Source organism: Salvelinus alpinus, chromosome 34 (genome assembly GCF_045679555.1).
Source record: "Salvelinus alpinus chromosome 34, SLU_Salpinus.1, whole genome shotgun sequence".
NCBI classification, from domain to species: domain Eukaryota; kingdom Metazoa; phylum Chordata; class Actinopteri; order Salmoniformes; family Salmonidae; genus Salvelinus; species Salvelinus alpinus.
In genome coordinates, this window is record NC_092119.1 from 23,204,585 (window position 1) to 23,492,942 (window position 288,358).

Genomic DNA, 288,358 nt, shown 5'->3' on the forward strand with positions numbered 1-288,358 from the left:
AAATACTTATGTCATGCAATAAAATGCAAATTAATTACTTAAAAATCATACAATGTGATTTTCTGGATTTTTGTTTTAGATTCCGCCTCTCACAGTTGAAGTGTACCTATGATAAAAATTACAGACCTCTACATGCTTTGTAAGTAGGAAAACCTGCAAAATCGGCAGTGTATCAAATACTTGTTCTCCCCACTGTACGTACAAACAAAACACACACCATTTTTTTTAATTGTGAGCTAATAAGCTAATTAGTTTCAAACCATGTGTTTCTTCTCTACTTTTTGAGTGATGAATGACTGCTGAGAAACCAGCAGCCCAGGACGATTCCCTAAAAACAGTACTCAGTGAGTCTTTGCAAAGTCTTCACACACACTACAGTATACTTACATCTGGCATAGGCTATGATCAGTGGCAATTTTAGCATATAAATCTCGGTGGGGCAAACTCCCCAAAAATTGCATAGATGCATGCCAGCAAAGCCACTAAACAACACAACAATACATTAATTGAACTATAACGGTGACAAACGGTGCCCACAAACTGTTAGGGCCTACATAAAGCTCTCCCAACAGCAGAGTCCCAACAGCAGTCTCAACACCTTACCACTGCTATACATGGCTAGCAATAGAGCCTTGTCTGGCAGCCTAATTTACTGCCTTTAAAAAAAACATAGCTGATATGGCTGACTTGCTTAACTAACGAGTCACCCTCCCGGATCCGGGATCCTCCTCATCAAAAAGCTGACTAGCATAGCCTAGCCTAACGCGACAGGGATATCATATAATATAATTTCATGAAATCACAAGTCCAATACAGCAAATGGAAGATAAACATCTTGTGAATCCAGCCATCATTTCCGATTTTTAAAATGTTTTACAGCGAAAACACAATATATATTTATATTAGCTCACCACAATAACCAAACACACAACGCATTTATTCACCGCCAACATAGCTTTCACAAAACCCAGAAATAGAGATAATATTAATCACTAACCTTTGGACAACTTCATCAGATGACAGTCTTATAACATCATGTTATACAATACATTTATGTTTTGTTCGAAAATGTGCATATTTAGAGGTACAAATCCTGGTTTTACATTGTGAATAAGTCGCCATGATGCACCAAATTGTCCGGAGATATTTTGGACAGTCACGTAATCTAACCAAAGAACTCATCATGAACTTTACTGAAAAAAGACATGTTGTGCAGCAAATGAAAGAGACACTGGTTCTTAATTTGTCAATAGGGGGGCGCTATTTTCACTTTGTAAAAAATCGTTCCCAAATTAAACTGCCTCGTACTCAATTCTTGCTCGTACAATATGCATATTATTATTACTATTGGATAGAAAACACTCTCTAGTTTCTAAAACCGTTTGAATTATATCTGTGAGTAAAACAGAACTCATTTTGCAGCAAACTTCCTGTAAGGAAGTGAAAAATCTGAAATCGAGGCTCTGTTCCAGGGCCATCCTATTAATTTGCCTGAAATCTATGGATCTACATGCACTGCATACGCCTTCCACTAGATGTCACGAGGCAGTGAGAGGTGGAATGGGGTGTATAGCTTGATCTGAGGTCAAACGAGAGCTCTTGGAATGACATGACCCCAAATTTCCTTTGTTCAGCAAGGCGCGGGAAGGACCCTGGATTGCGTTATGAAAAGCTTTCGGTAAAGACGTTAGATATCTCCGGCTCTGATTTTATTTGATATATGTGTTAAAAACATAAAGTAGTTATTTTAAACCGAGTTATATCAGTTTATATCAGTTTATTGCGTTTTTCGGCATTTTCTTTTCTGTGCGTTATGTGAAGTTGGGCACCTTTGTGCCACATGGCTAGCTTTGGTTGCTAATTCGTCAGGAGAAGACGACATTCTACAACCAAACAACGATTATTCTGGACAAAGGACAACTTGTACAACATTCTGATGGAAGCTCATCAAAAGTAGGAACCATTTATGATGTTATTTCGTATTTCTGTTGAAAATGTTTAGTAATATTTTCGGCCCTGATTTTGGGCGCTGTCTCGCTATAACGTAAGCTGTATGTCGTACTAAAGTTATTTTTAAAAATCTAACACAGCGGTTGCATTAAGAACTAGTGTATCTTTCATTTGATTTCCAACATGTATTTTTTAGTAAAGTTTATGATAAGTTATTTGGTCAGATTAGGTGAGTGTCAGAAATATATCCGGACATTCTGGGAAAAAGTTGCTACGTTTTCACAATGTATAACCACGGATTTCAGCTCTAAATATGCACATTTTCGAACAAACCATATATGTATTGTATAATATGATGTTATAGGACTGTCATCTGATGAAGATTGTGATGGTTAGTGAATAAATTTATATCTTTTGCTGTTTTTTTCGCTATCGCTACCTTTGCGTTGAATGAATGCGGTTGTGTGGTTGGCTATTGTAGTAAGCTAATATAATGCTATATTGTGTTTTCGCTGTAAAACACTTAAAAAATCTGAAATATTGGCTGGATTCACAAGATGTTTATCTTTCATTTGCTGTACACCATGTATTTTTCATAAATTTTTTATGAGTATTTAGGTATTTCACGTTGGTCTCTGTAGTTATTCTAGCTGCTTTGGTGAGATTTGTGATGGTGGCTGCAATGTAAAACTATGATTTATACCTGAAATATGCACATTTTTCGAACAAAACATATGCTATACAATAAATCTGTTATAAGACTGTCATCTGATGAAGTTGTTTCTTGGTTAGTGACTAATTATATCTTTATTTGGTCGAATTTGTGATAGCTACCTATGCGGTAAAAAAATTGTGAAAATATGCGGTTGAGTCTTGCTATCGTGGTTAGCTAATAGAAATACATATTGTGTTTTCGCTGTAAAACATTTTAAAAATCGGAAATGATGGCTGGATTCACAAGATGTTTATCTTTCATTTGGTGTCTTGGACTTGTGATTTCATGAAAATTATATGATATCCCTGTCGCGTTAGGCTAGGCTATGCTAGTCAGCTTTTTTGATGGGGGGATCCCGGATCCGGGTTTGTGACTCGTGAGAAGTTAATGCAACCGCTGTGTTAGATTTAAAAAAATAACTTTAGTACAACATACAGAATGCAATATTGTGAGACAGCGCTCACCTATTCTCCGCCTTGTTGGAGCCAACATTTTACACAAAAATACGAAATAACATCATAAATATTCTCTTACTTTTGATGATCTTCAATCAGAATGTTGTGAAAGGAGTCCTAGTTCCAGAATAAATCGTTGTTTTGTTTTAGAATGTCCATTTCTTCTGTCGAATTAGCAACTTTAGCTAGCCATGTGGAGGGAACATGTCCAAGAAATCTTTGCGCACTGAACGAAAAATTCAAAAATTCCCAATAAACGTCGAATAAACTGGTCAAACTCGGTTGAAAATCCTAGACTGTTCAGAACTTATTTTCCAAGTCGGAGTTCTTTTTATTTAGAATTCCCGAGTTCGAGTTTAATGTTTATCCTTTTAATCTTGGAAAAGAGACCCTTAATTAAACCCAGACTTGGGCCACACATCCACTCCACTGAATAGCAGGCTGGTGATTGCTTTGCAATGCTTGCAATAAGCCACTGATTCCATCCAAACCACTCATTGTTGAATTTGCGATTTCCAACTTGTGTATGTACAATGGCCGATGAGCACCGATACGTTGTTTCTGTAATTTCTCTTATGACAAGGATTAAAAAGGATTTGCCAGTAGATTGTCTACGATTCATCATGATGACTGCTAGCTTGCTAGCTAATATTTTGAAAGTATGATGTTGACATGATCAGTCCAATCAAAGCTACTGTAGATATAACGTGATTTGAAGTAATTTTACCTGTGGACAATGACCTTGAGCCTTCTTAGATGGGCACTTCTAATGTAGCTCTATGGCAGCACCCAAAGGGCTTGAATTTTCGAGCTCTCCGTGTAAATTTTGCGGTGACGTAGTGTCCCAATGAGTGACAGAACATTTAGCCATTCATGGCGCAACAAGAGAACATTGCCAACCCCTACGCTCCGTATTTTCCGCTGACTGGCCCACCACCACAGAAAGCACTGAGCTAGGCTGAAACACCTGTATTTTGGAGATGCCTTACTCAAGAAAACAAAAAAAGAGACCATGTTTGTATATGGCTTTATTAAATCCAATTTTGTATTTAATTGTTTTGTTTGCAAACTGATATGTGACATGTATTAATGCTAAACCACCTGCCCTGAATGACAAGTCGCCACTGTCTATGATCGTATAGGCATCACAATTTCTCCTGGATTACTTACAGTTCACCCAAGGTCAACAATGTGACCGGAAAGCAAAGCTAGCGAAGTGAAACTGTTCTGGAAGTCAAATCTCATAATTTCCTGAATCAGAAATCCAATTATGTTAATCACAGGTTTGGAAATAATGGTGGTTGTGGACTTTAAGAGACACATGGGAATGGAGTCACAGACGATACACTTGATAAGAAACAATTTCACAAAAGTAGCTTAATTTTCTTCAGTGATATTTATTCCCAGAAAGGCACTCACTACATTTGCTGCAATGTTTGCACAAATAAATTGTTAACAACAAAAAAGACTGAGCAAAGACAATCCACTCTGGTTCTTAGAAAGGTCATTGTCATGGTAAGCCATTTTTTTAGAGGTTACAAACAGTAGTTATTCATTATCAGGACTACATGCTTTGCAATCAATGCAATATTTTTGGTTGTGGTTTTGATATGATGAGTGAGCCTAAGTCCCTACAGCAACAGCTCCTTCTTTGACTATGCAGAAGACCACAGGGACCAAAGACAGAATTCAATGTTCCAAATACTAAAAATCGAATAATAATTTGTTACATCATGAATTAGAAAAATCTGCTTTAATCCGAATCTCAGCGGGGAGGCTACCTCATTCATACCAAAAAACATTCTGTAATTGTATTTGACAGAGTAAAGTTTGTATAGCCACCATTCAAAAAGTGTTTCTGATTACTAGACCTCCATTCTGTAATAGGGCAAAATAAAAATGAACAAAAAATATAAATAGCAAATTGGAACAAATTGACAAACATTTCATTGAGTAAAACCTCAGGAAGTACATCAATGAGACAAAGACATAGCAGAGGACCAAAAACATTGATCTGTGAAGTGAATACAGCCCATAGGGTAAGTTCCTTTCTTTGTCTGGGTGAATGCAATGCATCGTTTGATTGTGTGAGGGGAAAACACCAACACATACAGTGCACAGCATATGGTGTGGACAAGAAAAATCATATTCCATTTACTGTGAAAGAAAACATTAAACTGCAGGAATGGATACTATAGTACATACATAAATATGCTGTGTAAAATAATTCAGAATCAAATAATCTTCAAGCAAAGAACAAAGTAACAATGTCATACTAATAAATGATTCTTATGATGTACAGAAATGAATTGAGTTCAATGGCCATCAAAACCTCATAAGTAAAAATAGTTTCAATTGAATTGTTTTTAAACCCCAGCCCTTAAAATCCCTTCATTTTCTAGATGTTCCACTTAAACAGTACTAAATGTTAATGCAGTACATTTCATTTGGTTGAAATTACAACAGGACAGCTGGCCCTGAACTTTAAAGTTTCTATACTTCACATTGACAGCTTTAGAACACCAATTTAGTGTCAAAACCATACACAATCAGAGGGTTTTGTTATAAAAGATTAGTAGATTATCCTAGGGCTACATTTCATAACCAATGTACGAATAATTGTACACATCATTTCAGTAAATGCACAAATTGTATATCGATCCAGTTCCCCCTCAAGTCATATTTGTTAGGCAGCCTGGGCTAAAAATAGCTGGTGTGGAATTAATAATAATAAGTGAAGATTTATATAGTTGGTGCAAATTTCATTGGGATGGTGAAACACTAGTTCACTGGGTTACTTGCTTACATAAGCCTCAGGTAACAAAGAGAAGATATATCCCACGTTGCGTCTTTTTTGTTGGATATTGATGCGGGTGGGGTGGGGCTGGGTAGCAAGTGGGTGTTACTTTAAAAAGGAAAGGAGATTCTGGTAGGTCCAGTACTATCCAAGAGAAAAGAGGTCTTCACCAAATTAGACCATAGCCTCGGTCTCTTTTCTCTCCACTTTTTGGCAACATTAGTCTTTACATTGCTAGGGCACAGTGACTTATTTTGAACAGAACGGTCCCATTTACTCAGAACAGTCTAAGCATAGAAAAAACAGCAAGGCGCATTTTGAGACATAAAAAAATGCTTCTTCTCTCTCACTCAGTCTCTGTATCTGCACACTCTAGCTGGGACTCAAGCTCTCTTCCTTCCAACATTCTATCGTTCTCCCTCTCTTTGGCCTGAGCCAGTACAAAACCGTTCAGTTTAATGCGCTCATCTGGGTATTCCAAATTTGTCCAGCTGGTGTTGCCCTTCCTCCTCTCGCCCCCTTCCTCCTCCTTCACCTCCTCCATGTCCTCCTCCCTCTTCTCCATTGCCTCGCAAGCTCTCCGCACATCATCGGGAATGTTACTCTTCAGGTCACGGTTCTTGTGTCTCTTGGTTAGCTTGGTGAGGGAGCGGAAGCGGAGGTTGAAGAGCTTATCGTCCTCTGATGAGGCCTGCTGGGTCTGCTCGCTGCCTCTCCGCTGCTCATAACAAAGCTCCCCTGCCCCTCGCAACCTCAAGTTATTCAGCTTGGTGTCAATGCTCTCCTGGGAGGAGGTCTTGAAGCGGCCCTGGTCCAGGCTGACAAACACGGCCCTCTTCTCTGGGGAGAGCATGTCCAGCGAGTGGGTCCTCTGCTCCAGGCCCAGCTGCCTGCGCTCCATGCTGCGGATGGTGGCGGCCCGCTGCAACCTGTCGTGGATCTCCACACTCAGCCGCCGACGCGTCTCCCGGAACTCGGCCTGCACATTGGCCGTCCACTCAGCGGCGTGGACCTTGAACTCCCCCACCTGAAATCACACAAAGATGGAGATTGAGGCATGAGGGTGGGGGGTGTGTGCTTTGTAAATCTAATTGATTGGATCTTGTACAAATTCCCCCTCAGACAAAAGCAATGCTCCTTCCATAGAAAGTCAATATCACAGTATCCATCTATACTGTACTTACAGATCAATAGCTCAGTAAGCTCACTATTCACTCATCAGCCTAAACACTACCCACCGGACAAACACTGGTTGAATCAACGTTGTTTTCACGTCATTTCAACAAAAACATTTAATGTGACTGATGTTGAATCGATGTGGAAAACTGATTGGATTTTAAAAAGTCATCAACATAAGGTCATTTCATATTTTTTTTCACAACATTTAACCTACAGTAAATACGGTGACATGGTGGTTGAATTCACGTTAGTTGACAACTCAACCAAATGTTAATCAAAACTAGACGTTGGGTGGCGCAGTGGTCTAGGGCACGGCATCGCAGCGCTAGCTGCGCCACCAGAGTCTCTGGGTTCGCTCCCAGGCTCTGTCGCAGCCGGCCGCGACCGGGAGGTCCGTGGGGCGACGCACAATTGGCCTAGCGTCGTCCGGGTTAGGGAGGGTTTGGCCGGTAGGGATATCCTTGTCTCATCGCGCTCCAGCGACTCCATGACATAATAACAAAACAGACACTGAAGGAAGGCAGGGGAGGGAAAGAGTGACCTTTTAGTTTCCACCGCTTTAGATAATGTAATGACAGGCACTGTAATTGAATGAGCAGCACCCACCTCCTCTTTGGTCTTTTTAGAAAGCACTCTGAGCCAGTCTCCGATCATGCTCAGGACCGCAGCGAAGTAGGCCAGACCCACCAGGATCCAGAACCAGACCAGGGGCTTGTACCACTTCATGTACTTGATCTTCCGATCCCCACCTGGGACAACAGTGGAAGAGTTGTTACATTGGATGCCAACTACTGGATGATCTACGTATATACATTGATGCCTGCTACTGGCAAATTATTGTCAACAATAAAAAATGTAGCACAAAAAAAAACATTTTAATTAAAGCCAGATTAGTAGGACCAGGGAGGCAGAAAGTTTCAGTTTGACAAACACAAAGTTTGTAATTGGGTTTTGAATTCTTTTGGATTAGTCTTTCTCTAATATTCCCCTAGATAAGATTGTCTGAGTTATAATTACAGACAGTCAATTATAGCATCATTATTCATGGGATTATCAAATGCAATGACGACACAACAAAACACAAGTACATAACCTCTTGGGTTGATGGAGACTCCATTAGCTAATTTCATAGAGATAATCTAATTTCATATTACGTGGATTGAATGCAAATGCGAGAAAAGAGAAAATGGTGAGTAGAAACAGAGAACTAAACAAATGTATGTCTAAGGCACAGTAAACCTGTTACAACACTATCATACCTGCCACATAGTCCCCGATGCCAACCGTTGTTAGCGTGATGACAACAAAGTAGAGAGCATCCAGAGTCGTCCATCCCTCGATATGTTTGAAAATCACCGCTGGGACACCGACGAAGACTATGCACCCGGCCAGGATGAAGAGTATGGTGGAGGTAACTCTGATTTTGGTCTGGCTTATTTGTTTCTGTTTTTGCTTCAGGACAAAAATGACATTGGTCAGAGGTGAACGGTAAGTCAACAAGAACTCAAAAGATATAACTGTTTACTAAATACATATTAACTACATTTCCCGCTGAAAGACACAGTATGTTTGAGGATAATTAGTTTAGTCAATGGCCCTATGCATCAATATCCATTAGCCAAATCACTCCAGAGACCAAAGTGAAAAGCATTCAAAACCACTCTCCATTAATCCAGTAGGAAAAGCCTGATTCACAAATTCCCCCTTTGTCACAGAAACTCAGAATAGGAGTGCTGATTTAGGATCAGTTTAAGCTTTTAGATCACAATAAATATGATTATATGGACAGGGATCAGCAGTCCTACTCTGAGACATTTGATACATACAGCCTGCTCACAGAATCTCAATCAGGTCCTGGCCCTCTACCTTCTCAGTCTCCATACTCCATCAAACACCTCTGCCCTCACTACAAAGAGCACATCATAATCTCAGCCCCAGCTAGCCTGACTCATGTGTTAACTCCTTGGGGGGGAACAAGAGTTCAAATCCATTCACTGAGCCTGGCCTAATACCTGGATAACAGACGTATAGCCTTTACAGGGATAACTGTATCAAAGCCATTGTGCCGTTTACAGTGAATAGGGTCATTATGGGGTGGAGGTAACATGCTTGGTTTTCACTGTGGGAAGCATATTTCCTCTTTAGAGTCAATGGAACATTTTATGTTATTATAGTTACTGCTCGGTTACATAGCAGGCGCCAAATACTCATTTTCAAATACCCTTTTCTTCACCAAATAATTCATCAAACATGGTGTGTCTAAATTAATTTAACAGTCTGATCGAAAGTTGCTTATAGTTAACTTGAATCACCTCTTAAAGCATCATGTGCTCATCTGCAGTTTCAGTAAATCCCCATGTACATAACCTTAAATTCTCAAGTAATCCAACCTACCCTGTATATCTTCTCCACCCTCAAAACGCTCTTGACAAATATGGTCCCCAGCTGGTCTCCGATGCCAGCCAGGAGGAACCCAAACAGTGGGATGCCAAATAAGGAGTACAGGATGCAGAAGATCTTCCCTCCTCCGTACTGGGAGCTATGTTCCCGTAACCTGTCACAGTGGTGTTTTGTTATGCAAGGCCTGTGTTATGTTCCAGGAGTTGGAGGTTAGAGGTAAATAAACACCAAGAGAGGAAATAATCAGGTTGGACTCGGAGAACATGACATTAATTACAACCTGCAGTGAATGGAGAGATTGAACATGGGCGGGGATGACTAGAGCACAGCTTAATCTGAACCAGCACGGTGGGATGTGTGTCCCTATCCACAGTGAGAGAAGCAGAGTAATTGTATAAACAGATTAAATGGTATTCATATGTTCTGCTAAAAACACACCCTAGTGACACTGTTCCTTCCCACCTCCTGATAGAAAGCTATTATCATCAGTAAATGATGTACTGTGAAGACACTGTGAGACTTGAACAGTAAACATGCACACACACACACACACACATTAGCATGAAGTACATCCTGTGAACGATGCATTCTTTTTCCAGTCTTTCTTTTATCCATTTCCCTGCTAGCACACATTGCATTACAGTTGTGTAACGTTGACAGAGCTGCACTTGAAGTACATTGAGTCACAGCACCTGTAGGTTACCTCATAGCCTACACGTCAAAGTAGACTAGTACTATTGCTTTATTGTACTCAGTTAATCAGAGGAGCAAGTTACGAGTTAATAGGTTTGGTGGTGGAGGATACCTATCGTTGTGATCACGGTCCCAGCGAAGAAGAAGGCACTTCCCAGGTCCCAGTGACTGGAGTTGTAAAATGTGTCGATCGGACTGACTCCTGCACTGACAGCGTCTATGGCATGCTGGGAAAGAGGAAGAGAGAAACAGACAGAGCATAGAGTTAGTTATCTTAACTGGTACATAGCATACAGTTCGACGTGTAGTTTATCTACTTAAACATACAAATGAAGAACAAAATTAACCCAGAACCAAACACATTTGGTTGATATCTTGGCAGCAATGGATAACCTTTTGTCTTTCAACACATGCTAGACAGTAAAGAGGACAGTACCAAACAACCCCTCAGACGATGTAAAGACAAAACCATAGGCCTAACACCTGTCTGACTGCATTTAATAGCCGATATAAACTCATCATACACACCATTGGTTATTTAATGCATGTGAGAGCAGATGACTGATGATGGTCCCAACTGTGACTATCTCTTCAGATGAACCTGGAAGGTCACCAGTGGTGGGAGGACAGAGGGAGTGATAAGAGAGAGGGAGGGGAGGGAAGGAAGGATGGAAGGGAGAGGCTGTGAAGCAGGACAGGGTGTGATGGTGATCAGTGTTCTCCACAGTCCACATGGTTAGCTGTGTGCTTGTGGCGTGCAAGGCATGCAGTAGCAGGGGTCTGGCCAGGTGTGTGAGACTCAGTCAGCCAATCTAAAGGGTTGGGTAAACACTGTTAGGGTACATCCCTAAGGATCTGGTGGGGAGGGATCACTTCCTTTGTAATGATTACTATCAGGACATCATGGGCTTTGTTTTTACTGAGTGTTAAATGATAGATGGCTGCATGCCAAACAGCTGATTAGTCCATAATATCTTGTGTAGTGTGTACATAAACAAAGGAACATTTCACAGTCAATACTCACAACATACAACTCCATTCTTAGCACATCCTTACATGAATGCCAACTTCTTCTACTACAAAGACTGTTAAAATGTCTGGTGGTTTGTTGTGCGTGTGTGACCTTGCTTAAAATACTAGTGTTTGTTCCACTTCCTTTGGTATTTCATCCTACATGCACAGAACGTCTGTGAAAACTGTCACCTACCGGAAGACTTTTATCTCTTCGATCTTATATGGTCTTTTCTGCTTTAAAAAAAATCACAGGCTCGTCCACCGAGGCAGGACATTAACATTAAAGAACTGCAGTCTCCTATTGCCTCGCACACTCAACGAAGACTCTCCTTAATCTGTACTCTAGTTTCCAAAAATGCAGTACAATATCACATTTTTCTCCATCATATAATGACAATGTTTATGTGCGGTATACAATAAGGACTTATTGTATAAATTGAAAATGAATTAATATTTCCCTGAGGACCTTTAATTAGGGATAGGGGGCAGCATTTGTAAGTTTGGATGAATGAGGTGCCCAAAGTAAACAGCCTGTTACTCAGGCCCAGAAGCTAGGATATGCATAATATTGGTAGTATTGGATAGAAAACACTCTATAGTATACAAAACTGTTAACATAATGCCTTTGAGTACAACAGAACTGATATAGCAGGTGAAACATTTAACTTCTCTAGGGTATGTGGGACGGTAGCGTCCCACCTCGTCAACAGCCAGTGAAACTGCAGGGCGCCAAATTGAAAACAACAGAAATCCCATAATTTAAATTCCTCAAACATACAAGTATTTTACACCATTTTAAAGCTACACTTGTTGTAAATCCAGCCAAAGTGTCCAATTTCAAAAAGGTTTTACGACGAAAGCACACCAAACGATTATGTTAGGTATGAGCCAAGTCACAGAAAAAGACAGCAATTTTTCCAGCTAAAGAGAGCAGTAACAAAAAGCAGAAATAGAGATATAATTAATCACTAACCTTTGATGATCTTCATCAGATGACACTCATAGGGCTTCATGTTACACAATACATGTATTTTTTGTTCGGTAAAGTTCATATTTATATCCAAAAATCTGAGTTTAGGCAAGACGCTACTGTCTCACTTGGCAAAAAGCCTGAGAAAATGCAGAGCGCCATATTACTATGAAAATTACTATAAAATCAAACTTTCATTAAATCACACATGAAAGATACCAAATTAAAGCTACACTGGTTGTGAATCCAGCCAATATGTCAGAATTCAAATAGGCTTTTCGGCGAAAGCATACGATGCTATTATCTGAGTATAGCACAATAGTAAACAAAGAGAGAAGCATATTTCAACCCTGCAGGCGCGACACAGAACGCAGAAATAAAAATATAATTCATGCCTTACCTTTGACGAGCTTCTGTTGTTGGCACTCCAATATCCCATAAACATCACAAATGGTCCTTTTGTTCGATTAATTCCGTCGATATATATCCAAAATGTCCATTTATTTGGCGTGTTTGATCCAGAAAAACACAGGTTCCAACTTGCTCAAACGTGACGACAAAATATCTCAAAGGTTACCTGTAAACTTTGCCAAAAAATTTCAAACTACTTTTGTAATACAACTTTAGGTATTTTTTAACGTTAATAATCGATAAAATTGAAGACGGGATGATCTGTGTTCAATACAGGATTAAAACCAAATGTAGCATGCCTTCTGGACATGCGCTTCAATCAAACAGCACACCTAGAGTGACTCGACTTCAAGATGGCCGTATTTCTTCATTACACAAAGGAATAGACTCAACCAAATTCTCAGGACTGTTGACATCCAGTGGAAGCCGTAGGAACTGCAAGCAATTCGCTTAGAAATCTGGTTTCCCAATGAAAACTCATTGAAAAGAGAGTGACCTAAAAAAAAAGAATCTGAATGGTTTGTCCTCGGGGTTTCGCCTGCTAAATAAGTTCTGTTATACTCACAGACATGATTCAAACAGTTTTAGAAACTTCAGAGTGTTTTCTATCAAAATCTACTAATAATATGCATATCTTATCTCCTGGGGATGAGTAGCTGGCAGTTGAATTTGGGTATGCTTTCATCCAAACGTGAAAATGCTGCCCCCTACCCTAGAGAAGTTAAAATGCCTGTCTATGGGGAAATCAATGGAATACCTCCCAGATTGCAGTTCCTAGGGCTTCCAGCAGATGTCAACAGTCTTTAGAAAGAGTTTCATGATTGTTTTTTGAAAAATGAGCTAGAATTTGTAGTTTTTCAAGGTGGCTCCCATTTTGGCTGTAGTGTTGTGGCGCGCGTCGGTGAGGGTGCGCACTTCATTATTTATCTCCGGTAATGAACATACTATTCTCCGTCTTAAATGTTATCGTTTATTTACATATTTGGGTACCTGAGTATTGATTAGAAACGTTGTTTGACTTGTTTGGACGAAGTTTATTGCTAACTTCCGGGAAACCGGTGGATTACTGAGTCAAGCGCGCCAACTAAACTGACTTTTTTGGTATATAAAGAAGGACTTTATCGAACAAAAGGACCATTTGTTATGTAGCTTGTGATTGCAAACAGAGGAACATCTTCAAAGGTAAGTGATTTATTTTATCGCTATTTCTGACTTCCGTGACGCCTCTGCTTGGTTGGAAAATGTTGGTAATGCTTTTGTATGCGGAGCGCTGTCCTCAGATAATTGCATGGTGTGCTTTCACCGTAAAGCCTTTTTGAAATCTGACAAAGAGGCTGGATTAACAAGAAGTTAAGCTTTTAAACGATGTAAGACACTTGTATTTTCATGAATGTTTAATATTACGAATTTTGTATTTTGAATTTCGCTCTCAGCAATTTCACCGGATGTTGGCCAGCCCAAAGAGTTTTAACTGCCTTAGAATAAACGGCAGTTCTGCTGAAGTAGTGCCATTTCAGGGGAGGGAATCGTGGATTAGAATGAGCATTCAAATTAAATTGCCTCAGCACTTGTAGCCTTCTTGACGGGAATATACAAATACAAGATCAAGACACGCCTGCTTAGTGAACACCTCCTCACTTGTCCTTCATGCTGTCAAGTGGTGGTGATGTGTACTCCCTCATGAAGTATGGATATATCTACCCTCCTGTCACATATACGGAGCGAGATGGACTGAACCGCATATCTTCAGCAAAGGAGCATTACTTTCTACACATCACTGAACATGCCCTCTCATATACACTGAGTATACAAAACGTTAAGGACTCTGCTCTTTCAATGACAGACTTACCAGGTGAAAGCTATGATCCCTTATTGATGTCACTTGTTAAATCCACTTCAATCAGTGCAGATGAAGGGGAGGAGACAGGCTAAAGAAGGATTTTTAAGCCTTGAGACAATTGAAATATGGATTGTATACGTGCCATTCAAGTGCCTTTGAACGGGGTATGGTAGTAGGTGCCAAGTGCACCAAATTGTGTCAAGAACTGCAACACTGCTGGGTTTTTCACACTCAATAGTTTCCCATGTGTATCAAGAATGGTCCACCACCCAAAGGACAGCCAGCCAATTTGACACAACTGTTGGCATTGGAGTCAACATGTCCAGCATCCCTGTGTAACTCTTTCGATATCTTCCAACTTGAGGCTGTTCTAAGGGCAAAAGAGGGGGGTGGGGGGTGCAACTCAATATTAGGAAGGTGCTTCTAATGTTGGTATTAAAAAGTAGGACATCAAGTACGGTGTGTGTATCTAATTGGGCTGATTTCAGTATTAGAAACAGCCATAATCTGTTATTTTATAAACCTGATTACCTGGATTGGTTGAATACGGCCGTCGGTTTTGATAGCATGATAGAACATGCTGTTTTCAGGCATACGTGTACTGTTTTCCAATGAATCTGGAAATCACCTATACAGTTAACTGCTAAAATAAAGGAAACAACATAAAGTGTCTTAATAGGAGGCTTATGGTATTGTTTTCATGCTCATCAACCCATTCAGTGACCACTCGTTCCCTGTGGATGGGGGCATTGTCATCCAATGGGGGCATAGCCATGGAAGCCAAAATAATGGCCTGCCCAGCATTTTATACATCACCCTAAGCATGATGGGTTGTTAATTGCTTAATTAAATCAGGAAACACACCTGTGGATGGTGGCAAATGTTTTACCTTTAAACTTGGACAAAACAGAGATGCTAGTTCTAGGTCCCAAGAAACAAAGAAATCTGCTGTTTGATCTGAGAAATAATCGTAATGGTTGTACAGTCGTCTCAAATAAAACTGTGAAGGACCTCATGTTACTCTGGAACCTGATCGGTCTTTTGACAAACTTATCAAGAATATTTCAAGGGCAGCTTTTTTCCATCTTCTTAACACTGCAAAAATCTGAACCGTTTTGTCCAAAAATGATGCTGAAAAGCTAATCGATGCTTTTATCACTTCTAGATTAGACTACTGCAATTCTCTACTCTCCGGCTTCCCAGATAAAGCACTAAATAAGCTTCCGTTAGTGCTAAATATGGCTACTAGATTCTTAACTAGAGCCAAAAATGTAATCATATTACTCCAATGCTAGCCTCTCTACATTGGCTTCCTGTTAAGGCCTGATTTCAAGGTTTTACTACTAACCTACAAAGCATTACATTGACTTGTTCCTACCTATCTCTCTGATTTGGTCCTGCTGTACATACCTACATGTACGCTAAGGTCACAAGACGCAGGCCTCCTTATTGTCCTACAATTTCTAAGCAAACAGCTGGAGGCAGGGCTTTCTCCTATAGAGCTCAATTTTTATGGAATGGTCTGCCTATTCATGTGAGAGACGTAGACTCAGTCTTTACTGAAGACTCCTTTCTTCAGTAGGCCCTATGATCGGGTGTAGTCTGGCCCAGGAGTGCAAGGTGAACGGCAATGCACTGGAGTGACGAACCGTCCTTAATGTCTCTGCCTGGCCAGCTCCCCTCTCTCCACTGGTATTCTCTGCCTCTATTACGGGGGCTGACTTACTGGCGCTATCCCATGACTTCCCTAGGAAGGGTGCGTCACGTCGTTCCAGGCTTGAGTCACTGACGTGATCTTCCTGTCCAGTTTTGCACCCCCTCGGACTCGTTCGAGCGGGGTCTCCACTCTCTATCTATCTCGCTCTCTCTCAAAGCCAACTAAGATTTCCTCCTGAGGTGCTGACATGTTGTACCCTCTACAACCACTGTGGTTGTTATTCAACCCTTTTTAGAGTTAATTGCAGCCCAACTAAATGCTTCACAGAGTTCAAGTAACAGACCCATCTCAACATCAACTGTTCAGAGGAGACGACGTGAATCAGGCCTTCATGGTCGAATTGCTGCAAAGAAACCACTACTGATTTATTTAGAATTCAAGGCACACATACCCAGCATGGCTACCACAGCATTCTGCAGTGATACGCCAATCTTTTTTTGCGCTTAGTGGGACTATGAATTCTAAATAAATCACTGACAGTGTCACCAGCAAAGTACCCCCACACCATCACACCTCTTCCTCCTTGCTTCACGGTGGGAACCACATATTCAGAGAACATCCGTTCACCTACTCTGCGTCTCACAAAGACATGGCGGTTGGCACCAAAAATCTCAAATTTGCACTCATCAGACCAAAGGACAGATTTCCACCGGTGTAATGTCCATTGCTTGTGCAGCAATTTGACCATGAAGGCCTGATTCACGCAGTCTCCTCTGAACAGTTGATGTTGAGATGTGTCTGTTACTTGAACTCTGTGAAGCATTTATTTGGGATGCAATCTGAGGTGTAGTTAACTCTAAAAAGGGGACGCAGATTGGGGTTCCTTCTGAGAAGCCGGAGGCGAGCGAGGAAACTCCCAATGCCTTCCATTCTCCTTGCTAATTGTTAGAAAATAAAATTGATGACCTACTATTACGATTATCCTACCAACTGGACATTAAAAACTGTAACATCTTATGTTTCACCGAGACGTGGCTGAATTTAGAAATGGACAATATAGAGCTGGTGGTATTTTCCATGCACCGGCAGAACAGAGACGCTACCTCTGGTAAGACGAGGGGTGGGGGTGTGTGTCTTTGTCAATAACAGCTGGTGCGCGACGTGTAACATTAAAGAGGTCTCAAGGTATTGCTCACCTGAGGTAGAGTACCTTATGACAATCTACCAAGAGAGTTCTCATCTGTATTATTCGTAGCCGTCTATTTACCACCACAAAGCGAAGCTGGCACTAAGACTGCTCTCAACCAACTCAATAAGGCCTTAATGCAAAGAAGAAAATGCTCACCCAGAAGCGGCGCTCCTAGTGGCTGGATACTTTAATGCAGGCAAACTTAAATCAGTTTTACCAAATTTTTACTAGCATGTCACTTTATTTTTTTACATTTTACCTTTATTTAACTAGGCAAGTCAGTTAAGAACAAATTCTTATTTTCAGTGACGGCCTAGGAACAGCAGGTTAACTACCTTGTTCAGGGGAAGAACAACAGATTTTTACCTTGTCAGCTCGGGGATTTGATCTTGCAACCTTTTGGTTACTAGTCCAATGCTCTAACCACTAGGCTACCCTGCCTCCCCATATGCAACCAGGGGGAAAAAATCCTAGACCACCTTCACTCCACACACAGAGATGCATACAAAGCTCTCCCCCACCCTCCATTTGGCAAATCTGACCACAATTCTATCCTCCTGATTCCTGTTAACAAGCAAAAACTAAAGCAGGAAGAACCAGTGACTTGCTCAATACGGAAGTGGTCAAATGACGTGGATGCTAGACTACAGGACTGTTTTGCTAGCACAGACTGGAATATGTTCCGGGATTCATCCAATGGCATTGAGGAATACACCACCACAGTCATCGGCTTCATCAATAAGTGCATCGATGACGTTGTCCCCACAGTGACATATTGTACATGTACATGTACATGTTGTACATATCCCAACAAGAAGCCATGGATTACAGGCAACATCCGCATCGAGCTAAAGGCTAGAGCTGCCGCTTTCAAGGGGCAGGAGACTAATCTGGACGCTTATAGGAAATCCCACTATGCCCTCAGACGAACCATCAAACAAGCAAAGCATCAATACAGGATTAAGATTGAATCCTACTACACCAGCTCTGATGCTCGTCGGATGTGGCAGGGCTAGAAAACTATTACGGACTACAAAGTGGAAGCCAGACGCGAGCCTACCAGACGAGCTAAATGCCTTTTTATGCTCGCTTCGAGGCAAGCAACACTGAAGCATGCACGAGAGCACCAGCTGTTCTGGATAACTGTGTGATAACGCTCTCGATGTGGAGGCCAAACCTTTAAACAGGTCAACATTCACAAAGCCACTGTGCCAGACGGATTACCAGGACGTGTACTCAAATAATGCGCGGACCAACTGTCAAGTGTCTTCACTGACATTTTCAACCTCTCCCTGACCGAGTCTGTAATACCTACATGTTTCAAGCAGACCACCATAGTCCCTGTGACCAAGGAAGCGAAGGTTACCTGCCGAAATGATTACCGCCCTGTGGCACTCACGTCGGTAGCCATGAAGTGCTTTGAAAGGCTGGTCATGGCTCACATCGACAGCATCCTCCCGGACACCCTAGACACACTCCAATTCGCATACCGCCCCAACAGATCCACAGATGACGCAATCTCAATCGCACTCTATACCGTCCTTTGTCAACTGGACAAAAGGAACACCTATGTGAGAATGATGTTCATCAACTACAGCTCAGCGTTCAACACCATAGTGCCCACGAAGCTCATCACTAAGCTAAGGACTCTGGGACTAAACACCTCCCTCTGCAACTGGATCCTGGACTTCCTGACGGGCCCTCCCCAGGTGGTGAGGGTAGGTAGCAACACATCTGCCACGCTGATCCTCAACACGGGAGCTCCCCAGGGGTGCGTGGTCAGTCCCCTCCTGTACTCCCTGTTCACCCACGACTGCATGGCCAGGCACGACTCCAACACCATCATTAAGTTTGCAAACGACACAACAGTGGTAGGCCTGATCACCGACGACAACGACAGCCTATAGGGAGGAAGTCAGAGACCTGGCCGGGTGGTGTCAGAATAACAACCTATCCCTCAACGTAACCAAGACTAAGGAGATGATTGTGGACTACAGGAAATGGAGGACCGAGCACACCCCCATGCTTCAAGTTCCTTGGTGTCCACATCAACAACAAACTAGAATGGTCCAAACCCACCAAGACATTCATGAAGAGGCCACGACAAAGCCTATTCTCCCTCAGGAAACTAAAAGAATTTGGCATGGGTCCTGAGATCCTCAAAAGGTTAATCGATATTTTGGGTCCATGGTCAGGTTACTCCCCAAACCATAATCCCACTGAGAACTTGCGGTCAATCCTCAAGAGGCAGGTGGACAAACAAAAACCAACAAATTCTGACAAACTCCAAGCATTGATTATGCAAGAATGGGCTGCCATCAGTCAGGATGTGGCCCAGAAGTTCATTGACAGCATGCCAGGGTGGTTTGCAGAGGTCTTGAAAAAGAAGGGTCAACACTGCAAAGATTGACTCTTTGCATCAACTTCATGTAATTGTCAATAAAAGCCTTTGACACTTATGAAATGCTTGTAATTATACTTCAGTATTCCATAGTAACATCTGACGAAAATATCTAAAGACACTGAAGCTGCAAACTTTGTGGAAATTAATATTTGTGTCATTCTCAAAACTTTTGGCCACGACTGTATATATACTGAGATCATGTGACAGATCATGTGACACTTAGATTGCACACAGGTGGACTTTATTTAACTAATAATGTGACTTCTGAAGGCAATTGGTTGCACCATATCTTATTTAGGGGCTTCATAGGGGGGGGGGCGTCTGGGTTGGCGCCCCCCCTTGGTTTGTGCTGTGGTGGAGATCTTTGTGGGCTATACTCGGCGTTGTCTCAGGATTGTAAGTTGGTGGTTGAAGATATCCCTCTAGTGGTGCGGGGGCTGTGCTTTGGCAAAGTGGGTGGGGTTATATCCTTCCTGTTTGGCCCTGTCCGGGGGTATCATCGGATGGGGCCACAGTGTCTCCTGACCCCTCCTGTCTCAGCCTCCAGTATTTATGCTGCAGTAGTTTATGTGTCGGGGGGCTAGGGTCAGTTGGTTATATCTGGAGTACTTATCCTGTCTTATCCGGTGTCCTGTGTGAATTTAAGTATGCTCTCTCTAATTCTCTCCTCTCTTTCTTTCTCTCTCTCGGAGGACCTGAGCCCTAGGACCATGCGTCAGGACTACCGGGCATGATGACTCCTTGCTGTCCCCAGTCCACCTGGCCTTGCTGCTGTTCCAGTTTCAACTGTTCTGCCTGCGGCTATGGAACCCTGACCTGTCCACCGGACGTGCTACCTGTCCTAGACCTGCTGTTTTCAACTCTCTAGAGACCGCAGGAGCGGTAGAGATACTCTTAATGATCGGCTATGAAAAGCCAACTGACATTTACTCCTGATTATTATTTGACCATGCTGGTCATTTATGAACATTTGAACATCTTGGCCATGTTCTGTTATAATCTCCACCCCGGCACAGCCAGAAGAGGACTGGCCACCCCTCATAGCCTGGTTCCTCTCTAGGTTTCTTCCTAGGTTTTGGCCTTTCTAGGGAGTTTTTCCTAGCCACCGTGCTTCTACACCTGCATTGCTTGCTGTTTGGGGTTTTAGGCTGGGTTTCTGTACAACACTTCGAGATATTAGCTGATGTACGAAGGGCTATATAAAATAAACTTGATTTGATTTGATTCATAGCAAAGGGGGTGAATATACAGTGGGGCAAAAAAGTATTTAGTCAGCCACCAATTGTGCAAGTTCTCCCACTTAAAAAGATGAGAGAGGCCTGTAATTTTCATCATAGGTACACTTCAACTATGACAGACAAAATGAGAAAAAGAAATCCTGAAAATCACATTGTAGGATTTTTAATTTATTTATTTGCAAATTATGGTGGAAAATAAGTATTTGGTTAATAACAAAAGTTTCTCAATACTTTGTTATATACCCTTTGTTGGCAATGACAGAGGTCAAACGTTTTCTGTAAGTCTTCACAAGGTTTTCACACACTGTTGCTGGTATTTTGGCCCATTCCTCCATGCAGATCTCCTCTAGAGCAGTGATGTTTTGGGGCTGTTGCTGGGCAACACGGACTTTCAACTCCCTCCAAAGATTTTCTATGGGGTTGAGATCTGGAGACTGGCTAGGCCACTCCAGGACCTTGAAATGCTTCTTACGAAGCCACTCCTTCGTTGCCCGGGCGGTGTGTTTGGGATCATTGTCATGCTGAAAGACCCAGCCACGTTTCATCTTCAATGCCCTTGCTGATGGTAGGCTTTGTTACTTTGGTCCCAGCTCTCTGCAGGTCATTCACTAGGTCCCCCCGTGTGGTTCTGGGATTTTTGCTCACCGTTCTTGTGATCATTTTGACCCCACGGGCTGAGATCTTGCGTGGAGCCCCAGATCGAGGGAGATTATCAGTGGTCTTGTATGTCTTCCATTTCCTAATAATTGCTCCCACAGTTGATTTCTTCAAACCAAGCTGCTTACCTATTGCAGATTCAGTCTTCCCAGCCTGGTGCAGGTCTACAATTTTGTTTCTGGTGTCCTTTGACAGCTCTTTGGTCTTGGCCATAGTGGAGTTTGGAGTGTGACTGTTTGAGGTTGTGGACAGGTGTCTTTTATACTGATAACAAGTTCAAACAGGTGCCATTAATACAGGTAACGAGTGGAGGACAGAGGAGCCTCTTAAAGAAGAAGTTACAGGTCTGTGAGAGCTAGAAATCTTGCTTGTTTGTAGGTGACCAAATACTTATTTTCCACCATAATTTGCAAATAAATTGATTAAAAATCCTACAATGTGATTTTCTGGATTTTTTTTTCTCATTTTGTCTGTCATAGTTGAAGTGTACCTATGATGAAAATTACAGGCCTCTCTCATCTTTTTAAGTGGGAGAACTTGCACAATTGGTGGCTGACTAAATACTTTTTTGCCCCACTGTATATGCACGGACAACTTTTCCCTTCTTTAAAAAAAATTTTTTTTAAACATGTTTTTTTTCCATTTCACTTCACCAATTTTGACTATTTTGTGTATGGTCATTACATGAAATCCAAATAAAAATCAATTTTAATTCCAGGTTGTAAGGCAACAAAATAGGAAACATGTCAAGGGGGTGAATACTTTTGCAAGCCACTGTAACTAGGCTACTGAATCACCAAGACTTCTAGTTAAATTAATTATAAATACCTCCTCTCAGACAGCAAGAGTCTTCTAATGGCTTCATGATATATAGGCTACCCTTCAAATGACTACACACTGAAATACTGAAATAAAACAAACAATTAGCTAATTTCCAATGTCAGGCTGGGTCTGTAGCTCTATTTGGCATATCCCATATCCCATAAGCTAGCTGGCTAGCTTGTAAAGTGGCAAATTAAAGTAGCCTAGCTTTTATTGTTAGTTAGCTTACAAACGTGCTCAAATTCGAATAACGTTTCAATTTATTTATCTATCCTATAGTTTATCATATGACTTTGGCTTCATATATTTGTTCAACCATGTCCTCAAGTTATCATGCTGGAATTGATTATTTTTTTAATTAGAATGGCAGTTAAATTTATAATTTACCAAAAGGTTTTATAGATGGGGTGAAAGGCCGTACCCATTCACTAACATGATCCTAAGCGGGACAGCACGAAATGAGACGCAGAGACGTGACTGTATTGGGTGTTTTTCTTTCAACTCTCCCCTAAACAAACAAACATCAAAAAAACGACCAGTTGGTACTAAACGCCAAACCAACAGCTTGAGCCGAACCTATAACAGAGAATCATAGTGCTGTGGAATTCGTAATCATTCTGCCTCTTTTTGCTCTTCAGTCAGGTCCTTAAGAGAGCACCAACAACAATTAGTCAATTGCCCTCAGGTGAGCTCATCAGTAGTGGCTGTACTGCGGCCCACCTCCAGGAGAGGGCGCAGTCGGACCACTTCATCTGGCTGATCCCTCACAATGGGTTAGCTGACAAAGTCAGGAAAACGATGTGCACGCTTCAATGGGGCAGAAGTCCTTGGGTTGTTGTGATACTGGATGGACATATACATGTAGCTACCAACAATGACAAGACAACTGCCATGTGGGGAATCGTAAGTCACTCATTTCAGCTAGTTCCGTCTTGTTATTGATACCATGTCTTGTTTTGAGGTGTTTTGACTGATTTCATGTCATTGTTAATATGGCTCAAATTCGCTAGCCAGCTAACCAAAAACTGTAACAATATATTTGAGAGACAAGTGCTCATTCATGTTTTTAATAAAACATTGGAGACTAATTATAGTTTACATGTAGTCAACAATCTAAGCCAGTGATCACCGACTGGTCGATCTCCAAGGCATTTCTAGTCGATCATCAAACACTTATGTAAAAAACAACTATGATAAAGCCTTACTTCCTATTTTTTTTATTTGTTTCAGCACAGTCATAACATGAATAGGTGCATGAGGCAGAAATAATGCAGTGCGACTTGTTTACCATCAGCTGGAAGACTGTGTTCCCTTTTCTCAGCGGAGGGAGAGCAGAGGGAGGGAGAGCAGAGGGAGGGAGAGTCAGGAGAGAGGCAGCCTCACAACTGCTACCTCCCCCCCTTCAGACTGACCACCAGATGCAGGCCATCAGTTCAGTAAAATAAATATATAGTATATTATATTATATTACGCTCACTTAGCTGTGGATCACAAGTAATACAACAAATTATCTATTACCAGTGTGGTCATATACCTAAAAATTGTAAATATAATTTCAAAATTGTCTGAGAAGAACAACATTGACAGGGCAATTCAAGTGATAATATATTTGGCCTATAGCCTACTGCACAAACCTCATTGCTACAGAATTGTTTTTAATTGGTTAATGTTGCATAGGCTTAAGTTTGTCATGTTTAAAAAAAAATCTGAGCGTTGGATCTCGGCTTGCATTTTGACTCAAAGTGATCTTGACTCAGAAAAGGTTGGTGACCAGTGATCGAAGCCAACCCTGTCTGTTTCCCCCCTAGTTGCACACACTGTAACGAGTGCGCTGAGAGTCGGTAAGCAAGTTCAAGGAGTGAGTGTTTTATTAAATAAAAGAAACACAAACAACGCACCAACATGAAAACAGAGTCAATAACACCTGAGGAAAGAACCAAGGGGAGTGACAGATATAGGGAAGATAATCAGATAATCAAGATAATCGCCAGATGGAGTCCAGGTGAGTGTCATGAGGCGCAGGTGCGCTTGACGATGGTGACAGGTGTGTGGGATAATCAGCAGCCTGATGACCTAGAGGCCGGAGAGGGAGTATACATGACACGCTTCGGTTTTGTTGCTAAACAACCAACCTGTCTAGAACCCCTTTTTTATCTAAGAGTGTATGCTGTTTTTAAACACATTATTTCCTCGTGCTTCTAGCTATCATTTAGTTTGCAGCAGCACAGGTTTGTATGAGCCTTGCTGTTTGCCACTCAGACCTCGGCAACAATGTTTCAAAACATGAATTTGAACTTCTTGCCATAGAGAGCTAACGCCATCTGACGTCAGCTAGCCATTATTCTGACCAGGTGAAATCATGCAGCAGCATCCTTAATGGATATAAATGTCAATGGAAAACAGTTCAAACAAATTAAAAGGGAAAATTAGCTGTCATTTCAGAGCTTGATGTGACTTGGTCCGCTTTTGATTTCTAAAATCCCAATTACACTCTGGTTGGTTGGTAGGTAGGTAGATGGGTAGATCACTGAAATTGATCGAAACGATAGCTCTCGTTATCATTTTCCACTCTTTTTGTAGTTATCGTTGTAGTGTGATCGCTCCTGTTGACTAGAATTAGAAAAAACATTTTTTATATTTATCCTTATAGTTATCGTCCTTGGTGTGGATGGCCCTTTAGAGCCAGTCTGTGATTGGTATTTTCTGCTTGTTATTTTCACCGCTTTGAAAGGTTCATGAGCCTAGGTCCTTGCAGAAAGAGGCCCAACCGACACATTTAATCAGTTTCTGTGTAGGTCACTGTTTACTGGAGGCAGTAAACATCATTCTAGCTTTAAATCAACTGCAGGTCCTCAGATCCAGGTTAATCTTAGAGACTGATTTGCATCATTGGTCAGTCTAAGGTATATTCTTGGAGGGTTCTGCTAGAGATGTGTGCTTACTGGTATGTACAATATAAACAACAACTTCCAATAATACTCTGTCATTGTTTACAATTTTTCCCTTTTTCCCACACAAACAAAGCTTTGTTTCTACATCTTGTTGTTACATAAAAGAAACATGAACTCTGCCATGACCAGTGACCACCAGCTTATTTTCCTATATGTGGGCGTCGATAAAGAGCAACAAATCAATACATAGCCTTAATTATTCACAATATCAGGCCCAAGGACATTTCTAGAGGTTGCAGCAGTTACAACTTTTTAAGTAAGGCTGCATTTCTTACCCAGACAATCAGCTATTCAGTTATTCCCCCAAGTCCTGTTTCTCAGCTGACAGTTATGTAACATAAGACGGCTGGTCAATTATGCCACTTAACTAACATGATGCCTGAAGTGGATGTTTATATACATGATGTGTCATTGTTCATTATACTGTAGCTACCATGATTAATACCATGGCTACTGACAAACCCTGGGGCTCTTATTGTGTTTACTTTAAGAAGGGCACATGACATATTAATTAGAACACACAGCCGGCCAGTGTGTAGTCAGTGGGGTGTGTGTGTGTGTCCATGGTAGGCTCATAGGAAGGAAGTTCCTAGCTCATAACTCATCCTGACTCATGGGCACCACTGGAGGAACTCTAACAAGCTATTAAAGCAGGATTAATAATGTAACATCTATACAAACAACCCTATTTTACATTTCACTAGCTGGGCATCTATATAACTCCTCAGATACTCCTCAGATCTATGTACATCTGCACTACTGCTGCACATCTAGAACTTTTGAGATGTGCTAATACCTAAGTCCATTTACATTGACATGGGTACTCAAAATTGCTCCAGAACATAGAATCGAATTTGAAGAGGTTAGTGTTCATATAAACATAAACTAAATATGCTTCTCTGCATCTATGCTCAAAACTGGGTCAAAGATTGTGAGTCTTATTTAGTTATTGTTTGCTTTTTAAAGTCTACCAACCATGCCAGTAGGCATGCCAGCTAAGATAATTAGACAAGCTAGCTACTCTAACTTGATTGATAACCTGAAATGGCTTCTTGGTATCTAGTTTTGATGTTGGGAGATTGGAAACCTATCTGGTCTAGCTAAAGCCAACTTCATAAAATTGCTAGGTGGCTAGGTATATTACAGAGAAAAACAAACAGGATAAATCTGAGGGGGCACGTATCCCTGTGCCCCTATGGGCATGATAACCATCACCATTCATCGTGCCACTCGCCATTGACCCACACGTACACACAAATGCACACATTCACACACATCCCCAGCAACACTCACCTTGATCAGTGCTTCCAGCTCAGCAGGCGTGACACATGGGTGCTTCCGCAGGAACAAAGCTTTTTCTAGGGTGATGCTGTCCTTCTGGTTGCTCTCAGAGGGCTGCTCCAGGGCCCGGAAGGCCAGGCCGCCCCCCACCAAGAAGGCTACAACCACCACGAAAACCGCCACCACTGTCTTCCACTTCATCACAGAGTGGAGGGCCGAGAGGTCACCGGTTGTGTCCATGCTGGCCACCACGCTGGCGGAGCGGGAGGAGACGGAGAGCCGGGGTAAGGGGCAGTGGCCGTTGGCCCCCTTGGAATTACAGCCCATGGGGTTCTGCATGGCCGCCACACTGGCCTGGACAAGGCTAGACTGGATCATCCCTGATTGGACCTTCTTGGGAGGGGCCAAGTTGGTCTGGACCGCCACTAAACGAAGTAGAGAGCGTATAAAGTACAAGTTAGCAAAGTACAAGCAAACTATTTTCATAATTAACGTCTGAGAATGTAGCTTTTAGGAGCTTAAATGTTGTCATTAACCTTTCCATCCCTGAATAACACTCAAAAACAGCTACAGTATGGGGCATGGTCCTCTGCAACTTCAGTATCAAAGTTCTAGAAACTAACAGAGACGCAGATGGGATAACTGTATCCATCTATCCCAGCAGACTAATGATACAAGCCATTTGTGTGCTACTCCAGCCTGCAGCCCTGGACAGATGCCCCATTCCATACAGCCTGGAGTAGCATTGCCAAGCACTTAAACACCTCCACAGAGTTGTTTTTTTAAATGAACCTCAGACTCCTTTTATTTCATTTTGCATGATACTTAAAAAATGTAAATTCTGAAACACTGTACCTAGGTTTGTTCTCTGTTGTTGCATACCTTTCTTTGTTTGCTGAAATCCATACTTTTTAATTAAACGTTAATCAAATACAACCCCTCACGGTTTACTTGTTGAGATTCATTTGGCACATGTGGATTAGCACATAGTTGCCATTTTAGAGCAACAGCAATGAGGAAACAGTCGGTGGTTGTATTTGATTAACGTTTACCAATGAATAGCGTAAGTTTAGAGCTGTCCACCCAACAAAATAAATCTTGACCGAGTCTTCCATATATAGAGACACTATGTGTGTTATAATATCAAATCAAATGTATTTATAAAGAGATCAAGATCAACCAGAAGAAAAAAACTGTTTCCAACCCCCCTCCTCGTGGATGGACTGTCTGCAATGAACTTGAAACACTAGCAAACTTCCAACATTGTATAAAATATTCTTGGCCCTCAGTGTTCTGCACATGTATGCAATTTGTGCACAGGATAATAAGTAATCAGGTATTTCCACTGGATCAGAACCTTACATGTTTCCTTTTCATGCTGAGTTGTTATCAGAGAGAGAGCTGGAGCTATGTTTCTAATACTTGAGGAACTATTGTCATTCTCAATGGATTCTAAAAACAAACTGTTTACATTGAGAAGCTCCACAGGTCATTAGTGCTGGTGAGATAACCCAATCAGAAATACTATCAGACATCCCCAAATGAGCACATTTATAGGCCTACATTTGCGCGCAGGCCAGGTAGCCTAGACCTACTTTATATGCGTAATCAGGTGCGCGTCCTTTCTCAACATTGACAGGAGTGCTCCAAACAAAAGACAATGAATAAATTATAAACACTCGTTAATGCAATGAAATAAAAAAGAAACGTGTTTCTCACAAGTGTAGCATAGGTTGTGAGCTCTGCAAATAGCGTGTCCACTCCGACAATGACAACAGTAAACGACTGTAATAATAATAATATATTGAATGCATTAATTACCGTAACCTAACAAACATTGCCGATTAGAAATCATGGGTATTAACATTAAATGTAGGCTACTACTGGTGATATATATAATGGCGAATTGATAGACACTAACAATCAAAGGGCAAGCAATTCACACAAGGAAGTTATGAAACAATTAAATGGCATTCTGGAGAGAGATGTGCCTTGTGCATTTTAGCCACACTCCCCTTCTTCTTAGACCAATGCCACGGTCTCCTGAACCGATTCGTCTACTGAGACGGGCGCAAATCGGACAGGTGTCTCATGTGAAGTGATTTTTTAAATATATTTGCCACTGCTCGACTACAAAAACAAATCTTGGTCAACCAACAGCCTATTGACAAAACAATCAACCAGTCAACTAAATGGGGTCAGCTCTAAGCCAAATCCTTGATGAGAACCTACTTCAGAGTGCAAACGACCTTAGAATGGGGAAAAGATTTACGTTCCAACAGGACAATGACCCCAAGCATACAGCCAAAGCAACGCTGCAGTGGCTTTAGAACAAGAATGTGAAAGTCCTTGAAGACTTGAATCCCATTGAAAAGACTCCACATCTAATTTAACAGAGCTTAAGAAAATCTGCCAGGAAGAATGGGATGAAATCTACAAATTCAGATGTGCAAAGCTGATACAGACATACCCAAGACAACTCAAAGCTGTATTTGCCGGCAAAGGTGGTTCTACAAAGTATTGACTCAGGGGAATGAATACTTATGTAAATTGAATATTTCTGTATTTCATATTTCAAAAACCATGTTTTCACCGATTATTTTTTAATATATTTTTTATCCATTTTGGAACACAACAAAATATGGAATGAGTCAAGGGGTATGAATACTTTCTGAAGGCACCATGTGACAATTATTATTCTACCTTTATTTCCACAAGGAACACAGACTGAGACCAAGGTCTCTTACAGCTGTGGCCTGCGTATACCTGTTTACACATACAATTTAGGTACAATGATTAAGAAACTACACAAGACAAACAAAACGATCACAGATAACACAAAAAAATACAGTAGCAGGTTATTACATTTACACACAGGTTATTCCCCTAACAGCACAAGAACTTGCATTACCCGAAGCAATTACAAGCAATATAAAAATTAAAATCCTCCAATAAATATTTTAAATGGGCAAGGGGGACAAGAGTCTCAAGTTTAAGTTTAGTCTGCAGGCTATTCCATAGGCAAGGAGCGTAACAGGAAAAGGCAGCCATACCCAACTCTGTGGAAATCGCATGGGCCTCAAGTGTAATCTATGCTTGAGACCTGATTTTAGGAATTCTAATTCTAATATTGATAAGTGATGATAAATAAGAAGGTAGATTATTCAGAAGTGCTTTATAGACAAACACGAGAGCATGTTGTTCTCGTCTCGTGGACAGCGAATTCCAACCCACATTTTGATATAAAACACAGTGGTGAGTTCTGTAGCTATCACCCGTAATAAACATAAGTGCGCAATGATAAGTAGCATCCAGCGATTAAAGTGTGGATGCTGTAGCATGCATGTAGATAATATCCCCATAATCTATAACAGACATAAGTAGCTACCACAGTGCTACCACAGTGAGAATTTTTTTGTATTCAAGCCTCAATTCTAATTTCCACAGCCGTATCTAAACAACTTTATGCGGTGGGTGCTTTGATATCAAGGGGAGGACAAGGTGTTGTTGATACACAGAGACTCGGAGAGCATTGGCGAGAGGTGCTAAACCACCCTCTTCAATAGAAAAAAGAAGGATTCAATCTGTCTAACAGACGAGCGTGGCCAGTAAGAGAGGGGGATAAATGCCACTCTGGGTCCTTGCTTTCCAAATGTCATAAATGCACGCCAGCGGGGAGATGGGGGAGGTCACCCAAGGTGGGGAACTGTGCGACTTGGTTGCAGTATATATCTCATACATTGCATACTATATGTAATTTGTACATTTAATACAGTAGTGTCAGCATACCTGAGAGAAAATGCATGATTTGTAAAGAATTGTATTTTTCAATATACACTGTAGGCTTTCTGTGTATTTCACTATATTATATATCTCATATATATCTCAAACCTACCGTGGTTTTGAAATTACTATTGTGCTCCAAGTTCAGATTTCACAAAATACTGTATATAACATTAATCATGAATTGTGTTACAAGATCCGAACCTGCCTCCTATTGATTTCCATAGTTCCACATGATTTGATTATGTGGGAGAGTAGGCTAATGCTTTTATCCAATACATTCCTACTGCCCTTGGTCTTCCACCTCTGTCTCTCATCCAGACTTTACAAGAGGAATACTGAACGCTGACAGGACAAAGACAAGTGTGAGGTGATGCACTGGGGGATCTAAGTCCAAGAAGAGTTACTGGATGATGAAGTTGTTTTTTTAACTTGTATCCACAGGCCATGATGATGATAATTGGTGACTATGGTATGATCCTTTCATACCTTCTTGTGCATTTAAAACAGGCAGAAACATCTGATGCTAAGCCACACAAATTCCAAATGTATAATCGGACACCAAAACAGTCTGAAACCTACACTATTATGGCACAGTGGGAGGTCAGAATATGAATTTATTCAGCCTAGCAGCTGTATGGTGAAACACCTCCTTTAAGCTTGAGGATAATGATTAACTAGTGGTGTGCATGGATCATAAAAGGAGTCTGTCTGTGTGGGTTCAGTAGAGGACCACAAGCAAATACTGAATCAGATCATAGCATAAAGAATGTCAGGAAAAAAGTTTCTGTCTCTGCCCGGTAATTCCCAATGGTCTGAATGGGCATCTCCCCAGCAGCTGTCCTATCCCCCCTCTATCTATCCCCAACGAAGAACACGCTGTAGCCTACTGTACATCTGAACCCAACAGGCAAGATAAACTCAGTAAAAAAAGAAACATTCCTTTTTCAGGACCCTGTCTTTCGAAGATAATTCGTAAAAATCCAAATAACTTCACAGATCTTCTTGTAAAGGGTTTAAACACTGTTTCCCATGCTTGTTCAATGAACAATAAACAATTCATGAACATGCACCCGTGGATCGGTCGTTAAGACACTAACAGCTTACAGACGGTAGGCAATTAAGGTCACAGTTATGAAAGCTTAGGACACTAAAGAGGCCTTTCTACTGACTCTGAAAAACACCAAAAGACAGATGCCCAGGGTCCCTGCTCATCTGCGTGAACATGCCTTAGGCATGCTGCAAGGAGGCATGAGGACTGCAGATGTGGCCAGGGCAATAAATTGCAATGTCCGTACTGTGAGACGCCTAAGACAGCGCTACAGGGAGACAGGACGGACAGATGATCGTCCTCGCAGTGGCAGACCACGTGTAACAACACCTGCATAGGATCGGTACATCCGAACATCACACCTGCGGGACAGGTACAGGATGGCAACAACAACTGCCTGAGTTACACCAGGAACACACAATCCCTTCATCAGTGCTCAGACTGTCCGCAATAGGCTGAGAGAGGCTGGACTGAGGGCTTGTAGGCCTGTTGTAAGGCAGGTCCTCACCAGACATCACAGGCAACAATGTCGCCTATGGGCACAAACCCACCGTCGCTGGACCAGACAGGAGTGGCAAAAAGTGCTCTTCACTGACGAGTCGCGGATTCGTGTTTATCGTCGAAGGAATGAGCGTTACACTGAGGCCTGTACTCTGGAGCGGGATCAATTTGGAGGTTGAGGGTCCGTCATGGTCTGGGCTGGTGTGTCACAGCATCATCGGACTGAGCTGTTGTCATTACAGGCAATCTCAACGCTGTGCGTTACAGGGAAGACATCCTCCTCCCTTATGTGGTACCCTTCCTGCAGGCTCATCCTGACATGACCCTCCAGCGTGACAATGCCACCAGCCATACTGCTCATTCTGTGCGTGATTTCCTGCAAGACAGGAATGTCAGTGTTCTGCCATGGCCAGTGAAGAGCCCGGATCTCAATCCCATTGAGCACGTCTGGGACCTGTTGGATCAGAAATGTCCGGGAACTTGCAGGTGCCTTGGTGGAAGAGTGGGGTAACATCTCACAGCAAGAACTGGCAAATCTGGTGCAATTCATGAGGCTGAGATGCCCTGCAGTATTTAATATAGCTGGTGGCCACACCAGACACTGACTGTTACTTTTGATTTTGACCCCCCCTTTGTTCAGGGACACATTTTTCCATTTAGTCACATGTCTGTGGAACTTGTTCAGTTTATGTCTCAGTTGTTGAATTTTATTATGTTCATACAAATATATACACATGTTAAGTTTGCTGAAAAAAAACGCAGTTGACAGTGAGAGGACGTTTCTTTTTTTGCTGAGTCTAGATATCTACTCCCAACTACCTGGCAACATAAAAATCACATTGCATTATAATAAAAAGCTATTTTAGCTGTTCTGTCTTAAATAACATCAATGAAAGATGCGTTATATATATTAACAATTAATAATTTAAAAAATGTTTTCACATTTTATCTTACATAGTGGATGGTAAAGACAACTGTACCCAGCTTAAGCATTTCTTCAGTCAGCATAGACAAACTATTCAGGGTCAAACTCCACTTTCTGAGGAAAAGGTATATTTAGGCTACTAACCTTGTTGATCGGGGTCCAATTTGACTTGTTTTCCAGTGGAAATTCCATAGCTATTGTTCTTCTCAATACACACTAAGACCATAAATCTGCTCAATAGCGCGTGAGAAAATAAAGGAATATAAACCAAATCTACCACCGCCCTTGTAACAGTTCTGTGTTATAGTTGCTTAGAATGTCATAATAAAATATCAATTAAAAGTAACGCGAAAATTGCATTGTCTGGAGCCATGGGCGCGTGGTGCACGCCTGGACAAATTGTTCATAATAAGGTTTCTGTAGGCCTACTGTCTGTCGCAGCTTTCAGGAACATCCAGTGGGCTACAACTCATTTCACACGCCAGTCCACTCCGAACAGAAGTGGACAGTGAGTTGCGCGCTTTTAGAACCACGAACTTCACAGTCACGAATGAGGATGTCACCCCCAATAAAGGAGGAAAAACGTTTATTGTCTAGTAGTCTACCTCTCCATCAATGCACGTTTTTCTAAAAGTTCTAATTATATTACCACTAATAGCATACCGTACGCTAATTATAGACATATAAATGATCATCAACAAATGTTTGTAAATGCGTTACTTACTCTTTTGTGCCAGGGAGGGATACCGCCTATCCTCCTCCTTTCGTTTGGGTTAAATCAAGTGCTCCACTCCACTCCTGATTGAGTATCGGCGTTTACTGCAGGGACATGGCACATGAGTAAAAGTCATAATTCAATAATGGACTACTAAAACCATTACGTCTTCCAGTGTTTCACCTATATACATAGACTTGAAATCGCTGGCCACTTTAATAATGGAACACTAGTCACTTTAGTAATGTTTGCATATTTTTTATTTACTAATCTCATATATACTGTATTCTATTCTACTATATTTTAGTCTATGCCACTCCGACATTGCTCATCCTAACATGTTTATATTCCTTAATTCAATTGTTTTACTTTTAGGTTGTGTGTATTGTGTGTATTGTTGTGAATTGTTAGATATTACTGTATTGTTTGAGCTAGAAACACAAGCATTTTGCTACACCCGCAATAACATCTGCTAAAGGTGTATGTGACAAATACATTTAGATTTGATTTGATTTATGCACTTAGCAGCGGTGCACTACTGCTGCTGAATCTAGGCCACCACTGTAAAAAATACATAATACAAAATTACAAAATAATGTAGCTGTATATAGCTGTGTATATTGTCCAAATCAGGATGACCCACACCTCTTTGAAAATATGTATACCAAATCTTTATGGTGGGAGACAATAACACAATGTTAAGTACCTCAATGGACCATAAAGGAAATCACACTACAAACTATCACCCTTGTGCCCTTAAGGAGATCACAAAATTGATCATGGATACATTAGATCTAGTGGATATATGGAGACCCAGATCTAGTGAGATATACATGGAGGAGACTTAATCAAGCTAGTTGTCTAAACTACTTTCTGGCACCAAAGGTTTAAAAAGTATTGATATGAGACAGAATGCGATCGAACCATAATCTAATGGGCCTTTCCACTTGGACGGGATATTGGACATTTAATCAAAGTCTACTGGAGGACAATTTGTTCTTAACTAAGACCAAATAATCTATAACTGATTTTTTTTATCACAATACATGTTCAGAAAATCCTGTTATTGTTTGGGATACATTTAAATGCAACTTCACAGGTCATTCAACTCAATATTAATCAGTAAAGAAAAAGCAGTTTTGGTCTAAAGAGACTTCACTAACAAGGGAAATACAGGAACCAGTGGATGCTGCTGAGTGTAGGACAGCTCATAGTAATGGCTGGAACGGCGCAAATGGAATGGCATCAAACACATAGAAACCATGTGTTTGATACCATTCCACTGATTCCGCTCCAGCCATTACCACGAGCCCATCCTCCCCAATTATGGTGCCACCAACCTCCTGTGACAGGAACTAACAGTACATGTAGATAAAATAATTGGGGGGCCTGGACCAATTTTAAGTACATGTTTTCTTTTCAGTCTCCTCCTTACCCACTGAATGACGATTTCTGTAAGGATTTCTTTCCTAATAACGAAAAAAAGGAAAATTAACAAATGCACAAAAAGATCCGTGTGAAGGCCAAATTACAGAGGAATAACTTTGAGGCTATTAAATCCTTTCTGTCTGGAAAAATCGGTAGAGGTATATCAAGCCTTGTTTTTATGTATTCAAGCTCCATTATTAGCTTGTTTTAACTACTCCTATAACAATTGTAGTCTGTCAGGGAGCAGGAAGGTCTGATGTCACTATTACTAAAACAAGATCCAGATGCTAAATACAAAGATCCTGTCCGTCTAAAAAACTGGAGGCCTCTTAGACTTCAATGTTGTGATGCAAAAATACTGGCAAAATGCATAGCACTTAGGTTTTTACATGGACGATACATTGGAGACAATAAACAACAACTACCAGCAATAATAGAACATGAAACAACTAAGAAACCAGGCTTGCTATTCACAGCGGATTTTGAAAAGGCTTTTGGTAAAGCACTACTGGAAGTTAAATACAGTGCATTCTGAAAGTATTGAGCACCCTTTACTTTTTCCCCATTTTGTTATGTTACAGCCTTATTCAAAAATGGATGAAATCATTTCCCCCCCTCATCAAATAATTTCCTCCACAGATTCCTGAAGGAAGACAGCCTGACTAGATCAATAATTAGAGCAGGTCATGGTAGAAATTGTTAAAGTTACTCAGCTCCGTGGTCCTGGAATTTTCTCCTGAACATTTAAAAATTTGATGATCTAGTCACGTTGGTGGACTTTAAACACTTGGTCGATGTAAATATCATAGAAGAGTGTAATTGTCTTTTTTTTAGTTATGAATTTTGTGTTTCTTTACATAATATGTAATTGTTGTACTATATGTGTGTCTATAATTTTGTTCAATGTTGTTTAAGTGTATGTAAGTTGGTTTGTCTGAAACTTTGTTCCTGCTGCTGTTGGACCAGGTCTCTCTTGAAAAATAGATTTTATCTCAATGAGAAAAACCTGTATAAATAAAGGTAAAAAAACAACAAACGTACCTCTGGAAAATACACAAATAATGTGAGATCACTAAAAGTAGTGCCAATCATGTTGGAGGTCAATTAAATAATCAAAACATTTTATGTTTTACATACCAAGTGTTGTCGTCGATTCCTTGTAAAGACGCCACACCGCTGCTTTTGTCACATGAGATGGCAGCAGCTTTCCACCAAAGTGTTTGTGTCAAATCAAATTGTATTTATATAGCCCTTCTTACAACAGCTGATATCTCAAAGTGCTGTACAGAAACCCAGCCTAAAACCCCAAACAACAAGCAATACAGGTGTAGAAGCACAGTGGCTAGGAAAAACTCCCTAGAAAGGCCAGAACCAAGGAAGAAACCTAGAGAGGAACCAGGCTATGAGGGGTGGCCAGTTCTCTTCTGGCTGTGCCGGGTGGAGATTATAACAGAACATGGCCAAGATTTTCAAATGTTCATAAATGACCAGCATGGTCAAATAATAATAATCACAGTAGTTGTCGAGGGTGCAACAGGTCAGCACCTCAGGAGTTAATGTCAGTTGGCATTTTCATAGCCGATCATTGAGAGTATCTCTACTGCTCCTGCTGGTCTCTAGAGAGTTGAAAACAGCAGGTCTGGGACAGGTAGCACGTCCGGTGAAAAGGTCAGGGTTCCATAGCCTCAGGCAGAACAGTTGAAACTGGAGCAGCAGCACGGCCAGGTGGACTGGGGACAGCAAGGAGTCATCATGTCAGGTAGTCCTGAGTTCTGGGTGGCATCCTGGTAATACTATTGCATTATCCTCTCCGTAGATGTTGATGAAGTTCACAACTCGCTGCAAGTCCTCATGCTTCAGGTGTAACCTGTGCTTGCTTTGGCCAGCTCTCTTTTTGATGGGAGGCAATATTAGACCGTTCTTCTTGTATGACTGGTGGAGGAGAGTGAGGTGTGTTCTACTGATGCTGAAAGACAAATTCCAGATACAAATATCACCATCAGACAAACCTGGTTAACCTCTACGGGACTGGTCTCCCCCCCTTCAGGATGTTTGAGGTAACGTAGGCTAATGTGATTAGCATGAGGTTGTAAGTAACAAAACATTTCCCAGGACATAGACATATCTGATAGGGGCAGAAAGCTTAAATTCTTGTTAATCTAACTGCACTGTCCAATTTACAGTAGCTATTACAGTGAAAGAATACCATGCTATTGTTTGAGGAGAGTGCACAATTATGAACTTGAAAATGTATTAATAAACCAATTATGCACATTAGGCACATCTTGATACAACATTTTGAACAGATATGCAATGGTTCATTGGATTAGTCTAAAACTTTGCACGTACACTGCTGCCATCTAGTGGCCAAAATCTAAATTGTGCCTGGTCTGGAATAATACATTATGGCCTTTCTCTTGCATTTCAAAGATGATGGTCCAATAAACATGTATGTTTTTTTCTTTGTATTATTTTTTACCAGATCTAATGTGTTATATTATACTACATTAATTCCACATTTCCACAAATGTCAAAGTGTTTCCTTTCAAATGGTATCAAGAATATGCATATCCTTGCTTCAGGACAAAATTAGAAACGTGTAATATCTGAAACTGTACCTAGAATCTTACCCGTATACATAGATGAATACTTCATGGCTATTTAATAAGAAAGTATACCAGTTCAATTTGAGGACCAGGATGTTGACAGTTGTGACATACAAATGGAAAAATAGCTGGGAAGAGATTTTTGATGTACCCATTCCATGGCACTTTAGCTTTTCAGCTAAAGTTATTGTATAGAATTCTAGCCACCATCAAAATGTTGAATATTTGGGGCACACAACCATCGCAGCTCTGCAGATTTTGTTGCGAGGATAAAGAATCAATATCCCATTTTTTATGGTATTACCCTCAGGTAGCCTGCTTCTGGTCTCAGGTTCAGGAATGGCTGAAAAAGCATGAAATTAATCTAAAATTGACCCTAGAAATAGCATTGTTGGAAGATTTGGAGAGACCTGGTTAGTCAATTGCTAATATAGTAATAGTAGTAGCAAAAGTATTTATCTTCAACTCGCAATCGATGGATTCTATTCGATTAGATTCAAGTTGTATGTCAAACATCACAGCATATTTGAAAGATATTTGGTAATAAGGGGGTGGCCAGCAGAGATAGGTGGGATGGGAAGAGGGAAACCGAGGGTTGGAATGTGGAACTGGAGATGAATGGGAGTGAAGTTGCTGAGTGAGTGGTAAAAGTATGTTTAAAAAATAAACAAAACAAAAAAATGCCTCGCGCATTGAAACACACACACACACGTAAATAGTGCCACACATGCACACAAACACACAGTCTGCCTTGCTATTTTTACTTTTATTTTCCTAGATGTCTTTTGTTTTATATTGTTGTTTTCCTTTGTTCTTGTATTTTTTTTCTCTTTTTATTGGTCGTTGGTACATCGGGTGGGTAGTTGTATGTTTGGGTTGGATGGGGATGGTGGCCCGGAGGCATTGGAGATGGGGGCGGTTTGTTGATGGGAAATTGAGGGGAAGGTTTTCGGGGGCGGACTGTGGGGGGGGGGGTCTTGGATGGTTGGGGGCGGTGGGTGGCCTGGTGGTTGGGAGTGTTAGGCCGGCGGTCGAGAGGTCGCTGGTTCGGGTCCCCGAGTCGACTGGGCGAGGGATCTGTTGAGGTGCCCTTGGGTGGGGCACTTGACCCTGATTGCTCCTGTGGGTCACTCTAGATCGGAGCGTCTGCTAAATGAGGAAAATGTCATGTAAATATTGAGCGGCTTCACTGCAGGTGGATTGTGGTAAAAAAGAAAGAAAGAAGAAAAACAAATATATATAGATGTATCATGCCCCAGGAAGACCCCATCCGCCGCCCCCCCAATGGGGATAGATTGTTGTACACAAAGTTGTCATGATTACAAAAGTTTGGCTCACATGACACTTGACCCTATGGTTCATGTACTTAAAAATTTAAAGAGACTCTCTAGTACTTTGCATACTTTTTAGCCAGTAACCCTGAAAGCAGTGCTCACGAGACAAAAGTGGTCCCCGAGAATTGCGTACTACGTCGCATATGTGCAGATATATGCCCCACGTAATTGCTCTCTCTCTAGCTCTGATGTGTGTGCATGATTTACCTTTTGCAAGCTGTCACTCAAATGGCGAGGGGCTGAAGCTCATTGGTTGAACTCAAATTGCTAGTGGGCTGGCCCATGTGGGGGAATATGTAGGGAAGATGGCACAGCACAACTTCGAGAAAAACAGTTGATTTCAAACTAGGGATTTTGGGGCTAATTGAGGTAAGACAGTAATTCTGTTCATAGATTATGCATGCATGAACTAAGCATTGACACATCCAGCACAAAGCGTAGTCGTTAAAGTTCCGGACATGTCTTTATGTATGTTTTACACAAGTATCTATACTAGGCCTCTTCCAATAACTTTAAACTTCCCAAGACTTAAAGGTAGACTACACAGTATACTCACAGCTGTTCAATGGTCATTGACATTAATGCAAATTAAGGGTTGTACATTTAAACACTAGCCTGACTACCCATCCACATTGCTCCGGCCAAATGACATGCCCACTAGCAATTCTTCTCAATTTATTTATTTTATTAGGAAAGTCAGTTAAGAACAAATTCTTATTTACAATGACAGCCTAGGAACAGCCTTGTTCAGGGGCAGAACGACAGATTTTTACCTTGTTAGCTCGGAGATTCGATCTAGCAATCTTTCAGTTACTGGCCCAATGCTCTAACCACTAGCCTACCTGCCGCTCCCTCAATGATGAGTCTGGATTGGCTTTCCCCCCCAAGAGAATTAAAGGTAACTGACATAATAAAGGAAACACTTTGAGTAAATGAGGGAATCAAAGTATACAGCGTCATGTATACAAATTCTGAGCAGGCCATTATTTTGGCTACCATAGCAATGCTCTCATAGGATAACAATGCCTCCACCCGCAGGGCACGAGTGGTCACTGAAGGATTTGACGAACATGAAAACGATGTTAACCATATGCCATGTCCGTCTCAGTCACCAGATCTCAACCCAATTGAACACTTATGGGAGATTCTGGAGCGGCACCTGAGACAGCATTTTACACCACCATGACTTCACAAAAGGGAAGAAAAGAGCATAAGATTAGCAGGGTCACTTAATTATAATGCTATATGAACGCACTAATCACTAAGTATTGTTAGTTCTGTTATAGAGAAGCTCTGTCCAACACAAAGTCTCAGATTGGTATTGTACTATAAGTAGTTTTATCCGTTTAATTATGAAGGAAATTGGCCTCCTCAAGACTGAGCATGAATTAGTCATGATATAACTTTCAGGATGAAAAATAGGTTTACATTAAATATTGAAATGTGCCTTATGTGTGTGCACATTTCCAACAAGATGTTTGTTGTGGCCGGATGTGGTTGCCTAGTGTAGTGTTTATGATAAAGAGATGCAGGGAGAGAGAGAGAGAGAGCGCGCGCACACACACGTGTGTGTGTTTCAGAACCATGGACAGGTCCCATCCCTCCATAGGCTGCTACTGATCAAACAAGCCACAATTAAAAACAGGTCAATGTTGTACATTCCAAACATCAATCATGCCTGCTTTCGAGAGACAATTACACATCAAGACAGCTAAACATAAAAAAATGTGTTCCAGAAAAATGTATAGTGCCAAACCCACTGGCTCCAGGTCATCTACAAGACCCTGCTAGGTAAAGTCCCCCCTTATCACCATAGCAGCACCCACCTGTAGCACGCGCTCCAGCAGGTATATCTCTCTGGTCACCCACAAAACCAATTCCTCCTTTGGCCACCTCTCCTTCCAGTTGTCTGCTGCCAATGACTGGAACAAACTACAAAAATCTCTGAAACTGGAAACACTTATCTCCCTCACTAGCTTTAAGCACCAGCTGTCAGAGCAGCTCACAGATTACTGCACCTGTACATAGACCATCTATAATTTAGCCCAAACAACTACCTCTTCCCCTACTGTATTTATTTATTTTGCTCCTTTGCACCCCATTATTTATATTTCTACTTTGCACATTCTTCCACTGCAAATCTACCATTCCAGTGTTTTACTTGCTATATTGTATTTACTTCACCACCATGGCCTTTTTTTGCCTTTACCTCCCTTATCTCAACTCATTTGCTCACATTGTATATAGACTTATTTTTCTACTGTATTATTGACTGTATGTTTGTTTTAAATCAAATCAAATTTATTCATATAGCCCTTCTTACATCAGCTGATATCTCAAAGTGCTGTACAGAAACCCAGCCTAAAACCCCAAACAGCAAGCAATGCAGGTGTAGAAGCACCTTTTACTCCATGTGTAACTCTGTGTTGTTGTATGTGTCGAACTGCATTGCTTTATCTTGGCCAGGTTGCAATTGTAAATGAGAACTTATTTTCAACTTGCCTACCTGGTTAAATAAAGGTTAAATAAAATAAAATAAAAATGTGAAAAACTTTACGCATATTCTATGTATAGCGTAATGACGCAGTCATAGCAACCGGTATGGAGACAAAGAAGCTTCCTAACCTAATCTTGCGGAGTCAGCGGCAGTTCAGAGATTTGTTAGCTCGACTCCAGAAATGTAAAGGGTTTAAAATATGTAAATCCATAACCTAGCACTTGGTAAATCAACCTATACACCATTGATCTATCTGAAGAACTTGGTATGAGCATGGGATACACCGAGTATATGGATCCAAAAAGAGGTTGGTAGATACGGTTTGCTAGCTAACGTTAGTTTACTAACCGTTAGCTCACCACACGTTAGCACAGGTTCTCTGAAATGTGTTAGCTCATCATGTTTACTTCAACAAGTCACAAGTTTAAGGTTAGACAAGGCAAGTAACGTTAGTCATGTCACAGGTGTATGGCAAAACTGTAACTATCAAATTGTGTTGGCTACTTTTAGCTGCACGGGGATTTATTATGTAAAGCTGGCTAGTTAGCTCGATAGCTAACTTAACAAGGCAAATGAAATTGGATGCGCTAGCTAGCTAACCAGGTTAGATAGGGCATGATCAGTAACGTTAACTGTTAGCTAAATATTTTAACTACAGTGCCATAGTATGCCTTGGGTTATACTATGACACGATTATTATTATTTTTTATCTAGGTCAATATAGACCTGAACTGGTAGGCTACATACACGCCAAACAGAGATACCCCAAAAATATAGCTTAGATTTATTACAAATAAACTAGCTAGTTAAAATGTACAAGCATGGCTGTATGCTGGCAGGCTTGGACTGCCACAAAAAGTGTTTTACATGTTTAGTCTCAAAACTCTCAGTACAACAGGTCTGCTACAATAATTTAGTGGTTACATGCTATATTAATTTATCAACCAGCAGCTCTGCCTTGTTTCCCTTTCTGCACCACCATAGGAAACCGGAGATGGAGGAGGTGTACCTGCTTCAACCAATCAGAGCATACAAACTATTATTTCAAACGGACCAATAACCTCACCGTTCCAAATCACTGAATACCATAATTCACTTAATTGAGGCTTCTCCACCCTCTTACCCTAAACTATCTAGATCTTATTTATTTTATAAAAGTCACCTTGTCCGAGAGAGATTTAAATGGTTATGAAAGCGTCACGCCAGGGGGGTTTCTAAAATCCTGTATGGGAAAAATGTAACCATTTCCCTGTTTGACCGCTAGGTTTTATGGGTACAGTGATCCCTCGCCACTTCGCGGTTCACTTATCGCGGATTCGCTATTTCGCGGATTTTCATAATGCATTTTTTATTTTTTTTTGGTGCATTGTGCTCTGCATTCTGATTCGCTAAAAACTCACTCCCGCTTCTTGTATCAAAACATGCTACGAATTGTGCTATCATTTTGTCGTCTCGTGCAGTTATGTGTACGTACATAAAACAGCTTGGCAAATTTACATTAAGTTGGCCAGGAAGGAAGGAAGGACTAACGCTTGGTCGCTTAGCAACCATGGTGCGAATGGCCACTGAACTTAAGCGAGTAGCTGAGGAATGGGACCCTTTGATGAGCCGTTCATTACAGTTCTCCAACGTAATCGATGGTGGCATGTCGGTGTACAAGGATCTTTTTGCAAAGAAGAAAAAAGAGCGACAACAGCTGCCTATCACTATGCTCTTCTCCCGAACAAACACACCTGCACCGCGGGCTTCAGAAGAAGAGAACACTGCAGAGCGCAGTCAGGATGCAGCGGCCCAGTCTGAAGAGCAGTGAAACGGCCTACACGTGAGTCACTGTATTTGTATACATGTAATAGTTGCTAATTGTAAAAAAAAAAAAAAGTTTTCTATTTCGCGGATTTCACTTATCGCGGGTCATTTTCGGAACGTAACCCCCGCGATAAACGAGGGATTACTGTATTATCACACCTCCACTGTGGGGCTCTATAGCAGGTGCAGTGAAAATTATTAATTAAAATATTTTTATTTAACCTTTATTTAACTAGGCAAGTCAGTTAAGAACAAATTCTTATTTACAATGATGGCCTACCAAAAGGCCTCCTGCAGGGACTGGGGCTGGGATTAAAAATATAAGACAAAACACACATGACAAGAGAGACACCACAACACTACAAAAAGAGAGACCTAAGACAACATCACAGCATGGTAGCAACACCACATGACAACAACAGGGTAGCTACACAACATGGCAGAAGGACAAAACATGGTACAAACATTATTGGGCACAGACAACAGCACAAAGGGCAAGAAGGTAGAGACCGCTAGGTTTTATGCATCACACGAAGCAGCCACAACTGTTAGTAAGAGTGTCCATGATTGAGTCTTTGAATGAAGAGATGGAGATAAAACTGTCCAGTTTGAGTGTTTTTTGCAGCTGCTGCAAACTGAAAAGACGAGTGACCCGGGGATGTGTGTGCTTTGGGGACCTTTAACAGAATGTGACTGACAGAACGGGTGTTGTATGTGGAGGATGAGGGCTGCAGTAGGTATCTCAGATAGGGGTGAGTGAGGCCTAAGAGGGTTTTATCAACCAGTGGGTCTTGCGATGTGTGTACAGAGATTACCAGGTTACAGAAGATTATACAGTGCGGGGATGTGTCCTATAAGGAGCATTGGTGGCAAATCTGATGGCGGAATGGTAAAGAATATCTAGCCGCTTGAGAGCACTCTTACCTGCTGATCTTTAAATTACGTCTCCGTAATCTAGCATGGGTAGGATGGTCATCTGAATCAGGGTTCATTTGGCAGTTGAGGCAAAAGAGAAGTGATTACGATAGAGGAAACCAAGTCTAGATTTATCCTAAACCTGCAGCTTTGATATGTGCTGAGAGAAGGACAGTGTACCGTCTAGCCATACTCCCAAGTACTTGTATGAGGTGACTACCTCAACCTCTAAACCCTCAGAGGTAGTAATCACACCGGTGGGGAGAAGGGCATTCTTCTTACCAAACCACATGACCTTTGTTTTGGAGGTGTTCAGAACAAGGATAAGGGTAGAGAAAGCTTGTTGGACACTAAGAAAGCTTTGTTGTAGAGCGTTTAACACAAAACCCGGGGAGGGACCAGCTGAGTATAAGACTGTATCATCTGCATACAGATGGATGAGAGAGCTTCCTACTGCCTGATATGCTTACCTTACTAGCTCCTACAGTGCAGTCTAGCGAATACACAAATATTAAAAGAAATCAAGAAATTTCAGAACGAGTCCAATTAACAACCCAAGTAGATACATTCTAAAGCAGTGTTAGAATCCAGAATATAAATATGTGTGTGATGTGTATAGATGACAGTATATAATTTGGAAAAGAAAAAGGTATACACAATGCGACTGTAACTGTAAGCGTTTTTGAACACCTGTAACTGCCATTTCCTTTTACATAGTGGCGCAACCAGTACACAAGGTGGCGCAGAGCCCCTCTTACATTCTTTGGGGAGAAACCTGCACATTGAGTGAACAACACTATGTGAAGTGAGAAGTGTTCAATGTCTCTCTATACATGGGGCATCAGTCTCAAGGTGCAGGGCAGGTAGCTGGCTAGTGATGGCTGTTCAACAGTCTGATTGAGAAGACTCATGAGACCATAGGCTTACTGGTAAACATGCACATGAGGGGGTACTTCAGAGGTACTCCAGGCAGGGCAAAATTCAGTTGTTGGTACAGTAATCGAAAAGGGTAGGGAGCCACAAATGGGAGAAAAGTGAACAAACAGTGGCTTGGGTGGCTGAGGTCCCTAATGATTTTCTTGGCTTTCCTTTGACACTGAGTGCTGTAAATGTCCTGGAGGGCAGGCAACGTGCCCCCGGTGATACGTTGGGCTGACGCACCACCCGCTGGAGAGCCATTCATATCGACATAATGCTCTCAATGGGGAATCTGTAGAAGTTTGTGAGGGTCTCAGGGGCTATGCTGAATTTCTTCAGCCGCTTGCGGCGCTGTTGTGCCTTCTTTAACATGGTGTCAGTGTGGTGGGACCATTTCAGGGCCTCAGTGATGTGCACGCCAAGGAATTTGAAGCTTTTGACCCTCTCCACTGCGACCCAGTCGATGTGGATGGGGGGCGGGCTCCCTCTTCTTTCTCCTGTAGTCCACGATCAGCTCCTTGGCTTTGTGGACGGCTACAGGGAGGAGGTTAGAGCCCTGGCATCACACAACAGGGTTCTAACCTCCTCCCTGTAGCCTGTCTCGTCGTTGTTTGTAATCAGGCCTACCACTGTCGCGTCGTCAGCAAACTTGATGAAGACACGCAGTCGTGTGTACAGGAGGGGGCTGAGCACACACCCTTGGGGGGCCCCCGTGTTGAGGATCAGCGTGGCGGAGGTGTTGTTGCCTACCCTCACCACCTGGGGTCGGCCTGTCAGGAAGTCTAGGACCCAGTTGCACAGGGAGGAGTTCAGACCCAAGGCCCTGAGATTAGTGACGAGCTTGGAGGGCACTATGGTGTTGAAAGCTGAACTGTGGTCTTATCAAATTGTATTGGTCACATACACGTGTTCAGATGTTATTGCGGGTGTAGAAAAATGCTTGTGTTTCTAGCTCCAACAGTGCAGTAATATCTAACAATTTCACAACAATACACACAATACACACAAATCCAAAGTAAAGGAATGGAATTTAAAATATATAAATATTTGGACGAGCAATGTCGGAGCGGCATAGACTAAGATACAGTAGATTAGAATACAGTATATTCTTATGAGATGAGTAATGCAAATATGTAAACATTAAAGTGACCAGTGTTCCATTATTAAAGTGGACAGTTATTTCAAGTCTATGTATATAGGGCAGCAGCCTCTAAGGTGCTACAGCATTGTCACATAGGTATTCCGCTTGTCCAGGTGGGATAGGGAGGTGTGCAGTGCCACAGCGATTGCGTTGTCGGTGGATCTGTTGGGGCAGTATGCAAATTGTAGTGGGTCTAGGGTTTCGTGTAAGGTGAAGGTGATATGGTCCTTAACTAGCCTCTCAAAGGACTTCATGATGACAGAGGTGAGTGCTACTGGGCGATAGTCATTTAGTTAATTTACCTTAGCTTGCTTTGGTACGGGAACGATGGTGGACCTCTTGAAGCAGGTGGGGACAACAGACTGGGATAGGAAGAGGTTGAATATTACATTTCTCCTCTCACTGACTGCTAAGCACTCCTTTAACCAATGTTAAGTAACATTGACTAGCTAACAAACGAATTCACTTTTAGGTAATGCATCGCCTGGCCCAGGCCACAGTCTGACTGGACAACCCAGAGGACAGATGAGTTTAAAAAGCAGCCGTAAGTATTAGGCTATAACAATGTGTACAGTGTAATATATACCTCAACATACAGCTCCACACCACACAGGTGTGATGTGTGTTTACTTGCTTCAATCTCCACATTCCGCTCAATAAAAAATATTTGTCTTGGGTTTACAGCGTTCTGCCCTCGGTCGTCGAGCAGACTAACTCAGTGCATTATTCAAGACCATATGGTGTCCCATTATAAAAAGGTGTATTCAGCTAAAGGTAAGGGATACAACCGGTGAAGTAAAATAACTTGTGTGTCCTCTAGAATTTCAATCATATGCTGACTTTGGTTATTGACATAAATATTATCTTCCAATGTCTTTCAGCTGCCATTGATTCATCAGTACCCAAAAGTATGCTAAGCAGTGTAAAATGTACGTTTTTTACATCTAAAATCTATCACAAAATCTAAATACATTTCACATAGGCTATATGATCTGATTTAGTTGATCGTTGTTGTGTGTACATTCACAGACAATGACCAGTTACGGCGGGAGCAGTTGAGGAAAGATGCGTCCAGGTCTGATAGACGGCCTCAGTCAGCTGGTTCACACTCACAGAGGAGCAGCAGAGCCAACACCAAAGCCTCCTGCCCATCACAAAATACCCAAGTAAGAAGAAGGCACTGCAGTGATTTCTGCATGTAGTTTAGCTATCTTATTCACCTCATTTAAAATAATTATTGAAGTGTACACTGGCACTCACACCGTCATTATAAGTGTGTAATATTATATGGAAATAGATGGTAAAGATTATTGTATTGATTTTAATGATGGGTCTCTCTTGCCTTTCAGAGTGGAGCAGGTCAAGAAAGTGCCTATTTCTACCTGGGAAGCTCAATGATTTCCACCCCAAGAATCAACACCTCCTTTCACGCCAAGCAAATAGTTTACCCGCCCCAAATGGTCGGCGGGTCTGGGAGCCCCCCGCACTTCTTCCACTGTGCATCAGAGTACAGCTATAGGAGCCCAAACTCCCAGAGGCAGCAGCCAGCCCGCTCCTGCGCCACCACAGGTACCCAGAGTGGCTACAAGGCCTTTCAGGACCCTGTCCAGAAGACCTACAGTGGGGACCTGATTCAGAAACACGCCCACCGCTTCACCCAGGACAAGCCCTTCACTCCCAGGACTCTGAAGTCAGACAGCAGGTCCTATCTGTCTCAGTATCGCTACTACACACCTCCTCGCGGTAAACCAGCCCAGGACCAGGAGAGGACCATCCCCAGACTGACACGGCAGGAGACCTATCATGGAAGGTAATGTGTTTCCCTGTTTTTGACAGCACGGGTATCTTATTTTTCTGTTTGTGTGAATGAGGTGAGAGAAAGAGAGAGTTGTAGACAGGATGAGAGGGTGATACCATGGAAATATTGGCTAATTAACATCCTTTCATATAATTGTTTCACCTTTGAACAGGATCTAATAAGATGAGCATGCTCATCATTCGCACACAGCAGGTAGTCCAGACAGTATCCTGAATCCTGTTTCTTTTCCTGCAGCACACGAACCAAGGAATGCTCATCGGCTGAATGGGATGATCAACCCCTGGCAAGTTCGATTAAACCCTTCATTCCTGGAAGAACATATTGCAGTAGTATAGGATATAGTCAGGGAAAAGTGTGGTAGAATTAGTTGATTATTTTTGCTGTTATATTGAGAGACAGTAGTGTGAATAGAGGAAGTAGAAAGAGAAGTCTTTCAAGAGCACCTACCACAAATGAAAGACAATGCAAGATCAGCATCCATTACGATTAGGTTTAAGTGGTGTTCGGAAATGCTAAGGAGATGATAGACAAGAAGTAGGATTGGCTGAGAATTGAGACAAATATGATTGATATGGATGCAGTGCCAAGGTCTTGCCATAATACAGGTGGAGATGACTAAGCCAGCATCCATCATATTGACAGCCTGGTTTGGCTTGGAGTAGCAAGGAACGGCATCCAATAAAATACTCTTTCAAATTGAGAGAGGTGCATTACACTAGCTGTGCTGCAAGGTCAATGTTATTGAAGTGACTATAATATTTCAGATGCAGAGTCACCAACTCTGGTCTAAATAAGGAAACAAACTCATAAACAATGATCAAATCTAGAGCAAATTATACTTGTAAATATTATACAGCTTAATTAAACACATGGAGCCTGATTAAAACTGAATTAATTGATCACTCTCTGTTATTATAGGGACATGGTACAGAGCATGAGTGGTCGGATGCAGACGATGAGCCCCATACACTGAATCTGTCAGTATTTGGACAACGAAGCAAGGGAAACAAGAGCGTAAGCAGCGATCACTTCCATCCCTCATTCAGGTAATGTTTATACTGGTTTCAGACTGTATGTGCTGTGGTATTGTACCTGTGCTTCTTGTACACATTCTTTTATGTATTTTGTCTTGATTGGCTTCTTCCAGGGTTTCACCAGAAGGAATGACATCTCCTATCATGAAGAGGGTGTCTGCAGAGTAAGAACCATGTTTTAACCTTGTCACCTTTAATCACTACTTTTCTATAAATATAGGAAAAGATGATAAAGTGTGAAATAGGCTGATATAATAAATTCATGATTACTGCTGAACCCTAGCAGTTCCAAGCAGTCTCACTTACGTAGTTTCCCTGTAAAGTTACCATTCTGACTTACCATTCCTTTTTCTACAGGGAGGAAGAATTTATGTACCTTGAATTTATTGCTGATGTAACAAATGAAATCTTGTCCAGGGGCCTGTACTCTGACAGGTATGTCACTTTTATATGAACTGTTTTTCTCAGGACATGAGAGACCTTGTAGCTACAGTGTAGCACTGTGTCTGGTATTTATGCTAGGCTATAAATCACAAGTGATGGCCTCAATGATATTCGTAATAATCCCACCTGATGAAACCTGTAATAGGGGGCATGTTAACGTTGCTGCACTGCTCTCTGGCTGCTTTTACACATGCAGCCAATTCTGATATTTTTTTCACTAATTGGTCTGTTGACCAATCAGGTCAGTTCTGAAAAAGCGCTGACGTTAAAAGATCTCATGCGATTGGTCAAAAGACCATTTTGAAATATCAGAATTGAGCTGCCTGTGTAAACGCAGCTTGTGTGTCACTGAATATGAATGTGTTACCACAAGTAGGTATTCATACCAATTCATTCTCCTTCTAAAGGGTCTTAGAGTGGGTGTTTGAACGTCACGTTGACAAGAATAAACATCTATTGGATGAGGTGGGTGTCTAAACTTCACATGGGCATCTGCACTGGCAGCATGTTTTTTACACTAATGCTACATTCAAAATGGCAAAGCGAGAACCAAACAAGCTGATATGTTCTGTACTTAAAATTAGAGATCTGTCAGGGTCATAGTGAACTGTTTTTGTTCTTTTTTAAGGACAAAATGTGCCACCTTCTGGAGACTCTGCGCAATGACTTGCAAAGTCCAGCCAACACACCTACATTTAGTGCAGAGCCTAAGAATGGTGAGGAGACAGAGCTTGACCTTCTTCATAGTCATCTACAGGGTCTGGAGTCTCTGGACAGAGGAGCACTATCAGAAACCAAAGAGGACAATGACCTTTTTCCCTGTGCATTGTTTATCCAGGACAGTGGTGGGCTAGAGAATGTTGTTCCATTGTCAGTGTCTACCCCGTTATATGGTAGCCCTCCTCCTAAGATGACTGACTCTGACAGTCTGCCTGTTGGTTCACCTGATGCTGATGGAGGTGCAGAGGGCCTGGATGAGCACAATCATGACAGGGAAAATTACTTTCCTCCTCCACTTGGTGAAAATACCCCTCTGACCCTTGAGGAGGACCACAATCAAAACCTAGAAGACAATTATGGTGGACTATCCAAAGACCTGGAAGATCTCGAGAGAAATCTGTCCGAGTCATTGCATGTTTCCAATGCACCTAATTCCTTAAGGCCAGTAGTCACTGAGAATATAAACACAGTAGCCTCTTTCAGTGATGATGAGTTCTGATTGTATTAGTATTTTAGGGATGAGTTTAGTGAGCTTTGTAGTCAAAGGAGACTATTTTCAATAACAACAATTTGATATTGAGGTTTTTGCATCTTAAATGTGTTTTATAAATGGGAGCTGATAGGTATATTTCATACTTTTTGCCTATTCCTGTTCTGGGCACCATTGCCATGTGTATTTCCAGTACAAAGTATTGACTAAATATATATTTGGATTATTGTTACACAATGATGAGAAGGAACTAGACCGTAAATTAATTTTCTACTTTATATTTATCAGTGTTTTGCTCACTAGCTTATTCATTTCAAATAAGAGGGAGCATCTGTGAGTAATCTAGAAAAGCAGTTATTTGATTAAATTATTTTCCCCATATATCATTTCAATCAAGGCACTGGGCTCCCCCTCCACTCCTTGACTGGCAGTGTTTCTCATGTTTACAATCAAATGTTTTGTTATGAACTCTGCACAAAAGTGAACTTGTCCCAGCTCTGTGCTAGTAGGAGAGTATTACACAGAATTATTTTACAGCAACCTGGCATGAAGTAATTAAACTCACAAATGAGTGCAATATGAGCAGAACTATAGATTTGCAGTGATGGTGCTGAATACGGTAAATCAAGCAGGGAAGCAGCTGTCCGATTTCTGTACTTGGCATTCCGGCTGTATGAGGTCATGGCCTTAAAATCTGCCGTGTATTACGCTATTGTTGAGGAACTACTAAAACTTCTATAAGGAATACAGCCGATTAAACCATAGCTAGTGGACCTGAATTATTTTATTGTTCGTAGTTTTGTTTGTGCATTTAAATCAACGTAGATCAGCAGATGTAGCTAGAGATTCATACACTTGATGCTCTTTCGGCAGGAAGTGAAGCACGTTAGCTGGCTTAGTCTGAATTTGGCATGATGCAGGTTAAACTTGAAACACACTACACTTTCTTTTATATTGGACATATATATCATCTATTATCACTGATGGCCGCTTTGGATATGCACAATTTACAAATGGACTCATTTGGTTTTGGCGGACATCAATAAGGTAACGGTGCTAATATCAGCTAGCTAGTTATTTACAGGGATTTTGTTAGGTGACGAGAAGAGCCCGTTTTGACGCCGACGACGTTCACTATACTAGTCTGCTTGCTAATTAGCTAGTGTACTTCTTAGTTTGTAGCTAGCCAGCTAACGTTACGTAGCCACACGTTTCGGTTGTTTTGGAAGCTTCTCTGATTTATAACAGTATTGGTAACCCGAGTAACGTGTTGCTTCAACTGAAGTTAGCTTGTTGGCTAACGTTGATGGGGTCAATGAGCTAGCCAAGTTAGCTAACTAAATTAGCAAGCCTAGTTAGCCAGCAAGCTAACGTGCTAATTTAGCTATAGTTAACGTAATCTAGGTAGCTAACGTCAAATAAGATGCTGATATCTGATAGACTGTCCGTCTCTACCATCTAACCTGTATTAAACATCGTAATAGAATGTTGGGTATTAGCAAAAGTCGCTGATCTCTTTGTAACAAGCAAAATCTGGAGCTCACTGCATCGTCAAAAATCATTGTTGATCTGTTATTCCAGTGAAGTGTCCTACTGATAACTTTCGAATGGAGAACCATTGCCATCGGAAAGGTACAGTTATCGCAGCACATTCTGAAATCACTGACGGACTTGTCTGTCTTGCACCAAGAAGTCAGATGCTCCCTGTCTAGCTAGCTAGCTAAGTGGATTAACGCTAACAATAAACGAATATCTCGAGGACAGATTCAATTTGCGAGAATTTTACTTCTGGGTAACCGAGATTACAAATAAACTGTGTTCTTTAAAGGACATATGTTTAATGTGAAGTGTACTACATACATACCCCAACCAGAAACCATGGGTTACAGCAGGGGTGTCAAACTCAAATACCCAGTGGGCCAAAATGTAAAACCTGAACAAAGTCGCGGGCCAACATTGAACAAATTAACCTTTTAATATGGACCCAAACCAGTTTTGCTTTAACATTGAATATGGAACAAGCATCGCTTATTACCATACAATATATAATTTAATAGTGGAGACATGCAAAATCGAATTTCAAATGAAAAAACACATCAATGGCATTCATTTATTAAATAAATAAAATTTAAATAAAAATCGTATGCCTCTTTTCTATTTGCAGCCTTCTGATTTAAATACCAAAATAAACTTTTTCCAGATGCGTCGCAGCTCTCATCCACAGCGAGGGAGAACGCAACGAAATATTTTCCCTTTTCCATCAGCTGGTCATACAGATTGGTGGCAAGATCACATGTGCGATCAGCTACTGTGTTCCTGCTCAGGCTCACGTTTGAAAATGCTTGCTTTTTCTCTGGGCATACGAGGTCACAAACTTTCATCATGCACTTTTTCACGAACTCTCCCTCATTAAAGGGCCGGGCTGATTTTGCGATCTCTGCTGCCACTATATAACTAGCCTTTACAGCAGCCTCACTTTGTGATGTGGCTTTTTTGAACATATTCTGTTGTGAAACCAAACTTCTTTTCATCTCCTCTACTTTCTGGCTCCTTTGAGTCATGTCCATGTCCTTGTATTTGTCATGGTGTTTCGTTTCATAGTGTCGTCTAATGTTGTACTCCTTACTTACAGCCACGTTGACTCCACAAACAAGACAAACAGGTTTGTCTTTTACATATGTAAACAGATATTCTGCCTCCCACTTGTCCAGAAAGCTCCTGTTTTCTGCCTTTCCTTTCGCCATTTTTGGGAAGGGATAGCGCGCTGACAGTTGTAGCGTCTATGTTGCTATGACTACTGTCACAGAGGAGAGGGCGTTTCTGGGTCCTGTCCTGATTAGCGCGCGAAAACAACAGCAGAGCATTATGGGATTCGTAGTATTAGCGGTGAATGCGCTGTATAATACCGGCGGGCCAGCTCTAGTAGTAATTTGGTATTGTCTCGCGGGCCAAATATAATTACCCCACGGGCCAAATTTGGCCCGCGGGCCAGAGTTTGACACCCATGGGTTACAGGCAGCAGCCGCTCTGAGCTAAAGGTTAGAGCTGCCGCGTTCAAGGAGCGGGACTCTAACCTGGAAGCTTATAAGAAATCCCGCTATGCCCTCCGACGAACCATCACAGGCACGACTCCTGTTGACTCATGACTGCATGGCCAGGCACGACTCCAACACCATCATTCAATTTGTCGATGACAATGGTAGGCCTGATCACTGACAACGATGAGACAGCCTATAGGGAGAAGGTAAGAGACCTGGCCGTGTGGTGCCAGGACAACAACCTCTCCCTCAACGTGATCAAGACAAAGGAGATTATTGTGGACTACAGGAAAAAGAGGTCAGAGTTGGCCCCATTCTCATCGAAGGGGCTGCAGTGGAGAAGGTTGAGCTTCAAGTTCTTTGGCATCCACATCACCAACAAACTAACATGGTCCAAGCACACTTGAAGAGGGCATGACAAAACCTATTCCCCCTCTGGAGACTGAAAAGATTTGGCATGGGTCCTCAGATCCTCAAAAGGTTCTACAGCTGCACCATCGAGAGCATTCTGACTGGTTGCATCACTGCCTGGTATGGCAACTGCTCGGCCTCCGACCGCAAGGAACTACAGAGGGTAGTGCGAACGGCCCAGTACATCACAGGGGCCAAGCTTTCTGCCATCCAGGACCTCTACACTAGGCGGTGTCTGAGGAAGGCCCTAAAAATTGTCAAAGACTCCAGCCACCCTAGTCATTGACTGTTCTCTCTGCTACCGCAAGGCAAATGGTACTGGAGCACCAAGTCTTGGTCCAAGAGGCATCTAAACAACTTCTACCCCCAAGCCATAAGACTCCTGAACATCTAGTCAAATGGCTACCCAGACTATTTGCAGTGCCCCCCCACCCCCCCCCGTCTTTACTCCACTGCTACTCTTTGTTGTCATCTATGCATAGTCACTTTAATAACTCTACCTACATGTACATACTACCTCAAATAACCGGTGCCCCCGCACATTGACTCTGTTAATAGTCTCGCTATTGTTTTTTCACTGCTGCTCTTTAATTACTTGTTACTTTTATCTCTTATTCTTATCTGTATTTTTTTAAACTACGTTGCTGGTTAGAGGCTCATAAGTAAGCTTTTCACTGTAAGGTATACCTGTTGTATTCGGCGCATGTGACTAATAACATTTGATTTGATTTGGTTACGTCTTCCAATTGGCACTGGTGGTCAGGGATTGCAGGCTTTTGTTCCAGCCAAGCACACTACACAACTGAATCAATTTATCAATGTTGATCACTAAAAGCCTGCACACCCTGTAGCTTTCCAGAACCAAAGTTGGTGATTCAGCATAACATGTAATACTATTTTGCTTATATTGGGATTTCACATTTATCATAAGTTAGGTGATGTTTGTCTGGAAAATGTTATCTTGAATTAGCTGGAAAATGTGTGTTAGTTATGAATAATTTATTCTTTAATAACAATTTGTCTCTTTCTCTTTTCGCATGGATACATGTATCCAACGTATAGATGGCCTCATATCCACTCAATTTCTGACGGGCAAAGTTTAGAGAGACAGCAGGGCACATATTTCTGCATCAAAGAAGGACTCTTTGCCAACGGACTTTGAAACATGCCCTTGCCATTTGGCTTAAAACTCAAAAGAACTCGAAGGTATACAGTCTAAAGCAAGAGCTGTCTGGTCACTCGCATTCAGCTACTCAATAGTGAACTTGTTGAGTTTACGCTTTCTGTGGAGAGCACTGGCCAGGAATGTTTGGAGGCAGTTGCACAGAGACTGGAGTTAAGAGAGGTATGTATGCTCAAGCAAAACAACTGAAACTCTGATTGTTGTCCTTTGTGTTCGTGATTACTCATCTCAAGTGGGTGGCCTTTCAGGCTAAAGTTAGGCTATCATGGCCTATGAGCTGTTCTGCAACATACCTGATTGTTTTTTAATGACAGGACTATCAGAAACCTAGAACGTATACTATTGTCTTGAGGGTATGGAAAGAATAATTAGTTTCAGCCAAAAGCATTCCACATGGACCGAGTCATTATTCAGTCACGTAGGTCTAGTAGTGGTGATACACTGTGCCAAACATGCACAGGTCAAGTGGACACACCTCTGCTAGGGACACACAGTGGACACACCCATGCTGTGATTCAGTATGCATCAGAATCTGACTCGGATGGCTTCTCCATTCATTTGGATTTTGTCCAGACTGTGAAGCCTAGACTAGAGGATAATCTTGCCTGTCCATAAATCCCTTTTTTAAATAAAAATATACACGTACCTTTGAAAAGTTTGGGGTCACTTAGAAATGTCCCCGTTTTTGAAAGAAGAGCATTTTTTTTGTCCATTTAAAATCAAAAGGCCAGCATCCCGGAGTCGCCTCTTCACTGTTGACGTTGAGACTGGTGTTTTGTGGGTACTATTTAATGAAGCTGCCAGTTGAGGACTTGTGAGGTGTCTGTTTCTCAAACTAGACACTCTAATGTACTTGTCCTCTTGCTCAGTTGTGCACCGGGGCCTCCCACTCTCTCTATTCTGGTTAGAGCCAGTTTGCTCTGTTCTGTGAAGGGAGTAGTACACAGCGTTGTACGAGATCTTTAGTTTCTTGGCAATTTCTCACATGGAATAGCCTTTATTTCTCAGAACAAGAATAGACTGATGAGTTTCAGAAGAAAGTTCTTTGTTTCTGGCCATTTTGAGCCTGTAATCGAACCCACAAATGCTGATGCTCCAGATACCCAACTAGTCTAAAGAAGGCCAGTTTTATTGCTTCTTTAATCAGAACAACAGTTTTCAGCTGTGCTAACATAATTGCAAAAGGGTTTTCTAATGATCAATTAGCCTTGTAAAATGAACAACTTGGATTAACTAACACAACATGCCATTGGAACACGTGTGATGGTTGGTGATAATGGGCCTATGTAGATATTCCATTAAATATCTGCCATTTCCAGCTACAATAGTCATTTCCAACATTTAACAATGTCTACACTGTATTTCTGATCAATTTGATGTTATTTTAATGGACAAAAATTTGCTTTACTTTAAAAAACAAGGAAATGTCTAAGTGAGCCAAAACTTTTGAACGGTTGTGTGTGTGTGTATGGCAGCATGAATTGCGTATTACAAAAGCACATAACAAGCTACAACACATACAACGTAAGTTAGTGGATCGAGGACTTGAAGTGGTCATGCCGATGGCATTGAGAGTGGAGGAACTTCGGGCATGGATGGTCACGCAGGACCATTAGTCAGTGAGCAGTCAGATGAACAGAAAGACTATAGGACAGGGCACTGAAATAAACCTATGGCCACACAGTTGCAGTGTGCAATCACACTGTGAGCCTTGTAGGTCAACTCCAGATCCACTGCTCATTGTGTGATGCACACTGCTCCACTCCGGCAGACATTCACAAGACTGGACAGGGAGTGGCAGCAACACAGCAGCCTGCACCTTTCCTTTGGGCTTGTGGGTCAAGTTGAATGTTTCAGATGAGTAAAAGCTATGTGTACTAGTATCGGCATGTTTATGAGGAAGGAAACACAAACATGTTAAGTCTTCTATAATTTAGCATAGGAAATGCAAGGTAAGCTATTGTCATTGTAAACCAGAATATACCATATAAAGATTTCACATTCCCCTCATCTTTCAAAAATAGTCTGTGCTTCCTGTTTCCCCCATTAACACCCCACATTTCCTTTCCTCCCCACACCAGATAACGTACTTCAGCCTGTGGTACTTCAACAAGCAGAATCAGCAGCGATGGATTTACCTGAAGAAGCCCCTGAAGAAGCAGCTGGACAAGTACGGCCTGGTACCCACTGTCTACTTCGGGGTGGTCTTCTACGTGCCCGCCGTGGGCCAGCTGCAGCAGGAGATCACCAGGTCAGATATACGCTTAACACAGAGGGACACTAGATACTCGCTCAGGCTGCTTCTCCGGCTAAAACTAGACACTCTCTCAGGCCAAAACGTTGTCTCCATCTATTCCCTGGTTAACTCTAAGCCACATAGTTCCCACCATATTGATTTTATTTATCCCTTCCTATTGGATCAGTCAAAGGTAGTGAGTGAGGGGAGAAGGGAATGGAATGCATGTGTCCTACATGCCAGAGGATTTGTCATACTTCGTACCTTAGCAGATAATTCCTATATTGCCTTAGTTACTCCTCAGTATCATCTTAGTAATGCGTACTGAGCAACTCAGTCCAGTACTATAGGTTTTTCTGTGTGTGGTCACCCACCACAGTATCACATCTCTAACTGGCCATTTGAATGGAGGGGTCAAACCAAGTCATGTTTGTCATCTGTTCACACCTTGAGATTAACCAACTTCCTCTACCTCCCTACAGATATCAGTATTACCTCCAGTTAAAGAAGGATGTTCTGGAAGGCAGAATCCCTTGCTCCATAGAACAAGCCATCCGTTTGGCTGGCTTGGCAGTGCAAGGTATACATGTGAATATGTAACATCGGCTCTGAATGTGAAACTCAGTACACTATAATCTACGAGAGAAGACTGAGGATCACCACCCGTTCAAACTGTGGTGACAGGTCAGGTCCTGCCATAAGCAGCCACAGCAGGTGTTCTGGCACCACACTCACACACACTGCTGTCATGGCCTGTTGTAAATTCCACACCTCATGTTTTATTGATCCTGGCGCTGTTGACGGCCCACCAGTGCAGCAGGAGTGATGTCATTAAGAGTTTGGTCTCAAGGATCATTACTGAATCTCGACTCGGGACTCATCGGGTGTCTCATCGTTGGATTTCAAAGTGTACCTAGGGAAAATGGGAATTTTAAACCTGAATATTTTCAGTTGGTATTCAAGAGAACATAATTGTTGTTTCAATGTACTTATGAAATAAAATTTTCTATTATCCTAACCTTGTTTCTATAAAAGCCTGGTCAAGCACTTTATTTGGGCTTTATTGAGCTTTTCACAAGTGTGTTAATGTAGGACACACTGTATATTGATGTTTTCTCTTGTGTTATTGACTGTACGTTTGTTTATTCCATGTGTAACTCTGTGTTGTTGTTTGTGTCGCACGGCTTTGCTTTATCTTGGCCAGGTCGCAGTTGTAAATGAGAACTTGTTCTCAACTGGCCTACCTGGTTAAATAAAGGTGAAATACATTTTTTTTCAAAGGAACCTTACCAAGCCCATACCATCCAATAAACTGGTCTCCAATAAACTGGTCTCCAATAAACTGGACTCCAATAAACTGGTCTCGAGCTTGACATTTCCGGGCTCACACATTTTCCCAGCCAGAAGAATCTCAAACACTACTGTTAAATTAGGCAGTGCAAGTTACTGGCCTGGGTGTTAACATAGCACAGCAACTGAGATCACTTACTAGTGCAACCCAGGTCCAAACTTCTGCTGCCCAACTGGCATAGAAAGCTAGAACAAAATATCATCCCAGTAATACAGACCGTTTTGAGAAACCTCCAAAGAATTCTCTGACTTAAAAATGCTCTGCTCTGCTCAGTTTGCTTTTGGTTTTTGCTTGGAAGATGAATTATTTTTACCTAGCTGCTGAGATTAGGGCTGGTGGGGGCCTGGCCGGCAGGGCCGTAGCTGTTTTAGCTAGCATGGCTAATGCCTGGCATACTCAACATAGTTGTGAACATAGCTGGTGGCCAGACTGAGATTGCTGGTAACGTTGGACCACTGGTTTCAGATGCTAAAGCAATCCCAAACGGGTTTCCTGCACTTCTCAAATTAGCCCGCTTTGTCATTGTATACTGCAACCGCTGAAAAAGCATCACGCCATTCTGAAAATCCATGCACGCTTTCAGTCTGTCTTGCACTAATTGCAGAAATAGACACATTATGGACTTTGAACTATTTAAAAAAAAAAAGCTTTCTGGTTTTTAAGTCAGGTTTTCACTTCTGTTCACTTCTAGGAAAACCATTACTGTACTGTTATTTACATGTATTCATCCAGTCTACAAAAAATATGATTGTATTTGATTATTTTGTGTGTTTCAGCTGACTTTGGAGACTTCAATCGTTATGATTCGCAGGAGTTTCTTCAGAAGTTTGTGCTGTTTCCTATTGTAAGCAGTTTTATTTATTTTTGACTTTGCAGCTCAAAATTAATGTTTTACGTCATGTAGTCATATGTTCATGAATGCACAATGTAATCTGTGTTTTCCTCATCTCTTTACAGGGATGGATCCAGGATGAGAGAGTACTGGAAGAGGCCACTCAGAAGGTGGCTCTGCTTTACCAGAACTACAGGTGAGAAACCTTCAGATGTTCATCCGCCTGATTTTTCCATCCGTGGAAAAGAAGACATGCCTTTCATTCTCCACAGAACCCCCCCTTCATATCTCCTGAGGCTGACATACACAGTGCCTTTAATTGATTCCAGGTTCCATACATGCATTGGGCAGTCCATGGTGCATCTCTCTTATCTGTCCCCAGTTAGTAGGCCCGCCAGGGTTCCTCAGCTGTTATTTACAGTCAGGTAGATAGATGAAAAGGCCCGAGCTGGGGCTGGCCTGGCACTAAGCCTGCTCACTCCTCCAGTCCAAGGCCAGCTGGTTTTCATCCCCCCCTATCCCTTCATCCCTCCATCCCAACCTGCAGGTTTCCACCCTTCTGCTCATCCCCCATATGGGCCGTCTAGATAGATGGATAGCTGGAAAGAGCTGTTTAGATTTATACCTTGGCCCTGGCTACAGGGGAGGTAGGTGTCAGTGGGTTCTGAAGGTGAGAGGTGAGGAGTTGACACTTGCCTTGATGTTTGGTCTGTATGAAATGGTTTCACTGCTTTGTGTGTCAAACGAGGTGAAGTGAGACAGATTAATTGAAGATGGAGGTGATGGGGGATAGAACATAGCAGCAGCTGATCATGCTGGTTGTTGAACTAGACTGACACCGGTTCGGTTTGCTGAGATGAAAGGTGTGAATATGCCATCAATTCTGTTTCAGAATGTGACCAAGGTGTGTCTTTGTACTCTCTGTTTGTGCTGGTTAATGGATGCTGGTGTCTCCGTGTCTGCTTGCGTTGGAGATGTATATGATTTATGTTAACTTCTATTGGCATGTGTGTGTGTTTCACTCAGGGGGTTGCCTGCCCCAGAGGCTGAGGTGTTGTACATGCAGGAGGTGGAGAAGATGGAGGGCTATGGCCAGGAGAGTACCCCAGCTAAGGTGAACAACTACACCAAACTACAGTACCTACTCCCCCAAAGCCTCACTGCACTACTCCATTGCTATATCAAATACAATTTGTCATATGCGCCGAATACAGCAGGTGTATACTTTACCATGAAAAGCTTACTTACGAGCCCTTTCCCAACAATGCAGAGTTAAAAATAATGAAAAATTGGCTAAATAAAAAAGGAAATTGTAACACAATAAAATACGATAACGAGGCAAGGAGTACCATTACCAAGTCAATGTGCAGGGGTACGAGGTAATTGAGGTAATATGTACAGTACCAGTCAAAGTTTGAACACCTACTCATTCCAGGGTTTTTCTATATTTTTACTATTTTCTACATTGCAGAAGAATAGTGGACATCAAAACTATGAAATAACACATGGAATCATGTAACCAAAAAAGTGTTAAATCAAAATGTATTTTATATTTCAGGTTCTTCAAAGTAGCCACCCTTTGCCCTGATGACAGCGTTGCACACTCTTGGCATTCTCTCAACCAGCTTCATGAGGTAGTCACCAGGAATGCATTGCAATTAACAGGTGTGCCATGTTTTAAAAGTAAATTTGTGGAATTTCTTTCCTTAATGCGTTTGAGACAAAAAGTTGTGTTGTGACAGGGTAGGGGTGGTATACAGAAGATAGCCCTATTTGCTAAAAGACCAAGTCCATATTATGGCAAGAACAGCTCATAAGCAAAGAGAAACAATAGTCCATCATTACTTTAAGTCAGTCAATCCAGAATTTCTATAACTTTGAAAGTTTCTTCAAGTGCAGTCGCAAAAACCATCAAGCGCTACGATGAAACTGGCTCTCATGAGGACCACCACAGGAAAGGAAGACCCAGAGTTACCTCTGCTGCAAGGACAAGTTCATTAGAGTTAACAGCACCTCAGATTTCAGCCCAAATAAATGCGAGTAACAGACACATCTCAACATCAACTGTTCAGATGAGACTGCGTGAATCAGGCCTTCATGGTCAAATTGCTGCAAATAAACCACTACTGAAGGACACCAATAAGAAGTGACTTGCTTGGGCCAAGAAACACGAGCAATGGTCATTAGACAGGTGGAAATCTGTCTTTTGGTCTGATGAATCCAAATCTGAGATTTTTGGTTCCAACCGCCATGTCTTTGTGAGACGCAGAGTAGGTGAACGGAAACATGGAGGTGTGGGGGTGCTTTGCTGTTGACACTGTCAGTGATTTATTTAGAATTCAAGACACTTAATCAGCATGGCTACCACGGCATTCTGCAGCGATACACCATTCCATCTGGTTTGCGCTTAGTGGGACTATCATTTGTTTTTCAAAGGTACAATTACCCAAAACACACCTCCAGGCTGTGTAAGGGCTATTTGACCAGAAGGAGAGTGATTGAGTGTTGCATCAGATGACCTGGCTTCCACAATCACCCGACCTCAACCCTATTGAGATGGTTTGGAATGAGTTGGACCGCAGTGAAGGAAAGCAGACAACAAGTGCTCAGCATATGTGGGAACTCCTTCAACACTGTTGAAAAGCATTCCTCATGAAGCTGGTTGAGAGAATGCCAAGAGTGCACAAAGCGGCCATTAAGGCAAAGGGTGGGTACTTTGAAGAATCACAAATATAAAATATATTTTCATTTGTTTAACACTTCTTTGGTTACTACATGATTCCATATGTGTTATTTCATAGTGTTGATGTCTTCACTATTATTCTACAATGTAGAAAATAGTAAAAATAAAGAAAAACACTTGAATGAGTAGGTGTGTTCAAACTTTTGACTGGTACTGTATATGTAGGTAGGGGTAAAAGTGACTGGGCAATCAGGATAGATAATATTATAATGTAATTTAAAAAAATGTAACCTTTATTTAACTAGGCAAGTCAGTTAAGAACAAATTCTTATTTACAATGATGGCCTACACCGGTCAAACCTGGATGACGCTGGGCCAATTGTGCGCCGTGCTATGGGACTCCCAATCACGGCCGGTTGTGATCCAGCCTGGATTCGAACCAGGGTGTCTGTAGTGACGCCTCAAGCACTGAGATGCAATGCCTTAGACCGCTGCGCCACTCGGGAGCCCAGCCTATAGACGGAGACAATCAACAGAGTAGCAGCAGTGTATGTGAAAGTGTGTGTGTGTGTGGCATCAATATTTATGTGTGTGAGCTTTTGTAGTGTGTGTGTGTTGGAGTGTCAGTGTAGTATGTGTGGGTAGTGTGCATAGAGTCAGTGCAAAAATATAAAGTGAGGTCAATGCAAATGGTCCGGGTAACTACTTGATTAACTGTTCAGCGGTTATGGCGTAGGGATAGAAGTTTTTCAGTAGCCTTTGTGTCCCAGACTTGGTCCCAGGCGCGCCGGTACTGCTTGCCATGCAGTAGCAGAGAGAACAGTCTGGCTGTAGTCTGATAATTTTTTGGGCCTTCCTCTGACAGCGCCTCGTATAGAAGTCCTGGATGCCAGGAAGCTCGGCCCCAGTGATGTACTGGGCCATATGCACTACCCTCTGTAGCGCCTTACGGTCGGATGCCGAGAAGTTGCCATATCAGGCGGTGATGCAACCGATCAGGATAATCTCAGTGGTGCAGCTGTAGAACCTTTTGAGGATCTGGGGATCAATGCCAAATCTTTTCAGTCTCCTGATGGAGAAAAGGTGTTGTCATGACCTCTTCACAACTGTGTTGGTGTGTGTGGACCATGATAGGTCCTTAGTGATGTGGACACCAAGGAACTTGAAGATCTCGACCTGCTCGACGTGAATGGGGGCATGCTCGGCCCTCCGTTTCCTGTAGTCCACGATCAGCTCCTTTTGTCTTGCTGACGTTGAGGGAGAGGTCTCACTGCCATAGGTCTCTGACCTCCTCCCTATAGGCTGTCTCATCATCGTCATTGATCTCCAGTTCTAATGATTTTCTGTCAATACCTCTATTTGAACTGGATCAAGGAACAAATTATTTTTCAGTTAAAAAAGCAGCAGATTCTGGTGCTGATATTCTGGAATATATTCATAAAAGGATAAATGTAGACCACCCAGCACACACAGAACAAACAGGGCTCTGTGAGGTCCCCATTTTTCATTAGCTATAGGTCTTCAATTTAATCTTCTTTTATATTTCCATTCCCACAGGACAGCCAAGGCACTGATTTCCTCCTTGGGGCCTGCCTGGACGGCATCTTTGTAAAGCACAAAAACGGAAGGTTTGTAAGGCTGGAAAGAATTGTTTATTTTTAAGCATAATAAAAATGTTGACGCTAATACCCCAGTCCTGCAGTATGATCTGCCTGTAAATATGAGCTGTCTGAATGAATCATGTCTGGTATTTATGTGTCTGAAGCCTGTAGCAATGACTGCATATTGAGTCTGGTTCAGTCCACAGCTACTATTCTTAGATGGCGTGGAGGTCTCTTGCTATTTTCAGATGTGATGTTCAATAAATAGGGCCAGGGGGGTTCCTGACCATGTGACCTGGCAAGGAGAAACTAGGCCTCAGGTCACATGATCAGGAAATCCTCCTGACCTATCAGTGTTTCCCAACTCCTGTACCCCCAACAACACATGTTTTTGTTGTAGGCCCTGAAAAACTCACCTGATTCAACTCATTGGGGGTTGATTATTAGTTCACAATTTGAATCATGTTTGCTGTTGGGGGTAATTGAGTTGGGAAAGACTAATCTATATAATAACTGAAATCTTCAATTTTACCAAGAGGAAGTCTCATTTTCTGTAGAATATCCTAGTCTAAATGCTACTAGCAGTGTTGAATGTAGACACTTCTCTTACTATTGAATCAGATATGGTTTCTATTTACGTCACTACCCTCCCACAGTCCAGTTCTAAATGTGACCACTGCCATGCCACTGCCACATGCTCTCTCACCCCTCTCTGTTTTAATTGGCTGTGTAGGTGGAATGAAATTAACAACATGACTCACAATAAGTCCTTATTTGCCCTGGAGCTGGCCAACAAAGAGGAGAGCATGCAGTTCCAGACCGTGAGTCTCAAACCACTGCCACCACCATACACTGCAATGATCCTCTTCCCATCAAACACATGGTCCTTTAATCACACAGTGCATGCTGTGGGAATGTGTGTTGACTTTTCAAGGTAAACACGCATGTATGTGTGCTTGTATGGTGGTAACTAAGTCCCATGCCTATAGGGTCAACAACCGCTGGCTAAAGCTCCATGCAGTTTGTTAGCAGTTGATGTTATTCTTTATTAACACAGACCCCAAAGCAAATCAGGGGGAGGAAAATCTATTTCTTTGAGAAGGACAGATCATAGATGTTATGCTGGGAGGTAGATGGTCATTCTCCCCTGTTCTCAGTGATGCTCTCTAGTGATTCTCTCCTGTGATTATCTCTCCAGAACAAAGGGATAGGATCTAGTTTTATAACCCAGACCAATTTAGAAGTCCTTGCAGTACAACTGGGCCAATGGCCAAATAACAGTATCCTATTTCAGACTCACTGTATAGATCCTCCCATGTCTCTGACCCATTGATAAATAATTACCTGTTACAGAAAAAACACTATTTCCATTGATCGTTAATTCTATTGACTTCTCGTCCTCATGACCTCTTGTACTCTGTCTCTGCGTTGTGTATTTATCTTCAAAATATTCATAGAAGTTGTATTTGGGTTGGTGAATAAGTAGTGGACCACCACCAGTCCAGTGTAGGGAATGTCTTAAATCGTAAATGCTTTCTTTCCCCTCTACAGAAAGACATGGAAACCTCCAAATACGTGTGCCGGATGTGTCTGGCCAGGCACAAGTTTTACAAGATTAACAAGAGCAGCCTGTAAGTGTGTCTCTCTCTTAACGAGTCTAGCCCAGTTCCTGTGTATGTGGAACTCTCTTTGCTTGTGTGTGCTCTCCTCATTCCTGTCCCCTCTTCTCTCCAGAGAGGAGTCTGACCGCCATTCGCCTTCTGAGGGCTCCCAGGAGTCCATTCTCACTCTCTCCATTCCTCTCTTTCCTTTTCTGCCTTGTAACAACGCATTCCGCAGCCACCCGCCTACAGTACAGGTCTCCTCAGAGAGCCAACACCCTCCCCTAAAAAATATCCAGAGCCTCCAAAACACCCTAGCTACATTTAAATGACGTGCACCAATAATCACCAATCCTCTCCTCACCACTTTTGAAACATTTTGTGTTTGGGCGAGGAAAGATGATGTAAGAAAAGGAGTTCTCTCCTGGATACTGCTCCTGTCTTTCATTGCGATGAAGGGAGATTTCATTTAACAGAGAAGAGTTGATCTGAGCTATTCAGCCAAGTCCCTTTCAACTTCAAAGAAAGCCTTTTTTGTTTTTTCTACCTGTTTGTTTCATTGTTGTTTTTATGTTCCTGTTCTCAGCCAAACCCAGCCTGCTGTGAAACCAGCGCAACGGCGATCCTCCACCAGGATGTCTCTGGTATCCTGGCAGTGAAACACAAACACACATATGCTTTCTCTCTAAAACACACGCTCGCCCTCTGATCTATAGCCTGTGAAACGCAGCACATGACGAACGTCACAGTCCCTGGCCAGTGCTTCAGCACACTATTAGATTTGTGTGTAATTCCAATCTGTTGGGCTGCATTAAGATCATGTCTGTAGTAACTGAATGCTGTTGTTTGATCACTCTCTGTGCAGCCTAAACCCCCGGCCTACATGATGCCCCCGCCACAGATGCCCTACAATGGCCACTTCACTGAGCCTTACACATCCTCACAAGGTACTTACAGAGTCTGACCTCACCAAGATCACCGGTGTTTCACCCAAATTGACCTTTTGTCTTATCTCTCTCCTATCTCTCAGACAACCTGTACATGAACAGTCAGCACGGCTACTACTACCACTCCCAGACCAGCCTGGACCGCTCACCACTCGAGTACGGCAACAGTGGCGGTGGGAACGGGCAGCTGCGTAACGGCAGCGTGTACAGCGCCCACAGCACCAGCTCCCTCACCAACCCCCAGCACTACATGCAGCCCTCGCCCATGTCCCTCAACCCCTCCATCACAGGAAGTGACATCACCCGGCCCGACTACGTGCCCTCGCACCGCCACAGCGCTCTCACCCCCCCCTCCTACCGCGCCACCCCGGACTACAATAAAGTCATGAGGCAGAAGAACTAGGGAGGAGGGATGGTGCACGCCCACGAGAACCGCCAGAGCCTCTCCATGAGGAACCTGAACATTGGGAACTCGTACGCCTACAGCAGGCCCGACCCCCTTGTCTACAGCCAGCCTGAGATCAGAGGAGAGCATGGTGGAGGAGGAGCGCACCACCACTACTCTTTCCACCTCAACTCCAGCTTCCACAGCCCCTCGCCGTACCCCTACCCCACGGTGAGGAGGCCGGTGGTGGGAGCGGTCAGTGTGCCCGAGCTGACCAACGTCCAGCTGCAGCAGACGCAGGAGTACCCTGCGGCCAACATCATGAGGACCCAGGTGTACCACCCTCCTACTCATATGGTGCCCACCCACGGCCCGCTAACAGCACGCCAGACCTGTCTCACCACCTGTACGTAAGCAGCAGCAACCCGGACTTGATCACCACGCGGCGCGTGCACCACTCTGTCCAGGAGGACAGCCTGCCTGTAGCCTACTCCCTGCAGGAGGTATCTGAACCCCTGTTCATGGCTGGACCCCCACAACACCACCCCCACCAGCAAAACGCACACAAACGCAACTCCATCGAGATCGCCAGCCTGGCTTACAGCCTGGAAGGCATGAGGGTCAATGACACCCCCCTTCTGGCCCCGCATGGACCCTCCTCAAGCTCCCAGCTCAACGTATTCCTGGAGCGGACCAAGTCAGAGGACGGGGGAGAGGGGAAGGAGCATGTGCGCTACGGCCACAAGAAGTCCCTGTCGGATGCCACCATGTTGGTGCACAGCAGTGAGGAGGAGTTTGAGGATGAGAGCGGACGCCACACCCCCCAATCCCACGATGCACTATTGTCTGGGTTTGACCCGCAGCAGCTTCTAACCAATCTGGGCCAGATTCCCCTGGAGCCCCCACCCGCATATCCCATTGGCTCCCCCCTTGACCCTGTCTTGTCTGGCCTCCCGGCCTATCAGATGCACACACTGATCCAGGAGGCGGAGCCCGTGTACCTATTGGCGCATGGCCAGCCTGTCAGGATGGTTCCCTCTGTGTCTGACGGTGACATCAATGGGCAGAACAAACAGAACGCCAAGAAGGACTTCATCAAGAAGAGGCCCGTGTCAGACGTTCCTGCTGGGAAGAAACCCATCAATGGCCTGCCTCCTGCCGTGAGACTTGCACCCTCCGCCATAGTAGCCTTTGTTCCACCATAGTAGCTCCAGTTTCCGCTGCCTCACTCGCTGTAAAACATGTCTGTGTTTTTAATGTGTTTTTTCAAAAGTACATTTAATTACAATATTTGACTAGAGGTGTCAGTGTGGATTTCTTAGTTCAAGGAACAGCTGTTACCCAATCTTCATGTCATGGAGACTCTTCTTAATTTCTTTGTCAGTTAAGATAATTTTTTCCTCATAGCTAAGATGTCTGACATTTGAATGAGCTTATCATTTACACCACAATGTCACACAACACGTAGTGGAATGTCCCAAAGATCATTTCAACCAATATCAAACACTCTCTGTTGGTCAGGTGACTTAACATGTGACAGGAATGTGGCTGGCGACCGCAATAGCTGGTCCGGTAGCATTCCACGGAAAGGCACAACCAGGCTATGTTGTTTCTGTCCTTCCCCCCCATCTTCCTCTCTGACACTGTCAACTTCACTCACTCTCTCTCTCCCTGTCCTCTGTAACACCAGGGCATGAAGAAGCGGGCTGAGCTGAAGAAGATGGGTCCTCTGAAGGTGGCAGCCCTCAACGGCCTGACCCTGTCCAGGCTGCCACTGCACGAAGGGGGCAAGGACGAGACGTCCTCCAACGACGAGAGGGTAGGCACTGGCATTGCTCTAGACTGGTGTTGTCCCTTTAACACTTTGCTGAATGGGGTTTCTTTTATGCTTCGTTTTAGGAGGAACCTCTTCAACACTTGTTTTGGTTTGCAGCTAGAGACTGGTTTTGTAACCATCTATGCACAGAGGCACTGTGGTATTTTACATGAACAGTATTATAGAGAAGGTTTGCTCTAGGGGTGGATACTGTAATGTTTTCTGTAGAATCTAGACATTGATACTGCTTTACATTTGCAGAGTTTAGGCATGTTGTTTAAATGGATTTGATTGCCAAACAGAATATCATGCAGACAGAGTAATGTTTTATCCAAATGTTATTGTCTTGCATCTATTGCAGAACATAACTTAGTTAATGGAGCTCAAAACAGTACGTTATTTAAAACAGAACGAAAAGGTGTTGAATGGTAGTGATGTAATAGAACAGTTCTACCAGGATAATATTGTCCTACTTTTTTATATCGGTTTTAGTTGATACTCCTGAATGTGTTAGTTGGTGCACCATTTGTTTGTTCAATCAGAATTCAGATACTGCTACGCTGTTTCCAGCTATTGTTAACTAAAAATGACACAACGACTAGGTTCCAGTTTAATAACGTTTACTTCACCGTATTACCACTGAACATAGTCACCATCACACTCCAGGCCAGGTCCATCTCCAGTGACACTTCTTCGCAGGCATACTAATCAGAGTGATAGCACCGTAATAACAGCAATCAGGAAAATGTACTTTATTTCTTGCAGAGTTACTCACAACACTGTAGCATTTCAATCATTTTATACCTACCGGAACAATTCCAGGTCTCTGTCATCAACCCTTGTCTGTGTGTCTCTCTCTCAGTGTACAGTGCTGGAGCAGCGTATGGAGCAGGGCATGGTGTTCCAGGAGTACGAGCAGGTGGCCAAGCGGCGTCCGGCAGGCGAATGCAGCATCGCCCAGCTTCCCGAGAGTGGCGAGAGGAACCGCTTCCAGGACGTGCTGCCCTACGACGACACGCGTGTGGAGCTGGTGCCCACAAAGGAGAACAACACTGGCTACATCAACGCCTCGCATATCAGGGTAATGGACACACTAATACCCTTTTTCACAGTACCATGCCGACCCGAACCCTACCATGCTGGCTTGGATATTTTCTCTCCGCATTGTCCTTTCCTACATGGTTCCAGCATTTGATGGTGGATGCGTAACTAGTCCAGAGTAGTATGGCTTTGCTCAGCTCCATAGTGCGAACCAACCCAGTGAACCGACAGTGATAGCTAGAAACACAGACCTTCAGGTAACTGCCAAAATAAAGGAAACACCAACATAAAGTGTCTTAATAGGGCGTTGGGCCACCAAGAGCCAGAACAGCTTCAATGCTCCTTGGATGGGGGCATTGTCATCCTATCGGGGCATAGCCATGGTAGCCAAAATAATGGCCTAATAAAGTACTAATGGCTTAGGACTTTATGCAGTCATTGTCTCTTTGATAAGCATTTTTAAATAGTGAGCCAGGATGTTTTCAGCACTTTTATTTATATGACTGATCAACAAAAATGTCAGGTTCTCTCTTCAGCAGACATATATAGTGAGCAATATGTTTGGAACATCAAATCCCAATAAAATCAGTGTTGAATTGCAATACATATAGAATTGTGAGCAGTGTAATACGTATCCGTGCTAATATTGTATTGTGAGTGGCATGCAATGAATGAGATGTTTCTGTATTTCATTTTCAATACATTTGCTAAAATGTATACAAACATGGTATTACTTTGTTATTTTGGGGAATTGTGTGTAGTTGGGTGAGATTATTTTATTTTTTAACCATTTTGAATTCAGGCTGTAACACAACAACATGTGGAATCGGTCAAGGGGTTTGAATACATTCTGAAGGCACTGTAAATGCTGTTACAGTGGTTGAGGTCACTTATAACCATATCTCTCCTCTGGCGTTTCCTAGATCACGGTGGGCGGAGACGAGTGGAGGTACATCGCCTCCCAAGGCCCTCTCTCCAACACCTGTCAGGACTTCTGGCAAATGGTGTGGGAGCAGGGCGTGGCCATCATTGCCATGGTTACAGCTGAAGAGGTGTGTGTGTTACACTGGACTTTATTATGTCTGTATGTCCATGGTGTGTTACTGTTATTGCATGACCTCAGATCTAGGATACTGCTCTGTAAGCAATAACATTACCCTTTGACCCTGGCAAACCTTTGGCCTCTAACCCCTTTGCAGGAGGGTGGCAGGGAGAAGAGTTTCCGCTACTGGCCACGGCTCGGCTCTCTCCACAACACAGTGACGTACGGACGCTTTAAGATCACCACACGCTTCAGGACGGACTCAGGCTGCTACGCCACCACAGGCCTGAAGATAAAACACGTGCTGACAGGCCAGGAGCACACTGTGTGGCACCTACAGTACACAGACTGGCCCGACCACGGCTGCCCTGAGGACTTCAAGGGCTTCCTCTGTGAGTGGATCAGTTGGAGTAACGTGTATTCAAACCAGGAAGTCCCTTTAAGAAATCTCTATTCCAAGGGAGAGCAGGTCAAGAAGGCAGTTCCAGTCAAAGTTAAATGAGTGTTCAGTGATAAATTGAGATTTTGTGTTGTAAAAGCCTATTTTTATTTAGTTTGGTTAATAGAATCAATCATTCTCTTATTTCAATGTTTTCCCCAGCGTACCTGGAAGAGATCCAGTCAGTGAGGAGACACACCAACAGCACCAGCGACCCAAAGAACACCAACCTGCCTGTGCTGGTCCACTGTACTGCTGGAGTGGGCCGCTCCGGGGTGGTCATCCTCTCTGAGGTCATGATCGCCTGTCTGGAACACAACGAGGTAAACACCTAATTAACGTCTACATGTATATTACCATTACATTACTGGGCTATGTAGAAGGCCTAAAAATGAATAATGTCGCCAGGATTGAACCCTAGTCTATTCCATCAGGAATGTAGGTAGGCATTGATCACATCTCACCACAGTTTAGATTAATAGGCCCATTAACCAATCCAATAACATACTCCTTTTGTAAAACCCTGTCTGTGGCCTGTTTCCACCTCTTTCCTCCAGATGCTGGACATCCCGACCGTTCTCAACATGCTCCGACAGCAGCGTATGATGATGGTGCAGACCATCTCACAATACAGCTTCATTTACAAAGTTCTAATCCAGTTCCTCCGCAACTCCAGGCTTATCTAAGTGCAAACCTCAGCCCCACTCAAACATTTGTTTCGGGGCACCAATATTCTCCAAGTTTCCTCAATGCTCATGCCAAACTTCAGTGCGTTGGCGCAACTGTGGCCTCTGGCTCCAAAAAGGGCGGTGCTAGCAGATGGCCCTTTTTCAAGGCGAGACTGCAACCTGAGGAAAGGATCACAGGACTTGGTGTGTGTCCCTCTTAAACAGTATTATTGATATTTCACTGTGGAGTTTTTACACTAAACTAGAGGTCGACCGATTAATCGGAATGGCCGATTTAATTAGGGACGATTTCAAGTTTTCATAACGTTTAAAAAAATATATATAACTAGGCAAGTCAGTTAAGAACACATTCTTATTTTCAATGACGGCCTAGGAACGTTCTGCCTCGTTCGGTGGCAGAACGACAGATTTTTAACCTTGTCAGCTCAGGGGATCCAATCTTGCAACCTTACAGTTAACTAGTCCAATGCTTTAACACCTGATTACATTGCACTCCACGAGGAGCCTGCCTGTTACGCGAATGCAGTAAGCTAAGGTAAGTTGCTAGCTAGCATTAAACTTATCTTATAAAAAACAATCAATCAATGACTGTCATTGCTCCAATGTGTACTTAACCATAAACATCAATGCCTTTCTTAAAATCAATACACAAGTATATATTTTTAAACCTGCATATTTAGCTAAAAGAAATCCAGGTTAGCAGGCAATATTAACCAGGTGAAATTGTGTCATTTCTCTTGCGTTCATTGCACGCAGAGTCGGGGTATATGCAACAGTTTGGGCCGCCTGGCTCTTTGCGAACTAATTTGACAGAATTTTACGTAATTATGACATAACATTGAAGGTTGTGCAATGTAACAGGAATATTTAGACTCATGGATGCCACCCGTTAGATAAAATACGGAACGGAATAAACGTTTTGTTTTCAAGGTGATAGTTTCCGGATTAGTCAAAGGTATATGGTTTAAAGAGAAATAGTCGACGCGTTATAATTCCTGTAATAACTTGCGGCTGAACTTGAAAAGGGGTCCTTCGTTATTTTACCGTTCATGTCTTCCATAGAGAATGTCTTGATCTACTTCAAATAAGGTCTGTGTTTCGCGGAGGAGCAGACTGACTGACAGGGGACCATGCAGACAAGCTCTGCTTTCTGCACTACAACCTAAAACTTCTTAACTGGGAATATTGAAGACCCATGAAAGCTGGTGGTTCGTTTTAACATATGTTATTTGAGACTAAATAGATTTTATTTATGTATTATATTAAGTTAAAATAAAAGTGTTCATTGTTCATTCAGTATTGTTGCAATTGTCATTATTACAAAAATGTGTATGATATATACACTGCTCAAAAAAATAAAGGGAACACTTAAACAACACAATGTAACTCCAAGTCAATCACACTTCTGTGAAATCAAACTGTCCACTTAGGAAGCAACACTGATTGAGAATAAATTTCACATGTTGTTGTGCAAATGGAATAGACAACAGGTGGAAATTATAGGCAATTAGCAAGACACCCCCAATAAAGGAGTGGTTCTGCAGGTGGTGACCACAGACCACTTCTCAGTTCCTATGCTTCCTGGCTGATGTTTTGGTCACTTTTGAATGCTGGCGGTGCTTTCACTCTAGTGGTAGCATGAGACGGAGTCTACAACCCACACAAGTGGCTCAGGTAGTGCAGCTCATCCAGGATGGCACATCAATGCGAGCTGTGGCAAGAAGGTTTGCTGTGTCTGTCAGCGTAGTGTCCAGAGCATGGAGGCGCTACCAGGAGACAGGCCAGTACATCAGGAGACGTGGAGGAGGCCGTAGGAGGGCAACAACCCAGCAGCAGGACCGCTACCTCCGCCTTTGAGCAGGAGGAGCACTGCCATAGCCCTGCAAAATGACCTCCAGCAGGCCACAAATGTGCATGTGTCTGCTCAAACGGTCAGAAACAGACTCCATGAGGGTGGTATGAGGGCCCGACGTCCACAGGTGGGGGGTGTGCTTACAGCCCAACACCATGCAGGACGTTTGGCATTTGCCAGAGAACACCAAGATTGGCAAATTCGCCACTGGCGCCCTGTGCTCTTCACAGATGAAAGCAGGTTCACACTGAGCACGTGACAGACGTGACAGAGTCTGGAGACGCCGTGGAGAACGTTCTGCTGCCTGCAACATCCTCCAGCATGACATTTACATTTACATTTAAGTCATTTAGCAGACGCTCTTATCCAGAGCGACTTACAAATTGGTGCATTCACCTTATGATATCCAGTGGAACAACCACTTTACAATAGTAAAGGTTTGGCGGTGGGTCAGTCATGGTGTGGGGTGGCATTTCTTTGGGGGGCCGCACAGCCCTCCATGTGCTCGCCAGAGGTAGCCTGACTGCCATTAGGTACCGAGATGAGATCCTCAGACCCCTTGTGAGACCATATGCTGGTGCGGTTGGCCCTGGGTTCCTCCTAATGCAAGACAATGCTAGACCTCATGTGGCTGGAGTGTGTCAGCAGTTCCTGCAAGAGGAAGGCATTGATGCTATGGACTGGCCCGCCCGTTGCCCAGACCTGAATCCAATTGAGCACATCTGGGACATCATGTCTCGCTCCATCCACCAACGCCACGTTGCACCACAGACTGTCCAGGAGTTGGCGGATGCTTTAGTCCAGGTCTGGGAGGAGATCCCTCAGGAGACCATCCGCCACCTCATCAGGAGCATGCCCAGGCGTTGTAGGGAGGTCATACAGGCACGTGGAGGCCACACACACTACTGAGCCTCATTTTGACTTGTTTTAAGGACATTACATCAAAGTTGGATCAGCCTATAGTGTGGTTTTCCACTTTAATTTTGAGTGTGACTCCAAATCCAGACCTCCATGGGTTGATAAATTTGATTTCCATTGATAATTTTTGTGTGATTTTGTTGTCAGCACATTCAACTATGTAAAGAAAAAAGTATTTAATAAGAATATTTCATTCATTCAGATCTAGGATGTGTTATTTTAGTGTTCCTTTATTTTTTTGAGCAGTGTATATATATATATATAAATACATATTTTTATTTATTTTTTAAATCTGACAATTAATCGGTATCGGCTTTTTTTGTCCTCAAGTATCGGTATCGGCGTTGAAAAATCATAATCGGTCGACCTCTACACTAAACGATTACTCACATGAAACGCAGCACTTTTTCAGTGCAATACCTAGCTGTATATAGTGAAACCATGTTGAAGTTGCAATTAGAATCTAAATCTGATTTTTGCATATCAGTATAATTACAGATTTAATTTTTTTTGATTTTTCCAATGTGCACACTGGATGATGTTTTTTTTACAATGAAGGACTCGACTAATGTTTTGATTTTGAATTTAGAAGTATCTTAAAATCACTCTTGATTACATTGGACTGCTGTTGTCTGCTTGACCGTGGAAGATGACAATGGTTAGTTTTAAAATTAAATCTATCTTTGGTGCAGTGCACTTGCATCTGAGGAGTGTAGAAGTGTTGCCATGTTCCCCCTATGGTGGTTTAGGATTTCTCCTTTGCTCTTCTATTTGACCTAGTAATAGGCCTTGAGTTTTTCAGGTGTCCACCAAATAATATTTACTGTTAAATACATAGAACTTATCAGGTAAGCTTGATTATCTAAATATGATAAGTCATTAGAATAACTTTGTTTACATATCGGGGGGGGGAAAATACTTTTACATTTTTTTTTTATTATTCTTTTAACATACACCAAATTATGAAACACAAGCATTGTATTTTTGAATTCCGTAAAGTAACTGTGGAAGAGGTGAAAAGCCACCAGGGTCTGCCAACTTGGATGGAAAATTACTGAGGATAATATAGTGGACGATATTGCCACTCCTATTTGCCATATCTTCAATCTAAGCCTACTAGAAAGTGTGTGCCCTCAGGCCTGTAGGGAAGCAAAAGTAATTCCGCTACCTAAGAATAGTAAAGCCCTTATACAAATGATTGATTGGCTGAGAGAAATTGTGGGGGCTGTTTTGATAGATTTCAGTGTGGCTTTTGACATAGATCATAGTCTGTTGCTGGAAAAACATGTTTTGGCTTTACACCCCTTGCTATATTGTGGATATAGTTACCTGTCCCAACAAAACACACAGGGAGGTATTTAATGGAAGCCTATCCAACAAAATCCAGGTAAAATCAGGAATTTCCCAGGGCAGCTGTCTAGGCCCTTTTACTTTTTTCAATCTTTACTAATGACATGCCACTGGCTTTGAGGACAGCCAGTGTGTCCATGTATGCGGATGACTATAAACATCAGCTACCACAGCGACTGAAATGACAGCAACACTTAACAAAGACCTGCAGTTAATTTCAGAATGGGTGGCAAGGAATAAGTCCTAAATATTAAAAAAACTAAAGGCATTGTATTTGGGACAAATCATTCGCTAAACTATAAACCTCAACTAACTCTTGTAATGAATAATGTGGAAATTGAGCAAGTTGAGGTGACTAAACTGCTTGGAGTAACCCTGGATTGTAAACTGTCATGGTCAAAACATTGATACAACAGGAACTAAGATGGGGAGAAGTCTGTCTATAATAAAGCACTGCTCTGCATTCTTAACAGCAAAAACGACATGTGCGCGCAACCATGGGGCAAAACAAATGAGGTTGGCTTACATTGTTGACATGCAAACTATATTTTGTCTCCAATGTTTATTGAAAACATAAATACATTTGCACAATGACCACTTGTCTCTCAAATACATCATTACAGTTGTTGGTTAGCTAGTGAATTTGAGCCGTATTAGCATTGACATGAATTCAGTCAAAACACCTCAAAACAAGACATGGTATCAATAACAACCTGAAACGAGCCACTTACGATTTCCCACATGGTAGGTTCCTGTCATTCTTGCTAGCAATCTGGCCATCCAGAATCACAAAAACAGGCTGACTTCTGCCACATGGATGTGTGCGCATTGTTTTCATGACATTGTTAGCCAACCCATCTATGGACACATAACATGCAGTTTGAGCTACTCCGGGAAGTGACTTTGCAGACTAGCTCAGTGCTGTCTCCCTCATTGAGTAACTCAAGTTGAAGGCCGACCGGGGTACTGCAAGCTGCCATTAGCAACAAAATTATCCTTAATTTATTGTGTGCAATTTAAAAAATAATCGGTTCAAGATCATACATCGAGCGTATTAGAAGCAATTGTTGGTATCATGATAGACTTAAAAAAAAAGTGCTTTATTTACACGAAGATCACACATTTTTCCATTCACTATTATGGGGTACACTTGTTTTCGGCGAACAAAGCCTGCAGTACCGCAGTCGGCCTTGAACTGCCATGGCTTCGAAGAGAAGGGGCTTGTTCTCCCCTAGTTCACCTACAAATGCTTATCCAAGATGTTAGACTTGGCCTTTTGATTGATATTCCTGAACAGGAACAGTCCCTTTAACATATTGAAATGGATTTTGTTACTGAAAATAATATTTATCCCATATAGTACTACAATTGAGGTGGCTCACACATACTGTGCCCTAAGTACATGCCATTCTAGCCATAGTACCTGAATAGTACTAAGGGGATTGTTTTGAAGGTGAAATTAATTGCTTTCAGAGTTTCAGAAAGTGTATTAACTGTCATTGATTTCCTTATGAGGACCATCTGGTAGAGCAGGAATGACCGCCAGTTGCCAATCTCTGATATAGGCCCATCTGGAGAAAATCATCTGCAATCATCCTCATAAATCATACATCAGATTCACTCCAGACATGGTGCCATGAAATTTGGTATGTAAACCATATGTATATGTCCTTAGAAGCTGTGTGAATATAAAGTCACTGCAGCCTTAGACGGCTGCACCAGACCAGTTGGCGGCACTACAGATGTCATTGGCATCAGTGGATACTAGAGCAATAACTTGATCAAGTAGAGTTTGTCTCATGCAAATGAATGCAAAAAATATATATATACAGTGTATTCGGAAAGTATTCAGAACCCTTGACTTTTTCCACATTTTGTTACTGTACAGCATTATTCTTAAATTGTGTGTCCCTCCCCCCTAATCATTCTACACACAATACCCCATAATGACAAAGCAAAAACAGGTTGTTAGAAATTTGTGCAAATTTACACCGGATATTTTATCTGGGAAATGAGAACGGAATTCCTGCTGCTTGCGCATTCAGCTGATCTATATAGATAGATAAACTCAATACATTAAGTAATGGTTTTAAGAATGATTACCTAGACTAAACTTCACTTGCGTCATCCTTGTGGTATTGAGAGATTAACATGGTAATGCTTTCACTGATTGTCATGTAGGAAAGGAGTGCTTGCTTTGTTATCCAACTGATGTGTCCTTACTGTTATCCTGTGTTTTGTTCATTGCTACTCGCAGCTATAGTTTATTTTTGTGATCTCTGGAACTCAGACCATATATATCCTGTCACCCACTGGACATATAGGAAAGTGCATTTACTCATCATCAGGGTCACCTCAGGACCTAGTTCGGAAACAGAGATAGATGGCTGTACCGTCACTTACACTAACACCATATCACTTTTATGCCATATACAATATATGATAATGTAGCTTCTCTGTTATCTCAAGTGCTATGAATAGCCTAAGTAAATCAGGAGTTTTCTTTGGTTAAAAAACTAAACTTTACTGAACATACGGAAGAGGGGATGGAGATATTCAGAAGGGAAGAGGTATAGAGTAAGCAATAGTAAAATAGGGTTTGGAAAAATTATCTTCCTGAATCCTAAGCAGTGGCGTAAAGTACTTTAGCACTTGAATGTATTTTTACTTAAGTATCTGTACTTTAATATTTATATTTTTCACTTTTACTTCACTACAGTCCCTAAAGAAAATTATTTTACTCTTATATTTTCCTTGCCACCCAAAAGTACTTACATTTCTAATTCTTAGCAGAACAGGAACATGGTCCATTCACGCACTTATCAAGAGAACATCCCTGGTTATCCCTACTGCCTCTGATCTGGCAGACTCACTAAACACACATGCTTTGTTTGTAAATGATGTTGGAGTGTTGGCGTGTTGGCGTGTGCCCCTGGCTATTCAGGGTTCTGTCATACTATCCAGGTCTGTGCCCAAACAAGTCGATCTTCTACTTTTAAAAATCCACCTTTCCAGAAACAAGTCTCTCACCGTTGCTGCCTGTTATAGACCCCCTTCAGCCCCCAGCTGTGCCCTGGACACCATATGTGAATTGATCTATCTTCAGAGTTTGTACTGTTAGGTGACCTAAACTGGGACATGCTTAACACCCCAGCCATCCTACAATCTAAGATAGATGCTCTCAATCTCACACAAATTATCAAGGAACCTACCAGGTACAACCCTAAATCCGTAACCATGGGCACACCCTCTTAGATATCATCCTGACCAACCTGCCCTCCAAATACACCTCTGCTGTCTTCAACCAGGATCTCAGCGTTCACTGCCTCATTGCCTGCGTGCGAAATGGGTCCGCAGTCAAACGCTCCCTAAAACACTTCAGCGAGCAGGCCTTTCTAATCAACCTGGCTCAGGTATCCTGGAAGGATATTGACCTCATGCCATTAGTAGAGGATGCCTGGCTGCTCTTCAAAAGTGCTCCCCTCACCATCTTAAATAAGCATGCCCCTTTCAAAAAATGTAGAACTAAGAACTGATATAGTCCTTGGTTCACCCCAGACTTAACTGCCCTTGACCAGCATAAAAACATCCTGTGGCGTTCTGCATTAGCATTGAATAGCCCCCGCGATATGCAACTTTTCAGGGAAGTCAGGAACCAATATATTCAGTCCCCCCCTCTCCTTCACCCAAATCCAGACATGTTTTGAAAGAGCTGTAAAATCTGGACCCCTACAATTCAGCCGGGCTAGACAATCTAGACCCTCTCTTTCTAAAACTCTCTTTCGAAATTATTGCAACCCCTATTACTAGCCTATTCAACCTCTTTTGTATCATCTGAGATCCCCAAAGATTGGAAAGCTGCCGCGGTCATCCCCCTCTTCAAAGGGGGAGACACTCTAGACCCAAACTGTTAGACCTAAATCCATCCTGCCCTGCCTTTCTAAAATCTTCGAAAGCCAAGTTGACAGATCACCGATCATTTAGAATCCCACCGTACCTTCTCCGCTATGCAATCTGGTTTCCGAGCTGGTCATGGGCTGGTCATGGGTGCACCTCAGCCACACTCAAGGTCCTAAACGATATCATAACCGACATCGATAAAAGACAGTACTGTGCAGCCGTCTTCATTGACCTGGCCAAGGCTTTCGACTGTCAATCACCGAAATCTTAATAGCATTGGCTTCTCAAATGACTGCCTCGCCTGGTTCACCAACTAGTTGTTGTCCGGACCTCTGGCAGTCTCTATGGGGGTGCCACAGGGTTCAATTCTCGGGCCGACTCTTTTCTCTGTATATATCAATGATGTCGTTCTTGCTGCTGGTGATTCTCTGATCCACCTCTACGCAGACGACACTATTCTGTATACATCTGGCCCTTCTTTGGACACTGTGCTAACAAACCTCCAAACGAGCTTCAACGCCATACAACACTCCTTCCGTGGCCATCCATTTTTGTCACCAAAGCCCCATATACTACCCACCACTGCGACCTGTATGCTCTCGTTGGCTGGTCCTCACTACATATTCGTCGCCAAACCCACTGGCTCCAGGTGTTCTATAAGTCTTTGTAGGGAAAGCCCCACCTTTTCTCAGCTCACTGGTCACCATAGCAACACTCCTCCGTAGCACACGCTCCAGCAGGTATATTTCACTGGTCATCCCCAAAGCCAACACTTCCTTTGGCCGCCTTTCCTTCCAGTCCTCTGCTGCCAATGACTGGAACGAATTGCAAAAATCACTGAAGCTGGAGTCTTATCTCCCTCTCTAACTTTAAGCAGCTTTCCGATCACTGTACCTGTACAAAGCCAATCTGTAAATAGCACACCCAACTACCTCATCCGCATATTACTTACACTCTTTTGCTCCCCAACATTTCTACTTGCACATCATCTGCATACCTATCACTCCAGTGTTAATGCTAAATTGTAATTATTATTTTGCCTCTATGGCCTATCTATGGTAGGTCAATGACAGGACAATGGATGGAGAACATTTTAGTCATTTATGCTGCACTTCCACCTAAGACGTACCCCACCCCATTGTGTTGCCTGTGTTTTATGTTAATGCTAGCTCTAGTATACTTGTGTTTCCATCAGGAGTGTGACACTAAATACTTGGGGCAAGCATACTCAACAACCTCTGCACCATGGGCTCCCGAGTGGCGCAGCGGTCTAAGGCACTGCATCTCAGTGCTAGAGGCGTCACTACAGACCCTGGTTCGATTCCAGGCTGTATCACAATTGGCACAGCGTCGTCCGGGTTAGGCCGTCATTGTAAATAAGAATTTGTTCTTCACTAACTTGCCTAGTTAAATAAAGGTAGAAAAAACAAGACAGTTGCTTTGTGAGGTGTTAAGGTTCACAGGTAGCTATTGTTATGCAAATGAAAGCTGAAAAATACCAGTAGCTTGGCTTTGGCCCCAAGTCAGAGCCACGGTCCAGTGAGACATGGGTGCCAGTCCGCATAAATGAAACAGAAAAGTCTGAGCCTTTTGGGTAAAACACTGGGGTATATCTAAGATGGAAACTCAACATTAGTGAGATTCCACTGCTGGGTACTTGGCCTAAATGCTCAAGACTTATGTACACTCATTAGACATTTGGACACAATGTACCTTGGGTCACATTCCATTCTGGAAGGCTACAGTACCTTATTGACAGCACAGGCAGTATTCGCTCTGCTGGAGCCACTGCTGGTCTTCACCACGTTGCATATGTCCTCCCTGGCTGCCAGCAGGTGAGCCATGCCTACAGATGAACTCTGGGACAGGGTGTGTCTCTTAGACTGGTAGGCCCTGGCCATGCTATCAACTCTCTCCTAACAGACAGACAAGACAGTTTGTTGAGCATAGGACACGCACAATGACATTCTGCATAGAAAGAGCAGAAAGGGAGTAGCCTGCCGATTTAAGGGGGTCACTAAAGTTGAGACTATCAAGATACACCAGAGCACTCCACCTGCCTTGGCTCTCTCTGACCAGCCGAAAGACTGCACAGTGACATCGAGCCGTTTGATCAGCATCCTCCGCCGGCACTCATACTCTGAGGACAGGCCCGTGTTGATCTGCTCCAGCCGCTCCTGTGGAGACAAGGCCCATATTCAATGCACACTTGGCATCCCCTCATGCCTTAGCAGGAATTATAGCCTTTGCCCCCACAAAAATGGGTGAAATTCTGAATGCAGTCTGCTTACCCACTGTTCACTGTCGAGAGATTTCTTCAGAACTGGCTTTCCAATGTGATCCTTTGGAAGCTCTTGAAGCACTGCGTTTATCTGGAAATACATAGTGCTTTCAGAAAGTATTCATACTCCTTGACTTATTCCACATTTTGTTGTTACAGCCTGATTTTAAAATGGATTAAATAGATGTCTCATCCATCTACACACAATACCCCATAATGACAAAGTGAAAACATCTTTTTAGAAAACGTTGCACATTTATTAAAATACAGAAACAATTTCATAAGTATTCACACCCAAGTCAATATTTTGTACAAGCACCATTGGCAGCCATTACTGCTTTGAGTCTCTCTGGGTAAGTCTCTATGAGCTTTCCACACTTGGATTATGCAACATTTGCCAATTATTATTTTCAAAATTCTTCAAGCAGTCAAATTGGTTGTTGATAACTGCTAGACAACCATTTTCAGGTCTTGCCATATAAACTGTAACTTGGACTTTCATACTTCTTGGTAAGCAACTCCATTGTAGGTTTGGCCTTGTGTTTTATATTACTGTCCTGCTGAAAAGTGAATTCATCTCCAAGTGTCTGGTAGATAGCAGACTGCACAATGTTCTTCGCCTAGTTCCATTCCCTTTATTTTTTATCCTAAAAAACTTTTACAAGCATACCCATAACATGATGCAGCCACCACTATGCTTGAAAATATGGAGTGGTACTCAGTAATGTGCTATATTTGACACAAATATAACAGTATTTTGGACTAAAAGTTAATTGCTTTGCCACCTTTTTTTTTCCAATACTACTTTAGTGGCTTGATACAAACAGAATGCATGTTTTGGAATATTTTTATTTTGTACAAGCTTCCTTCTTTTCACCCTGTCAACTAGGTTAGTATTGTGGTGTAGCTACAATGTTTTTGATCCATCCTCAGTTTTCTCCTATCACAGACATTCAATTCTAACTATTTTAAAGTCACCATGGTGAAATCCCTGTGCGGTTTCCTTCCTCTCTGGCAACTGAGTTAGGAAGGACGCCTGTATGATTGTAGTGACTGGGTGTATTAATACACTATCCAAAGTGTAATGAATAACTTCACCATGCTCAAAGGGATATTCAGTGTCTGCTTTTTATTTACCCATCAACTTATAGGTGCCCTTCTTTGCAAGGCCCTGGAAAACATCCCTGGTCTTTGTAGTAGAATCTGTGTTTGAAATTCACTGCTCGATTATGGGACCTTACAGATAACTGTATGTGTGGTGTACAGAGATGAGGTAGTCATTCAAAAATCATGTTAAACACCATTATTGCACACATATTGAGTCCATGCAACTTATTGACTTAAGACATTTCAGCTTTTCATTTGTAAAGATGTCAAAGTACATAATTCCACTTTGACATTGGGGTATTGTGTGTAGGCCAGTGACAAACAAAATCCCAATTTAATCCATTTTAAATTCAGGCTGTAACAACATTTGGAAAAAGTCAAGGGGTGTGAATACTTTCTGAAGGCACTACCGGATACAATGCATCTGTTGAATACAAAGACAATGATAAAATCGATGGCTATGCATTCAGGACTTTCTATTGGGTTAACGAAGGCTGTTTTTGCAGCTTTTGTATATCAAAACTTCTGAGCTCAGAGAGGAAGTGAACACACCTTTTTCCCTATCCCAGAGAACAGCTCTGCTACTCCCTGCTCTCTTGGCTCTGGGAGCTTCAGTGTTTCACAGATTGCCTGGAGATCGTTTCGGTCTTTGTGTTCTTTGTCCTTAGCAGGTCGTCTCTTTACTATCTGTGCAGCTTGTAGCTCAGAGCATAAAAACACTGCAGAATAAAGATAGGAGCCACAGGTAAAAAAACAAACATGCAAAATGAAAACTCAAGACCTAAACCACCCGAGCCATGGCCTGTTCACCCTGCTATTATGCAGAAGGTGAGGTCAGTACAGGTGGATCAAAGCTGGGACTGAGAGACTGAAAAACAGCCTCTATCTCTGCCCTGAACTTCGTCACTCCACTAGCCTGCTACCACCCGGTTACTCAACCCTGCACTTTAGAGGACGCTGCCCTACTGTATGTACATAGACATGGAATCACTGGTCACTTTAATCATGTTTACATACTGTACTTTAGTCAATGCCACTGACATTGTTCATCCTAATATTTAATTCCATTGTTTTACTTTTAGATTTGTCTGCATTGTTAGATACTGTTGGAGCTAAGAACAAGCATTTCGCTACACCCACAACAACATCTGCTAAATATGTGTATGCGACCAAAAACATTTGATTTATATGAGGAAAGGTGTAAGTCTGAACCATGGCAGAGCCGCAACATACCAAAAAGGGTATCATGGGCGGTAGGTAGCTGGTTAGAGCGTGGGGCCAGTAACCGAAAGGTTGCTAGATCGAATCCCCGAGCTGACACGGTAAAAATCTGTCGTTCTGCCCCTGAACAAGGCAGTTAACACACTGTTCCTCGGCCGTCATTGTAAATAAGAATTTGTTCTTAACTGACTTGCCTAGTTAAATAAAGGTTAAATAAAAAAAAGAACATGATGGTACTCAGCCCAGTATTCTGGACAGATGGCCAATTCAATACTTACATACTAGCTTTAGATAATCTTTCTTATTCTGCAGCCCTTCCTGTATAATCCCGGAAACAAGGCCTTGATAAGGGCACTGCAACTCCTTCAGCATGCCACTCATCTCAAACTGAAGCCCACCAGTGTCACCTAAACACACGTTTCAGAATTAACATAGCAATGGCAATAGTATCCGATTTAATAAAACACTTTTCGATCAAATGGGACAGTGAGAGGTGATGTCTTTTGGCTCACCTGAACCTGACGAAATGCTCTCTTCCAGATCACATAGCGGTTTCAGACGGGATGCTAACCACATGCATAGGGTAACATACTCCGTTGATAACAGTCCACCTTCACATGCTCTGACAAGCCTCTCCTCAGTCTGCAGAGGTCCTTCATACCTGCGCACCAACAAACAATATGATCTAGCTGTACGCTAGCATTGAATCATAGCTATAATAGCACTTGGATGTTGTATGGATGCATTTGCGAGGGAATAAGCAAAGGACCCTTATATTTTTCTACCACTGTCTAGAACGACTACACTAGTTAAGCATACTGAACAAAAATATAAAACTCAACTTGCAACAATTTCATTGATTTTCCAGGGTCACAGTTCATGAGGAAATCGGTCAATTTAAATCATTTTCATTAGGTCCTAATCTATGGCTCACGTGACTGGGAGTACAGACATGCATCTGTTGGTCACAGATACCTTAAAGAAAAACGGGACTCAGGATCTCCTCACAGTATTTTTGTGCAATAAAATAAAATAAAAATCGGCACTGGGTTGACATCAGCTCTTCTACACAACGCCATACACGTGGTCTGCGGTTATGAGGCCGGTTGGGCGTACTGCCAAATTCTCTAAAACAACATTGGAGGCAGCTTATGGTGGAGAAATGAACATTCAATTATCTGGCAACAGCTCTGGTGGACTTTCCTGCAGTCAGCACACCAATTGCACACTCCTTCAAAACCTGAGACGTCTGTGGCATTGTGTTGTGTGACAAAACTGCACATTTTAGAGTGTCCCCAGCACACGGTGAACTGTATAATGATCATGCTGTTAAATCAGATTCTTGATATGCCACACCTGTCAAGTGGATGGATTATCTTGGCAAAGGAGAAATGCTCATTAACAGGGAAGTAAACACATTTGTGCAGAATATTTAAAAAGAAATAAGCATATGGGACATTTCTTGGATCTTATATTTCAGCTCATGAAACCAACACTTTACATGTTGCGTCTATAGTTTTGTTCAGTGTATATTGCAGTGTTGGGGAAGCTACTATGAAAATATAGGTTTACCAAGCTACCAATTACTTCACACTTGACGAAGTTAAGCTACACTAAAGCTCTAGTAAATATAGTTTACTTAACTAAAGCTATTATGAAAAAGTAGTTGACTACATCCAAACTACTTAGTGAAAAATGATGATATGTAAATCAAAAACACTTTAGGGTCATATGTTAACAGAACTTGTAATAGAGCACAGTATGAGTCATTACACCCATAAAACCTAGCGTTCAAACAGGAAAATGGTTCCAATAGTTTTTTCACCATTAATTTTTTCCATAGGAGATTTTAGAAACACTTAATATAAGGGCTGTGTTTTGTGTAGGCTTACCCTGGCCTGACGTTTTGATAACCATGTAAATCTCTCTAGGACAAGATAACTTGTATCAATATATTAACCTGTAAAGCCGAAATAACCCCCCCCAAAAAATTGAAATACTAATTAACTGCTAGTGTCGCTATCATATAGGACAACAAATGCCATGATGATCTGGACAAGACTGCCGAATCGAGGCAAAGGTAAGAATCTCTGGATTAACGATCTAATGTTAGCTAAATGTAGTAATGAATAAATTGGCAACATTTCTTTAAATTGACAATTCTGTGAACTATCTTGTGCAAGTTTGAAATTGACACAATACCTGTTAGCAAAGGAGTCTGCTAGAGATGACGTGCAGGAGCTTGCAGGGATTTGTAGTTTTGCATGATGTCTACTTTGATGCTAATTAGCATTTTCGAATCTGAGAGTTAATAAAGCCGAATATATTGACTAAAGTCACCTTGCCCGAGAGCTTTACATGGTTATCAAAACGTCACGCCGGGGTAAGCCTACACAAAACACAGCCCTTATTTTAAGTTTTTCTAAAATCCCTTATGGGAAAAATGTATTGTGGAAAGACAATTGGAACCATAACCTGTTTTATGGGTATTACTATAACGTTACCTCCACTGTGGGACTCTATTCAGCCCATTTAAACACAAAAACTATGTTTCAAGGGAGAATTGGGCAGGTCTGATGCCGAAAGAGAAAGGAAATTATTTCCTACTTAACCCAGAATTGATTTTTGCACAAAAAAAGTGTAGTTCCAGTAGTTAGCTAGTTAACGTTACACCGCTGCTCTATATGGCACATTTATTAAAACACTAAAGTTAGCTAGATACCTAGATTTGAATTTAAACTACCACCAAGCTACTGCAAATGTAGTTAAATTACTAGTTGAAATACATGTAGTTCACTACTCCCCAACACTGTTACATTGTTAACACCCATGCTAGCGGGCAGCGTCATCGGGTGGTGTTGTTGTTGTGCATAATATACTTGCTTACCCAACTTGTTCCAGCGCATCTAAAATATCACTTTCCATTGTGGTAGACAACAATATCAGAAGATTCCTTTTACTTTAAAGATGTAACCGATAGGAGCTTGAGTGTGACATTGTGATACAAACATATCATTATCTACGAGCTAACCTAGCCACGCCGTTTTGAAAAACATGCCGCGAGTTAGGTGTAACAAATTAAATCCGTAATGGAACATGCATCTTGGTTAGTTACATTCCGCTTAGTGTGTTCCCGCTAATAACTTCCCGGGCTATCGTCACATCTTCCGTGGACTAAAAAAGTATAATAATATAATCAAAAAGCGCACTATGAAAAGGGAGTTACATGACATCCCATTCTGAAATATAATTTACAATTCATTTATGTGAATGAAAATGTTTCATTTGTGTTATGCCATGGCCCATGATCTATAGATAATACTATTAATCTACTATAAAACCATAACTATCTGTCAGGTAATTCAACAAAATACTATTATAGTATAGGTGACTTTCACATGGGAAAACCTTATGCAATGAATTTCACTCGAATGGAAGGAATTGGTACTATAATAAACCCATCCCGCTTACCAGTCTTGATATTTGCTCAATGAAAAATAACATGAGTACAAGTTACCACTAGCTAGGGATAGCCTAATACCTGAAAAATATTCCTGTTTAAAGGGAAGCTCAACTCCAAATACGGCCTTTGTCCAACCCCTTCAAATAAAAAAAATACATTCAGGTGAGAAGTTGTGGGTGGGGGCAATTGCTCTTAAGTATTCATTTTGTGGGAGGGTTAAAGTAGTTGTACCTGATGCCAACACTTTCTCACCAAAGCATCATGAGCAAATATGGCTCAGTCAGTTAGCGCACAGTAGAATGGATCCGACATCTTGACATTGCCATTTGCAGCGTAAATTCGAATCCCCCATGTGGCGCAAAAATATATTTGAAATGTGGATTCACATTTATTGCGGTACTGTGTTGGTAAGAAATGTGCAATCATCACCTTGAAAATGAAGATTAGGAGGTCAATTAAATCCAAGCGTTGACTGCTCAGATAAAAATGATGACATAAAGAGCCGTTGTGTTGAAACACCGTGCGATGTTTAACGGTGAGAATCGCAGAATGGTGAACTTACTAAATGACTGAAGAGTTTGACTGTGTGATATTAGGTGACTTCTTGTGTAAATATTTTCCGTCTGGATTTTAATGATTTGTATATTCACATTGTAGTATTTAGTAAAATGCTTTAATTTAAGATTTTTTGTAAATACTGCATATATAAATCATTGATCTCTTTCTCACCCCTGTTACATTACAATTTTGTCATACCATTTTGGTTATGAAATATGAATTTGATGTTTGAGCTCAGTCTGAAATGTTTAGAGCAATCATGAGAATATTGATTTTAGTTCAAATTCTGAAGTGAAACAATACTTTTGAATTTTGATAAATTAAGAGGCCGCTGACAGTGTCCCTTTCAGCCTTTAATATAGCAAAAGTGAGATTTTATATTTCTAATTATTGAATTAGTTTGAGGGACATATGATTAATACAGAAATGTTGATTTTATTACAAATGTCTGTTATAATCATATTCAGACTACTTCCATAGCATCCATTACAGGGTTGAAGACAAATGGTGTCCATATCAGAAGACAATGCCAAGAGTGTGCAAAGCTGTCATCAAGGCTAAGGATGGATACTTTAAAGAATCTAAAATCTATTTTAATATGTTTAAAACTTTTTTAGTTACTACATGATTCCATATGTTATTTCATAGTTTGTCTTTACTATTATTCTACAATGTAGAAAATAGTAAAAATAAAGAAAAACCCTTGAATGAATAGGTGTGTCAACTTTTGACTGGTACTGTGTGTGTGTGTGTATGTATCTATATATCTATATATCTATATATATATATATAGAACGCGTCTCCTACCTGAGCGGTATGATGGCTGCGTGGTCCCATGGTGTTTATACTTGTGTACTATTGTTTGTACAGATGAACGTGGTACCTTCAGGCATTTGGAAATTGCTCTCAAGGATGAACCAGACTTGTGGTCTACAATTTCTTTCCTGAGGTCTTGGCTGATTTCTTTTGATTTTCCCATGATCTCCAGCAAAGAGGCATTGAGTTTGAAGGTAGGCCTTGAAATATTTCCAAATGCCTGAAGGTACCACGTTCATATACCAATACGTACGCTACGGTCACAAGACGCAGGCCTCCTAATTGTCCCTAGAATTTCTAAGCAAACAGCGGGAGGCAGGGCTTTCTCCTATAGATCTCCATTTTTATGGAACAGTCTGCCTACCCATGTGAGAGACGCAGACTCGGTCTCAACCTTTAAGTCTTTACTGAAGACTTATCTCTTCAGTAGGTCATATGATTGAGTGTAGCCTGGCCCAGGAGTGTGAAGGTGAACGGAAAGGCTCTGGAGCAACGAACCGCCCTTGCTGTCTCTGCCAGGCCGGTTCCCCTCTCTCCACTGGGATTCTCTGCCTCTAACCCTGTTACAGGGGCTGAGTCACTGGCTTGCTGGTGCTCTTTCATGCCGTCCCTAGGAGGGGTGCGTCACTTGAGTGGGTTGAGTTACTGACGTGATCTTCCTGTCTGGGTTGGCGCCCCCCCTTGGTTTGTGCTGTGGTGGAGACCTTTGTGGGCTATACTCGGCCTTGTCTCAGGATTGTAAGTGGTGGTTGAGGATTTCCCTCTAGTGGTGCGGGGGCTGTGCTTTGGCAAAGTGGGTGGGGTTATATCCTTCCTATTTGGCCCTGTCCGGGGGTTTCTTCGGATGGGGCCACAGTGTCTCCTGACCGCTCCTGTCTCAGCCTCCAGTATTTATGCTGCAGTAGTTTGTGTCGGGGGGCTAGGGTCAGTTGGTTACCTGGAGTACTTCTCCTGTCTTATCCAGTGTCCTGTGTGAATTTAAGTATGCTCTCTCTAATTCTCTCGTTCTCTCGTTCTCTCTTTCTCTCTGAGAACCTGAGCCCTAGGACCATACGTCAGGACTACCGGGCATGATGACACCTTGCTGTCCCCAGTCCGCCTGGCCTTGCTGCTATTCCAGTTTCAACTGTTCTGCCTGTGGTTACGGAACCCCTACCTGTCCCAGACCTGCTGTTTTCAACTCTTAATGATCGGCTATGAAAAGCCAACTGAGATTTATTCCTGATTATTATTTGACCATGCTTGTCATTTATGAACATTTTGAAAATCTTGGCTCTCTCTAATTTTCTCCTTCTCTCTTTCTTTCTCTCGGAGGACCTGAGCCCTAGGACCATACGTCGGGACTACCGGCCGTGGTGACTCCTTGCTGTCCCCAGTCCGCCTGGCCTTGCTGCTATTCCAGTTTCAACTGTTCTGCCTGCGGTCATGGAACCCCTACCTGTCCCAGACCTGCTGTTTTCAACTCTTAATGATCGGCTATGAAAAGCCAACTGAGATTTATTCCTGATTATTATTTGACCATGCTTGTCATTTATGGAAATTTTGAAAATCTTGGCTCTCTCTAATTTTCTCCTTCTCTCTTTCTTTCTCTCGGAGGACCTGGGCCCTAGGACCATGCGTCGGGACTGCCGCCCGTGGTGACTCCTTGCTGTCCCCAGTCCGCCTGGCCTTGCTGCTATTCCAGTTTCAGCTGTTCTGCCTGCGGTTATGGAACCGCCACCTGTCCCAGACCTGTTGTTTTTCAACTCTTGATGATCGGCTATGAAAAGCCAACTGAAAATTATTCATGATTATTATTTGACCATGCTTGTCACTTATGAACATTTTTGAACATCTTGGCATAGTTCTGTTATAATCTCCACCCGGCACAGCCAGAAGAGGACTGGCCACCCCTCATAGCCTGGTTCCTCTCTAGGTTTCTTCCTAGGTTTTGGCCTTTCTAGGGAGTTTTTCCTAGCCACCGTGCTTCTACACCTGCATTACTAGCTGTTTGGGGTTTTAGGCTGGGTGTCTGTACAGCACTTCGAGATATTAGCTGATGTACGAAGGGCTATATAAAATAAAATTGATTGATTGATACATCCACAGGTACACCTCCAATTGACTCAAATTATGTCAATTAGCCTATCAGAAGCTTCTAAAGCCATGATGTCATTTTCTGGAGTTTTCCAAGCTGTTTAAAGGCACAGTCAACTTAGTGTATGTAAACTTCTGAACCACTGGAATTGTGATACAGTGAATTATAAGTGAAATGGGGTCTGTAAACAATTGTTGGAAAAATGACTTGTCACGCACAAAGTAGATGTCCTAACCAAATTGCCAAAACTATAGTTTGTTAACAAGAAATTTGTGGAGTTGTTGAAAAAACAGTTTTAATGACTCCAACCTAAGTGTATGTAAACTTCCGACTTCAACTGTATGTAAATAAGGTATTTCTGTTTTGTATTTTTAATGCATTTGCAAACATGACTAAAAACCTGTTTTCACTTCATCATTATGGGGTATCGTGGGTGTAGACGGCTGAGAATTAAACATTTTTTATTTTTTTTTAATAAGGCTGTAATGTAACATGTGGAAAAAGTCAAGGGGTCTGAATACTTTCCGACAGGAAAATGACCCTAAGCACACAGCCAAGACAACGCAGGAGTGGCTTCGGGACAAGTCTCTTTAGGTTCTTGAGTGGCCCAGCCAGAACCTGGACTTGAACCCGATCAAACATCTCTGGAGACCTGAAAATAGCTGTGCAGCGACGCTCCCCATCCAACCGGACAGAGCTGGACAGGATCTGCAGAGAAGAATGGGAGAAACTCCCCAAATACAGGTGTGCCAAGCTTGTAGCGTCATACCCAAGAAGACTCGAGGCTGTAATCACTGCCAAAGGTGCTTCAACAAAGTACTGAGTAAATGGTCTGAATACTTGTGTAAATATATTTCAGCTTATTTTTATAAATTTGCTAACATTTCTAAAATCCAGTTTTTGCTTTGTCATTATGGGGTATTGTGTGTAGATTGATGAGGGGGGAAAAACTATTTAATCCATTTTAGAATAAGGCTGGCACGTAACAAAATATGGAAAAAGTCTGTCTAAATACTTTCCGAATGCACTGCATATACTTAACATGGACAACATTACAGTCAACATATGCATGTGGTTATAAAAATGAAGATAAACAATAATAATTCATTTGAATAACTTCAAAGTCAACCCTGTCAGTCTCACAACCTTGTTATGATCAAACAAGTAACAGGGTTGAGTTTTTTGGCTCAAAATGGCCACTGCTCCTCATGTGGTGAAGAACAGGAGACAACATGGCATGCATGAAATTGCATATACAGTTGAAGTCGGTTTACATACACCTTAGCCAAATACATTTAATCTCAGTTTTTCACAATTCCTGACATTTAATCATCCTAGTAAAAATTCCCTGTTTTAGGTCAGTTAGGATCACCACATTTTAAGAATGTGAAATGTCAGAATAATAGTAGAGAATGATTTATTTCAGCTTTTATTTCTTTCATCACATTCTCAGTGGGTCAGAAGTTTACATACACTCAATTACTACTTGGTAGCATTGCCTTTAAATTGTTTAACTTGGGTCAAACGTTTCGGGTACCCTTCCACAAGCATCCCACAATGAGTTTTGGCCCATTCCTCCTGACAGAGCTGATGTAACTGAGTCAGGTTTGTAGGCCTCCTTGCTCGCATACGCTTTTTCAGTTCTGCCCACACGTTTTCTATAGAATTGAGGTTAGGGCTTTGTGATGGCCACTCCAATACCTTGACTTTGTTGTCCTTAAGCCATTTTGCCACAACTTTGGAAGTATGCTTGGGGTCAATGTCCATTTGGAAGACCCATTTGCGACCAAGCTTTAACTTCCTGACTGATGTCTTGAGATGTTGCTTCAATATATCCACATAATTTTCCTCCCTCGTGATGCCATCTATTTTGTGAAGTGCACCAGTCCCTCCTGCAGCAAAGTACCCCCACAACATGATGCTGCCACTCCCGTGCTTCACGGTTGGGATGGTGTTTTTCGGCTTGCAAGCCTCCCCCTTTTCCCTCCAAACATAACGATGGTCATTATGGCCAAACAGTTCTATTTTTGTTTCATCAGACCAGAGGACATTTCTCCAAAAAGAACGATCTTTGTCCCCATGAGCAGGTGCAAACCGTAGTCTGGCTTTTTTGATGGCGGTTATGGAGCAGTGGCTTCTTCCTTGCTGAGCGGCCTTTCAGGTTATGTCGATATAGGACTCGTTTTACTGTGGATATAGATACTTTTGCGGAGGTCTACAATTTTCTAAGGTCTTGGCTGATTTCTTTTGATTTTCCCATGATGTCAAGTAAATAGGCACTGAGTTTGAAGGTAGGCCTTGAAACACATCCACAGGTACACCTCCAATTGACTCATATGTCAATTAGCCTATCAGAAGCTTCTAAAGCCATGATGTCATTTTCTGGAATTTTCCAAGCTGTTTAAAGGCACAGTCAACTTAGTGTATGTAAACTTCTGACCCACTGGAATTGTGATAGTGAATTATAAGTGAAATAATCTGCCTGTAAACAATTGTTGGAAAAATTACTTGTCATGCACAAAGTAGATGTCCTAACCAACTTGCCAAAACTAGTTCGTTAACACGAAACTTGTGGAGTGGTTGAATGAGTTTTAATGACTCCAACCTAAGTGTATGTAAACTTCCGACTTCAACTGTATGTTTGCAGTAAGAAGAGAGTTTTGATAAGTAATAGTTTCCCATCTTTATTTAATGTAACAGAGTTGAGTTGAGGTCGATAACCCCAATCTAACAATACAAATCAAAGAAATATAGATATACAATAATGTGATAGCTTGCCATTCTTTGCACCATATTGTTCAGAAGACTTGTATGATGGCACTTCCAGTTGATATTGTCACATAAGTATAAGTTCCCTATTTTTATGGGGGAGATTTGTTGGTTTAACGGGGTTGAGGGTAGACTGAGGTATGCAACTAAATATTGTGATTTTAAATCAAAATCATGCATTTATTTGAAAAAAATACATTCTCAGCAAAAGAGCACAAATAGATGTTTACATCAATGGCAAAATGTATGGATTATAAGTACAAATTCAGTGAAGGCCACAGGGGACATGACAAAATGCTTAGTGTCAGTTGAAAACAAGATCTCTTATGAAATTCATGTTATGTTTCTTACACTTCATTACAGGGGACATTTCAATTTGTATAAATAAAGCTTTTTAAATTAGATGGTGACACAATACTTAAAATATTGGACTCAAATCCTACCATTTCATGGAATGACCCAGATGTGTAAGAAACAGAAAGTGTGCCTTTTGAATTTATGTAATGTCAGTAGTCTGGTCAAGGAAGCATAATGGAAACTATATTGGCACACTCCACTTACCTGCTTTTATAGTGAGCCTTGAGGTGGTACCACCCAGCACATCTAGAAGGGAGTGTATTTCATACCAAACCCTCCCTTGATATGACAGGAGCACTATCACGAGTTGAACTGCTAGGGGCAAAAAGAGCTAGATTTACTTACTAAAGGACCAAAATATCTCACTTTTGCAACGAACTGTTAAAATGAAGACCAGAATTTTTCATTAAAGTTACTTATGTACAATTTGATTGCACAGTGCAGATGTAAAGTAAAGTCTACACCATATTAATATCACACTATGGACTCCCCTCGGATCATAAGGAAACCTGAGGAAAGAGAACGATTGAAGTCTTCAAAAGAATCCCACAAGATAACAAGATTAAAACTCACAATTTTATTATGATAATGTTATTTGATATGACAAATTACAAGTGTATGCATATTTACATTATATATTTACGAAAAGTAACAAGTTACATCTGTATAAAGAAAATACAACTATGACATGAGTTATTGAACTATACATTTTACATCATATACTTAGAATTTTCAAACCATGGTAGAAATAGCTAGACATATATAAACCAATATAACCAGAACAAGAGCTGTTAAGTTTTAGATGGAAACTATGATGGACGTGAGGCACTTTTTCAAGGTTGTCAGGATGTGAAGCCAATGGCACTAAGAAACTGAAAGAAAAGATGCATGAGAAAGAAAGGAAACAGGCAGTGTTTACAGAAGAATTAGAGTACCATTTAAACTGCAATTTTCAAAACACAAATGTTTTCCACTATTTAGAAGTAATCATAGAAATGTTACATCATCAAGCGCTGTAAGAAAAAAGCCTACATACATCATCAGTGCACCAAAGCATTGGAGAATTGAAAAGTAACCACTCAACTGCTGTGAAAAGAAACCTTTTTAAGCAATACACTGAACACGTTTATATAGGCATTTCTTTTTAACGCAGACAAAGTCAAGAATGTACATTTTTAAGCATTCCAAAAATATGCACACTTTCCAAGATTGAAAGAAGAATAAAAGACTAGCAGCAAAGTGGTTAAAAACTGAAGTCTTATGCAAAGTTAACTGACAGGTAAAACATAAATATATTAAAGCAGACAAACATGTTGCATATATAACACAGTGTATGATAGCGAGTTACACTGTGCTGGTTAATGCAGAATGAAACAGATGATTTCAGTATCTCTCAGCTAAACTTGTATGAATGTACGTCCTACACTTTACTCCTCAGCCAGCAAGTTTTTAAATCAGGTTAATCTAATCTTGGGTTTAGCTTGCAATATGCAGGGCAATCCAAATTACAATATGGGAGAATAAAAACATTGATAAACCAACCAAATGCGCACGCACACACACACACGGTTATATGCGGTCATAGGAACTAGGTATTGTTTAAACAGTCTTTCGTAGCTGACTTTTCTCTCAAATCAATAAAAAAATTAGTGATTGTATCTAGCAGCTTTATATATATATATATATATATTTTTTTTTAATAAGTGGACTGCCACTACTGTACCATGTTAGTACTCTAGCCTTCCTCCCTTCATATGAAACTCCATTAAAAGCTCAATTGTCATTTCCATCATGAACGCCCTCCACTTTCAATGTGAAATAATACTAAAAGGTGACTTATGTACATAATGCTGTCAATTGAAGCTACAGTATATGCATGCTGACAGCAATGATAAATACAGCTCTCTCTTTTAATTTCCAAAAAACAAGATGGGATTCTGATCCGGTATTTAAATATAGTGTTACTTATTTATAGGTGCTTGGAGTTTGGTACCTGGGGTAACGTCTACATAGCGTTAGTAAAGTGTCCCGTCACTGACTCAGTGTGGAGAGAGGTCTATGTGTTTTTCATGGTCAACAGTTTGCATAGAAAGTAAAGAGTGTTGGTTGGTACCTCGCATGGGGCATAAGAGAGGGATATGGAAGAAGTTGACTGTCCCCATCCAGTCTGGCGACGAGACAGGGTTGCCACGTCCTTCTCAAGAAGTGGTGGTCCGGGGGATGGTGTGCATATCTATTGGCTACAGTACAGGGCTGTAATGACAAGCTTTTTTAAATAGGGGTGATTTTAAATCCTTTTGATAACGATTTTGTCTAAATCACGTGTCAAACTCATTCCACGTAGTGTCTGAGGGTTTTTGCTCCACCCTTGTACTTGATTGATGAACTAATTAGTAAGGAACTCCCCTAACCTGGGTGTCTAGGTCTCAATTGAAAGGAAAAAAACAAAAACACACAGACACTCAACCCTCCGTGGAATGAGTTTGACACTGCTGGTCTAAATGATCAAAGAAACCAATTTCTTTGTTCTCAAAAACGATTAAGGTACACAGGCAGACAGATTTCTCAAAACAGTGGAATTAGCAATAACATACTGTCTTTTAAAGATGCAGCATCAAATTAATACAACCAGAGGTATGTCTACAGTTATTGTGGCTATGTTCCTCGGAGTGAAATATGGATTTCAACAAGGACCTTCATACTGCATCTCCCCATCAGCTTTCAACAAAGTCAGGTTTGTTACAACGAGTAAACACAGTTATCAGTTTCTATGATCACTGTGCTTGACATCTCACTGCATATGAAGACCTATGCACATATAGTGTGTAACAAACAATCATACCCATATGCTATAATTACTTATAGGCAAATGCCCTTCGACATTTAAAATGAGGTACCTGTTCATTCATGACTGGGCAAATGTTAAATTATGTATTCTCTGACTTACCGTGGACAAGCTGCAAAATGACTTGACAGTAGTACATTTGACTCGTTACAAATGCTTTAAATCACAAGGGGACAGACATCCAGTACTTTTGAAATTTGTAGATGGTGCTGTAACCCAACCTTGGAGACCAGTGCTTTCACGGTTGGCTTTTCGTACACAAAACTTGAGTTTTAGTTGGTAATTTCTAGTTTCCGAAAAAAAAAAGAAAAGAAAAGGTTTTCACCAAACTAGTCTAATTTAAGTGCCTTGTTCAACAAAGGGGCACTCAAGACCCCTTACTCACCAACATTAAACAGAAAAACTTGCTGGTTGAGAAAAACTTCAGCTTTAAATAAAAAACAACAGTTTTACCATGAAGCGAAGATGTGATGGAGTCAAAATAGAAAATCTGGTAAAGTACCTGGAATTGTGACATTTTGGTCTCATGGAAGGTGAGTCAAGAAGTGCTAACATTAATTCTTGACTTGTTCAGGGGATGGAGGATTGCAAAAGACATTACCATATTTTCGCTCCTGCTCATGGAATTGATCACTTTATGTTGGAATGCAATTAAGTGGTCCAAATCACTTTACCAAAACAAGGAAATCATTCTAACATCTAGCCATGTCAGACTGTACCAGCAAAAGATAAAAAGGTGTTACCTTCTTTTTTTGTTCAACATTTGATGAATAGGAAAAATAAGGAAACACGTACACATCCACCACAGCAACATCTCTGAACTGTTAAATGACTCAATAAGAATGGTCTTAAGGTTAATGTACCATTAGAATTGTGTGAAGGGGGGGATAAACATTTCTAGTGCACCTTCTCTAACAATTACACTGTCAGCGAATGCTCGAGTCATAAAGGAACTGCCAATGTTACCCAACTACAAATTCACAACAACATATCCCTTTTAACATACTTCAAGTTTGTTTTCTGTATGCACAAATGTTTTGTTTTGTTGTGTAGTTGCTGCTCTCTGTACAAAAGACAATATTCCTTCATAAAGTTACACATTACTTGTAGGGAGAGTGACATGGTGGCCTGGTTGTTGTGTGTATTATGTACGAGTGTGAGTAAGAGTGTGTTTGTTTAGTAATATTTCCATGTCTGCTAATCTCAATGCCTTCTCCTCGCGTTCAGCTCCTGAACTATACTTCACGCTCAGAGCCCGTAAAGCACAAGGTTAGTCTTCAGCTGCTCTCTGCATCGAAGGACACAAAAGACCTCCAAAGCCAGGCGTCTACAACAACATGTCACCCCCTCTGAGGTGAATGAAAAACAAGGTTGCCGGCATTTTAATACCCAGCTTTTTCCCGCTTTCCTGTGTCAGCTAGCTGTGTTGTGGGTAGGTCATCCCGGGTGAGGGGTCAGAGTTCAGTCAGGTCAACCAGCGGCCTTGTGCTTGCCCCCGCAGCATCTGCAGGCCTCCCCACAGTGGTGGCAGGCTCTCAGAGGCAGGTAGCAGCACATACAGGGAGCGATGAAGGACAGTGCCGTCAGGGCCAGCCAGCGCAAGCAGAACTGCTCGTCAGCCGTGTCACACGAGCACGGGTCCGAGAAGTCTCCCTCCGAGTCGGACATGCAGTGGTACAGCATGCTCTCGGCACAAAGCATGCAGCTGACTTTATAGATGCACTGCTTGATGGGGTCAGGAGCATCCTGGCACTGGCCCCGCTGGTTGTCCTCATGGTTGAACATTTCCCGGCAGTAGATGCAGCGAGAACGCTCCCCGTCTTCCCGCCTCCGCCGCCCTTTTTTGGACTTGAGCAGTGGTGAGGGCTGCGCCTTGATGTTGGAGTCTTTACCCAGCCCTAGCCCCAGCCCTGTGCCCATGCCCATACTCCCAGGGCCTGAGTGGGACTCCATGCCCGGCCCCTCGGGGAAGAGGTACTCACACTTCTTGCTGTCCAGTTTGTGGAAGAGGGCAGGGAAGTCAGAGTCCTCTCGCTCTGCCTCCTGCTTCCACAAGACTGGGTGGCGGTAGTCCTCGTAGCCGCGAATCAGAACGTCCTTACGAGGGTTGATCCTTACAATCTCCTCCTCGTCCATGTGAAAGCTCACATGGCGCGTCGACTTGAAGGACACCTGATGGAGACACAGTGTTATTTTATTCAGTTCAGAGAACACAACAGACATTTTAGCAGTGTCAGTATATATTACATTTATTTGAGTATGCATCGTGAATGATCTTTACTGTCCTTCCATGTCATGTAGGACATTCTTCAGAATTAGTATACCTTATTAAACTAGATCTAACATGGAGGTTTAATCTCCAGTGGCAATACAGGGCTATTCATATACTGTAATATAGTGGGTCACGGGTCCAACTTAGGAAATGGAACGTGGCTTTCCCACCTGACCTGATTTGAATAAATTAACTTTATAAAAATGGAGACCCGTTCCGAATGAACCCGAGGACTGTCAGACACATTCCGAAAAGGCCCGTGGAGAAACAGACCCAAACAAACGCCTTCCGATCTGGATCCGAAGACCCGTTCAGATCCGAGAGCAGAAAGAAACCTCAGACTGGACACTGCCAACACCATCAATAAACAAGTGACATTGGCCAAATAACCAACAGTTATGTGTCCTTAAAACCTGCCTATAACAAATAAAATAAAACTTTGTATTTTTCAATGTGTAGAACATGCAAAACTTTATAGCCAATTGTTATATTGGTTTTTACTTTCCTAAAACAATAAATTGTCCACCTCACAGCTCAGCTGTCAGAGATGTGAGTGCTAAATGCGCCAGGGCATTGCATGCATATAGGCGTATCGGCTTAGGTGTCCACTGTATGATATTAATATTGTTAAAATATATATAAAAAAGGAAGATAAGCTTAGGCCTAGCCACACAGAAACAGAGATATAGAGTTCCTATGTTCACCTGGACAAGAGGAACACCTAAGTGAGAATGCTGTTCGACTATAATTCAGTGTTCAACACCATGGTGCCCTCCAAGCTAATCAGTAAGCTCAGGACCCTGGGACTGAACACCTCCCTTTGCAACTGGATCCTGGACTTCCTGACTGGCGGCCCCAAGGTAGTGTCTGTAGGCAACAACACATCTGCCACTCTGACCCGCAACAAAGGGGCCCCTCAGGGATGCGTGCTTAGTCCCCTCCTGTACTCCCTGTTCACCCATGACTGTGTGGCCACGCACAACTCCAACATATTCAATAAGTTCGCATGACATAACATGGTTTGCCTGATCACCGACGACAATGATACAGCCTATAGGGAGAAGGTCAGTGACCTGGCAGTGTGGTGCCAGGACAACAACTTATTCCTCAACGTCAGCAAGACAAAGGAGCTGATCGTGTACTACAGGAAACGGAGGGCTGAGCATGCTCCCATTCACGTAGCCGTAGTTGAGCGGGTCAAGAGCTTCAAGTTCCTAGGTGTCCACATCACTGAGGAATTATCATGGTCCACACACACCAACACAGTTGTGAAGAGGGCATGACAACACCTCTTCCTCCTAAGGTGGCTGAATCTTTTTGTGTCATGGGTTCTCAGATCCTCAAACAGTTCTACAGCTGCACCATTGAGAACATCTTGGTATGGCATCTGACTGCTCAAGGATTTCACCATGAGGCCAATGGTGACTAAATCAGTTACAGAGTTTAAAGGCTGTAATAGGAGAAAACTGAGGTTGGAGCAACAACATTGTAGTTACTCCACAATACCAACCTAATTGACAGAGGGAAAAGAATGAAGCCTGTATAGAATACAAATATTCACAATCATGCATCCTATTTGCAACAAGGCACTAAAGTGATACTGCAGAAAAAGCGGCAAAGCAATTCACTTTTTGTCCTGAATACAAAGTGTTATGTTTGGAGAGTACCACACTCCATTTTTAAGCATAGTGGTGGCATGTGTTTGATGTATTTGATACCGTTCCACTAATTCCGCTAAAACCATTACCACGAGCCCGTCCTCCTCAATTAAGGTGCCACATTATGTTATGAGTATGCTTGTAATCGGTAAGGACTGGGGAGTTTCAGAATAAAAAATAAAAGGAATGGAGATAAGCACAGGCAAAATCCTAGAGAAATCTGGTTCAGTCTGCTTTCCACCAGACACTGGAGATTAATTCACCTTTCAGCAGGACAATAACCTAAAGCACAACACAAGGACAAATCTACACTGGAGTTGCTTACCAAGAAGACAGTGAATGCTCCTGAGTGGCCAAATTACAGTTTTGACTTAAATCTACTTGAAAATATATGGCCAGACCTGAAAATGGTTGTCTAGTAATGATCAACAACCAATTTGACAGAGCTTGAAGAATTTATTGAAGAATGTGCAAATGTTGCACAATCCAGGTGTGGAAAGCTCTTAAGAGACTTACCAAGAAAGACTCACAGCTGTAATCACTGCCAAAGGTACTTCTAAAAAGTATTGACTCAGGGGTGTGAAAATATGTAAAATTAGATTTCTGTATTTAATTTTCAATAAATTAGCTAAAATGTCTAATAACCTGTTTTAATTTTGTCATTATGAGATATTGTGTGTAGAGGGGTGATATTTTTTATTTATTTAATCCATTTTGAATTCAGGCTGTAACAACAAAATGTGGAATAAGTCAAGGGCTATGAATACTTTCTGAAAGCACTGTATATTTACATACAGTGGGGAGAACAAGTACTTGACACACTGCCGATTTTGCAGGTTTTCCTACTTACAAAGCATGTAGAGGTCTGTAATTTTTATCATAGGTACACTGCAACTGTGAGAGACGGAATCTAAAACAAAAATACAGAAAATCACATTGTATGATTTTTAAGTAATTAATTTGCATTTTATTGCATGACATAAGTATTTGATCACCTACCAACCAGTAAGAATTCCGGCTCTCACAGACCTGTTAGTTTTTCTTTAAGAAGCCCTCCTGTTCTCCACTCATTACCTCTATTAACTGCACCTGTTTGAACTCGTTACCTGTATAAAAGACACCTGTCCACACACTCAATCAAACAGACTCCAACCTCTCCACAATGACCAAGACCAGAGAGCTGTGTAAGGACATCAGGGATAAAATTGTAGACCTGCACAAGGCTGGGATGGGCTACAGGACAATAGGCAAGCAGCTTGGTGAGAAGGCAACAACTGTTGGCGCAATTATTAGAAAATGGAAGAAGTTCAAGATGACGGTCAATTACCCTCGGTCTGGGGCTCCATGCAAGATCTCACCTCGTGGGGCATCAATGATCATGAGGAAGGTGAGGGATCAGCCCAGAACTACACGGCAGGACCTGGTCAATGACCTGAAGAGAGCTGGGACCACAGTCTCAAAGAAAACCATTAGTAACACACTACGCCGTCATGGATTAAAATCCTGCAGCGCACGCAAGGTTCCCCTGCTCAAGCCAGCGCATGTCCAGGCCCGTCTGAAGTTTGCCAATGACCATCTGGATGATCCAGAGGAGGAATGGGAGAAGGTCATGTGGTCTGATGAGAGAAAAATAGAGCTTTTTGGTCTAAACTCCACTCGCCGTGTTTGGAGGAAGAAGAAGGATGAGTACAACCCCAAGAACACCATCCCAACCGTGAAGCATGGAGGTGGAAACATCATTCTTTGGGGATGCTTTTCTGCAAAGGGGACAGGACGACTGCACCGTATTGAGGGGAGGATGGATGGGGCCATGTATCGCGAGATCTTGGCCAACAACCTCCTTCCCTCAGTAAGAGCATTGAAGATGGGTCGTGGCTGGGTCTTCCAGCATGACAACGACCCGAAACACACAGCCAGGGCAACTAAGGAGTGGCTCCGTAAGAAGCATCTCAAGGTCCTGGAGTGGCCTAGCCAGTCTCCAGACCTGAACCCAATAGAAAGTCTTTGGAGGGAGCTGAAAGTCCGTATTGCCCAGCGACAGCCCCGAAACCTGAAGGATCTGGAGAAGGTCTGTATAGAGGAGTGGGCCAAAATCCCTGCTGCAGTGTGTGCAAACCTGGTCAAGACCTACAGGAAACGTATGATCTCTGTAATTGCAAACAAAGGTTTCTGTACCAAATATTAAGTTCTGCTTCTCTGATGTATCAAATACTTATGTCATGCAATAAAATGCTAATTAATTACTTAAAAATCATACAATGTGATTTTCTGGATTTTTGTTTTAGATTCCGTCTCTCACAGTTGAAGTGTACCTATGATAAAAATTACAGACCTCTACATGCTTTGTAATTAGGAAAACCTGCAAAATCGTCAGTGTATCAAATACTTGTTCTCCCCACTGTATCTACATCAGTTACATCGTACACCTGCACATTGTCCCGGTACTGGTACACCGTGTATGTATTGTGTACTTATTCCTTGTGTTATTATTTTAGTATTATTTATCTTTTTCTCCATACCCGTTCTTCCTCTCCTCTCCACCCGGTCTTCCTCTCCTCTCCACCCGCTCTTCCTCGCCTCTCCACCCGCTCTTCCTCGCCTCTCCACCCGCTCTTCCTCGCCTCTCCACCCGCTCTTCCTCGCCTCTCCACCCGCTCTTCCTCGCCTCTCCACCCGCTCTTCCTCACCTCTCCACCCGCTCTTCCTCGCCTCTCCACCCGCTCTTCCTCTCCTCCCTACCCGCTCTTCCTCTCCTCCCTACCCGCTCTTCCTCTCCTCCCTACCCGCTCTTCCTCTCCTCCCTACCCGCTCTTCCTCTCCTCCCTACCCTCTCCTCCCTACCCGCTCTTCCTCTCCTCCCTACCCGCTCTTCCTCTCCTCCCTACCCGCTCTTCCTCTCCTCCCTACCCGCTCTTCCTCTCCTCCCTACCTGTTCTTCCATATTTAAAGAACTGGTTTAAACCTTCACAAAAGTATTTAACAGGTCAGGCCTATTTTGCAGCAATTAAGAAAGAAGGCGAGTTCCTACCGTATGCCTACCCAACAAATGACAGCAATAGAATAAAGATATTTTATAACATGCCTACTTTTAACCCATCTTAAAATAAAATACGGAGTACAAAATTAAAGTTAAAATTCAATTTTAGCCAACAAAATGAAACATTGCATATTTAAAGAACTGGTTGAAATTCCTAAATAAGCATACAATAATAATAATGATAAAACAAATGATAATAAACACAAAATTAAATAAAAGTTTGAAAATTACCTCAAACCTGAATAGCGAGTTGCACTCCATTTGGCCACATCAACATTCTTCTCATCTTTGTCCACTACAATATTAAACACTCCCATTGTCTGCTTCTTTTCAATATACTCTTTCTCTTTTAACTTCAATTAAAAAGGCCATCTTCGCAATCAACAGTGGCCTAGGCTCCTTTCACTCGCTCCCTCTGTCTCTCTCCTCAGCAGCAGGAGCACGCGAGGCGAGTGGCGGGAACCACTTTTAGCTGGACATAACTTATGTTTTATTGAGTTGCAATTGGCTGACACAGATAAAAAGCAGATGAAAGTAATAATTTAGGGCCCAGTGCCGCTTGGTTCCCGAGTCGGGTCTCAGAATTCCAGGTCTGTTGGACCCGTGAAGTCTTCCAGTCTAGAGGTGTTTGGTACTGACCTGAGGCGGCAGGTAGCGGTGGTTGCTGGAGGGAAACTGGTCAAAGGGCTGAGCGCGGACGTAGCATCCCCGGTAGGGTTCAGTGGACACCACATTGTGGACACTCAGGGGGGAAAAGGGCTCCTTCATTGGCGTACAGATGGAGGGCAGCGCCTCACACAGGGGCTGCAACACAACCACAAAACTTCTATATCATTCATTTTTCACATCTCACCTTAATTATACAAGGTGCCATTATTATATTTCACAAGTAGGTATAAGAAGCATATCACTGACTCACATTAGCTACAGACACCACTGATATTCTAACTATATTTGTCCCACATTTGTCCACCAGGTAGCGCCCAGAGAACACATTTCTCCCTGTGCCTTTGCCTGTGATATGAGATGACTCAAGCCCCTTCTGTTGAGAACTCAAGAGATCCTATCAGCCTCCCATGTGTTCTCACAGGCATTTTATTGATGTGACAAATCCTAGTCAACTGTATTGGACAACTACTGTTGAGAACTCTAACACACACAAATACATGTATACATACACCCACCAGGAGAGGAGGAGAGGTAGAACCGGTGCGGAGGAGAGGTAGAACCGGTGTGGAGGAGAGAAGAGGTAGAACCGGTACGGAGGAGAGAAGAGGTAGAACCGGTGCGGAGGAGAGGAGAGGTAGAACCGGTGCGGAGGAGAGGAGAGGTAGAACCGGTACGGAGGAGAGGAGAGGTAGAACCGGTACGGAGGAGAGGAGAGGTAGAACCGGTACGGAGGAGAGGAGAGGTAGAACCGGTACGGAGGAGAGGAGAGGTAGAGCCGGTACGGAGGAGAGGAGAGGTAGAACCGGTACGGAGGAGAGGAGAGGTAGAACCGGTACGGAGGAGAGGAGAGGTAGAACCGGTACGGAGGAGAGGAGAGGTAGAACCGGTACGGAGGAGAGGAGAGGTAGAACCGGTACGGAGGAGAGGAGAGGTAGAGCCGGTACGGAGGAGAGGAGAGGAGAGGTAGAGCCGGTACGGAGGAGAGGAGAGGTAGAACCGGTACGGAGGAGAGGAGAGGTAGAACCGGTACGGAGGAGAGGAGAGGTAGAACCGGTACGGAGGAGAGGAGAGGTAGAACCGGTACGGAGGAGAGGAGAGGTAGAACCGGTACGGAGGAGAGGAGAGGTAGAACCGGTACGGAGGAGAGGAGAGGTAGAACCGGTACGGAGGAGAGGTAGAACAGGCGTAATGGTGAGTTCTTAATGATGGCCAGCACATTTCAGCACTCACACAAGCATGGAGCTCTCATCTGAGCACGTACACACAGCCACACACTTGGACATGCAGTTGCACACAAGTTCTCTAACACATATTGGTACACAAACTTATATGCAGTAACACAAAGATGCATATTCTCACACAGATAAGCATATACGTTGTATTTCAAACACAAGCAGAAACACACCCTTCCTCATTCAGGCCTCACACTGCCTCGCTGACTGCGTGTGGAGGAGGCTGCTGGCTCTGGTTAGTCAGTGCTGTGTGTAAAGTAGCCCACGCCAGTGTTTTAACACACAGCGGAAATCTGGTTTGCTCCCAGCTGCTGCTACAGTAATTACTGTCCTGTGGTTGCTAAGAGATGCTTCCTTTGACCCCCCCAACTCCCCTTCTTTCTCTTTTTACCCTCTTCTCCCCCTCAGACTGCTAAAGTAGTGTGTGTGTGTGTGTGTGTGTGAGTGTGTGTGTGTGTGTGTGTGTGTGTGTGTATGCAGCAGTCTGAGCAGGAATGCCAGAATAAGGAGGGGAAAGAAGAGAAAGAACAGAACAGGAAAAAAAAAGTGTGTGTATGTGAGCATATGCATACGTGAGTGTGTATGCATGTGTGTGTGTGAGAGAGAGAGCACGGCCAACAAATCTGCTGAGGGAATGTCATAAACCAACTCCAGCTGGAGAAATGCAGGCCAGAATTTAAAATGCCAGATGACAGCTGTGTGTGTGTGTGTGTGTGTGTGTGTGTGTGTGTGTGTGGTGTGTGTGTGAGAAAGAGAGAGAGGGGGTTAGGGGGATGAAATTGGAACCAGACTTGGGCTTCCTTATAAAGCGCTGTGCTGAGCCCCACCATTCAAAAGGCATGCGTGGGGGCCAATCTGGTTCCGATCTGACCCCAGAGATGTTGAGGTGGAGATGGTGGGGGGTGACCTGGCTCAGGACCAACATACGAGCTCCACGCAGTTCCACCCTCCCAGGCACACACAGGGGAAGGGGCTGGCCTGCTGTGTGTGTTGTATCAGTGACTCAAAGACTCCCAGGTCAAAGCATCTGCATGTTCACATTTCATTGTGAAGCATCCCAAGAAAAAGGAATTCAGATGTGTGTTAGAGAGGGAGAGAGGAGGAGGGGAGAGAGGGATTGTGTATGAGTTCTTCAGTGTTACGGATGATGACTCATCCCTAGAATGCAACCTCGTAATGCTGCTCAGCCCTGCTCTACAAGGATTCTACTGGGGCTTCTCTCCAGTACGCTTTCTCCTCAACCAAACAACCCAACCTGACTAGAACATGCCAGGTGCCATTTGACCCACATTTGGGGTTTACTTGTTTAATCTCTCCATGACTCTGGCACCCCACCTCCTCTCAAATACTTGGTTGAGTTGAGATCGCACCAAACACTACAATTCTACAAGTCCTATATCCATTTAAGATGAGGAGAGGCTCACCCAACCCCCTCAGCGGATATCGTGCAGTACAAAACAGATGTGGTTTTGCGTTCTCAAACACCTGTCAAATGTGGTACCTAAACAAGGTTCTGCAAGGAGGGTGGGAGGTGTATGCAATTTGTGCAGTATGTCAGCCTTTGAGTGTGTATGTATGTGTCGACTGTGTGATTATGCATGTGTGTGACTGGCTGTGGGGTGTGCGGTGTCGGGGTGAGAGAGGAAGACTGTGGCGTTTTGGTAGAGGGTGCTGAACCCTGCTGGGCAGGATGTGGGCTGATACCACACACACAGTGGGTTAAGGGGTTCCAGATACCAAGAGACCTGGCTGGCCATTGATGTCTGCATGGGCTCAGAGCTTCAGATTATGAGGGGAAAACCAGACATCCCAAAACACTAGTTGGCAGACATGTTACTAGGCCAGTCCAGCTCATGTAGAGAAAGGCTAAATCCAATACAGGCCCAGACGAGACTCCGGAGTGCCCTCCATCCCATGTCAAAGTGACTCGTCTCGTGGCTCTCGGCTGGGCTACAGCACAAGGTCACTTTCAGCTAAATCAATTCATGTCAGACCTTTGATGAATAAATGAAACTGAACAAAAAACTCTGAACAAATGTTTTGTCTGTGTACACAGTTCTCATCATTGGAGTCAAATTCTGTGATGCAGCCAAGGCTGGAACGTGTTAAATTATGAAGAGGTGCAGGCTAATGTCACACATTGTGTGGTGGCATTTAAGTGGAGCGTTCGTTATCTCTCTCTAGCTGGGTGGCTTGGTGTTAGAGTGACTAGCCTCACGGTTTCTCGTCCGTGTAGCTCAGGTCACAGACCGCAACACTCGGATGCCAAATTACCATGGCGACACCCTCAGTTGCTCACTCACCGAACCCCCCTCCCCCTTTTCTCCCACCGCCTGCTCTTCTGCTGCTTAGCAACAATGGTGCCATTGGACTTCCTGTATGGCTGATTCCTTAAAGCTGCTCTCCACATGAACAGATTCCCCCTCCCTCTCACACCCTCTGACCTTCTCTACTCCACTCAGTGAATGAGGTCAGATACTGAGGGGTCAAAGGTGACTGCAGCCCAGCCACCGAGTCACTGATTGACACAAAACTCACAAATACTGAGAACTAAAGAACAGCAGGAGCTACTAAATGATTGGCTTGGCAGGTCTTCTGAAACAAGGACTTTCGTTAAGAGGTTCAGTTTGCCATGTATACTTAGCAAATACCACGCATTGTACCATCATGTCACAAATCTGATGGGGGTTTCTACTTGAAGTGTTAAGGAGCAGTGTTGTTTCTACAACACAAAATCAGCTTGGGTGTGTCGTCATATACAGTGGGGAGAACAAGTATTTGATACACTGCCGATTTTGCCGATTTTCCTACTTACAAAGCATGTAAAAATCCCAAAAATCACATTGTATGATTTTTAAGTAATTAATTAGCATTTTATTGCATGACATAAGTATTTGATACATCAGAAAAGCAGAACTTAATATTTGGTACAGAATCCTTTGTTTGCAATTACAGAGATCATACGTTTCCTGTAGTTCTTGACCAGGTTTGCACACACTGCAGCAGGGATTTTGGCCCACTCCTCCATACAGACCTTCTCCAGATCCTTCAGGTTTCGGGGCTGTCGCTGGGAAATACGGACTTTCAGCTCCCTCCAAAGATTTTCTATTGGGTTCAGGTCTGGAGACTGGCTAGGCCACTCCAGGACCTTGAGATACTTCTTACGGAGCCACTCCTTAGTTGCCCTGACTGTGTGTTTCGGGTCGTTGTCATGCTGGAAGACCCAGCCACGACCCATCATCAATGCTCTTACTGAGGGAAGGAGGTTGTTGGCTAAGAACTCGCAATACATGGCCCCATCCATCCTCCCCTCAATACGGTGCAGTCGTCCTGTCCCCTTTGCAGAAAAGCATCCCCAAAGAATGATGTTTCCACCTCCATGCTTCACGGTTGGGATGGTGTTCTTGGGGTTGTACTCATCCTTCTTCTTCCTCCAAACACGGCGAGTGGAGTTTAGACCAAAAAGCTCTATTTTTGAATCATCAGACCACATGACCTTCTCCCATTCCTCCTCTGGATCATCCAGATGGTCATTGGCAAACTTCAGACGGGCCTGGACATGCGCCTGCTTGAGCAGGGGGACCTTGTGTGCGCTGCAGGATTTTAATCCATGACGGCGTAGTGTGTTACTAATGGTTTTCTTTGAGACTGTGGTCCCAGCTCTCTTCAGGTCATTGACCAGGTCCTGCCGTGTAGTTCTGGGCTGATCCCTCACCTTCCTCATGATCATTGATGCCCCACGAGGTGAGATCTTGCATGGAGCCCCAGACCGAGGGTGATTGACCATCATCTTGAACTTCTTCTATTTTCTTCTATTTTCTAATAATTGCGCCAACAGTTGTTGCCTTCTCACCAAGCTGCTTGCCTATTGTCCTGTAGCCCATCCCAGCCTTGTGCAGGTCTACAATTTTATCCCTGATGTCCTTACACAGCTCTCTGGTCTTGGCCATTGTGGAGAGGTTGGAGTCTGTTTGATTGAGTGTGTGGACAGGTGTCTTTTATACAGGTAACGAGTTCAAACAGGTGCAGTTAATACAGGTAATGAGTGGAGAACAGGAGGGCTTCTTAAAGAAAAACTAACAGGTCTGTGAGAGCCGGAATTCTTACTGGTTGGTAGGTGATCAAATACTTATGTCATGCAATAAAATGCAAATGAATTACTTAAAAATCATACAATGTGATTTTCTGGATTTTTGTTTTAGATTCCGTCTCTCACAGTTGAAGTGTACCTATGATAAAAATGACAGACCTCTACATGCTTTGTAAGTAGGAAAACCTGCAAAATCGGCAGTGTATCAAATACTTGTTCTCCCCACTGTACCTGTACTCCCTCTTGTTCAGATTGAGAAAACCTTGCTAACCACACCTGTAGCTTGTGAAATCTCAGACTGAGGATAAAGTGATAACCAACTCCTTTATCAGCTTACCAACAATACGCCTGAGCACAGCTCAATCTATTAACAGACGAGGAACATGAGTAAATACAAGTGGCTTCAGATAATCCACGCAATTATTTTTACACAATTGGGTTCCCCCAGGTATCAGTTTTGACCAGATGACAGATGCGCACACCTAAGCCGTGGGCACACTCGACAACTCCCCAGCAATGGAAGGTAAGGCCCTGGCTGTTCAAACAGACTCAAATCCTAAAGACAACTGGCAGAGTAGAAGACAGAAGGGCCTGAAGCAGTACAGATTTCCCTCTGCCCTGCTTCCTGGATTCAAGCACCGGCAAGAGAACTGAAACACACACTAGACTTGTGAGAAGTAGAGTTAGTCCTACAGCAAACCTCAGTGCTAGCAAATAGAGACACAGGTACATGGAGAATATGAGGACCCCAGTCTTTGGACTCACCTGTAATCCATCTTCAAGAGAGTCCGAGTCGTCAAACGCAGGACAGCCTGGAAAAGAGAAGACAGAAGAAAATCAGATATTCAATAAGACTTCCAGCTACACAGATACAGGTGAGCTACAGAGAGACACAGAAAGAGTTCTCGTAACATACAGTATGTCCACACGTCACCAAGTCCCTAAAAATGACAAGTCCCCAGACCTCCCCACAAGTACGTCACTGGTGATAGAGGAAAGAGAGAAGCAATTAAGGGAGGTATGGTTGGCAAAGACTTCCATTCACCCGAGAACAGCTAAAAGGGAAATGAAAGCTATTTTGTGTTAGTGGGACACATGGCCTAATGAAATCGACTCTCTACTTGTAAAAGTGCAACTCGAGTCGAGGCTAAAAAGCCATGAATGTTGCATTCACTGACACCTAGTTTCAAGTAAGTACTGATAAGAATACTAAGTCAATCGTACTGTTGAACTCGTACCCGACTCTTAGCAACATGTCTAAAACAAGCTTTTCTTGAAATCTTGGGGAAAATAAATTAGTCCAAAGTTAAATGTGTTTGTACCGGAGGCATCGAGAGGCTCTTTTAAGACTCCTAGTTCACTTAATTAGGATCACTAAGACCTCATTTAAAACGAGCCAGGCAGGCAGCAGGAGAAACCAGGCCTCCGTCTGTACGTCCGTCTGTACGTCCGTCTGTGTCTCTCTCCGTTAGTTTAGAGAAGGCCGAAGAAAATTGTTGGAGCATTGAACAGTGTGTGGGTATCCATCTTCCTGTCTGTCAGTCTCTGCTACGGTGAGACCCAGGCCGTCTGTCTGTCTATAGCACGTTGAGACAGAGACGACTCTGCCAGTGCTGGGTCACGGCGCTGCCTGGGCCATGTGTCAGCTGTTCCCATGGCAACAGAGGACCGCAAGGCTGACACACCACACACTCAAACATACACTAAGAAGAACACACACACACACACACACTGCAGTCCGGCAGCAGAGCGATGCAACAGGAATACAAAGGAACCTGCCTGTGTGCAGAAGAGGTATTACACAACACTGGCGGAATACCGAGGAAGCTAGAACAGATCAGAGGATGCAGAGAGGAGTAGAACAAGCACTGAGAGCTAGGCAGCAGTCTTATATAAACCCATGACTGACAACAAGACCAAAGGCAGGTAGCCTAGCAGTTAAGAGAGTTGGTACAGTAACCGAAAAGGTCGCTGGTTCGACTCCAGTAGCCAGCAAGGTTGAAAAATCTGCTATTCTGCCCTTGAGCAAGGCAGTTAACCACCAACAACAAATGCTCCCTGGGCACTGATGATGATGTCGATAAGGTAGCCCTCGCACCTCTCTGATTATTGGGTTGGGTTCAATTTGGAAGACAGATTTCAGTTCAATGCATTCAGGTCTGCAACTGACTAGATATCACCTTTCCTTCCCCATAGGCCTGTGTGCTAATTCACAGGAATGCTAATTCTGCTAATATGCTTGTATTGATCATCCGTACCTAAAATATCCATAGCTAGAGTTATACGATTATTTTGGTGTAGTCCATTGTGCTTCATTAATTTAAACAATTGTCATGATGTTGTTAGACCCCATCAGTTTCCTCCACAGGTCTACAGGGCCGAGGACCGGACGAGATACAGTAGAGCCCAGGCCAGGTTCTAGTCTTAAGTAACACAGGTCTACAGGGCCGAGGACCGGATGAGATACAGTAGAGCCCAGGCCAGGTTCTAGTCTTAAGTAACACAGGTCTGCAGGGCCGAGGACCGGATGAGATACAGTAGAGCCCAGGCCAGGTTCTAGTCTTAAGTAACAAAGGTCTACAGGGCCGAGGACCGGACGAGATACAGTAGAGCCCAGGCCAGGTTCTAGTCTTAAGTAGCACAGGTCTGCAGGGCCGAGGACCGGATGAGATACAGTAGAGCCCAGGCCAGGTTCTAGTCTTAACGTCTCTGCGCTACGGATCCCTTTAGCTGGATCATTTTCCTAAACAACCGCTGAATTGCAGGGCGCAAAATATTACAAAAAATATTTATAATCATGCAATCACAAGTGAAATATACCAAAACACAGCTTAGCTTGTTGTTAATCCACCTATCGTGTCAGATTTTGAAAATATGCTTTGCAGCGAAAGCAATCCAATTTTTTGTGAGTGTATCAATCAATGCTAGAACAGCTATCCCCAAATTAGCATGGTCACGAAAGTCAGAAAAACAATAAAATGAATCGCTTACCTTTGATAATCTTCGGATGTTTGCACTCACGAGACTCCCAGTTACACAATAAATGTTATTTTTGTTCGATAAATATTACTTTTATAACAAAAAAATGCCATTTGGGTTGCGCGTTATGTTCAGAAAACCAAAGCCTCGTTCCGTTCGACAAAAATTCCAAAAAGTATCCGTAATGTTCGTAGAAACATGTCAAATGTTTTTTTTATAATCAATCCTCAGGTTGTTTTTAACAAACATAATCGATATTATTTCAACCGGACCGTAACCTATTCAATAAAAGAGAGAAAGAAAATGGAGAGCTACCCCTCTCGCTCGCAGGAACTAATCAAAGGACACCTGACTCGTTTTGAAAAATCTCGCTCATTTTTCAAAATAAAAGCCTGAAACTATGTCTAAAGCCTGGTCACAGCCTGAGGAAGCCATTGGAAAAGTAATCTGGTTGATACCCCTTTAAATGGAAGAAAGACGGGCAAGGAAACACAGATCAAATAAAAAAAATCACTTCCGGGTTAGATTTCCTCAGGTTTGCGCCTGCAGAATCAGTTTTGGAAACTTTGGAGTGTTTTCTATCCTAATCTCTAAATTATATGCATATTCTACGATCTGGACCTGAGAAATAGTCCGTTTACCTTGTGAACGTTATTAAAAAAATAATAATAATCTGACCCCTAGCGTCAAGATTAAGTAACACAGGTCTACAGGGCCAAGGACCGGACGAGATACAGTAGAGCCCAGGCCAGGTTCTAGTCTTAAGTAACACAGGTCTACAGGGCCGAGGACCGGACGAGATACAGTAGAGCCCAGGCCAGGTTCTAGTCTTAAGTAACACAGGTCTACAGGGCCGAGGACCGTACGAGATACAGTAGAGCCCAGGCCAGGTTCTAGTCTTAAGTAACACAGGTCTACAGGGCCGAGGACCGGACGAGATACAGTAGAGCCCAGGCCAGGGTCTAGTCTTAAGTAACACAGGTCTACAGGGCCGAGGACCGGACGAGCCCAGGCCAGGGTCTAGTCTTAAGTAACACAGGTCTACAGGGCCGAGGACCGGACGAGATACAGTAGAGCCCAGGCCAGGGTCTAGTCTTAAGTAACACAGGTCTACAGGGCCGAGGACCGGACGAGATACAGTAGAGCCCAGGCCAGGGTCTAGTCTTGAGTAACACAGGGCAGGAGGCTGGATGGCAGATTGCTGAGCTGGCGGCTCTCCTGCTAATTGGATGACTTTGCTACCTCTGGCACTACCTCTGCTGGAAATGCGTACCAGAGTCCCAAGCTGTTGTATCAACCTCAGCCCATCTCCAACCAGGTTAATGTAGACTAGCCTCAGCCCATCTCCAACCAGGTTAACCTAGCTTCAGCTCATCTCCAACCAGGTTAACCTAGCTTCAGCCCATCTCCAACCAGGTTAACCTAGCTTCAGCTCATCTCCAACCAGGTTAACCTAGCTTCAGCCCATCTCCAACCAGGTTAACCTAGCTTCAGCTCATCTCCAACCAGGTTAACCTAGCTTCAGCCCATCTCCAACCAGGTTAACCTAGCTTCAGCTCATCTCCAACCAGGTTAAACTAGCTTCAGCCCATCTCCAACCAGGTTAACCTAGCTTCAGCTCATCTCCAACCAGGTTAACCTAGCTTCAGCCCATCTCCAACCAGGTTAACCTAGCTTCAGCTCATCTCCAACCAGGTTAACCTAGCTTCAGCTCATCTCCAACCAGGTTAAACTAGCTTCAGCCCATCTCCAACCAGGTTAACCTAGCTTCAGCTCATCTCCAACCAGGTTAACCTAGCTTCAGCTCATCTCTAACCAGATTAACCTAGCTTCAGCTCATCTCCAACCAGGTTAACCTAGCTTCAGCTCATCTCCAACCAGGTTAACCTAGCTTTAGCCCATCTCCAACCAGGTTAACCTAGCTTCAGCTCATCTCCAACCAGGTTAACCTAGCTTCAGCTCAACTCCAACCAGGTTAACCTAGCTTCAGCTCATCTCCAACCAGGTTAACATAGCTTCAGCTCATCTCCAACCAGGTTAACCTAGCTTCAGCTCATCTCCAACCAGGTTAACCTAGCTTCAGCTCATCTCCAACCAGGTTAACCTAGCTTCAGCTCATCTCCAACAAGGTTAACCTAGCTTCAGCCCATCTCCAACCAGGTTAACCTAGCTTCAGCTCATCTCCAACCAGGTTAACCTAGCTTCAGCTCATCTCCAACAAGGTTAACCTAGCTTCAGCCCATCTCCAACCAGGTTAACCTAGCTTCAGCCCATCTCCAACCAGGTTAACCTAGCTTCAGCCCATCTCCAACCAGGTTAACCTAGCTTCAGCCCATCTCCAACCAGGTTAAACTAGCTTCAGCCCATCTCCAACCAGGTTAACCTAGCTTCAGCCCATCTCCAACCAGGTTAACCTAGCTTCAGCTCATCTCCAACCAGGTTAACCTAGATTCAGCTCATCTCCAACCAGGTTAACCTAGCTTTAGCCCATCTCCAACCAGGTTAACCTAGCTTCAGCTCATCTCCAACCAGGTTAACCTAGCTTCAGCTCATCTCCATCCAGGTTAACCTAGCAGAGCCCAGCTTATCTCCAACTAGATTAGCCTAGCTTCAGCCCATCTCCAACCAGGTTAGCCTAGCCCAAACTCCACCTAGCCTATTCCACAGAAAAATATTCCTGCAGCAACAGGATTGTAACATTTAGTGGATAATGTTGCTTGATCGGTAGTTAGGCAATTAGCTGACTAAAATTAGGCTACATGAAAAGTGCAATACTGTTGATATTGCTGTTTCAGTGTATTTATGTAAATCCCAAAGCTCATCTGCATTTCCTGCGGTGCAGGAACATTCTCAACAAAAGAGTGATCCTATATCTGTACCTTAAAGCCTGAACTTCAAATTCCAGACGGCCCCTATCCTGACCTAAAGGTGTCCCTCAGCTTGTAGACCTATCCTCTGACTCGACTGTCTGGGCACGGGCTTGTCAGTCTGTACAGGAAGTGGTGCCCTTATGTCCTAGACAGCTGGCACAGATAAGATAGGAGAGCCAATCATAGGTGAGTGAGCCGGGAGCAGGGGAAGTCATCACAGCTAATCAACACTACACATCTACCACCAGGAGAACAGGCGGCAGGTCAACCATTACATGTCACAGACATAGAACAACACACAATGACACACACACACATAGAAACCAACACACACAAATTAATACGAACACAGGCATAATGTCAGAGGCAAGGAGTCTAGAAAAGCAGATGTTCTGTGAGGTGAGACTGTACTGAGGTGGACTGAAGCTCAGGGTCCTTCCTAACCCACCTTGGTTGATGTCTTCGATGGCCCTGCGGATCCCTCTATCGAAGGCCCTGGCGTCTGCAGGACTCTGGAAGGTCAGGCCAAACTTCTTGTCGTTGATCCTCCAATGGTGAAATATGGGGTTGACCTTGTTGTAGACCAGGTCCTTCTTTAGAATACACTCCAGAACAACCTGAACAGCGAGAGAGAGACATCTGCTAGTGACTTGAAGTTCACATTTTTCTACACTGACATTTCAGTCATTTAGCAGACGCTCTTATCCAGAGAGACTTACAGGAACAATTAGTGTTAAGGGCCTTGCTCAAGGGAACATACTTGCCCAACACTCTTAACCACTAGGCTACCTGGCCAGATGGTAAAACGTTGGTCCCACTACCTTAAGGCAGAATAATATGATACAGAACCACACAGCACAGAATCTAGTCTAGATTTCTCCAGAAGCAGATAGAAAACCCAAAAATCAGTTTCTCACTCGAAAAGCAAAGGCGTAGAAAGTAGAAATCCAACATGGTATAGGAGTGTAAAATCACTACATGGAAACTATGCTATTTACCCCTGTCTGAGGGAGACTTTGAGGAGCAGACATCTAACCGCCATCTTACTCATCACCCTAAGCTGTTTAAATGTGACCCGTTTACTTACAACACGAAGCGTGTTGAGAGAAATGAAAAGCCACAACCCTGTCCCAACACTGAATAAATTGAAACGCTCTAAATCCAACCAAATAATGAACCCTTTTCCCTCCCCTCTTCATTTATAAAACAGATTACAATATAGTGGTTTTATTTTACAAATGATAAAGCTGGAGTTTAACAGTTTTGGAGCCAGGCACAGAAACTAAGAGAGAAATATTATTAATTAAGACTGCTGGGTGGCCTCCAGCCCTTCCTCCAGCCCTTCCTCCAGCCCTTCCTCCAGCCCTTCCTCCAGCCCTTCCTCCAGCCCTTCCTCCAGCCCTTCCTCTAGGCAGATTCAATGAAATGAGATATGACCATTAGTCTTTGAGGCTTTGGGCGAACGTGCACGACGACGAGGGCTGAGTGAGTGAAGGTGCACGTTGGGTTGAATGAGGGAGGGAAGGGACGACGTTGTGTGGCAACTTGTGCATTCTGTTTGACGTTCATGTTTGAAACCGTTACTAGGTGGTTGTCTACGACATGGTAATCTGTGTTATACTGTCAACTTTCTAACAAAACGGCAGTATTAGTAAATAAAAAAAGATTGGTAATAACATTTAATTGTACCTATGCAAAAATAACATAAGAAACCCGTAAAACAAAACAACAGTCAAAGAAAGTCAAGCCCCAATGGCATCCTGACGGTCAGTATATAAATCATTGTCACCTTTGTCCATGTTTGATAAGAGTGCATACGTGGCAGCTGAATGTGTGGGTTTGTGATATATCTGGTGTGTGACGGATCGCATGAGTAGTGCACAAAAACACCTATTACAAATAGGCCTATTAGCTGGAAATGCAGGTGTGTATTAGACAGGAGTGTCTCGCTCACCCAGAGAAAGAGAGGAGTAAGGGTTAAACCCTTGTGTTTACACAGAGCCTGTGGAGGAAAGGAGGGAGGGAGAGATAGGCGGCAGGAGGTGTCCGCCTCTGGGGCTGATTGTGGGAGGCGAGACTGAGCGGAGCCGGAGTGGGTAAGGTGAGCGGCTTGCCTGGGAGAAGAGGAAGTATCGCCGTTGAGGAAGGATGCCACTCAACACCGCATTCATTCAAGTCAGGGAAATAGAGAGGTGGATCCACAGAAAGGTGGAGAGTAGAGACCAAAGAGAGACCAGAGAGACCGAGAGAGAGACCAGAGAAAGACCGAGAGAGAGACCGAGAGAGACCGAGAGAGAGAACAGAGAGAACAGAGAGAGAGACCAGAGAGAGAACAGAGAGAGAGACCAGAGAGAGAACAGAGAGAGAGAACAGAGAGAGACCAGAGAGAGAGAACAGAGAGAGAGCGAGAGAACAGAGAGCGACCAGAGAGAGAACAGAGACCAGAGAGAGAGAACAGAGAGAGAGAACATAGAGAGAGTGAGAGAACAGAGAGAGACCAGAGAGAGACCAGAGAGAGAGAACAGAGAGAGAGAGAGAGAACAGAGAGAGACCAGAGAGAGACCAGAGAGAGAGAACAGAGAGAGAACAGAGAGAGACCGAGAGAGAGACCAGAGAGAGACCGAGAGAGAGACCAGAGAGAGACCAGAGAGAGACCGAGAGAGAGACCAGAGAGACCGAGAGAGAGACCAGAGAGAGCGAGAGACCAGAGAGAGCGAGAGACCAGAGAGAGCGAGAGACCGAGAGAGAGAGCGAGAGACCAGAGAGAGCGAGAGACCAGAGAGAGCGAGAGACCAGAGAGAGCGAGAGACCAGAGAGAGCGAGAGACCAGAGAGAGCGAGAGACCAGAGAGAGCGAGAGACCAGAGAGAGCGAGAGACCAGAGAGAGCGAGAGACCAGAGAGAGCGAGAGACCAGAGAGAGCGAGAGACCAGAGAGAGAGACCAGAGAGAACAGAGAGAGACCAGAGAGAGAGAACAGAGAGAGAGAACAGAGAGAACAGAGAGACCAGAGAGAGAGAACAGAGAGACCAGAGCGAGAGAACAGAGAGAGAGCGAGAGAACAGAGAGAGACCAGAGAGAAGAGAGAGAGAGAGCGAGAGAGACAGAGAGAGAGCGAGAGAGACAGAGAGAGAGCGAGAGAGACAGAGAGAGAGCGAGGGAGAAAGAAAATACAAATGCTGGATCTTCATTTGAGCCAGTCTCCTACAGCAGGAAAATAATCATGCAGCAACAGGAAATGTGAATTATTATGTGTGGACAATTTTGTAGCGGTACATTTTTAGTAAGGGAAAATCAAGTCAAATTTAAAAAGTGGAAATAAAAAACTGTAGAAGCCTTTTTAAACCTCAAATACACTAAGTTATCCTGCAACAGGGTGATCAAATTAAGAACCTATGTATGTAGGAGACAGAGGTGGCGCGAGAGAGGGATTGGTAAAGAGAAGAGAGAAGATTAATTGAATTCAGAGTGAGTCTTAACAGATTGGGGGAGTTTGTAGTTGCACTCTGGCTTTTGTGACAGGGGGAGGACTGATTCCACTCTGATGTTATCAAGAGGACAGGTCTGTTTCTCTGTGTGAGAGCAGAGGACAAGCAGACACCAAACAGCAGACACACCAAATCACAGAGATAAATGCCACATCATTCATTCAGTTATCCATTTGATATTCTACCAAGCAGCAATGCTAAATCTATAAACTAATTACAAAAACGACTTCCCATGCATATAGAATAACTGGGGCAGAGTCCTCTTAGTTTGTACGATCTCTTATCTTTATTAATTTATGTGTTAACTTCTTATGGCTGCAGGGGCAGTATTGAGTAGCTTGGATGAAAAGGTGCCCAGAGGTGCCCAGAGTAAACCTCCTGCTCCTCAGTCCCAGTTGCTAATATATGCATATTAGAGAGGAGAGAGTGAACAGAGAGAGAGGAGAGAGTGAACAGAGAGAGGAGAGAGTGCACAGAGAGTAGAGAGAGTGAACAGAGAGAGGAGAGAGTGAACAGAGAGAGAGGAGAGAGTGAACAGAGAGAGAGAGTGTGAACAGAGAGAGTAGAGAGTGTGAACAGAGAGAGTAGAGAGAGTGAACAGAGAGAGAGGAGAGAGTGAACAGAGAGAGAGTGAACAGAGAGAGTAGAGTGAACAGAGAGAGAGTGAACAGAGAGAGAGGAGAGAGTGAACAGAGAGAGAGGAGAGAGTGAACAGAGAGAGTAGAGAGAGTGAACAGAGAGAGGAGAGTGTGAACAGAGAGAGAGGAGAGAGTGAACAGAGAGAGAGGAGAGAGTGAACAGAGAGAGAGGAGAGAGTGAACAGAGAGAGAGTAGAGAGTGAACAGAGAGAGTAGAGTGTGAACAGAGAGAGTGAACAGAGAGAGAGAGTGAACAGAGAGAGAGAGTGAACAGAGAGAGAGAGTGTGAACAGAGAGAGAGAGTGTGAACAGAGAGAGAGAGTGTGAACAGAGAGAGTAGAGTGAACAGAGATAGTAAAGAGAGTGAACAGAGAGAGAGAGAGAGTGAACAGAGAGAGAGAGAGAGTGAACAGAGAGAGAGGAGAGAGTGAACAGAGAGAGTAGAGAGAGTGAACAGAGAGAGAGAGAGAGTGAACAGAGAGAGAGAGTGTGAACAGAGAGAGTAGAGAGAGTGAACAGATAGAGAGTGTGTGAACAGAGAGAGAGTGTGAACAGAGAGAGAGTGTGAACAGAGAGAGAGAGTGTGAACAGAGCGAGAGAGTGAACAGAGAGAGAGAGTGAACAGAGAGAGAGAGTGAACAGAGAGAGAGAGTGTTAACCTTTTCTCAATAGGGGTGGCGCTATTTCCACTTTGTAAAAAATCATTCCCAAATTAAACTGCCTCGTACTCAATTCTTGCTCGTACAATATGCATATTATTATTACTATTGGATAGAAAACACTCTCTAGTTTCTAAAACCGTTTGAATTATATCTGTGAGTAAAACAACTCATTTTGCAGCAAACTTCCTGTCAGGAAGTGAGAAATCTGAAATCGAGGGCTCTGTTCCAGGGTCAGTTTATTAATTTGCATGGAATCTATGGGTCTACATGCACTGCATACGCCTTCCACTAGATGTCAGTAGGCAGTGAGAGTTGGAATGGGGTGTCTAGCTAGATCTGAGGCCGAACAAGACCTCTTGGAACCGTGGGTCTGGTCTTTTCACCGTTTGGCTTGACGCAAGAGGGACCTCTGCATTGCGTTCAGAAAAGCTTTCGTTTTAGAAGTTAGATATATCCGGCTCTGATTTTATTTGATATATGTGTTAAAAACATCATAAACTAGTTATATTAAACCGACTTATATCAGTTTATATCAGTTGATTGCGATTTTCGGTATTTTGTTTGTTATGCGTTCTGGTGAGTTGGGCACTTCCGTGCCGCATGGCCAGCTTTGTTAGCTAAATCGACAGATGAAGACGACATTCTACAACCGAACAACGATTATTCTGGAAAAAGGACACCTTGTACAAGATTCTGATGGAAGCTCATCAAATAGTAGGAACCATTTATGATATTATTTCGTATTTCTGTCGAAAATGTTTAGACTATATTCTGCCCAGATTTTGTGCGCTGTCTCGCTATAACGTAAGCTGTATGTCGTACTAAGGTTATTTTTTTAAATCTAACACAGCGGTTGCATTAAGAACTAGTGTATCTTTCATTTGCTGTCCAACCTGTATTTTTTTAGTAAAGTATATGATTAGTTATTTGATTAGATGATGTGAGTGTCAGAAATATATCCGGATTATTTTGTGCAGTTTGGCTAGTATTCACATTGTTCAACCACGAATTGTACCGCTAAATATGCACATTTTCGAACAAACCATATATGTATTGTGTAATATGATGTTATAGGACTGTCATCTGATGAAGTTTGAGAAGGTTAGTGAAAAAATTTATATCTTTTGCTGGTTTATTCGCTATCGCTAACGTGCCTTGAATGAATGCGGTTGTGTGGTAGGCTATTGTAGTAAGCTAATATAATGCTATATTGTGTTTTCGCTGTAAAACACTTAAATCTGAAATATTGGCTGGATTCACAAGATGTTTGTCTTTCATTTGCTGTACACCGTGTATTTTTCATAAATGTTTTATGATGAGTATTTAGGTATTTCACGTTGGTTTCTGTAGTTATTCTAGCTGCTTTGGTGAGACTTGTGATGGTGGCTGCAATGTAAAACTATGATTTATACCTGAAATATGCACATTTTTCGAACAAAACATATGCTATACAATAAATATGTTATCAGACTGTCATCTGATGAAGTTGTTTCTTGGTTAGTGACTATTTATATCTTTATTTGGTCGAATTTGTGATAGCTACCTATGCAGTAAAAAAATGGTGAAAATATGCGGTTGGGTCTTTTGCTATCGTGGTTAGCTAATAGAAATACATATTGTGTTTTCCCTGTAAAACATTTTAAAAATCGGAAATGATGGCTGGATTCACAAGATGTGTTTCATCTGGTGTCTTGGACTTGTGATTTCATGATATTTAGATGCTAGTATTTACTTGTGGCGATATGCTAGGCTATGCTAGTCAGCTTTTTTACTGATGAGGGTGCTCCCGGATCCGGGATGAATACCAAGTAGAAGTTAACAGAGAAAACAGAGAGAGAGTGAGCAAACACACAGAGACAGCGAGAGGGGAGAGCGAGAACGGAAAGAGAACAGAGAGAGAGAGCGGAGTGAGAATATAGAGAGCGAGAAAGAACCGAGAGAACAGAGAGCACAAGCTAGGGAGAGACAGAAAGAACACAGAGAACAGAGCGAGAGAGAGAAGAGTAAGAGAACAGAGTGTGAACAGAGAGAGAGAGAGAGTGAAGAGAGAGTGAACAGAGAGAGAAAGTGTGAACAGAGAGAGATAGAGAAAGTCTGAACAGAGAAAACACAGAGAGAGCGAGAGAACAGAGAGAGCGGAGAGCGACAACGGAAAGAGAACAGAGAGAGAACGAGAGAGAGAACAAAGAGAATATAGTAAGCGAGAGAGAACAGAGAACACAGAGCGCAAGCTAGGGAGAGAGAAAGAACACAAAGAGAACAGAGAACACAGAGCAAGGGAGAGAACAGAGAGAGGTGAGAGAGAGAACAGAGAGAGGTGGAGAGAGAACACAGAACAGAGAGAGGTGGAGAGAAAGAACACAGAGAACAGAGGGAGAAGAGGACAGAGAGAGAGTGTGAGTAGAGAGCGGAGAGAGAGAATGAGCAAACGAGGGAGAGAACAGAGCGAGGGAGAAAGACAACAAAGAGAGAGAAAGAGAAAGAGGGGGGAAGAGAACAGAGAGAACTGAAAGAGAGAACAGAGAGAGAAAGCGAACAGAGAGAAAGAACAAATGAGAGAGAGAGAGAACAGAGACCGAGGGAGAGGAAGAGCGAACAGAGAGAGGGGAGAGAGAGAAAGAACAAAGAACAGAGAGAGAGAACAGTGAGCGAGCAAAATAGAGCGAGAGAGAGAGGGGGGGAACAGAGGCGGAGAGAGAGTACACAGAACAGAGGGAGAGAGAACAGAAAGAGAAAAAGGGGGAAGAGAAGAGGACAGAGACCAGAGAGAGAGACCGAGAACAGAGACGGAGGGAACGAGAACAGAAAGAGAGAAAGAACAGAGTGGAAAGAATCTTTCCTTCTTAATGCGTTTGAGCCAATCAGTTATGTTCATGACAAGGTAGGGGTGGTATACAGAACATAGCCCTATTCGGTAAAAGACCAAGTCCATATTATGGCAAGAACAGCTCAACTAAGCAAAGAGACTATTACGTTAAGACATGAAGGTCAGTCAATCCGGAACATTTCAAGAACTTTGAAAGTTTCTTCAAGTGCAGTCGCAAAAACCATCAAGCGCTACGATGAAACTGGCTCTCATGAGGACCACCACAGGAAAGGAAGACCCAGAGTTACCTCTGCTGCAAGGACAAGCTCATTAGCGTTAACGGCACCTCAGATTTCAGCCCAAATAAATGTGAGTAACAGACACATCAACATAAACTGTTCAGAGGAGACTGTGTGAATCAGGCCTTCATGGTCGAATTGCTGCAAAGACACCACTACTAAAGGACACCAATACGAAGATGAGACTTGCTTGTGCCAAGAAACACCGGTGGAAATCTGTCCTTTGGCCTGGTGAGTCCAAATTTGAGAATTTCGGTTCCAACCGCTGTGTCTTTATGAGACACAGAGTAGGTGAACAGATGATCTCTGCATGTGTTGTTCCCACCGTGAAGCATGGAGGAGGTGTAATGGTGCTTTGCTGGTGACACTGTCAGTGATTTATTTAGAATTCAAGGCACACTTAACCAGCATGGCTACCACAGCATTCTGCAGCGATACGTCATCCCATCTGTTTTGCGCTTAGTGGGACTATAATTTGTTGTTCAACAGGACAATGACCCAACACACACAGCCTGGAGGTAAGAGCTATTTGACCAAGAAAGAGAGTGATGCAGCATTGCATCAGATTACCTGGCCTCCACAATCACCAGAACTCAACCCAATTGAGATGGTTTGGGATGAGTTGGACCGTAGAGTGAAGAAAAAGCAGCCAACAAGTGCTCAGCATATATGAGAACTCCTTCAAGCCTGTTTGAAAAGCATTCAAAGTGAAGCTGGTTGAGAGAATGTCAAGCGTGTGCAAAGCTGTCATCAAGGCCAGGGGTGGGTACTTTGAAGAATATAAAGTATATTTAGATTTGTAAAAAAAAAAAAAAAAGGTTACTACATGAATCCATGTGTTATTTCATAGTTTTGATGTCTTCACTATTATTCTACAATGTAGAAAATAGTACAAAATGAAGAAAAACCCATTGAATGATTAGGTGTGTCCACACTTCTGACTGGTACTGTACATGATCAAATACTAATCTTAGAATCAACTTAAAGACTACCAGAACCAACTGGATTCTCCATTTACATTGAATTTACTACCGGACAAAATACAAACCCTCCATGCGAAAAAGGCCTATGGTGTTGATGGTATCCTGAATGAAATGATAAAATAAACAGACCACAAATTCCAATTGGCTATACTTAAACTCTTTAACATCATCCTTAGCTCTGGCATCTTCCCCAATATTTGGAACCAAGAACTGATCACACCAATCCACAAAAGTGGAGACAAATTTGACCCCAATAACTAACGTGGGACATGCGTCAACAGCAACCAACAGAAAATCCTCTGCATTATCATTAAAAGCAGATGTACTAAAAACAATGTACAGGGCAAATGTCAAAATGGCTTTTTACCAAATTACCGTACGACAGACCATGTACTCACCCTGCACACACTAATTGACAAACAAACCACAACAAAAGTGAAGTAGTCTCATGCTCTGTTGATTTCCAAAAAGCTTGAGACTCAATTTGGCATGAGGGTCTGCTATACAAATTGATGGAAAGTGGTGTTGGGGGAAAAACACACAACATTATAAAATCCATGTACACAAACAAGTGTGTGGTTAAAAATTGGCAAAAAACACACATATATTTACACAGGGCCGTGGGGTGAAACAGGGATGCAGCTTAAGCCCCACCTTCTTCAACGTATATATCAACGAATTGGCGAGGACACTAGAACAGTCTGCAGCACCCAGCCTCACCCTACTAAAATGTGAAGTCAAATGTCTACAGTTGGCTGATGATCTGGTGCTTCTGTCCCCAACCAAGGAGGGCCTACAGCAGCACCTAGATCTTCTGCACAGATTCTGTCAGACCTGGGCCCTGACAGTAAATCTCAGTAACAGAAAAAATGGTGTTCCAAAAAAGGTCCAGTTGCCAGGAACACAAATACAAAATCCATCTAGACACCGTTGCCATAGACCACACAAAAAACTATATATACCTTGGCCTAAACATCAGCGCCACAGGTAACATCCACGAAGCTGTGAACAATCTGAGAGACAAGGCTAGAAGGGCCTTCTATGCCATCAAAAGGAATATAAAAACCAACATACCAATTAGGATCTGGATAAAAATACTTGAATCAGTTATAGAACCAATTGCCCTTTATGTTTGTGAGGTCCACTCACCAACCAAGAATTCATGGGACAAACACCAAATTGAGACTGCATGAGGGAATTCTTTAAAACTATCCTCTGTCTACAACGTAAAACACCAAATAATGCATGCAGAGCACAATTAGGCCGATACCCGCTAATTATCCAAATCCAGAAAAGAGACGTTAAATTCTACAATCACCTAAAAGAAAGTGATTCCCAAAACCTTACATAACAAAGCCATCACCTACAGAGATGAACCTGGGGCTCTGTTCAAAAACACAGACCCCACAGAGCCCCAGGACAGCAACACAATTATTACAAACCATATAATTATTTCCAATGTGTCAAGTAATTTAACAAAGAAACAGAGCATACTAGAATGCTATTTGGCCCTAAACACATATTACACAGTGGCAGAATACCTAACCACTGACTGACCAAAAATTAAGGAAATCTGACTATGTACAGACTCAGTGAGCATAGCCTTGCTATTGAGAGAGACCACTGTAGGCACTGCCCACAAATTAAGGTGGAAACTGAGCTGCACTTCCAAACCTCCTGCCAAATGTATTAGAGATACATATTTCCCTCAGATTACACAAACCCACAAAGAATTAAAAAAAAACAAATCCACAATTTGATAAACTCACAAACAGCTGAAGTTGGAAGTTTACATACACCTTAGCCAAATACATTTAAACTCAGTTTTTCACAATTCCTGACATTTAATCCTAGTAAAAAATTACATTTTAGGTCAGTTAGGATCACCACTTTATTTTAAGAATGCGAAATGTCAGAAGAATAGTAGAGAGAATGATTTATTTCAGGTTTAACCCACATTCCCAGTGGATCAGAAGTTTACATACACTCAATTAGTATTTAGTAGCATTGCCATTAAATTGTTTAACTTGGGTCAAACATTTCAGGTAGCCTTCCACAATAACTTGGGTGAATTTTGTCCAATTCCTCCTGACAGAGCTGGTGTAACTGAGTCAGGTTTGTAGGCCTCCTTGCTCGCACACGCTTTTTCAGTTCTGCCCACAAATTTTCTATAGGATTGAGGTCAGGGCTTTGTGATGGCCACTCCAATACCTTGACTTTGTTGTCCTTAAGCCATTTTGCCACAACTTTGGAAGTATGCTTGGGGTCAATGTGCATTTGGAAGAACCATTTGCGACCAAGCTTTAACTTCCTGAATGATGTCTTGAGATGTTGCTTCAATATATCCACATAATTTTCCTTCCTAGTGATGCCATATATTTTGTGAAGTGCACCTGTACGTCCTGCAGCCATGCACCCCCACAACATGATGCTGCCACCCCTGTGCTTCACGTTTGGGATGGTGTTCTTGGGCTTGCAAGCGTCCCACGTTTTTCTTCAAACATAACGATGGTCATTATGGCCAAACATTCTAATTTTGTTTCATCAGACCAGAGGACATTTCTCCAAAAAGGACGATCTTTGTCCCCATTTGCAGGCGATTTTGGAACAGTGGCTTCTTCCTTGCTGAGCGGCCTTTCAGGTTATGTCAATATAGGACTCGTTTTACTGTGGATATAGATCCTTTTGTACCTGTTTCCTCCAGCATCTTCACAAGGTCCTTTGCTGCTGTTCTGGGATTGATTTGTACATTTCAAATCAAAGTAAGTTCATCTCTAGGAGACAGAACGCGTCTCCTTCCTGAGCGTTATGACGGCTTTGTGGTCCCATGGTGTTTATACTTGCGTACTATTGTTTGTACAGATTAACGTGGTACCTTCAGGCATTTGGAAATTGCTCCCAAGGATGAACCAGACTTGTGGGGGTCTACAAATTGTTTTCCTGAGGTCTTGGCTGATTTCTTTTGATTTTCCCATAATGTCAACAAAGAGGTACTGAGTATGAAGGTAGGTCTTGAAATACATCCACAGGTACACCTCCAATTGACTCAAATTATGTCAATTAGCATAACAGAAGCTTCTAAAGCCATGACATAATTTGCTGGAATTTTCCAAGGCACAGTCAACGTAGTGTATGTAAACTTCTGACCAACTGGAATTGTGATACAGTGAATTATAAGTGAAATAATAATCTGTAAACAATTGTTGGAAAAAATACTTGTGTCATGCACAAAGTAGATGTCCTAACCGACTTGCCAAAACTATAGTTTGTTAACAAGACATTTATGGAGTGGTTGAAAAACTAGTTTTAATGACTCCAACCTTAGTGAATGTAAACTTCCGACTTCAACTGTATCTATTGGGTGAAATACCACAGTGTGCCATCACAGCAGCAACATTTATGACCAGTTGCCACAAGAAAAGGGCAACCAGTGAAGAACAAATATTATAAATACAAACCATATTTATGTTTATTTACTATCCCTTTTGTACTTTAACTATTTGCACATCGTTACAACACTGTATATAACCATAATATGACATTTGACATTGTCACAGTGCCATCCGTTTTGTCACCAAAGCCCTATATACTACCCACCACCTGTATGCTCTCGTTGGCTGGACCTCGCTTCATATTCGTTGCCAAACCCAATGGCTCCAGGTCATCTATAAGTCTTTGCTAGGTAAAGCCCCGCCTTATCTCAGCTCACTGGTCACCATACCAGCACTCACCTTTAGCACGCGCTCCAGCAGGTATATTTCACTGGTCACACCCAAAGCCAACTCCTCTTTGGCCACCTTTCCTTCCAGTTCTCTGCTGCCAATGACTGAAACTAGAGACTCATCTCCCTCACTAAATTTAAGCATTAGCTGTCAGAGCAGCTTACCGATCATTGCACCTGTACACAGCCCATCTGTAAATAGCCCACCCAACTACCTCATCCCCATATTGTTATTTATTTCTTGCTCCTTTGCACCCCAGTATTTCTACTTGCACATTCATCTTCTGCACATCTATTACTCCAGTGTTTAATTGCTAAATGTAATTATTTTGCCACTATGGCCAATTTATTGCCTTACCTCTCTAATCTTACTACATTTTGTATATGTAGTAAAATGTATATATAATTTTCTATTGTGTTATTGATTGTACGTTTGTTTATCCCATGTAACTCTGTTTTTGTGTCACACTGCTTTGCTTTATCTTGGCCAGGTCACAGTTGTAAATGAGAACATGTTCTCTACTGACCTACTTAAACGAAGGTGAAATAAATCAAATAAAAATATTCAAAATCAAATCAAATTTTATTAGTCACATGCGCCGAATACAACAGGTGTAGTGAAATGCTTACTTACGAGCCCCTAACCAACAGTACAATAAGAGAAAAGTATCAAGCAATTAAAAAGCAGCAGAAAAAATATATATATACGGGGGGTGCCGGTATAGAGTCAATGTGCAGGGGCACCGGTTAGTTGAGGTAGTATGTACATGTAGGTAGAGTTAAAGTGACTATGCATAGATGACGACAGAGAGTGGCATTGGTGTGGAGATGGGAGGGTGGAGAGGGTAGGGTGGGGGAGCAATGCAAATAGTCTGGGTAGCCATTTGACTAGATGTTCAGGAGTCTTATGGCTTGGGGGTAGAAGCTGTTTAGAAGCCTCTTGTACCTAGACTTGGCTCTCCAGTACCGCTTGCCGTGTGGTAGCAGAGTGAACAGTCTATGACTAAGGTGGCTGGAGTTTGACAATTTTTAGGGCCTTCCTCAGACACCGCCTAGTGTAGAGGTCCTGGATGGCAGGAAGCTTGGCCCCAGTGATGTACTGGGCCGTTCGCACTACCCTCTGCAGTGCCTTGCGTTCGGAGGCCTAGCAGTTGCCATACCAGGCAGTGATGCAACCAGCCAGGATGCTCTCGATGGTGCAGCTGTAGAACCTTTTGAGGATCTGAGGAGCCATGCCAAATCTTTTCAGTCTCCTGAGAGGGTATAGGTTTTGTCGTGCCCGCTTCACGACTGTCATGGTGTGCTAGGACCATGTTAGTATGTTGGTGATGTGAACACCAAGTAACTTGAAGCTCTCAACCTGCTCCACTGCAGCCCCGTCAATGAGAATGGGGGCGTGCTCGGTCCCCATTTTCCTGTAGTCCACAATCATCTCCTTTGTCTTGATCACATTGAGGGAGACGTTGTTGTCCTGGCACCACACGGCCAGGTCTCTGACCTCCTTCCTACCTCTAGGCTGTCTCGTTGCTGTCCGTGATCAGGCCTACCACTGGTGTGTCATTGGCAAATTTAATGATGGTGTTGGGAATCATGCCTGGCCGTGCAGTCATGCGTGAACAGGGAGTACAGGAGGGGGCTGAGCAAGCATCCCTGAGGGGCCCCTGTATTGAGGATCAGCGTGGCGGATATGTTGTTGCCTACTCTTACCACCTGGGGGTGGCCTGTCAGGAAGTCCAGGATCCAGTTGCAGAGGGAGGTGTTTAGTCCCAGGGTCTTTAGCTTAGTGATGAGCTTTGAGGGCGCTATGGTGTTGAACGTTGAGCTGTAGTCAATGAATAGCATTCTCACATAGGTGTTCCTTTTGTCCAGGTGGGAAAGGGCAGTGTGGAGTGCAATAGAGACTGCATCATCTGTGGATCTGTTGGGGCGATATGCAATTTGGAGTGGGTCTAGGGTTTCTGGGATGATGGTGTTGATGTGAGCCAACACCAGCCTTTCAAAGCACTTCATGGCTACAGACGTGAGTGCTACAGGTCGGTAGTCAGTTAGGCAGGTTACCTTAGTGTTCTTGGGCACAGGCACTATGGTTGTCTGCTTGAAACATGTTGGTATTACAGACTCGGACAGGGAGAGGTTAAAAATGTCAGTGAAGACACTTGCCAGTTGGTAAGCGCATGCTCACAGTACATGTCCTGGTAATCCGTCTGGCCCTGCGGCCTTGTGAATGTTGACCTGTCTAAAGGTCTTACTTCACATCGGCTGCGGAGAGTGTGATATCACAATCTTCCGGTACAGCTGGTGCTCTCATGCATGTTTCAGTGTTACTTGCCTCGAAGCGAGCATAGAAGTATTTAGCTCGTCCGGGAGGATATTCCTTTGGAACGTTGAGTGTAATGTTTACAGTTAATTTTATATTGTTTATTTCACTTTGTTTATTGTCCATTTTACTTGCTTTGGCAATGTAAACATACATTTCCAATGCCAATAAAGCCCTCTGAATTTAATTGAGAGAACAGAGAGCGCAAAAACACAGAGAGAGAACAGAAAGAGAGAAAGAGAACAGAAAGAGAGAGAACAGAAGAGAGAGAGAGAGAGCGAAAACACAGAGCGAGAGGACTCAGCGAGAGAGAGAAGTCCCATTGCTGGCAATATCAGGAGCCAGCTGACTCATCAGTACACTCTGTGCCGCATCATTGCGCTTATAGGCAGATCCCCCCCCCCCCAACATTGCAGTCACCACCTCATCTCTCTGTCTCTCCCTCACTTTCTCTTTCTTTCAGTCTCTTTATTTTGTCGCCCTCCATTTCTTACAGTTTGACTGGCGATCTCTTTTACCTCCTCTCCATCTCTTCCCTTGTTCCCATTGCCTCTCTAGTAAAATGGTGGTTTGGACCTCCCGCTTTAACAAGCCCCTGGGGTGGGTGACATCACCAGAATCATGCTCTATATAGCACGGTGGCCCAGGCTCAGAATAGACAGTTATAATCGAAGTGTCTTAGCAGGCAGGAGCCACTTATCTACGATACTTAAAAGACAGTCAGTCACCTATTAATTCTTGTCAAAGGAAATGGTCATCAATCTAATTGTTTAACATGAATAAAGAGACGCAAGGGCTTCACAGTTTTAGGACGAGAGCATAGGAATATATGACTAGAAGCTCAGCGCACCAATATCCAATAAATTATTTCCTTCATTCCCGTTGTCCTCCATCTTTTTAGTTTGACTTCCTACATCCCTCATCCCCCTCTCCTGAGCAGTCTGCCCATCTCTTCTCTCTAATGATGTCAGCATGCATCACACAATCACGCAGCCCGCTCCTATTTACAGATACGTTCCCTGTGCAGAGGAGGAAAGCCAAACAGCCACTTCCTGTGTGACGGTGTATGTGTGTGTGACTGTGTGTGTGTAAGGCGGAGGTTGATGGTGATCTCATCCCACGACCCCCTCGGTGTGGAATGTGTCACAGGCTGAGTTGGTGCATAGTACATTGCGAACATGCTTGCTCTCCATTGTGATAGATGAGTGTGTGTGGTGTGTATGAGTCCCTCAGAGTGAGTGTGAGTTCCATGGCGAGGAGTATGAGGTGTTTAAGGTTTGTGTAAGGAGTGTGTGACTCCCTGAGTGGAAGGTTTGTATAGTTTTATACGATTCTTAGACTACATGTCATTAGGCTGGGCGATATGGCCTGGGCGATATATTTCCCACATTATTAACGGTATTTCATGTTTTTGAATAATAAAAGTTCTACATTTGCTTTACGAGCAGTGTATGACTCTAGGGTGGCAACACATGAAATACCAGTCAAAAGTTTGGACACACCAACTCATTCAAGGGTTTTTCATAATTTTTTACTATTTTCTACATTTGAGAATAATAATGAAGACAACAAAACTATGAAATAACACATAATAATCATGTAGTAACCAAATGATAAACAAATCAAAATATATTTGAGATTTGAGATTCTTCAAAATAGCCACCCTTTGCTTTGCACACTCTTGGCATTCTCTCAACCAGCTTCATGAGGTAGTCACCTGGAATGCATTTCAATTAACAGGTTGCCTTATTAATTTTTTTTTTAAATGAATTTCTTTCCTTCTTAATGCGCTTGAGCCAATCAGTTGTGTTGTGACAAGGTAGGGGTGGTATACAGAAGTGCAATCGCAAAAAACAACAAGCGCTGTCATGAAACTGGCTCTCATGAGTACCGCCACAGGAAAGGAAGACTCTTCAAAGCCGCCACCCTTTGCCTTGATGACAGCTTTGCACACTTTTGGCATTATCTCAACCAGCTTCACCTGGAATGCTTGTCCAACAGTCTTGAAGGAGTTCCCACATATGCTGAGCACGTGTTTTCTGCTTTTCCTTCACTCTGCAGTCCAACTCATCCCAAACCATCTCAATTGGGTTGAGGTCGGGTGATTGGGGAGGCCAGGTCACCTGATGCAGCACTCCATCACTCTCCCTCGTGGCCAAATAGCCCTTACGCAGCCTGGAGTTGTGTTGGGTCATTGTCCTGTTGAAAAACAAATGATAGTCCCACTAAGCGCATAACAGATTGGATGGCGTATCGCTGCAGAATGATGTGTTAGCCATGCTGATTAAATGTACCTTGAATTCTAAATAAATCACACAGTGTCATCAGCAAATCACCCCAACACCACCTCCTCCATGCCTCAAGGTGGGAACCACACATGCGGAGATCATCTGTTCACCTACTCTGCGTCTCATAATGACAGGGCGGTTGGAACCAAAAATCTCAAATTTGGACACATCAGACCAAAAGGACAGATTCCCACAGGTCTAATGTCCATTGCTCGTGTTTCTTGGCCCAAGCAAGTATCTTTATATTATTGGTGTCCTTTAGTGTTGGTTTCATTGCAGTAATTCGACCACGAAGGCCTGATTCACGCAGTCTCCTCAGAATAGTTGATGTTGAGACGTGTCTGTTACTTGAACTCTTAAGCATTTATTTGGGCTGCAACACCTGAGGCTGGTAACTCAAATGAACTTATCCTCTGCAGCAGAGGTAACTCTGGGTGTCATTCCTGTTTCACACAAAACCATTCAAAACGAAGTCCGATGGGTTTTCTACTTTTCCCGAAATAGTCGCATAACGTCACAAACCCTGCTGCTGCGGTCATTCTTCAAAGAGAGGATGCCGTATTGAGATAAATTATGTAGCCTGAGCTACTGATAACAGGCCTTTTACAAGACTAAATTATGAGAGGAGCATTTGATTCTTATTAAATGAGATTGAGTCCAGACAGGCTACTTTAGGAAACTTTCTGAATGGACATATACAGTGCATTCGGAAAGTATTCAGACACTTTCCCTAATAAAAAAAAAAAAACACCCTTATTTACATAAGTATTCAGACCCTTTGCTATGAGACTCGAAACTAAGCTCAGATGCATCCTGCTTCCATTGATCATCCTTGAGATGTTTCTACAACTTGGAGTCCACCTGTGGTAAATTCAATTGATTGGACACGATTTGGAAAGGTACACACCTGTCTATATAAAGGTCCCACAGTTGACAGTGCATGTCAGAGCAAAAACCATGCCATGAGGTCGAAGGAATTTTCCGTAGAGCCCCGAGACAGGACTTTGTCAAGACACAGTCCTGGGGAAAGGTAGCAAAACATATCTGCAGCATTGAAGGTCCCCAAGAACACAGTGGCCTCCTGCCCGGCCAAACTGAGGAATCGAGGTAGAAGGGTCTTGGTCAGGGAGGTGACCAAGAACCCGATGGTCACTCTGACAGAGCTCCAGAGTTCCACTGTGAGATGGGAAAACCTTACAGAAGGACAACCATCTCTGTAGCACTCCACCAATCAGGCCTTTATGGTATAGTGGCCAGACAGAAGCCACTTCTCAGTAAAAGGCACGACAGCCTGCTTGGAGTTTGCCAAAAGGCACCTGAAGACTCTCAGACCATGAGAAACAAGATTCTCTGGTCTGGTGAAACTCAAGATTGAACTTTTTGGCCTGAATGCCAAGCGTCACGTCTGGAGGAAACCTGGCACCATCCCTACGGTGAAGCATGGTGGTGGCTGCATCATGCTGTGGGGATGTTTTTCAGCGGCAGGGACTTGGAAACAAATCAGGATTGAGGGAAAGATGAACAGAGCAAAGTACAGCGAGATGTTGGCTGACAACCTGCTCCAGAGCACTCAGGACCTCAGACTGGGGCGAAGGTTCACTTTCCAACAGGACAACGGCCCTAAGCTCACATTCAAGACAACGCAGGAGTGGCTATGGGATAAGTCTCTGAATGTCCTTGAGTGGCCCAGCCAGAGCACAGACTTGAATCCGATCAAACATCGCTCCCCATCCAACCTGATAGAGCTTAAGAGGATCTGCAGAGAAGAATGGGAGAAACTCCCCAGATACAGGTGTGCCAAGCTTGTAGCGTCACACCCAAGAAGACTCGGGGCTGTAATCGCTGCCAAAGGTGATTCAACAAAGTACTGAGTAAAGGGTCTGAATACTGAAATGTGACCGACCGGCTCAAATCGGTTTTATGCAGCAAAATGTTTAATTGTGTTTTTCACATTACACAGAAGTAGAGACTCAAAGCTACAAAATGGTATATCATACCCTACAGTTGAGGAACAATGGGAAAGTAATTCTGCTTTGAAAGTTGATAAATTTGTAAACTCACTTTTGAGAAAATAGCCTTCTGAATGTTTTGGTACTATGCTGCTGGAGAGTCCTTATACTGCTGGAGAGTCTACACCTATTCAGCATCGTTGACACCCTCTTAAGCTTCAGCCCCACCCATCTCTAAGGATTGATCCGAGTGTTCTGTATGAACAACAGCAGTCAAACACCCAAGTTAACTTGCTAGCTACTTCCAGACAAATGAGTGAACAGCTCACTGAACATCACTCGCCCTAGCAGAGCGGGTTAGGCTGTTATGTTATCAAGAGCATTGGTCACTGCAACTGTGCTGTCAGATTGTCCGGTTGTAAATTCAGAGTGGTTCGCACTCAGAGCGCACACTGGACGCTCTGGCCAGTGAATAGTGTTGATCCGACCTCACAACGGCAGTCAAGCACACAAGTTAACATGCTAACATTGGCTAGCTACAAATGAGAGAACACCACACTCCGACCATTTTACTCGCCCTAGCAGAGCTGGTTAGGCTGTTTTCATGGTATTCAGAGCATTGGTGCCTGTAACTGTGCTGCTGGCAACAATTTAATTACGCTTTTTTGCTGACGACACCGGCCATATTCAACGGGTGTTGAGCGTTCATAAATTCATCACTTATTCTGCGCTCTGGCACACTCAGACGAGAGTGCTCTGAAATCGGAGTAGCTGGCCAGACTGAATTTACAAACGCACCCAAAATGGTTATTTGCATAGTGGAGTCTTTTGTTAAGACATGTAACAGTAACTAACGCACTTTTGTACATTGCGCTATTCCATACAATTTACCTTATTTTAGTCCCCAAAAAACGTAATACTTCCAGGTCAACTGTAAAATGAATACCATTGTAAAGCCCCATTTCTCCCCTTTCCAGCAAAATCAATGACGAGACTTTCATGCTGCCCGTCTCTGCATGATTGACGAAGGCAATGAGCTCTGTCGGGACTTTTTAAAAATGGTGGATGGGGAAGCAAAACCTATTGTGTGCTAGTGAAAGGGGGAGATATGTCGTGTGGGGAAACAGCTTTCTTCACCCGATCTGTCCAACTTATCACATCTAAAATGTAAATAAAACACTATTAAGAGTTTATATAATGTGTCATTACATACCAAGTTGAATGTTTGTGTCGAATTTGAATCAGGTTTTTAGGGCAGCGTTAAAGTTTTCAGAAGTAAACAGGAGCTGTCGCGGCTTTTGAGAGTCATGCAGAGATGACGCAAAAAATTCATGCATTCAGTTGTACAATTGACTAGGTAACCCCCTTACCCCGCCCCTTTCTTATTTTTAATCTGCGGCAGAAGGGCTACCCCTGGTGGAAAGAGACTGTACGGCAAAAAATGAGATGCAAATGCGTGCCGTACGTTACGTAGTGACACGTCACAACGTACCACGCGTCAAAGGGGTCAGTTTTGTCAACACTGAATCGAAACTTAGTTCACACCCCGGATTTTGATGCCAACACAGTCGCTACAGTCCCATTAGGTTTCATTGTAGCCTCGTTTGAATGCTGCGGATGCGCAAATTTGTATGGAATGAGGTTAGTCACCGTTAGCTAGCTAGGTAAACAATGAACCATAATCCCAACTCATGACGTTACTACCCTGCATGAATCTGCAGGTAGCTAACAAACCTGGTTCAATGATAGCTAGCTAACATTAGACTATAGCTAGTCAAGCAAATGTCTCTGAGATACGAATAAGATCATACACGTAACGTTAGCTAGCCAGCCAGCCAGCCAGCCAGCTTATGCTAGCTAGCTAACAGTATACTTTACCTTGAAATGAAACCACTTTGGCAAAATTAGAAACGTGCAATATCTGAAAAATGTAGCTAGCTAAACTATCATACCCGTATACATCATTCATGGATGGACGCGTCTCCTGTCGGGATGCCATGGCTGCCCTTAGTTTGAAGATGTAATCCGGAAACAGGTGTTTTGTCCATCTCCTTTAGCTATCATACTCGAATTCCACGGATTTAAATAAATAAATAAAAAAACAGTCCTCCAGGAAGTGGAGAGCAACACTTATGCAGTTTTACTACACAATCAATTTTGTTTAAAGCCAGGATTACCTAGACATACTGAACAACTCAAATAGACAGAAGCATGCTATATGGCAGACCATTCCAAACTCATCTCTCGGCATGTCCAGCCCACTCATTATCTCAACGAATCACGGCTTGCGTGATGGTTGTCGTCTTTTTCTGTGGCTAAACCAACTAGACTCAAAATTTAACAATTTTATTCGTATTTACAGATGGCATACAAGTTTGTTAATAAGGCACATGAAAGTTCACATGTTCGAGAAGGCATTTCTGCCAAAAAATACATTGTGATTAAAAATAAGTTTACGTTCAAACGGCTCTCCTGTGAATTAGTGACGGGTAACAAATGTGATATTTCAGTTTTTATTTGTAATAAATTTGCTAAAATTACAAAAAACCTGTTTGCTTTGTCAATATGGGGTATTATGTGTAGATTGATAAGGTTGTAATGTAACAAAATGGGTCTGAATACTTATAGCCTATAGTGCTCTTTACCCCTGCGCATCATCATTTGGAAAGAGATGTAGAACGTTTAATAGACAGACTAAGTTAGCAAAACAATTGCTTATAATCATTAGTAAAACGCTCCCATTATTAGGTAAAGTTCACCTACATGAAAATAATGTCAACAAAAACGTAAATAAATCCTAAAATGAATGCAGGCCTATTTAAATAGTTTTGACGGTTATTTTTATTAGCTTAATGAGGAGAATTGCGCTCAGTGTGTGGGTGTGTGGAAAGCGAGGTGAATCTTTACCGATTTGTCTTTGAGCCGCTCCCCCTTGATGAGGAAGTCTGCTGTGGTGGTGGTGTTTGGGTCTGTGGTGCTGCTGTCGCTGTCCGGTGCCCGGCTGACTTTGTAGACGGTGACGCAGCTGAGGCCCCCAGCTCCCAGAGGCAGCCACCCACCGCTGGAGTCATCCCGAGTCATGACCACTGCTCTCACACGCGCATAACTGTCACTGAACAGAGAGAGAGAAAGGGAAAGGCATGATTAGGGTGGGACTGTAACAAGACCATGACATCAACTACCTCTGCATATAGAGAGAACACAGATACTATGACAACACAACCATGTCGCCTCACGGTTACAGGCCTGCCATTGCAGACAGAAAATGGTTAGGCATAATGACCGCAACACGGCCACTGCTTGAACACATGCATGACTCGTCACGAAAGGATATGTCATGGCTGTCCTGTAAGGATCCAAATGTGTCAGATCAGCTTTTCAATAAATAGCTTCAGCCAGACCCGTCTCACCCGCAGAGGGGGAAGGAGGGAACTGGTGGGGGTTGACAGCTCACACCCTGTTGTAAATCAAGGTCAAGAACTTTCAGCCATTTCCCTCTGCAAATTCACACAAGAATGTGCCCTTGTTTCACAGACATTTCCCGCCGAAACCCTAATATGTTCTAAAGCGAATACCGGAACAATATTTCTAACATAAAACGTGGGGAACGGGCAGAGGTTACCTCGGTGTGGTTGTTACTTTGTGATGTCATTAAAAATGTTTTAAAAAAGGAAATACTGTAACTTGAAAAGTATACACACTATGTGTGAAGTGTCCATCTGATGCGTTGTGCATGAAAGTGATTTTGTTAAGAGAGGGACGTGAATTTAGAAACTATAAGAGGAAATGATTTCTATAACTTTGTATAAGTACGTACTCACCGCCCCTGAGGTCAGAGAGCGTGTCAGCCTCATTAACTGCCTCTTTTGAACGAACTGTATAAAACAATGGGTTAAGAATTAACATATCAGATCAGAGAGATGTTGAGTTGCAGCTCACGTCCAAAGTGGTTCGAACTCTGAAATTTCAACAAAAGGTAGAGACAAAGAAGTCACCTCCTGGACAATCCCTGGTACGGCTGATTAGCTGTTCTAAGTAAAGTATCTAGAAAATTGAATTTAAGTGGGACCATTCTACTACTCTTATCAAATCACTGTAGTACGCTACTCTCATCACCCTAATGGGAACCACCATCTTCACAGAGGCAACTTCAGGAGCGAATGGAAGGGAAATCAACTCTGTAGTTCTGTTCAGGACTACACGACAAGTCACCGGATACCGGACGACGGCAGAGGAGAGCAACAGTAGAAGACGGGTGGGAACCCCTTTTGGACAATCAGAGTCTGACACGTGTGCCGCAAAAAGGCACAACTCCCTTTCCAAGGAGGCCTGGTTACGACAGAAATACACTAAGACATTTACACGTAAATACATTAATTGATTTCTTACTCCAAACGGGCGGCGGTTCGTGTGCAAAGTATATGATTACTGTGAGAGTAGTTTCTAAACGTACCAAAGTATTATATCTCTATCCCTCTCTCTCTGTGTATGTTTATCCTGTGTTACCATTTAGTTAGCTAGTAAATAAATACTTAAACCAATTTGTGTAGTACTGAATCATAAGTAAGGCTGGGGTTTTTGCAGATGCAGGAGGTTACGACTGTTCAGAATGACAATATGATACAAGGTTATGATTAATAAGTTGACTGTTTATAGATGTGATAGGTTAAGACCTTTAGAGTTTAATTCGGGAGATGGTAACTCTTTAAAGAACCGCTCTCATCGTGCATCAATTCCTAATGAGTTAATTGTTACATGATTAATTTAAAATTGGATAACAATTAAACAAAGTAAAAAAATAAATAAATAAACAGTCTTTTTATTGGAATTTAACAATTTTCACCCATATTAAGAGATACAACAACAGAGACGAAACAAACAAAAAAACAGCACTCACTTACACATACCGGCGCATATATATATGTATATGTATATGTATATATATATATATATATATATACACATATACATACACATACATAAATACATACACACCATTTTCCTCTCCCCTATTCTCTCACCCCATCCCCATCATTGCATCTCTCAATACATACATTTTAAACAAACTTACAAACAGAAATTAAACAAAAAAGCTCAGTTTAAACTAAGAAGTTAGGTTCGACACATGGAACGTACAGTGTAATTCTGAAATACATAGATCACCACCATTCTAAGAGAATCCTTGCAGCATAATAGCTGATACCTCAGGTTCTAGGTAATTTAGATAGGGTTCCCATACTTTGTAGAACTGATCTGTTTTAGAATGCAATGTACATGTCAAATATTCCAGAGGCACCCATTCAAATAGTGTCTTATTCCAACCTTTAATAGAAGGAACCTTATCACCAATCCACTGTAAAATTATGTTTTTCCTCGCTGCAAAGGTAAGGATGTTGTAAAGCCTCCTCTTACCCACAGAAGTAACATGCCTACTAGGGAGACCCAACAGTAAAGAAACTGGGTCCAATTCTAGATCAACCCCTAGGATCTTTTCAATTTCTTTCAGAACACCAGACCAGTATCTTTGTATTTTGGTACATGACCATAAACAATGTGTTAGGGTGCCTGTATCAGTTTTACATTTAAGACACTGAGGAGAAGAGGAAGAGGGGCTAAATGCATGTCTGCGATTTGGGGATATATGCAATCTGTGTATTATTCTTAATTGAATTGCTCTAGTACGATTACATATAGATATTGTTTTTGCATATCTCCAAATGTCCCCCCACATCTCTTCGTCAATAGTAACAGACAATTCTTTCTCCCACACTTGTTTCACCCTCTGTGTGTCGACAGCAGAAAAGGACCTTAAAGCATCATAAAACAGACTTAGACATTTTCCTTTGTGGGAAATTTTTATTTTTATTTCAATGACAGACATATCCGGGTTACCAATTAAGGTGGTGCTCTTCACAATATAATGTCTTACTTGTAGGAAGCGGAAAAAATCCTGCTTTGGGAGTCGATATTTCTCCACCATCTGCTCAAATGACAATAAAATCTTATCAGCAAATAATTAATTTAGTCTGCGTATGCCCATATTAAGCCAAAAGTTAAAGCCAGCATCCAGCAATCCTGGACCAAAATCTGGGTTGTTAAGAATTGGGGTAAGAGCAGAGGTTAGTTTGGACCTTCCCAGGAAGCGCTGAACTGACCTCCATACTTTGAGTGTGTTAAGTGTAATAGTATTATTGCAGTGATCTTCTACAGACTTGAAACTTCTGAAAAATAAAAGATCCTGTAAGGGGTATTTTGAAAGAGAAGTCTCAATGTCTAACCAAATAGAGGAGTCATCGTTTGTGATCCAATCAGAAATATAACATAGGTGGGCACACCACTGATAGAACCTGATATTGGGCCGATCCAAGCCCCCCATAGAACTTGGCAGCTGCAATATTGCCATCTTAAGTCTTGGCTTGCGTTTACTCCATATAAAGGAACTTAGCCATCCATTTACATCCTTTATTACCTTATTGGAGAGTAATACTGGGATCATTTGGATTGGGTAAAATAGTCTAGGTAAAATGTTCATTTTCAAGAGGGATATTCTACCCAACCAAGAAATCGGGAGAGAGTTCCAGCGCCCCAGATCCTGTCTTATTGTATCAAACAAGGGAACAAAATTGGCTTTGTACATTTGCTGGAATGTAGGAGTTACAAATATACCCAGATACTTAAAACCTGAGGGAGACCATTTAAAAGGGAAGGGGGGAGAAGTATTAGGTACAGAGTGAAGGTTACCAAGTGGCATAGCCTCTGATTTAGTTAAGTTAATCTTGTAGCCTGAGAATTCGCTGAATAATTCAATAATATTAATAAGAGATGTAGTTGAAGTCTCGGGACTAGAGATGAATATCAGGACATCATCAGCATACAAGCTCATTTTATGGTGAACATCACCAATGAGCAGCCCCTGTATAGCAGCCGTTACCCTGATGGCCTCGGCCAATGGTTCCATAACGAGTGCAAATAGGAGAGGGGACAAAGGACAGCCCTGTCTGGTACCTCTGTATATAGAGAAGCTATTTGACCTTAGCCCATTAGTAAGGACAGCAGCCTGAGGATCATCATATAAAACCAAGACCAAATTTATTTAGAGCAAAGAATAGGTAAGACCACTCCACCCGATCAAATGCTTTCTCAGCATCTAGGGAGAGCACAAGACCATCCCTAGCACTTTGTTGGTAGGCTTGAATTACATTAAGAAGCCGCCTGACATTGTTGCATGACTTACGGCCCTTAATGAAGCCAGTTTGGTCTCCTTTCACAATTAGTGGCAGTGAGTCCTCTAATCTTGTGGCTAGAATTTTAGAAAGCAATTTTCTATCCACATTCAGAAGGGAAATTGGTCTGTACGAGGAACAAGACTCTGGACATTTTCCCTTTTTGAGAATAAGTGATATGTTGGCTTCCCTCAGCGTTTGAGGGAGCTGGTCATTTGAAAATGAGTGGTTAAACATATCACGCAATGGCTCAAGGATCAGGCCATGGAACTCTTTATAGAACTCACAACAAAACCCGTCTGGTCCTGGGGCCTTACCATTTTGCAGATTCTTAATTGCGAACATTATCTCTTCCTCGGTAATAGGGGCATTAAGGAGAGACCTCTGTTCTTCGGAGATAGTAGGGAGCTCAATCTTAGAAAAGAAGTTCTTCATTAATTTGGGTGCATCATTTGGCATAAAGATTTGCATAAAATTTCTTAAATGAGTCATTTATCAATTTATTTTCATATAAATGATTGCCATCAGAATCAGTAATAGTAGCAATTGACTGAGTCAGCTCTCTTTTTAGCTAGGTGTGCCAAGTACTTTCCTGGCTTATCGCCATGTTCATATAGCTTTTGCCTGACAAATCTCATTTTCTTTTCAGCGTCCTGTGTTAGGAGAGAGTCCAACGTTCATCTAAGAACTGATATTTCCTTTAATAGGGCAGGAGTGGGAGTTTTAATATAGTCCTTCTCTTTAGTTCCTAATTCACCCTCTAACGCTTTTTGCTTTTCACGCTTTTTCTGCCTCTTAGTGGCTGTGTATGACATAATCGGACCCCTGGCGTACGCTTTACAGGTTTCCCAAAGGAGCGAGGGGTTATCTGTTGATTGAGAGTTAATAGAGAAAAATGCTTTAAAATCTGTAATAAAATATGATGTGAATGTCTGGTCTTTAAGGATGGTTGTATTCAACCTCCAATGTCTTGACAGATTGAATGCCCCGTTGAGTTTTATGTCCAGGATCACCTCTGCATGATCAGATATGACTATGCTTCCTATCCTAGCGGATAAAACAGACTGCAAAGACGTCCTGGGCATAAAAGAGTAATCTATTCTAGTCTGACATCCATTTACATTTTACATTTAAGTCATTTAGCAGACGCTCTTATCCAGAGCGACTTACAAATTGGAAAGTTCATACATATTCATCCTGGTCCCCCCGTGGGGAATGAACCCACAACCCTGGCGTTGCAAGCGCCATGCTCTACCAACTGAGCCACAAAGTGCTAGGGATGGTCTTACATCCATGAGGTGCAGAGAAAAAAGTGAACTCTCTGTTGGAGTGCTGAAAAGTTCTTCAAACATCAGCATACCCCAGATCATCACAAATAGCTTTAAGTGACTTAGCTCGAGGAGAGAGTGGAGCTATACCGCTGGGAAACTTATCAATAAGGGGGTTCAACAAACAATTAAAATCTCCTCCAACCACTGCAGTGTCTGAGTTTAATTCTGAAAAGTCTAGAAATACCTTAGTGAGGAAATCAGGGGGGTGGGCAGGGGGGAAGTAAATATTCATTATGGAGATGTTCTGCCCTTGTAAAGTACCATTAATTATAACAAAGCGACCAAATTTATCTTTCACACAATTCAAGACCTTAAGTGGTAAGTTATTTTTCACAAGAATTGCTACACCTCTACTTCTGGATATAAATGATGAGAAAAACACTTGACCAAACCCCCATTGTTGTAATTTCAGATGCTCCTTATCATCCAAATGAGTTTCTTGCAACAGGGCAATATCAATATTAAATTTTTTCAAAGAAGACAGTACCTTCTTCCTTTTAATGGGGTTATGGCTCCCTCTAATGTTCCATGTACATACACGCAGTCTGTTACCTGCCATTGCACTTTGACCATTCAATATCCAGACTGAATCCTACTGTAGAAGTGGGGTGGTACCTTTTTCCATGTGTTGAACTCTCTTCTATCTCACCGAGCATAAACAAACGATACGAACCCTAAACTCGAACTATATTAAACCCAAAAATTAAACATGTAAAGATCCAAAAGGGGGTTTTCCCACTAGCTAACATGCAGGGGATTTCAACTTTCCAATGTAGACTCTTAAGTCTGCATTGCCACTCAATAGCCTCATCCTTTATATATATGGAAATGAAAATCAATAGGAGATTGAGGCTCTTCCACCTAAAACTAAGCCTGGGCACCAATATAGATTCACCCATATCTCAGCCTGAGCTCAGCCTGGGCTACAGTTACTTTAGCAAGAAAAATAATAAAAATACGAATATTACTGAACCGGAGCACGTGAGAACTCACACCACTGTTTCATGATCAGATTCAAATAAAATAAAAACGTTTACAATGCTGCGGAGGTGCAGCTTAAAGTTATTTACCCGAGAGAGTCAATAAACGCAGCAGCCTCTTCAGGTGTGTAGAGTTTCTTAGGCGATCCGTTGACCATAATCTTCAATGTGGCCGGGTACAGCGGGTGGCGCAGTGGTCTAGGGCACTGCATCGCAGTGCTAGCTGCGCCACCAGAGTCTCTGGGTTCGCGCCCAGGCTGGGCTGGGTTCGCGCCCAGGCTCTGTCGCAGCCGGCCGCAACCGGGAGATCCGTGGGGCGACGCACAATTGGCATAGCGTCGTCCGGGTTAGGGAGGGTTTGGCCGGTAGGGATATCCTTGTCTCACTCAGTATGTATAAAAAAAAAAAAAAAAAATAAAAAAAATAAATATGTAATAAAATGTATGCACTCTACTGTAAGTCGCTCTGGATAAGAGCGTCTGCTAAATGACTGTAATGTAATGTAATGTACAGCAGTGCGTAGTCCATCTTCAGTCTCTTGAGTCGAGCCTTCGCCTCATCAAACCCTTTGCGTCTTCGTACAACCGCTGTGGAATAATCATTGAAGAATGAGACCTTTGGACCTTTACGTTGACTACCGTCAGAGCCGATGTTTCTAGCCGCATCCATGACGCGCTGCTTGTCGGTGAAGTTGTGCAACTTTATAACCACTGGCCGTGGGCGCTGGTTGGGACCGGGTATCGGTGCTTGAGAGCGATGGGCTCTGTCCAGCTTCACACGACCAGCCTTAGTGTCCATTTGTAGGTAGTCAGGGATCCATTCCTCTAAAGAATTTACTGAACATGTCCCTTCAGAATTTTCCGGGAGTCCCACAACACGAATATTGCATCTGCGTCCTCGATTAAGTCAATGTGCTCCGCCATTTCGCGCACCTGTTTCTCAAGTGCTTTTATCTTAGTGTCCATAGATGTAGTTGAAGCTTCCACTGTAGCAATTCTTCCTTCCTCCTCATCAACACGTTTGACAAACCTCTGTAGTTCAGCTGAATGGCCTGCTATTGCTTCCAAGACCGTTCTTATCTTAACATCGATCACTTTAGTAATGTTATCCGTCATCTTTTGAATCACCAGGTCCATTGTGCCTGAATCCGCAATGGTGTTAGCTTCGCTAACGTAAGCTAGCTCCTCCTGCACATCTACAGGGATGGTGGTTTTGGTCGAGTTCTTAGTAGATCTGTTGGGCATGTTGTCGGAGATTTTTGAGAAATAGCCGTCAAGACTCATTGTAGGATAACTTATTTAGCCAATTCTACCACTTTTTCAAGCTAGGAGATTAATGAAAAAATATAAATTTACGAATGCCACGGGAGCTCGCTGAAACAAAGTGTTCTCTCTACGGCGCCATTTTGTCCCCCCCAATTAAACATAGTTAGTTGATTAGATAAATAACAGTCATCAGATTAATGAAAGTAAATTCACAACACACACCATAACCAACCGTAATGTGACACTCACAAATGTCAGTAAGAGTGAGAGAAATAGAGAGGACAACAGAAAGAAAATTGGGGGTGTAAGAGAAACAGTCATTAGAAATGACAGGTCATAAAATACAAATGACAGGAGGGCCTGAGAACCCAACACATCCCAAAAAACCTAGAACAATTGTTTACAACCTCCATATCCCATTGGATTTCATGAGATGTCACTGACCGATGTAGGGCCCTATAAAATCAGTATTATTTTTGGGCCCGATTCCGCTTTTCCCCCAAATTTCGTTTTCTCCGTTTTGTTTTTCCAGGTTTCTAGTTCAGGTTAACTCTCAAAATCACGTGGTTTGGTCATCACGACCAAACCGGCTCAGAGCATGCATCCAAGCTCGCATGTGGATTTTGTCTAACCCCACTAGACACGTTCATGACACACAGGTTAAAATACCAAAACCAACTGTGAAACAAATATACTGAACAAAAATATAAATGCAACATGTTTCATGAGCTGAAATAGAAGAGCCCAGAAATGTTGCACAAGCACAAAAAGCTTACATCCAAGTTAGTGAGCATTTCTCCTTTGCCAAGATACTCCATCCACCTGACAGGTGTGGCATATCAAGAAGCTGATTAAACCGCATGATAATTACACAGGTTCACATTGTGCTGGGAACAAAAGACCATTCTAAAATGTTCTGTTTTGTCACAACACAATGCCACAGATTTCTCAAGTTGAGGGAGCATTCAATTGGCATACTGACTGCAGGAATGTCCAGTAGAGCGGTTCCCAGAGAATTGAATGTTAATTTCTCTACCATAAGCAGCCTCCAACAAAATTTGAGAATTTAAGTACACTCCTGTTCAGAAGTTTTAGAACACCTACTCATTCAAGGGTTTTTCTTAATTTTTACTATTTTCTAAATTGTAGAATAATAGTGAAGACATTAAAACTATGATGTGCAGAAGTGCAATCGCAAAAAAAGCATTCGCTGTGATAAAACTGGCTCTCATGAGTACCGCCACAGGACAGAAAGACTCTTCAAAGCCGCCACTCTTTGATGACAGCTTTCAACACGCTTGGCATGCTCTCAACCAGCTTCACCTGGAATGCTTTTTCAACAGTCTTGAAGGAGTTCCCACATATGCTGAGCACTTGGTGGCTGACTTTCCTTCACTCGGTGGTCCAACTCATCCCAAACCATCTCAATTTGGTTGAGGGATTGTGGAAGCCAGGTCATCTGATGCAGACCTCCATCACTCTCCTTCTTGGTCAAATAGCCCTTACACAGCCTGGAGGTGTGTTGGGTCATTGTCCTGTTGAACAACAAATGATAGTCCCACTAAAAGCAAACCAATGGAATGGAATGCTGTGGTAGCTATGCTGGTTAAGTGTGCCTTGAATTCTAAATAAATCAGTGTCACCAGCAAAGCCCCCTCACACCTCCATGCTACGGTGGGATATACACAAGCGGAGATCATCTGTTCAGCCACACCGCGTCTCACAAAAACACAGCGGTTGGAACCAAAAATCTCAAATTTGGACTCCAGAACAAAAATGCCAGATTGACACAGGTCTAATGTCCATTTCTCGTGTTTCTTGGCCCAAGCAAGTCTCTTCTTCTTATTATTGATGTCCTTTAGTAGTGGTTTCTTTGCAGAAATTCGACCATTAAGGCCTGATTCACATCTCCTCTGAACAGTTGTTGAGATGTGTCTGTTACTTAAACGTGAAGCATTTATTTGGGCTGCAATTTCTGAGGCTGGTGACTCTAATGAACTTATCCTCTGCAGCAGAGGTAACTCTGGGTCTTCCTTTCCTGTGGTGGTCCTCATGAGAGCCAGTTTCATCATAGCACTTGGTTTTTGCAACTGCACTTGAAGAAACGTTCAAAGTTCTTGAAAATGTTCCAGATTGACTGACCTTCATGTCCTAAAGAAATGGACTGTTGTTTAACTTTGCTTATTTGAGCTGTTCTTGCCATAATATGAACTTGATATTTTACCAAATAGGGCTATCTTCTGTATACCACCCCTACCTTGTCACAACACAATAAGAAGGAAAGAAATTCCACAAATTAACTTTTAACAAGCCACACCTGTTAATTGAAATGCATTCCAGGTACCTCATGAAGCTGGTTGAGAGAATGCCAAGAGTGTACAAAGCTGTCATCAAGGCAAAGGCTGGCTATTTGAATTCTCAAATATATTTAGATTTGTTTAACACTTTTTTGGTTACTACATGATTCCATGTGTGTTATTTCATAGTTTAATGTCTTCACTGTTATTCTACAATGTAGAAAGCAGTAAAAAGAAAAGAAAAACCCTTGAATGAGTAGGTGTTTAAAACTTTTGACAAGTAATGTATGTCCAACCAGCCTCACAACCGCAGACCATGTGTAACCACGCCAGCACAGGACCTCCACATCAGGCTTCTTCAACTGCGGAATCGTCTCAGACCAGCCACCCGGACAGCAGGTGAAACTGTGGGTTTGCACAACCTAAGAATTTCTGAACAAACTGTCAGATGGTAGACAGTATGTGGCGCTGCATGAGGCAAATGGTGGTCACACCAGATACTGACTGGTTTGCTGATACACACCTCTATTTTTAATTATTATTAAAAAAAAATTTTTTAAGGTATCTGTGACCAACAGATGCATATCTGTATTCCCAGTCGTGAAATTCATTGATTAGGGCCTAATGAATTTACTTAAATTTACCGATTTCCTTACAGTTCATATAACTCAGTAAAATCTTTGAAATTGTTCAGTGTATATTAATTTGGGGACAGGTCGAAAGCACATGAAAAATTCATGGACATTTTGCTAACTTGCTGTTGCTATCCAATTTGTCCTGAGAGATAAACATTGGGTTGTTATTTTACCTGAGATACATATGGTCCTTTTTCCCCCCTGGATCTTTGTAGAATTATGACCCATTTTGAGTCACACAAAATAATTTTTGAATTCTCTATGCCGACAATTAATCCACAGATAAGGGAAACCTAGTTAGATTTGTATTATTAATCTCTCCTTGTTTATTCTTCTTCTATGGGTTTTATAAAGAGGTTGGCAACCAACTTTAAGGTGCCGCCACCAACTGGATTGGAGTGTGGACCTCGTCCATCTTTCAATCACCCACATGGGTTAGTATGCTCCTAAAAACTAATGAATAGACCAGAGAGGCAGGACTTTCAGTGTATCAAGCATCAAAAATAGAATCAAGTTCTATTTTAGCGCCTGGCTACGCAGACGCCGTTTTCGAGCGAGAGCAGTTAGGATGAAATGATTGAATAACATGCATGTGTACATATATTTTGCAACGATCGCAATGGGGGTGGTTTGGGCAGCATGTTATGATAATCTTGGGCAAACTAATGTATTTTTTAAGTTCAACACATTTAGTTGAGGTCCTACTAAAATTCAATACAATTATGATTATTGTTGAATACCGTTGAAGCAAGCACCAGTTAGCCTGGAGCTAGCATCGTGCTAGGCCCATCTCCCGGCTAGCTGAAGAGGTCCATCAGCCACTTCTTGGGCTACAATACCTATTTTGCCAATTGGCCTGGACCCCTTTAACTGCCGACACGGAGCCCCACCAATCCATCATGAATGGTCTGCCGACGTAATCCGCCCGAGGGGGTTTGAACAGACTCATCTGTCACGACATCCCCCTAAGGCCCTTCTGCTAGCACCGGCACGCTAGCTGTCTGAATCGCCGTGTCTCCAGGTCGCCTAGCTACTCACTGGACCCTATGACCACTCGGCTACACATGCCTCTCCCTAATGTCATTTTGCCTTGTCCATTGCTGTTTTGGTTAGTGATTATTGTCTTATTTCACTGTAGAGACTCCAGCCCTGCTCAATATGCCGTAGCTAGCCCTTTTGTTCCACCTACCACACATGCGGTGACGGCACCTGGCTTAAATGTTGCCTCTAGAGACAAAAACGCTCTCATTGTCACTCAATGCCTAGGTTTACCTCCACTGTATTCACATCCTACCATACCCATGCCTGTACATTATGCCTTGAATCTATTCTTCCGCGCCTAGAAACCTGTTCCTTTTACTCTCTGTTCCTTATGCACTAGACGACCACTTCTTATAGCCTTTAGCCGTACCCTTAACCTAATCCTCTTCTGTTCCATTGGTGATGTAGAGGTTAACACAGGCCCTGCAGGGCCTAGCTCCACTCCCATTCTCCAGGCGCTCTCATTTGTTGACTTCTGTAACTGTAAAAGCCTTGGTTTCATGCAAGTTAACATTAGAATCCTCCTCCCTAAGTTTGTTTTATTCACTGCTTTAGCACACTCTGCCAACCCAGATGTCCTAGCCGTGTCTGAATCCTGGCTTAGGAAGAACAGAGCAAAAAAAACAGAAATTTCCATCACTAACTATAAAATTTTCCGACAACATAGAACTGCCAAAGGTGGCAGAGTTGCAATCTACTGCAGAGATAGCCTGCAGAGTTCTGTCATACTATCCAGGTCTGTGCCCAAACAATTCGAGCTTCTAATTTAAAAAAAATCACCATTCCAGAAACAAGTCTCTCACCGTTGCCGCAAGTTATAGACCACCTTCAGTCCCCAGCTGCGTCCTGGACACCATTTGTGAACTGATTGTCCCCCATCTATCTTCAGAGCTCGTACTGTTAGGTGACCTAAACTGGGACACGCTTAACACCCCAGCCACCCTACAATCTAAGATAGATGCCCTCAATCTCAATCTTATCTAGGAACCTACCAGGTACAACCCTAAATCCGTAACCATGGGCACCCTCTTAGATATCATCCTGACCAACTTGCCCTCTAAATACACCTCTGATGTCTTCAACCACGTTCTCAGCGATCATTGCCTGCGTGCGTAATGGGTCCGCGGTCAAACGACCACCTCTCATCACAGTCAAAAGCTCCCTAAAACACTTCAGTCAGTTAGATTTCCTAAGGCTAGCTTTTTCAAACATAAATTTGTATCCTGTAGCATTAATTCCCAAAAGTTTTGGGACACTAAATTCCATGGAGAACAAGAGCACTTCCTCCCAGCTGCCCACTGCACTGAGGATAGGAAACATTGTCACCACCGATAAATCTACGACAATTTTTCTACGGCTGGCCATGCTTTCCACCTGGCTACCCCTACCCAGGGCAACATCTCAGCACCCCCTGTAGCAACTTGCCCAAGCCCCCCGCTTCTCCTTCACCCAAATCCAGACAGCTGATATCCTGAAAGAGTTAAAAAATCTGGATCCCTACAAATCAACTGGGCTAGACAATCTGGACCCTCTCTTTCTAAAATTATCTGCCGAAATTGTTGCAACCCCTATTACTAGCCTGTTCAACCTCTCTTTCGTATTGTCTGAGATCCCCAAAGATTAGAAAGCTGCCGCGGTCATCCCCTTCTTCAAAGGGGGAGACACTCTAGACCCAAACTGTTATAGACCTATATCCATCCTGCCCTGCCTTTCTAAAATCTTCGAAAGTCAAGTTAAACAGATCACCGACCATTTCGAATCCCACCATACCTTCTCCACTATGCAATCTGGTTTCCGAGCTGGTGATGTGCGCACCTCAGCCATGCTCAAGGTCCTAAACGATATCATAACCGCCATTGATAAAAGACCGTACTGTGCAGCCATCTTCATCGACATGGCAAAGGCTTTCGACTATGTCAATCACCACATTCTTATCGGCAGACTCAATAGCCTTGGCTTCTCAAATGACTGCCTCACCAACTACTTCTCTAATAGAGTTCAGTGAGTCAAATCGGAGGGTCTGTTGTCCAGACCTCTGGCAGTCTCTATGGTGGTGCCACAGGGTTCAATTCTCGGGCCGACTCCTTTCTCTGTATATATCAATGACGTCGCTCTTGCTGCTGGTGATTCTCTGATCCACCTCTACGCAGACGACACCATTCTTTATACGTCTGGCCCTTCTTTGAACACTGTGGTAACAAACCTCCAAACGAGCTTCAATGCTATACAACTCTCCTTTCGTGGCCTCCAACTGCTCTTAAATGCAAGTAAAACTAAGTGCATGCTCTTCAACCGATTGCTGCCCGCACCCTCCCGCCCGACTACCATCACTACTCTGGACGGTTCTGACTTAGAATATGTGGACAACTACAAATACCTAGGTGTCTGGTTAGAGTGTAAACTCTCCTTCCAGACTAACATTAAGCATCTCCAATCCAAAATTAAATCTAGAACCGGCTTCCTATTTCGCAACAAAGCATCCTTCACTCATGCTGCCAAACATACTATTATCCTACCGATCCTTGACTTCGGCAAAGTAATTTACAAAATAGCCTCCAACACTCTACTCAGCAAATTGGATGTAGTCTATCACAGTGCCATCCGTTTTGTTTCTAAAGCCCCATATACTACCCACAACTGCCACCTGTATGCTCTCGTTGGCTGGCCCGCACTACATATTCGCCGCCAAACCCACTGGCTCCAGGTCATCTATAAGTCTATGCTTGGTAAAGCCCCGCCTTATCTCAGCTCAATGGTCACCATAGCAACACCCACCGGTAGCACACGCTCCAGCAGGTATATTTCACTGGTCATTCCCAAAGCCAACACTTCCTTTGGTTGCCTTTCCTTCCAGTTCTCTGCTGCCAATGACTGGAACGAACTGCAAAAATCACTGAAGCTGGAGTCTCATATCTCCCTCACTAACTTTAAGCATCAGCTGTCAGAGAAGCTTACCGATCACTGTACATAGCCAAACTGTAAACAGCACACCCAACTACCTCACCCCCATATTATTACCTACCCTCTTGCACCCCAGTATCTCTACTTGCACATTATCATCTGCACATCCATCAATCCAGTGTTAATGCTAAAATGTAATTATTTCGCCTCTATAGCCTATTTATTGCCAACCTCCCTACATTTGCACACACTACACATAGATTTGTTCTATTGTGTTATTGGCTGTACGTTTGTTTATGTAACTCTGTTGTTTGATTTTGTCGCACTGCTTTGCTTTATCTTGGCCAGGTCGCAGTTGTAAATGAGAACTTGTTCTTAACTGGCCTACCTTGTTAAGTAAAGGTGAAAAAAAAAAAAGAAACATGTCTGGATTCCATGATTCCATCAGCGTTCTCCACAACGCAGATTTTATTGGGCCGTACGTGATGATTTAGACTGGACATATCCTACTGGTTAAGAGTTGAACAATGATAATAGCCAAGGACACTCAACCACAACAAATAGGTATAGAAGCCTGGACAGACGCATAAAAGTAGAACCTGTTTTTTTAAAGGCCTATGGGTTTAAGAGTTTGTAAAGATACCAACACCTATGCCCAATCCCAGGTTACCATAAACTAAAATACACCATGGATATAACTAAGTAGTGACACAAAAGCACAAACATATGACAGAGCCAGAAAGTCTGTGTGTACGGTCAGTAAGTGCATATGATGTCTCCTGCTTCTTGGAGACCAAACAAATCAAATGTTATCGGTCACATGCACCGAATACAACAGGTACAACCTTACAGAGAAATGCTAACTTACAACCCTTAACACTTTTTTTTTTTTACCGCATTATTGGTTAAGTAAAAAATTTAAATAACAAAGAGCGCAGCAGTAAAATAACAATAGCGAGGCTATATACAGGGGGTACCGGTACAGAGTCAATGTGTGGGAGCACCGGTTAGTCGAAGTAATATGTACATGTAGGTAGAGTTAGAGATTTAAAAAAAAAAGTGAGTAGCAGCAGCGTAAAGGGGGGGGGGGGACACAAAGCAAATAATCTGGGTAGCCATTTGATTAGCTGTTCAGCAATCTTTTGGTTTGGGGGTAGAAGCTGTATATAAGAAGCTGCCTTTTGGACCTAAACTTGGCGCTCCGGTACTGCTTGCCATGCGGTAGCAGAGAGAACATTCTATGACTAGGGTGGCTGGAGACTGACAATTTTTAAGGCCTTCCTCTGACACCGCCTGGTATAGAGGTCCTGGATGGCAGGAAGCTTGGCCCCAGTAATGTACTGGGCCGTACGCACTACCCTCTGTAGTGCCTTGCGGTCGGAGGCCAAGCAGTTGCCATACCAGGCAGTTGCCATACCAGGCAGTGATGCAACCAGTCAGGATGCTCTCGATGGTGTAGCTGTAGAACTTTGAGGATCTGAGGACCCATGTCAAGTCTCCAGAGGGGGAATAGGCTTTGCCATGCCCTCTTCACGAGTGTGTTGGTGTGTTTGAACCATGACCAACCATGTTGGTGATGTGGACACCAAGGAACTTGAAGCTCTCAACCTGCTCCACTACAGCCCCGTCGATGAGAATGGGGGCGTGCTCGGTTTTCCTGTAGTCCACAATCATCTCCTTCGTCTTGATCACATTGAGAGAGAGGTTCTTATCCTGGCACCACATAGTCAGGTCTCGGACCTCCTCCCTATAGGCTGTCTCATCGTTGTTGATGATCAGGCCTACCACTGTTGCGTCATCGGTAAACTTGATGGTGTTGGAGTCGTCCCTGGCCACACAGTCATGAGTGAACAGGGAGTACAGGAGGGGACTGAGTACGCACCCCTGAGGGACCCCCCTGTTGAGGATCAGCATGGAAGAGGTGTTGCTACCTACACTTACCACCTGGGGGTGGCCCATCAGGAAGTCCAGGATCCAGTTGCAGAGGGAGGTGTTTAGTCCCTGGGTCCTTAGCTTAGTGATGAGTTTTGAGGGCACTATTGTGTTGAACGTTGAGCTGTAGTCAATTAATAGCATTCTCACATAGGTGTTCCTTTAGCCCAGGTGGGAAAGGGAAGTGTGGAGTGCAATAGAGAGTGTGGATCTGTTGGGGTGGTATGCAAATTTGAGTGGGTCTAGGGTTTCTGGGATATTTGTGTTGATGTGAGCCATGACCAGCCTTTTAAAGCACTTCCTGACTACAGACGTGAGTGCTACAGGTCGGAAGTCATTTAGGCAGGTTACCTTAGTGTTTTTGGGCACAGGGACTATGGTGGAATACTTGAAACATGTTGGTATTACAGACTCAGTCAGTGAGAGGTTGAAAATGTCAGTGAAGACACTTGCCAGTTGGTCAGCGTATGCTCGGAGTACACGTCCTGGTAATCCATCTGGCCCTCCGGCCTTGTGAATGTTGGTCTGTTTAAAGGTCTTACTCACATCAGCCGTGATCACACAGTTGCCCGGAACAGCTGATGCTCTCATGCATGCTTCAGTGTTGCTTGCCTCGAAGCGAGCATAGAAGAAATTTAGCTCGCCTGGTAGGCTCGTTTCACTGCTTCCCTTTGTAGTCTATAGTAGTTTGCAAGCCATGCCACATCTGACGAGCGTCAGAGCCGGTGTAGTACGATACAATCTTAGTCCTGTATTGAAGATGTGCCGTTTTGATGTTTCGACAGAGGGCATAGCGGGATTTCTTACAAGCTTATGGGTTAGAGTCCCGCACCTTGAAAGCGGCAGCTCTACCCTGTAGCTCTACGCTCTATCCAGGCTGTATCACAACCGGCGATTGGGAGTCCCATAGGGCGGCGCACAATTGGTTCAGCGTCGTCTGGGTTTAGCCGGTGTAGGCCGTCATTGTAAATAAGAATGTTCTTAACTGACTTGCCTAGTTAAATAAAAGGTCAAATTTAGCTCAGTGCGGACGTTGCCTGTAATCCATGGCTTCTGGTTGGGGTAAGTAGTCACTGTAGGGACAACGTCATCGATGCACTTATTGATGAAGCCAGAGACTGATGTGGTATACTCCTCAATGCTATCGGAAGAATTCCAGAACATATTCCAGTCTGTGCTAACAAAACAGTCCTGTAGCTTAGCATATGCGTCATCTGACCACTTCATTATTGACAGAGTCACTGGTGCTTCCTGCTTTAGTTTTTGTGACCACGCGGCTACATGGCCAGGCTACAGACTCCTCAGTGCTGTGGCCTCACCTTTCCCCTACAGCAGGTGAGGCAGGTAGCTGAGGATGTCACGGTTAGGTTACTACAGTGAATGTATCCAGCCCTCTCCCTTGTCCCTGCAGTCTGATGGCTGTCTGATTAGATAAGAACATTCCCCTGGGCCACCGGAAACGACAAAGGGCAGCACTTTACAGATCCTACCAGTAAGATATTTAAGGCTGAGCGAGCGCAAAAGAGGAGAGCGAGCAAGTGCGCGATTGACAGCAACATGTTGCACCCTCACAGGGGTTAGTTTATTAACCTATTGACACGGCCAGTGCCACTGGATTTGGTTGACAATGGGTATTTACTCCCTTCTGTTTATTGTATTCAATTGTAGTAGTCAGTGAACCATGGATGAGAGATACAATGCCAAATTACACTTGATTTTATATTGAACTTTTATTTAAGCAGGGAGTCATGCTGAGATCATGGTCTCTTTCACAGGTGAGCCCTGCATGAACACATCAATAAACAACAATTACACTATACATATCTACAGTGCATTTGGAAAGTGTTCAGACCCCTTCCCCTTTTCCACATTTTGTAACGTTACAGCCTTATTCTAAAATATAGTGAATTCATTTTGTTCCTCAATCTACACAAAATACCCCATAATGACAAAGTGAAAACAGGTTTAGACATTTTCGCAAATGTATTAAAATAAAAAAAACAGAAATGCCTTATTTACATAAGTATTCAGACCCATTGCTATGAGATTAAATTTTACTCAGGTGCATCTTGTTTCCATTGATCATACTTGAGATGTTTCTACAACTTGATTGGTGTACACCTGTGGTATATTCAATTGATTGAACATGATCTGGAAAGGCACACACCTGTCTATATAAGGTCCCACAGTTGCTCAGACAGTGCATGTCTGAGCAAAAACCAATCATTCTTAAATGTAAGAAGTTTGGAACAACCAAGACTCTTCCTAGAACTGGCCGGCCGGCCAAACTGAGCAATCGGGGGAGAAGGGCCTTGGTCAGGGAGGTGACCAAGAACCCAATAGTTACTCTAACAGAGCTCCAGAGTTCCTCTGTGGAAATTGGAGAACCTTCCAGAAGGACAACCATCTGTGCAGCACTCCACCAAATCAGGCCTTGCTGATATAGTGGCCAGCCGGAGCCACTCCTCAGTAAAAGGCACATGACAGTCCACTTGGAGTTTCTGCTTTGTCATTATTGGCTATTGTCTGTAGGTTGAATCCATTTTATAGAATAAGGCTGTAACTTATCAAAATGTGGAAAAGTCAAGGTGTCTGAATACTTTCCGAATGCACTGTATACACACATCAATTCCTCAAAACATGAAAAGCAAAACACAATCATATCAAACAAACACATTCTTCAGTATAAATGCACTCTAGGGCAATTCATGCAGATGTTAGAGGCACCAACTCCACCAGCTGTAGCCCTTTACAATCATATCTGTATAAGGGTTGAAAAAATGCTGAGAAATGCTGTAAATTACAAGGACTATGTATTTTGAAAGATGAGATGTTGAGGATTATAATAAATTCTCTGGTTGCAATCTATGATATCATACAAGCAAGCCAAACACCCAGGAGTCTAAATGTACACTTCAAATTTCCATATCATAAAACGTATGTATGCTAATGTAAAGTGTCAACATTTATGATGACTACATTTGATGTACAGTTACAAGACATGGCATTATACCCTGGGTTGTCCTGAACACAATGACCGTTTTTGGATTGCGTAAACAACAGTAATAAAGGTGGTGATGCGGGGCTGTGTTCCAAAGAAAAATAACTACAAGTGTGCTTGCTCTAGTTCCTGAACAGCACAAACAGGGGGAGGGGGGGAAGCACCTATGAACTGCACACTTTGGACTCAACCCTTGTCATTTTTGTTGTCTCATGTTGCACCTACCCATAATGTTCCTTATCATGTTACTGAATATATTTTCAGATTTAGTCATCTACAAATGTGGCGTAAAGTACAGTAAATGTAAAATGCACATACAATCAACAGTGTAATGCTTGGATTCTGTCTTGTGTCAGGTGAACCGTTGTGTCCTCACCTTTAGTCTAATCATTTTCCCATAATCTCCAAACTGTTCCCTTTTAATTGCTATTATGGTTATGAAAGACAAGACCTATTCCTATAGGAGAAGCCTATTTTGATTCTTCATTTCTTAACTAAATCATCAATATGCCTTTAAAAAGATAGCTTTTCATCATTCCTGATAAGAGGGGAAACGATAAATGTCATCTTAAACTGTAAATTGTCATGGTCTAGGCATATTGATGTAATTGTTGATGGGGAGAGATCTGTCTGTGATGAAAAAGATGTTCATCATTTTTAACACTACAGTCAACCAAACACGTCCTGCAGACTCAAATTTGTATGACTCTTGACTATTGCCCGGTGATATTGTCAAGTGCTGCAAAAAAGGACCTTGAAAAGCTGCAGCTGGACGAGAACAGAGCAGCACTTTATCCCTTGAATGACACTCAATTATTTTGTCTTGCCCATTGACGCTCTGAATGGCACGCACACACAATACATTTCTCAATTGTCTCAAGGGTTTAAAATCCTTCTTTAGCATGTCTCCTCCCCTTCATCTACACAAATTGAATTGGATTCAACAGGTGACATCAATACAGGTGACATTTTTACAGAACCAATGTTGTTCATGTAAATAGTGAAAAGAACCAGACCAAGAATTGATCCCGGTGGGACACCCTTTGTAATGTCCAGAAAACCCGATTTAACTTCTTATGGCTGCAGGGGCAGTATTGAGTAGCTTGGATGAAAGGTGCACAGAGGTGCCCATAGTAAACTGCCTGCTCCTCAGTCCCAGTTGCTAATACATGCATATTATTATTTGTATTGGATAGAAAACACTCTGAAGTTTCTAAAACTGTTTGAATGATGTCTGTGTACTCATATGGCAGGCAAAAACAAGAGAAAAAATCCAAACAGGAAGTGGGAATTCTGAGGTTGGTCAATTTTCAACCAAGACCCTATTGAATACACAGTGGGATACTAGATGTCAACAGTCTGTAGAACCTTGTCTGATGCCTCTACTGAGAAGTGGGGCCGAAGGAGACAGGAATTAGTCAGGTCTATCATGACCTGACCATGATTTGACCATGCGCGTTCACATGAGGGAGCTCTGTTCCATCGCACATCTGACGTCAATGTAATTCTCCGGTTGGAATGTTACTGAAGATTTATGTTAAAAACATTCTAAAGATTGACTCAATACATCGTTTGACATGTTTCTACTGACTGTTACGGAACTTTTGACATTGTCTGCTTTTAGTGAACACGCTTCCTGACTGGATTTGTTTACCAAACACGATAACAAAAATAGCTATTTGGACATAAATGATGAACATTACCGAACAAAACGTACATTTCTTGTGGAAGTGGGAGTCCTGGGAGTGCATTCCGACGAAGATCAGCAAAGGTAAGTGAAGATTTATAATGCTTTTTATGAGTTTTGTTGACTGCACAATTTGGCGGGTAACTGTATGGCTTCCTTTTGTGGCTGAACGCTGTTCTCAGATTATTGAATATTGTGCTTTTGCCGAAAAGCTTTTGAAATCTGACACCGCGGTTGCATTAAGAACAAGTGTATCTTTAATTCTATGTAAAACATGTATCTTTCATCAAACTTTATGATGAGTATTTATGTTATTTATGTTATTTCTCCAGATATTTTGGAGGCATTTCTGAACATGGCACCAACGTAAACTGAGGTTTTTGGATATAAATATGAACTTTATTGAACAAAACATATGTATTGTGTAACATGAAGTCCTATGAGTGTCATCTGATGAAGATCATCAAAGGTTAGTGATTCATTTTCTCTATTTCTGCTTTTTGTGACTCCTGTCTTTGGCTGGAAAAATGACTGTTTGTCTGGGATTTTGCGGTGACCTAACATAATCGTTTGTAGTGCTTTCGCTGTAAAGCCTATTTGAAATCGGACACTGTGGTGGGATTAACAACAAGATTACCTTTAAAATGGTATAAGATACATGTATGTTTGAGGAATTTTAATTATGAGATTTCTGTTGTTTGAATTTGGCGCCCTGCACTTTCACTGGCTGTTGTCATATCATCCCATTAACGGGATTGCAGCCATAAGAAGTTAACACCATCAATAAATACACACTGTGCTCGGTCCGTTAAATAATTTGATGACTCAACGTTTACAAAAGAGATATTTCAAGCAACGTCCACTAGGATAATGGTTTCCGTCACAAGGCAGTTCCTGTCACAGCGTTTTCCATTTTCTCCATTCATACCAGTGTAAAGTCTCTTCCCTACAATAACAACTCAAACAGGTGCCCTTTGCTCTGCATCCACACCCATGCAAAACCTTGATGCCAAGGTTATTAGTTATCGATTCATCCATTTGAGCCATCGAGCATTAAACTTAGGTAGGCTTACATACAAATACTAGCTACCCCTGGTAATAGTTGACCAACGTTCCTTCCACGATCAATGACCAAGGTTAATAACTCCAAAATAAATGAACCAACAAAACAGGAAAGGTGGTTTAAGCAGCCTTGAAACCAGTCTATTCTGGCCCCGTGGGAGTGGAGGAAGGAGGGATGAGGGAGGAGGCCTACTGCATTACACCCCTTGTGCACACAATGTGGTAACAAGCTCCTGGTCTTGCTAATCAAAAGTAGCCTTCCTTCCTAGGAAGGTGAATTCATACAAACAATTAGGACTTGAAACACAAACAGGAGAGATGTGAACTAATGAATTCTTTACATCAGTAAAATATGTGTAGTAAGATCTGACTTTCTTCAACATACATTTTGCACTATCCTTACATTATCCTTGGATGTGGTGTGGCCAAAGCCACATTTCTGTTTCGTGTGTATAGCTTCAGCAAACAGTAACTACCATAGTAGTGTATAGACAAACAAAAAAAGGATAGCTATCGAACTATACAGGATCTCATCTAAACCGTATTGCCAATGATGTTGCACACTTGATTAATGCAACGATTCAAATGTGCCTTTAATTTAAAATTTGCTAACAACAAAAATGCTGTGTACTGTTAAAGGGATACTTCAGGATGTTGGCTATGAAGTCGTTTATCTAATTCCCCAGTCAGATGAACTCGAGGACACCATTTGTATGTTTCTGCATGCAGTTTGAACAAAGTTGCTAACTAGAGTTGGCGCAACTGCTATCTAGCGTCAGCGCAATGCCTGAAAGTCTATGGTAACTGCGGTAATATGGTAATATACAGTGTAGATGTGTCTTACTACCTACGGAGGTGGCTTGGGAAAGATATTTTAATCTAGATCAGTCTCTTTACACTTCAAAAATGTGTGTCCTGGAACTAGTATGTTTCGTCAAACTAGTGAAGTGTAAAAAGGCCATAATAATGGTCTGTGATGACCTGACATCAGGTCATCAGGACGAGTTGCATTTGGCAGCTCTTTACAGGGTTCTACACTAACTATTTCCATGATTTGGTGGCACCAATGTTTTTATAAAATAACTGATAATGACCGGGCCTGTGTCCCATAATATGCATGCATTCCATATAGAACCAGGGTAATAATGACTAGCCATCTTTTAAATTGGCATGACCTTATGTTCTTACACTGATTGTGGTAGATTTACTGTAACATAAAAAAAGATATACATTTTGCACTTTATTTAAAGCATTTATTGCAGATTTCAGTGCTATGTGAAACCCTCTAGAAGGAAGAATTAGTCAAAACAATACTTGATACCTAAAACAATAAAACAAATGTCAGGTTTTCGTTCTCAGAATCACACTTTAACAGAAAAACAACTACATTTGATGTTCTAAGTCCACAACAATGCTTAAACCATATCAGGGGACAATTTTTTAGGTCTGGGAAAAATCTGAGAAATGTAGATTTTTTTGGTAGCTACCCTTTAATTCTCACCAGCCAGACAGTTGTGTTTGGCTAGCAGTGTTTCTGTAGCGTACTTGTGACGGAGTTTCCAAAATAAATGGACACTAAATTGATGCAAATAATCATGATTCTGCCAGGTAGGCATAGGCTACTTTGTAGTTAACATTTAATTGCCTGTCCATCTACCTGAAAATTCACTAAACACAACATGTAAAGTGTTGTCCCATGTTCCATGAGCTGAAATAAAAGATCCCAGAAATGTTCCATATGCACAAAAAGCTTATTTCTCTCAAATTTTGAGCACAAACTTGTTTACATCCCTTTTAGTAAGCATTTTACCCTTTGTCAAGATAATCCATCCACCGGACAGGTGTGGCATATCAAGAAGCATGATCATTACACAGGTGGTGGGGACAATAAAAGGCCACTCTAAAACGTGCAGTTTTGTAAAAAAAAAAAATTTATTTATTTATTTAAAAAATGTTTTACTGTAACCTTATTTGACTTGGCAGGTCAGTTAAGAACAAATTCTTATTTACAATGACGGCCTACACCGGCCAAACCCGGACGGCGCTGGGCCAATTGTTCGACGCCCTATGGGGATGCTGACTGCAGAAACGTCCACCAGAGCTGTTGCCAGAGAATTCAATGTTAATTTCTCTACCAAAAGCAAACTCCAACGTTGTTTTAGAGAATTTGGCAGGGAAAAACTAATTTCCCTTTTGTGGGAAAAAACTAATTCCGATTGTCTGGGCTTGGCTCCCTATGCCCTCACAGGTCCACAAATGGCTGCACCCCTGTCCGGTCATGTGAAATCCATAAGATTAGGGCCTAATGAATATACTTTAATTGACTGATTTCCTTATATGAACTGTAACAGCAAAATATTTTTAATTGGTGCATGTTGCGTTTATATTTTTGTTCAGAATAGTCAGGCTATCATTAGCATCGCTAACGGCTACACAAAGTGGTAGACATACAGCGCATCGCACACAGAAGGGCTCGACATTCATGTACATTTTCTAATATTTTCAAGGACCTATAATTTATATTTTATTGTTGTAATAGCATATAGAAAGAAAAACTCACCCCAAAATATATGCAAAAAATAATGCATTACCACTAATGCCTTTTTTAAATAAGACTACACAATGGCCTAATGAGCTTTGAGCTCCTTCCTGGTTCCTCCTGGTGTCCTGAGCTCCTTCCTGGTGTCCTGAGCCCCTTCCTGGTGTCCTGAGCCCCTTCCTGGTGCCCTGAGCCCCTTCCTGGTTCCTCCTGGTGCCCTGAGCCCCTTCCTGGTTCCTCCTGGTGTCCTGAGCCCCTTCCTGGTTCCTCCTGGTGTCCTGAGCCCCTTCCTGGTTCCTCCTGGTGTCCTGAGCCCCTTCCTGGTTCCTCCTGGTGTCCTGAGCCCCTTCCTGGTTCCTCCTGGTGTCCTGAGCCCCTTCCTGGTTCCTCCTGGTGTCCTGAGCCCCTTCCTGGTTCCTCCTGGTGTCCTGAGCCCCTTCCTGGTTCCTCCTGGTGTCCTGAGCCCCTTCCTGGTTCCTCCTGGTGTCCTGAGCCCCTTCCTGGTTCCTCCTGGTGTCCTGAGCCCCTTCCTGGTTCCTCCTGGTGTCCTGAGCCCCTTCCTGATGTCCTGAGCCCCTTCCTGGTTCCTCCTGGTGTCCTGAGCCCCTTCCTGGTTCCTCCTGGTGTCCTGAGCCCCTTCCTGGTTCCTCCTGGTGTCCTGAGCCCATTCCTGGTTCCTCCTGGTGTCCTGAGCCCCTTCCTGGTTCCTCCTGGTGTCCTGAGCCCCTTCTTAGCTCCTCATTTTCTGAGACAGCCGCACTATGGGACCATGATGACACAGTTGAAGTCAGAAATTTACATACACCTAGGTTGGAGTCATTAAAACTAATTTTTCAACCACTTCACACATCTTGTTAACAAACTATAGTTTTTGCAAGTCGATTAGGACATCTACATTGTGCAGATCCAACAATTGCTTACAGAGATTATTTCACTATCAACTAACTGTATCACAATTCCAGTGGGTCAGAAGTTTACATACACTAAGTTGACTGTGCCTTTAAACAGCTTGTTAAATTCCCAAAAATGATGTCATGGCTTTAGAAGCTTCTGATTGAATCAAATGATGTCAATTAGCCTATTGGTGGTGTACCTGTGGATGTATTTCAAGGCCTACCTTCAAACTCAGTGCCTCTTTGCTTGACATCATGGGGAAATCAAAAGAAATCAGCCAAGACCTCAAGAAAAAAATTGTAGACCACAAGTCTAGTTCATCCTTGGGAGCAATTTCCATTCATCTCTAGGAGACAGAACTCCTTCCTGAGCGGTATGACGGCTGCGTGATCCCATGGTGTTTATACTTGCATACTATTGTTTGTACAGATGAACGTGGTACCTTTTAGCATTTAGAAATTTCTCCCAAGGATGAAGCAGACTTGTGGAGGTCTACAATTTTTTTTCTTGAGGTCTTGGCTGATTTCTTTTGATTTTCCCATGATGTCAAGCAAAGATGCACTGAGTTTGAAGTTAGTCCTTGAAATACATCCTAACCGACTTCCCAAAACTATAGTTTGTTAACATGAAATTTGTGGCATGGTTGAAAAACAAGTTTTAATGACTCCAACCTAAGTGTATGTAAACTTCTGACTTCAACTGTATACACACACACACAAAATACATTGGATGCTCTAACTCCGAAGCAGGAGAGCACTTCTGAATTCTGGTAAATGTTTTTAGACATTTCGATTTTGGGGTGAAGTTACCCTTTAAATCCAGTGCGCACAGAGCAAGAGGCTTATTTGTTTGTTTATGTGTATTTTTGTAGCGCACATGTGCTTGTAGAGTTCGCAAAACAAATAACCACTGGATTAATGCAACTAATCATGATATCATTCTGACAGGTAAGCATATGCTACGTTGTAGTTAACATTTAATTGAAAAACTTTCAACCGGTTTTCCCCAATAAGCAACGAGTTGGAGTCAACCCTGAGCATTCCACCGAAGCCTTCCACCATTAGCTCTGAAGGGAATATGGGAATGAACGGAAATATATGCAAATTCATATTAATACCATTTAAATGTTTTTTGCATTGGATACATTTACAATATCAATTGGAGACAGAAACATAAACCTTATCATAACTAGACATAATTGTAAATGATTAAATCCTTCCAATATAAAATAAACTAAAAATGTTGTTACGAATTGAACTTTAAATGAGTTGACTCTTCACATGGGATGATTTCACTGAACAACAAAAGGGAATATTGAATGATCCCCAATGATCCACCGCATCTCCCAAAAACATTTTCAACATGCCTGTAAAATTACATTATAGAAATTAAAGCTTTGGTTGTCTTCCTCTCAGGCTTCCATGTCTTCTCCCTGGACCTGCTCAATGTCCACCTCTTGAACATCAGACTGAGGCCTCATCTTTACTAACACTTTCCAACGTTGTTGAGGATGGCTCGTTGTCAGGCTCAAAAAGCCTCACATTTCCCTGGATAGCTTCCAATTTCTCAAACCTTGTATTGGTCAGCCTGTTGCATGATGGTGTGTGTTCCCAAACAAGGACCAGTTGTGCTCGGAGGCAGCGGATGTTGGTGGGATTTGGAGGATGATGGAGGATCCACAAAGTCCCTTCCTCCAGGTGGCTGATGAGATATGGCAGTCGTGCCAACATATCTCCATCCCAAAGCCCTTGCTTGGAAGTGTACTTTTCCAGACTGCCGAAAAACTTGCAGGCCAAGGTGGTGAGACACTGTAGTGATGACACCAAAGGCCTTGTTGATCTCTGCACCAGACAGGATGCTCTTGCCACCATACTTGGGGTCCAACATGTACGCTGCAGCGTGTATGGGCTTCAGGCAGAAGTCTTCACACTTTGATGTATTTCAGAACTGTAGTTTCCTCTGCTTGAAGCAACAGTGAAGTGGGCAGGGCAGTACGGATTTCTTCTCGTACATCTGCAAGCAGTCTGAACATCAAACAATATGGCATTGTCTCCCTCAATCAGTGCAATGGCTACTGCTATAGGTTTCAGGCTGCTTACCACTCTTACCGCTCTACTCTCGGCTACCCAGATAAGGCACTAAATAAACTTCAGCTAGTCCGAAATACGGCTACTAGAAACTTGACAAGGTTTTACTGCAAACCTACAAAGAATTACATGGACTTCTTCCTACCCATCTTGCCGATTTGGTCTTGCCAAAAACGTTGGCCCATCGTTCCTCAAATTTCTAAGCAAATAGCTGGAGGCAGGGCTTTCTCCTATATAGCTCCATTTTGATAGAATGGTCTGCCGATCCATGTGAGAGATGTAGTCTCTGTCTCGACTTTTAGGTCTTTACTGAAGACTCATCTCTTCAGTATGTCCTATAATTGAGTGCAGTCTGGCCTAGGGGAGCGAAGGTGAACGGCAAGGCACTGGAGCGAAAAAACCACCCTTTCTGTTTCTGCCTGGCCGGAACCCCTCTCCCCACTGGGATTCTCTGCCTCTGAGCCTTTTACGGGGGCTGGGTAACTGGCTTGCTCGCGCTCGTGGGCTATACTACTGCTAGCATTCGTGGGCTATACTTGGCCTTCGCTGAGCAGAGTAAGTTATTAGTCTGTTGATATCCCTTTGGTGGTATAGGGCCTGTGCTTTGGCAAAGCGGGTGGGGTTAAGTCCTACCTGGTTGGCCCTGTCCAGAGAGAACTTTGGACAGGGCCACAGTGTCCCCCGACCCCCCCCCCCGGGTCACAGTATCTATGCTGCTGCAATAGTCTGTGTCGGGGGGCTAGGGTCAGTCTGTCATATCTAGTGTAATTCTTCTGTCTTATCTGGGGCGGCAGGTAGCCTACTGGTTAGAGCATTGGGCCAGTAACTGAAAGGTTGTTAGATTGAATCCCCGAGCTGACAAGGTAAAAATCTGTCGTTCTGCCCCTGAACAAGGCAGTTAACCCACTGTTCCAAGGCCTTCATTGTAAATGTAAAACTGACTTGCCTAGTTAAATAAAGGTTCAATCTGGTGTCCTGTGTGATCTTAAGTATGCTCCCTCTAACGCTCTCATCTCCCTCTTCCCCCCCACCCCGACCAGAGGACCTGAGCTCTAGGACCATGCCTCAAGTCTACCTGGCCTGATGACTCCTGGCTGTCCCCGTCCCAAGTCCACCTGGTCACGCTACTGATCCAGAAGTTCTGCCTGCGGATACAGAACCCTGACCTGTTAACCGGTTTTGCGACCTTGTCCCGGACCTGCCGTTTCCTCCCTCTCTCCACCTGGTATCTCGACCTCAATGTTCGGGTATGAAAAGCCAACTGACATTTACTCCTGAGGTGCTGACCTGTTGCACTCTCTATAACCACTGATTATTATTTGACCCTGCTGGTCATCTATGAACGTTTTAACATTTTGAAGAACCATCTGGCGTTAATGGCCATGTAGTCCTATGATCTCCACCTGGCACAGCCAAAAGAGGACTGGCCACCCCTCAGAACCTGGTTCCCCTCTAGATTTCTTCCTAGATTCCAGCCTTTCCTAGCCACCGTGCTTCTACATCTGCATTGCTTGCTCTCTGGCGTTTTAGGTTCAGTTTATGAATAAGAACTTTGTGACAACTACTGATGTAAAAAGGGATGAATAATTGAAAAGGTTATTGGGAAAGCCTTTCCAATTAACAGAAGATTTGCTAATCATTGCTAATAGTGCACCGCACAAATAGACAGGGGGAATTCTCATTGCCTCTTCAGACATTTAATACATTTAGTTGATTCCCTACTAAGATTAATATATTTTTTATATTGTTGAACACAGTTTTAATGTCTAGATTCCGTCTGTGTTTTCCGCATCGTGTATTTTATGGGGCCCTAACATGCGCACACACAACCCCCTGTCCTGTACAGAGTGGGGCGGTCCATGGAGACAAAGGCTGGGCTCCGTGCCGCTCGCGGGGTGCACAGTCCATTGGACACACAATGAGAGCGGAAGCGGATCAGCTGGCTTGGGCCCGCAAGCAGAGGGAAAGAGAGAAAAAGAGAGAGGATCCCTGCCTCAGTCCCCACCAATTCCAAATTATTCCAAGTTATTCTGCTGGATGACCGACTTCATTTCCAACAAAAAGTATAAGAAAACAGAGGGAATGAGTGAGTGAGGGGAAGAATGGGGTATGGTAGGGAGTCGACAGCTCTCATACGGATTTAAACCCCTCAAAATCAACAAACTATGGCATAATTCTCCTCTTCTCTTATAAGAGCGTAGCCTATATGCGCATTTCAGGATTATATCATCTTCCTCAATATAGGCTAGACAAACAGGTTTGTTGAGAAAGGTCATTGAGAAAGTTCGCTCACCCTTCTCAATACAATCTAGTAGGATGTATGAAGACAGAGATTTCAAACCCAAAATAAGGTTGTTTTACACCATTATTTGTAAACATTGTATTTGTCAACAAAAATATCAGTATCCCTCTAGCTTTATAGTAGAGTGGCGGGGCTACCCTTTAGCTAAAAAATGTATTAAAGGACTGTCTAACTGAGCAAGTAGACAACATATTACTGGAGAAGCAGTTACCCATGTAGTGGTAAGGATGAGTTGAAACCTCTAAAATGATAGAACGGTCTAAATGACCTAATAAGCTTTGGTGAAATAAACAGAAAGACACTTTCAATCACTTGCAGTTTTTCTTATACCACAACTGCTTGCCTATGATTTCATACCTAAACCAGTTTTTGAAACGCCGTCCATAAGCTGCACTTCATTAACCAGGCTTCTTTTCATTTAAAAGTTTAAAATCAATAGTCAGAAAAGTCTGTATATCCTTCAACTATAGAATAACGATATGCATCTTCTAGTTATCTATTGATTGGACAGGCACCTGTCAGTCACAAAGCGAGGAAAACACTGCTGGTTTGTCAGTCTGTAGTCTATCCAGCCTCTCGGCACCTGTGTTATTTGTGTATGCTGTGGTTGGTTGCAGTCAAATTTCTTTTCACGGAGGAGCGAGAGCATGATGAGTCTCCTGCGAGTGAATTTACACTTCCCATGTAGTGGTAAGGATGAGTTGAAACCTATTTAAAGCTCAATATATACTTTCTGGGTCGACCCGACTAAATTCACATCGGGAAAAAAAAAAAATCACTCATTGAAAGCAAATCTAAGAAGTGGTAGATCTGTTCTATGTGCACTATTTCTATGCTTCCAGGTCTTAAGTTTAGATGTTGCTTTCGGTTTTGTACACCAGCTTCAAACAGCTGAAAATAAAATATTTTGTGTTATTGAAAGGATATTTCACAGTGGTTTAGATGGTACAATGATTCTCTGCACATTGATTGTTTTCTCATACTGAAATTAGGCAAACTATTAGACTTTTAGCAACCAGGTAATTCTACATACTGCACAAACTCAGCAAAAAAAGAAACGTCCTCTTTTCAGGACCCTTAACAGATCTTCATTGTAAAGGGTTTAAACACTGTTTCCCATGCTTGTTCAATGAACCATAAACAATTAATGAACATGCAACGGTTATTAAGACACTAACAGCTTATAGGCAATTAATGTCACAGTTATGAAAACTTAGGACACTAAAGAGGCCTTACTACTGACTATGAAAAACACCAAAAGAAAGATGCCCAGGGTCCTGCCCATCTGCGTGAACTCTGCCTTAGGCATGGTGCAATGAGGCATGAGGACTGCAGATGTGGCCAGGGCAATAAATTGCAATGTCTGTACTGTGACAGGACGGTCAGCTGATCGTCCTCGCAGTGGCAGACCAAGTGTAACAACACCTGCACAGGATCGGTACATCCGAACATCACACCTGTGGGACAGGTACAGGATGGCAACAACAACTGCCCGAGTTACACCAGGAATGCACAATTCCTCCATCAGTGCTCAGACTGTCCGCAATAGGCTGAGTGAGGCTGGACTGAGGGCTTGTAGACCTCAGTAAGGCAGGTCCTCAACAGACAACACCGGCAACAATGTCACCTATGGGAACAAACCCTCCGTCGCTGGATCAGACAGGACTGGCAAAAAGTGCTCTTCACTGACGAGTCACGGTTTTGTCTCACCAGGGGTGATGGTCGGATTCGCATTTATCGTCAAAGGAATGAGCATTACACCGAGGCCTATACTCTGGAGCGGGATGGTCTGGGGCGGTGTGTCACAGCATCATCGGACTGAGCTTGTTGTCATTGCAGGCAATCTCAATTCTGTGCGTTACAGGGAAGACATCCTCCTCCCTCATGTGGTACCCTTACTGCAGGCTCATCTTGACATGACCCTCCAGCATGACAATGCCACATTGCTCGTTCTATGCGTGATTTCCTGCAAGACAGGAATGTCAGTGTTCTGTCATGGCCAGCGAAAAGCCCGGATCTCAATCCCATTGAGCAGGTCTGGGACTTATTCGATCGGAGGGTGAAGGCTAGGGCCATTCCCCCCCAGAAATGTACGGGTACTTGCAGGTGCTTCTCACAGCGAGAACTGGCAAATCTGGTGCAGTCCATGAGGAGGAGATGCACTGCAGTACTTAATGCAGCTGGTGGCCACACCAGATACTGAATTTGATTTGACCCCCTCCTTTGTTCAGGGACACATTCAATTTCTGTTAGTCACATGTCTGTGGAACTTGTTCAGTTTGTGTCTCAGTTGTTGAATCTTATGTTCATACAAATATTTACACATGCTAAGTTTGCTGAAAATCAACGCAGTTGACAGTGAGAGGACGTTTCTTTTTTTGCTGAGTTTATAATTATTGTTTTGTGGCACCTATACAGCCAGCCACGTTTTTGGAGAACATAGGCTATTTACTGCGCTTTGATTGATGACAGAACAGCTTGTGTTGACTAGTATATAAAAAGGTGTTGAACTGACTGAATAAAGTAAATCTCCGATATTTCTTTGCTATTCATAAATCATATGGTATCGCATGTCCATGGTATCGCATCGGGACAAGTAAACCAAAGATCTTGTTTATATCTTCCAATAATTTGAAGCCCATAACTGCTAAAGTGACATGTCAGTGTAGCCTAGTGATGAGTTGGGTTGTTCACGAACAAATGACAATTAAACTAACCCGTTAGGTCAACCGAACCTGAATCGAGTCGGTGAGAGAGCTAGCTGTTCATTTGGTTCCCTAATTTGCATACTGGTAGGCTACTACTGCTTTTGGCGATTATCTGCAGATCAATTATGAAAACACTCATTGAAGATGTTGAATCTTCACTGCAGGAACCATTGATAGTGGAGAGAGAGCCTCATTCTGGTACATAATATGATAAAAAGAGGACAGATTGAAGGTTATAAAAGCTAATGTCACGATACACTACATGATCAAAAGTATCTTGACATACCATTTCTGTATGGACCTCGCTTTGTGGCTTAGCCCGGACCAAATTTTACATTTGGCACTATGCATTGGGGCAGGTAGTGTTCTCGTTGTTGGAAAGGTGGCATCCTATGATGTTGCCACATTGAAAGTCACTGAGCTCTTCAGTAAGGCCGTTCTAATGCCAATGTTTGTCTATGTAAATTGCATGGCTGTATGCTCGATTTTATACACCTGTCAGCAATGGGTGTGTCTGAAATAGCCAAATCCACTACTTTGGAGGGGTCTCCACATACTTTTGTATATATAGTGTACTTATGTCATTGTTAAAGATATTGAGATAGGCCTACTGATTTGATTAGTGTCAACAATGGAGTAGTCAACTACTTCTTTTTGTGTAGCAAAGCCCATGTTTAACACCTGCTTCAGTCTTCAAAACATTCTCGTAGGTCTATTCACGGGTGCCTGACTTTGTATAAAAGTGGGGGTGCACAATCTGGCAGGGGGGCTGGGGATACTCCCCATAAATGTTTTGTTTTAACCATTGTCCTTGATTTCTATATTGTTTCTCAACAGGGAATCCATGTGTACTTTACAGAGCATTTTTCATTAGGTTAAGAAAATAAACCAAACTGAAAGAGACGACTAGTTTTAGTTTGTCACGATATGTTACATTGAAAAGGGGATAGACTAGAATACTAATCTACTGCCTTCTCTCAAATTCCCACCCACAGTGATTGATTGACAGGTCTGAAACCCTACCATGTGACTCACAAACATCCTTGATTTGACAGGCCAAACTGTTAAAGGGATAGTTGACCAAAATTACATATTGGTTTCATTACCCTAAGTGTACACAGCAGCAGAGCCCCAAAAAATACAGAATTTGAAGACCAAACATAATTGTGGTAATTCATACCTTGCAGTAAAACTGGAGATATGGGAGGTAAAGTCATTAAAGTAGTCCATAACTTAGCTGTGTATTTCAGATGGAATTATGGGCATTAGAATGTACCAGAGGTCACCAAAAGAGCTCATTCTGGAATTGTTTTTTCCTCAGGGGGCATGCCTCCTGGACCCCCACCGCCCAGAACTACCTGGCTGGCTACTTTTTCTATTCGGCTGACAACTCCATGTACTTGCGGAAAACACTGCTAAACCAGCTCAACTTCACCAAACTAGGCTATACATTACACACACCACCACAGTACACACACCACCACAGTACACACACCACCACAGTACAAGCCACCCAAACACACAGCAGGAACAGCAACATAAAGGGCTGTAGGCTAGGGCTGTACTTGAGAGCACGTGCTGGCCAGGCCTGCGCCCAGAGGGCCTGGCGGCTTCAGTGTGTGGTGGCGAAGGGGGATCCTGGGACAACCATTTCCTGGCCTAACAAAGTGTCCGTTTGTCTGTGGCTCTGGACCGTGGCTCACAGAGCTCCAGCATGCCATCATGCTCTGCTTCTGCCTCAGCCCCTGGGGGGAGAGGAGGAGGAGGCCTGAAAGTAAGACAGGAGTGGGACGATGTGAGAGTAGGAGTGGGACGATGTGGCCTGAGCCCTGGGTGATCGCCAAGTCACCCTCCCCTCCTTCCCAACCGCCCTCCCACCCATCACCCTCTACGGCTGCCTCTCTACACAATGGCTGCTTCTCTGCTGAAATTTCACGTTACTGGATCCCAGGCCTGGAGTTTTGTGCTCTCACAATGCCCAGGCAATGGAACATGCTGCAGGAGAGACACACTCTGCAAGCTAAAGGCTGGAAAACCGTTCCTCTTTTCATTAGCATTAGAAAAAGGGGAGACCTCTCCACCACTCCCCCTTGTACCTAAAGCGGAGGAAGGCCGTCAAGACCCAGCAGCCCACTTTGGGTTTAAGATTTAAAATAAACAAGTCATTTGGAAATTAAACACAAGCTACCCCTCCCAATCTGATTCTTTAGATTATCCTTCCGCAGAGTGGGAACGGAACCGCTAGCAGAGGAGAGAAAACATTTAGAGAATGTATTTTTTTCACTAGCATGGACTCATTTTTTTATGGCCGAATCATCTGGATACCTTCTTCCATGCAAACTGAGTAACTGCATCAAGGTCGAATATACGCTAACACACACATATCTTCACATTTCCAAATGAACATTGGCTACTGTTTAAATGTTTTACAAATACACAACAGGCATGGAGACCCAAAACAAAACACCAACACAACCTTTCGGATGCTGGACAAATGCCAGAACCCAACCATGGAATTTTACAATTTTAGTCATTTAGCAGACGCCCTTATCGAGAGCGACTTACAGTAGTAGCAAAAGTCCATACAGTTTCATTCTGGTCTCCCGTGGGAATCGAACCCACAACCCTGGCGTTGCAAGTGCCATGCTCTAATTGGTTCTATGTACAGCAAGTATTAGGGGTAGTTAACGATGAACCAAGCTATCCTGAAATGCACCATGCCTTCCGTACAAGAGCAAAAATACCCAACAAGATGGCTATCCTACATATCCTAGCCTATATAGAAGTGTAACAAAGAATGAGAGACTGGTTGAAGAACAACCTTTAAGCTCTAATCACAGAAAAACTGATAGAAAATGTAAAAAGAAACTAAGAACTTATTTACATTGACTATTTATTTACATGTAAATAGAAACTAAGAACTTATTTACATTGACTAAAGTTCAAGTAGATTCTCAAGGAGGCGTCGGGGGAAAAAAATACAGAATAGACGTATTGCTGTAATGTAGGCCTAAAACTAGGGTTGCAAAGGGTCAGAAAATGTCCGGTAAAATTCCAGAATTTTTCCATGTGAAGTGTATCCCAGTTTCTGTGGGATACAAGGCAATTCTAGGTCTTGTGGCATATTTTGGTTAAACTATCCCAAATTCAATGGAATTGCAACGCTCTGCATGCACAGTGCATTCTTCCATCACATGTACATCTGATTCACAAGATCTTGCACACTAATGAGATGCTATTGAGCCCACACTACTACACTGTCTGAGCCAAGGACCACATGCTTTCTGGTAAGTTTTGATTACAATACTGGGAGGGGTCAATATATTTTATATGACATACATAATTTTTTGTTAACTAGTAAATAGTATCGTACAGGAAAGTGTGTTTAAATCATTTCTACCTTGTTAATCATTTCTGCTAGTTAGTTTTTGCTACCATGTGTGTTTTAGCTTGCTTGAGCCTGCTAACTGAGTGTAAATTCACCTGTTTCCATACATGTTTCATTTTAAAACATGTATCTTACAAAGGAGTTGTTTAATCTAACTGCTTAACTATTTATCTGTACATGGAATTTTTTTACTCCTTTTTTTCTCATCTTTACAGGAAAATGCCACGGGCACTATCTGATGTGTGGAGACATTTCACTGCACCTAATGTAGAAGGAAAAGCTGTGTACATTTGCAAATACTGTGCCAAATCATATGTGAAGAATGCAAAAAAGATGCAGAATCATCTGGCCAAATGCATAAAATTCCTTCAGCGCTCACAAGCAACCTCTGACAAAAGTCCCTATACTTCTAATAGAGGTGAAAATGATGAATGTGACACCTTATCGATAACAACAGCTCATGGTCCTCCTGGAATCAGAAGTTTTATGGACTCAATGGAGGAACGTAGTCAGAGAAATGCTAATGAATGTCTTGCTCTAGCTGTGTATGCAACTGGTTCACCTCTGATGCTCACAGGCAATGTGTATTGGAAGAGATTTTTGAATGTTCTTCGTCCAGCATACACCCCTCCAACCAGACATGCTTCATCTCCTCATTTGCTGGATGCAGAGTTCAACAGAGTTTAAGTGAAGGTCAAGCAAATCATTGTGAAAGCAGACTATTGCAATCATCTCTGATGGGAGGGCAAGGAATAATTAAAACTACATCATCTCCACCCCTCAACCAGAATTCTACAAGAGCACAGACACAAGGGACAACAGACACATCGGTCTCTACTTTGCAAATGAGCTGAAGCCAGTCATCAATGACCTTGGACCACTGAAAGTATTTGCACTGGTGACAGACAATGCTGCGAACATGACGGCTGCTTGGTCTAAAGTGGAGGAGTCCTACCCTCACATCACACCCATTGGCTGTGCTGCTCATGCATTGAATCTGCTCTTCAAGGACATCATGGCACTGAAAACAATGGATACACACTACAAGAGAGCCAAGGAAATGGTTAGGTATATGAAGGGTCATCAAGTTATAGCAACAAATCTACCTGGCCAAGCAAAGTGAGAAGAATAAGAGCACCACATTGAAACTGCCCAGCAACACCCGTTGGGGTGTCGTAGTCATCATGTTTGACAGTCTCCTAGAGGGGAAGGAGTCTCTCCAAGAAATGGCCATATCACAGTCTGCCGATATGGACAGCCCCATCAAGAGGATCCTCCTGCATGATGTATTTTGGGAGAGAGTGGTAATCAGCCTGAAACCTATAGCAGTAGCCATTGCACTGATTGAGGGAGACAATGCCATATTGTTTGATGTTCAGACTGCTTGCAGATGTAAGAGAAGAAATCCGTACTGCCCTGCCCACTTCACTGTTTCTCCAAGCAGAGGATACAATCCAGGTGTGCAAAGTTTTTAGAGACTTACCCAGAAAGACTCACAGCTGTAATCGCTGCCAAAAGTGATTCTAACATGTATTGACTTAGGGGTGTGAATACTTATAATTTTCAATACACTTGCATAATTTAATAAAAATGTTTTCACTTTATCATTATGGGGTAGTGTGTGTAGATGGGTGAGTAAATAACGATTTAATCCATTTTGAAATCAGGCTGAAACCACATGGAAAGTCAAGAGCTAAGAATACTTTCTGAAGGCACTGTATACATTGCATTCGGAAAATACTCAGACCCCTTGACTTTTTCACATCGTTACATTACAGCCTTATTAGAAAATGGATTAAATAAAATGCCTAATCAATCTACACATAATACCCCATAATGACAAAGCGTTGAAACAGGTTTTTTGAAATGTTTGCACATTCTTTTTTTTTTTTTTAACAAACAGAAATACCTTATTTACATAAGTATTCAGATGCTTTGCTATGAGACTCAAAATTGAACTCCAGTGCATCCGGTTTCCATTGATCATCCTTTAGATGTTTCTACAACTTGGAGTGCACCTGTGGTAAATTCAATTAATTTGACATGATTTGGAAAGGCACACACAGGTCTATATAAAGGTCCCACAGTTGACAGTGCATGTCAGAGCAAAAACCGAAGGAATTTAAGGAATTGTCCAAAGAACTCCCGAGACAGGATTGTGTTGAGTCACAAATCTGTGGAAGGGTACCAAAAAATGTCTGCAGCATTGAAGGTCCCCAATAACACAGTGGCCTCCATCATTTTTAAATTGAAGAAATTGGAAGCACCAAGACTCTTCCTAGAGCTGAACACCCGACCAAACTGAGCAAACGGGGGAGAAGGGCCTTAGTCGGGGAGGTGACCAAGAACCCGATGGTCACTCTGACAGAGCTCTAGAGTTCCTCTGTGGAGATGGGAGAACCTTACAGAAGGACAATCATCTCTGCAGCACTCCACCAATCAGTTCTCTATGGTAGAGTGGCCAGACGGAAGCCACTCCTCAGTAAAAGGCACATGACATCCCGCTTGGAGTTTGCCAAAAGGCACCTGAAGGACTCTCGGCCCATGAGAAACAAGATTCTCTGGTCTGATGAAACCAAGATTGAACTCCTTGGCCTGAATGCCAAGCGTCACATGTGGAGGAAACCTGGCACCATCCCCATGGTGAAGCATGGTGGTGGCAGAATCATGCTGTGGGAATGTTTTTCAGCAGCAGGGACTGGGAGACTAGTCAGGATCGAGGGGAGAAAATGAACAGAGGAAAGTACAGAGAGATCCTTGATGAAGTCCTGAGTGCCCTGGTGCAGGTTCTCTAAGACAACACAGGAGTGGCATTGGGAAAAGTCTCGGAATGTCCTTGAGTGGCCCAGCCAGAGCATGGACAAGATCGAACATCTCTGGAGACCTGAAAATAGCTGTGCAGCAACGCTCCCCATCCAACCTGACAGAGCTTGAGAGGATCTGCAGAGAAGAATGGGAGAAACTCCCCAAATGCAGGTGTGCCAAGGTTATAGAGTTATACCCAAGAAGTCTCAAGTCTGTAATCACTGCCAAAAGGTGCAGTAAATGTGATTTCAGTTTATTTTTAATACATTTGCGGAAAAAATATTTAAAAAACTGTTTTTGCTTTGTCATTATGGGGTATTGTGTGTAGATTGATGAGGAAATTTTAGAAAAAGGCTGTAACGTAACAAAATGTGGAAAATGTCAAGGGGTCTCAATACTTTCCGAAGGCACTGTATCCCATGTAATGACTTGCATTATAGGATAAAACGAAGCCTGGTTAGTTGAGGTAATTATCTTAAATTGTAATATATTCTAACTGAACAAAAATATAAATGCAACATGTAAAGTGTTGGTCCCACGTTTCATGAGCTGAAATAAAAGATCCCATACACACAAAAAGCCTCTCAAATTTTGTGCACAAATTTGCTCGCATCCCTGTTAGTGAGCATTTCACGTTTGCCAAGATAATCCATCCACCTGACATGTGTGGCATATCAAGGTGATTAAACAGCATGATCATTACACAGGTTCACCTTGTGCTGGGGACAATAAAAGGCCACTCTAAAATGTGCAATTTTGTCACACAACACAATGCCACAGATGTCTCAAGTTGAGGGAGCATGCATTGGCATGCTGACTGCTGGAATGTCCACCAGAGCTGTTGCCAGAGAATAGAAAGTTAATTTCTCTACTATAAGATGCTTCCAACGCTGTTTTAGAGAATTTGGCAATATGTCCAAATTGGCCTCACAACCGCAGACCACGTATAACCACGCCAGCCCAGGCTCTCCGCATCCGGCTTCTTCACCTGCGGGATGGTCTGAGAGGCTGTAGGTTTGCACCACCAAAGAATTTGTCAGAAACAGGTTCAGCAAAGCGCATCTGCGTGCTTCTCGTCCTCACCAGGGTCTTGACCTGACTGCAGTTCGGCGTCGTAACGGACTTCTGTGTTATTGTCTGACTCCTGTAATTTGAGTTTGCAAATGGGAAGATAAACCCTCTTAAAATGGTCTGCACATGTGTGAATTGGTGTATCATGTTGTATTATTGAAGTACTGTAGGTCTAATGGTTAAGATGAGAAGATGCTCGCATAGCATTCTGTGAGATTTACAATACTAGAGGTGGGCAGAGAGAACATATTGTCGCTGAAGCCACGGTAAGTGTAGCTAATGTGAACACCGGTGCTGGTAACAAGTCTAGTAAATCTGAACGGGCACTAAAGCACCATGCCAAGCTACTCCAGCAATGTTTCTGTAACAATGATTTTATGCCTCACACCAATGCTAACCAACCTCATTACATGTTTGGGCCTGTAACACCAACGACAGTGTTCTGGGTACCCCAGCACCGGTGTACTGAAATAAATCAAAAGAATCCCATATGTGTATCAAAAGCCCCAAAACTATTCTCAAACATCAAAGCACCACATATTGAGATGATCATAATTAAAACTGCAAGCATTTGGCAAATTAAAACCTTGCACTCACCATTACGGGAAAAAGAGGAATGGCAAATTTGGACTGCTACGGCGTCTACGGGCGGCTTTGATGTGAAAGTAGTCTTTGGAGACCCTGCTTCTAATTGCAATAGTTACTGCAGAATCTCAGATTTAAGACTGGGGAGTGCTAGGAACGGGTACGAGGACAAGGCTGAGAAGAAGCAAGACCTCATTACAAGGAATGCACCATGCTGTAAAGAAGCCATCATCCATCCACCATGGTTGTTAACAAATGACAGAAATGGCGCATTAGTATGCTGTAAACTATCCCTGTAATCCACACTGTTGTTAAAGCATCACAACCACAGCATACTATTAAAAAATATTCACATTGTGGCGAGTTGTAAAGAAACCATCAAACTAGACTACTGTACTGCCCATTACAATCTAGCACGCTGTAAAGAACTGCGTTGAAAAGTGTTCTAGCTAGAAGACCTTGTGAGAAACACTTCACAGGTGTAGGCTACACATTTGAGAAGTGGCTTCTCATAAAATGTCAGGTTCAATTCCTAAAAATGGCTAATAAGATGACTCAACAGATGAGCATAAATTTCCCTATAATAGGCGACATACCCGGTCAAACGTTTGGTTCATAAAAGATTCCTTCTATAAAATGAAGTTATGTTTGCTTAAATCCCCTCATCTAGCCTATACCTACTTATATGTTATAGACACAAACTAGACAAGCATGTACACATGCGAATACACTCACAGGCCACAACTCCTTCCTGTTTTCAAAGAGTTTGGAAACTCAATCAAAAGACAAGGTTTTGTATTTACATCTGTGCCCTTTTGTCAGTGGTCTTGCAGGAAAGAACCATCTTACCTCAGCTGCAGCAGCTCCCAGCAAAGCCTTCATGCAGCAGCACAACTGAAAACAATACATACAATTTTGATGTTTTACTGCTCAAAGAATTTCGTAGAAGCATATGGCCAGGGCACACCAGAGAGCTCCTTGAAAAAAAGACGTCACTATACATCTGGTGACAAAAAGAAACGGGGAGGATTTTTTAGCCTGGTCTAATACGACACAGCATAGCCTAGCATTTTCAAAGGAAACATGGGCATTGCATACGCATGAACATTTTGTCTTTATTGTTGAGACAGTCAACTAAATAGGTACAGTGCTGTTTTAAAGAATGAGAAAAAAAATGTATTACTATCCAAATACACTGATGATATTTACTAGTTTAGGTCTGCTCCTAAAATACTTTTAAGAGGAAATGAGAATTACAATAGGGAAGTTGCTCGGGTTTAACATATACCGAATCGTAACTCTGGCCATGGGAAGAGAAGAGCCAGAACACACTACATTCATACTGTACAGGGCCTGCTCAGTTGCACAGTAACACACTGTCAGTAACAAATCATCCCATTCATCCAGCCAGATTTATAGAGAAGTATTGTCATTCAAACAATACAACACCATCTAACAGAATATCAGACTATAAATAGCCTGTACACAGGGTAATTTCACAGATTAAACAACTGCTCATCCTCCATTAGGCTTGGTACATGTAAAATCCCATAGAGAATAACAAAATACTGATGTGTGCATTAAACATTTTCAACCGTCTGACCTAAACTATTTGCAGGACAGACATCCCAGCTCATAAAGTTACACTAGTAACTCAAAAAAGCTACTCAGTTTGCTGCAAGCACAAAACAAATATTAGACAGATCCAAGAGGGGATTCTCTGCTGTTACCAAACAATGATTTATTTTGGAAGAAGCTAACCACTTAGCTAACTAGCTACTAAACTGGCAAACCAAATCCACAACTGCAGAGCATTTAGAACATTTTACACATCCTTAGCATGCTAGTACTGGAAGCCTATGGGCAACGCTAGTAGGCATTGGCTAATGAAACTTCCTTCATACTGGACACAGAGACAAAAATGGTATCCACAAGTTCATCTTACTCTGGTGAAGTAGATAAAGGGCATCATAGCCAAACGCCCAAACTTTATAATGAAACATTTTGTGACAGGTGAAATGAAGAATGCGTTTGTCTTTATCTCTTAACATATTGCACCGGATGACTGCATGTATTTACTTAAAAAGTAGATACAAATATTAAAATGTATTTAAACAACTTCAAAATAAATAGTTAACGATATTGAGAAACTATCCCGTGGCCATTTTCAAATACCCCGGGTATATATGGTATACCGCCCAAGCATACCACCCTGCATACCACTGCTGGCTTGCTTCTGAAGCTAAGCAGGGTTGGTACTGGTCAGTCCCTGGATGGGAGACCAGATGCTGCTGGAAGTGGTGTTGGAGGGCCAGTAGGAGGCACTCTTTCCTCTGGTCTAAAAAATATCCCAATGCCCCAGGGCAGTGATTGGGGACACTGCCCTGTGTAGGGTGCCGTCTTTCGGATGGGACGTTAAACGGGTGTCCTGACTCTCTGAGGTCATTAAAAGATCCCATGGCACTTATCGTAAGAGTAGGGGTGTTAACCCCGGTGTCCTGGCTAAATTCCCAATCTGGCCCTCAAACCATCATGGTCACCTAATAATCCCCAGTTTACAATTGGCTCATTCATCCCCCTCCTCTCCCCTGTAACTATTCCCCAGGTCGTTGCTGCAAATGAGAACGTGTTCTCAGTCAACTTACCTGGTAAAATAACGGTAAAATAAATAAAATAAAATAAAAAATCCTCCATAGCTAATTATCATATGTTAAGAATAGGTAAAGAAAAAAAGGAGAAATTATGACGTTGCGGCAGGGAAAATACATTTTCTGACATTTGGCAAAAGATATATCTTGAGATAAGTGGGAGCAAGAATCAATGATCGTTTGACAACCTACTAGACCAGCCTGCTGATACAGTTAAAAAAAGAACAATGCGCTCTGACTCAATCCAAAGTCAGGTTGTTAGCCTATGTAAGACCAAAACTTCCTTCATACATTTTATTTGCACAGATGACAAGTTCCAATTCAATCAATACAGAGCAGTGGCCAGAAACTATCGAAGGGCTAATTCCCAAAAAGAATACAGAAGCAAAACTACAGACAACTCTGAGGACCTCTAAAGCCTTTGACTACCCACTTCACACTAGGCTTGGGCGGAATACCGCATATGCCATATACCGGGGTATTTAGAAAATGCCACGAGATGGTTTTTCCAATACCATCAAAACTATTTGTAGTTTCCATAAATTGGAAAATGTGTTGCTACTTTGGAAGTTAATACAACTTGTGCAATACATTGCGAGATGAAGCATATTGCTTTCTTCCCTTCACCAGTCACGTTATGAAGCTTACCCTAGTTCCCCAAAACAGTTGAGCCAGACACGTGTTCGTTGTAAAGAGCACAACGGGAGAAAGCATTCTATGTACATTCAATACAAAAGTTGTATATAGAGTACAAGTCAAAAGTTTGGACACACCTACTCATTCAAGGGTCTTTATTTTTTACATTGTAGAATAAATGACATCAAAACAACAAAATAACAAATATGGAATCATGTAGAACCAAAAAAGTGTTACACAAACCAAAATATATTTTATATTCTTCAAAAGTAGCCACCCTTTGCCTTGATGACAGCTTTGCACACGCTTGTCATTCTCTCAACCAGCTTCATGAGGAATCCTTTTCCAACAATCTTGAAGGAGTTCCCACATATGCTGAGCAGTTGTTGGCTACTTTTCAATCACTCTGGGGTGCAACTAATCCCAAACCATTTCAATTGGGTTGAGGTTGGGTCATTGTGCATGCCAGGTCATCTGATGCAGCTCTCCATTACTCTCCTTGGTCAAATAGCCCTTACACAGCCTGGAGATGTGTTGGGTCATTGTCCTGATGAAAAACAAATGTCAATCTCACTAAGTGCCAACCAGATGGGATGGAGTATCGCCCCTGAACGCTGTGGTAGCCATGCTGGTTAAGTTGGCATTGAATTCTAAATAAAATCACCAACAGTGTTACAGGCAAAGAACTCCCATACCATCACACCTCCTCCTCCATGCTTCACGGTGGGAACCACACATGCAGATATCATCCGTTCACCTACTCTGCGTCTCACAAAGACACGGCGGTTGGAACCAAAAATCTTACATTTGGACTCATCAGACCAAAGGACAAATTTCCACCGGTCTAATGTCCATTGCTTGTTTCTTGGCCCAAGCAAGTCTCTTCTTCTCATTGGTGTCCTTTAGTAGTGGTTTCTTTAGGGCTATCTTCTATATACCACCGCTACCTTATTACAACAAAACTTTGATTGACTCAAAAGCAATAAGGAAAGAAATTCGACAAACCCCCGTGTGTGCTATGCCAGTAATACCGTAAATCCCAGGATGGCAGAAGAACGGTGTGAAAATATGGATTCCGCCCAAGCCTACTTCACACCAATTGGTATTTGAAACTCAGGCCTAGGAGGAGTGTGTAGGCCAAGGCTACATTCAGGCTTCAAAACTACAGGCGTGGCACATTTCCAGGAGGATTTACCCTAGTGTTTTACCGAAGGCTCAGACTTTTTTCCAGAACCAGCAACCTTTTGGTTACAGGCCCAACACTAACCGCTAGTCTACCTGCCGCCCTAAAACACTGGCTGCCCACTGATGTGGGGGTAAGTATTGATGGAAAAGCACCAGTTGTGTTATGTAGGCTATTCATTTCCCCCATTAGACTGCTTCACCCGAAACACTAGCCTAAAGAGATTAACAAAACGTAGCCTACTAAACATTATTTCACAGAGTTCCACAGCACATAACCTGAGCAATTACCACCACCATAAATGACTAGCCGAACAGCTGAAGAAGCTATGCTCTGTCGTAAAGGCACAATACTCACATTCAATCAGTTGTTGTTTGTGGGAATTATTTTGGGAGAAGCCTGTCAGAGGAATGGAGCGAGGGGCAGGTGATAAGATCGTGACAGCCCACATTGACAGACAAATGCTGAGCTGTCAAATCAATCACACAGATAGGAAGAAGAGGAGTCCGAGAGGAATCACCTGACTGGCAAACTAGGCTAAACAGAAGACAGGACATCTATCCAAAACCATTAGACTAACCCTACTTATTTATTAATGACCTTACCAATGCCAAACATAAAATATGTAATTATTTTCCTGTGCTTCCTACTAGCATTTTTTTCCCTCCCCTCTGCTCTGTACACATGCTGCTCTTCCTTCAGGAAAGCATGCATCACAACTTTGTTCATTCATTTGCAGTTTCTTTCATTCATTTGCAGTTTCTCTCATTCACTTTCGCTTGTAAAATGTCCACACTCACTGAAAATGACATTCGGTAGCTACTACCTATGTTTGTATAACTTTATGAGCTGGATTTGCCATTCTTTGCCATTAGTTTATGTTTGTATTTGCTCATTGGCATTTAGCTAACAACGTGTGTGATTTTGCTATTTTGTTATCATATTGGGCTTTTTTAGCCCACCCTTGTTTACTATGTTTGTAATATCTTAAATCCCTGGATGGCAGAAGAACCTCATTAAAGACTACTTCTAAGCTCCCTCGTAAGGATATGTCTCCTGTAGTCCAAGACAGACACACCCTGGTTCTTCTACTTTCTCTGTGTGATTATTTTTTGCTTATCTGGAGGATTATGCTACCTTCTTCGACCACACACACACACACACACACACACAGAGTAGGCCATGTTAGGCCTAGCCCTTCCTCTTTTCAGTGTATCATGCAGACTGGATATTTAACATGGTGGTATGCATTTCACGTTCACAGCAAAACATCTTTTAATAACCTGTACGAGTGCATCTTCGCGTGTGAGTGAGTAGCACACACATTCAACCACATTTTATTCATCACACAGCTTTGTGATCATTTGATGAAGCAACAAGCTGTAATGAATGATATATTACTATGCCCGTGATGCTAACAGAGAAGTGTGCAGAAACTCCCAACAAGACGACAATGTAACCTACTGAGCATCCCATTGTATTCACACACTTACGACTCACAACAATAAGTGTGTGGTTTAATGATTGTCCTTGGCTACTCATTGACATGGTTAACTTTAATGCTGTTGTGAGGAGAAACCGGAAGACACACATTGCAATGGCTCGGTCATATGCTTTACAAGTACAAAACCTGATAGACCTTAACATTTGATACAATAGTGTAGCTCAAGTGTCAAAATGGCATCCAGTGACATTAAAAACATCTTGCTTCTTTGTGTGTTCTTTGTCATCAGATGCGTACGTTATGTACAACAGCTGCTAGACTGAGGGTAAATTCCAGCCAGCATAAATATAAAAATGGATCAGGCGGGGCTTACTGTTCTTTTCCCACCATCTTCCTTGATCTTCAATTGCATCATATGTTGGCCATCTTATGTGTTGTGCTGCTGCAGTCACTAGGAAGAACAAACGCAAAGCACCATACATCATGGTCCTTGCTTATGTAATATATTGAATATGAAACAACAATATGCCTACATTGCCTAGTTCAAGGACACAGAGTCCTTTTTCTCCCACTTTAAATCAATCAACCTATTGTGTGCAAGCATGGGCATCTTTCGAAGACAAAAAAGATGGAAATGTCAGCATAGGAACAGATTTCAACCATCTAGAATAAAAAAAATATGGACGCCAATTTTGAGAGCATCAGAAGACTGCGATAAGAGCAAATCATCCTTGAATGATTTATTTGTTTTCAAATGAATGGATGTCTGTCATGTCTACATCCAGATTAAGCTCATCCCAAATCTTTGTGTGATCGCCAGTGAGTCGCGAGACACTGTACTGTACAGCGTACTGTGAATGGGCACCCAGGTACTCTTTATGAATGGAAGGGGTCACGTGACCGCAGCACCTCCCGAACAGATATTTCTCACTGACTGTCAACAAGCCACGCAAGAGATCAGCCCATTAAAACAATACGGATTTACAGCGACACAAAGGACCTTATTTCTATTCACATAACTGTTGCTTTCCGGGCGTAGCCCAGTCACATTTGGAACGTAATACGTCCATTAAAAAAATATATATATGAATGGAGATTGTGATATGCAAATGAGTGCTATTGATAAAAAAATATGGCGTCTTCTACTTTTGCAGCAACCAGTTTACAGCCACATTTCCATTGAAAAAAAGAATAATATTGAGAGAATATACATTTTTAAAACCTCTACATTAACTAACAGAGTAACCTGCTATCAAATGTCAAGAAAACACTATTGTATAATATTGATTCTTATGACAATATAATTTTAGAGTAGGTACAGTAAGCATATAAGTATTCTTAAATCATACGCTTAAACACAAAATCTAGCCACAGTGATTGTAATAAATTACACGATTTAGTCACACACACAATCTGAAATATTAATAGATATTATCCAATTGCAGTCCAATCATAAGGTATTTTTCAAAGACAGTCTTGATGGAAACAACTATCATATATATTGCATTAATTATGAGGCTAATGTTAGAGTGGATTGTAATCCATTTTCTATACAGTCGTCAAAATTACATTTAACATCTGCCGTTGCCATAATAAGACGGTTTTATTTCTATTGCATTAAGTCCCAAAACACGTTGTTGTGATCATGGAAAACAAACCAAACAAAATAACCAAACCAAACAAAATAATTCAATAGTAACCTCATTTAAATATGAAAGTTCTCAAAATGGTATTTGTAGAACCAAGGATCATAGTGGAACAGAGTCATTTAGAATCGTGCAAATCATTGCAGTGAAGATTAGATACATGAAGGCAGAATTATCATCGCGTTCTAGAATGTGGGATAAAAATGTACTCACTCGTTTGGATTTGTTGAATCTTCGCTCATTTTTTCTCACGGGGATCCAAATCCTAGCAATAGCATCGAGGACGCAGTGACGGCGGGGAAATAAACCGCAAATATCACCATTTTCTTTCGCATAAAATCCCTAGATATTGTATAAAAGTTAATTGTCTTACAATGGCGCATGCATAACTGAGCTCTTTTAGGAAAACCAAGTAGCCTAGCTAATTTTGTAACTCAATTGCGAGGAGGAATGACAACCGATTATTAATTTGATTTTCCCTGGAAGTAAAATCCAACCACAACAAAATGCACATCTTCGTCATCCTCTTCGGTAAAATGAAATCCAATGCGTTCAGAAGCTAAAAAGTGTACAAAATAAAACCGACATTTGGCACGTTATTAGTGGCTAGCTATCGAGCATTCCCCTCTCCAACTTCAGGTCCAGGACAACACTTAAAAAGCGCTGGTTGGTCCGTCAATGTGTCGGTGTACGTTGAATTATAGCCTCCACAGCTAGAAAAAGGTAAAACATAATTTATATTAAGAAATTGAAATACAAAAGGCAAATACAGTGAGTTACATTTTCCCCAAGAAGTTGTTGGACATCTGCTTTAATCGAACTCCATTTTCAACTCGAGCAATGAACATCGGAAAACTGGGCGGAAACGTCGACCACCAGTTTTACAATGAAATCCTTCCGCGTGGCTGCAAAAAAATACATATGATATGTCAAAGGATTCTCAACTATAAATTCTATTGCTTACATCAACTCTAACCATATGTGAGAAAAATGTGATGAAATATGTCTGTGTCATTAGGCATATATTCGGATTATTTATATCCAAAATTGACCTAAAGTAGTCCCTGCACTTCCCAATAGAAGTTTCCCTTCAATCACGCAGTGATACAGAAAAAGGAAGCGTCTGTGTGATAGCACGAAAAAATAAAAAATAATCTGTGAGAAGGATTGTGTATGTGATACCACCATCAATAGGCTATCATGTCTAGATTATGTTGGTGTGGGTTACATTTCGTTCCTTTAGCGTCACAGAAAACAACTGCTTTCATACTGGAAGACTAGTGCTATAAAATGGAGGAGATTGTATAGACATATGAGCCGAATACATGGGGCAGCACGTGGAATTACATCAGATTCCACTTAATGATTTAAAATAACAGAGAACGAAGGCTACAGCTGTATTCTTCAATCGTTTTCTCATTCATTGGTTGTAGGCTTCATCTCAAGAGTAGGTCTGAGGCCAGATATGTGAATGATGATGAATGTAATTTGTTTGAATTCCAGAAAATTATTGTTTCATGTTGACATCACCATGATGGGAAGTGTTAAAAAGAATCCAGAAAATTATATTGTATCTGCAGTGACTTTTTGATCCGGCCAGGTAAATGAGTAATCTTCAATATATTTGCTTCGGGACAGAATATCCGTTTTGACCGTCTTCTTGGATGCACAAGGTGATACTAATAGACAACAATATAAACATGATTGCGATCGAAATTACATTTGAAGACAGAGAATAAAGTTAGCCAATTATTTTTGCCTTTCACAGCCATAGCTTTATAAAATAATAGATTATTTTATAAAATTACATTAACCAGCAAGTGTAAGTAAACCTTTGAAAAACACTACCCACTCATGTTCACAGATCATTAACTTTATTATGATTATTGTATTGTTCTAACTACATGTTTCTCCAAAAGATTGTGTGAATGTAGTATATCGTGCTATTACATTGTCATTCTGCAAACAACCATTGGACATTTTTATTTTGTGACATAAAGACAGCCAGAAAACAAAAGCAATACCAATTGACAATTTAACCCCAAATTCATATGATATGCATTCATCTTATTCATTCCTGTGAGATGTCATATGCCATGAGATACCAATGGGGTGGTTATATAAGACTTTACCGCTATTGGATTTCTGTGCTGTCTGGAATAGCGAGAAATCGGGCTAAATGATTCTGCCCGGTTGTCATAGTGACAGTATGTTGTGTGAGAAGTTTCTTTGTATTTCACTGACTCCCATACAGCTTGTTTTATACAGCTGATATTTAAGGCTGTGGCACAAACTGTAGTCGTCAATAGTTACCACAGCCACAAAGTCATACTTTTGGCTAAATCCCGCCTATTTCTACAATTTCTCTTCTTAAAGTTAGATTTTATACCTAACCTAAATTTAACCACACTTCTAACTTTATACCTAACATTAACCTTAAATTAAGACAACAAAAAAAATTGCTGCTGATATTCTTGGAACAAGTTATTTTTAATTTATTTACAAAAAAATCAATATGGTTCAGACTCAACTGCCATGTTATTTGCAGTCTTATAAGCATGTTGATGTCACCAAACAGACCTTTGTGGCAATGGGTTTATAAAATGTATTCAATTTGAAAAGTAGGTTACAGTAGTACACTTTTCACCCCTCCTTTAATAGAATTGAGTGTCCTCATGTTTAGGCTTAGGTCCACAAGCGCAAATAAAGTGTCCCTTGTTTCATTTGAGCAGTAAAACAATGACCATCTTTGAATTTCTCCTCTAGCATTGCCTCTATACTTTGGAGGACTATTCAGAGTTCAGGAAGTCAGTTTGTTTTCTCATCTCACAAATATGGATGGCCTAATGCATTTCCTGTGTTGTTCACACACAACATAGTGTACAGAGCACAAGGGCAACAGGATGTTTAGCTCAAAGGGAAAAGCATCATTGCGCTACTTCCCTCACATAGAGCAATCAGGGTCACCCGTTAAAGGAGATATATAACATAATGAATCAATATGATTTTCAATGGTGACCTCAATACCTGAAGATTAGATCTAGAGCAGTGTTACCTACTCAAGTTTTAAGGGAGCAACGACTCATAGTATTTTATAAACACATATCATAGATGCAGTAGATTAAGTAACTCACTCACATACTGCAAGAATGCACACCAACATTGAAAACATTCCAAGGAAAGTAAGTTATAAAAGTCAGGATGGTGTAAAGCAGGACACACATTGACACACACAGCTTAGGGACACAACGTATCTACTGAAGGAAGATGAAGTTGCTCAAGGTGTAACGTCCAAACTAAGTTGCGTTCTATTCAAAGCAGCACCGGTTTCTAGCTCTCATGCATGACCACAATCAGGTGACGAACTCAAACTCAAGTGATCACTAGCGTAAGCAGCAGAGTGATCTAGAGTACACAGTCAACCTCCGGTCACAAGTGAAGGGAAGTGAAGGTCCCTCTTTGTATGAACATTATGGAGAGAACAGGATGTGTGTGTACATCATCAGACATTCAGTCTGCGAGACCTCTTAGAGCCCATAGTCAGTAAGGTAAACAACAACTCCTAAAGACACTAATCTAAGGATCCTCTGCCTTTTTATCTACATTGTGTCCCTCCCTCTCTTGTTTATTTGATTTAAGCCACACCGGTTTGGTTCCCTTTATGTTCCTGTTGATGTTGTTGATTCCTGTTTCCCAATAGCATACCTGTGGTGGAGCAACTCCGTTCCCCTCAACCCATTCTTAAATCTGCAGATCTCCCCTTCAGTTTGCCATCTAACCAGACAATGTACTAGCCTAGTGTAAGGGCTGGGCCTGTGTCCAACTCAATAGAGAGGAGGGGCTTTAAACCAGAGGTGCTGTTTAAAGGGCTGCGAGCTGAACACAACAATGCATACCTATGATTAGTGCGGGCATGGCCTCGGAAGCCTGTGGCAGCCAGGCATGCTAATTGCTCTGTGGCCGGCGGAAAAGGTGTAGCTGTTCCAAGGAGAGGAAGTGCAAAGCCTTCAGGCATGTTTGACTACTGCCTATGTACAGTTAAAGTCGGAAGTTTATATACACTTAGGTTGGAGTCATTAAAACTCGTTTTTCAACCATTTAAACTCGTTTTTCAACCACTCCACATATTTCTTGTGAAACAAACTATAGTTTTGGCAAGTTAGTTAGGACATCTACTTTGTGCATGACACAAGTCATTTTTTGTTTACAGACAGATTATTTCACTTATAATTCACTGTATCACAATTCCAGTGGGTCAGAAGTTTACATACACGAAGTTGACTGTGCCTTTAAACAGCTTGGAAAATTCCAGAAAATTATGTAATGGCTTTAGAAGCTTCTGTTAGGCTAATTGACATCATTTGAGTCAATTGGAGGTGTACCTGTGGATGTATTTCAAGGCCTACCTTCAAACTCAGTGCCTCTTTGCTTGACATAATGGGAAAATCAAAAGAAATCAGCCAAGACCTCAGAAAAAAAATGTAGACCTCCGCAAGTCTGGTTCATCCTTGGGAGCAATTTCCAAACACCTGAAGGTACCACGTTCATTAGTACAAACAGTAGTACGCAAGTATAAATACCATGGGACTACGCAACCGTCATACCACTCAGGAAGGAGACGCGTTCTGTCTCCTAGAGATGAACGTACTTTGGTGCGAATTGTGCAAATCAATCCCAGAACAACGGCAAAGGATCTTGTAAAGATGCTGGAGAAAACAGATACAAAATTATAGAACATTTGTGGGCAGAACTGAAAAAGTGTGTGCGAGCAAGGAGGCCTACAAACCTGACTCAGTTACACCAGCTCTGTCAGGAGGAATGGGCCAAAATTCACCCAACTTATTGTGGGAAGCTTGTGGAAGGCTACCCGAAACGTTTGACCCAAGTTAAACAATTATGAAGGCAATGCTACCAAATACTAATTGAGTGAATGTAAACTTCTGTCACGATCGTTATAATGAGTGGACCAAAGCGTAGTGTGATCTGGGTTCCACATCTTTTTATTACTAGGTGAAACTCACAGCAAAACAAAAACAATAAATCTCAAAATGAAACGTGAAGCTAACAATAGTGCTAACAGGCAACTATCCATAGTCAAGATCCCACAAAGCACAAAGGGGAAATGGCTGGCTAAATATGATCCCCAATCAGAGACAACGGCAAACAGCTGCCTCTGATTGGGAACCATACCTGGCCAACATAGAAACATAATCCCCTAGATGACCCACCCTAGTCACACCCCGACCTAAAAAGCTCTCTATGGTCAGGGCGTGACAGTACCCCCCCCCCCCCCAAAGGTGCGGACTCCGACCGCAAAACCTGACTCAATAGGGGAGGGTCCGGGTGGGCATCTACCGCCGGGGACTCCAGACCGTGGAACGTCGCCGGAGGAACCGGACCGTGGATCGTCGCCGGAGGAACCGGACCGTGGGTCGTCGCCGGGGACTCCAAACCGTGGATCGTCGCCGGGGACTCCGGACCGTAGATCGTCGCTGGGGACTCCAGACCGTGGTTCGTCGCCGGGGACTCTAGACCGTGGTTCGTCGACGGAGGCTCCGGACCGTAGATCGTCGCCAGAGGCTCCGAACTGAGAACCCCCGCCGGAGGCTCCAGACCGCAGACCGTCGCTGGAGGCTCCGGACCGCTGACCGTCGCTGGAGGTTCCGGACCGTGGACCGTCTCAGGAGGTTCCGGACTGTGAAACGTCGCCGGAAGCTCCGGACTGGGAACTGTCGCTGGAAGCTTGGTACGTGGGGCCGGCACTGCACTCAGGGCGAGTGCGGTGAAGAGGCACAGGACGTACTGGACTGTGGAGGCACACTGGAGGCCTGATGCGTGGAGCCGGTACAGGTGGCACCGGGCTGGTGACACGCACCTCAGGGCGAGTGCGGGGAGGAGGCACAGGACGTACTGGACTGTAGAGGTGCACTGGAGGCCTGAAGCGTGGGGCCGGTACAGGTGGCACCGGGCTGGTGACACGCAACTCAGGGCGAGTGTGGGGAGGAGGCACAGGACGCACTGGACTGTGATGGCGCACTGGAGTCCTGAAGCGTGGGGCCGGTACAGGTGGCACCGGGCTGGTGACACGCACTTCAGGGCGAGTGCGAGGAGCAGGAACAGGACGGACCTGACTGGGAAAGCGCACTTGAGGGAGAGTGCGAGGAGCAGGAACAGGGCTGTGGAATGGGAATGTGATGAAAGAAATAAAAGCTGAAATAAATCATTCTCTCTACTATTATTCTGACATTTCGCATAGCTAAAAGAAAGTGGTGATCTTAACTGACCTAAGAAATGGAGTTTTTACTAGGATTAAATGTCAGGAATTGTGAAAAACTGAGTTTAAATGTTTTTGGCTAAGGTGTATGTAAACTTCCGAATTCAACTGTATGTAGGACTGCCTGTGGGACTGCCTGTGGGACTTTTTTAACCGAACGTGACTAAAACTGGTTTAGTGTAGACAAAGACAACACTGCATGGTAATATTGAGGTACCTTTTAGGTACATTAGTAGTGACATGTGACTATGAGTTCATGTGTTGGACCTGTTGTTGAGCCTCTAATGGGAGTGTGCTTATCCAGGGAATGTGCCAGTTAGAGGATCTGGTTAAATGGATGTGTAAAGTGTGTCAACAGTGTCATGCTTAGGAATTATACACATGACAAGGATGTATAATATCTGAAAAAAAGTATGTGGACACCTGCTCGTCTAACATCTCATTCTAAAATCATGGGCATTAATTTGGAGTTGGTCCCCCCTTTGCTGCTAGAGTATAACTCTCCTGGGAAGGCTTTCCACTAGATGTAGGAACATTGCTGCGGGGACTTGCTTCCATTCAGCCACAAGAGCATTAGTGAGATCGGGCAATGATGTTGGGCGATTAGGCCTGGCTTGCAGTCGGCGTTCCAATTCATCCCAAAGGTGTTCGATGAGGTTGAGGTCAGGGCTCTGTGCAGACCAGTCTTCCACACCGATCTCGACAAACCATTTCTGTATGGACCTCATTTTGTGCATGGGGGCATTGTCATGCGGAAACAGGAAAGAGCCTTCCCCAAACAGTTACTACAAATTTGGAAGTACGGAATCGTCTAGAATGTCACGTTCCTGACCTGTTTTCTCTTGTTTTGTATTTATTGAGTATGGTCAGGGCGTGAGTTGGGTGGGTTGTCTATGTGTTGTTTTCTATGTTGGGGTTTTGTGTGTTCGGCCTGGTATGATTCTCAATCAGAGGCAGCTGTCAATCGTTGTCCCTGATTGAGAATCATACTTAGGCAGCCGGGGTTCACGTGAGTGTTTGTCTTTCGTGTTCGTATTCGTGTTCGTAAACGGGACTGTTTTCGGTTGGATTCTATTTGTTAATTTGTTTCATTGTAGTGTTCAGTTAATTTTATAATAAATTATGGACACTTTCCACTCTGCGTCTTGGTCCGATCCCTACACCTCCTCTTCAGACGAAGAGGAGGAAATCTGTCGTTACAGAAACACCCACCACCAAAAGACCAAGCAGAGTGGAAAAGGGCAGCGACAGCAGCAGCAGCAGCGCAAAAAGGAGAATTGGACATGGGAGGACGTTTTGGACGGCAAGGGTTGCTACACATGGGAGGAGATCCTGGCTGGAAAGGATCGCCTCCCATGGGAACAGCTGGAGGCAGCTCGGAGAGCAGAGGCAACCGGAGAGAGGAACCGGCGGTATGAAGGTACGCGGCTAGCACGGAAGCCCGAGAGTCAGACCCAAAAATTTATTGGGGGGGGGAACACGCGGGGTGTGGCAAAGCCGGGTAGGAGACCTGAGCCAACTCCCCGTGCTTACCGTGGAGTGAGAGGGCGTCGTACTGGTCAGACACCGTGTTATGCGGTGGAGCGCGCGGTGTCCCCAGTACGCGTGCTTAGCCCAGTGCGGGCTATTCCACCTCGCCGCACTGGTAGGGCTAGGTTGGGCATCGAGCCGGGTGTCATGAAGCCGGCCCAACGCATCTGGTCTCCAGTGCGTCTCCTCGGGCCGGCGTACATGGCACCAGCCTTACAAATGGTGTCCCCGGTTCGCCAGCATAGCCCAGTGCGGGCTATTCCACCTCGCCGCACTGGCAGGGCTACGGGGACCATTCAACCTGGTAAGGTTGGGCGGGCTCGGTGCTCAAGAGCGCGTGTCCTCCTTCACGGTCCGGTAATTCCGGTGCCACCTCCACGTACCAGTCCTCCGGTGGCAGCCCCCCGCACCAGGCTGTCTCTCCGTCTCCTCCCTACAGGGGTACCTGCCTGCCCAGCGCTGCCTGAGCTGCCTGCCTGCCCAGCGCTGCCTGAACTGCCTGCCTGCCCAGCGCTGCCTGAACTGCCTGCCTGCCCAGCGCTGCCTGAACTGCCTGCCTGCCCAGGGCTGTCTGAACTGCCTGCCTGCCCAGCGCTGCCTGAACTGCCTGCCTGCCCAGGGCTGTCTGAACTGCCTGCCTGCCCAGGGCTGTCTGAGCTGCCTGCCTGCCCAGCGCCGTCAGAGCTGTCCGTCTGTCCCGAGCCGTCAGAGCTGTCCGTCTGTCCCGAGCCGTCAGAGCTGTCCGTCTGTCCCGAGCCGTCAGAGCTGCCCGTCTGTCCCGAGCAGTCAGAGCTGCCCGTCTGTCCCGAGCCGTCAGAGCTGCCCGTCTGTCCCGAGCCGTCAGAGCTGCCCGTCTGTCCCGAGCCGTCAGAGCTGTCCGTCTGTCCCGAGCCGTCAGAGCTGCCCGTCTGTCCCGAGCAGTCAGAGCTGCCCGTCTGTCCCGAGCCGTCAGAGCTGCCCGTCTGTCCCGAGCCGTCAGAGCTGCCCGTCTGTCCCGAGCCGTCAGAGCTGCCCGTCTGTCCCGAGCCGTCAGAGCTGTCCGTCTGTGTTGAGCAGCCAGTGCCGTCCGCCAGACAGGAGCAGCCAGAGCCGCCAGCCAGCCAGGATCCGCCAGAGCCAGCCAGCCAGGATCCGCCAGAGCCAGCCAGCCAGGATCCGCCAGAGCCAGCCAGCCAGGATCCGCCAGAGCCAGCCAGCCAGGATTCGCCAGAGCCAGCCAGCCAGGATCCGCCAGAGCCAGCCAGCCAGGATCCGCCCCTCAGTCCGGTGCTGCCCCTCAGTTTGGTATAGTGGGATTGACATGGAGGGTGGTTGTTAGGAGGAGGCCACGGGGGCGAGTAAGGAGGCGGACAAAGACATTGTTAAGGTGGGGTCCACGTCCCGCGCCAGAGCCGCCACCGCGGACAGACGCCCACCCAGACCCTCCCCTAGAGTTTTAGGTGGTGCGCCCGGAGTTCGCACCTTGAGGGGGGGGGTTATGTCACGTTCCTGACCTGTTTTCTCTTGTTTTGTATTTATTTAGTATGGTCAGGGCGTGAGTTGGGTGGGTTGTCTATGTGTTGTTTTCTATGTTGGGGTTTTGTGTGTTCGGCCTGGTATGATTCTCAATCAGAGGCAGCTGTCAATCGTTGTCCCTGATTGAGAATCATACTTAGGCAGCCGGGGTTCACGTGTGTGTTTGTGGGTGTTTGTCTTTCGTGTTCGTATTCGTGCCACACGGGACTGTTTTCGGTTGGATTCTATTTGTTAATTTGTTTCATTGTAGTGTTCAGTTAATTTTATAATAAATTATGGACACTTTCCACTCTGCGTCTTGGTCCGATCCCTACATCTCCTCTTCAGACGAAGAGGAGGAAATCTGACGTTACATAGAATATCATTGTAAGCTGTAGCGTTAAGATTTCCCTTCACTGGAACTAAGGGGCCTAACCCAAACCATGAAAAACAGCCCCAGACCATTATTCCTCCTCCACCAAACGTTACAGTTGCCACTATGCATTCGGGCAGATAGCGATGTCCTGGCATATGCCAAACCCAGATTCATCCGTCGAACTGCCAGATCGTGAAGCGTGATTCATCACTCCAGAAAACGCATTTCCACTGCTCCAGAGTCAGTGAGCTTTACACCCTTCCAGCATACAATTGGGATTGCACATGGTGATCTTAGGCTTGTTTGTGGCTGCTCATTTCATGAAGCTCCCGACGAACAGTTCTTGTGCTGACGTTGCTTCCAGAGGCAGTTTGGAACTCTGTATTGAGTGTTGCAACCAAGGACAGACGATTTGTACGCACTTCAGCACTCGGCGGTCCCGTTGTTGCTCCTAGACGTTGTTGCTCCTAGACGTTTCCACTTCACAATATCAGCACTTACAGTTGACCGGGGAAGCTCTAGCAGTGCAGAAATTTGACGAACTGACTTGTTGGAAAGGTGGCATTCTATGACAGTGCCACGTTGAAAGTCACTGAGCTCTTCAGTAAGGCCATTCTATTGCCAATTTTTGTCTATGGAGATTGCATGGTGTGTGCTTAATTTTATACACTTGTCAGCAATGGGTGTGGCTGAAATAACCAAATCCACTAATTTGAAGTGGTGTCCACATACTTTTGTAGATACAGTGCAAATTCAAATGGAGGGTCATTGCTGTGAAGCCCTTGCGAGAGAGAAATGCTTATAATGGATGGCCCCAGCTAGGATAATAGGTAGAATGTGAACTATGTGACCATCCATGATGATGTTGGGTAAGGAGATAAGTAATGTTGTGTTTTTGGTAAGGAGGACAAACCTTTGTTGCTTGGGGGGGGGGGGTGTATTTGGGCGGCTGCAGTTCATTTGGCTTCCCTGTAATCATCCGACCCCACCGTATAAAAGGGATTATTGAACATGTTGGAGAGGAAGTTACAGATGACTCTTTATCACTCTCATGGGGATGTTACGGAGAGCAGCGAAAGAGCGAGAGCGAGAGCAAGAAAGAGAAAGACGCTGAGACTGAGAGAGACACAGAGAGGCACATCGATACAGCCAATATGACAAATAAATTGACCAACATTGCAGAGATTAATCTGAAATTTCAGAAGCTGGTCCATTTTAAGCACAGTTTAACTTGGGTTTTTCACGCAAAAATATCACTATCTGGCTAATAATGGGGGTCTCAAGGAAGAAAATGGGCTGGTGTACTACTGGTTTCAATTGAAGTCCCCCAGTGCTTAACCTGGCCCGGAGATGTTTCCGCTCTCCCCACAATCCCAGAGGAGGACTCACTGACTGATAGCGCTGAGTCACTCATGACTCCTCATCTTACTCTATGCAAGAATATTTAAATATTTTTTTCTCCCACTTCAGCTGTGTGATCCCCCCTTCCTCCCTCATCCTCCCCTCTTCATCTGGGAATCACCACTTCCCCTTCTATAAAGAGTCGCATTGTGCCCAGATTATTTGATTGTTTTCAGATGTTGAAGCTCTTCCTACACAAAAGAAGAAGAGAAAAGAGGAAGAACAGGGACCTGTCCAGAAAAGCCTCTCCGGGGCCTCCTAGCCACCGGGGGTGGGTGGGGAGACACATGGGGATCGGCGGAGGCAACCGAAGGGGTGGCATGCGGAGAGCAATGGGACAAGCTTGGTGCTGGGTGGGGGCGACAATTCAGGGATGAAAAATTTGCCGTATGGAAATGGATGAGTAGTGGGCAGGGGTGGGGATGAGGTGGGAATTGGCACCCTCTACCAGCATACATGAACAGGGATGGAGGGATGGAAGGAGAGGAGTGGTGGAAGAAGAGGGAAAGGGGTGGGGGAGATGCAGGAATAGGGGGAAGCGAGAAGAACCGTGAAGGGTGTATAGTCTGCCAAGAATGTATAGTCTGCCATGCCAGGGAATAATGGGTATGATTCAGGGCTTTTCAAGCATGGAGTCCCGTGCTTGTCAAATAGCATGTAACCAGCAGACTTTTGTGTGAGGATTGAGTAGTGTGGAGGGGAAGCAACGGACTCACGCTGAATGGCGCTTTTGTTTCCGAGGCTGTTGCGGCTTTTTACATTTGACCAAGCCTTCAGGAGAGCAGAGGAAGTAGATATCAGGCCTTTGCCTTGTGATTCCTGTAGAGCTCAGAGACGGAGGCAGCAAACCTGGTGATGAGAAAGAACAAGTGAGAAAAGGACTCCTACTGTGTAGTGCCACACGCACGCACGCACGCACGCACGCACGCACGCACGCACGCACGCACGCACGCACGCACACACACACACACACACACACACACACACACACACACACACACACACACACACACACACACACACACACACACACACACACACTCCACCCCCGTCTGCCCTGTCCATGTGTGACTCACAGCACATCAGCAGCAGTACCGTGAGAACTTCAAAAAGAGTCTGGCTGTACATTCACCGTGTATTCAACCCCTGCTCTTTAAATAGCTCTGCCTCCAAACAGAAAAATCCATGCATTAGAAATGACTGAATCATACATGAATTAAAGAGACACAGTACTCAAAGGAGTGCTGCACAGACAATGGCATTTTGTCTCACCCTTCCCTACATATCATATGTGTATGACAGTGGAGGCTGGTGGGAGGAGATATAGGAGGATGGGCTCATTGTAATGGCTGGAATGGAATAAATGGAATGGAGTCAAGCATGTGGTTTCCATATGTTTGATGTGTTTGATACCGTTCCATCGATTACCTTCCAGCCAATACAATGAGCCCATCCTCCTATAGCTCCTCCCACCAGCCGCCACTGGTGTATGATGCATTTATGGGAACAGTGTGTGTGTTTGTTTGAGTGGTGCTCTCTGCATGTGTGTATGCGCGCATGTGTGTGTGTGTCATGTGTATATGTGTGTGTACATGTGTGTGTTTTGGCCCCACCTCACAGAGCGGAATGCACCTGGCCTGACAGGCAGACGGTGGAATGCTGCAGGCCCGCCTCTCACCAAGGGAGGCTGGGCTGCAGGCCCTCTCTCTTTCTCTCTACTGCACAGAGATCCAGATACACCCCCCCCCACACACACACACACATACACAGTCTTTAGGCTAAGGCAGCCTGTAGCCAAGGGCTCCACATGCACCTGTGTGTGTGTGTGTTTGTGTGTGTGAGAGAGACTGTGTGTGTGTGTGTGTGTGTGTGTTTGTGTGAGTGTGTGTGTGTGTGTGTGTGTGTGTGTGTGTGTGTGTGTGTGTGTGTGTGTGTGTGTGTGTGTGTGTGTGTGTGTGTGTGTGTGTGTGTGTGTGTGTGTGTGTGTGTGTGTCTGGTCGATTGTGCCTCCCTGCCTGCCTGTGCGTGTTTGTGCTTGGATGAACAAATGTATCTGGAGTGCAACCTGAGAGCAATTCATTTTTCCTTTGGAGCAGAAGCTGTGTAATTTTCATTGCTTCACGCATTGTAATTAAGTCATTCCATGGTGCTGCAAATTCCAACCAACAAAGTGAGTTTACAGCTTCTTTTAAGAACTGCCAGATCTCTCCCCCTGCACTCTTCAGCTCAACTCCGCTTACCCTTACTCTCATCATCTACTTTCTGATCCCGGTGCGTGTGTGTTTGTGTGTGTCTGTGTGTGTGTGTATGCGTGCGTGTGCACACTAAGTGTAACTGTATTATACACTCTTAGGGGGGAAAAATGATATCTACAACCTTAAAGGTTACTTTGGCTGTCCCCACAGGAAAACACCTTTGAATTACCCTTTTTGGTAAGATTCGGGGTCCTGACAAATTTCATTATCTGGACAAAGTTCAGCTCTGCTGGGAAAAAATCATGCGATTCCAGGGACCAAAACTCTGGGAATACACGTTCACTAAAATGGATCACTCCTACAGACACGTTGCTTGCAATATAAAACAGGCAGACAGGCATCGAGGCATTCAGTTACTGTTCGATTGAATGTTAGAATGGTCAAAACGAGTGACCTAATCAACTTTGAGTGTGGTATGATTGTCAGTGCCAGGCACGCCGGATCCAGTATCTCTGAAACGGCCGCCCTCATGGCCTTTTCACGCACGATAATGCATAGGGTTTCTCAAGAATGGTGCGACAAACAAAAATCATTCAGTCAGCGGCAGTCCTGTGGGCGAAAACAGCTTGTTGATGAAAGAGGTGGAAGAAGAATGCCTAGAATCGTGCAAGCTAACGGGAGGGTCACAAACAGGCAAATAACGACGCAGTACAACAGTGGTGTGAACGGTATCCTGTGGGCGAAACAGCTTGTTGGTGAGAGAGGTTGAAGGAGAACAGAATCTTAGAATGCACAACTTGACGATCCTTGTCACGGATGGGCTATTCCAGCAGACGACCACACAGGGTTCCACTCCTATCAGCTAAAAACAAGAAGAAGCGGCTCCAGCGGACACGCGAACACCAACACTGGACAATTAAGGAGTGGAAAAACATTGCCTGGTTCAACGAATACGGGTTCCTGTTGGGTCATGCTGATTGCAGTCTGGATTTGGTGTAAGCAGCATGAGTCCATGGACCCATTCTGCCTGGTGTCAACGGTACAGGCTGGTGCCACTGATGAATTGTCGTCCAATCTGCAGCAACCCAACACTAGATGGGTGTACCTACTAACCTGGCCGGTGAGTGTATGTTTGGTTGCATATTAATTAAAGGTGGAAGCAAATGATGAAGGATCTGATATTCTTCTTCATACTTGTAATGGTTAAGGCTAGGTTTGGTAGTAGGATAATCTGACCCTAGATCTGTAGTATTGGTGCAACTTCTACTTAAATGTACCCTTTTTAGCCCTTTTTAGTGATATTGGATGTGGCACAAATAGCACAAGACACACACTGCTTTCAATGAAGAGTCCCTCCATCCACATGATGGATGCATTTCAGGAAGGAGGCCTTCTGCACTCTGTTCTCCCCTCCTAAAAGATTTGTTTTATTTTTTGAAGAGAGGAGCTATAAAAAGAAAGCCTTTGCATAGTGCCGTCTTTCAGGGGCAATTTGCTGCATGGCAGTCTTGAGACTCGCAGAGCCAATTGATTTTTGCATTGCTTTTCTGATCCTTTGCACAGCACCAGGATTTTAGGATTTGTTTTCTCAAACGGTACAAATAAGCAGGGGCTGTCTGTTTGTTTGGGATGGAAAAAGGGGGAGAAAGGGGTGAGGGGGGAAAGCAACCCAAGGGGTGCTCCCCTCCTTTTGGGGCCTGTTGCATTGACTCTGACCGTGGTTAGAAAGCAAACTCAAAGCGTCTCCTTTCACATTTAAAGTGGCTTTATGTGGGCTGACAGTGGTGCTGAGCTGACTGACAGAGGCTGGGTGTCACACAGACCCAGCTCAGACCCAGCACAGCCCCCAGCTCCCCCAGTGCTGGAGCCTGGTGGGGCTTATTCTCTCAACTCAGGTTTTAGATGGGAAATGGCAGATTTCACTGTTTAGTCAAATAGAGTGAGCGTGCGTGTATGTGCTGGGTGTGCCTGTATGTGCTTGTTTGTATGTGCTTGTGATGAATTGCTTTTGCATGTGAACATGGAAGAGAAAAAAACGTGTGCCGATACAGTGACTAGGTAGATGTGGTGATGAACAACCAGCAGCACTGTTGCTAAGTTAAATATGAACTACTTTCTTGTATAAGGTTGTTTTGTGGTCTCTAATGCCACCTAGTGTAAAGAGAACCTAAGTGCTATAAAATGATTGACCATAGATTGTAAAACAAATGAAACTGATGTAGGCTACTTATTACCTTTTGTCTATTTGCTTTTTAAAATATCCTCTGAATTTGGAAAATGGCTTTAAGTTATTGTGCAAAAGAGTGACATACTTAGGACATTGTCCCTAAAGAGGGTTCTCTGGATCTTGAAGGTGTGAGTAGGCAGAGATATCATCAACCCCCATACTAAAGGCTTATTGTCCAACTAAATTCTTTATATAGAATGTGTAAACTTTATAAAATGCTTGCTGCAGTCGTAGCCTCGATGAGTCACAGTGCAGTGGATTGCACTGCATATCACTTCCAATAGAGGTCGCTAATGCACCTAGTCAGAACCATACATGTTACAGTGATAAAGAGGACCCATCCTTGGCTCTTGCAACCTTAGTTTACTCTAATCCCTGATCATTGAAACACACTTCCTGATCGGAATGTGCCATCAGCGTTTTTATTAGAAGCCACCAACCAGATTATTATACTATCATCCTTGTATCTTGATTCCAGTTAATCTTTTACTACCAATATTTAGGGCCCTGAGTGTTTCCTGACTGTGTATAGGGATCTGCCATGCCATTCTTTGTGTATGTAGCCTATGTAATGGTTATCATAGCATTGTGGGATCATGTATCCACTCTTAGCTTCAGACACAGTGCTCTTCACATTCACACTAATCCATCGGTCTGAATCCCTCTTCAAAGAGTGCAGTCAAACGGAAGAAATGGCCTGTAAGTCACCTTGGAGGAGGGAATCCACTGAGCTGGGATAGCGCAATTATAAACACTGGGGCTAATTCATTAGCACATGATTTCTCACTCTTAATGAAAGCCTGTGCCTGGGGGTACCTCTGTCTGGGCACTGTGGGCACCTCTGTCTGGGCACTGTGGGCCTGCCCCAGACCTTTTGTCGCTTGTGTGTTTGTGTCAAAGGAGGCTGGTGGGAGGAGCTATAGGAGGACATGGTCATTGTTATGGCTGGAATGTAATAAATGGAACGGAGTCAAACGTGGTTTCCGTATGTTTGATGTGTTTTATACCCAGTGGTGGAAAAAGTACTCAATTGTCATACTTGAGTAAAAGTAAAGATGACTTAAAGTATCTGGTTTTAAATATACTTTAGTAGCAAAAGTAAATGTAATTGCTAAAATATACTTATGTATCAAAAAGTATAAATAATTTTATATTCCTTATATTAACCTAACCAGACGGCACAATTTTCAGATAGCCAGGGGCATGCGCCAACACTCAGACATAATTTACAAAAGAAGCAGTTGTGTTTAATGTCGCAATTCAGCGGCTCAGACACGAGACTTATGTGGCAGGGACTACAGACAATCACGGACTACAAAAGGAAAACCAGCCACGTCGCCAAGACCGACGTCTTGCTTCCGGACAGGCTAAACACATTCTTCGCATGCTTTGAGGATAAAACAGTGCCACAGACAGGGCCCGCTAACAAGGACTGTGGGCTCACCTTCTATGTGGCCGACGTGAATAAAAATGTAAACGTGTTAACCCTCACAAGGTTGTCGGCCCAGACGGCATCCCTAGCCGCGTCCTCAGAGCATGCGCAGACCAGCTGGCTGGTATGTTTACGGACATATTCAATCTCTCCCTATCCCAGTCTGCTGTCCCCACATGCTTCAAGATGGCCACCATTGTTCCTGTACCCAAGAAGGCAAAGGTAACTGAACTAAATGACTATTCCCTCGTAGCAATCCCGTCTGTCATCATAAAGTACCTTGAGAGACTAGTCAAGGATCATATCACCTCTACCTTACCTGCCACCCTAGACCCACTTCAATTTGCTTACCGCCCCAATAGATCCACAGACAATGCAATGGCCATCACTCTGCATACTGCCCTATCCCACCTGGACAAGAGGAATACCTATGTAAGAATGCTGTTTATTGACAATAGCTCAGCATTCAACACCATAGCACCCTCCAAGCTCATCCTTAAGCTTGAGGCCCTGGGTCTGAACCTCGCCCTGTGCAACTGGGTCCTGGACTTTCACCCCAGGTGGTGAAGGTAGGAAACATCACCTCCACTCTGCTGATCCTCAACACTGGGGCCCCACAAGGGTGCGCGCTCAGCCCCCTACTGTAATCCCTTTTCACCCATGAGTGCGTGGCCAAGCATGCCTCCAACTCAATCATCAAGTTTGCAGACGACACAACAGTAGTGGGCTTGATTACCAACGATGACGAGACACACTACAAGGAGGAGGTGAGGGCTCTGGAAGTGTGGTACCTGGAAAACAACCTCTCACTTAACGTCAACAAAACAAAGGAGATGATTGTGAAATTCAGGAAACAGCAGAGGGTGGACCCCCCCAATCTACATTGATGGGACCGCAGTGGAGTAGGTGGAAAGCTTCAAGATCCTTGGCGTACACATCACTGACAAACTGAAATGGACCACCCACACAGACAGTGTGCTGAAGAAGGCCTATTCAACCTCAGGAAGCTAAAGAAACGTGGCTTGTCACCTAAAACCCTCACAAACTTTTACAGATGCACAATTGAAAGCATCCTGTCGGCTGTCTCACCGCCTGGTATGGCAATTGCACCGCCCGCAACCGCAAGGCTCTCCAGAGGGTGGTGCGGTCTGCCCAACGCATTACCCGGGGCAAACTACCCACCCTCCAGGACACCTACAGCACCCGATGCCACAGGAAGATCAAAAATATCATCAAGGACATCAACCACCCTGAGCCACTGCCTGTTCACCCCGCTATCATCCAGAAGGCAAGGTCAGTATAGGTGCATCAAAGCTGGTACCGAGAGACTGAAAAACAGCTTCTATCTCAAGGCCATCAGACTGTAAAACAGCCATCACTCGCACATTAGAGGCTGCTGCCTATAGGCATAGACTAGAACTCACTGGCTACTTTAAGGAATGGAACACTAGTCACTAATAATGTTAACATATCTTGTGTTACTCATCTCATATGTATATACTGTATTCTGTACTATTCTACGGTATCTTAGTCACTTAATAATGTTTACATATCCTACATTACTCATCTAAATATGTATATACTGTATTCTATACTATTCTAATGTATTTTAGTCCATTCTGCTCTGACATCGCTTGTCCATATACACTACCGTTCAAAAGTTTGGGGTCACTTAGAAATGTCCTAGTTTTTAAAAGAAAAGCAAATTTTTTGTCCATTGAAATAACATCAAATTGTGTAAACATTGTTAATGTTGTAAATGACTATTGTAGCCGGAAACGGCTGATTTTGAATATCTACATAGGCGTACAGAGGCCCATTATCAGCAACCATCACTCCTGTGTTACAATGGCATGTTGTGTTAGCTAATCCAAGTTTATAATTTTAAAAGGCTAATTGATCATTAGAAAACCCTTTTGCAATCATGTTAGCACAGTTGAAAACTGTTGTGTTGATTAAAGAAGCAATAACACGCCTTCTTAAGACTAGTTGAGTATCTGGAGCATCAGCATTTGTGGGTTCGATTACAGGCTCAAAATGGCCAGAAACAAAGCACTTTCTATTGAAACTCGTCAGTCTATTCTTGTTCTGAGAAATGAAGGCTATTCCATGCGAGAAATTGCCAAGAAACTGAACATCTCGTACAACGCTGTGTACCACTCCCTTCAAATGCTGATATTACTGCACTTTCATAAAGTCTCGTCTAAAACTGAGTTTGTAACCTCAGTACGTCACAACAAGTAAATGAAGGTTGGGTTTGGATTACAATTATGTCAACAAATCATGCCCCTTTTTGCCAAGCTCCATAGTAAAAAATACTTTAAAGTACTACTTAAGTAGTTTTTTTGTGTAGATGTACTTTAATTTACTATTTATATTTTTGACAACTTTTACTTTTATTTCACTACATTCCTAAAGAAAATTCTGTACTTTTTACTCCACAGATTTTCCCGGACACCCAAAAGTACTCCTTACATTTTGAATTCTTAGCAGGACAGGAAAATGGTACAATTCATGCACTAATCAAGAGAACATCCCTGGTCATCCCTACTGCCTCTTACAGTGCATTCGGAAAGTATTCAGACCTCTTGACTTTTTACACACTTTGTTACGTTACAGCCTTATTCTAAAATTGATTAAATTAAATGTTTTCCTCATCAATCTACACACAATACCCCATAATGACAAAGTGAAAACAGGTTTTTAGAAATTGTAGCAAATTTATATATAAAACAAGATACCTTATTTCAGACCCTTTGCTATGAGACTCGAAATTGAGCTCAGGTGCATCCTGTTTCCATTGATCATCCTTGAGATGTTTCTACAACTTGATTGGAGTCCACCTGTGATAAATTCAATTGATTGGACATGATCTGGAAAGGCACACATCTGTCTATATAAGGTCCCACAGATGACAGTGCATGTCAGAGCAAAAACCAAGCCTTGAAGTCGAAGGAATTGTCCGTAGAACTAAGAGACAGGATTGTGTTGAGGCACAGATCTGGGGAAGCGTGTAAAAAAAGTATGTGGCATTGAAGATCCCCAAGAAGACAGTGGCATCCATCATTCTTAAATGGAAGAACCACCAAGACTCTTCCTAGAGCTGGCCACCCGGCCAAACTGAGCAATTGGGGGGATTGGTCAGGGGGGTGACCAAGAACCCGATGATCACTCTGACAGAGCTCCAGAGTTCCTCTGTGGAGATGGGAGAACCTTCTAGAAAGACAACCATCTCTGTATCAATCAGGTCTTTATGTTTGAGTGGCCAGACAGAAGCCACTCCTCAGTAAAAGGCACATGACATTCCACTTGAAGTTTGCCAAAAGGCACCTAAAGGACTCTCATGCCATGAGAAAAAAGATTCTCTGGTCTGATGAAACCAAGATTGAAATCTTTGGCCTGAATACCAAGTGTCACACCTGTAGGAAACCTGGCACCATCCCTACAGTGAAGCGTAGAGGTGGCAGCATCATGCTGTGGGGATATTTTTCAGTGGCAGGGACTGGGAGACTAGTCAGCATTGAGGGAAAGATGAAGTGGTCCCGTGTGGCTCAGTTGGTAGAGCATGGCGCTTGCAACGCCAGGGTTGTGGGTTCATTCCCCACGGGGGGACCAGGATGAATATGTATGAACTTTCCAATTTGTAAGTCGCTCTGGATAAGAGCGTCTGCTAAATGACTTAAATGTAATGAAGTGAGCAAAGTACTGAGATATCCTTGATGAAGACCTGCTCCAGAGCGCTCAGGATATCACGGCTCAGGAAAAGACCTAGATGCAGACAGTTCGAAGTAACAAATGTTTATTACAAAAACAGGGGGCAGGCAAACGACAGGTCAAGGGCAGACAGAGGTCAGTAATCCAGAGCAGAGTCCGAAAGGTACAGAACGGCAGGGAGGCTCAGGCTCAGGGCAGGCAGAATGGTCAAAACCGGGAAAACTAGAAAACAGGGACTAGAGAAAAAACAGGAGTACGATGAAAACACTGGTAGGCTTGACGAGACAAGACGAACTGGCAACAGACAAAAGAGAACACAGGTATAAATACAATAGGGATAATGGGGAAGATGGGTGACACCTGGAGTGGGGTGGAGACAAGCACAAAGACAGGTGAAACAGATCAGGGTGTGACACAGGATGTTTTTCAGCGGCAGGGACTGGGAGTCTAGTCAGGATCGAGGGAAAGACGAACGGAGCAAAGTAAAGAGAGATCCTTGATGAAAACCTGCTCCTGAGCGCTCAGGACCTCAGACTGGGGCAAAGGTTCACCTTCCAACAGGACAACGGCCCTAAGCACGCAGCCAGGACAATGCAGGGGTGGCTTCGGGACAAGTCTCAATGTTCTTGAGTGTCCAAGCCAGAGCCCGGACTTGAACCCATTCTAACATATTTGGAGAGATCTGAAAATAGCTGTGCAGTGGCGCTCCCCATCTGCCCAGACAGAGCTTGAGAGGATCTGCAGAGAAAAATGGGATAAAGTCCCCAAATACAGGTGTGCCAAGGTTGCAGCGTCATACCCAAGAAGACTCGAGGCTGTAATCACTGCCAAAGGTGCTTCAACAAAGTACTGAGTAAAGGGTCAGAATACTTCTAAATATGATATTTCCATTTTTTTATTTTGATTAAAAACCAGTTTTTGCCTTGTCATTATGGGGTATTGTGTGTAAATTGATGAGGAAAAAACAAACAATTTTATCCATTTTAGAATAAAGCGTAACAAAATGTGGAAAAAGTCAAGGGGTCTGAATACTTTCTGAATGCACTGTATCTGTCGGACTCACAAAACACAAATATTTTGTTTGTAAATGATGTCAGAGTCCCTGGCTATCCATAAATTAAGGAAACAAGAAAATTGTGCCATCTGGTTTGCTTAATATAAGGAATTTTAAATGATTTATAATTTTACTTTTGATACTTAAGTATATTTAAAACCAAATACTATTAGACTTTTACTAAGTAGTATTTTACTAGGTGACTTTCACTTTTACTTGAGTCCTTTTCTATGAAAGTATCTTTACTTTTTCCACCACTGCCCTCAGCCCACTTGGCTTGCCTTCATTGAGTGGGGCTCCGTTGTTACATCGGCCCCAACCAATGCGTTGAAAGGATCACGGCCGTTTGAGACGGAAACGGATTGATCATGCAATGCATGCTTCCAGCTAAGTTGAAGATGGGTATATTTTGAAACTAGGCTTCCAGCAGGATGCACAGCCAACAACTATGGTTTGCTTGCCCCTTGGAAAAACCCTATTATACAGAATAGGTGGTTGGAGTTCGTTGGTCCCCAGTGGAGGTGAGTATACCGGTAGATATACCACAGACTGCTGGTTATGTATCTGGTTATGTACAGTGTCTTCTGAAAGTATTCACACCCCTTGACTTTTTCCACATTTTGCTGTTGTTACAGCCTGAATTTTAAATGGATGAAATTGAGATTTTGTGTCACTGGCCGACACACAATACCCCACAATGTTGAAGTGGAATTATGTTTTAACAAGTCACATAATACGTTGCATGGACTCACTCTTTGTGCAATGATGATTTTTGAACAACTACCTCATCTCTTTTGTCATGATTGTGATGTCGCCAGAATGACTTTAGATGCAATATAACTTTAGCCAGCTAACTATACTGCACTAAAATATAAACGCAACATGCAACAATTTCAACAATGTAACTGAGTTACAGGACATATAAGGAAATCAGTCAATTGAAATAAATTCTTTAGTGCCTAATCTATGTATTTCACATAACTGGGCAGGGGCGCAGCCATGGGTGGGCCTGAGAGGGCATAGGCCCACCCACTGGGGAGCCAGGCCCGGGCAATCAGAATTTGATTTTCCCCACAAAAGGGCTTTGTTACAGACAGAAATACTCCTCAGTTTCATCACCTGTCCGGGTGGCTGGTCTCAGATAATCCTGCAGGTGAAGAAACCGGAAGTGGAGGTCCTGGGTTGGCGTGGTTACACGTGGTCTGGCAACAGCTCTGGTAGACATTCCTGCAGTCAGCATGCCAATTGCACGCCCCCTCAAAACTTGAGACATCTATGGCATTGTGTTGTGTGACAAAACTGCACATTTTAGACCTACCTTTTAGTGGCCTTGCAGTGATCATGCTGTTAGGTGAATGGATTATCTTGGCAGGAGAAATGATCACTAACAGGAATGTAAACAAATTTGTGCAAAAAAAATGAGAAATAAGGTTTCTGGGATCTTTTATTTCAGCTCATGAAACATGGTACCAACACTTTACATGTTGTGTTTATATTTTTGTTCATTATAAGATTGAGAGGACCACCATATCTTAGCTAGCTAACATTAGCATTGCTAGCTATTTTTGACAAACTTTGCTTGTAACAGCATTTTTTTTAGGGTTTAAAGGTAACCTTTATTTAACTTGGCAAATCAGTTAAGAACAAATTATTTTTTACAATGACGGCCTACACCGGCCTAACCCGGAAAACGCTGTGCCAGTTGCGTGCCCCCTATGGGACTCCCAATTACAGCCGGTTGTGATACAGCCTGGATTTGAACAAGGGTGTCTGTAGTGACACCTCTAGCACTGAGATGCAGTGCCTTAAACCGCTGCGCCACTCGGGGGCCCCAACTGTAATGGCGGCTCTGGCAGATCCTGGCTGACTGGCGGCTCTGGCAGATCCTGGCTGACTGGCGGCTCTGGCAGATCCTGGCTGACTGGCGGCTCTGGCAGATCCTGTCTGGTTGGCGGCTCTGGCAGATCCTGTCTGGTTGGCGGCTCTGGCGGATCCTGGCTGACTGGCGGCTCTGGCAGATCCTGGCTGACTGGTGGCTCTGGCAGATCCTGTCTGGTTGGCTGCTCTGGCAGATCCTGTCTGGTTGGCGGCTCTGGCGGATCCTGACTGACGAATGGCTCTAGCGGCTCCTGACTGACGAACGGCTCTGACGGCTCGGGACAGACGGGCGGCTCTAATGGCTCGGGACAGACGGATGGCTCAGACGGTGCTGGGCAGACGGATGGCTCAGATGGCACTGGGTAGACGGATGGCTCAGATGGCACTGGGCAGACGGATGGCTCAGATGGCATTGGGCAGACGGATGGCTCAGATGGCACTGGGCAGATGGATGGCTCAGATGGCGCTTAGCAGACGGGCAGCTCTGGCCGGATGAGGCGCACTGTAGGCCTGGTGCGTGGTACCGGAACTGGAGGTACCGGGCTAAGGACACGCACCTTCAAGCTAGTGCGGGGAGCAGGAACAGGGCACACTGACTTCTCGAAGCGCACTATAGGCCTGGTGCGTGGTGCCGGAACTGGTGGTACCGGGCTGGAGACACGCACCATAGGGCTAGTGCGTGGAGGAGGAACATGGCTCTGGAGGCTTGGTGCGTGGTGCCGGAACTGGTGGTACCGGGCTGGAGACACGCACCATAGGGCTAGTGCGTGGAGGAGGAACATGGCTCTGGAGACGCACTGGAAGCCTGGTGCGTGGTGTAGGCACTCGTGGTACTGGACTGGGGCGGGAAGGTGGCGCCGGATATACCGGACCGTGCAGGCGTACTGGCTCCCTTGAGCACTGAGCCTGCCCAACCTTACCTGGTTGTATGCTCCCCGTCGCCCGACCAGTGCGGGGAGGTGGAATAACCCGCACCGGGCTATGTAGGCGAACCGGGGACACCATGCGTAAGGCTGGTGCCATGTATGCCGGCCCGAGGAGACGCACTGGAGACCAGACGCGTTGAGCCGGCTTCATGGCACCTGGCTCAATGCCCAATCTAGCCCTGCCAGTGCGGGGAGGTGGAATAACCCGCACCGGGCTATGAACACGTACAGGAGACACCGTGCGCTCCACTGCGTAACACGGTGTCTGCCCGTACTCCCGCTCTCCACGGTAAGCCTGGGAAGTGGGCGCAGGTCTCCTACCTGCCCTCGACACACTACCCTTTAGCCACCCCCCAAGACATTTTTGGGGTTTCTTCACGGGCTTCCAGCCACGTCTCCGTGCTGCCTCCTCATACCACCGATCTTGGGCTTTCGCTGCCTCCATCTCCTCACGAGCGCGGCGATATTCCCCAATGTGAGCCCAGTGTCCTTTTCCCTCCATTATTTCCTCCCATGTCCAGGATTCCTGTGTAGTGGGCCACTGCTCGTACTCACGCTGCTTGGTCCGGGTTTGGTGGGTGGTTCTGTAACGAACGTCTACTTCGTCCTCCTCCTCAGACGAGGAGAGGCGAGAAGGATCAGATGACCAATATGCAGCGTGGGAATTTGACATAACGATGTTTATTAAAGAATAAAGACGAACACGAAAAACACTTGAGAATTTACAAAATAATAAACGGAGTCAACAGACCTGACCAAAGAACTTACATAACACGAAGAACGCACGAACAGGAAAATAGACTACACAAAAACCGAACGAACAAACGAAACAGTCCCGTGTGGTGCAAACAGACACAGACACGGAAGACAACCACCCACAACAAACAATGTGAAACAACCTACCTTAATATGGTTCTCAATCAGAGGAAACGTAAACCACCTGCCTCTAATTGAGAACCATATCAGGTAACCCATTAACCAACATAGATACACATAACATAGAATACCCACCCCAACTCACGCCCTGACCGACTAAACACATACAAAACAACAGAAAACAGGTCAGGAACGTGACACATGGCCTATTTATTGCCTTTACCTCCCTTATCTTACCTCATTTGCACACACTGTATATAGATTTTCTTCAACTGTATTATTGACTGTACTTTTGTTTATTCCATGTGTAACTCTGTGTTGTTGTATGTATCGAACTGCTTTGCTTTATTCTTGGCCAGGTCACAGTTGTAAATGAGAACTTGTTCTCAACCAGCCTACCTGGTTAAATTAACTTCTTATGGCTGAGATCCCGTTAACGGGATCAACTTGACAACAGCCAGTGAAAGTGCAGGGCGCCAAATTCAAACAACATAAATCTCATAATTAAAATTCCTCAAACATACATGTATTTTACACCATTTTAAAGATAAACTTGTTGTAAACTCAGCCACAGTGTCCGATTTCAAAAAGGCTTTACGATGAAAGCACACCAAACGATTATGTTAGGTCAGTACCTATTCACAGAAAAACACAGCAATTTTTCCAGCCAAAGAGAGGAGTCACAAAAAGCAGAAATAGAGATAGAATTAATCACTAACCTTTGATGATCTTCATCAGATGACACTCATAGGACTTCATGTTACACAATACATGTATGTTTTGTTCGATAAAGTTCATATTTATATCCAAAAATCTTAGTTTACATTGGCGCGTTATGTTCAGTAATGTTTTACCTCCAAAACATCCGGTGATTTTGGAGAGAGCCACATCAATTTACAGAAATACTCATAATAAACATTGATAAAAGATACAAGTATTATACATGGAACTTTAGATAAACTTCTCCTGAATGCAACCGCTGTGTCAGATTTAAAAAAAACTTTACGGAAAAAGCACACCATGCTATAATCTGAGTACAGCGCTCAGAGCCCAAACAAGCCATACAGATATCTGCCATGTTGTGGAGTCAACAGAAGTCAGAAATAGTATTATAAATATTCACTTACCTTTGATGATCTTCATCAGAATGCACTCCCAGGAATCCCAGTTCCACAATAAATGTTTGTTTTGTTCGATAACATCCATAATTTATGTCCAAATACCTCCTTTTTGTTTGCGCGATTAGTTCCAAAATCCAAATTGATGATGCTCAGGTCATTACAGTTCGTAGAAACATGTCAAACGATGTATAGAATCAATCTTTAGGATGTTTTTAACATACATCTTCAATAATGTTTCAACCGGAGAATTCCTTTATCTTCAGAAATGCGATGGAACGCAGGTCGCTCTCACGGGAGCACGCGTGATCAACTCATGCCAGACACCTGACTCAAAGAGCTCTCCTTCCCTCATTCTTCACAGTAGAAGCATCAAACAAGGTTCCAAAGACTGTTGACATCTAGTGGAAGCCTTAGGAAGTGCAATATGACCCCAAAGACACTGTACATTGGATAGGCAAACCTACAAACCTCAGATGTCCCACTTCCTGCTTGGATTTTGTCTCAGGTTTTTGCCTGCCATATGACTTCTGTTATACTCACAGACATCATTCAAACAGTTTTAGAAACTTCAGAGTGTTTTATATCCAAATATACTAATAATATGCATATCTTAGCTTCTGGGACTGAGTAGTAGGCAGTTTACTCTGGGGACCTTATTCATCCAAGCTACTCAATACTGCCCCCAGCCATAAAGGTGAAAAAAAGAATAGAAAAAAAAAATAGAGGGATATCAACAGACCACCAACTCACTACCCTGAGACAAGGCTGAGTATAGCCCATAAAGATCTCCTCTACCGTCCGAGCCCAATGGGGCGCAAAACTGGACAGGAAGATCACGTGACTCAACCCACTCAAGTGACACACCCTTCCTAGGGATGGTATGGAAGAGCACTAGTAATCCAGTGACTCAGCCCCCGTAATAGGGTCAGAGGCAGAGAATCCCAGTGGAGAGAGGGGAGCCTGCCAGGCAGAGACAGCAAGGGCAGTTCGTCACTCCAGTGCCTTGCCGTTCACCTTTGCACACCTGGGCCAAACAACACTCAATCATAGGACCTACTGTAGAGATGAGTCTTCAGTAAAGACTTAAAGGTCGTGACCGAGTCTGCGTCTCTCACGTGGATAGGCAGATCATTCCATAAAAAATAGAGCTCTATAGGAGAAAGTCCTGCTCCAGCTGTTTGCTTAGACATTTTAGGGACAATAAGGAGGCCTGCCTCTTGTGACCGTAGCGTACGTGTAGGTATGTACGGCAGGACCAAATTGGAGAGATTGGAGAAATACTGTAGGTAAGAACAAGCTTTGTAGGTTAGCAGTAAAACCTTGACATCGTCCCTAGCCTTAACAGGAAGCCAATGTAGATAGGCTAGCACTGGAGTAATATGATCAAAATATTTGGTTCTAGTCAGGATTCTAGTAGCCGTGTTCAGCACTAACTGAAGTTCATTTAGTGCTTTATCCGGGTAGACGGAGAGTAGAGCATTGCAGTAGTCTATTCTAGAAGTGACAAAAGCATGGATTAGTTTTTCTGCATCATTATTTGAGAAAAAGTATCAGATTTTTGCAATGTTATTTTGAATTACAGGCAACATTCGCACTGAGCTAAAGGGTAGAGCTGCCGCTTTCAAGGTGCGGGACTCTAAACCGGAAGCTTACAAGACATCCTGCTATGCCCTGCGACGAACCATCAAAAAGGCAAAGTGCCAATACAGGGCTAAGATTTAATCATAATACACCGGCTCCGACGCTCGTCTTATGTGGCAGGGCTTGCAAACTATTACAGACTACAAAGGGAAGCACAGTCGTGAGCTGCTCAGTGACACGAGCCTACCAGACGAGCTAAACCACTTCTATGCTCGCTTCGAGGCAAGCAACACTGAGGCATGCATGAGAGCATCAGCTGTTCCGGACGACTGTGTGATCACGCTCTCCGTAGTTGACGTGAGTAAGATCTTTAAGCAGGTCAACATACACAAGGCTGCGGGGCCAGACGGATGACCGTGACGTGTGCTCCGGTCATGTGCTGACCAACTGGCAGGTGTCTTCACTGACATTTTCAACATGTCCCTGATTGAGTCTGTAATACCAACATGTTTCAAGCAGACCACCATAGTCCCTGTGCCCAAGAATACAAAGGCAACCTGCCTAAATGACTACAGCGTTCAACACCATGGTGCCCTCAAAGCTCATCGCTCAGCGAAGGATCCAGAGAATAAACACCTCAATCTGCAACTGGATCCTGGACTTCCTGACGGGCCGCCCTCAGGTGGTGAGGGTAGGTAGCAACACATCTGCCACGCCGATCCTCAACACTGGAGCCCCCCAGGGGTGCGTGCTCAGTCCCCTCCTGTACTCCCTGTTAACCCACGACTGCATGGTCAGGCACAACTCCAACACCATCATTAACCTTTCTAGCCCCGGGGTTCCGCTAGCGGAACACCCACAACATTCCACTGAAAAGGAAGCGCGCAAAATTCAATTTTTTTTTGTTGTTGAAATATTTAACTTTCACACATTAACAAGTCCAATACAGCAAATGAAAGATAAACATCTTGTTAATCTACCCATGGTGTCCGATTTCAAAAATGATTTACAGTGAAAGCACAACATATGATTATGTTAGGTCAGAGCCAAGTCAAAACACACACAGCCATTTTTTCAGCCAACAATAGGAGTTAGAAAAAGCAGTAATATGGTTAAAATGAATCACTAACCTTCGATTATCTTCATCAGATGACAGTCATAGGACATCATGTTATACATGTATTGTGTGTTTTGTTCGATAATGTGCATATATATATTAAAACAAATCTCAGTTTACATTGGCACGTTACGTGCAGTAATGTTTTGGTTCCAAAACATCCGGTGATTTTGCAAATACTCATAATAAACATTGATAAAAGATGCAAGTGTTATTCACAAAATTAAAGATAAACTTATCCTCTATGCAACCGCTGTGTCAGATTTCAAAATAAACTTTACAGAAAAATAATTATCTGAGAACGGTGCTCAGAGCACAATCCAGCCAAAGAAATAGTCGCCATTTTGGCGTCAACATAAGCTACAAAAACACTATAAATATGCACTTACCTTCGAATAACTTCATCAGAAGGCACTCCCAGGATTCCCAGTTCGACAGAAATGACTGAAAAGTTCCATAAAGCCCATGTCACGTTCCTGACCTGTTTTCTCTTGTTTTTGTATGTGTTTAGTTGGTCAGGGCGTGAGTTGGGGTGGGCATTCTATGTTATGTGTTTTTATGTTTGTTATTGGGTTGCCTGATATGGTTCTCAATTAGAGGCAGGTGTTTTACGTTTCCTCTGATTGAGAACCATATTAAGGTAGGTTGTTTCACATTGTTTGTTGTGGGTGGTTGTCTCCTGTGTCTGTATGTTTACCACACGGGACTGTTTCGTTTTGTCGTTCGTGTATGTAGTCTGTTCCTGTTTGTGCGTTCTTCGTTTATTTGTAAGCAATCAAGTCCAGGTCTGTCTACATCGTTTATTTGTTTTGTAGTTTGTTTAAGTGTTTTCGTGTTTCGACTTTACTTTATTAAACTGCATTATGTCTTCACAACAAGCTGCGCTTTGGTCCAATCCCTACTCCTCCTCTTCAAGCAAAGAGGAGGAGAACGACCGTTACAGAACCACCCACCAACAAAGGATCAAGCGGCGTGATAGGAACCAGCAGCAGCGGCCAAGTAACCAGGACTCGTGGACTTGGGAGGAAATATTGGACGGAAAAGGTCCATGGGCTCAGACAGGGGAATATCGCCGCTCGTTTGAAGAGAGGGAGGCAGCGAAAACCCAGGAGCGGTGGTATGAGGAGGCAGCAAGGAGACGTGGCTGGAAATCCGAGAGGAAACCCCAAATATTTCTTGGGGGGGTGGCTAAAAGGGAGTGTGGCGAAGTTAGGTAGGAGACCTGCGCCTACTCCCTGTACTTACCGTGGAGAGCGAGAGTACGGGCAGACACCGTGTTACGCAGTAGAGCGCATGGTGTCTCCTGTACGTGTGCATAGCCCGGTGCGGTACATACCAGCTCCTCGTATCGGCCGGGCTAGATTGAGTATTGAGCCAGGTGCCATGAAGCCGGCTCAACGCGTCTGGTCTCCAGTGCGTCTCCTCGGGCCGGCTTACATGGCACCAGCCTTACGCATGGTGTCCCCGGTTCGCCTACATAGCCCAGTGCGGGTTATTACACCTCCCCGCACTGGTCGGGCTACGGGGAGATTACAACCAGGTAAGGTTGGGCAGGCTCAGTGCTCAAGGGAGCCAGTACGCCTGCACGGTCCGGTATATCCGGCGCCACCTCCCCGCCCTAGCCCATTACCACCAGTGCCTACACCGCGCACCAGGCTTCCTGTGCGTCCCCAGAGCCCTGTTCCTCCTCCATGCACTAGCCCTGTGGTGCGTGTCTCCAGCCCATTACCACCAGTGCCTACACCGCGCACCAGGCTTCCTGTGCGTCTCCAGAGCCCTGTTCCTCCTCCACACACTAGCCCTGTGGTGCGTCTCTCCAGCCTATTACCACCAGTGCCTACACCACGCACCAAGCCTCCTGTGCGTCTCCAGAGCCCTGTACACACTGTTCCTTCTCCCCGTACTCGTCCTGATGTGCGTGCCCTCAGCCCGGTACCACCAGTGCCGGTACCACGCACCAGGCCTATAGTACGCTTTGAGAGTCCAGTGTGCCCTGTTGCTGTTCCCCGCACTAGCCTGATGGTGCGTGTCCTTAGCCCGGTACCTCCAGTTCCGGTACCACGCACCAGGCCTACAGTGCGCCTCATCCGGCCAGAGCTGCCCGTCTGCCAAGCGCCATCTGAGCCATCCGTCTGCCCAGCGCCATCTGAGCCATCCGTCTGCCCAGCGCCATCTGAGCCATCCGTCTGCCCAGCGCCATCTGAGCCATCCGTCTGCCCAGCACCATCTGAGCCATCCGTCTGCCCAGCGCCATCTGAGCCGCCCGTCTGTCCCGAGCCGTCAGAGCCGTTCGTCAGTCAGGAGCCGCTAGAGCCGTTCGTCAGTCAGGATCTGCCAGAGCCGCCAACCAGTCAGGATCTGCCAGAGCCGCCAACCAGTCAGGATCTGCCAGAGCCGCCAACCAGCCAGGATCTGCCAGAGCCGCCGACCAGCCAGGATCTGCCAGAGCCGCCAGTCAGCCAGGATCTGCCAGAGCCGCCAGTCAGCCAGGATCTGCCAGAGCCGCCAGTCAGCCAGGATCTGCCAGAGCCGCCAGCGAGCCATGAGCAGCCAGAGCCGTCAGCGAGCCATGAGCAGCCAGAGCCGTCAGCGAGCCATGAGCAGCCAGAGCCGTCAGCGAGCCATGAGCAGCCAGAGCCGTCAGCGAGCCATGAGCAGCCAGAACCGTCAGCGAGCCATGAGCTGCCAGAGCCGTCAGCGAGCCATGAGCAGCCAGAGCCGTCAGCGAGCCATGAGCCGTCAACCAGTCCGGAGCTCCCGTCCCTCAGTCCGGAGCTCCCGTCCCTCAGTCCGGAGCTGCCGTCCTTCAGTCCGGAGCTGCCGTCACTCAGTCCGGAGCAGCCGTCCCTCAGTCCGGAGCTGCCGTCCCTCAGTCCGGAGCTGCCGTCCCTCAGTCCGGAGCTGCCGTCCCTCAGTCCGGAGCTGCCGTCCCTCAGTCCGGAGCTGCCGTCCCTCAGTCCGGAGCTGCCGTCCCTCAGTCCGGAGCTGCCGCCCCTCAGTCCGGAGCTGCCCCTTATCCCGGTGTGGCCCCTTAAATTAGGTGGGTTTATTTGGAGGGTGGTCATTGGGAGGGGGATACGGAAGCGGGGATTGACTATGGTGGGGTGGGGACCACGCCCAGAGCCTGAGCCGCCACCGTGGACAGATGCCCACCCAGACCCTCCCCTAGACTTTTGGTGGTGCGTCCGGAGTGCGCACCTTGAGGGGGGGGTTATGTCACGTTCCTGACCTGTTTTCTCTTGTTTTTGTATGTGTTTAGTTGGTCAGGGCGTGAGTTGGGGTGGGCATTCTATGTTATGTGTTTCTATGTTGGTTATTGGGTTGCCTGATATGGTTCTCAATTAGAGGCAGGTGTTTTACGTTTCCTCTGATTGAGAACCATATTAAGGTAGGTTGTTTCACATTGTTTGTTGTGGGTGGTTGTCTCCTGTGTCTGTATGTTTACCACACGGGACTGTTTCGTTTTGTCGTTCGTGTATGTAGTCTGTTCCTGTTCGTGCGTTCTTCGTTTATTTGTAAGCAATCAAGTCCAGGTCTGTCTACATTGTTTATTTGTTTTGTAGTTTGTTTAAGTGTTTTCGTGTTTTGACTTTACTTTATTAAACTGCATTATGTCTTCACAACACGCTGCGCTTTGGTCCAATCCCTACTCCTCCTCTTCAAGCGAAGAGGAGGAGAACGACCGTTACAGCCCATCATTTAGCCACTTGTTGTTAGCATGTTCAGCCCACGAATCCATTTTCATGACGCACGAGCAATCCCTCCAGACAAAAACTCAAAAAGTTCCGTTACAGGTCGTAAAAACAAGTGAAATGATGTATGCAATCCATATTTAGTATGTGTTTTACATTAATTATCAATAAGGATCCAACCGGAGAATTTCATTGTCTGAAGAAAGAGCATTGGAACGAGAGCACTCTCTCTCGTGCGCAAAACGAGACTGAGAATTCTGACGACCACTCACTAAAATAGCTCCTATGAGCCCCTCCTTTATAGTACAATCATATAACTAAAATCTAAAGACGGTGACATCTAGTGGAAGCCCTAGGAATTGTTTGCTTATCAATAACTAGAAGGGGTATCATTTGGCACTGTTTTGAAAATCGAGTTCTCACTTCCTGTGTGGAAGTCTTCTCAGGTTTTTGTCTGCCAAGTGAGTTCTGTTCTACTTACAGACATAATTCAAACAGTTTTAGAAACTTCAGAGTGTTTTCCATACAATAGTAATAATAATATGCATGTATTACCTTCTGGGGCAGAGTAGGAGGAAATTCCGTTTGGGTACAAAATTTGTTCAAAGTGGAAACACTGCCCCCTGTCCATAACTGGTTTTAAGTTTGCGGACTACACAACAGTGGTAGGCCTGATCACCAACAACGACGAGACAGCCTATATGGAGGAGGTCAGAGACCTGGCCGGGTGGTGCCAGAATAACAACCTGTCCCTCAACGTAACCAAGACTAAGGAGATGATTGTGGACTACAGGAAAAGGAGGACGCCCCCATTCTCATTGACGGGTCTGTAGTGGAGCAGGTTGAGAGCGCCAAGTTCCTTGGTGTACACATCATCAACAAACTAGAATGGGGCAAACACACCAAGACAGTCGTGAAGATGGCACGACAAAGCCTATTCCCCCTCGGGAAACTAAAAAGATTTGGCATGGGTCCTGAGATCCTCAAAAGGTTCTTCAGCTGCAACATCGAGAGCATCCTGACTGGTTGCATCACTGCCTCGTACGGCATTTGCTCAGCCTCCCACCGCAAGGCACTACAGAGGGTAATGCATATGGCCCAGTACATCACTGGGGCTAAGCTGCCTGCCATCCAGGACCTCTATACCAGGCGGTGTAAGAGGAAGGCCCTAAAAATAGTCAATAACCCCAGCCACTCCAGTCATAGACTGTTCTCTCTACTACCGCATGGCAAGCAGTACCGGTGTGCCAAGTCTAGGACAAAAAGGCTTCTCAACAGTTTTTACCCCCAAGCCATAAGACTCCTGAACAGATAATCAAATGGCTACCCGGACTATTTGCATTGTGTGCCCCCCCAACCCCTCTTTTTACGCTGCTGCTACTCTCTGTTTATCATATATGCATAGTCACTTTAACTATACATTCATGTACATATCTACATACTACCTCAATTTGCCCGACCAACCAGAACTCCCGCACATTGGCTAACCGGGCTATCTGCATTGTGTCCCGCCACCCGCCACCCACCATCCGCCAACCCTTCTTTTACGCTACCGCTACTCTCTGTTCATCATATATGCATAGTCACTTTAACCATATCTACATCAAATCAAATGTATTTATATAGCCCTTCTTACATCAGCTGATATATCAAAGTGCTGTACAGAAACCCAGCCTAAAACCCCAAACAGCAAGCAATGCAGGTGTAGAAGCACGGTGGCTAGGAAAAACACCCTAGAAAGGCCAAAACCTAGGAAGACACCTAGAGAGGAACCAGGCTATGAGGGGTGGCCAGTCCTCTTCTGGCTGTGCCGGGTGGAGATTATAACAGAACATGGCCAAGATGTTCAAATGTTCATAAATTACCAGCATGGTCAAATAATAATAATCACAGTAGTTGTCGAGGGTGCAGCAAGTCAGCACCTCAGGAGTAAATGTCAGTTGGCTTTTCATAGCTGATCATTAAGAGTATCTCTACCGCTCCTGCAGTCTCTAGAGAGTTGAAAACAGCAGGTCTTGGACAGGTAGCACGTCCGGTGAACAGGTCAGGGTTCCATAGCAGCAGGCAGAACAGTTGAAACTGGAGCAGCAGCACGGCCAGGTGGACTGGGGACAGCAAGGAGTCATCATGCCAGGTAGTCCTGAGGCATGGTCCTAGGGCTCAGGTCCCCCCGAGAGAGAGAAAGAGAGAATTAGAGAGAGCATACTTAAAATTAAATTCACACAGGACACCGGATAAGACAGGAGAATAACTCCAGATATAAGAAACTGACCCTAGCCCCCCGACACAAACTACTGCAGCATAAATACTGGAGGCTGAGACATGTACATATTACTTCAATCAGCCTGACTAACCGGTGTCTGTATGTAGCCTCGCTACTTTTATAGCCTCGCTAATGTATATAGCCTCGCTACTGTTTTTCACTGTCTTTTTACTGTTGTTTTAATTTCTGTACTTACCTATTGTTCACCTAATACCTTTTTTGCACTATTGGTTAGAGCCTGTAAGTAAGCACGCGCACGTGACAAATAAACTTAGATTTGATTTGACTTGTTACGAAGACAGAAAAAAGCTGTCGTTGAAGTATTCTTGATATGTTCGTCAAAAGAGAGATCAGGGTCCAGAGTAACGCCAAGGTCCTTCACAGTTTTTTTTAAGACGACTGTACAACCATCAAGATTAATTGTCAGATCAAACAGCAGATCTCTTTGTTTCTTGGGACCTAGAACTAGCATCTCTGTTTTGTCCGAGTTTAAAAGTAAAACATTTGCCGCCATCCACTTCCTTATGTCTGAAACACAGTCTTCCAGGGTAGGTAATTTTGGGGCTTCACCATGTTTCATCGAAATGTACAGCTGTGTGTCATCTGCAAAGCAGTGAAAGTTGACATTGTGTTTCCCGAATGACATTACCAAGAGATAGAATATATAGTGAAAACAATAGTGGTCCTAGAAGGGAACCTTGAGGAACGCTGAAACATACAATTGATTTGTCAGAGGACAAACCTTCCGTAGAGACGAACTGATATCTTTCCAACAGATAAGACTAAACCAGGCAAGAACTTGTCTGTGTAGACCAGTTAGGGTTTCTAATCTCTCCAAAAGAATGTGGTGATCGAGGGTGTCATAAGCAACACTAGGGTCTAGGAACACGATGACAGATGCAGAGCCTTGGTCTGACGCCATTAAAAGGTAATTTACCAATGAAATGTCAGAGTAGAGATAATTATTTATTTCAGCTTTTATTTATTTCATCACATTCCCAGTAGGTCAGAAGTTTACATTCACTCAATTAGTATTTGGTAACATTGCCTTCAAATTGTTTAACTTGGCTCAAACGTTTCGGGTAGCCTTCCACAAGCTTCCCACAATAAGTTGGGTGGATTTTGGCCCATTCCTCCTGACAGAGCTGGTGTAACTGAGTCAGGTTTGTAGGCCTCCTTGCTCGCACAAGCTTTTTTCAGTTCTGCCCACACATTTTCTATAGGATTGAGGTCAAGGCTTTGTGATGGCCACTCCAATACCTTGACTTTGTTGTCCTTAAGTCATTTTTCTACAACTTTGGAAGTATGCTTGGGGTCATTGTCTATTTGGAAGACCCATTTGCGACCAAGCTTCAACTTCCTGACTGATGTCTTGAGATATTGCTTCAATATATCCACATAATTTTGCACCCTCATGATGCAATCAATTTTGTGAAGTGCACCAGTCCCTCCTGCAGCAAAGCAGCCCCACAACATGATGCTGCCACCCCCGTTCTTCACGGTTGGGATGGTGTTCTTCGGCTTGCAAGGCTCCCCCTTTCTTCTCCGAACATGACGATGGTCATTATGGCCAAATAGTTATATTTTTGTTTCATCAGACCAGAGGACATTTCTCCAAAAAGTACGATCTTTGTCCCCACGTGCAGTTGCAAACCGGAGTCTTGCTTTTTTATGCCGGTTTTGGAGCAGTGGCTTCTTCCTTGCTGAGCGGCCTTTCAGGTTATGTCGATATATGACTCGTTTTACTGTGGATATAGATACCTTTGTACCTGTTTCCTCCAGCATCTTCACAAGGTCCTTTGCTGTTGTTCTGGGATTGATGTGCACTTTTCGCACCAAAGTACATTCATCTCTAGGAGACAGAACGCGTCTCCTTCCTGAGCGGTATGACGGCTGCGTAGTCCCATGGTGTTTATACTTGCGTACTATTGTTTGTACAGATGAACGTGGTACCTTCAGGTGTTTGGACATTTCTTTTTCTGAAGTCTTGGCTGATTTCTTTTGATTTTCCCATGATGTCAAGTAAATAGGCACTGAGTTTGAAGGTAGGCCTTGAAATACATCCACAGGTACACCTCCAATTGACTCAAATGATGTCAATTAGCCTATCAGAAGCTTCTAAAGCCATGACATATTTTTCTGGAATTTTCCAAGCTGTTTAAAGGCACAGTCAACGTAGTGTATGTAAACTTCTGACCCACTGGAATTGTGATACAGTGAATTATAAGTGAAATAATCTGTCTGTAAACAATTGTTGGAAAAATGACATGTGTCATGCAAATTTGTGGAGTGGTTAAAAATCTAGTTTTAATGACTCCAACCTAAGTGTATGTAAACTTCCGACTTCAACTGTAAATGTAAACAGTACCGGCACCCAAAATTAGTAACGGTACCCATTTCAGTCCAAGTCAAGCACTGGTTTAGGTACAAGCATCATGAAACCTCTAGCACAATACATTTGTTTCACTTGATGGAAATCTGTTTTTTGGACATGACTTGCTTACCACTTTTTTCATGTTATTGCTTCCTTCACAGACTGCAATAAATGATGAACTCTTCCTAAATATTTGGTCAAATGATTAATTTCGTGTATAGTGTCCTAAAAACAAGGATTAGATTGTTGAGCCCCTGCAAATTTGCGTTTAGGCCGATCATTTAGGCATTGTCCGGAGTTTCTGCGTTTAGGCCGATCATTTAGGCATTGTCCGGAGTTTCGTGGGCATTTCCATTACAAGTCTAAAGGGGACATCCAATGACCCAATCTAATACAATGGAATTGGACTCATGTTAAGGGCTAGGGCTATGTTTCTGACAATCAATCTAGCTAGGTCTGTTCTTGGAGGAGACAGTATAGTCAAAGTTTGTTGACTGGCACGATAGTTTGATCACTGGAGAGCTAACAAATATTTACGTAATTTAGCAAACGCTCTTATCCAGAGCATATCCAGAGTAAATACAGTGCATTCAGAAAGTGTTCAGACCCCTTGACTTTTTCCACATTTTGTTACGTTATAGCTTTATTATAAAATAATCAATCCACACACAATACCGTATAATGACAAAGCAAAAACAGATTAAAAATTTCTGCAAATGTATTGAAAAAAATACTGACATATCACATTCACATAACTATTCAGACCCTTTACTCAGTGCTTTGTTGACGCACCTTTGGTAGCGATTACGGTCTCAAGTCTTCTTGGGTAGGGTGCTACAAGCTTGGCACACCTGTATTTGGGGAGTTTCTCCCATTTTTCTCTTCAGATCCTCTCAAGTTCTGTCAGGTTGGATGGGGAGCGTCGCTGCACAGATATTTTCTGGTCTCTCAAGAGCTGTACGATCGGGTTCAAGTCCGGGCTATGGCTGGTCCACTCAAGGACATTCAGAGACTTGTTCCGAAGCCACTACTGCATTGTCTTGGCTGTGTGCTTAGGGTCGTTGTCCTGTTGGAAGGTGAACATTCGCCTCAGTCTGAGGTCCTGAGCGCTCTGGAGCTGGTTTTCATCAAGGATCTCTCAGTACTTCGCTCTGTTCTTCTTTCCCACGATCCTGACTAGTCTCCCAGTCTCTGCTGCTGAAAAACATCCCCACAGCATGATGCTGCCACCACCACCATACTTCACCATAGGGATGGTGCCAGGTTTCCTCCAGATGTGACGCTTGGCAACTTCTTGCCACTAGGGGGGTGCCATTTCGACATAGTCCAAATTCGTCTCCAAATTAAACTGCCTCGTACTCAATTCTTGCTCGTACAATATGCATATTATTATTACTATTGGATAGAAAACACTCTCTAGGTTCTAAAACCGTTTGAATTATGTCTGTGGGTGAAACAGAACTCGACTTAGAGCAATTTTCCTATGTGTATGTCAGAATTCAGAATTGTACTGGCTGTTCTGAGACCTGTGTATTAATTTGCCTGTCCTCTATTGGTTGAGATGCACTGCATACGCCTTCCCCTGGGTGTCAGCGAATAGGGAGACTTGAAATGGACTCTCTGCGTAGTTCCCAAAGGTTATAAATTGAATTGGAATCACGGTGGCCATTCTTTTGGATCTTCGCTCGGGCGCAAAGAGGAGCTTTGCGTATCGTTGTGGAAGCTCTGGTTTTAGCTCCTTAGATAATTCCGGTCATGTTTTTATTCGATATAAGCTTTAAAGACATCATAATCTTGTTATTTTGAACCGAATTATTTCAGTTTATATCAGTTTATTGCGATTTTCTGGCATTTCTTTGTGACGCACTTTCAAGAGTTGGACACTTTCCCTGTACATGCCGAACGTTAGTGGCCATTTCGACAGGACAAGAAAATCAAATCAAATCAAATCAAATTTTATTAGTCACATACACATGGTTAGCAGATGTTAATGCGAGTGTAGCGAAATGCTTGTGCTTCTAGTTCCGACAATGCAGTAATAACAACAAGTAATCTAACCTAACAATTCCACAACTACTACCTTATACACACAAGTGTAAAGGGATAAAGAATATGTACATAAAGATATATGAATGAGTGATGGTACAGAACGGCATAGGCAAGATGCAGTAGATGGTATAGAGTACGGTATATACATATGAGATGAGTACTGTAGGGTATGTAAACATAAAGTGGCATAGTTTAAAGTGGCTAGTGGTACATGTATTACATAAAGATGGCAAGATGCAGTAGATGATATAGAGTACAGTATATACATATACATATGAGATGGGTAATGTAGGGTATGTAAACATTATATTAAGTGGCATTGTTTAAAGTGGCTAGTGGTACATTTTTACATAATTTCCATCAATTCCCATTTTTAAAGTGGCTGGAGTTGAGTCAGTATGTTGGCAGCGGCCGCTAAATGTTAGTGGTGGCTGTTTAACAGTCTGATGGCCTTGAGATAGAAGCTGTTTTTCAGTCTCTCGGTCCCTGCTTTGATGCACCTGTACTGACCTCGCCTTCTGGATGATAGCGGGGTGAACAGGCAGTGGCTTGGGTGGTTGTTGTCCTTGATGATCTTTATGGCCTTCCTGTGACATCGGGTGGTGTAGGTGTCCTGGAGGGCAGGTAGTTTGCCCCCGGTGATGCGTTCTGCAGACCTCACTACCCTCTGGAGAGCCTTACGGTTGTGGGCGGAGCAGTTGCCGTACCAGGCGGTGATACAGCCCGACAGGATGCTCTCGATTGTGCATCTGTAGAAGTTTGTGAGTGCTTTTGGTGACAAGCCGAATTTCTTCAGCCTCCTGAGGTTGAAGAGGCGCTGCTGCGCCTTCTTCACAACGCTGTCTGTGTGGGTGGACCAATTCAGTTTGTCCGTGATGTGTACACCGAGGAACTTAAAACTTTCCACCTTCTCCACTACTGACCCGTCGATGTGGATAGGGGGGTGCTCCCTCTGCTGTTTCCTGAAGTCCACAATCATCTCCTTTGTTTTGTTGACGTTGAGTGTGAGGTTATTTTCCTGACACCACACTCCGAGGGCCCTCACCTCCTCCCTGTAGGCCGTCTCGTCGTTGTTGGTAATCAAGCCTACCACTGTAGTGTCATCCGCAAACTTGATGATTGAGTTGGAGGCGTGCATGGCCACGCAGTCGTGGGTGAACAGGGAGTACAGGAGAGGGCTCAGAACGCACCCTTGTGGGGCCCCAGTGTTGAGGATCAGCGGGGTGGAGATGTTGTTACCTACCCTCACCACCTGGGGGCGGCCCGTCAGGAAGTCCAGGACCCAGTTGCACAGGGCGGGGTCGAGACCCAGGGTCTCGAGCTTGATGACGAGTTTGGAGGGTACTATGGTGTTAAATGCTGAGCTGTAATCGATGAACAGCATTCTCACATAGGTATTCATCTTGTCCAGATGGGTTAGGGCAGTGTGCAGTGTGGTTGCGATTGCGTCGTCTGTGGACCTATTGTGTCGGTAAGCAAATTGGAGTGGGTCTATGGTGTCCGGTAGGGTGGAGGTGATGTGGTCCTTGACTAGTCTCTCAAAGCACTTCATGATGACGGAAGTGAGTGCTACGGGGCGGTAGTCGTTTAGCTCAGTTACCTTAGCTTTCTTGGGAACAGGAACAATGGTGGCCCTCTTGAAGCATGTGGGAACAGCAGACTGGGATAAGGATTGATTGAATATGTCCGTAAACACACCAGCCAGCTGGTCTGCGCATGCTCTGAGGACGCGGCTGGGAATGCCGTCTGGGCCTGCAGCCTTGCGAAGGTTAACACGTTTAAATGTTTTACTCACCTCGGCTGCAGTGAAGGAGAGCCCGCAGGTTTTGGTAGCGGGCCGTGTCAGTGGCACTGTATTGTCCTCAAAGCGGGCAAAAAAGTTATTTAGCCTGTCTGGGAGCAAGACATCCTGGTCCGCGAAGAGGACATCTTTCGACCAAAAGACGATTAGACCGGAGAAAGGACACATTGCCCAAGATTCTGATGGAAGCTCAGCTAATAGTAAGAACTATTTATGCTGATAAATCGTTGTTCTGCTGAAAAATGTTAAACGCATAAGCTGCCATTTTTTTGGGGGTAGCTTCGCTTTGGCGCAACTTGTATTGCGCAGTAAGGTTAATTTTAAAAATGTAATTCAGCGATTGCATTAAGAACTAATTTGTCTTTCAAATGCTGTCCACGCTGTATTTTTTTGTCAAGTTTATGATTATTTAATGATTAGACTAAGTCACTCTCCAAGATGGTGCCCGACATTTTCTGCCCAGTTTAGCTACTTTCCTCATTGTATAACCACGATTTGTGATGCTAAATATGCACATTTTCGAACAAACTCTATATGCATTGTGTAATATGATGTTACAGGACTGTCATCTGAAGAATTCTGAGAAGGTTAGTGAAAAAATTTATATATTTTGGTGGCGATAACGTTATCGCCCCCTTTGCCTTGATTTAACTGGTGTGATGTTAGCTCATGTGGTATGCTAATATAACGATATATTGTGTTTTCGCTGTAAAACACTTAGGAAATCTGAAATATTGTCTGGATTCACAAGATCTGTGTCTTTCGATTGCTGTAGGCTGTGTATTTTTCAGAAATGTTTTAGGATGAGTATTTTGGTAATTGACGTCGGTCTCTGTAATTATTCCGGCTGCTTCCAACGCTATTTCAGATTGCAGCTGCAATGTACAACTGTGATTTATACCTGAAAAATGCACATTTTTCTAAAAAAACATATCCTATACCATAAATATGTTATCAGACTGTCATCTTATGGAGTTGTTTCTTGGTTAGTGGCTATATATATCTTTATTTAGTCGAATTAGTGATAGCTACTGATGCAGGAAAAAAATGGTGGACCAAAAAAAGTTGTGTCTTTTGCTATGGTGGTTAGCTAATAGAAATACATATTTTGTCTTCCCTGTAAAACATTTAAAAAATCGGAAATGATGGCTGGATTCACAAGATCTGTATCTTTCATTTGGTGTCTTGGACTTGTGATTTCATGAACATTTGATTATATGATATCCCTGTCGCTTTAGGCTAGGCTATGCTAGTCAGCTTTTTTGATGGGGGGGATCCCGGATCCGGGTTTGTGACTCTATAAAGGTTAATCTTGGTTTCATCAGAGCAGAGAATCTTGTTTGGCAGCTAAGCGGGCTATCAAGCGGGCTATCATGTGCATTTTACTGAGGAGTGGCTTCTGTCTGGCCACTAAACCACAAAGGCTAGATTGGTGGAGTGCTGCAGAGATCGTTGTCCTTCTAAAAGGTTCTCCCATCTCCACAGAGGATGTCTGGAGCTCTGTCAGAGTGACCATCAGGTTCTTGGTCACCTCCTTGACAAAGGCCCTTCTACTCTGATTGCTCAGTTTTGGCGGGCGGCCAGCTCTAGGAAGTCTTGGTGGTTTTAAACTTCTTCAATTTAAGAATGATGGAGGCCACTGTGTTCTTGGGGACCTTCAATGAAGTAGAATGTTTTGGGTAACCTTCCCCAGATCTATGCCTCGACACAATTCTGTCTCGGAGCTCTACGGACAATTCCTTCGACCTCATGGCTTGGTTTTTGCTCTGATATGCACTGTCAACTGTGGGGCCTTATATAGACCCCCCCCAACCCCTCTTTTCACGCTGCTGCTACTCTCTGTTTATCATATATGCGTAGTCACTTTAACTATACATTTATGTACATGCTACCCCAATTGGGCCGACCAACCAGTGCTCCCGCACATTGGCTAACCGGGCTATCTGCATTGTGTTCCTCCACCCTCCACCCACCACCCGCCAACCCCTCTTTTACGCTACTGATACTCTCTGTTCATCATATATGCAGTCACTTTAACCATATCTACATGTACATACTACCTCAATCAACCTGACTAACCGGTGTCTGTATGTAGCCTCGCTACTTTTATAGCCTCACTACTGTATATAGCCTGTCTTTTTACTGTTGTTTTATTTCTTTACTTACCTATTGTTCACCTAACACATTTTTTGCACTACTGGTTAGAGCCTGCTAGTAAGCATTTCACCTGTTGTATTCGGCGCACGTGACAAATAAACTTTGATTTGTGCCTTTCCAAATCATGTCCAATCAATTGAATTTACCACAGGTGGACTCCAATGAAGTCGTAGAAACATCTTGGGCCTCATGAGTGTCGCAGCGATCTAAGACACTGCAGCGCTTGAGGCGTCACTTCAGATCCGGGTTCGATCCCAGGCTGTGTTGCAGCCGGCCGCGACCGGGAGACCCATGAGGTGACGCACGATTGGACCAGCATCGTCCGGGTTAGGGGAGGGTTTGGCGACCTGGATGTTCTTGTCCCATCACGCTCTAGCGACTCCTGTGGCGGGCCGGGCGCATGGACGCTGACATGTCAAGTGTCAAGTGTGTCAAGTGTGTCACGTCTGCTCCTGCTCCTCCCCTCCGGCGTACGACGTCACCAAAGTACTAACCACCGGTTCTGGGATTCATCATTACGCGCAGCTGTGAATCATTATGATTATGAATCATTATGATTCACATCTGGACTCCATTAACTTCATAATTTCTTCCCCTTTATTATGTCACTCTCCCAGGTTCACTCACCAGTTGGTATTGCTCTTGTGTATTGGCGTTCTGCCTTATGTTAGTGTAGTGTTCTTGGTTTTGTTGTTTTATTAAAACGTTTCACCTGCACCTGCTTCCGACTCACCGCCCCATCATTACAAAGTGAAAGCACGTTGGGAGAGAACTTCTGACAAAGTTCTTCAGCAAAATAGAATGAAAGGGCATCCTATGCGTGGTTACTCCAAACTCTAATTCTCATAGAAGAGACATTTCTTAGTCGTTCCGCATCTGGTAAAACCATTCTAAAACAGACGGATAGATGATAAAAGCATGGACTGTAGCCTAATTCATTATTAAACAGGATTTTTTTGTTGTTGCTGACCTTAGAAAACCATCAAATGCAGGAATGCTACTGAATGTCTTAGGTATTTAAAGCCATTGTACCTTATTTGTGTTATGTTGTGCCTGCCATTCACATACATGATAGTGTTTTATATGTAGGTTAATTCTTTGCCTCAGCATTCCTAAGCAGCAGAATCCTCTTTAGAAGCTAAGCTAAAGTCAATTTGTTTCATAAGCACGACTGAAGCCCTCTCTTTGTGTAGGTGATTTGTATTAATGCAGTTTTGAACTCCTGTGGTGCTTTGATTATGCTTTTTCTAAATTTCTGTTATGAGGTGGACGGCACAAGGTTGGGAAAAATGTTGTTTTTGGGACTTAGTTTACACTGAACAAAAAAACGCAACATGTAAAGTGTTGGTCCCATGTTTCATGAGCTGAAATACAAGATCGCAGAAATGTTCCATATGCACAAAAAGCTTTTTTTTCTTCTAACATTTTGTGCATGAATTGGTTTACAGCTCTGTTAGTGAGCATTTCTCCTTTACCAAGATAATCCATCCACCTGACAGGTGTGGCATATCAAGAAGCTGATTAAACAGCATGATCATGGGAGCACGTGATGCCGCGGAGCTGAGCAGACGTTGACAAACCGAGCTCTTCAATGTTATTCCATTATTATCTAAATAACAACGTTGAAACAATATTCTAACATCGGCTGATAAATTGTCAAGTACTTACCTTCCCAAAGAGCCATGGACCTCCGGCCGAGAGGCAAGAAAGACGACCAAAACATCGTTGATTCCCAAGATAACGATAACTTTACAGCTAGCAAGATTAGCATTAGCCCTCATAACTCATACGACAGTTCCAGACTGTTGCTCTTGGCAGCCTCTTGCTGCTACTCTCCCCCGGGAAATTCAGGATGGTATCAAAGGTCTTTCTCTGAAAATTGACAAGAAATCGGCTGAACTCCATTCTTCCATTGACGACCTGAAATCCTCCATGAATGATCTTCTTTTGAGAACGACTGAGGCGGAGCTGCGCATTAGCACAGTTGAAGATACCATCACTCAACATGATCAGGTTCTGATACAACTGCAGAAGACGAGGTAGACCAGATGGAGAACCAGAGCAGACGTAGCAATATCCGTGTGGTGGGATTGAAAGAGGACAGCGAGGGCCGTGACCCGGTCCGTTTCTTCACTCAATGGATCCCGGATGTCCTAGGCATAATCGACTTCACCAAGCCGTTAGAAATCGAACGCGCCCACAGAACATCAGCACCGAAACCCCGGCCAGATGAGCCCCCACAGGCCGTCCTGATCAGGTTCGTCCGTTTCCAGGACAGAGAGAAGGTACTGCAACTCGCAAGAGCCAAAGAGGGACATCATCATTTTCCCGGATATGAGCACAGATTTCGCCAGACGTCGCAAGCAGTTCAGACCTGCCGCCAAAGCACTGAAGGAGAAGAACATCACCGGCTACCTCATCCACCCTGCGCGGATGAAAGTTCAGTACAAAGGCTGAAGCCATCTCTTCAACACACCGGGAGAAGTGTTCACTTTTCTCAAAGAACTGAACCGCGTCTGAACCAGGATGGTCTCTCTGGGGGATAAGATGCAGTTTTTTTGTTTTTTCTTGTCCATGCTGTCCTGAGACTGAACTGCTGATATCTTCTTGGAATTTCGATCCGTTTACCCCGCTATCCGGTCGCTATAATTGATTTGTACATTTTCAACTAACTGTTTTTTTCCCCGGGATGAGTTCAATTACATTTACAAGTGTCCCGCCCTGACCTAAGATATCTCTGTTTTCTTTATATTTTGGTTAGGACAGGGTGTGACTAGGTCAGGGTGGGTACGTTAGTTTTTGTATTGTCTAAGGTTTTTTGTATGTCTAGGGTTTTTGTAGGTCTAGGTGATTTGTATATCTATGGTGACCTGATATGGTTCCCAATCAGAGGCAGCTGTTTATCGGTGTCTCTGATTGGGGATCATATTTAGGTAGCCATTTTCCCTTTGGTGTTTGTGGGTTCTTGTTCTATGTTTAGTTGCCTGTCTGCACTACTCAAATTAGCTTCACAGTTCGTTTTATTATTTTGTTTGTTTGTTCAGTGTTCATTCTTAAATAAAGAGAATGTACGCATACCACGCTGCACCTTGGTCTCCTCCTTACAACGGCGGTGACAACGAGAGTACATTTTTGTTTTAGTCAATATCCACTGGGCGAAGCAAATTAGTGGGCTTAGGCCCACTGCTTTCCTCCCCATTTATGTTTCTCCTGAAAAGAGACTCAAGCAGCCCTTACTGTGGGTAGTAAATATTCAGCCATAAATGTCTAATCACAATGTTTGTTTTCAACTTAGAGAGCTCACAGGTTTTAGTTTACGCCAAGGTTTAGAGCTAGTAAGAGCAAGATGGAAAGCGAGCAACAACGTATCTCTACAAGTGTATTCATGTTTGATTGTTGGGATTGTTGTTTTAGTCTGACAATCGGGGTGGGTGGGGTTTCTGTTTTTTTTCTTCTTCTATGTTTATTGTTGTTTCCTTCCTAAAGAGACACATAGGTCACTTCTGTGTTCAAACTAAAGTTGAAACATTTCCTGACTATTTACATATGAGAGATTTCCATTCGGTTACATATTTGAAACTCAACCTACGCTTAATCAACTAAAATATGTCACATTCAACGTAAAAGGTCTTAACAGCCCGATTAAGAGGAAAAGAGTCTATACATACCTTAAGAAATTAAAGGCTGACATTGTGTTTCTTACAGCCAGTGAACACAAGAAATTGAAGAGGGAATGGGTAGGACAAGTTTTTGCATCCTCTTTTAACTCCAAAGCAAGAGGAACTGCAATTTTGATAAGTAGACACATCCCCTTCCTTCTGCGTCAACAACACCATCTCTGATCCCTCAGGCAGGTTTGTTTTGGTGCAGGGGCATATGTTTTCGGAGTCTTGGACGCTATTGAATATTTATGTTCCTAACTTTGATGACCATATGTTAATTCAGAATGTCTTCCTTCAGGTCGCTCAAGCACCACCAGGATGGTTACTGGTTGGAGGAGATTAAATGTTTTGTTTAGATACAGTTCTTGATAGGTCCTCTGATAAACCCTCACTTCTTACCAAAGCCAGCAAGCTCACCATGCCATTCATGAAATATCTTAATTTGCTAGACATCTGGAGACAGTTGCACCCACAGGATAGGGACTACTCTTTTTATTCACACCCACACAAGACACACACACGCATAGATAACTTTTTACTATCGACCCAACTGTTTCATAGAGTGTTAGATATCGAGTATCTCCCCAAATTGCTTAGTGACCATTCTCCTCTGGTATTATCAATCTCCATTCCTACCAAGGTAAATGGAGCATATAGATGGAGACTAAATTCTGCACTCCTGAAGCAACCTGAATTTTGTGCATTCATCAAAGAGCAGATCAATATTTTTACTTTGACAAACAAACCCTCCACTCCTGACAGTTTCATTCTTTGGGACACATTGAAAGCCTATCTGAGGGGACAGATAATTTCCTATACTAAAGGGTTGAAGAGAAAACACGGTGCTGAACTGAATGTCCTTGAATCTGAAATCTCTGAGCTAGAGAGAACCTACCAAAGAGGCCCGACTAAAGATCTATACAGGCTTTTGGTAAATAAAAACCGGAAATATAATACTCTGAACACATATCAAGCTGAGAGGGCCATCACTAAATCAAAACAGCGTTATTACAGGCTTGGAGAGAAAGCACACAAAGTATTGGCATGGCAACTGAAAGCAGAGGAAAGTAAGAGGACAATTAATGCTATAGAAACTCTTACTAATGAGGTATCTTTTGACCCTACTGATATTAAGGAAACTTTTAAGAAATACTACGAAGACCTCTACACTTCCCAATCAAGCGATGATCTATCAGAGATTGACTCCTTTCTCTCCTCTCCCAACCTCCCATGCCTGTCAGAGGAAGACAGAGAGCGCCTGAGTGAACAGTTCTCAGTTCCTGAATTGTTGGAGGCCGTTAAATCCTTACCTTCTAATGAATCTCCTGGGGAGGATGGCTTCCCTCCAGAGTTCTATAAAGAATTGATGGAGCTGTTGGTCCCCTACCTTATGGAGGTACTTAAATAAAACGGGGAAGACAACTGCTTTCCAGAGTCTTTCTCTCAAGCAGTGATTACTGTAATCCACAAGAAAGGGAAAAACCCGCTAAAGTGCGCCTCCTATAGACCAATCTCTCTCCTTAACACAGATTGTAAACTGGTCACCAAAATGCTATCTAAGAGACTGGAGTCAGTCCCCTGTTGGTCAACCCAGATCAGACTGGCTTCATAATTAATAGATTGTCCTCCAATAATCTCAGAAGGTTCTTTGATATAATTCACCTTGCTAACAGTCTCCCTCGACGCTGAAAAGGCCTGTGATAGGGTTGAATGGCCATACCTCTTTCGCGTCTTGGAAAAGTTTGGTTTAGGTACCGTGTTTGTAAATTTGATAAAATCCCTCTACAAATCTCCTAAAGCTAGGATTGTTACCAATGGGATTACTTCCTCCTCTTTCCCTCTCTATAGGGGGAACAGACAAGGTTGCCCAATTAGCCCTCACCTCCTTGCCCTCGCCATCGAACCGTTGGCTGAAGCTATTAGAACGTGCCCTGACATACATGGCTTTGAGGTGGGCCCCCATACCCATAAGTTATCACTCTTTGCGGACGACCTTATCTTATTTCTAACAAACCCAGAACATTCTCTCTCTCACTTGCAGATCCTACTACAGTGTTATAGTTCTTTCTCTGGAAATAAGGTCAATTTTGATGAAAGCGAAATCTTACCGTTGTCTGTCTTTGACCACCATACCATCAAGCACATGTTTCCTTTTAGATGGTCGCCTATGGGCTTCCCATATTTGGGCATAATGGTGGATGATAACCTGAAGAACCTCTATAAACTCAATCTGGCCAGCTTGTTGCAAAAGGTGGAGAGTGACCTGTGTAAACGGATGGACTTGCCTCTCACTCTACTGGGTAGAATCAATGTAATTAAAATGAATGTCCTGCCCAGATTTCTATATTTGTTTCAATCTCTCCTTATCCCTGTGCCCGCAGCATTCTTTTCCTCTCTCGACAAGCTGACCAGACGGTTCGTCCCTCTCCTTCATGGTTGAACATTGAAAAGTTTGAGGTAAATGATGACACTGGGGCAGAATTGTTTTACAAATGGGACAGAAAATCTATAAAAACCATCACAGACAACCCTTTAATCATACATTCTGTCCTGGCATGGTGCAAACTGCATGAGCTGTTCAGACGAGAGGGATTTCTTTCCCCTAAAACCCCTTTATGGAACAATAGATTGATCCCTATGTTTTTCCAAGAATAGTAACTTTAGACCATGGTCTGATAAGGGGATCACTCTTCTGGAATATTGTTATGAGGAGGGAGTTCTTATGTCTTTTGATCAGCTGAAACAGAAATACCACTTGCCTAACAGGGACTTCTTTAGCTACCTACAACTACGAAACTTTATTAGGGGGACTCTTAAGGGACAATGGAACCTACCTAAGATGTCACCTATTGAACAACTCTGCCACGCAGACCACCCACGGTTTAAGACCATTTCTCATGTTTAGAATGCTCTTGTCAGGACTAACACTGCCTGGGCTAGATAAACCCCGACTTAGACGGGAAATAGATCTGGGTATTGATCTTGATGAGGGTCTATGGAGTGACCTATGCAGGGATGGTGTTACTTCCACATTGAACTCCAGATACAGACTGATCCAGTTTAATTTCCTCCATCAGCTCTATATCACCCCATCTAGACTGCACAAGTTCAACCCTGATATCTCCTCCTTATGTTTTAGATGTGGCTCAGATGAAGGAACATTCCTCCATTCCACTTGGCAGTGTTCAAAACTACACGGTTTCTGGCAGGGGGTATGCGATACCATATCCTCAATTCACGGGGTTCCATTCCCTTTAGACCCGGGGGTCTGTCTACTGGGTAACTTCACTAACTCCAATCTTAGGCAAAGCCATACTATTAAGCTAACAGAAATATTGCTAGCGATTGCCAAGAAATGCATTGCTTTGAAATGGAAATCGGATTCCCCCCTGCCAGTTGCAACGTGGCTATCGGAAGTTAATAGTTGTATCCCACTGGAGAAAATCACTTACTGCTTGAGGAATAAGTTAGAGACATTTTACAGAATTTGACAACCTTTTATTGACTATATGGAGAATCTCACATCACATTGATTGAATCTCTATATTATCCTTATATAATGTTTCACACGTAATGTATAATATGTAGCTTACGAAAGGTGACCCGTTTTTTAGGCTTCAAACTTTTCTAATGAATAGCAAATAACCAGATTTCATGTTTTAAATACAAATAACCAACTCAGTCTTTGCTACACTTTTTACACTTTGCTACGTCATTCACTCTTTATTATGACTTATTTACTGTATGTTTGTATATATAATTATATATACAGTGGGGAGAACAAGTATTTGATACACTGCCGATTTTGCAGGTTTTCCTACTTACAAAGCATGTAGAGGTCTGTTATTTTTATCACAGGTACACTTCAACTGTGAGAGACGGAATCTAAAACAAAAATCCAGAAAATCAAATTGTATGATTTTTAACTAATTAATTTGCATTTTATTGCATGACATAAGTATTTGATACATCAGAAAAGCAGAACTTAATATTTGGTACAGAAACCTTTGTTTGCAATTACAGAGATCATACGTTTCCTGTAGTTCTTGACCAGGTTTGCACACACTGCAGCAGGGATTTTGGCCCACTCCTCCATACAGACCTTCTCCAGATCCTTCAGGTTTCGGGGCTGTCGCTGGGCAATACGGACTTTCAGCTCCCTCCAAAGATTTTCTATTGGGTTCAGGTCTGGAGACTGGCAAGGCCACTCCAGGACCTTGAGATGCTTCTTACGGAGCCACTCCTTAGTTGCCCTGGCTGTGTGTTTCGGGTCGTTGTCATGCTGGAAGACCCAGCCACGACCTATCTTCAATGCTCTTACTGAGGGAAGGAGGTTGTTGGCCAAGATCTCGCGATGCATGGCCCCATCCATCCTCCCCTCAATACGGTGCAGTCGTCCTGTCCCCTTTGCAGAAAAGCATCCCCAAAGAATGATGTTTCCACCTCCAAGCTTCACGGTTAGGATGGTGTTCTTGGGGTTGTACTAATCCTTCTTCTTCCTCCAAACACGGCGAGTGGAGTTTAGACCAAAAAGCTCTATTTTTGTCTCATCAGACCACATGACCTTCTCCAATTCCTCCTCTGGATCATCCAGATGGTCATTGGCAAACTTCAGACGGGCCTGGACATGCGCTGGCTTGAGCAGGGGGACCTTGCGTGCGCTGCAGGATTTTAATCCATGACGGCGTAGTGTGTTACTAATGGTTTTCTTTGAGACTGTGGTCCCAGCTCTCTTCAGGTCATTGACCAGGTCCTGCCGTGTAGTTCTGGGCTGATCCCTCACCTTCCTCATGATCATTGATGCCCCACGAGGTGAGATCTTGCATGGAGCCCCAGACCGAGGGTGATTGACCGTCATCTTGAACTTCTTCCATTTTCTAATAATTGCGCCAACAGTTGTTGCCTTCTCACCAAGCTGCTTACCTATTGTCCTGTAGCCCATCCCAGCCTTGTGCAGGTCTACAATTTTATCCCTGATGTCCTTACACAGCTCTCTGGTCTTGGCCATTGTGGAGAGGTTGGAGTCTGTTTGATTGAGTGGGTGGACAGGTGTCTTTTATACAGGTAACGAGTTCAAACAGGTGCAGTTAATACAGGTAATGAGTGGAGAACAGGAGGGCTTCTTAAAGAAAAACTAACAGGTCTGTGAGAGCCGGAATTCTTACTGGTTGGTAGGTGATCAAATACTTATGTCATGCAATAAAATGCAAATTAATTACTTAAAAATCATACAATGTGATTTTCTGGATTTTTGTTTTAAATTCCGGAGACAGGATGGACAGCTGATCATCCTCGCAGTGGCAGACCACATGTAACAACACCTGCACAGGATCGGTACATCCGAACATCACACCTGCGGGACAGGTACAGGATGGCAACAACAACTGCCCGAGTTACACCAGGAACGCGCAATCCCTCAATCAGTGCTCAGATTGTCCGTAATAGGCTGAGCGAGGCTGGACTGAGGGCTTGTAGGCCTGATGTAAGGCAGGTCCTCACCATAGATCACCGGCAACAACGTCACCTATAGGCACAAACCCACTGTCGCTGTACCAGACAGGACTGGCCAAAAATGCTCTTCACTGACGAGTCGCGGTTTTGTCTCACCAGGGGTGACAGTCGGATTTGCGTTTATCGTAGAAGGAATGAGCGTTACACTGAGGCCTGTACTCTGGAGCGAGATCGATTTGGAGATGGATGTGTGTGTCACAGCTTCATCGGACTGTGCTTGTTGTCATTGCAGACAATTTCAACACTGTGCGTTACAGGGAAGACATCCTCCTCCCTCATGTGGTACCCTTCCTGCAGGCTCATCCTGACATGACCCTCCAGCATGACACCAGCCAGACTGCTCGTTCTGTGCGTTATTCTGCCATGGCCAGTGAAGAGCCTGGATCTCAATCCCATTGAGCACGCCTGGGACCTGTTGGATCGGATGGTGAGGGCTAGGGCCATTCCCCCCAGAAATGTCCGGGAACTTGCAGGTGCCTTGGTGGAAGAGTGGGGTAACATCTCACAGCAAGAACTTGCAAATCTGGTGCAGTCCATGAGGAGGAGATGTACTGCAGTACTTAATGCACTTGGTGGCCACACCAGATACTGACTGTTACTTCTGATTTTGACCCCCCCTTTGTTCAGGGACACATTATTCTATTTCTGTTAGTCACATGTCTGTGGAACTTTTTCAGTTCATGTCTCAGTTGTTGAATCTTGTTATGTTCATACAAATATTTACAAATGTTAAGTTTGCTGAAAATAAATGCAGTTGACAGTTAGAGGACGTTTCCTTTTTTACTGAGTTTATGAACCTTTACTCAGTAAAATCTTTGAAATTGTTGCATGTTGCATTAATATTTTTGTGCACTGTATTGAAGTCCAATTCATACTTGAGATAAGTAGAGTTAACATGGCCTTAGGTAAAAAAAAAAAAAAAAACTTATATCCATGTTTTATGGACTTAAGTCCATGTTAAATCTATTTACTTCAAGTCTGAATTGGGCCCTTAGAGCACTGAGCTCCTGTCTTTAAACCCTGGTTGAGTTCAACCCTTAACCACAAAGTTAAGTCAAACTGCTTCCAAAACCATATCTCTTCTATCACATAGAACTAAATATGTTTTGACAGTCGACACATGATTGACACTGCTTTCAGATTTAGCTAAAGCCAGGTATGGCCTACTGTGTGAGGAGGATACCACTGATTGTTATCTGGCGCTAACATGCGGTTGGTAACACATCAACACATCAACACCACTATCCCAGAAATCCTAGACCCACCCTAATTTGCATACCGCCCAAACAGATCCACAGATGAAGCAATCTCTATTGCACTCTACACTGCCCTTTCACATCTGAACAAAAGGAACACCGATTTGAGAATGCTATTCACTGACTACAGCTCAGCGTTCAACACCATAGTGCCCTCAATGCTCATCACTAAGCTAAGCTAAGCTAACCCTGAGACTAAACACCTCCCTCTGCATCCTGGACTTTCTGATGAGCCGCCCCCAGGTGGTAAGGGTAGGTACCAACATATCCGCCACGCTGATCCTCAACATTGGGGGCTCCTCAGGGGTGCGTGCTCAGTCCCATCCTGTACTCCCTTTTCACTCATGACTGCACGGCCAGGCACGACTCCAACACCATCATTAAGTTTGCCGATGACACAACAGTGGTAGGCCTGATCACCGATAACGGCGAGACAGCCTATAGTGAGGAGGTCAGAGACCTGACCGTGTGGTGCAAGGACAACAACCTCTCCCTCAACGTGATCAAAGACAAAGGAGATGAATGTGGACTAAAGGAAAAGGAGGACCGAGCACGTCCCCATTCTCATCGACAGGGCTGTAGTGGAGCCGGTTGAGAGCTTGAAGTTCCTTGGCGTCCACATCCCCAACAAACTAACATGGTCCAAACACACCAAGACAGTCGTGAAGAGGGCCCGACAAAACCTATTCCCCCCCAGGAGACCGAAAAGATTTGGCATTGGTCCTTAGATTCCCATCGAGAGCATCCTGACAGGTTGCATCACTGCCTGGTATGGCAACTGCTCGGCATCCGACCGCAAGGCACTACAGAGTGCGTACGGCCCAGTACATCACCAGGACCTCTATACCAGGCAGTGGCCCTAAAAATTGTCAAAGACTCCAGCCACCCTAGTCATAGACTGTTCTCTTTGCTACCGCACGGCAAGCGGCACCGGAGCACCAAGTCTAGGGCCCCCATATATAGCCTCGCTATTGTTATTTTACTGCTGCTCTTTAATTATTTGTTACTTTTATTTGTTAATTTTTAAAGTTATTTTTCTTAAAAATGCATTGTTGGTTAAGGGCTTGTAAGTAAGCATTTCACTGTGAGGTCTACACCTGTTGTATTCTGCGCATGTGACAAATTAACATTTGATTTGATTAATATGTTGATGAACTTCATAGTAGTCATAAGCTATTGCTTCGCTCTCAGTGGTGTCTCCTCAAGGTTTCTCTGTCACCGTCTCTCCTTTCATCATTGATCTTTTCATCCTGTTAGGATAGATAGAAGGAATGTGTGTCCTCGTCATTTAACACACCACCCCGATAATATGGGTACTAATGAGATCTCAGCTCGCTGTTCCAAGACACACACACCTGTAGGCATCACCCATACAGACACTGAACGTTTGTATAACATATCTGAATGTTAACAGTTTAACCTTGGTGATTGATTAATGCTCTGAATGATCTGAACCTGGCTGATGTATACTGTGAACTTTGTTTTCTCTCTGTATTTGGGAGGGCCTGTACCAACTCGCAGGCAGGTTGCAGACAATCGTTGCCATTCAGCAGGAAGACAGAAAAAGGAATGAACCGAAGCGGGAGGCCATTTATAGAGGTGCAACTGGAAGTGTTAAGTACTGGCTGTGTTTCTCTGATTTGACTTTGATATGTGACTCATAGTGTTCTAACGCCCCTCTGTTTCCATGCCCCAGTCCTGTGGAGAGCAGATACACGCTGAGGTTGTTGCTCTCTTGAACGCCACGATGACTCTGTCTTTTAATGATGGTGTATCTCATACTGTCTGGGCTGGGCCTCGATGTCATGTACTTTGAATCGTTTCCCCTCTTCGCATCTTTGATGAGGATAAGGTCTCTCTCTCTTTCTCTCTCTCCATCATCTCTTTTCATTTTGTATTTGTTGCTTCTCTCTTGCTGTTTTTCTTCTACACTTTCCTCCCCTTCTCTCTTGTGTTCTAATGACAGTATAAGGCAGTATTTCTCGTTCCTTACTAGCAGACATTGTATCATAAAGTATAATGTAGTACAATTATCTCTTATTAGCTCATGTGTTATTATTTATATTAATGCAAAAAATATGCACTTTGTCTCATTTTACAGAGGCCTTTCAGAACAACAAACTTTCAGGATAAAGCAGTAATGCCAAATATCCACTAGAGGTTACCATTGGACAGGCCAGAGGCATAAAATGTACCAAATGTACTGTAAAGCTAATACTATTCATCACTATTAAATATTACAGATTTTTTTTTCTGACAACCATTCTCTTAACTGATCGAATCTATGGGGATGTATATTTGAAAAAGTATCAGAATCTATAAGATCATGACAAATTCTGCAACCAGCGGTTGTCAGTATCATAGGGGGAGGATAATATATGCACCTGATATCTATCATAAAATGTACAACTTTTAACCTTCTGGGAAGATTTTATATGAAACATCCATTCTGCTCTCTCACTGGTAAGATGAATATAATATAACCCAGGTGAAATCCGAGTTCTGCGTATTCCATAATCCTGTGAGTGACACAGAGCTCATGCTGCTCTCTGAACTCTGTACCTCACCTTCAACAACAGGAAGGAGGAGGAGGGAAAAGATAGTGCCACATGAAAAGAGGAGCTTTCTCTTCTAATAAACACATATCTACACATCCCACCGGACCCTTCGTCTGAGAGCAGCAACCCTGCTAAACTCGTACTTGTCTGCGCGTGGCACTACAAGGGAAGACACCAGGCGGAATTCATGTTTTGTCTCTAGGTTGTTCGTTTGAGAGCGTTAGAGGATTTTAGCGCGCCTCTTTCCCTCTTTCTGTACCCCCCTCCCAGTTTTCATTAAAAGAGCTCTCCAGACGCAAAGCCACCATGCTACACAGAAGACATGCATAATATCGGAGAAAAGGGGGAGATGTTTAAAGCAACATATACATATGGCATTTGATATTATTCCCTTTCAGGTATTCTTATGGGTGGTTTTGTTGGGATTTAGATTTTTCAGGGTTGTTAAACACAAAGGAAGCAGCCGCGACTACACACTTCAAAGATGCCCCGGCAATCCCATAAAGACAGTCCACATTTGTGAGGAGCATGCTGTGCTGTGCTGTGCTACAGACAAGGGTTTCTGTGAGAGTAGGCTATGGCTTCTCATTAAGGTACCACTGTTTTCTCTACAGATTACACTGGGAAACGTTCCTGGCTCATCCACAGCTGAAAAATACAGTTTTACAAGACTAGACAGTTTTATAAGATTAGATGAACAAAATAGAGCATCATTTTGTCATGAGTTTCAGAAATATCAACAGGCGGTTGTATGATAATTTTTATTTACTTATTTATTTTACCGTTATTTTACCAGGTAAGTTGACTGAGAACACGTTCTCATTTGCAGCAACGACCTGGGGAATAGTTACAGGGGAGAGGAGGGGGATGAATGAGCCAATTGTAAACTGGGGATTATTAGGTGACTGTGATGGTTGAGGGCCAGATTGGGAATTTAGCCAGGACACCAGGGTTAACACCCCTACTCTTACGATAAGTGCCATGGGATCTTTAATTTACATTTACATTTAAGTCATTTAGCAGACGCTCTTATCCAGAGCGACTTACAAATTGGTGCATTCACCTTATGACATCCAGTGGAACGGCCACTTTACAATAGTGCATCTAAAACTTTAATGACCTCAGAGAGTCAGGACACCCGTTTAACGTCCCATCTGAAAGACGGCACCCTACACAGAGCAGTGTCCCCAATCACTGCCCTGGGGCATTGGGATCTTTGTTTAGACCAGAGGAAAGAGTGCCTCCTACTGGCCCTCCAACACCACTTCCAGCAGCACCTGGTCTCCCATCCAGGGACTGACCAGGACCAACCCTGCTTAGCTTCAGAAGCAAGCCAGCAGTGGTATGCAGGGTGGTATGCTGCTGCAGATAATGAAGATACAGCTTTTGACACCTAAAGAAGATAACCTGTTTTAAATACTGTATTTTTTATTTGTTTGGGAAAAGTAGCCTAATGGAGACTTTTATAACTTATTGTTGATTATCGTGAACCCAGTCAATGTTTCCAGTGAGGCAGCATTTGTCTTGGTCCCGCCGAGCCTTCTTGACAGGTCCTAATGGGTTAGAATAATCCACAGCCTTGTATAGACACAGTGTACATATCAGATGCATATTGCTGGCATCCTATAGCATGGTGACGAACAAATGTCTGGGACGGCTGGCTGTGCCCACCGTTGGAATGAGAGAGCTCTGTTTTGGAACACGCTGTGATTGTCTCAAGGGCCTCCAAGGCACGTCTGAATGTGAGACGGACATTTCCTACACGCGTGTATCTGCCCCGCTCACACTTGAGCCTGTCGGAACTGGACGCGTTTCTGAAGGCCATTGCAACCATATGGCTGACCTTTGACCCCTTCTATCAGTGGGCTCCATGCTTACATACATTGCAGACCCCAGTCAAAACCTCCCAGAGCATAATTCTGCAACAAAGTCAAAGATAGGCCCCTCTGCATGCAGGAAAGTCTAACAGGGTTTCCTCTTCTTGTATCATGTCCTTCATCTGCAGTGATATGGTTAGTCTAAAGGGGTTTCCTCTCCTTGTATGCTTTCCTGAAATTATGTTGCTAGTGAGGGAAAATAATTTTATATTCATCTTCCATATTTCTTTCCTATGTTTTCAGATCAGTGCAGACGACGGAACGAAGATAAGGAAGCCACTCTTAGACTTATACTTTCCTCCATCTGATCTAACACTTTTTTAGTGTGTGTCCTCGAAAATAATTCATTAGAGAGGAATTGTGGAGTGGGGTAGGATAGCAGAGGTTGATTATATTCAGGCAGAGAGGCGAGGGCCTCTTTGGGAAGTTGAGGGGCCTTTATTAGTGGAGCCAAGGGTGGTGCAGTTTCATTTCCTGGTTTTAATGGAGTGGCTTTCTGCCTGGGTCTCCAAATCTCCGCCAAGATGCACATACAGTATCTCTGAAATGTCCTCTGGAGCTCAGAGGACAACAGTGGAGATACACAATACATACAAATGATCAACTAGAGGCTTAAAGTCAACTGAGTTTCTACTTGTATGTATTTCAGTACTGTATAGCAGAAGTTAGTGATTTTCTGTAAGATCTTAGACCCTTTAAGAGGCCTTATGTAGCAGATGTTGGTGTTTCTATCTATGAGGATGTGTATGCCAATTCTGAAATATTTGCTAACATTGCCATTTTTTATATGGTATACTTAAGCAATAAGGCCCGAGGAGGTGTGGCATATGGCCAATATACCATGGCTAAGGTATGTACTTATTAAGCACGACACAACGCGGGGTACCTGGACACAGCCCTTAGCCGTGGTATACTGGCCATATACTGTATCACAAACTCCCGAGGTACCTTATTGCTATTATAAACTGGTTACCAACGTAATTAGAGTCGTAAAAATAAAAGTTTTGTCATACCCGTGGTTTACCACGGCTATCAGCCAATCAGCATTCAGGGCTCGAACCACCAAGTTTATAATATCCAATCATGATGCTATGGTGTTCTACCTCAGAACGTAAAGGAGTATTTTCCTCCAATCAGAGTGACATGTCCCATCTATATGTCACAAGACGACACAGCTAATGTCACATATTTTTGATGCAAACATATAAGTATGGTTCCCGATCAGCCTGCCATGGGGGCCAGTTACCTATGTGCAGGGCACGATAATCTCACGATAATCTCCTGCAGATAAGTGGGTGAGCGTGGACTGGTTCCTAAGACTCAGGGCTGAGTAGTGTGCATAAATAAAACACAGTACGGTAACATGTAACCATGGCATTATCTAGGTCAGCCAGGCTCTCCAACCAATATCCCCTCTCCATCAAAGCGGCGCCCGCGATTCCATGTCACACATTGACCTGATTTTTGGGGACAGGCGCTGTATGGACATGGCTAACACACTCGCACACAGACACATGCATGCTATTGGGGAAAATGCATGTGATATGCACTGTATGTTGTGTGTGAAGCGGTGTGTGTTCCGTGTCTCTGTGTTTGATGTAGTGTTTAAAAGATTTACTTGATTTAAATTTAGTAGATTCAATTAAATAGTATATTAAAGAGCTGAGGGGCTCCCCATGGTTACAGTTAAAAGTTATGATATATATAAAAAACAGTCATTAATAAAATAATAATTCTAAAGTCAATTCAAACCTCTGCAACAACAACATATTCACCAACCAGTTAACCATATGAATATGGAAGGTAACCATAGAACTGAAACTCCATTCTGTAGTACAGCAGCTGACCACTGGATGGAAATGTCTGGCTGCTCTTCCCCTCTCTCTGCCTCCTCCCCCTAATTAGTGAGTACTGTGGGGCCCCCTCCGACACCATCCCATACATGTCAACACCAATACAGCAGGGGACATTGGGCCTGGACTTAACAAACACAGACACTATGAAAGTCCACTATGTATGTCAAATCAATCGCACAGCCAGGCCTCCTGCACTTTAACACCTCTGACTACACTTACCTGCAAGTGGTGGGGGGCTGCTTCGTGTATCCTAAACATGCACAACAAATAGATCTACGGAGATTATAAATATGTAAATTAAAATGAATTTCTTTGTATAAAAAGCTGCCTGTAATGATAAAATTAGCAACGTATACCAGTAAGTTTGTTGTTGGCAGTAGGCACATAATAAAAAGTCCTCAGGATTTCAGCTTCTCACCTCTCTCTCTGGTCAATCTCTCCCTCTATCTCTTTCTTCCTTGCTCTGCCCCTCTCTTTCTCTCTAAGGTGTTCTGTTAACAGTCCGTGGTGTGCTGCTTGCTTGCTTGCACCCTTTTCCATTCCCTTCAAATCGGCTCCTAGGAGCAGGTGGACGGGAGATAACTTGCGCTGCGCTTTGTTTTCGCACTGACACTGTCATTAATCATTGGCCAAGCCACACTTCAACATATAATAATAAGGACTGGCTGCTGTGTGGGGGCTTCTGCCCAATTGCCTTTCATTGCGCGGATGCCAAATTGGAGGTGAACGGCCATAGCCAGACACTGCTCCCACATCCCCAGACTGTCTCATCATTTAGGTATTTATCCATCTCAGCCTTGTCCAAGGAGCTTCTCCCTACTCAGCCCTCAGTCCCAGGAGGCCAGCCGCAGATTGTTTGGGGGAGGATCAGATTTGTTGCTCCGGCTTTTTGGCTTTGATTGTGTGTCTATAAGTTTGGGATTAGAGGCAAATTTCCCACAGGGCAGTGCAGGATTTGCTGGCGTTTAACTGTTTAACCTGTCTTAGTGTGTGGCTAGGCTGGCAGGGCCGGGGGAGGAGGGTGGGTGGCTGGGAGAAGGAGCAGGGTGGGGAGGGGAGCGAGACTGGTCAATTGGCCCACAGAGACCCAGGGAGCCTGAGCCAGGCCAGTATCGATCAGAGAGGCTGCTGCCTTATACAGCAGATCTCCCTCCAGTACAGTCGTTCATTGTGTGCATGTTTGTGTGCATGTTTGTGTGCATGTTTGTGTGCGTCACTTCTCCCTGACAATCTTTGAGTGATACATCAAACTTATATAGGTGATGTCTTTTCCGGTAAAAACAATGTCTTACACAAATCGGAAAATATGAAAGCATTATTTTAATGTCTGAGAATTGTTGTGTTGCAGTGATAATATGGCAAACTATGGAGTTGGAGAGAATCTTTCGTGAGACTCTCCCCAAGGGTCTTGGACAGTACAAATAAGTGAACCCAAGGACCATAATCCTCACAATAACACAAACCAATATTAAACGATATTGTTTTCCTGAGGCCCACCTCATTGATTGACACAGTACATTTACACCTATATAGCTGCATTCAAATATTGTACACAATCAAACATATCAAACACATGCTCTAGCTCAAGACTGGCTGAACGGTCCTGAACAACAAGCCTTGTGTATAGATTACTGTAGATAGTCTCAAAAAAATCATCACATTGAACAACATCTGGAAACTGATGACAATTTGATTGGTGACTCCAGATCTAGATGGTGGAGGCTCTGTGGAGAGACAATTACCAGACATGATTAAGCAGGTTTGAGGGTGGCTGAACCAACTGAATCGTCCAAAGCTGCTTAGCTGGAGGAAGGGCAGTGTGGGCTAGCCACCCTTTGTTGGCTGACACTCCGGAACGAGTGGGGGCTAGGAACAGCGGGAGAATCCCTGTCCTGTCAAACACAATCCAGGCGGATTACAGAGATCTGAGGGGAATTTATCAGCCCCAAGTCTGAAGGTGTGTTTTTTGGGCCTGCAACCTCGAGCACTACAAACAAGGATGCCTAAAGGTGTGCTGCTGCCGGAGCGGAGAGTGGCCTGGCTTTGATCTCCACTCAGGCCCCACCTTACCTCAGCCCCCTCCTGACTAGGTTCAATACTAGACTAGAGTGTTGTGGTGTAAAACGGGAAAAGTCAGGTATAAAGGACAGACGGGGGTTGGACATCATTACTTGGATCTTATTGGAGCTATAACGTTGTTGCGGATTCTGGAGGGTTTGTAGGTTTGGGGTCCGTGAAACAAGCACAGTTCTATGTTCTTGTTCACAATGCTGACCATTGGTGACCAATACTTAAACGACTACTGAGGCTAAATATATACAGATGGATTGTATGCTCATCGCACATAATAAAGTAGGCAATCACTGTACATACAGTATGGTGATTTTATTTTTCATACCTAGAAACTTTAAAGCTTCAATGCAGCCTTTTTTTATCTCAATATCAAATCGTTTGTGGGTAACAATTAAGTACCATACTCTGATTGTTTTCAACTAAAATGGTTAAAAATGAAAATTAGCTGTTATTGGCAGAGAGGTTAGGAACTCTCTTATTGGTCTGTTAACTAATTTACCGCATGGTGATTTCCCCATGCAAGGCCAAAACTCCCTCCCACCAAAACAGGCAGAAATTTCAGGCAGGTCTTTTCAAACAGCTTTTACGCTAAATGGGCACTATCATAATTTTCACAATTTCACAACTTCATAGTGTGGAAATATACACTGAGTGTACAAAACATTAGGAACCTCTGCTCTTTCCATGAAATAGACTGACAAGGTGAAAGCTATGATCCCTTATTGTCACTTGTTAAATCCACTTCAATCAGTGTAGATGAAGGAGAGGAGACAGGTTAAAGACAGATTTTGAAGCCTTGAGACAATTGAGAGATGGATTGTGTATGTGTGCCATTCAGAGGGTGAATGGGCAAGACAAAAGATTTCAGTGCCTTTGAACGGGGTGTAGTAGTAGGTGCCAGGCGCACCGGTTTGAGTGTGCCAAGAACTGCAACGCTGCTTGCTTTTTTTCACGCTCAACAGTTTCCTGTGTGTATCAAGAATGGTCCACTACCCAAAGGACAGCCAGCCAACTTGACACAACTGTGAGAAGCATTGGAGTCAACATGGGCCAGCATCCTTGTGGAACGCTTTCGACACCTTGTGGAGTCAATTCCCCGACGAATTGAGGCTTTTCTGAGGGCACTAGGGGGTGCATATAAAACAGGAAATCACATTTTTGGACCTTTAATATTGACTCTTTTAGCACATTTCCCCTTGTTAATCTCTATGTATTTGTCGCCGGTGAACTTCTATATCATCCTGACATGCGTTAGATAGTAAAGAGCCAACTTCCTCCAGTGCAGGTTGAAAAATACTGCAAAACTGTATCGATCTATAATTAAATAAGCACTTAACCTTGGCTGGGCGCTAGACCCCCAGGCCAGCGAGTTAATTAATGTACTAATAGTCATAATATTTGTGCTCTGCATGGGGAGGTACATAAAAAATTATCTATTGTGTAGGCAGTTTGTCAGCACAACGATGTCCCAATGTAGCTCCTCCATACTAGGGACCCGTGCTGTGCATATATCAATATTATGGGGAGGGAATTTGTGCCATGGAGAGGAAAGTCAGTCTGTTAATATTTCCTATTTTATATCAGGAACATTACTCACGCTCTACTCCTGGGAATCCGTGGGATCTTAGCGGATGTACATCGATGTGGCTTTTAATGATGCCTCACTACCATGACAATGGATGCATACCATCCACAGGATAAGCCTACACACCAGCAGGCAGAGAGAGAGAGAGAGAAAGATCCACTCACATTCGCTCCCATTCCCTCTTCTCTGCTCCCACCAGTGGGCAGGAAGGAATCCCAGACCTGGATCAAAATCATATCCCACTGACCTTTCAACAGCCCCTTAACACCACCAACCAGCCAACCACCAACCAGCAAGGAGAAAGGCTCCTCATAAACAGGCCCCTCTGAGGGAGTAGAGACACGGTGATATCACTCTTTATAGGTTTATTGATTTCTTCTCAGGATGCAACTATTAACATTGAGCTGTGTGGTTGCCGTGGAGGCTCTATGCAGATAAGGGCTTTGGCTCACACCCCGGCCTAGCATCACGTCGAAGGGGGAGGCGGAGGGGAGGAGGAGGGTAAAGAGGGGGCACGCTTTTATAAATCAGGTCAGCTGGGATGCATTACAGCATTTGGAGGTGTTAAAACAGGCCCTCCTCCGAGAGTATGTTGGCATTGCCCCCACTTGTAAATTAGCCATGCTCCCAAGTCGAGGGGGGGGGGGGGGGCTACACAAGGCTACACTATGTGGCTACCACATGGTGTAGCCATGTTTTGCTCAGCACAGCACTAACACAGAGCTTCTAAACCCAGGGGCGCAACACCGTGAGACTTCCGGGAACGCTTGCGAAACAGACCAGGCAAGGGTTTGGCATTTGAGAAGTCAATGAGAGAAGTGAAAAATTCTTGCTTAGTTGTTACATTTCTTGAAATCTAAAGGTACCACTTAAATTCGAGCCAATGTCCTAAGTAGTTGAACATGTTATTACTTCAACCTCATCAAAGTGACAGACTGACACGTTTTCATTTTCATCAAAAACTATTTTATATCAAAGGAATGCCTTTGATTCGACGGACTGCACATGCACAGTTTGGAGCGAGACAACCGTCGGGCCCCATGATGTGTTTCTACGGATTATCTTAGCTAGCCAATGTCGCCATTACATCGCCTACAAGTGTCATCTGGTATTACTATTGGAGAAGCAGTTTTAGCCTATCTTTATAGTGCACTATCTTTGACACTACTGCATCAATAACCCAATGAGGTACCATTTACCACCTCTACCACCTCTTAAAGTATGCCTTCTGCAGTTCACAATAGACACTGCATTACAAAGTGAAACAGAACAGGAAGATTAACATTTGAATAGGAATGTCAAAGTTTGAAAAAGAGCGCCAGCATGTGGTGGTCTCCGAAAGAGGTGCCGGTTTAGATTAACTGTCCCAGCGCCACGATTAGAGGACGGAAATCTCCAGTAGGAGACAGGGATACAATTCACACTTTATTTTCACACACGGCAAACAGGAAGAGGAGACTAGTAGTAGTGATAGTGTATAGTGGTTGTATGGTCAGTGACGTACTAACACACGGTTGGGAAGTCCAGAGTTGTGTTGAGGCCGTGCAAATTTCTTCTGACCTGTTGTCTCTCTGCACCCCTGTGTCCAACTATAGATCAGGCAGGAATAGGGTTCTGTTACTCCACCTGTTAGGGCCTGTGATTGGCTGACCAGGTCAGTTGACTGAGTTCCCTGGCAACCTGGTCCCTAATACAGAGGTGTGAGGTAACCTCTGCCACCGGACAATAGGGTTAGGTTGAGGTGGGGGATGGTAGCCTACTTCAGCAGTAAAAGGCTACAAAGTTTGTCTCTTCAGTCCCAAAGCCGCGGAGAGTTTGAATGGTTAATGCCTGTGCGTTTAATTATAAAAGTTAGGGGGTTTTGTACAAAGTTCATATTTAGTGTTGCAGACCTTGACAGATAAATATCTCTCTGGCTAGAGATGAGAGGGAAGATATAGCTATACAGTGATATCTGTTTGGTTTTATGTATAATGTGTACTGCCCTTCTATTTCAGGTAGGATTAGAGTATCCTGTCCTGCCAATGACCCAATGCCATTCAAAAGACCAGTACATATCCATGGCTCCAGTTGACTAGAGAGAGAAAAATAAATAATGGCCAGGTAAGTCAACAGATCAACCCTCAGTGAGAGGCCAGAGGTGTGAGCACTCTTTGGGTTAACACAGGCTCCAATGAGGCGGGCAAAACAAAGCCAAGCCCTCAGTCAGCACAACAATGGAGACTCTGTCAGAGAGAATGGTGGAGGGGGAGGGAGGAGAGGAGGATGGAGAGGGGGAACAAACAGAACACAAGGGTTTCACAAACAACCTGTCACAAGGCATTCAGCAGGACAGGTCTGACTGGGCGGTGGAGGCTGAGCTCATAGCCAGAACCAAAGGGTGAGAGAGGGGTCAACTCTTTGTGGCATTATGGGAGAGGAGGCAAGGAGAGGCTGAGGTAGGCTGCTGTGTATGAGAGAGGGAGGGAGAAGAGCGACAAAGAAAGGATATCCTGGACAAAGCTTAATGCTAAGGTTATTATCTATGCTAAAGTTATTAGCTCGGTCTAAAGTTATTTGCTAGGTCTAAAGTTATTAGCTAGGGTCTAACGTTATTAGCTATGTCTAAGGTTAATAGCTCGGTCTAAGGTTATTCGTTTGTGTCACGGTAGAGTGCAAATTCAAGGCAGAGATGAGGCCAGGGTCAGTGATAGGACTAATGCTAGAGCTAGTGATATAGTTTGTGCTAAGGCTATAACTGTTAGTAAATTAGTTAAGCTTGAGTTTCAATGTCAGGTAAAACTATGACAGGGCTACAATATCTAGTCTGGTTTAAAATAATCAACCTTTTTGTGCAGATAGACATATTTCCGCCAATAATGTTAATTTGGTACTAGATGGGTGTAATTTGCATAGTTCCAACAATAATTTCAATGACAAGGCCATGGAATAGTCATAGTGGTGTGTTTTATTGGTTTATCTTTCGATTGGCAAGAGCAAGTCGTCACCCTGACCCTGGAGTCAAAGCCGTTGAGAAATGCCAAAAAAGCAGAACCTTTTTGGAGTAAACACAGCTTTCCTCCTTGACCTGGATTGGTGTGTGCTCACTGGGATTTAATGTTGTTTACCTTTACCTACCTTGAAGGAGGGGAACTTATTTTTGATTCTTTCAATGGGTCACCTTTCTGTATGACGGTGAATGGTAGGAAAATATATATTCTGTGTACCAAAGGTAGATCAGGGTTTATTGAGGACGTGTCCTTTTCCTACGTTTGCAAAATATAACAAAACTGCAAATGGAAAGCTTTCAAGTTTTAAATAGAAAATCTACCCTTTACTTACATCATCGATTTAATTTAATTTATACAATTGTGAGACCATGAAAAAAGTGTTAAACTTACAGTGAAGATAGTAATGATACTAAAAAACAATGATTCTCATCATAATTCATTCAACAAATTTGTTGCATCATTTCATTCCTCTATATAGTGATCCACATTTCCATCCTCTTTCAGATTCGCCACATAAACCGTGAATGTGAACCACCATTTCAGAGAAATAAGAATGGAATCTGTTGAACATTGCTGCAACTGTCACACAAAAATATTGTAACGGGCTGGCTCCAAACTGCTACCACTGCTCACGGCTGTTTTTATACACCAGTATTTATTTGACCATTATGTTAAATTATCCCCATAAAGCTACACTTGGCAGCACCCTCCTTGGACGCTCTCTGTGAACCACTTACAGTAAGTGTACCACTGGGGGTTAGTCTATTCCAAAGCCCCAACATGCCCACTTTACTATAGAAATAAGGCTTCTTTGGTCATGCTCTGCCCCTTCCTGGTCAGCAATGATGATGTTTTTGTGTGTGTGCACATCATTTTCATTGGTGACAAATGTTTGGTTGTTGGTATACTTTTAGTACATGTAGTGGGCTGTTTATCTTGCTGTTGAATCGACACCAGCCACTCCAATGGGGAAGTAGATGGTATATAAAGCATCTGTTTCCACAGAATTACAGAACTCGTGTTTATTTCAAAACTCCTGATAGATAATCTAATATGATGGTTAAACAGAAAATGATCTAACAGAAACACTGTATTTCAGTGCATACTCAATAGGAGATCAAAAATGCAATCTGTAATGGCTTGAAATGCAATGCATTTAACATCAGTCAATGGGAACAGATCTCACCTTATAATAGCCACAATAACCCAAGCCAAGTACGCAGAGCATGAGAGTTTGTTGACAGATCAAGGAAAATTCATATGACAAGAAAGATCAGTTTTCCACTTACCAACAACAGAAGTTGTTGCTAGGTTACTCTGTATGTTTAAAACGAAGGGCTGCTGCTCTCTCTGTAATCCAAAGGCAGCATGGGGTACAGGCCACAGTGAACCCCAGTTAGAGAGATGGGTTAGCCCCAGAGCAGAGGGGCCACGCTCTGTTCAGACCACCTCTATTGAGGGTCCCGGAACCCAGGAGGCTAAGTGGCAGCCGGAAAATCACAGCTACAGGATCAGCCCATGTGCATTAGGAACCCAGCCCTCAGAGAGGGATACAGTAAAGGATTAGTACAGAGCACACAATGGGGAGGGATTTCCTCCCAGGGCTGGACACAGCATAGTCAAACACCTCTTGAGGCACTCCTGAGCCCTGGAGATGCCCTTGGTCAGAGGACCTGTAGAAGGGGCACCAGAAGCTAGGGGTTATGATAATGGTGCCCAACATGGCAAGGGAAATGTTTCAGTGGAAAAGTGAAACATTTGTGTGTACAGTACAGTGCATTCGGAAAGTTCTTTCCCCTCATCAACCTACACACATTATCCCATAATGACGAAGCAAAAACACTTTTTTAGACATTTTTGCAAAACTACAAAACTGAAATATGACATTTACATAAGTATACAGACCCTTTACTCAGTACTTTTCTGAAGCACCTTTGGCATTGATTTCAGCCTCGAGTCTTCTTGGGTATGACTCTGTCAATCACCACATTCTTATCGACAGAGTCAACAGCCTTGGTTTCTCAAATGACAGCCTCGCCTGGTTCAGCAACTACTTCTCAGACAGAGTTCAGTGTGTCAAATCGGAGGGCCTGTTGTCCGGACCTCTGGCAGTCTCTATGGGGGTGCAACAGGGTTCAATTCTCGGGCCGACTCTTTTCTCTGTATACATCAATGATGTCGCTCTTGCTGCTGGTGATTCTCTGATCCACCTCTATGCAGACGACACCATTCTGTATTATTCTGGCCCTTCTTTGGACACTGTGTTAACTAACCTCCAGACAAGCTTCAATGCCATACAACTTTCCTTCCGTGGCCTCCAACTGCTCTTAAATGCAAGTAAAGCTAAATGCATGCTCTTCAACCGATCGCTGCCCGCATCTGCCCGCCCGTCCAGCATCACTACTCTGGACAGTTCTGACTTAGAATATGTGGACAAGTACAAATACCTAGGTGTCTGGTTAGACTGTAAACTCTCCTTCCAGACTCACATTAAGCATCTCCAATCCAAAATTAAATCTAGAATCGGCTTCCTATTTTGCAACAAAGCATCCTTCACTCATGCTGCCAAACATACCTTCGTAAAACTGACTATCCTACTGATCCTTGACTTCGGCGATGTCATTTACAAAATAGCCTCCAACACTCTACTCAGCAAATTGGATGCAGTCTATCACAGTGCCATCCGTTTTGTCACCAAAGCCCCAAATACTACCCACCATTGCGACCTGTATGCTCTCGTTGGCTGACACTCGCTTCATATTCGTCGCCAAACCCACTGGCTCCAGGTCATCTATAAGTCTTTGCTAGGTAAAGCTCTGACTTATTTCAGCTCACTGGTCACCATAGCAGCACCCACCTGTAGCACGCGCTCCAGCAGGTATATTTCACTGGTCACCTCCAAAGCCAATTCCTATTTGGCTGCCTTTCCTTACAGTTCTCTGCTGCCAATGACTGGAACGAATTGCAAAACTCACTGAAGCTGGAGATTCATATCTCCTTCACTAACTTTAAGCATCAGCTGTCAGAGCAGCTCACAGATCATTGCACCTGTACATAGCCCATCTGTAAATAGCCCATCCAACTACCTCATCCCCATATTTTTTTTTTTTTAACTCCTTTGCACCCCAGTATCTCTACTTGCACATTCATCTTCTGCACATCTATCACTCGTGTTTAATTGCTAAATTGTAATTACTTCTACACTACGGCCTATTTATTGCCTTGCCTCACTAATCTTACGTCATTTGCACACACTATATATAGATTGTTTTCTATTTTTCTATTGTGTTATTGACTGTACTTTTGTTTATTCCATGTGTAACTCTGTATTGTTGTTTGTGTCGCACTGCTTTGCTTTATCTTGGCCAGGTCGCAGTTGTAAATGAGAACTTGTTTTCAACTAGCCTACCTGGTTAAATAAAGGTGAAATAAAAATACATTTTTAAAATGATGCTAAACGCTCGGCACACCTGTATTTGTGGAGTTTCTCCTATTGTTCTCTGCAGATCCTCTCAAGCTCTTTCAGGTTGGATGGGGAGCGTCGCTGCACAGCTATTTTCAGGTTTCTCCAGAGATTTTCGATCGGGTTCAAGTCCAGGCTCTGGCTGGGCCACTCAAGGACATTCAGAGACTTGTCCCGAAGCCACTCCTGTGTTTTCCTGCCTTTGTGCTTAGGGTCTTTGTCCTGTTGCAAGGTAAACCTTCACCCCCAGTCTGAGGTGCTGAGCACTCTGGAGCAGGTTTTCATCTAGAATCTCTCTGTACTCTGCTCCGTTCATCTTTGCCTCGATCCTGACTAGTCTCCCATTCCCTGCCGCTGATAAACATCCTCACAGCATGATGCTGCCACAACCATGCAGAGAAACTCCCCAAATACAGGTGTACCAAGCTTGTAGCATTATACCCAAGAAGACTCAAGGCTGTAATCGCTGCCAAAGGTGTTCCAACAAAGTACTGAGTAAAGGGTCTGAAAATTTATGTAAATGTGTTTATACATTTGCAAAAATGTTGAAAAAACTGTTTTTGCTTTGTCATTATGGGGTATTATGTGTAAATTGAATCCATTTTAGAATAAAGCTGCAAAGTAACAAAATGTGGAAAAAGGGTCAGAATACTTTTTGAAAGCACTGTATGTGATATCACAGGCCAATATCATGACAAAACCAACCATTAGGCCCCTAGTCAATGGCAAGAGTGAAAAAAGCTCCTCATGTACTAAACTTTTTCTCTTATTCCAAGAATCACGATGAGTGCTTCATTTTATTTCTGAAACTTGCACACTGCTCATTTTCCCCCATGCAGAATTCAAAGACAGGCTCTTTTGACATCAATTTACACTACCACAATGGCACTGTTCTGGGGCAGATATAGTGTCAGCCCCTCGCACTTGACCTGTGACCTGTAACATACAGGCAAGAGTGTATTTCATGATTTACGGCAAGGCGAGGTACGCCACAGCACCCTATCTTCCCTCAGCGAGGTGACAGCCTCATAAGACTTTATGGAAATTAACTGCAAAGCAGGGCCAATTAGACCTGTATTATTTAGAACTACTTCTCATCCTTTTCACCCTGAATAATAACACCGATATCCTTTCACTCTACGGCAAATTAATGTGAGGTTGGTTGCCTGACAACCAGCTCTGCCATCGAAAATGGGGACGTAGAAGAAAAATAAGAAAAAATTGAGATAGCCAGCAAAGATATTGAAATGAAAAATGGTCAGACAGGAGTTACACTATATGTTAATAAGTTATTAATAATAACACATTAATTACTATACCATCCATTTATATTGTAAAACAAACAGCTGTGAATGTAAAAACAAATAGCTGTGAATATAAAATCTAATATTATACCTGAAAGTGTTATATTGGAATAATATGCAAGTTTAGATTTTTTTATTGTGTTCAGAGTGAACTTTCCCAGGTTCAGTACCTTTTTTCTCTCCAAATGTGTGAAACAAATGGGAATTAGGCATCTGTGTAACATGTTTTCAGTTGACCACCAAAAGATAGGGGTCTTAGCGTGATACGCTGTCTTCATTTCCTTTTCTCAGGTCTCTGACTGAGGGAGCAGTGAGGAGGGACCCTGTTCTATGAGGTAGAATACACTGTGAAGTTGCAAAGGGCAGAGTCTCTAGGAAATCTACTCTTTCTTTGAAAATATGTCACGGGAGAGATAGGAGATTGGCACCACAAAGAGCCGAAAATAGCAAGGGCTGCTACGCGTTGTCAGACAGGATTTGGGCTGAGACACTGACTTTTGTTCTGTGTAGTGTCGCCCCCTGAAAGGGAGATGGAAGGTGTAAAAATTTATATTTTTCCTGGTTATGTGCGGTAAACAGCCCAATAATGTATACTGGAACGTCTGCTCCTAATGTCACAATTATTTGTCTGCAGAAGGAGAACTCCCCATACTCACTCACGTTTAGTGGAGGCAAAACAAAGTATTTTTGCTTCTTTGCCCAAATGAAGAGTGGCATCGGTGGTCACAGAGCGGGGCGATGTTGACAGAGCGGGGAATTCATCCAAGGTGTAGGGCCTGGTCAGGAGATGAACGCAAGTCTCTTAGCCCCCCTCCGTTCCTATAACTCCCAATGCTCTCACATTCAGTATTCCTCTATCTTCCTCCCCTCCGTAACAAAGGCCTCATATATTTATAATGCAGGTTTGCCCCAAGGCCACATAATAGGATTAGGAATAATTTCGACAAATTTACAAAAACAAATCACATGGCAAGGCTTAGAATTTGCTAATAACTTCTCCATAGCTGATAGATCAAAGAAAAGCTCTGGACTCCAGAGCCAGTAGTTTGACCCTGGTCTGGCATTTTTAATGAAAGGGTTCATCTTCTCAAAGGTGACTATTCAGGAGCAAGTGGTGTGACCAAATGAAGAATTCAGGTCTGGGATAAAAAGGAGAATAGTGGTCGTGAGGGTGCTGGGGTGACAGTGAGGAAGCCCTGAGCTAAAGCTGTGTGACGCATCTCCTCTTGTCTGTACAGAGATGGCCAGGCCTCTCTTCTCTTCGATTCACACTCCTCCACAGCCCCACAGCAAAGGAAAGAAAGAAAAGAGTAAAGGGCAGAAAAAAGGAATCTGGTTGAAAACCTTACAGAGAGCAAACTCAAGGCTATTTCATGGAAGGTTACTCACAAACCTGCAGCACTACCACACAACAGTTATATCAACAAGAAAGAACACACACACCCGTATACGCACGTACGCCCCCCCGCCCCCCACACACACACACACACATTGTTCGCTCTCATTAAAGCCAATTTCTCTCCAAAAGCACCTGAAAGTAGTAACTATACTGTAGCTGTTCTGCCGAAAACTATGTCGCTGAGCACCTCTTGTGCTACTGTAAGCACACTGCACATCCCTCTTGTGATGAATTAGAGTTGAATACCTTCCAAAAGGAGAGGGTGAGAGCGACGATAGAACAAATAAAAAGATGCCGTTATAAGTGTATTATATTTTACTGGATAAGTAGGTTTGGAAATCTCATAGTGACAGCATGAAAATGGGCCAAGCAGTAATTAGGAACAAATGAAATGGCTTATCACTTAGCAAGTTACCGTGCCAACCACTTGGCCGTGCTCAGAGGGATTAATCAGGGAGACTATTGACATTACATTGTTCCACAATTATCATTCATACGTTTTATGGTAATTGGGACTTTTTCACACAGAGGAACTAAGGTGTTTGCGTAATGTTCCAGACAAAATGAACATGTCCCAAATATCAACATTAATCAAATTCCCCAAAATATGTACAGTTGAAGTTGAACGTTTACGTACACTTACACGGAACCCAAACCAGCTGTGCACGTGGGCCATCGTGCGCCATCGTGCATACATTTATTTTGTCCCCCTACACCAAACGCGATCACGACACGCAGGTTCAAATATCAAAACAAACTCTGAACCAATCACATTAATTTGGGGACAGGTCAAAAAGCATTAAACATTTATGGCAATTTAGCTAGTTAGCTTGCACTTGCTAACTAATTTGTCCTATTTAGCTAGCTTGCTGTTGCTAGCTAATTTGTCCTGGGATATAAACATCAGGTTGTTATTTTACCTGAAATGCACAAGGTCCTCTACTCCGACAATTAATCCACACATAAAAACTGTCAACCGAATCGTTTCTAGTCATCTCTCCTCCTTCCAGGCCTTTTCATCGTTTAACTTATATGGTGATTGGCATCTAAACTTTCATAGTATTACCATGACAACCGGCAACAGTTCGTCTTTCAATCACCCACGTGGGTATAACCAATGAGGAGATGGCACGTGGGTACCTGCTTCTATAAACCAATGAGGAGATGGGAGAGGCAGAACTTGCATCGTGATCTGCGTCAGAAATAGGAATGACTTCTATTTTAGCCCTTGGCAAAGCGCGAGCAATAATTGATTGACATAGATTCCTAAATTTAATTTTCAACTCTCACGCACGCGATGCGAGCGGTGTAGTCAGGGTATTAGGTTGGAGTCATTAAAAATCATTTTTCAACTACTCCACAAATTTCTTGTTAACAAACTATAGTTTTGGCAAGTTGGTTAGGACATCTACTTTGTGCATGACTGTCACGGTTGTCGTATGAACGGGACCAAGGCACAGCGGATGTTGAGTTCCACATATTTATTGAAAAGTGAAACATAAACCAAAACAATAAATCAAATAAACGAACAACGGAACGTGACTACGTGGTGCACATGCACAAACACAAAAATAATATCCCACAAAAACAGGTGGGAAAAATATCTACTTAAATTTGATCCCCAATTAGAGACAACGAATACCAGCTGCCTCTAATTGGGAATCATACAAAACACCAACATAGAAAACATAAACTAGAACACAACATAGAAATATTAAACCAGAATACCCCCTAGTCACGCCCTGACCTCCTACACCATAGAAAAACAAGGGCTCAGGACGTGACGTGGGCTCAGGACTCAGGACGTGACAATGACACAAGTAATTTTTCCAACAATTGTTTACAGACAGATTATTTAACTTATAATTCACTGTATCACAATTCCAGTGGGTCAGACGTTTACATACACTAAGTTGACTGTGCCTTTAAACAGCTTGGAAAATTCCAGAAAATTATGTCATGGCTTTAGAAGCTTCTGATAGGCCAATTGACCTCATTTGAGTCAATTGGAGGTGTACCTGTGGATGTATTTCAAGGCCTACCTTCAAACTCAGTGCCTCTTTGATTGACATCATGGGAAAATCAAAAGAAATCAGCCAAGACTTCAGAAAAAAAATTGTAAACCTCCACAGGTTTCTTTTCATCCTTGGGAGCAATTTCCAAACACCTGAAGGTACCACGTTCATCTGTACAAACAATAGTACGCAAGTATGAAAACCATGAGACCACGCAGCCGTCATACCGCTGAGGAAGGAGATGCATTCTGTCTCCTAGAGATGAACGTACTTTGGTGCGAAAAGTGCAAATCAATCCCAGAACAACAGCAAAGGACCTTGTGAAGATGCTGGAGGAAACCGGTACAAAAGTATCTATATCCACAGTAAAATGAGTCCTATATCGACATAACCTGAAAGGCTGCTCAGCAAGGAAGAAGCCACTGCTCCAAAACCGCCATAAAAAAACCTCGACTACATTTTGCAACTGCACATGGGGACAAATATCGTACTTTTTGGAGAAATGTCCTCTGGTCTGATGAAACAAAAATAAAACAGTTTGGCAATAATGACCATCATTATGTTTGGAGGAAAAAGGGGGAGGCTTGCAAGCCGAAGAACACCGTCCCAACCGTGAAGCACGGGGGTGGCAGCATCATGTTGTGGGGGTGCTTTGCAGATCTGAAAAAGCATGTGCGAGCAAGGAGGCCTGACTCAGTTACACCAGCTCTGTCTGGAGGAATGGGCCAGAATTCACCCAACTTATTGTGGGAAGCTTGTGGAAGGCTACCTGAAACGTTTGACCCAAGTTAAACAATTTAAAGGCAATGCTACCAAATACTAATTGAGTGTATGTAAACTTCTTACCCACTGGAAATGTGATGAAAGAATAAATAATTTTCTCTACTGTTATTCTGACATTTCACATTCCTTAAATACCATGATGATCTTAACTGACCTAAGACAGGGAATGTTTACTAGGATTAAATGTCAGGAATTGTGAAAAACTGAGTTTAAATGTATTTGGCTAAGGTGTATGTAAACGCCCGACTTCAACTGTACTGTACTGCTGGTGATCTCATAACGCAGACTGGATTCAAACAGAAGCTTCAAAATAAGATTTTATAAAATCAGCAAGAACAAGCTGTGTTGATAATCAACATAAGTAGGACTTTATGGCACATTAAAGTGGTGCTCAGTAGTAGGATGAGGATTTGGAGTGAAAACAGAAAATAGGCAGATATTGGAAATAAATTGCTGTTTTTATGGTTCAAAAGTCAGTCAGGAGATCTGAATTGTTTGGTTATGTTGCAGAAAGAAGACATGGGACCTTTTTCTCTTTGTTATCTAAAGTCTATGGGTATTATAGAAGCAGTATTAGAGTCATAACCTACAGTCATCTCCAGGTCCTGTGTGTCATGTAGTTATTGACCTTAATTGAGATGTTCACAGACTACAAAGTCACATGGTCCTAAAATCACTAACTGCTGTAGCATTGACACTTACGCATGATCAAAACACATCACCTGTTTCCTGACTCTAATACCTTCATGGCAACAGTCTCCACATGTGGAAACAACCTCTCTGGTCTCCTACAGCCTGAGGGGGTAATAAGGCAAGACTTTACCTAACACTTCTGTAAACCTCTATAAACATGTTAGGCAAAGTCCAGCAGGATGTAATTGCAAGTAATATGTTTACAGACTGAGGATCATTGATCTCTTCACAACACAACACGCTCAGTTCATGTCAGGGGGGTCACTGTGGATCCTGTGTCCAATGTGCCCACTCCCTTCATGAGCAACAGTCCCAGTCACCCCAGCCCTGGGAAGTGTTGGAGCGAGCGCAACTTAATGAGGTAATTAGTCAAAGGCCATGCTGATCCTGGGAGGCGAATACCTGTGACATCTTGACCCCAGATTCCTGACACATGTCTCTGGAGAAGGCACAGGAAGACAGGCTCCAAAGGCCAACATCTCCCCTCCCCCTCCATCTACCCCCCTCCATCACCACCACCACCAAACACCCGAGGGCCATGCAATTGGGACGCGGCCACGCAATTGGGACCCACACTCAGCCCCTTCTTTGTTTTCAATTACTCCTGTAATACAGTAATGGGCTCTCTCTCCTGAGGAGGATTTGAGCTCAAATACGTATTACCAAACTAAGTACTTCACCTGTTTACTTGAAAAGGATTTTTCCAGGAAGTGAGAAAGGCAGTGAGAAAGGGAAAAGAAATGTCAGACACAAAGCAGGTTGATATTTCTTCCTTTCATCAGGTCACACTGAATGGAGGCTTCATTAATCACTGTCTGGGAGCCTCTGGTTGGTAGTAGCAGACTACAAAGGCTACGTTTAAACAGGCAGCCCAATCGTGATTTTTTTCTCCACTAATTGGTCTTTTGACCAATCAGATCAGCTCTGAAAAAGATTGGATGTGAAAAGAACTTATGTGATTGGACAAAATACCAATTAGTGAAAAAAGATCAGAATTGGGCTGCCTGTGTAAACGCAGCCTAACTACATTTGGCCCAATCAGGAAGCAGAGAGGCAATAGGAACTGGTACAAGTTGTGCCCCTATCATTACGGAGAGAAAGGGAAAAATTAACCCTAGCAGCTTCACCCGGCTCTTCTTCCATTGATCCGAGGCGTTTGTGGCATCCCCGGAGCGTGGCAGACAATTACAGATACTATTACATCTGCATTGATTTCTTTTAAAGGGGAGCAGAGTGTCTCCAAGCAATTAAAAACATTACAGTTTGGAAGTGGGCCAATTAAACTGGCCCTGGGCCCTGGGCCCTGAGGGGGGGGTGGTGGAGGAGGGGGGATTGCACACCCCTCAACTGTCAGAATGTCATTCTGTTCTCACTTGGCAGTTTTTAGACACAATGTGTACAGCCTAAAGCTGAGGTTTATTCGGTTTTGGGTCCAATACAAGTGTTAGCCCTCATTTCAAACCTGGACCACAGCAAGAATTTTGCTCTGCAATAAAAATGGTGGTAGATTTAAATACCAAAATTTAGCAAATATGCATTTGAAGTGTATAATTATTTTAGGAATTATTGGTGCCCTTTGACTTCATATAGTTGATAGAATGTCTCCTCAAATTCCAGACTTAAAGGACCTTGGATATGCATTGTATTTCTTTCATCACCTAATTGGCTGCTTCCTTTTCACTTTAAATGTCTGTCTATTCTCTCTTATAATTATGCCAAAAACAAAAAAATTCAACCAACATTTGAAATTATATTTGATGAAATGCCACTACATTTAGTATGATATTTTACTTTAAGTTAGGTTACATTACATTGGCCTACCAATGTAATAGCGGCCGTATTATATAATACGAATTGTAGGATGCATAGTATCCTACGTCTTGATCGCATTTGACCCGTTTAGTATGATATATTGCGTTCGGCTGCTTTAGTATGATATGCTACGTTAGGTTAGGGGTTAAGGTTAGGGTTCAGGTTAGGAGTTGGGTTAAAGGGTTAAGGTTAGGGGAAAGGTTCGCTAACATGATAAGTAGTTGCAAAGTAGTAAATCGTTGCAAAAAAGTAGTAAGTCATTGCAAAGCTGCTAATTTGCAATAAATGCTAAAGTTGTCCATGATGAGATTTGAACATGCAATGTTTGAGTTGCTAGACGTTCCCGTTATACGCCTGTCCATCCAACCAACCAACCACCCTCTTTTTGTTTTGCCCTAAGTAAAATACAGTCCATACTAAACGTGATTTGAGTGTCCCAGATCTACATTTACGTTGTTACGTCAAGTCAATGTAATATAACCTAATGTAAAGTAACATATCATACTAAATCGAGTAGCATGGAGTTGAGTAAATTATAATATGTTTTGCTCTGAGACCAGGCTGCTTACACACTCATGCTCTCTCTGGCTCTCCCTTCCCTCCTCTCTCTCTCTCTCTCTCTCTCTCTCTCTTTCTCTCTCTCTCTCTCTCTCTCTCTCTCTCTCTCTCTCTCTCTCTCTCTCTCTCTCTCTCTCTCTCTCTCTCTCTCTCTCTCTCTCTCTCTCTCTCTCTCTCTCTCTCTCTTCTCTCTTACACGCACACACAGACGAACGCTTAGACACACACTTCCTCTTCGACCATCTTTTTCCTGCACAGGGGCCTTGCTTGGTCCTCCTTTCCCCTTGAGAGCCTTAGTCATCTGGAACATGCAGCCTTCCTGAAAACAAAGAGGAGGAGATCTAATTGGAGTTGTAGAATGACAGAGGACTGGTAGTACAGGAGGGATAGGTAGATAAGGGATCGATGTGATATGACTTCAGCATGCATGTGTCCATTACCTCTTGAGGCTCGTCAACGCACTTGTTTCCAGGACACCTTGAATCATGTCAGGTGGGCTCTGGGATTGAACAAACCAGCTTTGATTCTAAGTAGGTAAATAATGCCTTGCAAAATAAGAAAGTAATCTTGGTTGAAACATGAAAATACTTCCACACGTAAACAAAGAGCGAGCAGTTGAAATAAACAGTGAAAGCTATTTGGCGGGGCGAGGATCGGCGACAATAAAACTGGTGCTGAACCAAAGTCCTTTTATCACCCAGCTAGAGCGCTGCTGGTGTTTGATGTGTGGAAACAGGCAGTGTTTCTTTAATCCGTAAAGCATTCAAATAAGTACAGTTTTACTGGATTATAACCTCAACAATAACAGGCACTTAAAAACAAACAGACCTAAACAAATGGTGGAGTGGTGGTGGTGGGGGGGAATGCTTGGCTTAGGCATAAACCCATACATCATATTATGTTCCAATGGGCTGAAATATATTACTATATATATATTCGCCTCCTTGATAAATGTGAGCCATGCTTCCTGGTTGGATTACAGAGTTATAGGGTTTCAGAGGCAGCATGCGAATGTAATCAATGGAATTCTCTTCTGTCTGCAAGTTAACAACAACCTCTGGAAGAGAGAGGGAAAGAGACTTTTCAACACAGGAACACCATGGTTCCCATGATTAAAGAGAGGAGAACAGTCAGAGCATCATCAAAGGGAAAGGGTTTCAGAGTTTCTCCTCAGAATTCACTCATTGGCTCTGGAGAGTTTTGTTGTTTTCACAAGAGAGCACTCTGATAAGGAGCTGAGGGTTCATGACCTCTATGAAACCTGTAGCTAAGACATTTAGACCGTTCAGTTCTTAGTACAGTCAATTAAATCAAGATTGACATATCATACAGTACTGTATGTCCTTGATGACATATAAACTGATGGACAGTGTTTGCAATAAACTCATGCCTTGTATCCTCTCCCGAGGTCTGGATTAGGGTAACTTTCCCACAAGCCTCCAGTTATCCAGGATAACTGTTGTTTTGTTTCTCCCTCTCTCCTTTTCTCTTTTCGTGAATATCTTTTTTCATGTTGTGTAATAGTTGGAATTTCAATCTGTCATCTGTAGCAAATGTGGAATACACATCAAAATGACCCAGATCAGACGGGGGGCGGGGTTAGCCAATGATTTTGCCAGGAGTAAATCTAGTATGACAGAATAATACGACTGTCTCCGATGCTATATGGGATAGGCTACTTACTGTATACTTATGCTCATGTGGGATGTGCCGGTCAGTAGGATACAGTACGTGGAGGCTTTAGATGGTGGCAGGCTTTACTTTAGTTTCTGTCAAGAATAGCGGTGTAGTTGAGGCTTTGTTTTACGCAAGCGTTTACCACCTTTTGTGAAATAATGCATTGAAAGTATAGGAGGCGTAACTTTATTCATCACAAACGGCTATCAGCGCTTACTCACAACATTCCTGGTCAAGAAGGAACGGTAATGGAACATCATTTTAAAAATATCAAAACTCTACCAACTGGGATTCAGATCCAATGTTTCCTCTATTATCAGCACAACTATGACTCACAATCACAGCATCAACCCCATCATTCAAATGTGTCATTTCTGAGAAAGCCCCCCTGGTGCAACCAACCAAAACCCACTAAAAACAAGAAGATGTGAATGAAATCAGTGTGCACGCTACAGATAATACCCAGCAGTCTCTAATGACACGCATTCAGGTCCGATTTGGAAGGTTTGAATGAGGTGAAATTGAAATGCCTGGACATGTGCAGGACCAAATGGGAAACCAGATTCTACATGGGTCAAAGACAAGAGAAATAGTGAGCTGAGATAAAATGGGGAAGCTAGGCAGGGGGAGATTCTCATGCAAATGGTTTACTAGAGGACACACCATGCCACTTGCATTAAGGGGACTGTTGCGTCAAGGGGCAGTGCAAGGGGCCCCCTTTTTTGAACGCTCCCCAGGATTTTTTTGCAGGCCTAAAACCCTGTGAGAAGAAACCTATATAGTCCAGGATTGAGCTGCTAACTCAAGTTAGGAAATCAGCGTCAGAATTTGCAAGGCTTACAAAAAAATGATTCACAACAATTGCCTGAAAAAAATATGCCACGAGAAGTCTCATTACTTAACTACAATATACATTTAATGGAAATATGGGAACAATTTTACAATAGGATTCTTTGGTTTTATTAAAAGGGCGAAAAGGGTTGTTGACCATGATATTTGCATTCGGCCTTAAATAATAATGTATGCTACACACTTTAGAGATGCAGCAACATGACTAATCCCAGTATGATCAGGAAGTATAGGTCCATGTGACACCATATCCATGCCTGTCATTATGTTTCAGTTTGTGTCATTCTCTCAGCTCCACTGACACATGTATCCCTGCTCCATGATGTTGGAAAAAATACACATGTTCCCTGCAAGCAGGCAGAGCCATAAAAGGTCAATAAATGTTATTTTTGAGCTTTGGGAATCCCTCAATATTCACCTCAAACATGGTGTGTAACTCTCCTCCACATGCTGGTTTGATCCAGCCATAGATTGGATTAATTAGTCTAACAAGAGCTTGAACAGCAGGCTATATTTAAATTGTTCATATAGACATGTGCTCAGTCCACCATATAGTTGTAATTTAAACATTGCCCACAGAGCACTACACATTAATATATCAATAAAGATTTCATTTGAACTGAGAAAAAAAATCTCTGCAGTTCGTTTGAAACAAAGGAATTTTTGGTATCTGAGTTGTATTTCATACCTCAAGTGAATTAGCTTTTTTGTGTCGACTATATGGCAGTACAATGAATAAACCTTTGTTTTTCAAAAGGGGGAACCACTTGTCAGATTTCTAGACATGCACTGTAGATTTCAAAGCTGATTTTGATTATCACTCATGTCATTAACCTTAACAATAACCAAGGTATATGCTTAAAATGTATGAAGGCACAAGGCGAGACCCAGATGCAGACACAGGAGGCAGTTGGTTAGAGTCTTTGATATTTATTAACAATCCAAAAGGGGTAGGCAAGAGAATGGTCGTGGACAGGCAAAGGGTCAAAACCAGTTCAGAGTCCAGGAAGTACAGAGTGGCAGGCAGGCTCGAGGTCAGGGCAGGCAGAATGGTCAGGCAGGTGGGAATTGAGTCCAGAAAACAGGCAAGGGTCAAAACCGGGAGGACTAGCAAAAGAGAAAATAGAAAGCAGGAGCACAGTAAAACATGCTGGTTGACTTGAAAAACATACAAGACAAACTGGCACAGAGAGACAGGAAACACAGGGATAAATACACTGGGGAAAATAAGCGACACCTGGAGGGGGTGGAGACAAACACAAGAAACAGGTGAAACAGATCAGGGCGTGACAAAATGTTATGATGAAGCTTTGCTGCTTTGGTGGTAAAAGAAAAAGACAACTTTCGATGGTCTCGTTTCTTTATTTTGCTCAAAAAGTGCATTATGAGAGAGAGAAAACATGGAGAGAAATCCTCCTTCTCGGTCAGTTGTGTCTTGGAAGAGAGCACATACTGCAGATGGGTTCATCTTCTGGTTTCCCCGGCAGCTAGCAAGTGCCAAGCCATGTCAAAAATGACATGCATCTCCCTGCTTCCCAGTCATGCCATTCATGTGATGTGATGGGCGAATAAAGGCAATTCCTGCAGTGAATAGTAGGGGGTCATTAAGTCTCTTAAAATAGCACCCATTCTCCTACAACATCCATGCAAATGAAATAAGATGCTTTAAATTTCCAAAAACCGACACCCACACAGTGCAATGCATTAGCCATGGCCAAGAAATTATTCACTAAGTTCACCTGGCAAGCACATTTTTACATGTGATTGAATTGTGCTGAATGATAAGCAGACCCGTTTTAAACTGAGGGTCACACATGGCCGCATACACAGCCTATTTGAGGCGAGCCACGCCATTGGCTGCGACGGGGCGGGCAGCGCATGCGATGCAATTTGCATGTCTCTCCATCACACACACTTATCTGGTTCACTTCACAACAGCTACCATTTATATCACTCAGAGGCAGGCAGAAGCCATCTCTAAGGCGCTGGTACGAGTAGAGTGCAGAAGAAGCACGGGGGCGGCAACGGCAGCAGAAATAGCCTAACCCCTTGTGCCCCAGAACCCAGTCCTCATTGAGACAGAAATGACACCATGACAAGCCTCCTCCATGCCCTGGGCTCGGAAATGGACGGCTCCTGGTATTACCACCCCCCTGCCTTGACAGGCAGGTCCCACCAGCATCACCCTGGCCTGCTAATATTCTCCAGATTAAAGACACCTCACCCTCAAGGTCAGTCTCACTGGGAATACGGCCTTTCTTCCTCCCAAAGGAACCAGACAGAGGAGAGAATCTCTCTCTCTCTTTCTCTCTCAAAAATGTGTATATTTACAAGAGCACGCATAACTGGTGTCTGGGGAAAGAAGAGGGGGACGGAGGGAGAAAGATGGGGAGAGGGAGACCATTAGGGGAATAAAGAGAGGTGCTGCCTCACGGCCCGGCTTCACAGGCCAATGGAGCGCATCAAATTGGGTCTTGTTCTGCGGCTAGACGCACACAGAGGAGGGCTCTGACACTGGCACAGGCATACTGAGCTGACAGGAAAGGCTCTGGAGATGGGGCAGGGCTGGGCATGTCTAGGGGTAGCCTTGTCTGGGGTTAGCCCCCTCAGGGAATTGGTGGTGAACCCGAACTCTCCAGAGTTACAGGTGAGGTCATGAGGAAGAGGATGATGAAGAAGAGACCAGCTGATAGGGTTATTGCTATAGACTGCATTGTGAGACACAAATAAAACAGAAAGCAAAACAGAATAAAGCATTTTGAAAAAATCTATATGACCAAGAAATACAAAGGGAGTGCAGCATACAGGAAAACATGTATTTCTTGTTTCACAGACAAAGACAATGAAAAGCTCTAATCTTTCAGAGCACTGTAAATTAATACTTTGACTAGATCATTCTCTTCAACATTGTGGTCTAATGATGTATTAGAATGCCCACCACCGACCCTCTTTCCACTAATACCACTGTTAGAATAGAATATATGTTCTGGATGAGACAAAAGTTATTAGGGATTCCACAGCAAAGCTGAAAAATTGGCACAGGACTGCAGTGAAAGGGCACTAAAGCTAATTAATAAGGAGAAGGAGTCTTCAGTTTTAATAGAAATGCTAGGTAATAGCACCAAACCTTACTCAATGTAATGTTACCTGCCATCTATATGATACCACATGCCTACCGGGCACTATTCTTCCAGAAGGAAATAAAGAAACGGGGAGTGAAAAATACATGTAATGCCAACTCTTCATTCCATTTCTCCAAGGGATTAACAACACAAATCACTTTGGTAAAATTCATTACATGCCTTCATAAAAGGGGGCAGATATGTGATGGATGATTGTCTACAAATGGACTTGTCGGTAATAGAGAAATGCACCAGGTTTAATTAAGGGCTTGGACAAAGAGTGGGTTTTGGTGTCTCTCCATGTCTAGGCAGGCATTGTCATATATCAAGCAAGTCCCATAGATATCATGGAAGGCACATTCAAATGTTTATGACCGACAGTATATAAAAAGAGAAAGGTTCTTCATGCACTACTTCAACCTCCATACACAAAGAAAACTAATCTAAACAGACAGATACAAAAATCAATGATAAATATGACCAGGTACTATAAAACATAAACCATATAGCTACCCGTGTACTGCACACAGAATATTTAGGAAACGTTGATGAGTCTATTAAAATTCACGCATGTCAGTGACTCGGTAGGTTGGCAGTAATGTTAATTTACAGTACCAGTCAAACTTTTAGATTTAAGTTTCTGCTCGGAATGATGTAACACAGTAATAGGTGAACGATCTATCTAACAGAGACTAAGAAAGAGAGAATAGGGGGGCTGACGGCCGTTTTTCCACTCAAGCGCTAACTCCCTTCTTTCTATCCTTCTCTCTCCTCTTCTCTTCTTTTCTTCTCTTTCTTTCTCCTCTCCTCTCTCCTCTTCTCTTCTTTTCTTCTCTTTCTTTCTCCTCTCCTCTCTCCTCTTCTCTTATTTTCTTCTCTTTCTTTCTCCTCTCCTCTCTCCTCTTCTCTTCTCTTCTTTTCTTCTCTTTCTCTCTCCTCTCCTCTCCTCTCCTCTCCTCTCCTCTCCTCTCCTCTCCTCTCCTCTCCTCTCCTCTCCTCTCCTCTCCTCTCCTCTCCTCTCCTCTCCTCTCCTCTCTCTATCTCCTCTCCTCTCCTCTCCTCTCCTCTCCTCTCCTCTCCTCTCCTCTCCTCTCCTCTCCTCTCCTCTCCTCTCCTCTCCTCTCCTCTCCTCTCTCTATCTTCTCTCCTCTCCTCTCTCTATCTCTTCTCTTCTCTTCTCTTCTCTTCTCTTCTCTTCTCTTCTCTTCTCTTCTCTCCTCTCCTCTCTCTGTCTTCTCTATTTCTCTCTTCTCTTCTCTTTCTTTCTCTCTCTCTCTCTTTTCTCTCCTCTCCTCTGTTCTCTTCTCTTCTCTCTCTATCTTCTCTCTCTCTTTCTCTCTCTATCTCTCTCTCTCTCTCTAGCCATCTCCACCGCTGGCAGCTTGTCCTCTTGACATCTTTAAGGAGGGCCTCCTGCTGGTCTGCTACTCAGGCTTGAAAATAAAATGTTTAAAAAGAAGGAAAAGAAAGCACAGAAAAGGGCAGTGGGAGCAGCTAAAAGCAGCATTTTCCCGCTCCACGTTGCATTCTTCACCCACTTTTCTCCTTTCCATCTTGCTCCACTGACACAAATCCTATGCCACTACTTTTGTTTAAAGCCAGCCTTTAATGAAGAGCTCTCCAGCTAAATACATCTTTATTCTGCTGTTAACTGTGGTGCTTGAAGTAGGTTCTGAAGAGAGAGGGAGGCAGGCTGAGGCCCTTCAAACTCCAGGCATTTAGAGCCACTCTGCCCTCAATCAGACCTTGTGTCCAGTAAGTGGTCCTTACATTTACATGAAATATTCATAAAGCATTGACTTTCTGCTTTCCACTATCCTAATCATCACTTTCTGCTTTCCACTATCCTAATCATCACTTTCTGCTTTCCACTATCCTAATCATCACTTTCTGCTTTCCACCACCCTAATCATCACTTTCTGCTTTCCACTAACCTAATCATCACTTTCTGCTTTCCACTATCCTAATCATCACTTTCTGCTTTCCACTATCCTAATCATCACTTTCTGCTTTCCACTATCCTAATCATCACTTTCTGCTTTCCACTATCCTAATCATCACTTTCTGCTTTCCACTATCCTAATCATCACTTTCTGCTTTCCACTATCCTAATCATCACTTTCTGCTTTCCACTATCCTAATCATCACTTTCTGCTTTCCACTACCCTAATCATCATTTTCTGCTTTCCACTATCCTAATCATCACTTTCTGCTTTCCACTACCCTAATCATTACTTTCTGCTTTCCACTATCCTAATCATCACTTTCTGCTTTCCACTACCCTAATCATCACTTTCTGCTTTCCACTATCCTAATCATCACTTTCTCCTTTCCACTATCCTAATCATCACTTTCTGCTTTCCACTATCCTAATCATCACTTTCTGCTTTCCACTATCCTAATCATCACTTTCTGCTTTCCACTACCCTAATCATCACTTTCTGCTTTCCACTATCCTAATCATCACTTTCTGCTTTCCACTATCCTAATCAACACTTTCTGCTTTCCACTATCCTAATCATCACTTTCTGCTTTCCACTACCCTAATCATCACTTTCTGCTTTCCACTACCCTAATCATCATTTTCTGCTTTCCACTATCCTAATCATCACTTTCTGCTTTCCACCACCCTAATCATCACTTTCTGCTTTCCACCACCCTAATCATCACTTTCTGCTTTCCACTACCCTGAACATCACTTTCTGCTTTCCACTATCCTAATCATCAATTTCTGCTTTCCACTATCCTAATCATCACTTTCTGCTTTCCACTATCCTAATCATCACTTTCTGCTTTCCACTATCCTAATCATCACTTTCTGCTTTCCACCACCCTAAATCATCACTTTCTGCTTTCCACTACCCTAATCATCACTTTCTGCTTTCCACTACCCTAAATCATCACTTTCTGCTTTCCACTACCCTAATCATCACTTTCTGCTTCCCACTATCCTAATCAACACTTTCGGCTTTCCACTATCCTAATCATCACTTTCTGCTTTCCACTATCCTAATCATCACTTTCTGCTTTCCACTACCCTAATCATCACTTTCTGCTTTCCACTACCCTAATCATCACTTTCTGCTTTCCACTACCCTAATCATCATTTTCTGCTTTCCACTATCCTAATCATCACTTTCTGCTTTCCACTATCCTAATCATCACTTTCTGCTTTCCATTATCCTAATCATCACTTTCTGCTTTCCACTACCCTAATCATCATTTTCTGCTTTCCAATATCCTAATCATAACTTTCTGCTTTCCACTACCCTAATCATCACTTTCTGCTTTCCACTACCCTAATCATCACTTTCTGCTTTCCACTATCCTAATCATCACTTTCTGCTTTCCACTATCCTAATCATCACTTTCTGCTTTCCACTACCCTAATCATCACTTTCTGCTTTCCACTATCCTAATCATCACTTTCTGCTTTCCACTACCCTAATCAGCACTTTCTGCTTTCCACTACCCTAATCATCATTTTCTGCTTTCCACTATCCTAATCATCACTTTCTGCTTTCCACTATCCTAATCATCACTTTCTGCTTTCCAATATCCTAATCATCACTTTCTGCTTTCCACTACCCTAATCATCATTTTCTGCTTTCCAATATCCTAATCATAACTTTCTGCTTTCCACTACCCTAATCATCACTTTCTGCTTTCCACTACCCTAATCATCACTTTCTGCTTTCCACTATCCTAATCACACTTTCTGCTTTCCACTATCCTAATCATCACTTTCTGCTTTCCACTACCCTAATCATCACTTTCTGCTTTCCACTACCCTAATCATCATTTTCTGCTTTCCACTATCCTAATCATCACTTTCTGCTTTCCACTATCCTAATCAATCCTTTCTGCTTTCCATTATCCTAATCATCACTTTCTGCTTTCCACTACCCTACTCATCATTTTCTGCTTTCCAATATCCTAATCATAACTTTCTGCTTTCCACTACCCTAATCATCACTTTCTGCTTTCCACTACCCTAATCATCACTTTCTGCTTTCCACTATCCTAATCATCACTTTCTGCTTTCCACCACCCCAATCATCACTTTCTGCTTTCCACTATCCTAATCATCACTTTCTGCTTTCCACTATCCTAATCATAACTTTCTGCTTTCCACTATCCTAATCATCACATTCTGCTTTCCACTACCCTAATCATCACTTTCTTCTTTCCACTATCCTAATCATCACTTTCTGCTTTCCACTACCCTTATCATCACTTTCTGCTTTCCACTATCCTAATCATCACTTTCTGCTTTCCACTACCCTAATCATCACTTTCTGCTTTCCACTATCCTAATCATCACTTTCTGCTTTCCACTATCCTAATCATCACTTTCTCCTTTCCACTATCCTAATCATCACTTTCCGCTTTCCACTATCCTAATCATCACTTTCTGCTTTCCACTACCCTAATCATCACTTTCTGCTTTCCACTATCCTAATCATCACTTTCTCATTTCCACTATCCTAATCATCACTTTCTGCTTTCCACTATCCTAATCATCACTTTCTGCTTTCCACTACCCTAATCATCACTTTCTGCTTTCCACTATCCTAATCATCACTTTCTGCTTTCCACTATCCTAATCATCACTTTCTGCTTTCCACTATCCTAATCATCACTTTCTGCTTTCCACTACCCTAATCATCACTTTCTGCTTTCCACTACCCTAATCATCATTTTCTGCTTTCCACTATCCTAATCATCACTTTCTGCTTTCCACTACCCTAATCATCACTTTCTGCTTTCCACTACCCTAATCATCACTTTCTGCTTTCCACTATCCTAATCATCACTTTCTGCTTTCCACTATCCTAATCATCACTTTCTGCTTTCCACTACCCTAATCATCATTTTCTGCTTTCCACTACCCTAATCATCAATTTCTGCTTTCCACTACCCTAATCATTACTTTCTGCTTTCCACTATCCTAATCATCACTTTCTGCTTTCCACTACCCTAATCATCAATTTCTGCTTTCCACTATCCTAATCATCACTTTCTGCTTTCCACTATCCTAATCATCACTTTCTGCTTTCCACTATCCTAATCATCACTTTCTGCTTTCCACCACCCTAAATCATCACTTTCTGCTTTGCACTACCCTAATCATCACTTTCTGCTTTCCACTACCCTAAATCATCACTTTCTGCTTTCCACTATCCTAATCATCACTTTCTGCTTTTCACCACCCTAAATCATCACTTTCTGCTTTCCACTACCCTAATCATCACTTTCTGCTTTCCACTATCCTAATCATCACTTTCTGCTTTCCACTATCCTAATCATCACTTTCTGCTTTCCACTATCCTAATCATCACTTTCTGCTTTCCACTATCCTAATCATCACTTTCTGCTTTCTACTACCCTAATCATCACTTTCTGCTTTCCACTACCCTAATCATCACTTTCTGCTTTCCATTACCGTAATCATCATTTTCTGATTTCCACTATCCTTATCATCACTTTCTGCTTTCCACTACCCTAATCATCACTTTCTGCTTTCCACTATCCTAATCATCACTTTCTCATTTCCACTATCCTAATCATCACTTTCTGCTTTCCACTATCCTAATCATCACTTTCTGCTTTCCACTACCCTAATCATCACTTTCTGCTTTCCACTATCCTAATCATCACTTTCTGCTTTCCACTATCCTAATCATCACTTTCTGCTTTCCACTATCCTAATCATCACTTTCTGCTTTCCACTACCCTAATCATCACTTTCTGCTTTCCACTACCCTAATCATCATTTTCTGCTTTCCACTATCCTAATCATCACTTTCTGCTTTCCACTACCCTAATCATCACTTTCTGCTTTCCACTACCCTAATCATCACTTTCTGCTTTCCACTATCCTAATCATCACTTTCTGCTTTCCACTATCCTAATCATCACTTTCTGCTTTCCACTACCCTAATCATCATTTTCTGCTTTCCACTACCCTAATCATCAATTTCTGCTTTCCACTACCCTAATCATTACTTTCTGCTTTCCACTATCCTAATCATCACTTTCTGCTTTCCACTACCCTAATCATCAATTTCTGCTTTCCACTATCCTAATCATCACTTTCTGCTTTCCACTATCCTAATCATCACTTTCTGCTTTCCACTATCCTAATCATCACTTTCTGCTTTCCACCACCCTAAATCATCACTTTCTGCTTTGCACTACCCTAATCATCACTTTCTGCTTTCCACTACCCTAAATCATCACTTTCTGCTTTCCACTATCCTAATCATCACTTTCTGCTTTTCACCACCCTAAATCATCACTTTCTGCTTTCCACTACCCTAATCATCACTTTCTGCTTTCCACTATCCTAATCATCACTTTCTGCTTTCCACTATCCTAATCATCACTTTCTGCTTTCCACTATCCTAATCATCACTTTCTGCTTTCCACTATCCTAATCATCACTTTCTGCTTTCTACTACCCTAATCATCACTTTCTGCTTTCCACTACCCTAATCATCACTTTCTGCTTTCCACTACCGTAATCATCATTTTCTGATTTCCACTATCCTAATCATCACTTTCTGCTTTCCACTACCCTAATCAACACTTTCTGCTTTCCACTATCCTAATCATGACTTTCTGCTTTCCACTATCCTAATCATCACTTTCTGCTTTCCACTATCCTAATCATCACTTTCTGCTTTCCACTACCCTAATCATCACTTTCTGCTTTCCACTACCCTAATCATCATTTTCTGCTTTCCACTATCCTAATCATCACTTTCTGCTTTCCACTATCCTAATCATCACTTTCTGCTTTCCATTATCCTAATCATCACTTTCTGCTTTCCACTACCCTAATCATCAATTTCTGCTTTCCACTATCCTAATCATCACTTTCTGCTTTCCACTACCCTAATCATCACTTTCTGCTTTCCACTATCCTAATCATTACTTTCTGCTTTCCACTATCCTAATCATCACTTTCTGCTTTCCACTACCCTAATCATCAATTTCTGCTTTCCACTATCCTAATCACCACTTTCTGCTTTCCACTATCCTAATCATGACTTTCTGCTTTCCACTATCCTAATCATCACTTTCTGCTTTCCAACACCCTAAATCATCACTTTCTGCTTTTCACCACCCTAAATCATCACTTTCTGCTTTCCACTACCCTAATCATCACTTTCTGCTTTCCACTATCCTAATCATCACTTTCTGCTTTCCACTATCCTAATCATCACTTTCTGCTTTCCACTATCCTAATCATCACTTTCTGCTTTCCACTATCCTAATCATCACTTTCTGCTTTCCACTATCCTAATCATCACTTTCTGCTTTCCACTACCCTAATCATCAATTTCTGCTTTCCACTATCCTAATCATCACTTTCTGCTTTCCACTACCCTAATCATCACTTTCTGCTTTCCACTACCCTAATCATCATTTTCTGCTTTCCACTATCCTAATCATCACTTTCTGCTTTCCACTATCCTAATCATCACTTTCTGCTTTCCATTATCCTAATCATCACTTTCTGCTTTCCACTACCCTAATCATCATTTTCTGCTTTCCAATATCCTAATCATAACTTTCTGCTTTCCACTACCCTTATCATCACTTTCTGCTTTCCACTACCCTAATCATCACTTTCTGCTTTCCACTATCCTAATCATCACTTTCTGCTTTCCACTACCCTAATCATCACTTTCTGCTTTCCACTACCCTAAATCATCACTTTCTGCTTTCCACTATCCTAATCATCACTTTCTGCTTTTCACCACCCTAAATCATCACTTTCTGCTTTCCACTACCCTAATCATCACTTTCTGCTTTCCACTATCCTAATCATCACTTTCTGCTTTCCACTATCCTAATCATCACTTTCTGCTTTCCACTACCCTAATCATCACTTTCTGCTTTCCACTATCCTAATCATTACTTTCTGCTTTCCACTATCCTAATCATCACTTTCTGCTTTCCACTACCCTAATCATCAATTTCTGCTTTCCACTATCCTAATCACCACTTTCTGCTTTCCACTATCCTAATCATGACTTTCTGCTTTCCACTATCCTAATCATCACTTTCTGCTTTCCACCACCCTAAATCATCACTTTCTGCTTTTCACCACCCTAAATCATCACTTTCTGCTTTCCACTACCCTAATCATCACTTTCTGCTTTCCACTATCCTAATCATCACTTTCTGCTTTCCACTATCCTAATCATCACTTTCTGCTTTCCACTATCCTAATCATCACTTTCTGCTTTCCACTATCCTAATCATCACTTTCTGCTTTCCACTATCCTAATCATCACTTTCTGCTTTCCACTACCCTAATCATCAATTTCTGCTTTCCACTATCCTAATCATCACTTTCTGCTTTCCACTACCCTAATCATCACTTTCTGCTTTCCACTACCCTAATCATCATTTTCTGCTTTCCACTATCCTAATCATCACTTTCTGCTTTCCACTATCCTAATCATCACTTTCTGCTTTCCATTATCCTAATCATCACTTTCTGCTTTCCACTACCCTAATCATCATTTTCTGCTTTCCAATATCCTAATCATAACTTTCTGCTTTCCACTACCCTTATCATCACTTTCTGCTTTCCACTACCCTAATCATCACTTTCTGCTTTCCACTATCCTAATCATCACTTTCTGCTTTCCACTACCCTAATCATCACTTTCTGCTTTCCACTACCCTAAATCATCACTTTCTGCTTTCCACTATCCTAATCATCACTTTCTGCTTTTCACCACCCTAAATCATCACTTTCTGCTTTCCACTACCCTAATCATCACTTTCTGCTTTCCACTATCCTAATCATCACTTTCTGCTTTCCACTATCCTAATCATCACTTTCTGCTTTCCACTATCCTAATCATCACTTTCTGCTTTCCACTATCCTAATCATCACTTTCTGCTTTCTACTACCCTAATCATCACTTTCTGCTTTCCACTAGCCTAATCATCACTTTCTGCTTTCCACTACCCTAATCATCATTTTCTGATTTCCACTATCCTAATCATCACTTTCTGCTTTCCACTACCCTAATCAACACTTTCTGCTTTCCACTATCCTAATCATGACTTTCTGCTTTCCACTATCCTAATCATCACTTTCTGCTTTCCACTATCCTAATCATCACTTTCTGCTTTCCACTACCCTAATCATCACTTTCTGCTTTCCACTACCCTAATCATCATTTTCTGCTTTCCACTATCCTAATCATCACTTTCTGCTTTCCACTATCCTAATCATCACTTTCTGCTTTCCATTATCCTAATCATCACTTTCTGCTTTCCACTACCCTAATCATCAATTTCTGCTTTCCACTATCCTAATCATCACTTTCTGCTTTCCACTACCCTAATCATCACTTTCTGCTTTCCACTATCCTAATCATTACTTTCTGCTTTCCACTATCCTAATCATCACTTTCTGCTTTCCACTACCCTAATCATCAATTTCTGCTTTCCACTATCCTAATCATCACTTTCTGCTTTCCACTATCCTAATCATCACTTTCTGCTTTCCACTACCCTAATCATCAATTTCTGCTTTCCACTATCCTAATCATCACTTTCTGCTTTCCACTACCCTAATCATCACTTTCTGCTTTCCACTACCCTAATCATCATTTTCTGCTTTCCACTATCCTAATCATCACTTTCTGCTTTCCACTATCCTAATCATCACTTTCTGCTTTCCATTATCCTAATCATCACTTTCTGCTTTCCATTATCCTAATCATCACTTTCTGCTTTCCACTACCCTAATCATCATTTTCTGCTTTCCACTACCCTTATCATCACTTTCTGCTTTCCACTACCCTAATCATCACTTTCTGCTTTCCACTATGCTAATCATCACTTTCTGCTTTCCACCACCCTAATCATCACTTTCTGCTTTCCACTACCCTAAATCATCACTTTCTGCTTTCCACTATCCTAATCATCACTTTCTGCTTTTCACCACCCTAAATTATCACTTTTTGCTTTCCACTACCCTAATCATCACTTTCTGCTTTCCACTATCCTAATCATCACTTTCAGCTTTCCACTATCCTAATCATCACTTTCTGCTTTCCACTATCCTAATCATCACTTTCTGCTTTCCACTATCCTAATCATCACTTTCTGCTTTCCACTACCCTAATCATCACTTTCTGCTTTCCACTACCCTAATCATCACTTTCTGCTTTCCACTACCCTAATCATCATTTTCTGCTTTCCACTATCCTAATCATCACTTTCTGCTTTCCACTACCCTAATCATCACTTTCTGCTTTCCACTATCCTAATCATCACTTTCTGCTTTCCACTATCCTAATCATCACTTTCTGCTTTCCACTACCCTAATCATCACTTTCTGCTTTCCACTACCATAATCATCATTTTTTGCTTTCCACTATCCTAATCATCACTTTCTGCTTTCCACTATCCTAATCATCATTTTCTGCTTTCCACTATCCTAATCATCACTTTCTGCTTTCCACTACCCTAATCATCACTTTCTGCTTTCCACTATCCTAATCATCACTTTCTGCTTTCCACTATCCTAATCATCACTTTCTGCTTTCCACTACCCTAATCATCACTTTCTGCTTTCCACTACCATAATCATCATTTTTTGCTTTCCACTATCCTAATCATCACTTTCTGCTTTCCACTATCCTAATCATCACTTTCTGCTTTCCACTACCCTAATCATCAATTTCTGCTTTCCACTATCCTAATCATCACTTTCTGCTTTCCACTACCCTAATCATCACTTTCTGCTTTCCACTATCCTAATCATTACTTTCTGCTTTCCACTATCCTAATCATCACTTTCTGCTTTCCACTATCCTAATCATCACTTTCTGCTTTCCACCACCCTAAATCATCACTTTCTGCTTTCCACTACCCTAATCATCACTTTCTGCTTTCCACTACCCTAAATCATCACTTTCTGCTTTCCACTATCCTAATCATCACGTTCTGCTTTTCACCACCCTAAATCATCACTTTCTGCTTTCCACTACCCTAATCATCACTTTCTGCTTTCCACTATCCTAATCCTCACTTTCTGCTTTCCACTATCCTAATCATCAATTTCTGCTTTCCACTATCCTAATCATCACTTTCTGCTTTCCACTATCCTAATCATCACTTTCTGATTTCCACTACCCTAATCATCACTTTCTGCTTTCCACTACCCTAATCATCATTTTCTGCTTTCCACTATCCTAATCATCACTTTCTGCTTTCCACTATCCTAATCTTCACTTTCTGCTTTCCATGATCCTAATCATCACTTTCTGCTTTCCACTACCCTAATCATCATTTTCTGCTTTCCAAAATCCTAATCATAACTTTCTGCTTTCCACTACCCTAATCATCACTTTCTGCTTTCCACTACCCTAATCATCACTTTCTGCTTTCCACTATCCTAATCATCACTCTCTGCTTTCCACCACCCTAATCATCACTTTCTGCTTTCCACTATCCTAATCATCACTTTCTGCTTTCCACTATCCTAATCATCACTTTCTGCTTTCCACTATCCTAATCATCACTTTCTGCTTTCCACTACCCTAATCATCACTTTCTGCTTTCCACTATCCTAATCATCATTTTCTGCTTTCCAATATCCTAATCATCACTTTCTGCTTTCCACTACCCTAATCATAATTTTCTGCTTTCCATTATCCTAATCATCACTTTCTGCTTTCCACTACCCTAATCATCACTTTCTGCTTTCCACTACCCTAATCATCACTTTCTGCTTTCCACCACCCTAATCATCACTTTCTGCTTTACACCACCCTAAATCATCACTTTCTGCTTTCCACTATCCTAATCATCACTTTCTGCTTTCCACTATCCTAATCATCACTTTCTGCTTTCCACTATCCTAATCATAACTTTCTGCTTTCCACTACCCTAATCATCAATTTCTGCTTTCCACTATCCTAATCATCACTTTCTGCTTTCCACTACCCTAATCATCACTTTCTGCTTTCCACTATCCTAATCATCACTTTCTGCTTTCCACTACCCTAATCATCACTTTCTGCTTTCCACTACCCTAATCATCACTTTCTGCTTTCCACCACCCTAAATCATCACTTTCTGCTTTCCACTATTCTAATCATCACTTTCTGCTTTCCACTATCCTGATCATCACTTTCTGCTTTCCACTATCCTAATCATCACTTTCTGCTTTCCACCACCCTAAATCATCACTTTCTGCTTTCCACTACCTTAATCATCATTTTCTGCTTTCCAATATCCTAATCATAACTTTCTGCTTTCCACTACCCTAATCATCACTTTCTGCTTTCCACCACCCTAAATCATCACTTTCTGCTTTCCACTACCCTAATCATCACTGTCTGCTTTCCACCACCCTAAATCATCACTTTCTGCTTTCCACTATCCTAATCATCACTTTCTGCTTTTCACCACCCTAAATCATCACTTTCTGCTTTCCACTATCCTAATCATCACTTTCTGCTTTCCATTATCCTAATCATCACTTTCTGCTTTCCACTATCCTAATCATCACTTTCTGCTTTCCACTATCCTAATCATTACTTTCTGCTTTCCACTACCCTAATCATCACTTTCTGCTTCCCACTATCCTAATCATCACTTTCTGCTTTCCACCACCCTAAATCATCACTTTCTGCTTTCCACTATCCTAATCATCACTTTCTGCTTTCCACTATCCTAATCATTACTTTCTGCTTTCCACCACCCTAAATCATCACTTTCTGCTTTCCACTACCCTAATCATCACTTTCTGCTTTCCACCACCCTAAATCATCACTCTCTGCTTTCCACTACCCTAATCATCACTTTCTGCTTTCCACCACCCTAATCATCACTTTCTGCTTTCCACCACCCTAAGTCATCACTTTCTGCTTTCCACTATCCTAATCATCACTTTCTGCTTTCCACCACCCTAAATCATCACTTTCTGCTTTCCACTATCCTAATCATCACTTTCTGCTTTCCACTATCCTAATCATCACTTTCTGCTTTCCACCACCCTAAATCATCACTTTCTGCTTTCCACTATCCTAATCATCACTTTCTGCTTTCCACCACCCTAAATCATCACTTTCTGCTTTCCACTACCCTAATCATCACTTTCTGCTTTCCACTACCCTAATCATCACTTTCTGCTTTCCACCACCCTAAATCATCACTTTCTGCTTTCCACTATCCTAATCATCACTTTCTGCTTTCCACCACCCTAAATCATCACTTTCTGCTTTCCACTACCCTAATCATCACTTTCTGCTTTCCACTACCCTAATCATCACTTTCTGCTTTCCACCACCCTAAATCATCAATTTCTGCTTTCCACTATCCTTAATCATCACTTTCTGCTTTCCACTATCCTAATCATCACTTTCTGCTTTCCACTATCCTAATCATCACTTTCTGCTTTCCACTATCCTAATCATCACTTTCTGCTTTCCACCACCCTAAATCATCACTTTCTGCTTTCCACTATCCTAATCATCACTTTCTGCTTTCCACCACCCTAAATCATCACTTTCTGCTTTCCACTATCCTAATCATCACTTTCTGCTTTCCACCACCCTAAATCATCACTTTCTGCTTTCCACTACCCTAATCATCACTTTCTGCTTTCCACTATCCTTAATCATCACTTTCTGCTTTCCACTATCCTAATCATCACTTTCTGCTTTCCACCACCCTAAATCATCACTTTCTGCTTTCCACTATCCTAATCATCACTTTCTGCTTTCCACTACCCTAAATCATCACTTTCTGCTTTCCACCACCCTAAATCATCACTTTCTGCTTTCCACTATCCTAATCATCACTTTCTGCTTTCCACCACCCTAAATCATCACTTTCCAGCAGCCCCCTCCTCCCTCAAAAAGAGCTACAATCATCTCGTGTGGGGAGGTGAATTACGAGATGCGTCCCTCCTTTTGTGTGGCGGGCATCCTGTAGGTAGACATTTTTGTTCTAATACAAAAAGAGCCAGGGACCGTCAAAAGTCTTCCCTCTCCCTGTGTTGTTTCCATACATTTCTCATGACCAGACTATAGTATTTTTTCTTTAGACTTCCTCTGTGTGTACATATGTGGATGTTGCATACAGCATGTTGCAGTGAACCTTGTATGATAAAAGTAATTATTGAAATAACGCTATGTCCTTTTCAAGCTGAATCCATGGCTAAATTAATGCATTTCGATGCATACCAAATGGGAGGGACTGTAAAAAGACTGAATGGTGACATAATAATGAGCCAACAACAGGCCGATTGCTGGTGTTCCACTACCTCTAGTGGCATTGGAGAGTTTACTATTATCATGTGTGCACCTCTCTATATTTAACTGAAACAAAACCTCAGGAACTCAATACCTCAATGCAAATTATTACAGCCATGTAAATTGACATGCGAAGAAGAGTATGTGGATTATATATAAGGAGAAGTTGAAGGCCTGAGGAGATTAGCCACGTGAAACTGACTGTATGCAATTTTTCCTGGGAAAGCATTGCACAGTATTACGTTTAGGGAGAGATGCATGTGTACCAGTGTGATGTTGTTCCCCTGGATTATGCACCAAGTTGCACACAAGGACCAGTTCAAATAGGCCAGGTCAAGAGGGAATGTTAATTATTTGATAATAATAATAATTCAGTGTGTTTTTAATTTAATTACAGCTGAATAGCTAATGCTATTTTTTGTGTGCAAACACTTTTTCATATCTATATTGTAAATGCACTTGATTGTAAAAGTTTTGTATATTTTGGTTTGATCCATCGTGGGGTATCTGTGTTACCGAACCCTCCTATTGGTCTCTCTTGCCTGACCTTCAGCTAGCGAGGTATGTTGTCCTTGGCTCTGCTATTTATCAATATAAAACTGTGGTAATGTTACACAATGTGCTGTTATGCAACAATCTGTTTTGTTACAATATGTACAATAAATATTTATGTTACCAAGTTTTACCGAGCTCGCTAGCTAGGGTACCTATTGTAACTTGTGGGTACTTGGGACAGTGTTTGAGTGAGTGTCCATGTGCTCACGCAGGTGCCTGAGAGCTGTGACTGCGCCAAGGGTTAACATATTGTGTGTTGTCTCTTCGTGTGCAGGTGTGTCTTTTATTTTGTCCGAATTATGTTGTATATCATTTTATTTGTATTGTATTGTGTGCACGCAGCACCTGTTATTTATTTTGGGGTTCTCTCTTGCCTGACCTTCAGCTAACGAGGTGCCTGAGAGCTGTGACTGCACCAAAGGGCTAACATATTGTGCGTTGTCTCTTCGTGTGCAGGGCAAATAAAAAGCCAACAAGCAGACCTCCAGTTGTGGCAGTGTCCTCGTTAAATTACACAAAGCAGAACGAACCACGCTACAAACTGGTGCCACGACCTGCCGACTGGTCAACTCAAGCCGACCACCGGAGCTGTGCATGTGGATGAGATGCGCGATCTGCGCATGTGCACTTGTTGATTGTTTAAGTGTAAATCGTGTAAATACTGTAAATAGTGAAGGTGAATGTAGCATATTCACTAGATAAGGGTATTTGTGTTTATTTGTGTTTTGGAGGAATTTGTTAACTGCAATTTTTTTGTATTTAAATGCAGTGAATGACATTGTATTTTAGTGCTCTATTGAGCCATTGCAGACTCTCAAGTCCATAAAATGAGTTATGCCTGGGATTGTGGGTAGAGGGAGGGGTGTCCTTGCATTTACACCAATTGTACAGTTTGCTCCTGGGAGTAGAGTGTTTGCTAGTCCTGAGTTTACAAGCACTGGGAGGGGTAGGCTGTTTATTCCACCTGACCAGGGAATCCCACCTCTGTCTTTTGATGTACCATCATGCCCAGTCCTCAGTAATAATGGGACACCTCCGAGTCAGCTCAGTGACCTTATTAAGCAGATTTGGTCAGAGATATGAGAATCTATCAGAGCAAGTTCACTGCAGCCTGGGGCTTCCAAGACTTTCTCCTGCCCATCCCCCTCACTAACCCCAGCAGTTTCCCCTGTCTGATCAATGTGGGTTAACTTTTATTGATGCAACCAAGCTGAATCTGTTTGTGAAGTCAGATGTTAGTGTTCCACCTTTCTGTAGGGTTGATGGCTCAGATAAGTACTCTGTCCTGGAGTGGGAGGAGCTAATGGGAGTCTACCTAGAGAAGAGGGGTTACACAGGGTCTGAGAATGTTGGGGAGGTGATGTCAAATCAAATGTATTTGTCACATACACATGGTTAGCAGGTGTTAATGCAAGTGTATCGAAATGCTTGTGCTTCTCGTTCCGACCATGCAGTAATATATAACAAGTAATATAACCTAACAATTTCACAACAACTACCTTGTACACACAAGTGTAAAGGAATGAATACGAATTTGTAGATAAATATATATAAATGAGTGATGGCCGAACGGCATAGGCAAGATGCAGTAGATGGTATAGAGTACAGTATATACATATGAGATGAGTAATGTAGGGTATGAAAACATTATATGAAGTGGCATTGTTTAAAGTGGCTAGTGATACATTACATCAAGATGCAGTAGATGGTATAGCGTACAGTATATACATATGAGATGAGTAATGTAGGGTATGAGAACATTACATAACGTGGCATTGTTTAATGTGGCTAGTGATACATTTAATTACATCAAGATGGCAAGATGCAGTAGATGGTATAGCGTACAGTATATACATATGAGATGAGTAATGTAGGGTAAGTAAACACTATATAATATAAAGTGGCTAGTGATAAATTGATTACATACATTTTTCCATTATTAAAGTGGCTGGAGTTGAGTCAGTATGTTGGCAGCAGACACTCAATGTTAGTGATGGCTGTTTAACAGTCTGATGACCTTGAGATAGAAGCTGTTTTTCAGTCTCTCGGTCCCCGCTTTGATGCACCTGTACAGACCTCGCCTTCTGGATGATAACAGGGTGAACAGGTAGTGGCTTGG

At 43.1% G+C, this 288,358-nt stretch overlaps 3 protein-coding genes and 2 pseudogenes across 5 annotated transcripts; 2 read left to right on the top strand and 3 right to left on the bottom strand.

Moving 5' to 3' along the window:
* Positions 1–6,134: 6,134 nt before the first annotated feature.
* On the bottom strand, positions 6,135–46,497 carry LOC139563767 (potassium channel subfamily K member 10-like; annotated as a pseudogene).
* Positions 41,565–51,529, top strand: spata7 (spermatogenesis associated 7). 2 transcript variants are annotated; one of them, XM_071382588.1, is made up of 13 exons: positions 41,565–41,770; positions 42,448–43,285; positions 46,716–46,787; positions 46,928–47,017; positions 47,125–47,172; positions 47,273–47,409; positions 47,593–48,053; positions 48,297–48,345; positions 48,981–49,108; positions 49,210–49,260; positions 49,454–49,531; positions 49,948–50,005; positions 50,169–51,529. In XM_071382588.1, the coding sequence occupies exons 3-13, from the start codon at positions 46,769–46,771 to the stop codon at positions 50,757–50,759; spliced, it is 1,710 nt and encodes a 569-aa protein (XP_071238689.1). In that variant the 5' UTR covers positions 41,565–41,770; positions 42,448–43,285; positions 46,716–46,768; the 3' UTR covers positions 50,760–51,529. The 2 variants fall into 2 exon arrangements, with proteins under 2 accessions (XP_071238689.1, XP_071238687.1); XM_071382586.1 differs by having other exon boundaries at positions 42,448–46,787.
* A 129-nt stretch (positions 51,530–51,658) lies between these two features.
* On the top strand, positions 51,659–73,342 carry LOC139563719 (tyrosine-protein phosphatase non-receptor type 21-like; annotated as a pseudogene).
* An 8,462-nt stretch (positions 73,343–81,804) lies between these two features.
* LOC139563721 (protein FAM98B-like) lies at positions 81,805–87,757 on the bottom strand. Its single transcript, XM_071382589.1, has 7 exons — positions 87,562–87,757; positions 85,187–85,335; positions 84,953–85,081; positions 84,006–84,172; positions 82,357–82,437; positions 82,126–82,242; positions 81,805–81,981 (listed from the first exon to the last, which is right to left on the bottom strand). The coding sequence occupies exons 1-7, from the start codon at positions 87,597–87,599 to the stop codon at positions 81,805–81,807; spliced, it is 858 nt and encodes a 285-aa protein (XP_071238690.1). The 5' UTR covers positions 87,600–87,757.
* A 7,519-nt stretch (positions 87,758–95,276) lies between these two features.
* Positions 95,277–187,683, bottom strand: LOC139563845 (sprouty-related, EVH1 domain-containing protein 1-like). 2 transcript variants are annotated; one of them, XM_071382788.1, is made up of 7 exons: positions 187,020–187,683; positions 185,534–185,611; positions 138,423–138,627; positions 116,815–116,983; positions 111,283–111,329; positions 105,166–105,330; positions 95,277–99,731 (listed from the first exon to the last, which is right to left on the bottom strand). In XM_071382788.1, the coding sequence occupies exons 2-7, from the start codon at positions 185,548–185,550 to the stop codon at positions 99,030–99,032; spliced, it is 1,305 nt and encodes a 434-aa protein (XP_071238889.1). In that variant the 5' UTR covers positions 185,551–185,611; positions 187,020–187,683; the 3' UTR covers positions 95,277–99,029. The 2 variants fall into 2 exon arrangements, with proteins under 2 accessions (XP_071238889.1, XP_071238888.1); XM_071382787.1 differs by lacking the exon at positions 185,534–185,611 and having other exon boundaries at positions 187,020–187,681.
* Between the last annotated feature and the right edge of the window lie 100,675 nt (positions 187,684–288,358).

Bases quoted from the DNA above. Each gene is read 5' to 3' on its own strand.
- spata7 (XM_071382586.1), top strand. The intron at 48,346-48,980 runs GCAAGTTCGATT...CTGTTATTATAG, and splicing joins AATGGGATGATCAACCCCTG to GGACATGGTACAGAGCATGA. The intron at 49,109-49,209 runs GTAATGTTTATA...GGCTTCTTCCAG, and splicing joins CACTTCCATCCCTCATTCAG to GGTTTCACCAGAAGGAATGA.
- LOC139563721 (XM_071382589.1), bottom strand. From the start codon at position 87,599: ATGGAAAGTGATATTTTAGATGCGCTGGAACAAGTTGG. The intron at 85,336-87,561 runs GTAAGCAAGTAT...GTTGGTGCGCAG, and splicing joins GATGCGCTGGAACAAGTTGG to GTATGAAGGACCTCTGCAGA. The intron at 81,982-82,125 runs GCAGGTGGAGTG...TCTGTCTGTTAG, and splicing joins GCTGGTCAGAGAGAGCCAAG to GAGAGAGTTGATAGCATGGC.
- LOC139563845 (XM_071382787.1), bottom strand. From the start codon at position 187,048: ATGAGCGAAGATTCAACAAATCCAAACGA. The intron at 138,628-187,019 runs GTGAGTACATTT...CTCTCTGTTCAG, and splicing joins GATTCAACAAATCCAAACGA to TGACAGTTATGCGCGTGTGA. The intron at 116,984-138,422 runs GTAAAGATTCAC...CTCGCTGTTCAG, and splicing joins AGCGGCTCAAAGACAAATCG to GTTGTTCTGGAGTGTATTCT.